The following is a 284,491-nucleotide window of genomic DNA, read 5'->3' as shown; positions in this document are numbered from 1 at the left end:
TCCAAATATAACTGTCACCATTCCTATTATATTTCATGGACCTTGAAATAAGCCTAGGCCAAAGTACCAGAGTAGACCTACAGCTACGTAAACTTGTGTAGAGTAGGCCGACAGCTACGTAAACTTGTGTAGAGTAGGCCGACAGCTACGTAAACTTGTGTAGAGTAGGCCGACAGATACGTAAACTTGTGTAGAGTAGGCCGACAGCTACGTAAACTTGTGTAGAGTAGGCCGACAGCTACGTAAACTTGTGTAGAGTAGGCCGACGGCTACGTAAACTTGAGTGTAGAATAGGCCTACATCGATGCAGAGTGATGATTTTCCATACAATTTTGACAAATGGTGTGCTCGTTTTCATAAATCCTTGTCAGTTTAGTGTGACAATAGAAAAATCAGCCCTGAACTTTTTATCAATGGGCATGTGAGGAGCATGAACAGACACAATTTAGAGGCAATACAGAACTTTTGCCTCTGGGGGTGCTCTTTAGTCAAAAGGAGTCAAAAATTGTCTGTAATATTGCACAATAATTAATGGATTAGACATAATGGTTTGTTATATCAAATCAGGGGTGAAACTTACACTGGGAACGGGGGGAATTCTGAAATTCCATTTTTGTCCCCCCCAGTTTTAGCATTGGAAAGGATGCAAAACGAGGACACGGTGTGCTTTAGGACCATGCGGACGCCTCCGAGCGGTCAGGTTGGCTGTTTGGAGTGATTATCCGACTGGATTTTTTTTTTTTATGTAACGATGTAATGAACAGTACAGGCTACACTCAAGACAAAATGTGAGGCAAACAATTGGCAAATAAACCTCTGTACAGCCACTAAGGGCCATGGTAACAATGAACAGCAATTGGTTGATAAATAATTTGTGGTTCCATCATTTCCAGAAACATTGTACCATGTTGTTGTTTTACTAGTACTTGATTGATGTCTTTTAGAGACCTTCAAACTAAATACTTTCTGGAATATAAAGTTTATTATGTAGTGTGTATGAATACTAGAATAACCTCATCCATTCATGTCTTGCATAGGTTAAAGGAATAATCCACTCAAAAACTTTTGGTATTTTTTCATTAGTCCACTGTTGACACAGTCCCTCATTGTTTTCCATGTCAGCAATCAACTTTTCAAGATATAGGACTTTAAAAAATCTAATTGATCCTTGCTACATCATCATGAAGATGCAAAATGCATCATATGATGCAAAAACATCCTCATGATGACGTGGCAAGTGCCATTTTGCTTTCAGGGCATAAATGCCCCATGAGCACATTGCGATCAATGCAGCGGCAGCCACAGGGCACCTTGATGAGGTTATTATGGTGCATGGTGCGGCAGGGTAGCCTAGTGGTTAGAGTGTTGGACTAGTAACCGGAAGGTTGCAAGTTCAAATCCCCGAGCTGACAATGTACAATGTAAGTCTGTCGTTCTGCCCCTGAACAGGCAGTTAACCCACTGTTCCTAGGCCGTCATTGAAAATAAGAATTTTTTCTTAACTGACTTGCATAGTTAAATAAAGGTTAAAATATATATATATATATATATATATATATATATATATATATATATATATATATATATATAAATGGTGCTTCTGAACAAATTAATGGGTGATGCATGGTACTTTTGATTTAATATCTCGACAAAAACACATTTTTTATGTTGTGATCATGAGATAAGTAAGTCGTGATCTTGACATAACAATGGATCTATTTTTTCTTCTTTCATATATCCTCTGCTCTTATGTAAATATTAGAGACAGAAGAGGAATGAAAAATGTGCAATGCAATGAATGTATCAGTGAGATACAACAATAATAAAAGAGCATAGTTTTTTTATTCAATTAACTAACCACCACAGCAGGGGGCTCCTGCCACCATAGTTAGCGAGTTGGTTTAAAACTCACTGCTATTGCTGCAGTATGTGGGCTACTGATGAGATTTCCCAGCTGTGCTACGAGTGCTTCAGCGAGTTGCCCAAGAGAGGAAAGCCCGAGCCGGGCAGAGAGTGGATGCTGTTGGCCGCGGAAGCAAAAGTTTGTGTCCCTGAATCAAGAGAAAGGTCAAATATAAATGCATCTCGTTGACTTTGTTAATTCCCCTTCAGTTCATAATACAAATATCAGAGAAATAACTATATATGTAGGCAACACAAGCAAACTGTACTTAATTTTCTATGAGTGAATGTCAGTGCAATAAGGACTTTTTTTTATCTCCACTGTTGAAGTGGTGTCTTTGGGAGCTGGCACAAGTGTATTTGGCACTTAGCCATGAGCTCAAAGGGTTGGTATACCTGCACAGCTCACACTTACACATACACACACACTTTTTCTCACACACATGCTCTCACCCTCTCACACAAAAACACACACACACGAAGCATAGATACGTAGTGGCTCACTCACCTTCTCGTCCCATCCGGAGATGTGCTTAATGACCACCATGCAGAAGTCATTGCTAGGAGGGGCTGCATTAGGTGAGAGCATGCCCAACCTGGTCTCATAGACTAGACGTAACATAGTAATTGTCAATCCGGGACACTCAAATTAGTACGATATGTTACTTTTGGTATGGTTACATAAGACAGATGGCATAAGACCTCTTCCGGCGCCGACAGAGATGGCCGCCTCGCTTCGCGTTCCTAGGAAACTATGCAGTTTTTTGTTTTTTTACGTGTTATTTCTTACATTAGTACCCCAGGTCATCTTAGGTTTCATTACATACAGTCGAGAAGAACTACTGAATATAAGATCAGCGTCAACTCACCATCAGTACGACCAAGAATATGTTTTTCGCGACGCGGATCCTGTGTTCTGCCTTACAAACAGGACAACGGAATGGATCGCATGCAGCGACCCAAAAAACGACTCCGAAAAAGAGGGAAACGAGGTCGGTCTTCTGGTCAGACTCCGGAGACGGGCACACCGTGCACCACTCCCTAGCATTCTTCTTGCCAATGTCCAGTCTCTTGACAACAAGGTTGATGAAATCCGAGCAAGGGTAGCATTCCAGAGGGACATCAGAGACTGTAACGTTCTGTGCTTCACGGAAACATGGCTCACTGGAGAGACGCTATCCGAAGCGGTGCAGCCAACGGGTTTCTCCACGCATCGCGCCGACAGAAACAAACACCTTTCTGGTAAGAAGAGGGGTGGGGCGTATGCCTTATGGCTAACGAGACATGGTGCGATGAAAGAAACATACAGGAACTAAAATCTTTCTGTTCACCTGATTTAGAATTCCTCACAATCAAATGTAGACCGCATTATCTACCAAGAGAATTCTCTTCGATTATAATCACAGCCACATCGATGGCTCTGAACGAACTTTATTTAACTCTTTGCAAACTGGAAACCATTTATCCGGAGGCTGCATTCATTGTAGCTGGGGATTTTAACAAGGCTAATCTGAAAACAAGACTCCCTAAATTTTATCAGCATATCGATTGCGCAACCAGGGGTGGAAAAACCTTGGATCACTGTTACTCTAACTTCCGCGACGCATATAAGGCCCTGCCCCGCCCCCCTTTCGGAAAAGCTGACCACGACTCCATTTTGCTGATCCCTGCCTACAGACAGAAACAGAAACAAGAAGCTCCCACGCTGAGGTCTGTCCAACGCTGGTCCGACCAAGCTGACTCCACACTCCAAGACTGCTTCCATCACGTGGACTGGGATATGTTTCGTATTGCGTCAGATAACAACATTGGTGTGCGAGTTCATTAGAATGTGCGTTGAATATGTCGTTCCCATAGCAACGATTAAAACATTCCCTAACCAGAAACCGTGGATTGATGGCAGCATTCGCGTGAAACTGAAAGCGCGAACCACTGCTTTTAATCAGGGCAAGGTGTCTGGTAACATGACCGAATACAAACAGTGCAGCTATTCCCTCCGCAAGGCTATCAAACAAGCTAAGCGTCAGTACAGAGACAAAGTAGAATCTCAATTCAACGGCTCAGACACAAGAGGCATGTGGCAGGGTCTACAGTCAATCACGGACTACAAGATGAAATCCAGCCCAGTCACGGACCAGGATGTCTTGCTCCCAGACAGACTAAATAACTTTTTTGCCCGCTTTGAGGACAATACAGTGCCACTGACACGGCCTGCAACGGAAACATGCGGTCTCTCCTTCACTGCAGCCGAGGTGAGTAAAACATTTAAACGTGTTAACCCTCGCAAGGCTGCAGGCCCAGACGGCATCCCCAGCCGCGCCCTCAGAGCATGCGCAGACCAGCTGGCTGGTGTGTTTACGGACATATTCAATCAATCCCTATACCAGTCTGCTGTTCCCACATGCTTCAAGAGGGCCACCATTGTTCCTGTTCCCAAGAAAGCGAAGGTAACTGAGCTAAACGACTACCGCCCCGTAGCACTCACTTCCGTCATCATGAAGTGCTTTGAGAGACTAGTCAAGGACCATATCACCTCCACCCTACCTGACACCCTAGACCCACTCCAATTTGCTTACCGCCCAAATAGGTCCACAGACGATGCAATCTCAACCACACTGCACACTGCCCTAACCCATCTGGACAAGAGGAATACCTATGTGAGAATGCTGTTCATCGACTACAGCTCGGCATTCAACACCATAGTACCCTCCAAGCTCGTCATCAAGCTCGAGACCCTGGGTCTCGACCCCGCCCTGTGCAACTGGGTACTGGACTTCCTGACGGGCTGCCCCCAGGTGGTGAGGGTAGGTAACAACATCTCCTCCCCGCTGATCCTCAACACTGGGGCCCCACAAGGGTGCGTTCTGAGCCCTCTCCGGTACTCCCTGTTCACCCACGACTGCGTGGCCACGCATGCCTCCAACTCAATCATCAAGTCTGCGGACGACACAACAGTGGTAGGCTTGATTACCAACAACGACGAGACGGCCTACAGGGAGGAGGTGAGGGCCCTCGGAGTGTGGTGTCAGGAAAATAACCTCACACTCAACGTCAACAAAACTATGGAGATGATTGTGAACTTCAGGAAACAGCAGAGGGAACACCCCCCTATCCACATCGATGGAACAGTAGTGGAGAGGGTAGCAAGTTTTAAGTTCCTCGGCATACACATCACAGACAAACTGAATTGGTCCACTCACACAGACAGCATCGTGAAGAAGGCGCAGCAGCGCCTCTTCAACCTCAGAAGGCTGAAGAAATTCGGCTTGTCACCAAAAGCACTCACAAACTTCTACAGATGCACAATCGAGAGCATCCTGGCGGGCTGTATCAACGCCTGGTACCCCAACTGCTCCGCCCTCAACCGTAAGGCTCTCCAGAGGGTAGTGAGGTCTGCACAACGCATCACCGGGGGCAAACTACCTGCCCTCCAGGACACCTACACCATCCGATGTTACAGGAAGGCCATAAAGATCATCAAGGAAATCAACCACCCGAGCCACTGCCTGTTCACCCCGCTATCATCCAGAAGGCGAGGTCAGTACAGGTGCATCAAAGCTGGGACCGAGAGACTGAAAAACAGCTTCTATCTCAAGGCCATCAGACTGTTAAACAGCCACCACTAACATTGAGTGGCTGCTGCCAACACACTGACACTGACTCAACTCCAGCCACTTTAATAATGGGAATTGATGGGAAATGATGTAAATATATCACTAGCCACTTTAAACAATGCTACCTTATATAATGTTACTTACCCTACATTATTCATCTCATATGCATACGTATATACTGTACTCTATATCATCGACTGCATCCTTATGTAATACACGTATCACTAGCCACTTTAACTATGCCACTTTGTTTACATACTCATCTCATATGTATATACTGTACTCGATACCATCTACTGTATCTTGCCTATGCTGCTCTGTACCATCACTCATTCATATCTTTATGTACATATTCTTTATCCCCTTACACTGTGTATGAGACAGTAGTTTAGGAATTGTTAGTTAGATTACTTGTTGGTTATTACTGCATTGTCGGAACTAGAAGCACAAGCTTTTCACTACACTCGCATTAACATCTGCTAACCATGTGTATGTGACAAATAAAATTTGATTTGATTTGATTTGAAAAACAGAAGTAGGACGGTTGGTTGGTTGGTTGAGGTGGATGGGTGGGCATATAATGTGAACGTTTAGCAGCCCAAAGGATGCCATTTCGAATCTCATCACGGACAACTTGATTAGTGTAGTGATTAGTGTAGTGTCAACAACGCAGCCACTGCCAGCTAGCCTACAAAGTCAACAACGCAGCCACTGCCAGCTAGCCTACTCCAGCAGTACTGTATCATTTCAATCATTTTAGTCAATAAGATTCTTGCTACGTAAGCTTAACTTTCTGAACATTCGTGACGTGTAGTCCACTTGTCATTCCAATCTCCTTTGCATTAGCGTAGCCTCTTCTGTAGCCTGTCAACTATGTGTCTATCTATCCCTGTTCTCTCCTCTCTGCACAGACCATACAAACGCTCCACACCGCGTGGCCGCGGCCACCCTAATCTGGTGGTCCCAGCGCGCACGACCCACGTGGAGTTCCAGGTCTCCGGTAGCCTCTGGAACTGCCGATCTGCGGCCAACAAGGCAGACTTCATCTCAGCCTATGCCTCCCTCCAGTCCCTCGACTTCTTGGCACTGACGGAAACATGGATCACCACAGATAACACTGCTACTCCTACTGCTCTCTCTTCGTCCGCCCACGTGTTCTCGCACACCCCGAGAGCTTCTGGTCAGCGGGGTGGTGGCACCGGGATCCTCATCTCTCCCAAGTGGTCATTCTCTCTTTCTCCCCTTACCCATCTGTCTATCGCCTCCTTTGAATTCCATGCTGTCACTGTTACCAGCCCTTTCAAGCTTAACATCCTTATCATTTATCGCCCTCCAGGTTCCCTCGGAGAGTCATCAATGAGCTTGATGCCTTGATAAGCTCCTTTCCTGAGGACGGCTCACCTCTCACAGTCCTGGGCGACTTTAACCTCCCCACGTCTACCTTTGACTCATTCCTCTCTGCCTCCTTCTTTCCACTCCTCTCCTCTTTTGACCTCACCCTCTCACCTTTCCCCCTACTCACAAGGCAGGCAATACGCTCGACCTCATCTTTACTAGATGCTGTTCTTCCACTAACCTCATTGCAACTCCCCTCCAAGTCTCCGACCACTACCTTGCATCCTTTTCCCTCTCGCTCTCATCCAACACTTCCCACACTGCCCCTACTCGGATGGTATCGCGCCGTCCCAACCTTCGCTCTCTCTCCCCCGCTACTCTCTCCTCTTCCATCCTATCATCTCTTCCCTCTGCTCATACCTTCTCCAACCTATCTCCTGATTCTGCCTCCTCAACCCTCCTCTCTTCCCTTTCTGCATCCTTTGACTCTCTATGTCCCCTATCCTCCAGGCCGGCTCGGTCCTCCCCTCCCGCTCCGTGGCTCGATGACTCATTGCGAGCTCACAGAACAGTGCTCCGGGCAGCCGAGCGGAAATGGAGGAAAACTCGCCTCCTTGCGGACCTGGCATCCTTTCACTCCCTCCTCTCTACATTTTCCTCCTCTGTCTCTGCTGCTAAAGCCACTTTCTACCACTCTAAATTCCAAGCATCTGCCTCTAACCCTAGGAAGCTCTTTGCCACCTTCTCCTCCCTCCTGAATCCTCCTCCCCCTCCCCCCCCCTCCTCCCTCTCTGCAGATGACTTCGTCAACCATTTTGAAAAGAAGGTCGACGACATCCGATCCTCGTTTGCTAAGTCAAACGACACCGCTGGTTCTGCTCCCTCTCTCTCCAGATGAAATCTCGCTTCTTGTGACGGCCGGCCGCCCAACAACCTGCCCGCTTGACCCTATCCCCTCCTCTCTTCTCCAGACCATTTCCGGAGACCTTCTCCCTTACCTCACCTCGCTCATCAACTCATCCCTGACCGCTGGCTACGTCCCTTCCGTCTTCAAGAGAGCGAGAGTTGCACCCCTTCTGAAAAAACCTACACTCGATCCCTCCGATGTCAACAACTACAGACCAGTATCCCTTCTCTCTTTTCTCTCCAAAACTCTTGAACGTGCCGTCCTTGGCCAGCTCTCCCGCTATCTCTCTCAGAATGACCTTCTTGATCCAAATCAGTCAGGTTTCAAGACTAGTCATTCAACTGAGACTGCTCTTCTCTGTATCGCGGAGGCGCTCCGCACTGCTAAAGCTAACTCTCTCTCCTCTGCTCTCATCCTTCTAGACCTATCGGCTGCCTTCGATACTGTGAACCATCAGATCCTCCTCTCCACCCTCTCCGAGTTGGGCATCTCCGGCGCGGCCCACGCTTGATTGCGTCCTACCTGACAGGTCGCTCCTACCAGGTGGCGTGGCGAGAATCTGTCTCCTCGCCACGCGCTCTCACCACTGGGGTCCCCCAGGGCTCTGTTCTAGGCCCTCTCCTATTCTCGCTATACACCAAGTCACTTGGCTCTGTCATAACCTCACATGGTCTCTCCTATCATTGCTATGCAGACGACACACAATTAATCTTCTCCTTTCCCCCTTCTGATGACCAGGTGGCGAATCGCATCTCTGCATGTCTGGCAGACATATCAGTGTGGATGACGGATCACCACCTCAAGCTGAACCTGGACAAGACGGAGCTGCTCCTCCTCCCGGGGAAGGACTGCCCGTTCCATGATCTCGCCATCACGGTTGACAACTCCATTGTGTCCTCCTCCCAGAGCGCTAAGAACCTTGGCGTGATCCTGGACAACACCCTGTCATTCTCAACTAACATCAAGGCATTGGCCCGTTCCTGTAGGTTCATGCTCTACAACATCCGCAGAGTACGACCCTGCCTCACACAGGAAGCGGCACAGGTCCTAATCCAGGCACTTGTCATCTCCCGTCTGGATTACTGCAACTCGCTGTTGGCTGGGCTCCCTGCCTGTGCCATTAAACCCCTACAACTCATCCAGAACGCAGCAGCCCGTCTGGTGTTCAACCTTCCCAAGTTCTCTCACGTCACCCCGCTCCTCCGCTCTCTCCACTGGCTTCCAGTTGAAGCTCGCATCCGCTACAAGACCATGGTGCTTGCCTACGGAGCTGTGAGGGGAACGGCACCGCAGTACCTCCAGGCTCTGATCAGGCCCTACACCCAAACAAGGGCACTGCGTTCATCCACCTCTGGCCTGCTCGCCTCCCTACCACTGAGGAAGTACAGTTCCCGCTCAGCCCAGTCAAAACTGTTCGCTGCTCTGGCCCCCCAATGGTGGAACAAACTCCCTCACGACGCCAGGACAGTGGAGTCAATCACCACCTTCCGGAGACACCTGAAACCCCACCTCTTCAAGGAATACCTAGGATAGGATAAAGTAATCCTTCTCACCCCCCCCCTTAAATGATTTAGATGCACTATTGTAAAGTGGCTGTTCCACTGGATGTCAGAAGGTGAATTCACCAATTTGTAAGTCGCTCTGGATAAGAGCGTCTGCTAAATGACTTAAATGTAATGTAAATGTAACTTCAGCGAATTAGCAACTTTTCAACTACAGCTAGCAGGTTACACACTGCATCGGCAGGATAGAACAGCAGCTGGTGCACAATATCTAAGGAAGTCTTGAGATTTTGCTCGCCTGAGGTAGAGTATCTCATGATAAGCTGTAGACCACACTATCTACTTAGTGAGTTTTGATCTGTATGTTTCGTAGCTGTCTACACACTCAATGAGCTGTATTCCGCCATAAGCCACAGGAAAACGCTCATCCAGAGGCGGCGCTCCTAGTTGCTGGGGACTTTAGTGCAGGGAAACATAAATCTGTTTTATCTCATTTCTATCAGCATGTTAAATGTGCAACCAGAGGGGGGAAAAAAACTCTAGACCACCTTTACTCCACACACATAGCTCTCCCTCGCCCTCCATTTGGCAAATCTGACCATAATTCTATTCTCCTGTCCTGCTTACAAGTAAAAATTAAAGCAGGAAGCACCAGTGACTTGGTCAATAAAAAAGTGGTCGGATGAAGCAGATGCTAAGCTACTGGACTGTTTTGCTACAAAAGACTGGAATATGTTCCGGGATTCTTCCGATGGCATTGATGAGTACACCACATCAGTTACTGGCTTCATCAATATGTACATTGATGACGTCATCCCCATAGTGACTGTACATACATATCCCAACCAGAAACCATGGATTACAGGCATCATCTGCACTGAGCTAAAGGGTAGAGCTGCCGCTTTCAAGGAGCGGGACTCTAACCTGGAAGCTTATAAGAAATCCCGCTATGCCCTCTGACGAACCATCAAACAGGCAAAGCATCAATATAGGACTAAGATTGAATTATACTACACCGGCTCCGACCCTCATTGGATGTAGCAGGGCTTGCAAATTGTTACAGACTACAAAGGGAAGCACAGCCGAGAGCTACCCAGTGACACGAGCCTATCAGACGAGCTAAATTACTTCTATGCTCGCTTCGAGGCAAGTAACACTGAAACATGCAAGCACAAGCTGTTCCATACGACTGTGTGATCACGCTCTCCACAGCCGATGTGAGTAAGACCTTTAAACAGGTCAACATTCACAAGGCCGCAGGGCTAGGCGGATTACCAGGACGTGTACTCCGAGCATGCGCTGGCCAACTGGCAAGTGTCTTCACTGACATTTTCAACCGCTCCCTGTCTGTATTACCAACATGTTTCAAGCAGAGGACCACAGTCCTTGTGCCCAAGATCACTAAGGAAGCCAGCTTAAATGACTACCGTCCCATAGCAATCATGGCTATAGCCAATTTCTATTGCACTCTACACTGCCCTTTCACACCTGGACAAAGGAACACCTACGTGAGAATGCTTTTCATTGACTACAGCTCAGCGTTCAACACCATAGTGCACTAAAGCTCATCACTAAGCTAAGGACCCTTGGAACTAAACACCTCCCTCTGCAACTGGATCCTAGACTTCCTGATGGGCCACCCCCAGATGGTATGGGTAGGTAACAACACATCCACCACGCTGAGCCTTAAAATGGGGGGCCCTCAGGGGTGCATGCTCAGTCCCCTCCTGTACTCTCTGATTCACTCATGACTGCATGGCCAGGCACGACTCCAACACCATCATTACGTTTTCCAATGACACAACAGTGGTAGGTCTGATCACCAACAATGACGAGACCGCATATAGGAAAGAGGTCAGAGACCTGGCCATGTGGTGCCAGGACAACAACCTCTCCCTCAACGTGATCAAGACAAAGGAGATGATTGTGGACAACAGGAAAAGGAGGACAGAACACGCCCCCATTCTCATCAATGGGGCTGTAGTGAAGCAGGTTGAGAGCTTCAAGTTCCTTGGTCTCCACATCACCAACAAACTATCATGGTCAAAGCACACCAAGACAGTCGTGAAGAGGGCACAACAAAACATATTCCCCTTCAGGAGACTGAAAAGATTTGGCATGGGTCCTCAAATCCTCAACAGGTTCTACAGCTGCACCATCGAGAGCATCCTGACGGGTCATTGCCTGGTGTGGCAACTGCTTGGCCTTCGACCTCAAGGCACTACAGAGGGTAGTGTATACGGCCCAGTACATCACTGGGGCTAAGCTTCCTGCCATCCAGGACCTCTATACTAGGCGGTGTCAGAGGAAGGCCCTAAAAATTGCCAAAGACTCCAGCCACCCTAGTTATAGACTGTTCTCTCTACTCCCACACGGCAAGCGGTTCCCGGAGCGCCAAGTCAAGGTCCAAGAGGCTTCGAAACAGCTTCTACTCCCCAAGCCATACGACTCCTGAACATCTAATCAAGTGGCTACCCAGATTTCTTGCATTTCCCCCCCTTTACACTACTTACACTTACACTACACTGTTATTTTCTATGCATAAGTCACTTTAATAACTCTACCCACATGTATATATTACCTCAACTACCTTGACTAACCGGTGCCCCCGCATATTGACTCTGTACTGGTACCCCCTGTATATAGCCCCGCTATTGTTATTTACTGCTGCTCTTTAACTATTTGTTACTTTATTTCTTATTTTGGGGGATATTCTTCTTAAAACTGCATTGTTGGTTAAGGGGTTGTAAGTGAGCATTTCACTGTAAGGTCCACACCTATATTATTCAGTGCATGTGACAAAAAAAATGATTTGATTTTGACCTGTAGGGGTCAGTCTACTTCTGTGCAATAGTGGTGGGGAGATATCCATACAGCCATCAGGCCATACAGCGCACTCTGATCACCAGGTGAGCTACTACATATGGGAAAAGTGGGGCGACTGGAAGGGTTTGGAGGGAGGTAGAAGAAAGGAAAGTTCAAGCCTCGGCCTCTCAACTTGCATGTGATGTTTGTGTGAACCGCCAGCTCTGTGGTTTTAGTTGACGACCATCTGGTGGCTCATCATGCATTATGGCTGCTTACTGTACAGTATGCCCAGGTGAACTATGAAAGAGCAGAGCCCATAGCCTGTTACTCAGGTCTGGGCTCTGTCCTTTTGGGGGCCCCCCAAAGAAATCTTGCAGAAAAACTTTTTAGTGGCCCCTCTCTTGACAATGGAGAGAAACATTTTTGTTTTTAACATTTCTAGAGCAGCATTCAACATTCTGCTGAAAAGGCAGCAGGCGAAATTCATTTTTTTTTTAAATATGTAACTTTCACACATTAACAAGTCCAATACAGCAAATGAAAGATAAACATCTTGTTAATCTACCCATCATGTCCGATTTCAAAAATGCTTTACAGCTAAAGCACAACATATGATTATGTTGGATCACCGCCACTGCAGTGCAGTAATGTTTTGATTCCAAAACATCCGGTGATTTTGCAGAAATACTCATAATAAACATTGATAAAAGGTACTAGTGTTATTCACAGAATTAAGGATAGACTTCTCCTTAATGCAACCGCTGTGTCCGATTTTTAAAAAACTTTACGGAAAAGTATAATCTGAGAACGGCACTCAGAGCCCAAAACAGCCAGAGGAATATTCACCATTTTGGCATCAACAAAGTTAGAAGCAACACCATAAATATTCACTTACCTTTGATGATCTTCATCAGTTGGCACTCCCAGGAATCCCAGTTTGACAATAAATGACTGATTTGTTCCATAAAGTTCTATCATTAATGTCCAAATAGCCACTTGTTGTTAGCGTGTTCAGCCCAGTAATCCATCTTCATGAGGCGCGAGCATTTCATCCAGACAAAAACTTGAAAAATTCCTTTACAGTCCTTTAGAAACATGTCAAGCGATGTATGAAATCAATCTTTAGGATATTTTTAACATAAAACATCAATAATGTTCCAACTGGAGAATTCCTTTGTCTTCAGAGAAGCACTGGAACGAGAGGTAACTCTGTCGGGAGCGTGCATCATGAGACCAAGGCTCTCTGCCAGACCACTGACTCAAAGATGTCTCATGAGCCCCTCCTTTATAGTAGAATCCTCATTCAAGTATCAAAAGACGGTTGACATCTAGTGGAAGCCCTAGGAAGTGCAACCTCATCCATATATGTATTCGGTAGGCCAAGCTTTGAAAAACTACAAACCTCAGATGTCCCACTTCCTGGTTGGATTTTTCTCAGGTTTTCGCCTGCCATATGAGTTCTGTTATAATCACAGACATCATTCAAACAGTTTTAGAAACTTCAGAGTGTTTTCTATCCAATACTAATAATAATATGCATATATTAGCATCTGGGACAGAGTAGGAGGCAGTTCACTCTGGGCACGCTATTCATCCAAAAGTGAAAATGCTGCCCCCTATCCCAAAAAGGTTCAATTACATTCCTCCAATTCTACTCATTTTGCCATGGAGAAGAGAGAAAACATTTGCAGTTTTACAGCTTATTTCCTGCAATTCGACCCATTTTGCCATTGAGTCAAGATAACTTTTTGCAGTTTAAACACCCACAAGAATGGAAATTCACTTTTTTTCAGCAAAAAAAAACAATGCCCATAGCTTACCCATGATGTTACAAAATGATTTCTAGTCAATAAGACAATTTTAGTCAAAGTATGATATACTTTGGGGTTGAAGGGGGAAATCCGAAGAGGTAACTTTTGATATTTTCCATGCCAATGCGGTGTGGTTCCCCTATGATATTATGTTATATTAATACTTTTCAGTCTCCGTTTCTTTTCAGGGCTGGGTTTAAGTTGAATGTGGGACAGGGTAAACCTGTATGGAGGGGAATCCAAGGGAGTGGTGGTGTGGAGAGTCCAGAACAGGGTAGCAGGGTGGTGAGATGTGGAACAGGAGACAGAGTCAGGGCTGCAAAACTGCAGTGAGAGGATAAACAGCGCCAAGCAGGGAAACAGGTACAGCAGGGTAATAGGATCTAGAATCACAATAATAATAATAATGACTAGAAGCATAAACTGACTGAGCAGAGATCATGATCTGGCAGAGTGGAAGTGACAGAACTGAGTATTTGTAGAAGTCTTGATAATGGAATGAGTTGTAGCTGGTAGGAATCGGCTCTGACTCCAGCACACAATCACACACACACCAACAGAAAGGGAGAGAGAGAGCGAGAGAACAAGGTGAATGGCTGCAGGTCAAGCAGACACCGGATGACCACTAGGGGTGGTAGCAGGAGCAGATGTGAAATAGTCTGTATAAAAAAATATATATGACCCTTTTATAAATGGTAAAATTGTGTGTAATATGTTTGCTTTTTGCAACCCCGGTGTTTCGTTTCGTGTCCAATATACTCAGGGTATTGTTACATATAATTTACGGAGTGCCCCATGAGCAAAGTCATTGTTGCCTATCATTTCACTTCCCTTAGCTGTGACAACCATGGCATGAGCCTAACATAATACAAAACAAGAAAACACGAACAACGCACAGATATGTCACAGAAACAGAAACAATGATGCCTGGGGAAGGAACCAAAGGGAGTGACATATATAGGGAAGGTAATCAGTGAAGTGATAGAGTCCAGATGAGCGTATCGATGGTGACAGGTGTGCACCGTAACAAGCAGCCTGGTGACCTAGAGGCCGGAGAGGGAGCACACGTGACAGTGCCCCCTCCCTGACGCGTGGCTCCAGCCGCAGGACGCCGACCAAAATGACGATCCTAGGGATCAGGAGCAGACCGGTCACCTCTGCTGAGGCACGGGAAACCTGTCAGTCCAGCTGAGATGCGGGAGCATGGTGACCTAGAGCGCCGGAGAGAGAACATTCATGACAGTACCCCCTCCCTGGCGCATTCAGCTCCAGCTGTAGGATGCCAACCAATGGGACAATCCCGGGGATCAGGAGCAGGCCGGTCTCCCCTGCTGATGCACGGGAGCCTGGAGTTCCGGTTAACGCATGAGAGCATGGCGAGCCGGAGGAAGCAGGGGAGCCTGGCGATCCGGCTGAGGCATGAAAGCCCAACCCAAGGAAAGCATCAGGGAGTGTTTTTTGTGTCAGTGTAAATGACATCGGGTCCAGGAATCGTTACAGGTTCTCATGCCTCTGCCCGGCTGGTCAGGCTCTCGTGCCTCAGCCGGATCACCAGGCTCCCCCGCCACAGCGGCTCGTTGGGTTTTCATGCCTCAGCCGGATTGCCAGGCTCCCCTGCTTCCTTCAGCTCCTCAGGCTCATGTGTCTCAGCTGGTTCATCAGATTTCCCGTGCCTCTGCAGAGGTGACCGGTCCTCCCCTGATCTCTGGGATCGTCTTTTGGTCAGCGTCCTGCGGCTGGAGCCGCGCGTCGGGGAGGGGGTACTGTCATGTGTGCTCCCTCTCAGCCTCTGGGTCACCAGGCTGCTCGTTATGGCACACACTTGTCACCATCGTTACGCGCATAATAACACTCACCTGGATTCCATCACCTCCTTGATTACCTGCCCTTTATAGGTCACTCCCTTTGGTTCCTTCCCCAGTCGTCATTGTTACTGTTCCTGTTTCATGTCGGTGCGCTGTTTGTGTTTCTTGTTTTGTTCATTTATTAATTAACTGCATTCACTCCCTGAACTTGCTTCCCGACTCTCAGCGTACATCGCTACAGCTATTCATATTACCGGAGCTTCATCTTATTCTTTATATCTCTATGGCGGATTCGTGGCCATTATTTATGTAACATGCCACAACTTTGGAGATAACGATAAATGGCAAAGTCAAATATACTGGTTTCCCCTATCCAGCTGTGGCAAAGTTTTCCCAAATACTTATGACAAATAGAACTCCAGAATCACCCATACAGTAGCCTAGTCAGCTGGCTAATCTTTGAATACAGTGTAGAAACAACATATAACATCAGCTAGCTACATAAGGTTAGCATGCTAGCTAGCCACACTGACAGCTGTCAGTGCCCTACTTGTTATTTCTGCACTCCACGTGGAAATCACCACAATGTTTCCACCCCCAATTCATGAATATGTTTAAGCAGCCTGCATCATTCTTCGGAGGTGGAACCTTAATGAGAAATTCTGCTATTGGAAAGGAATTACATCGAAATCAGGGCCATTGCCCTCTGGCTAGGGCCTTTAAAGTTCAATTCCTACATTTCAACACATTTTGCCATGACTTATGCCATGTTAATATGATATCTGAGAGTGACTAACAAAATCAATGTGGGCCCCCTGGTGGTCATGGCCCCTGGGCATGTGCCCTGCATGGCCGGTCAGTATTCGGACATGATTACTACAAGTTTAGATAGTTGGCTAGACTAACTACCAATCAAAAAAATTAACATGGCTAGTTATCAGCTAATTGAGTGGCTGACATCACAAAAGTGAAATTGCACCTGGTGTATTTTACTATTCTTACTCTCAATTGTAAGTTGAGACCCCGACGGAAAGTCCCCCCCCCCTCCCCCCACACCCACACACACACACACACACACACACAAACGTTTTTGTGGGGTTGGGGGCCCCATAGAGATCTGGTACCATAAGCGAATGCTTATGTTGCTTATGCATGGGGCAGGCCCCACTGTTAATGATATAGCGTGGCCTTTGTATGTCCCATTTTTGTGTTGTTATTGTTACACGCCTTGGACTGAGACATGATCAGCAGATAAAAACCTGAATTAACAGGGTAAAATGATGAGACAGAGAGACGTTAGTAGGATTCAGTAGTTGGCATTCTCCAAGATTTAATATATTGTTCTCTTTTGGTAATCCTTTTTTGTTGTCAACATCAATTATCCATTACAATTCTATTGTAGTATTAAATCTTCACATTTCATATTCCAGTATCAAAAAAATAAAAGTTCTCAGGTTCAAAAATGATCACCACACATTCACATTATATATAACTCACTGGACTATCAGTGTCAATTTCGAAAAAGCTATAAATTACTGGAGGCCTGTGCTAACCAATGCTTCAACCATTACATTATAAACCAATTAACGTGTAAGCTAACACTGACTGAAACCATCTACTCTAGAGCTAGCTAGCACTTAGCCAAGCTACATTTGGTTAGCATCAAGCTAGCGAACTGTTAAACACTGTTTTCGTACAAATATTAAAACTTTAACACATTTTATAGTGACATCACATATTTACATATATTACCTGAACTAAGCTGAGCCTTTGTTCATAGAAAATAAAACAAATAGTTTAAAAAATGTTGTTGAAAAAAAGTACAAAAAGTTCAGGACACCATAAGAATAGTTTCTTAACTGACTTGCCTAGTTAAATAAAGGTAAAATAAAAAAATATTTAATCCCTTCTCTTACATGTAAACCATTAGAACCTAGCCAACCTCCATTACTTACAATGGGAAAAACACCAACTAGTTTTTCACTCGGTTAAAACTCCTTTCAATTGTCTTCAAACATTACCAAACTCATGGACTATGTGGTTAACCATGTTGCCTCAATATTTTGAGAGTCATATTGCATTTTTACACATTACATACCTGAATTAACAGGGTAAAATGACGAGACGGAGAAACGTTAGTAGTGTTAAGTAGTAGGCATTCTCAAAGAAAACTCCAAGACCTCACGATCTCAGTAAAGCTCCCCATTGATGCCACAGCTTCCCCTATCGGCAGTAATCATATCCATTACTTTAAATGCAAATAGTCCTAGAAAACGATACAAGGGATGGCCCTATAAAATGGCAAGCGAAACAAAACATAAGAAATATGACCATACATATTTGTGTGTGTCACATTATGTGCGTTTCTGTTTGATCATGTGTGAGAGACAGAGTAGGGAAACAGAACGTGATTAGTGACCTCCACAGTCTAAACAAATTTGAGTACAACTAGAATTGATTGGTCCCTCTGTGTTTCTCCAGGTGTTCTGTCATGACAGCCCTGCCTGCTGGCTTCACAGTGCAGGCTCCAGAGCTCCTGCAGTCTAGCCTGGAGTTTTCTCACAGCCAGGCACAGATGGAGCACGGTCAACAGCCAAGCCAGGGCAGAGTCTCACCCTGTGGAGCAAGTGGGAATACTGTTGTTTTACCCCCCTTCGTCACCGTCTCGTTACGCAACACTTGTCCTTCACTCTTCACCCTATTTGTCATGTGTCATCCCATTTCACCTCATGTGCCCTCTCTAACTGCCCTAATCTTTTCTCAGCCGAAGGGTATTGTCTGGCACACAGCACATGACATCTGTTTACATGTACGTACATCAGTGTTGGGGAAGCTACTCTGAAAATATAGTTTACCAAGCTACCAATTACTTCACACTGGAAGATGTTAAGCTACACTAAAGCTACCCTTAAGAAAAATCTAGTTTACTTAACTAAAGTTATTTTGAAAAAGTAGTTTACTACATCCAGACAACTTCGTGATAAATTATCATATCTAATTCTGAAATGTCATAGATTACAAATTACAAGTACAGATCACTCTGAAGTCAGATGTCAAACAGAATGTGTAATTTAGCCTATTAAACACAAAACTATGTTTTAAGCACCTTAATTGGGGAGAACGGGCTTATGGTAAGGACTGGAGCGGAATCAGTGGAATGGTATAAAACCCTACCGGTCGTAAGTTTTAGAACACCTACTCATTCAAGGGTTTTTCTTTATTTGTACTATTTTCTACATTGTAGAATAATAGTTAAGACATTAAAACTATGAAATAACACATATGGAATCATGTAGTACAGGCAAGATGGCACCGACAGAGAGGGTCGCCTCGCTTCTAGTCCTTAGGAGACTGGGCAGTATTTATTTTTTATGTATTATTTCTTACATTGCTAGCCCAGAAAATCTTAAGTGTTATTACATACAGCCAGGAAGAACTATTGTATATCAGAGCGACATCAACTTACTAGCACTATGACCAGGATTACGACTTACCCAAAGTGGATACTATGTTCGAACCACCCAAGGTATTCAAACTGGTTCCAGAGGCTGACCCAAAACAACGTCGACGCAGGAGAGGTAGAAGGAGCGGCCTACTGGTCGGACTTGGAGGTGCGCACACCACTCACTGCTTCCGAGTATTTTACTCACTAAACTCAAACAGGATGTACCTGTTACAAGGACCATTCAACACTGGTCTGACCAATCGGAATCCACGCTTCAAGATTATTTTGATCACGTAGAGTGGGACATGTTCCGGATAGTCTCAGAGAATAATATAGATTTATACGCTGATAAGGAAGTGCATAGGAGATGTTGTACTCACTGTGACTATTAAAACCTACCTTAACTGGAAACCGTGGATAGATGGCAGCATTTGCACAAAACTGAAAGCGCAAAACTCTGCATTTAACCTTGGAAAGAAGACCGGGATTATGGCCGAATACTAACAGTGTCGTTTTCCCTCCACAAGACAATCTAACAAGCGAAATGTCAGTATAGGGACAAAGTGGAGTCGCAATTCAATGGCTCAGACATGAGACATATGTGGCAGGGTCTACAGACAATCACGGACTACAAAAATAAAATCAGCCACGTCACGGACACTGACGTCTTGCTTCCAGACAAACAAAATACCTTCTTCGCCCGCTTTGAGGATAACACAGTGCCCCGACGCGGCCCCCTCCAAGGACTGTGGGTTCTCCTTCTCCGTGGCCAACGTGAGTAAGACATTTATACGTGTTAACCCTCGCAAGACTGCCAGCCCAGACGGCATTCCTTGCCGCGTCCTCAGAGCATGCGCAGACCAGTTGCCTGGTGTGTTTACAGACATATTCAATCTCTCCCTATCCTAGTCTGCTGTTCCCACATGCTTCAAGATGGCCACCATTGTTCCTGTACTCAAGAAGGCAAAGGTAACTGAAATGTATGACTATCGCCCCGTAGCACTCACTTCAGTCATCATGAAGTGCTTTGAGAGACTAGTCAAGGATCATATCACCTCCACCTTACCTGACACCCTAGACCCACTGCAATTTGCATGCCGCCCCAATAGGTCCACAGACGATGCAATCGCCATCACACTACACACACTGCACACACTGCACACAGCATTCTTACATAGGAATACCTATGTAAGAATGCTGATCATTGACTACAGCTCCGCATTTAACACCATTAGTACCCTTCAAGCGCATCATTAAGCTTTAGGCCCTGGGTCTCAACCCTGCCCTGTGCAATTGGGTCCTGGACTTCTTGATGGACCGTCCCCAGGTGGTGAAGGTAGGAAACAATGTCTCCACTTCGCTGATCCTCAACACTGGGGCCCCACAAGGGTCTGTGCTCAGCCCCCTCCTGTACAGCCTGTTTACCCATGACTGCATGGCCATGCATGCCTCCAACTTGATCATCAAGTTTGCAGACGACACAACAGTAGTAGGCTTGATCACCAACAGCGATGAGACAGCCTACACGGAGGAGGTGAGGGCACTCGGAGTGTGGTGTCAGGAAAACAACCTCTCACTCAACGTCAACAAAACAAAGGAGATGATCGTGGACTTCAGGAAAGGGACAGCAGTGGAGAAGGAGGAAAGTTTTAAGTTCCTCGGCGTACACATCACGGACAAACTGAAATGGTCCACTCACACAGACAGTGTGGTTCCTCGCCGTACACATCACGGCCAAACTGAAATGGTCCACCCACACAGACAGTATGGTGAAGAAGGCGCAATAGCACCTCTTCAACCTCAGGAGGCTGAAGGAATTTGACTTGTCACCTAAAACCCTCACAAACTTTTACAGATGCACAATCGAGAGCATCCACTGCCTGTCTCACCGCCCGGTATGGCAACTGCACCGCCCACATCCGCAGGGCTCTCCAAAGGGTGGTGCTGTCTGCACAATGCATCACCAGGGGCAAACTACCTGCCCTCCAAGACACCTACAGCACCCGATGTCACAGAAAGGCTAAAAAGATCATCAAGGACAACAACCACCCGAGCCACCTCCTGTTCACCCCGCTACCTACCATCCAGAAGGTGAGGTCAGTGCAGGTGCATCAAAGCTGGGACCGAGACGCTGGAAAATAGCTTCTATCTCAAGGCTATCAGACTGTTAAACAGCCATCACTAACACAGAGAGGCTGCTGCCTACATACATACTTGAAATCATTGGCCACTCTAACAAACGGATCACTAGACACTTTATTAATGCCACTTTATTAATGATGTTTACATATATTGCATTACTCATCCCATCTGTATATACTGTATTTAATACCAGCTATTGCATCTTCCCTATGCAGTTTGGTATTGCTCATCCATACATTTACATGTACATATTCTTATTCCATCCCTTTACTTAGATGTGTGTGTATTAGGTGGTTGTTGTGGAATTGTTAGATTACCTGTTAGATATTATTGCACTGTCAAAACTAGAAGCACAAGTATTTCACTACACTCGCAATAACATCTGCTAACCATGTGTATGTGACCAATAAAATTTGATTTGATTTGAGTAACCCAAAAAGTTTTAAACAAATCTAAATATATTTTACATTTGAGATTCTTCAAATAGCCACCCTTCGCCTTGATGACAGCTTTGCACACTCTTGGCATTCTCTCAACCAGCTTCACCTGGAATGCTTTTCAAGCAGTCTTGAAGGAGTTCCCACATATGCTGAGCACTTGTTGGCTGCTTTTCCTTCACTCTGCGCTCCAACTCATCCCAAACCATCTCATTTGGGTTGAGGGTGATTGTGGAGGCCAGGTCATCTGATGCAGCACACCATCAGTCTCCTTGGTCAAAAGCCCTTACACAGCCTGGAGGTGTGTTGGGTCATTGTCCAGTTGAAAAGCAAATGATAGTCCCACTACACCCAAACCAGATGGGATGGCGCGTCGCTGCAGAATGCTGTGGTAGCCATGCTGGTTAAGTGTGCCCTGAATTCTAAATAAATCACAGACAGTGTCATCAGCAAAGCACCCCCACACGATAACACCTCCTTCTTCACGCTTTACGGTGGGAAATACACACATGCAGAGATCATCCATTCACCCACACCGCGTCTCACAAAGACACGGTGGTTGGAACTGAAAATCTCAAGTTTGTACTCATCAGACCAAAGGACAGATTTTCACCAATCTAATGTCCATAGCTTGTGTTTCTTGGCCCAAGCAAGTCTCTTCTTAGTATTGGTGTCCTTTAGTAGTTTCTTTGTAGCAGTTCGACCTGAATTGACTTGCCTATTTAAATATAGGTCAAACAAAAAATATACAATTTAAAAAAATGAAGGCCTGATTCACACCATCTCCTCTGAACAATTGATGTTGAGATGTGTCTGTTACTTCAACTCTGTTAAGCATTTATTTCGGCTAAAATTTCTGAGGCTGGTACAGTAACTCTATTGAACAAATCCTCTGCAGCAGAGGAAACTCTGGGTCTTCCATTCCTATGGCGATCCTCATGAGAGCCAATTTCATCATAGCGCGTGATGGTTTTTGTGACTACACTTGTGTGTTCTGTATTGACTGACCTTCATGTCTGTAATGTTGGACTGTAATTTCTCTTTGCTTATTTGAGCTGTTCTTGCCATAATATGGACTTTTACCAAATAGGGCTGTCTTCTGTATAACCTGTACCTTGTCACAACACTACTGATTGGCTCAAACGCATTAAGAAGGAAAGAAATTCCACAAATTAACTTTTAAGATTTCACACCTGTTAATTGAAATGCATTCCAGGTGACTACCTCATGAAGCTGGTTGAGAGAATGCCAAGATTGTGCAAAGCTGTCATCAAGGCAAAGGGTGGCTATTTGAAGAATCTCAAATATAAAATATATTTTGATTTGTTTAACACTTTTTTGGTTACTGCATGATTCCATATGTGTTATTTCATAGTTTTGATGTCTTCACTATTATTCTGCAATGTAGATGTTCTAAAACCTTTGACCGGTAGTGTACATCAAACTCATGGTTTCCAGGTGTTTGATGCCATTCCATTCACTCCGTTCCGGACATTATTATGAGCCGTTCTCCCCTCAGTAGCCTCCACTGGTTTCAAGTGAGAATTTGGCAGATCTGATACTGAAAAAGAAAGGAAAGTATTACCTACTTCACCCAAGTATTCATTTAAAAAAAAGTTTAGTTCCAGTAGTTAGCTACACTGCCAAATGACAAAAAAGTAATAAAATACTGAAAACACTACCAAGATTTGATTTTAGTTCAACTAGTACCAAGCTACTGCAAAATGTAGTTAAATTACTAGTTCAACTGCTTGTAGTTCACATCTCCCCAACAATGATCTACACTGAGGCATGAATGTCAACTATCTCATGTTTCAGCTGTCAGCTGGTATACTGTGTCAGATCAGCCACTAGATGTCACTGCTTTTGGCTACAAACATGGAGGGACCAAAAAAGCTCAGGACACATCAAAAGCATGGTAACAGAGGCAGGACTTTAAAAAATAGAAATATGCATGTTGTTTCGGCACAAGTCAGAAGAATTAAATCTGGCCAGTTCCTTTGTCATGTGAAAACCCGACAATGTGCAAAACCTTCTGTGGCCGCTATGTCAATCCGGTGAGGCTGCGGATAGGCTGCCCCTCATCACATTGGTTTATCTATTGTGTTAAATCACCTGAACTTGAGATTGATGGATGAATATATCTTTTTAGGTCTCTTATTAAGGTAATCGTCTCCCTGATAGGGAAGAACAGACTGTCAGCATGATATTATAATTTTGATAATATTCTGTTCTTGACCATTCATTCTGTTTGATTTGTAGATAGCGTGGTGTACATAGTCTGTGTAAAGTGTCAAACATATTCTATAAATACATTTAAGAGGGGTTTCAATTTCCTGCACATGATTTGATAACATACTGAACAAAAATATAAAGACAACACGCAATAATTGCAGCGATTTTACAGTTCATATACGGAAATCAGTGAATTTAAATAAATAAATTAGACCGTAATCTATGCACAGGGTAGGACAGCTCATAATAATGGCTGGAATGGAGTAAATGTAATGGTATCAGACACATGGAAACCATGTGTTTGATGAGCTCAATAACATTCCATTAATTCCATTACAGACATTACTATGAGCCTGTCCTATCCAATTAAGGTGCCACCAACCTCCTGTGAATCTATGGATTTCACAGGACTGGGCAGGGGCACAGCCATGTGTGGGCCTGGGAGGGAATAGGCCCACCCATTTGGGGGCCAGGCCCAGCCAATCATGATGAGTTTTTCCCCACAAAATGGCGTTATTACAGACAGAAATACTCCTCAGATTCATCAGCTGTCTGGGTGGCTGGTCTCAGACTATCCAACAGGTGAAGATGTCGGATGTGGAGGTTCTGGCTGGCGTGGTTACACATGGTCTGCGGTTGTGAGGTCGGTTGGACGTACTGCCAAATTCTCTAAAATGAGAATTGTCCACCAGAGCTGGAATGTCCACCAGAGCTGTTGCCAGAGAATTGAATGTTAATTTCTCTACCATAAGCCACCTTCAATATCGTTTTAGAGGATTTGGCAGTACGTCCAACTTACCTCACAACCGCAGACCATGTGTAACCACGCCAGCCAGGACCTCCACATCCCTCAAAGCTTGAGACATCTGTGGCATTGTGTTGTGTGACAAACTGCACCTTTTAGAGTCATCTTTAATTGTCCCCAGCACAAGGTGCACCTGTGTAATGATCATTTTGTTTAATCTGCTTCTTGATATGTCACACCTGTCAGGTGAATGGATTATCTTGGCAAAGGAGACATGCTCAATAATAGGGATATAAACAAATTTGTACACAAAATTTGAGAGAAATAAGCTTTTTGTGCATCTGGAATATTTCTGGAATCTTTTATTTCAGCTCATGAAACATGGGACCAACATTTTACATGTTGTATTTATATTTCTGTTCATTATAGATTAACGGTGTGTGTGTGTGTGGCTGAGACTTCACTCCTAACGGAACAGGCACCCTCTGTTCTTCAGCTCTCCACCTGATAACCTGAGCCTACCTCACCCTCCCCCTTGGCAACCCCTCCTTTGCTTTTCAGCTTCTGTGCCCTCTGAAATAATGACAGGGATTATACAACAAGAAGGCCTGTTGGAAGAACACAACATTTATTATCAAATTTGCAGGCAAATCATTACGGAATCCTAGTCTCCCAGACTGTATCTTTGGTGCTAACATTAGCAATGCTAGCTAGCTACCCAGCTAACAACAATCATTCCCACAACTTGAGATTCCTTAAGAGTCTAATTTGGTCATTAACTAATGTTTTCATAGGAATGTTCCCGTTATGTGGAAGGAATGTTTCCAAGAGACCATTTCCTTAATGTCAAATTGAACAATAGAGTTCTTCTTTAGATGCTCAGCTATATAGAAATGGGTCATTCTTGGGCTCGGGTAATATTTCAGTCCCTCTGACTTTTATATATTATATTATTGGGTCACCAAAATAAAATGTTAAAAGATTTTGTATATAAATATAAATTGTCCAGTAAAATGAATTGAAATAAATATAGCATTAATTTAAACTTTATTATTAAAAAATCACACTAAGAATTGTGTCATGTCCCCCAGGCATTTCACTTAATTTTTACTTGGGAAATTAATATTAAATTATGCACCTAATTAATATATTTTGCCATTAATGCAAAGATACATTTGTGTTATTTTGCTGAGAAACTATTTTTTATCAAATAAAGGCATGTATCGGGAATCAAGGTAAGACCCAGATGCAGATGGGCGATACCTGGAGGAGGGTGGAGATAAGCACAAGGACAGGTGAAACAGATCAGGCCGTGACAGCATGATTATTCATTAAAATCACACAATTTAGCTCTGTCCCTACACTCAACCCCGTCACGCCAACCAAACTCCGCCAATAAAAATGGTCAGTCCACCCTTGTGCCATCATTAACAGGAAGTGACATCATTCAACAATTTTAAACTGCATGCTACAGAAACAGGCAAGTAATCACATTATTTTATATCTGTATTTTTATGTATCTTTTAAGTCGGATGGGGATCGTCGGGCTGACCATCTCAACCTTGTTACATGAAATAAAGATGGAAAACTAGTACTCATCAAAATTATGCTTTAATCCATAAAAAAACTATCTATAAATTTCATGCACACCATGTAGTCCCCTGTCCTTCGCCATATGAGGAGCAGAGGCCATTTTGAGGCAAAAAAATTCATTGTAATGGGGTTGTAAAACCTGTGACAGGGTTGAGTTATTTACTTAATTTATGAATATTTAATCTAAACAAATGAATTATTCAATATATTATATATAGTTTATATTCACTTATGAAATATGCTGTAATGTGTAATTTAAATGTATTTTTATTTGGGTTTCACGTAATGGACATACACAAAATGGTCCAAATTGGTGAAGTGAAATGGAAAATATGACTTGTTTAAAAAACTTCTTTTTTTTAACGGAAAATGGTGCGGGCATATGTATTCACCCCCTTCACAACGAAGCTCTTAAATAGATCTGGTGCAACCAATTACCTTCAGAAGTCACATAATTAGTTAAATAAAGTCCACCTGTGTGCAATCTAAGTGTCACATGATCTGTCACATGATCTCAGTAAATAAACACCTGTTCTGAAAGGCCCCAGAGTCTACAACACCACTAAGCAGTGGGCACCACCAAGCAAGCAGCACCATGAAGACCATGGAGGTGGAAACGCTTTTCTGCCAAAATATTTATATAATAACCATAATATCGAAGTGACGCGATGGCATGTGTGGTCCTTCCACTGCGACTCGGGTCCGTGAAATCACGTAGTTTATTAGGCTACAGATTAAATAAATTATGAACTTCAAAGGATGGTGAAAGTGCAAGGTGATGATCTTGATGCTCCTTTCCAATAAATATTGAGGGTCATGATGATCAATAATTGGCTGTCATTTGACATACAAATAATCTAGCTCTTCTGTCCATAAAAATTTAATCATGTAGGCCAGCGGTTCCTAAACTTTTTATAGTCCCGTATCCCTTCAAACATTCAACGTCCAGCTGCGTACCCCCACTAGCACCAGGGTCAGCGCACTCTTAAATGTTATTTTTTTGTCATCGTTGTAAGCCTGCCACACACACACTATACGATACATTTATTAAAAATCAGAATGAGTGTGAGTTTTTGTCACAACACGACAAATAATAATATAATAATAATCAATCTTTATTTAGCCATCTTACATATAAACCTTATATGTTCATCACAAATTGTAAATAACTCACCACAGGTTAATGAGAAGGGTGTGCTTGAAAGGACGCACATAACTCTACAATGTTGGTTTGTATAGAAGAGTCTCAGCCTGAAATAATTTTCCACACAAAGTCTGTGCCTGTATTTAGTTTTCAATGCTAGTGAGGGCCGAGAATCCACTCTCACATAGATACATGGTTGCAAAGGGCATCAGTTTCTTAACAGCGTGATTTGCCAAGGCAAGAAACTCTGAGCGCAACCCTATCCAGAAATTTGGCAGTGGCTTCTGATTAAATTCAATTTTCACAGAACCGCTTGTTGCAATTTCGATGAGGCTCTCTTGTTCAGATATCGGTAAGTGGACTGGAGCCAGGGCATGAAAGGAATAACGAATCCAGTTGTTTGTGTCATCCGTTTCGGGAAAGTACCTGCGTAATTGTGCATCCAGCTCACACAGGTTCTTTGCTATATCACATTTGACACTCTCTGTAAGCTTGAGTTCATTTGCCCACAATAAATCATACAATGATGGAAAGACCTGTGTGTTGTCTTTGTTAATGCAGACAGAGAAGAGCTCCAACTTCTTATCATAGCCTCAATTTCGTCCCACACATTGAATATAGTTGCGGAGAGTCTCTGTAAACCTAGATTCAGATCATTCAAGCGAGAAAAAACATCACCCAGATAGGCCAGTCGTGTGAGAAATTCGTCAGACAAGTGAAATTATGGTCAGTAAAGAGAACTTAAAGCTTGTCTCTCAATTTAAAAAGAACGTGTCAATACTTTGCACCTTGATAACCAGCACACTTCTGTATGTTGTAAAAGCGTTACATGGTCGCTGCCCATATCATTGCATAGTGCAGAAAATACATGTATCAAGGCACAAGGCGAGACCCAAATGCAGACACAGGAGGCAGATGGTTGGAGTCTTACAATGTTTATTCATCCAAGGTGGTAAGCAAGAGAATGATCGTGGACAGGCAAAAAGGTCAAAACCAGATCAGAGTCCAGGAGGTACAGGGTGGCAGACAGGCTCGTGGTCAAGGCAAGCAGAATGGTCAGGCAGGTGGGTACAAAGTCCAGAAACAGGCAACGGTCAAAACCAGGAGGACTAGAAAAAGGAGAATGCCAAAAGCAGGAGACCGGGAAAACCGTCATGGCTTTTGCGCCATCAGTACAGATATCAACACATCTTGACCACCAAAGTCCATCTGATGTCACAAAGCTTTCCAATACTTTTAAAATATCCTCTCATGTTGTCCTGGTTTCCAGTGGTTACCAGAAGAGGATGTCTTCCTTAATTGACCCCCCATAAACTTAACGGACATATACCAGGAGCTGTGCCAGGCCCGCCACGTCTGTTGACTCATCCAGCTGTAACACATATAATTAATTTCCTTTTATGCGAAGCAGTAATTGTTTCAAAACATCTCCTGCCATGTTACTGATGCATCGTGAAACGGTGTTGTTTGACGAAGGCATTGTCTGTATAGTTTTTTTGGCCTTTTCCCCAAGCATTGTCCCAGCCATATTCGCAGTAGGAGGAATAATTAAGTCCTCATTCATTAGTCTATACTATAGTCTAGAGGGGTTGACATTCAGTAGTCTATACTATAGTTTAGAGGATGACATTCAGTAGTCTATACTATAGTCTAGAGGATGACATTCAGTAGTCTACAATAGCAAGGGGTTTCCCTTTCCTAGCCACTCGGTAGCTCACCATATAAGACGCTTCTAGCCCCTTCTTATTGATGGTATCTGTTGCTTTTATACATGTCTTATTACTCGAAAGTCGACTTTATTCTCGCTCAAAAAAATACTGTGAATTATTATTCAAATTGTCACGTTTAGTTTCTAAGTTTCTGCACAAGAGTTAAAGTTTCTCGCGAGAGAGTAACAGTTAATGTGATTGGATGTTAATTATTTGACTAGGCTACCTGTATTTGACATTGTGTTGTTATTTCTCTGAATACTAGATGGTTTGATTTTATTTTTTGGCATTGAAACAAGGCTACTCAGGCGAGAAAAAAACATCACCCAAATGTATGGAAAATATATATAAAATATAAATGTACTGTCTGAAAATGTGTTTACTTTTATTTTATTTATTTATTTGGCGTACACCTGACGGCATTGCGCATACCCAGTTTGTGAATACCTGATGTAGGCTATACCCGCACTCTATCTGTGACCATGTCACGTTCTGACCTTTATTTCCGTTGTTTTGTCATTATTTAGTATGGTCAGGGCGTGAGTTGGGGTGGGCAGTCTATGTTTGTTTTTCTATGATTTTGTGATTTGTATGTTTCCGCCTGGTATGGTTCTCAATCAGAGGCAGGTGTCATTAGTTGTCTCTGATTGAGAATCATACTTAGGTAGCCTAGGGTTCACTGTTTGTTTGTGGGTGATTGTCTATGTTGATTGCTTGTGTCAGCACAGTTCTCATTAGCTTCACGGTCGTTATTTCGTTTATTGTTTTTGTATAGTGTGTTTCAGTGTTCAGTGTTTTCTTTATTAAATATCAAGATGAACACAAACCACGCCGCATTTTGGTCCTCCGATCCTTCTCGCCTATCCTCTTCAGACGAAGAGGAGGAAGACCGTGACAGACCAGTTGGCTGGAGTGCACTTGCCAATACCAGAGTGGGCAAATTCGCTATATACCGCAACATTTTTTTGTGAGAAAACCATCAGTAGAGTTGAACATGCCATGGAAAGCCATAACTTGTATTTTTTTATTGGATATATGGGAATTTTACCACATAAGTTATTTTTATGTGCACTTGTCATTACGCACAGCCTTTTACCCCCAACAAGTAAATTTGACAGAAATACCTATTTTTTGGGAAAATTTGCTCATTGTTTTTATGCAGATTTTAGAGTATTCACATGAAAATCTGTTGGCAATTGGATGAAAACCTAGCTAATGAGAAACTAATTTTAAGTAGATCAGAAATGTGTGTTGTAAACGTTGCCAAATAATTACATTAACATATTTTGCTAAGAATCTCGAACCCAGTCCACCAGCACCAACGATTGTCCCAATAAGGGATATCTCGAGGACATATGCATATTGGACGAGTATAGTTAGGCCCTGTCCTGTCCAGAAGATACCCTACCACCTCCTCCATAGGCACTTGTGAAGATCTGAAACAACTTTATAGGTGTAAGGCTGTAAGCAGTAGGGTGAATGCACTTTGAAGTAAATCTCAGTTCTGTTAAAAGTAGGCTACACTCAAGAAACACTTTTATTGATCATAGTGACATGTCCCACCAGCATTACACAACTATACTGAAAGCCCTTAAATTGCTGAAATATGTAAATAAAATCAAAGATGAATAAAGTCAGAATGAGCAATACATTAACCTGGACTCAGTGGTAGACGTAACATAGTGAACATAAATTCAGAACGCTCCAAATAGTATGATATGTTCCGTATCATATGGTACGTATTAATTTGTGGATGTACATCATCCATTTCATATGATATGTTATGAATTTCAATTCATACAATATGCTATGAATTTGGAAAACGTATCATATATTAACAATTCCAATTTGTTGTGTCTAACGTTAGCTAGGTGGCTAACGTCAATATTAACTAGGTGGCTGATTTAGCTAGGCTAGGGGTTAGGGTTAAGGTTCGGGGTTAGGGTTAAGGTTCGGAGTTAGGTTAAAGGGTTCAGGTTAGGGGAAGGGTTAGCTAACATGTAAGTAGTTGCAAAGTAGCTAAAAAGTAGTAAGTAGTTGCAAAGTTGCTAATTAGTTAAAGTTGTCTGTGATGAGATTAGAACACACAACCTTTGGGTAGCTAGACGTTCCACGTTATACCTTTGGGTTGCTAAAGATTTGCGTTATACGCTTACCCATCCACCCTGACCAACCACCATAGTTTTGATATTGGCTTAAGTAATTTTATGTCTTATCTAACCATACCAAATGTAACATACTGTATCATACTAATTTGAGTGACCCGGATTTACTATGTCACGTCTAGTCTATGAGACCAGGCAGGAAACATGACACAGACATGGTGGCATACGACTAATAAAACATGAAACTGTATGTTTGGTGGGACGTTGATGGAATGTTCTCCTAACCCTCATAAAACTGGACACATGAATGTTCTTGCAACATTTCCATGAAACATATCTAGAACATTCATATCTTGTGTTCTGAGAACATGGCAACTACATTCTGGGTATGTTCTGTTTGACATGAATGTTCTCCTAACTCTAATGCCAAAACACGCTAAAAAGGTTCTCAGTTTGTTTTTGCCAACATAGATAGAAAGTTCCTCAAACTAACAGAAAACTTTAGGGGAACATTATGGGTATCATTACAAAAGCTCTCTCTCTCAATAGAATGTTTAGCTGAATAAGTAGCTAATCCTACTGCATCTGAAATAAAGTGTTTTCAACAATTACAGACAAATACAGCCTCAGCGACTGTCCAAGCAACCATCCAACGACCATGGAGGCCTATTGGAACTAATAAAAGTATGATGGTTACAAGAAATTCAGTATGAAAACATAGGCTATTTGGAAAGGGCACGAGTGCTGCCAGAGCTGCAACTTTGGTTGGTGATGGGGGGAGTGGTTTTGCAGAATGGAATCATGGGAATTTGAGTCTTGAACAAGATACAAAATATTTGAGTAAGCTGACTATAAATATCATTCTGTAGGTGTTTGAGCATCTATTTAAAATGTTTAGAGATGTTATTAGACAAAGACAACCAAAACAACATATTGCAGGGAGTTCTAATATGATCAGAAATCTACAGACGGGTTATATAGATTGCTGAAAATGACTGTCCATAATTTATTGTGTTAGTCATCCTACTGATCCTACTTGAAAACGTGAAAGAAAACCTCCTGCACACGATCGCCATTTAGTTAGGTAATTTAGGAGTTAACCATTCTCTGTCCCATTTGAGTTCAGCGCCATTTAATTGTTCATGGGAGCAGTATGCCCAATGAGTGCTTTTGTGAAAGGATCAAGTTACCAGTCAATAAGATTGTGAAAGCTCAAATACATGCACACATACACACACTCTGCTGCTAATGTCAAAGCCTCTCCACTCAAACTCAGACACAGGAAATGAAGCGGTGTTGGCGGGGCATGGAGGAATGAGGTGGATGTGCAGGTTGATGAGATTCAGGGTCTGGGCCTCAGAGACAGAAACACAGAGGACAGGAATCCTAGGGACATGTTTCCACACACTGGAAATAAATCCTTTATTTCCTCAGTGGTGTAAAAAGGGTTCATTCCATAGACATAAACTTATGAATTCTTATTATATGTTTCATTCACCACATGTCACCTCATGTCACCTCAGGTATTGTGATTTAGAAGTTAATGCGTCATGGTAACGGACACTGAGTTTCTGTATTTGTTTTTTCTGTTTTGTTTGTGTCTGTAGGGGAAAGGAGCTTTCCATCTAACAACCAACGTTCCCACAACTTCAGACAATGTTCCCTTAACATTCAGGCAATGGTCTCTTGTAAATATTCCTTGCACATCATGGGAACATTGTTATGAAAATGTTAGTTAATAACCTAATGAGACTCTTAAAGGAACATTCTCTAAAGTTATGGGAACATTTCTTGTTAGCTGGGGAGGTCCTTTCCCCTACAGACACAAACAAACAGAAACAACAAATACAGAAACCCAGTCACCGTTACCATGACGTATTAACCTGAGGTGACAGGAGGTGAGGTGGTGAATGAACCATTGAATGAGAATGAATCATTCTACTTCTATGGAATGAACCCTTTTCACACTACTGAGAAAACTAAGGATTTATTTCCAGGGTTTGGAAACATGTCCCAAGGATTCCTTTGTGTTTCTGTCTCTGAGGCCCAGACCCTGCTTCTCATCAGCCTGCACATCTACCTCATTCCTCCATGCCCCGCCAACACCACTTCATTTCCTGTGTCTGAGTTCGAGTGGAGAGGCTTTGACATTAGCAGCAGAGTGTGTGTGTATGTGTGTATGTGCAAGTGTATGTATTTGAGCTTTCACAATCTTATTAACTGGTAACATGATCCTTAAAAAAAATAGAATGCACTAACTGGGCATACTGCTCCCCTGGACAATTAAATATAGCTGTACTCCAATGGGACAGAAAATGTTTTACCCCTAAAGGATGTAAATAAATGGTGCTAGTTTTGAGTCTTACAGGACAACTCTGCATCTTTTAACATATGGTTTGTTATTATGAAGTATTTAGTGATGTCCTAAACAGTTTTAATGTCATTTTATGATTTCATCTTTATTTACTGTTTAGAGATGAGCAAAACTGGAAATTGCTTCTCTGTTATGTTTTCAAGTAGGATCCCTGAGATGACTAATACAAGGAAAAAAAGTTTACATATCACACCTTGTTACTCTTGTCGAACATGTATGTTAAAAGCTGTGTGTGTGTGTGTGTGTGTATTCCTGACCTTGCCAATAGACAAAGAGCTATGAATGGTTCAGTGGTTCACCAATCAGGGCCTGGATTGTGCTTTCATTTTACAAATGAACATGCATTTATAAATGAACATGCATAATGTAATCATGTATGTCAAAGTACATCAAATATGTAAGTTGAAAACATTGTATGCACTGTGTGTAAGTATCCCAACAGACAAAGAGCTATGAATGGATCAGTGTTTCACCAATCAGGTGAACTGTTACAAGGCATGATGTGTAATAATTATTATAAACATTTCTTTGGGACCCTCAGGCAGTGTCCTGACAACTGATACACAGAAATGTTCTTGCAACATGTCCATGAAATGTGTCTAGACCATTCATACCTTATGTTCTGAGAACATGGCAACCATGTTCTGTGTATGTTTGTTGGGACGTTGATAGAAGGAATATTCTCCTAACCCTCAGAAAACTAGACAAATGAATATTCTTGCAACGTTCTCATGAAATGTGTTTAGAACATTAATATCTTATATTCCGAGGACATGTCAACCATGTTCTGTGATATTTGGTGGGACATTGATGGAATATTACCCTAACGACAAAACATGCTACAAAGGTTCTCAGAAGGTTTTTGCTAACATAAACCAGGTTATCATCCAACCTTTTTATGCGAGCAAAGTACATGTGGGAACCAACCAATATGGCTTACTGGGGCTCTCTCATGCCGTCCCTGGAAGGGGTGCGTCACCTGAGTGGGTTGATTCACTGATGTGGTCATCCTGTCTGGGTTGGCACCCCCCCCCCCTTGGGTTGTGCCATGACGGAGATCTTTGCGGGCTATACTCAGCTTTGCCTCAGGATGGTAAGTTGGTGGTTGAAGATATCCCTCTAGTGGTGTGGGGGCTGTGCTTTGGCAAAGTGGGTGGGGTTATATCCTTCCTGTTTGGCCCTGTCCGGGGGTGTCCTTGGGTGGGGCCACAGTGTCTCCTGACCCCTCCTGTCTCAGCCTCCAGTATTTATGCTGCAGTAGTTTATGTGTCGGGGGGCTGGGGTCAGTTTGTTATATCTGGAGTACTTCTCCTGTCCAATTCGGTGTCCTGTGTGAATCTAAGTGTGCGTTCTCTAATTCTCTCCTTCTCTCTCTCGGGGGACCTGAGCCCTAGGACCATGCCCCAGGACTACCTGACATGATGACTCCTTGCTGTCCCCAGTCCACCTGGCCGTGCTGCTGCTCCAGTTTCAACTGTTCTACCTTATTATTATTCGACCATGCTGGTCATTTATGAACATTTGAACATATTGGCCATGTTCTGTTATAATCTCCACCCGGCACAGCCGGAAGAGGACTGGCCACCCCACATATGCTCTCTCTAATTCTCTTTCTTTCTCTCTCTCGGAGGACCTGAGCCCTAGGACCATGCCCCAGGACTACCTGACATGATGACTCCTTGCTGTCCCCAGTCCACCTGGAAGTGCTGCTGCTCCAGTTTCAACTGTTCTACCTTATTATTATTTGACCATGCTGGTCATTTATGAACATTTGAACATCTTGGCCATGTTCTGCTATAATCTCTACCCGGCACAGCCAGAAGAGGACTGGCCACCCCACATAGCCTGGTTCTTCTCTAGGTTTCTTCCTAGGTTTTGGCCTTTCTAGGGAGTTTTTCCTAACCACCGTGCTTCTACACCTGCATTGCTTGCTGTTTGGGGTTTTAGGCTGGGTTTCTGTACAGCACTTTGAGATATCAGCTGATGTACGAAGGGCTATATAAATACATTTGATTTGATTTGATCAAACAACAAACATTTAATGACAAGCCTGATGAAAACAGAACATTTCGGGAAACTTTCCAAATGTCGACAAAACAAAATACACTAGACAAGGTGAGATCTTTTGATGTCAGTGAAATTAATTATATGAGAAATGTCGGTTGAAATGCTTTTATGCGCAAATATTGATATAATAACCATCATATCGAAGTAAACTTGGAGTCACACTCCACACGTTTGACTTTTTCTCCCCAATTCTGTGATATCCAATTGGTAGTTACAGTCTTGTCCCATCGCTGCAACTCTCGTACGGACTCGGAAGAGGTCGAGAACCATATGTCCTCTGAAACACGACCCTGCCAAGCTGCACTGGGAAAGCTTTCAGTTTATTAAGCTACAGATGAAATAAGTTATGATGAACTTCACAGGGTGGTGAAAGTGCAAGGCGATGAGCTCGTTAAGAACGTTGGGCCAGTAACTGAAAGGTTGCTGGTTTGAATCCCCGAGCCGGCAAGGTGGAAAAATCTGCTGTTCTGCTGTTGAGATAAATGGCGTTGTGATAAATGCAGAAGACACATTTTGGTTGAATGCATTCAGTTCTGCAACAGACAAGGTATCTCCCTTTCCAATACATATTGAGTCTTATTCTGGTCATGACATGATCATCGAGGCTTGGCCTGCCATTTAACAAATAACATTTTCTCATCATTAATAATCTCATCATGTAGGCTATACCCGCATTGTATCTGTGAGCAGTTGGCCAATACCAGCAGGCGCACACTCACTATATAATGCAACATGTTTTGTGAGAAAACCATCAAAAGAGTTTAAAATGCGATGGAAACCCATTTAACTTGTATTTTTTATTCAGTAAATGGGAATTTAACCACAAAAGGTATTTTTATGTGCACTAAATCATCACGCAGAGCCCTTTATTCGCAACCAGTCAATTTGATGGAAACACATCTCTGGTGGGAAAATGTTTTTATGTGTATTTTAGAATATTTTCATGAAAATCTCTCGCCAACTGGATGGAAACCTAGCTATAGATAGAATGTCCCCCTAACTAACGGAAAGCTGTAGACTCAAACATTAGGGGAATACTACGGGTAACATTACAAAAACGTTCTCCCTCCCTAGAATTGTTAGCTGGGTCCAGATGTACTGGGACTACTAGCAGGCGGCTCTGTCATACCAGCAGGCCTGGCTGCAGCTGCGCTCAGAGGCCTTCTCACTGTGGCTCCGCAGTGACCTAAACCTGCTGCTGTTTCACTTAAGCACAGCACGACTTTGTTGCTTACAGCAACAAGGGACTGAGAGACCGGTTTGTCCATAATGCTGTGTGATTTTAGAGGGACATTCAAACACAGGTGAAAGCACACAGCCATACACTGTCATGAAGCATTATTGTACTTGTAGATGAGCCAAGGAAGCAATGGCCAATTTTGTCTGGACATGCAAAGACCTGAGTTTAAAAAGAGTTTGTAGCTCACATGGTCAGTGTCCCCTCCTAGCCCTTTTGGTTGATTTGTCTTAATTATTATTATTTCAATTCTAGTTTCATGTGTCTATGGAGAGCTTTGAGGAATGTGGTAAAGTGGAATGAGGAAAAGTGGTAGATATGTTCATGAGATCTGAGTTAATATATACAGTATGTGCGACAGTCTTTGCTCCTGTATGTGTCCAGAATTATATATGCATCCGTGAATATTTTTCTGTTAAGAAAATTCAATTGTTGTTTTGAATGAGTACAGAGAATAAGAGCCATTTTATGTGTTTTTATTGGTCATCAAGCAACCTTACCTTTCATATATTCAAATTATTGGTACAGTATATATCATCTTTAAAGATAATAAACAGATCAAACAACATTGATAAATTAAAACAAAACTGTTATTACTGTATATCATAGCTGACATTAATATGTTAAACTGCTAATAATAATGCAACAACATTCTTTACCTAAAAGTAATCAAATGTACAATTTATAGTTTCAATATAATATGGTATGAGTGATACTAGTAATACAAATGCATGATTAATGTTGAGGTTTCTAACACACTTCTTCCACACATCTTTCTCTATTATGATAGCGATACAATCAAGCTTGTCTGCAAGAAATAATGGGATGATTGGGTCAAGGAGGATGCAAGGGTTGTGTCAACTCAACTTTGTGTGAAGGCCTAGAAACCAAATGTGTTTTCGCCACTGTACGCCATGTACAGAAAGCCATCCGCATCTCTCTCTTTCTCATATAGCTGTCCCATTGTCAGACTGCAGGATAGAGAAAGACATTGGTCACATTTTGAACATACATCTTCCGGAACACACAAAGATTTAAAACAGATACATCGTCCAACCAGACAAATTTCGAACTCAGAACACAAATGCATGAACATACACCTCTATTAGTCTCGCGTTGCCATACTATAAGCTGAAAATCAAGGTTCCTCCAATACATATCCCACATACAATAAACATTCAGGAACTCATCTGATATCTGAGTCACCCGTGATCTGTTCAAAAATGTTATCTTACATCAGAATGGTATTGTCTATAGATAAACAAGGAAGCTGAGTTTTTAAGAATCTAATTTCAAGGTTTAATCAGTCAAACCCCATAATCATGTGTACAGTCTACCCACATAATGCATTGGTAGGTATATGTATTTTACAGGTTTTTGACAGATAGTACTCACAATCAGACCCACCTAGAGAGAGTGTGATTGGGGTAGATTTGTAGGTGTGATTACGTGAAAGCCATTTCTTGTTGGCAGACAACGTAACATAATGTCAAATCAAATTACGTGAGATTTTAGTTCTGTATTAACCAAGATTAGGTGTAAGTGAAGGAGATTGGTGTGGCTATACTCTCTTTCACAGGGAGATTGATTAAACAGAGACTGAAACTGAAGGTTCATTGTCTTTAGTTACAGACACAAACAAATGCACATAGCGACCACATGGGATGAAACCTAGGCTGGTCTAAGAATGCAACAGTTCTTGAAGACAAAAAGTTAAATGTGGATGGTTGTATAACACGGTAGAATCATTGGGACAGAGTGAAAAACAATGCACTCAGGTCTCATCTAGTGTTTTGAGAAATACTACTCACAGCCCCCACCCCTTCCTCCAATTAAATCAATTTAATCTCACCTGGACTGGGGAACAGTTTTGTCAACAAAGAGAAAAATAGCTTTCTCCGAGGGCAGCTGGATGCGCTTCCTGATGATCCACATGAACTGGGCCACTGTGATGTCAGAAGGGACCAAGTATTTTCTCTTGTCGATGTCCACTATCTGTGAGCCAGACACTTTCTCCACTATCACCTGAGAAGCAGATTAATAACATATTTAAACACACACACACACGCACACGCACACGCACACACACACACACACACACACACACACACACACACACACACACACACACCCCAACAGGGATATGACGTATAACATCCTGTTGTGTTATGATTTACGCACAGCCAAAAACAAACATTCCAGAGATTTTACACAATCCAGTGTGCTCAATATTTTATTTATTTAATATTTATTCAGCCAGGTACATCGTTCCAATAACGACCTTTTTGTACATTGACATATAACACATTAAAACAAGTGTAGTACAGGGTCTCTCTGGTCCTGGATCTTGGACCCGCTACACAACCAGGTCCAGGATTCGTTTCAGGCAGGGTTTGTTTGCATTTCATACATGCTTTATGGCGCGGATCAGGTTATAAAACGCTGCAGGATCTGGATCATAAAAGGGATATGTGAAACCGCCTATAGAAATCCTATTAAATTACTAGAGGGGCTATGCCATCAATCCTAAAAGTTACAGAAGGGGGTGAAAATGGCAGGGAAAAATCCAGACCAGTCTACTTGGAATGAATGGCAGTAGAGGCGTCAGTTATGCACTTCCTGATTTTACTTGTGCAGGAAAATAAAAGTAAGGCATGTAAAATAGAAGAAACTGTAAAATAATTATTGTCGACCTACAATATTGTCATATAATTATAAGTACAGTTTATATGGGTTTTATACACATTTTCTGTATAATAATATATCCCATTTAGCAGACGCTTTTGTCCAAAGCGACTTACAAGTCGGCTGAGGCCACTACTTTTACATATGGGTGGCCCTAGCGGGAATCGAACCCACGACGCTTGGCGTTGCAAGCGCCATGCTCTACCGACTGAGCCACACAGCCTCTAAAATATAAGTAAACAGACATAAATGTCTGTGCTATTATATGATACAATATCAGTACTTCTTAAATGTACAACTTGCCTAAGTCCTATCGTCAACTGATTTCAGCCAGTGTATGACTATGGATTGACTGTATTGTTTGAACAGAATGTTGGCATATTGGCAGTTAATTACATTTTTTGGGGGGTTCCTATAAAACTGTCTGGCTAGCTAGCCAACAAAACATACCATGCAGATAAATTCTTCAAATTAATTGTTGTGGGGCTTGCGAAGCAAAAGCCCCAGCATCAATCCTCGACAAACTTCCTTGCAAACAATTGCCATTTTGACCACTCCCCCAACAAGTCAGACAAAAGCATAGATGGTATGAAATCTTCCCCTACGTCCCCTAAATGGATTAGGAATAGCATCTACCAATCTGTAGATAAAGCTGTTTTTAGAAGCCATCAACTGATCTCTTTCTAGCTGCAGTAAATCAAGTCAGAAGTTAGAAGATTAATTCATAATTACTAGAAATTCGGCTTGTCACCAAAAACATTCACAAACTTCTACAGATGCACAATCGAGAGCATCCTGGCGGGCTGTATCACCGCCTGGTACGGCAACTGCTCCACCCACAACCGTAAGGATCTCCAGAGGGTAGTGAGGTCTGCACAACGTATCACCGGGGGCAAACTACCTGCCCTCCAGGACACCTACACCACCCGATGTTACAGGAAGGCCATAAAGATCATCAAGGACAACACCCACCCGAGCCACTGCCTGTTCACCCCGCTATCATCCAGAAGGCGAGGTCAGTACAGGTGCATCAAAGCTGGGACCGAGAGACTGAAAAACAGCTTCTATCTCAAGGCCATCAGACTGTTAAACAGCAACCACTAACATTGAGTGGCTGCTGCCAACACACTGACTCAACTCCAGCCACTTCAATAATGGGAATTGATAGGAAAGGATGTAAAAAAATATATCACTAGCCACTTTAAACAATGCTACCTAATATAATGTTTACATACCCTACATTATTCATCTCATATGTATACGTATATACTGTACTCTATCATCTACTGCATCCTTATGTAATACATGTATCACTAGCCACTTTAACTATGCCACTTTGTTTACATACTCATTTCATAAGTATATACTGTACTCGATACCATCTACTGTATCTTGCCTATGCTGCTCTGCACCATCACTCATTCATATCTTTATGTACATATTCTTTATCCCCTTACACTGTGTATAAGATATTAGTTTTGGAATTGTTAGTTAGATTACTTGTTGGTTATTACTGCATTGTCGGAACTGGAAGCACAAGCATTTCGCTACACTCGCATTAACATCTGCTAACCATGTGTATGTGACAAATAAAATTTGATTTGTACTTACCAACAAACAACAGCTACAACTTCCAATAAAACAACATCATGTTTTGAAGTTCACATTCCTTTGCTTCTTCTAACAACACTATCATGAATCTAGCAAATATGTTTTGTGGGACAGAGTGCAGTATTTATACTGAGCAAAAATATAAAACGCAACATGTAAAGTGTTGGTCCCATGTTTCGTGAGCTAAAATAAAATATGTCATAAATTTTCCATATGCACAAAAATCTTATTTCTCTCAAATTTTGTGCACAAATTTGATTTACATCACTGTTAGTAAGGATTTCTCCTTTGCCAAGGTAATTCATCCACCTGACTGGTGTGGTATATCAAGAAGGTGATTAAACAGCATGATCATTACACAGGTGCACCTTGTGCTGGGGACAATAAAAGGTACAGTTTTGTCACACAACACAATGCCACAGATGTTTTGAGGGAGCGTGCGAATTGGACTCCTTGTGGCGGGCCGGGCCGGGCCAGGCACTTGCAGGCTGACTTCGGTCGTCAGTTGAACAGTGTTTCCTCCAACACATCGGTGGAGCTGGCTTCCGGGTTAAGCGTGCGGGTGTTAAGAAGCGTGGCTTGGCGGGTCATGTTGCAGAGGATACATGACTCAACCTTCACCTCTCTCAAGCCAGTTGGGGAGTTGCAGGGATGAAACAAGATTGTAATCATGAAAATGGGGAGAAAAAGGGGGTAAAAATGACACAGCAATGAATAAATAATAATAATTGATCAACTATAACTATACTGAACATAAATATAAACGCAACATATAACAATTTCAACGATTTTACTGAGTTACATCAAATTCTCTGGCAACATCTCTGGTGGACATTCCTGCAGTCAGAATTGCAATTGCACGCTCCTTCATGTCACACCCTGACCATAGTTTATTTGTATGTTTCTATGTTTTGGTTGGTCAGGGTGTGATCTGAGTGGGCATTCTATGTTGGATGTCTTGTTTGTCTATTTCTATGTCTGGCCTGATATCGTTCTCAATCAGAGGCAGGTGTTAGTCATTGTCTCTGATTGGGAACCATATTTAGGTAGCCTGGGTTTCACTGTGTGTTTGTGGGTGATTGTTCCTGTCTCTGTGTTTGTTGCACCAGATAGGGCTGTTTTGGTTTTCCACGTATGTATTGTTTGTGTTTCATCTTCATTAAAGATGTATCTAACTAACCGCGCTGCATTTTGGTCCGCCTCTCTTTCCCCACAAGAAAACCATTACACTTCAAAATTCGAGACATCTGTGGTGTTTTGTTGTGTGACAAAACTGCACATTTTAGAATGGCTTTTTTTCTCCCCAGCACAAGGCGTAAAATAAATACAGCATTTCTTTCTTTCAGGTCTTGACGAGAGAAAAAAAAACGGTCTGATGTTCTCTTCTGCGCTGTTCAACCAATCCAGTATATGTGGATGAGTTAAGATGGGATGTCACCTTGTTAAAGATATTATCCAGAACTTTTGTATATTTTTTAGCCAGTAGTTTTGAAAGTAGCGCCCACGAGCCAAAAGTGGTCCCAAAAATTGCGTACTACTTCACAAATGTGCAGATATGTGCACCATGTAATTGCTCTCTCTCTCTCTCTCTCTCTCTCTTGCTCTACTTCCTAGCTGTCACTTAATTGGAGAGGGGCTGAACCTCCTTGGCTGAAACTCGATTTGGTAGGTGGCTGGCCTGTGGAGGTAAATGTAGGGTAATTGGCGATGCACAGCCTTCAAACTAGGTTTTTTCTGTCTAATTGAGGTAAAACAGTAATTCTGCTTATAGATTATGCATGTATGAACTGCACATTGACACATCCAGGCCAAAGCGGGAGATTTGTTTTAAACATACTAGTCGCCAAAGTACCGGTGCATGAAAAGCAGAAGTTGTGTTTCAGGCTGAGGGTGCATAGACACTAACACAGGAAAACACTCTAACCCCTAGGTCGATCCCTTTCACTCACTCACCGGTACCCTGTCAGGATATTTGTTGCGTATTTTTGCAGATTCCACACATCGGTGTTCTGAGAAAGAGAAGAAAAAAATAGGATTAGATGCAGGCATTTATTTATTTCACCTTTAACCAGGTAGGCAAGTTGAGAACAAGTTCTCATTTACAATTGCGACCTGGCCAAGATAAAGCAAAGCAGTTCGACACATACAACGACACAGAGTTACACATGGAGTAAAACAAACATACAGTCAATAATACAGTATAAACAAGTCTATATACGATGTGAGCAAATGAGGTGAGATAAGGGAGGTAAAGACAAAAAAAGGCCATGGTGGCAAAGTAAATACAATATAGCAAGTAAAACACTGGAATGGTAGATTTGCAGTGGAAGAATGTGCAAAGTTGAAATAAAAATAATGGGGTGCAAAGGAGCAAAATAAATAAATGAATTAAATACAGTAGGGAAAGAGGTAGTTTTTTGGGCTAAATTATAGGTGGGCTATGTGCAGGTGCAGTAATCTGTGAGCTGCTCTGACAGTTGCTGCTTAAAGCTAGTGAAGGAGATAAGTGTTTCCAGTTTCAGAGATTTTTGTAGTTCGTTCCAGTCATTGGCAGCAGAGAACTGGAAGGAGAGTTGGCCAAAGAAAGAATTGGTTTTGGGGGTGACTAGAGAGATATACCTGCTGGAGCGTGTGCTACAGGTGGGAGATGCTATGGTGACCAGCGAGCTGAGATAAGGGGGGACTTTACCTAGCAGGGTCTTGTAGATGACATGAAGCCAGTGGGTTTGGCGACAAGTATGAAGCGAGGGCCAGCCAACGAGAGCGTACAGGTCGCAATGGTGGGTAGCATATGGGGCTTTGGTGACAAAACAGATTGCACTGTGATAGACTGCATCCAATTTGTTGAGTAGGGTATTGGAGGCTATTTTGTAAATGACATCGCCGAAGTCGAGGATTGGTAGAATGGTCAGTTTTACAAGGGTATGTTTGGCAGCATGAGTGAAGGATGCTTTGTTGCGAAAAAGGAAGCCAATTCTAGATTTAACTTTGGATTGGAGATGTTTGATATGGGTCTGGAAGGAGAGTTTACAGTCTAACCAGACACCTAAGTATTTGTAGTTGTCCACGTATTCTAAGTCAGAGCCGTCCAGAGTAGTGATGTTGGCCAGGCGGGCAGGTGCAGGTAGCGATCGGTTGAAGAGCATGCATTTAGTTTTACTTGTATTTAAGAGCAATTGGAGGCCACGGAAGGAGAGTTGTATGGCATTGTAGCTTGCCTGGAGGGTTGTTAACACAGTGTCCAAAGAAGGGCCAGAAGTATACAGAATGGTGTCGTCTGCGTAGAGGTGGATCAGAGACTCACCAGGCATAGGTAGTGGCATGATATAGCTACTTACATTAGATTAGATAGATTTATTGTCCTCCTAAAAGGAAATTCCTTTCCACAGCTCATACATTTACCTCCATTCACTTAAGACAGCAGATAAACACAAGACTGAGACAGCACAGTAAACAGTAATAGTAGGTGGTAAAAGAGTCATTTTGGAGATGTTCTACTGATGATGTGAGGGAACACACTTGTTTTAAGCATTCCATGTGGAAGCAATGTGCAATGCCAATACAGTGCATTTGGAAAGTATTCAGATCCCTTAACGTTTTCCACATTTTGTTACGTTGCACCCTTATTCTAAAATGTATTAAATTGTTTTTTCCCCTCATCATTCTACACACAATACCCCAAAATGACAAAGCAAAAACAGTTTTTTAGAAATGTTTACAAATTTATAAAAAATGTAAAACTGAAATATCACATTTACATAAATATTCAGACCCTTTACTCAGTACTTTGTTTAAGCACCTTTGGCAGCGATTACAGCCTCACTTGTATTTGGGGAGTTTCTTATCTGCAGATCCTCTCAAGCTGTCAGGTTAGATGGGGAGCGTCGCTGAACAGTTATTTGTCCCGGAGCCACTCCTGTGTTGTCTTGTTTTCACCCCATTCTGAGGTCCTGAGGACTCTGGAGAAGGTCTTCATCAAGGATCTCTCTGTACTTTGCACCGTTCATCTTTCCATCAATCCTGACTAGTCTCCCAGTCCCTGCGGCTGAAAAAAATCCCCACAACATGATGCTGCCACCACCATGCTTCACCGTGGGGATGGTGCCAGGTTTCCTCCAGATGTTACAGTTGGCAATCAGGTCAGACTTCAATCTTGGTTTAATCAGACTAGAGAATCTTGTTTCTGATGGTCTGAGAGTCCGTTGGGTGCCTTTTGGAAAACATCAAGCGGGCTGTCATGTGCCTTTTACTAAGGACTGGCTTCTGTCTGGCCACTCTACCATAAAGGCCTGAGTGGTGGAGTGCTGCAGAGATGGTTGTCCTTTTGGAAGGTTCTCCCATCTCCACAGAGGATTTTAGAGCTCTGTCAGAGTGACCATCGGGTTCTTGGTCACCTCCCTGACCAAGGCCCTTCTCCCCCGATTGCTCCGTTTGGACGGGTGGCCAGCTCTAGGAAGAGTCTTGGTGGTTCCAAACTTCTTCCATTTTAGAATAATGGAGGCCACTGTGTTCTTGGGGACCTTCAACGCTGCAGAAATAATTTGGTACCCTTCCCCAGATCTGTGCCTCGACACATTCCTGTCTCCGAGCTCTACGGACAATTCCTTTGACCTCATGGCTTGGTTTTTGCTCCGACATGCAATGTTAACTGTGGGACCTTATATAAACAGGTGTGTGCCTTCCAATCATGTCCAATCAATTGAATGTACCACAGGTGGATTCCAATGAAGTTGTGGAAACATCTCAAGGATGATGAATGGAAACAGGATGCATCTGAGCTCAATCTTGAGTCTCTTGGCAAAGGGTCTGAATACTTTTGTAAATAAGGTATTTCTGTTCTGCAAAAATGTCTAAAAACCTGTTTTCGCTTTGTCATTGAGGGATATTGTGTGTAGATTGATGAGGATTTTTATGTATTTAATACATTTTAGAATAAGGCTGTAACATAACAAAATGTGGAAAAAAGGGAAGGGGTCTGAACACTTTCCAAATGCACTGTACATACATGTATCTCAACACATATGTCTGTCAACTTTCAACTAATGTTTCAGACATAGTCATGATCTAGATAGCTATATGAGTTCATGTTAGATTTACTAGACTAGAACTCAACCTTTGCCATTATACAGCTGGTTTAGTGTCATGCATGACACTAGAACCCTTTTCAAACTACTGAGGTGAGCAAAGTACAGCCAAGCTGAGCAGTACTGGACTGTTTACACACCCACCACAGATGCCAAGCTGAAAAGGACTATGTGAAAATAAAACATCAAAGCCAGATCAGAACAGTTTGGACCAGATTCGACACAATAGTGTGAAAACAGTATAAGTGTGAGGATTCCATTGAGGTTCAATGCTGTCAGTTTCATTAGCCTAGATATAAGCCCTATAATTAGACATAATTGAGTAGATCCTTTATCAAGTGATAAGATTAAAATAAGAAAATGGGGTAAAGAACATGAAAACACATTTAGATTGGGGGACAAAATGTGCATCAGATAACTGGTAGTTTATAACTGCTTATATGTTGGGACAGTTCTCTCTCTCAATTTTATCTCTTTAAAAAAAATCTCAATGTAACAACCTGCATTAATAAATGCTGTTTATATATATATATATATATTTAAATAGTGTGCTATTATGTTCCCTATTCTTAATTACCTTAATATGCATGCATAATATGCATTACTGAGGGAACCAGTAAGGTTCCGGGGGGTAACGTTGGCCTACATGTGATTCGAGTAAAAGTTATGATGGTGTTTATAAAATACATTATTTTACGAATAACCTGTAGGCCAGTACGTGAACACATGCACCATATTAACCTTTTGTTCAATCTCCAAGCCTTATGTGTGTGTTTGTGTGTGTTTGTGGCCCAACGTACGGCACATGCAATCTATTCTGCTCACTTCAAAACCGATAACGAAATCTGTACATGAGATTACACAGGCAATTACATGTGACATAATTAAAATCCCTTTACCGAGGGAATGATCCTCTTTAAACATCCATTTCATTTTTGCAGAATCCTCGCGGTATGACGTGTTGTTGAAATTCAAATCTGAACGTGTAAACAGGCAGGTTATTGTCGATTTTATGTAAAACAACTCAAATGTAAACAATGTAGCAGCAACCCTTCGAACGCCTGTCTAGCCCAAGGAGGTGGTGATGTCACTGTCTGGTTGTACCATTTCTATTCTGTAGGGGGGACGGGGAGGGGGGGATTGTCAACTGCAAAACTACAGATAGAACAATGAGACAGATATTTCATCCGATGCATCCGTTTTGCGTTTCCACTCACTACCAAATATGGTAGTGGGAGAAAGCCCACTGGCCGTCGTTGGGAGAAGATGGAACAAGATGGATCTTGGACGATATTCTGCACGTTTTCTCATCGATTAAACATTTGATTTCAATACAGTTTTATGTTCCCCAAACTAGAATGTGGTATGAATATAGTGGATTAAGTTTTGTGGACCCTTTGCAGACCCTTTGCAAAATAAAAAAAAAGGCGAATTGAGTTATTGCATACGCACACTTCTCAGAATAGGCATTCCCTAACGGAATATGCAGACATGCATAGAAAGCGCCAATAGGATCTCGCTAGCTCATGCTTTGCTCTGCCCACCTGGTGCCTTGCTTGGTCTGCCCACTATGACTCGCTCCAATGTGTTCACATTGGAAATGACAGCCCGTGGTCTATCTTGATTTAGTTGTAAAAAGTCTTTGGTACAACAAGGATTTGTTGCCGGGAAATCAGCCGCTGCAGCCATGGTAACCTCAGAACGCTAAACAACGGGAAGTAGATTTAAGCTAGCAAGACAAAGTGGCGCGACTTTTTGGAGAATTCGATTCGAAGTCAATAACACTTTCCTGGAAGGACCTCCTAAACGTGATACTACCAACTGTTTTTCTAGAGCTGACTTGTGCTTTTGGATTTAGCTACTAGCTGGTTACAAGCCCTATATTTCTGTTGGAACGCCACGACCTCTCTCGCAAAGTAACCACATTAGCCTTGTAGCTACTACTAATTCTAGCCAACACCCCTTGCTAAAAACTATTCGTCATGGCTTTTTATGAAGTCTATTCTCACCCTGCTTCAATTAGATACAAAACAAGCGTTTGCACCAAAGCTACGTTGTTTCTTGGTATTGTCTTGTGTCTCACCTACATCCCACCCCTCTTGGTTGCTTACAGGAGCCAAGGTAACGTCAGTCAATTGCAAAATATTTTACTTAGGTAGCTAGCGCGAGTTGAACTCGATGATCTTTATATAGCTTGTTATGGAATTATTCAGTTTATGCTAGCACCTTTCTCAAGGAGATAGAACTCCAGCAAGATAACCTTTCGACACTATCATCGCTATCTAATTGAAATCAATGTATGTTGCAAATCCTCTGTTAACCTTAGCTAAATGTTCTCGTTGTTGGTGACACTTTGATTTGATACAATATTCTGGTATTCCTTTTCTCTATTTAGGGTTCTGGGTAAAGAGGAGTACATATGAAGAGCAACCTGTTGTTCGGTTCCAGTACCAGGTTCTGATAATTGCAGCAACAAGCACTAGTGGTGACTATGTTGCGTGGAGCACCTTTCCCAATTTTAATAACATGCAAGGAACTAACCTCAGAATTCCTTCTATCTCGGTAAGTATGAATAGTACTATTAAGATGGTGCTTCTTAAGTGACACAAAGATCACTCACTGATCTCTGGGGATGTTGTGAATGCAGGTGCGAGAGGAAGACCAGAATCAGGATGGGAAGTTGGACCGTTTGAAATTCCGACTTGACCTTCCCCTTCGGGCTGATGAACAAGTGTACAGCATCCAGCTACTACTCACCTTCTCCTACCAGCTGTTTGTATGTCGTCGCCCCCCCCCCCGCCCTCCCATTCAGTCCGACACAATGTCCAATGCATTCACTACATCCATACAGTTCCTCCCACTACTGCAGTCTCTTTTTGTATTTCACTTCCATCTGTCTCTCTTTGCAGAGAATGTCCACTGTGGTGATGCAGACACTGGCCTTTGTGCAGCATTCCTCCTCAGTTCCTGGCTCTCAGCTCTTCATCAGTGGAGATCTGCGGCTCCAGCAGAGAACCCCACTTCCACACCGTGGTCTACACACTGTATACAATGTGAGGGCACATTCTCTCTCTGTATCTCTCTCAGACACACAACACATAAAGTATTGTTCAATGTAGACATGGCCCTTAACCACAGGTTTAGAATACAATTACCCTCAATCCTTATATTAACCATTAGGTTACCCGACGCTGTATTAGTGGTAGGGGCAACTTTGACCTACTCCTGCTGGGACTCCATGAGCACATGTAGCAGATGGGGATCTGTGAAGCTTAGTCTGCGGTCTGACGTTTCTCTACTTGTGCTGCCAAATAGCTAGATTTATGATGGTGCGACTGGGAAAGACGTTTCAGGGTTCATCAGTATCAGCCGAATCAGGTGGAAGTGGCGTAACATCCTTTACACACATACAGCCCAACAGTTTGTATAAAGTATACACTTAAACAAAGCTCCATCATTGTAATATTGACACTACAAGCATTTACTCCCAAAAGTCAAATATTGGTGTCATACTTCAGTGCACCTGAATATGTCATGACAGTGACAAACCTTACGTCCAGGAATCTTAATCAAATCAAATTGTATTTGTCACATGCGCTGAATACAACAGGTGTAGACCTTACAGTGAAATGCTTACTTACAAGCTCTTAACCAACAATGCTTTAAGGAGTTTTAAGAAAAATTAGTGTTAAGTAAAAAAAATTTTTAAACTAACAAATAATTAAATGGCAACAGTAAAATAACAATAGCGAGGCTATATACAGGGGGTACCGGTACAGAGTCAATGTGGAGGCTATATACAGGGGGTACCGGTACAGAGTCAATGTGGAGGCTATATATATACAGAGTCAATGTGGAGGCTATATACACCGGTACAGAGTCAATGTGGAGGCTATATACAGGGGGTACAGAGTCGGTACAGAGTCAGATGTGGAGGCTATATACAGGGGGTGGACTATATACAGGGGGAACAGAGTCAATGTGGAGGCTATATACAGGGGGTACCGGTACAGAGTCAATGTGGAGGCTATAAACAGGGGGTGGAGGCCAGGGGGTACAGAGTCAATGTGGAGGCTATATACAGGGGGTACCGGTACAGAGTCAATGTGGAGGCTATATACAGGGGGTACCGGAACAGAGTCAATGTGGAGGCTATATACAGGGGGTACCGGTACAGAGTCAATGTGGAGGCTATATACAGGGGGTACCGGTACAGAGTCAATGTGGAGGCTATATACAGGGGGTACCGGAACAGAGTCAATGTGGAGGCTATATACAGGGGGTACCGGTACAGAGTCAATGTGGAAGCTATATACAGGGGGTACCGGTACAGAGTCAATGTGGAGGCTATATACAGGGGGTACCGGTACAGAGTCAATGTGCAGGGGCATCAGTTAGTTGAGGAAATATGTACCTTTTTGGTAGAGTTAAAGTGACTATGCTTAGATAATAAACTGAGTAGCAGAAGCATAAAAAGGGGTCTGGGTAACACTTTGATTAGCTGTTCAGGAGTCCTATGGCTTGGGGATAGAAGCTGGTAAGAAGCCTTTTGGACCTAGACTTGGCGCTCCTCTACCACTTGCCGTGCAGTATTAGAGACAACAGTCTATGACTAGGGCCTTCCTCTGACACTGCCTGGTATAGGGGTCTTGGATGATAGGAAGCTTGGCCCTAATGATGTACTGGGCCACACGCACTACCCTCTGTAGTGCCTTGCGGTCGGAGGCCAAGCAGTTGCCATACCAGGCAGTGATACAACCAGTAATCAATGTTTAAATACTGCTTTGTGTACTTAACTTATATTTTGTGTGCTTCTTGACTTATATTGTCCTCTTTTATAATCTAGGTATCAGTAATTGATGGAGCAAGTCCGTTTGCAAGCGCATATGATCTTGCCAACGTCATTGGATCCTATCAGGATAGAAACTGTAAGTGGGAATTCTCACTTGCCATGTTTCTATAAGTTGATCACTGTTGAGTTGTATCTGATAACACGTAATTAGCCCACTTATGTGTTTGCCTGCTGTTTCTCACTCTCACACTTCCCGTTCCTTACACAGTGACAACGTTTCTGTCCTGTCCAAGTCCAGTATGGACTGTGGGTCGAGCTGCTGGTACTCCCTTCCAGATAAATGCTGAAGTCCGCTACCCAGTGGAGGTTGTCAGATATCCTTTATTGTGTGTCTGTGTGTGTGTGTATTGAAAAGACTTGTGAAAATATTCCTTTCTCTCTGTTTGTGTTAGATGCAGCCTAACCAGTTTGACAATGCACATGCTTTGGCGAGTTCACAAAGGCCAGACATTCATGTTTACTTTCCTTATTGTCTCTTTGTCTATATGATTTCTTGCACTGGTATTAATGTTATATTGAATGTTTAGTTTGTCTAGGCCTACAAGTGCAGGAAAGACAAATATTATGATTTAGATTCTTTATTGCCATTAATGGCAAGGCCACTGCTGCTAAAGAAACACGAGACAGACAATGATTGCAACAATAGCAGTAATGATAATAATAGTTAAGTAATTAAAGAAAGGATTATATATATATATAAGTATTAAATTGTCAGAATCAGCTCAACCTTTTACATATAGAAAGTAAGGGGAAGGGAGGCATGGCAAACACACACACAGTATTTCCTTGACTGAGCCTCCACCTATCGGCCTGGGTTCTGGGAGATGATCAAATTTGCCTGGATCCAGTACGTCAGTGTGTTGCTTATCTTCCTCTGGGTTTTCAACAGGATTCAGACCTTTGTTTTCCAGAATCAGGTGCTGCCGACTGTACCTATACCACTCTTGAAACAGCACCACTTTTGATTCAGTGAAACTGTTCACCTCCCATACTGAGGTACTGTGGAGGGAAGATGCCACCTCACCAAACAACTTACATTACAATGGCCAAATGTTCAGAAGATCAATACACACACACAGGATACAGTATTTTCCTTGCCTTTACATATACATTTACTTAAACATCACTAGTACACATCGCTACACACAAAAGGCATTCAAATATTTAGCTTCATCAGTCCGTGCTACTGAATGAACTGTTATGGAGTGATTGATTTTCAGTTAGCTATGTAGCGTTAGCTGGTGCTGTGTAAATGTTGAAAACAGATTTGTGATTATTTGTGAATGTGGAAAAGAAATGTCTAGTTTTTTTATGAATCAGTTTTTATTTTGTACATAGCTCTTGGCACTTAATAAAGCAGTGGTGGAAAAAGTCCCTAATTGTCATACTTCAGTAAAAGTTAAGATACCATATAGAAAATAACTCCAGTGAAAGCCACCTAGTAAAATACTACTTAAGTAAAAGTCTAAAAGTATTTGGTTTTAAATATACTTAAGTATCTAAAGTAAAACAAAGTATACATCATTTGAAATGTCTTATATTAAGCAAGCCAGACGACACAATGTTTATTTAATTTACAGATCACCAGGGGAACACTTGGACACTCAGACATAATTTACAAACAAAGCATTTGCGTTTAGTCAGTCCACCAGATCAGAGGCAGTAGAGATGATAACGGATGTTCTCTTGATAAGTGTGTGAATTCAACCATTTTCCTGTCCTGCTAACCATTCAAAATGTAACGAGTACTTTAGCGTGTCATGGAAAATGTATGGAGTAAAAAGTACATTATTTTCTTTAGGAATGTGGTGAAGTAAAAGTTGTCCAAAATATAAATAGTAAAGTACAGATACCCCAAAACACTACTAAAGTGTACTTTAAAGTATTTTAAACTTTAAAGTACTTTACACCACTATAATGATACATTTGTACTTTTTCTCATTTTCATTCACTGATAAGATCAGAACGTGGGTAGTCTGTATAGTCAGAATAAATACACAGAAGGGTGGAACTGAAATGCATTGATCGACGGGCTGTAGTGGAGCAGGCCGAGAGCTTCAAATTCCTTGGTGTCAACATCACTAAGGACCTATCATGGTCCAAACACACCAACACAGTCGTGAAGAGGGCACGACAACGCCTCTTCCCCCTCAGGAGGCTGAAAATATTTGGCATGGGCCCTCAGATCCTCAAAAAGTTCTACAGCTGCACCATTGTGAGCATCTTGATTTGCTGCATCACCACTTGGTATGGCAACTACTTAGCATCCGACTACAAGGTGCTAAAGAGTGTAGTGCATACGGCACAGTATGCAGGGCCAGAGTGTCAGAGGAAGACCCTGAGAATTGTCAAATACTCCAGCCACCCAAGTCATATACTGTTCTCTCTGCTACCACACAGCAAACGGTACCGAAGTGCCAAGTCTGGGACCAAAAGACTCCTGAACAGCTTCTACCCCGAGCCATAAGATTGATGAACAGTTAATCAAATGGCTACCCAGACTATTTGCATTGAACTCCTTTTTTTTGCACGGACATTCTTGCACTGGCTCTATGCACACTCACTGGACTCTACCCACAGTCACACTACACTGACACTCCAACACACACACACACATTACATACCCTCACACACACATCCATATTAACGCCACACATAGACACACCTTCACACTTCATATACGTTGCTGCTATTCAGTTTATTATCTATCCTGATTGCCCAGTCACTTTTACCCCAACCTACATATACAGTGGGGAGAACAAGTATTTGATACACTGCCAATTTTGCAGGTTTTCCTACTTACAAAGCATGTAGAGGTCTGTAATTTTTATCATAGGTACACTTCAACTGTGAGAGACGGAATCTAAAACAAAAATCCAGAAAATCACATTTGTATGATTTTTAAGTAATTAATTTGCATTTTATTGCATGAAATAAGTATTTGATCACCTACCAACCAGTAAGAATTCCGGCTCTTGCAGACCTGTTAGTTTTTCTTTAAGAAGCCCTCCTGTTCTCCACTTATTACCTGTATTAACTGCACCTGTTTGAACTCGTTACCTGTATAAAAGACACCTGTCCACACACTCAAACCTCTCCACAATGGCCAAGACCAGAGAGCTGTGTAAGGACATCAGGGATAAAATTGTAGACCTGCACAAGGCTGGGATGGGCTACAGGACAATAGGCAATCAGCTTGGTGAGAAGGCAACAACTGTTGGGCAATTATTAGAAAATGGAAGAAGTTCAAGATGACGGTCAATCACCCTCGGTCTGGGGCTCCATACAAGATCTCACCTTGTGGGGCATTACTGATCATGAGGAAGGTGAGGGATCAGCCCAAGACCTGGTCAATGACCTGAAGAGAGTTGGGACCACAGTTTCAAAGAAAACCCATTAGTAACACACTACGCAGTTATGGATTAAAATCCTGCAGCGCACGCAAGGTCCCCCTGCTCAAGCCAGCGCATGTCCAGGCCCATCTGAAGTTTGCCAATTACCATCTGGATGATCCAGAGGAATGGGAGCAGGTCATGTGGTCTGATGAGACAAAAATAGAGCTTTTTGGTCTAAACTCCACTCGCTGTGTTTGGAGGAACAAGAAGGATGAGTACAACCCCAAGAACACCATCCTAACCGTGAAGCATGGTGGTGGAAACATCATTCTTTGGGGATGATTTTCTGCAAAGGGGACAGGGTGACTGCACCGTATTGAGGGGAGGATGGATGGGGCCATGTATCGCGAGATCTTGGCCAACAACCTCCTTCCCTCAGTAAGAGCATTGAAGATGGGTCGTGGCTGGGTCTTCCAGCATGACAACGACCTTGTAATGCGGTTCTTCCTGGGAAGGAGAATGCAGCGTGGTTGAAATTCATGTTTGTTTTTAATAAGAAAACTATACATGAATAAACAACAAACGTGTAAACCCGAAACAGTCCCGTGTGGAACAAACACTGACACAGGAGACAATCACCCACAAAACCCAACACAAAACAGGCTACCTAAATATGGTTCCCAAACAGAGACAATGACTAACACCTGCCTCTGATTGAGAACCATATCAGGCCCAAACACAGAAACAGACAAACAAGACATCCAACATAGAATTCCCTCTCAGATCACACCCTGACCAAACAATATATAGAACATACAAAGCAAACTATGGTCAGGGTGTGACAGACCTGAAACACACAGCCAGGGCAACTAAGGAGTGGCTCCTTAAGAAGCATCTCAAGGTCCTGGAGTGGCCGAGCCAGTCTCCAGACCTGAACCCAATAGAAAATCTTTGGAGGGAGCTGAATGTCCGTATTGCCCAGCGACAGCCCCGAAACCTGAAGGATCTGGAGAAGGTCTGTATGGAGGAGTGGGCCAAAATCCCTGCTGCAGTGTGTGCAAACCTGGTCAAGAACTACAGGAAACGTATGATCTCTGTAATTGCAAACAAAGGTTTCTGTACCAAATATTAAGTTATGCTTTTCTGATGTATCAAATACTTTTGTCATGCAATAAAATGCTAATTTATTACTTAAAAATCATACTATGCGATTTTCTGGATTTTTGTTTTAGATTCCGTCTCTCACACTTGAAGTGTACATATGATTAAAAAAATTACAGACCTCTACATGCTTTGTATGTAGATAAACCTGCAAAATCAGCAGTGTATCAAACACTTGTTCTCCCCACTGTACATATTGTCTCAACTACCTTGTACTCCTGCACATTGACTTGGTACCGGTGTTCCTTGTAGATAGCCTCATTATTGTTATTTGATTGTGTTACTATTTCCTTTTTTGTCTTATTTGCTTTATTATTTTTACCTTTTAACTGCATTGTTGGGAAGGTGCTCGTAAGTAAGCATTAAACCTGTTGTATTCGTGCATGTGACAAATTTTGTCAATAGTATTAAGCCTTATCTTGAGTCCAGATCACAGAGAAGATCTAACCAGTAACCTGTAGTGACGTCAGACTGCATTTGTGTAAAGCCACTGTCTGCCACTTGTAGTAGTTGGTATTTGAATGTGTACATTGACAGCTAAAGCTGAAGTGTGTAGTATTTCTGTTTAATTCATAGCTCCACTTTCGTCCCTCTACAATATGCTTACATTTCAAGGTGTATTAACATACCTGTTACAGTGTCAGGCAGGGCTGAGGTATCTTAATGCCAACTCAGTTGTGATATTTTCATCAGAATAGGTTTGGCTCTGCACACTGTCTGTGTGCTTGTGTGTGAGCTTAGTGATAGGTGTTTGGGTGTGTGTGTTGCTTGAAGGATAATTGAATTCAGTTGACTTGTTTTAGGTAAGTGTGTATTTATGTGTGAGCTACAGTTGAAGTCGGAGGTTTACATACAATTAGGTTGGAGTCATTAATACTCGTTTTTCAACCACTCCATACATTTCTTGTTAACAAACTATAGTTTTGGCAAGCCGGTTAGGACATCTACTTTGTAATTATTCCAACAATTGTTTACAGACAGATTATTTCGCTTATAACTCACTGTATCACAATTCCAGTGGGTCAGATGTTTGCATACACTAAGTTGACTGCCTTTCAACAGCTTGGAAAAAATCCAGAAAATGATGTCAATTGACATAAGGTCGTGAGGCCGATACGTAACCTTCTTAAAGATCAGTGATACTATCAAGAGCAGTGTGCGGTTTCCTTTTTCTTTCACCTTGTAAAGAATCCTCTCTCTCTCTCTCAATTCAAATGGTCTTTATTGACATGGGAAGTGGTGTAAAGTACGAAAGTAAAAATTCTTTAAAGTACTACTTAAGTCATTTTTTGCGGTATCTGTACTTTATTATATGTTTGATAACTTTTACTTTTACTCTACTACATTCCTTATAAAAATGATGTACTTTTTACTCCTTACATTTTCCCTGACACCCAAAAGTACTTGATACATTTTGAATGCTTAGCAGGACAGAAAATGGTCCAATTCCCTCACTTATCAATAGAACATCCCTGGTTATCCCTACTGCCTCAGATCTGGTGGACTCACTAAACACAAATGCTTTGTTTTTAAATGATGAGTGTTGGAGTGTGACCTTGGCTATCCGTAAATTTAAAAAAGAAAGAAAATTGTGCAGTCTGGTTTGCTTAATATAAGGCATTTTAAATCATTCTTACTTTACTTTTGATTCTTAAATATATTTTAGCAACTACATTTACTGTTGATACTTAAGTATATTTAAAACCAAATACTTTTAGACTTTTACTCAAGTAGTATTTTACTGGGTGGCTTTCACTTTACTTGAGTCATTTTCTATTAAGCTATCTTTACTTTTCCTCAAGTATTATAATTGAGTACTTTTCCCACCACTGGACATGGGAAACCTGTTTACATTGCCAAAGCAAGTTAAATAAACAATAGACAAAAGTCAGAAGACACAAAACATCAACAATAAACTATTAGAATTTAACAATAAATACTAAACTGAAGAATGATTTAAAATGGTAAAGTTATTTAATTGTTATGTACAGTGTGTACAGTGTACAGTGTTTTCGCAAGGTGCAAATAGTAGGGGAAGATAAAAAGATAAATATTGGTGGTATTTACAATGCTGTTTCTGCTCCACTGGCTTCCCTTTTGTCATGGCAACAGGCCACAAATCTTGCTGCTGTGATTACACACTGCGGTATTTCTCCTAACATATATGGGAGTTTATCAATGTTTGATTTGTTTTCAAACTCTTTGTGGGTCTGCGTGATCTGTGGGAAATATGTATCTCTAATGTGGTAATACATTTGGAAGGAGGAAGTACAGCTGTTTCCAGCTCATTTTGTGGGCAGTGGCACATAGGCAGACCTGGCCGTTGAGAGAAGACAGGCTATGTTCCTTTTGATGGTGGAAAAGGTTCTTCTTGCCTTGTCTCTTTAGATTGTTCACAGCCTTGTGAAAATGACCTGTGTTGTTGATGTTTATGCAGAGGTAGGTATAGTTCTTTGTGCGCTCAAGGGCAACAGTGTCTAGAAATAATTTATATTTGTTGTCCTGGTTACTGGACCTTTTTTGGAACACCATTATTTTTGTCTAACTGAGATTCACTGTCAGGGCCCAAGTCTGACAGAATCTGTGCAGAAGATCTAGGTGCTGCTGTAGGCACTCCTTGGTTGGGGAAAGAAGCGCCAGATCATCTGCAAACAGTAGACATTTGATTTCCAAGTCCAGTAGGGTGAGGCTGGGTGCTGCAGACTGTTCCAGTGCCCTTGCCAATTCATTGATCTATTAACTGAGTGTACAAAACATTAAGGACACCTGCTCATTCCATTACATGGACTGACCAGATGAATCCAGGTGAAAGCTATCATCCCTTGTTGATGTCACTTGTTAAATCCACTTCAAATCAGTGTTGATGAAGGGGAGGAGACAGGTTATAGAAGGATTTTAAAGCTTTGAGAGACAGTTGAGACATGGATTGTATATGTGTGCCATTCAAAGGGTGAATGGGAAAGATAAAGATTTAAGTGCCTTTGAACGCGTATGGTAGTAGGTGTCAGTCAGGTGCACCGGTTTGTGTCAAAAACTGCAATGCTGCTGGGTTTTTCACACTCAACAGTTTCCTGTATGTGTCAAGAATGGTCCAACATCCAAAGGACATCCAGCCAACTTGACACAACTGTGGGAAGCATTGAAGTCAAAATAAATAAAAACTAGGCAAGTCAGTTAAGAACAAATTCTTACTTACAATGACAGCCTACTTGTAAAGCCTCCCCTAACCCAGACGACGCTGGGCCAATTGTGCGCCGCCATATGGGACTCATGATCATGGCTGGTTGTGATACAGCCTGGGATTGAACCCAGGTCTGTAGTGATGCCTCTAGCACTGCAATGTAGTGTCTTAGACCGCTGCGCTACCTGGGAGTTCCAACATCCCTGTGGAATGCTTTCGACACCTTGTAGAGTCCATGCCCCAACAAATTGAGGCTTTTCTGAAGGGGGTTGGGAGGTGAAACTCAATATTAGGAAGGTGTTCTTGATGTTTTGTACACTCAGTGTATGTTGAAGAGGGTGGGGCTCAAGATATATCCCTGTCGCACCATACAGCCCTGAGAAAAATGTGTGTTTGTTGCCAATTTTAAGTGCACACGTGTTGTTTGTGTACATTGATTTTATAATGCCATATTTTTTTACCCAACACTGCTTGCCATCAGTTTGTATAGCAGACCCTCATGCCAAATTGAGTCAAAAGCTTTTTTGAAATACACAAAGCATGAGAATACTTTGCATTTGTTTGTTTGTCAATAAGGGTTTGCAGTGTGTACACGTGGTCTGTCGTACGGTATTTTGGTAAGAAGCCAATTCGACATTTTCTCAGGACATTGTTTTCACTGAGGAACGTGAAAATAAATGGATACAATCTCTCTCTCTTTCTCTCTCTCTCTCTCTCTCTCTCTCTCTCTCTCTCTCTCTCTCTCTCTCTCTCTCTCTCTCTCTCTCTCTTTCAGTGACACAAACATGATGTCATTATTTCTCTGTCATTCTGGTCCAATACCAATGTGTGGCTCATTTAGCTTGGCAGCCATTTCGGCTGGCCAGTTCAGCAACAGTCCCACCCACTGTAGCTCAATAAAACACTTTCTTTCCTTAACTTTCTGCTCAATATTACATTTTTCAATGTCACCACCAAAGAAGGTGTGATGTGCTCCCTTAAGTAGGGAATCTTTGGTGTGTAGTTAAGAGAGATTTTTAACTCAGTTATAGCCTGATATGCTTTATTTCAATCTTCCAAACAATGAGCAGCACAGAATGTGCCAGGAACCAGTGATCAGGAACCAGATGTATCCTTTGTGAAGGTGGATTATATTGTGGAAGTTAGTTGAAACTGATCAATCAAGTGTCCAAAATAAGTCATAATGAACCTGTCCATGATCAGAATTATATTAATCTGTGACATTTTAGGTCAGAGTAACCATCCTATAAAGTTGTGCCCAAGGCTATGCAAATAATGCTCATCAGTAGCATGTTGTGATTTGTGAATACCAAACAGGCAGTAATAAAGTGGAACAAAAGTTATATTTTATTTCATGGTTATTAGTTATTAAATACCAAATGTATTGGGGGGACATTTGGCCTAATGGGCCCAATAACCCCCCGATGAAAGTAAATGAGTATATAATCTACAGGGTAATGCAGTAATTTAATATTATATGAGCTCACTTCTCTTTATGCACTGCCTTTCCAACCCAGGAAAGTTGACTTGAAAGGGTTTTAGGTAAGAGATTCCTATGCCACCCCTCTCACCCCTGCTGTCCCCTGCCCATCCCACTGCCTAATGTGGTCTCAAGACATTTTCGTTTTTTTCTGTACGCAAATCTGAGACACTCCATCTCGTATGTTGCTTTAAGAGAGCACGCCACTTTGTACAGCGCAGCAGTCTGTTTTAGGTAATGGGCGAAAGTTTGCTGCAATGTGTGTGAGAGAAAAAGCTGACACCAATTTACCCCTGTATAACATAGGACTATGTTTGACATAGCATCAAATTTGAATCAGGTTTCAAAGGACTTTTGTTTTTTGCATTATATGTTATGCTTCATATCCTACGTATTAATTTGTGAACATCCATCATCCATTTCATATGATATGTTAGGAATTGCAATTCGTACCATATGTTACAAATTTGCTAAATGTTTAATATTTTATGAATTTGCAAAACGTATGCTATATTACGAATTCCAATTTGTTGTTCCTAACGTTAGCTTGGTGGCTAGGGGTTAGGAGTTAGGTTAAAGTTAGGGGCGGGTTAGCTAAAAGGGTTAGGGGAAGGGTTAGCTAAAAGGGGTAAGGTTAGGGCTAACATGCTAAGTAATTGCAAAGTAGCTAAAATGCTAACGTTGTCGGTGATGAGATTTGAACACACAATTTTTGGTTTGCTAGATGTTTACATTATACGCCCACCCATCTACTTTGACCAACCACCCTATTTTAAGTAACCTTCTGTCTTATGTAACCATACCAAACGTAACACACCATACACATGGCTGTATCCCTGATTTACGTTTACTATGTTACGTCTAGTCTATGAGACCAGTCTGCACTGCCAGGCGCAGCTTTCATGGCCACGTCTCAAAACTCTTTGTAGGCTACGCAAACTAACACTCTGAAGGCAGTGGATGTTTGCCTAAAGACCGTGAATGTAATACAACAGTTAGTTTCAGAGCTCTCCTCACTCATTGCGGTCTCGTCGCCCAGCAACACAGCGGAGAAGGTAAAGTATTCATGCAAAAACGAACTATTGGGACTGACCAGCTCCGACAAAAACTCTTTTTAGCGACATTGTTTTATGTATCTGTGGATCACGTTTACCGATCGCTGTTTGTAACAGTGTTTGTCCACTGTTGTCTGGTAAGTAGTTCTGTATGATATTGGATAGTCCGAAGTTAAGGATTGCACCCCTACAGACGGCTTAATTTAGGCTAATGTCGCTGAGTGTTCCATTCAATTTCAGCACATTACTTTAAAAAAATGTATTCAGGTCTAAAGAAAACATAGGCCTATCTAAAGAAAAATTATGTTTTATTATTTATGTTATGTATTATGTATGAATACATATATACAGTACACGTATTATTATATAGGCATATATATATATACCATAGAAATGTTAACATGTCCTAAATGTAGACTATTCATTAATTTTAACTGTTCGATGAAGAAACTTTGTAGCATGCCTTTGCCCATTGATTTTGGGACCTGTACCCCTTGCCCCATTTACAGGCATAGCCTCGACCAGACCGACAACGTCATTGCATCAATGCTGCATAATACGTCCTACAGTCAAACTTTTTTTCATTATGCAATCCAACATTTTTTGTAGAAATGTGCAGTGGTGTAGTGCTATTTTTTTTTAGGTGTCAGGAGCGCAAATATATTTTTTAATTTAACTCAATCAAAGTTTGTACCATCATATCAAATGTATTTATAAAGCACCTTTTACATCAGCAGATGTCACATAGTGCTTATACAGAAACCCAGCCTAAAACCCCAAACCGCAAGCAAAGCAGATGTAGAAGCACAGTGGCTCGGAAAATCTCACTAGAAATGCAGGAACCTATGAAGAAACCTAGAGAGGAACCAGGCTCTGAGGGGTGGCCAGTCTTCTTCTAGCTGTGCCAGGTGGCGATTATAAAAGTACAGGGCCATTAAGAACAGATCATATTTTTCAAGATGTTCAAACGTTCATAGATGACCAGCAGGGTCAAATAATAATCACAGTGGTTGTAGAGGGTGCAAAAGGACAGCACCTCAGGAGTAAATGTCAGTTGGCTTTTCATAGCCAAGCATTCAGAGGTCGCGAGAGGGGGTCGAAAACAGCAGGTCCGGGATAAGGTAGTATGTCTGGTGAACAGGTCAGGGTTCCATAGCCGCAGGCAGAACAGTTGAAACTGGAGAAGCAGTTGAATATTATAATGGAATATGCATAAAATGCATCCTCCAATTGCAACATCTGCTTATGTATTGTCTCAAGAAAATGTTATATTTTTAAAACCGTCAATCACCAAGTAGGGCATACCTAATTTCAAAATAGGCCATCATCACTGTCAATCATGAATGATAATTTTTCACATTTTACCAGTGAATTAGAGCAGATGGTGTTAACAAACTATTAGCCTTGTATTTATTTTGTTTTAATCAAAACATATCCTGCCTAGTGGCACACACTGTTGAGTTTTGGCCGCATGAGAAAATAAATGTGCCTATTCAACTTCAGTTAACCATCCCAAACTTTCACTAGAAATTAGGTGTTTTTGGTGTAACAGTAATATTATAGACCTTCTATGCTATTATATTTGGTCTTGTTATGTAAAATACTCATTCATCATTATGTGATCTTGCAGGACACTTCAGAATATTTTTACCAGCTCCTTGTATTCTCAAATTGAAAAAAGGCACTCCAGCAGCACTACATCCCTGGATATGTGTCCAACAACGGTTAAACATTTATGTATTGTTACTATTTCTGTCAAGTCTACACATACAATTTGATGTATCCGTATGCACCACACAGAACACACTGCAACTGCCTCTGCAATGCAAGGCTAATGCAGTGTTCCATTGGAAATTAATGTACTTCTGGTGTACCAAAAGACAATGACTGTCGGTCTGATCAAGGTGTTAGGCACTAGGCCTATATATTACATCAATCAATCAAAATCAGTAGATGTCACACAGTGCTATACAGAAACCCAGACTTCAACCCCAAACAGCAAGCAATGCAGACGTAGAAGCACAGTGGCTAGGAAAAACTCACTAGAAAGGCAGAAACCTAGGAAGAAATCTAGAGAGCATCCAGGCTCTGAGGGATGGCCAGTCCTCTTCTGGCTGTGCCTGGTGGAGATTATAAGAGTACAGGGCCATTAAGGCCAGATTGTTCTTCAAGATGTTCACACGTTCATAGATGACCAGCAGGGTCGAATGATAATCAGTGGTTGTAGAGGGTGCAACAGGTCAGTACCTCAGGAGTAAATATCAGTTGGCTTTTCATAGCCGATTATTCAGAGGTCGAGACAGCAGGTGCGGTAGAGAGAGAGGGTCGAAATCAGCAGGTCTGGGACAAGGTAAAACATCTGGTGAGCAGGTCAGTGTTCCATAGCCGCAGGCAGAACTGTTGAAACTGGAGCAGCAGCACGAACAGGTGAACTGGGGACAGGTAGGAGTCATCAGGCCAGTTAATCCTTAGGCATGGTCCTAAGGCTCAGGTCCTCCGGTAGTGGAGGGAGAGAGAGAATTCGAGGGAGCATACTTAAATTCACACAGGACACCAGATAAGACACCCACTTTGCCAAAGTGCAGACCCCACAACACTAAAGGGACATCAACAGACCACGAACTTACTACCCTGAGACAAGGCTGAGTGTAGCCCTCGAAAATCTCCTCCACCACACAAGCCCTAGGAGGCACAAAACAGGACAGGAAGATCACGTCAGTGACTCAACCCACTAAAGTGACGCACCCCTCCTAGTGACGGCATGGAGGAGCACTAGTAAGCCAATGACTCAGCCCCCGTAATAGGGTCGGAGGCATAGAATCTCTCCCAGCGGAGAGATGGGAGCCCGCCAGGCAAACAGCAAGGGCGGTTCATCTCTCCAGTGCCTTGCTGTTCACATTCACACCCCTGGGCCAGACTACACTCAATCATAAGATATACTGAAGAGATGAGTCTTCAGTAAAGACTTAAAGGTTGAGACCGAGTCTGCGCCTCTCACATGGATAGGCAGACCATTCCATAAAAATGTAGCTCTATAGGAGAAAGTCCTGCCTCCGGCTGTTTGCTTAGAAACAATAAGGAGGCTTGTGTCTTGTGACCGTAGCGTACGTGTAGGTATGTACGGCAGGACCAAATCGGAGAGATAGGTAGGAGCACGCCCATGTAATGCTTTGTAGGTTAGCAGTAAAACCTTGAAATCAGCCCTAGCCTTAACAGGAAGCCAGTGTATAGAGACTAGTACTGGAGTAATATGATACAATTTTGGGGTTCTAGTCAAGATTCTAGCAGCCGTGTTTAGCACTAACTGAAGTATATTTAGTGATTATTCGGGTAGCTGGAGAGTAGAGCATTGCAATAGTCTAATCTAGAAGTGACAAAAACATGGATTAGTTTTTCTGCATCATTTTTGGACAAAAAATGTCAGATTCTTTGCAATGATACAGAGATTGAAAAAAATCTGTTCTTGAAATATTATTGATATGTTCGTCAAGAGACCTCAAGGTCCAGATTAACACGGAGGTCCTTCACAGTTTTGATGTGTACATATACTATCTGGGGGACCTGAGCTCGTGGGCCACGCCAGTGTTCATTGATGACATATTCCTTCTATTCCAGGGCAGAGCACAGGAACTTCATACATTTCACTCCTTCATCAATACAAGCAGAGAACATCTGAAATTCACTCTCACCTTTTATGTGCATGAAACAAGTTTAATGGACATTTTGATAAAGAGGGAGGGGGTTGCTTTAGCACGGATCTATACAGGAAGCCAACGAATGAGAATTCCCTGTTATGCGGAGACAGCTTCAACAATATACACCCCTGAAAAAGAGCTTCCCTATCAGCCAATACAGTCACATATGCAGGATCTATTGAACACAGAGTGTCTATGACAAAAATGCTCACTGTCTGGATGGGCTCTTTAGACAGTGGGGTTAACCAGAGGATTGGCTGCATGATGCACGGGTCCGTTACAAAAATATGACCCAGGATGAGAGCTTCACTCTCAAACCACCCCTCCCCCTGACCAACAAGTCCAATGCTTTTTTCAATACTCCCCGCTAGGCAAACAGTTCGACCACGTCATTAAAAAAACACTGGCACATATTGAGCACTGACCCACAACTGGAAAATACTTGTAAATAAATGTTAGAATTATTATGAATAAATGAATAAACAATATCCCCAGAGTGAACTTTTAACCTCACATTGTCCCGGTCGAGAGGAGGCGATTCTGTTAAGCAATGAAATGACGTCATGTTATTGTATATAAACTGTTGCTCGTGGTAACGTGGCAGCGCGCTCCGAGAATAAATTCTGTTACCTATTATTGATAAGACTAGGTCTCCGTCTATTTTATGCAAACAAGAATCTTACAAATTCTCATGAAATAGATTAAGGGAATTCAATTAATGAAAACACATTGGTATAATTAAATTACAGTGACAATAAACCAATCAGGTAGTCTTCAGACGCGGCCCCGACATCAGTCAAATGGTGGTGAGGTCTGATCTTTCACGGCTACCATGTAGCACCTTCCTAGACAATGTCGGACGGTAATTACAGATGTGACAGATGTACCCAGTGTAACTTGAACAAATGTTCAATCACCCAAATACGCTTAACCAGCATGGCTGTCACAGCATTACAGCACAACAGCACAGCTATCACAGCACAATGTTCAATCACCTCATTACAGACAAGGCCATTCAGATTCAGCGTTTCATCAAGTGTTCTATAAAACATTTGGTATAACTTATCAAATGTATTTCTGGTTTATGCTATGTAGGAGAAATGAAACAAGCTCTTACAATGCATAGCAGGATAGGAGAACACAGGAGTAATATCAGGACTATTGATCAGTGAAATCTTGTGGCTGCGCATTTAAAGTTTGACTTGGTCCACCTGGCAAAAAAATGGCTACAGCCCGCAACCCTCAGTACTGGGGACATCATAGAAATAATCGTGATTGACCACTACATCCCTGCACCAGAATTGTGTTTTCCAACATGAAGCAAAGACAGGGAATAGAGGGGTGGATACTGACATCCGAGAGTGCTACTGCTGTGGCGAAATAGGACGCATCGCATGGAACTTTCCCAAGAAGGAGGAACCCATGCAGGTTGACATTTCCAATCTACACCATTTCCATGTCATTATACCCATGTCCAAGCCCTCCGCCACCCACCGCACCTCAGTCGGGTACAGGTCCAAGTTGATGCTCTTCTAGACTCCCAGAGCTTGGTCTCCCTCATCATGCCTTCACTATTAACCCAGCCGCAGAGAACTACCACTCCAACCATGGACATCACCTGTGTACACGGGGACACCAAAACTTACCCAACCGCAGATTTAGAGATGAACACCACCAGAGGGCAGTTCCGAAGTAACCTAGGTTTGGTTGAGAACCTACCATACCCCGTGCTACTGGGTGCTACTGCGGCTGTCCATATTTCAAGAATTAAGGAACGGACTACAGGACAAAGAAGCTGGCTGTGCCAGTAATAGGGCATGCCAGGCATCCACATTTTCAGGTGAAAAGAAAATGAAACTGCTACCAAACAACTCCCTGACCTATGAAAAGAAAATTAGCAAGTTGCTACTTACCTGCCAACTTCTGTAGCCGACACTCGAGTTCTCCTGGGAGAAGAAGGGGAATGAAATGATGAAGAGGCAGGAAACCCAGTGAGGATAAATGGGCCAGAAATGGTGGAAGGGGAGGAACAGGAAGCGCAGGCCGAAGGGCTTGGAAATTCTGATGCATATGACATGTTCCCTCCTGAGTTAGCACAGTATAGGGGAAGGTTTGGTACTGCTCAGCTGGAAGACCCCACACTACAGTAAGCCAGACAGAATGTCAAGGTAATCAATGGGGTACCTGTAAATCCTGCTCATGTCCTCACCTTTCCCCATTTTTCAATGAGCAACCATCTCTTATATACCAGGACACTAAGTCCCATGACGTCACCGTGGAGCAGCTGTTGGTTCCTACCCCGTTTTGGTGTACAGTGCTGAACCTGGCCCATAGCCACTTGTTGGGAGGACATTTACAGAGAGGGAATACACACAAATGGGTGTTACAATGTTTCTTCTAGCCGGGGGTGTATGCGGATATGGTAAGGTATTATCAGGGGTGTCCTGATTGTCAGAGAACCTCACCCCTCCCGGATTTACTAAATCCTTTTATCCCGTTGCCAGTGATAGATACGCCATTGGATATAATTTCTATGGATTTAATTGGACACTTACCACGGTCGCCAAAAGGGTTTCAACATATACTGGTCACAGTTGATTATGCCACCAGGTATCCTGAGGCTATCCCCTGCATAGTGCCAACACCAAGAGCATCTCCAGAGAGCTGCTACAGATGTTTTCCAGGGTAGGTTTACCTTGAGAGATCCTGACAGACCAAGGTATGGTGTTCATGTCCAAGGTGATGAAAGATTTATGTAAATTACTTCAAATCACTTGCGCACATTTGTATATCACCCCCAGACTGACGGCCTAGTCGAGAAATTCAATAGAACCCTGAAATCCATGCTCAGACGGATCATTGAGCGGGATGGGCAAAACTGGGACCTGCTCTTCCCGTTTTTGATGTTCGCCATAAGTGAGGTACCCCTGGCATCCACTGTTTTTTTTCCTCATTTGAGCTATTGTTTTCCCACAGGCCCAGGGGATTGTTAGATGTGATGAAAGAAAACTGGGAACAACAGTCCAGCCCCCACAACACGGTCATAGAACACATTGAAGACATGAGAGAAAGCATAAATGCGTTGGTAATGCCTATTGTGAAGGAACATTTACAGCAGGCCCAAGAAGCCCAGAGTCGAGTGTATAACCGTCCCACTCAACCCCGAGAGTTCGCCCCCAGGGGAACGGGTTATGGTGTTAGTACCCATGACGGTATGTAAATTCCTGGCCACATGGTGGGGTCCCTACGAGGTGCTGCAGAAACTGGGGCTGTGAACTACCTTATCCGTCAGCCAGGGAGAAGGAAGCCAGAACAGGTGTATCATATTAACCTTTTGAAAAAGTGGGTCAATAGGCACTGTTGTGGAGGGACAAACACACAGACATCAGTACTTTCGGCCACTTCCTCTTCCAAGAACCTGCTGGAGGAGATTACCCTTGGAGAGGTATTGCTGTCTCAGTTACGTTAGTTGGTTTTGAAAAATATAGATGTATTTTTTTCCTTACCAGGACACGCCCATCACATCCATCATGACATCCATTATGACATCATCACACCTCTGGGGATACGGGTCCACCAAAAACCTTAACTCTGACCCCGGCAACTCGTTAGAAGACGGCATTCTCCTCTCCAGACGGGCTGTTCCAATATGTGTGACTGCCCTTTGGACTTCATGGAGCCCCCGCCACGTTTCAAAGGCTGATGGACCACAGTTTGCAGCCACATCAATCCTATGCTGCAGCCTACCTGGACAATGTGCTAATCCACAGTCACATGTGGGAGGAGCACCTAATCCATTTAACAGTGGTCCTCGACGCCCTTCGGCAAGCAGAACTCAACAGCCAACACAAAGAAATGCACGTTGGGGGTATGTGAAGCAAAGTATCTGGGCTATTCCATAGTGCGAGGGTTGATCAAACCACAAGAGAAGAAAGTCGCTGTGATCCAGGATTAGCCTCGAGGTTCCATGGGGTACCTTCCTGCGAATAACCGGTGATTACACACATTTCATCCAAGATTATGCAATCATTGCAGGACCACTGTGTGACCTGACACGGAAGGCCAAACCTACCATGGTACAATGGAACCCTGCGGCCGAAGAGGCATTCCAGAAACTGAAAATGGCCTTATGCACTGCCCCGGTGTTGTGTTCACCGGATTTCTCGAAACCTCTGATTGTAGAGACAGATGCATCCGACACTGGAATTGCAGCTGTAATCTCGCAGGAAGGGGAACATCCTGTGCTGTACATTAGCCATAAATTGATCCCCCACAAAACCAAATATGCAACAGTGGAAAAAGTGTGTTTGGCAATGAAATGGGCTCTGGAGTTTAACGATTATCAAATCAAATCAAATCAAATCAAATTTATTTATATAGCCCTTCGTACATCAGCTGATATCTCAAAGTGCTGTACAGAAACCCAGCCTAAAACCCCAAACAGCAAGCAATGCAGGTGTAGAAGCACGGTGGCTAGGAAAAACTCCCTAGAAAAGCCAAAACCTAGGAAGAAACCTAGAGAGGAACCAGGCTATGTGGGGTGGCCAGTCCTCTTCTGGCTGTGCCGGGTAGAGATTATAACAGAACATGGCCAAGATGTTCAAATGTTCATAAATGACCAGCATGGTCGAATAATAATAAGGCAGAACAGTTGAAACTGGAGCAGCAGCACGGCCAGGTGGACTGGGGACAGCAAGGAGTCATCATGTCAAGTAGTCCTGGGGCATGGTCCTAGGGCTCAGGTCAGTTGAAACTGGAGCAGCAGCACGGCCAGGTGGACTGGGGACAGCAAGGAGTCATCATGTCAGGTAGTCCTGGGGCATGGTCCTAGGGCTCAGGTCCTCCGAGAGAGAGAAGGAGAGAATTAGAGAACGCACACTTAGATTCACACAGGACACCGAATTGGACAGGAGAAGTACTCCAGATATAACAAACTGACCCCAGCCCCCGACACATAAACTACTGCAGCATAAATACTGGAGGCTGAGACAGGAGGGGTCAGGAGACACTGTGGCCCCACCCGAGGACACCCCGGACAGGGCCAAACAGGAAGGATATAACCCCACCCACTTTGCCAAAGCACAGCCCCCACACCACTGGAGGGATATCTTCAACCACCAACTTACCATCCTGAGACAAAGCTGAGTATAGCCCGCAAAGATCTCCGCCACGGCACAACCCAAGGGGGGGCGCCAACCCAGACAGGATGACCACATCAGTGAATCAACCCACTCAGGTGACGCACCCCCTCCAGGGACGGCATGAGAGAGCCCCAGCAAGCCAGTGACTCAGCCCCTGTAATAGGGTTAGAGGCAGAGAATCCCAGTGGAAAGAGGGGAACCGGCCAGGCAGAGACAGCAAGGGTGGTTCGTTGCTCCAGAGCCTTTCCGTTCACCCTCCCACTCCTGGGCCAGACTACACTCAATCATATGACCCACTGAAGAGATGAGTCTTCAGTAAAGACTTAAAGGTTGAGACCGAGTTTGCGTCTCTGACATGGGTAGGCAGACCGTTCCATAAAAATGGAGCTCTATAGGAGAAAGCCCTGCTTGGGCCGCAAGTTATGTTTTGGGCCGCAAGTTTGTGTTGATGACCGATCACGCTCCCCTTACCTGGATGAAGCAGAATAAGCACACTAACGCCCGGATCACCCGGTGGTTCCTCAGCCTCCAGCCGCTCCACTATCGGAGCGTCCACCGTTTTGGGTTCTACACATGGTAATGCAGATGCCATGTCCCGTATGCATGCCATGTTTTCTTTGACCGCTCTGACCACAGGGTCAATGCTGGAGGGAAAGGTATGTAGCGGTTTCAGGGGTTGTGTGGTGGATGGACAGTATGTGCCTGCGAGGTTTCTGGGATTTCTGGCTGCCAGGACCACGGACAACAATGGGAAGTATTCCCCAGAGGCAGGACCATGGACAGCTCAGGGGAAACTGCCAGACTGCAGCCGAACAGCCACACCTGTCTCCAGTTGTATTTAGAGACTAAACGGCAGACAGGTGAAACCAATCAGGGCCTCTACTTAACCACGCCCTGAGTTTGCTTTCTTTGTCTTTCCTTTGACCCCGGCATGCAAACGAGGAGGAGGCTGTTGTAGACATTGAGCATACGGTGGAGAAGGATGTTTACCAGAATAAAGGAACTGAAGATTTCAACACGGAGTGAACCCAAAAGACCAAGAGTGGAGGACCATCCACTGATGACGGCATATTTATTTTGTTTGAGTTTTGTGTATCAGGAACGCTGCCAGTACATGATTCTTTTTTTACCGTGTTAACCCTTCACGTGGACTGGTGGTGTGTCTTTGTATATGTAAACCCTGCCTTACCAAGATCATGGCGCCGAAACCGCCACCTTGTCACAACTGATTGGCTCAAACGCATTAAGAAGGAAAGAAACACAATAAATGAAATTAACTTTTAACAAGGCACACCTGTTAATTGAAATGCATTCCAGGTGACTACCTCATGAAGCTGTTTGAGAGAATGCCAAGATTGTGCAAAGATGTCAAGGCAAAGGGTGGCTACTTTGAAGAATCTCAAATATAAAATGTATTTTGATATATTATTTAATAGTTTTGATGTTTCCACTATTATTCTACAATGTAGAAAATAGGAAAAGTAAAGAAACTCTTGAATGAGTAGGTGTGTCCACATTGAATGTCACATTGATTTGTCTTGCCATCCAGGTCTCCACTTGTTCATTTTGTATATATTGATATGAAATTATTAGAGGTACACAAGTAGTTATTGTAATAGGTCACTGTAATTTTATCTACGATCACCGCACGGCCTGTGCGTAATGGGCGGGTATTCCAACCATTTCTAATGTAATCTTTTTTTAATGTTGTCTACAGTAGGTTTTAACTCTGCCTGATTTTGTTTAAGTGATAATGCCAGAGAAGCCAGTGTTTGTGCAAATCGTGCCAATATCAAATCAAAGTTTATTTGTCACGTGCGCTGAATACAACAGGTATTCACCTTACAGTGAAATGCTTACTTACAGGCTCTAACCAATAGTGCAAAAAAGGTGTTAGGTGAGCAATAAGTAGAGAAATAAAACAACAGTAAAAAGATAGGCTATATACAGTAGCGAGACTACATACATACACCGGTTAGTTTGAGGTAGTATGTACATGTAGATATGGTTAAAGTGACTACGCATATATGATCAACAGAGAGTAGCAGTAGTGTAAAAGAGGGGGGTGGTGGGTGGCGGGACACAATGCAGATAGCCCGGTTAGCCAATGTGCGGGAGCACTGGTTGGTCGGCCCAACTGAGGTAGTATGTACATGAATGTATAGTTAAAGTGACTATGCATATATGATAAACACAGTAGCAGCAGCGTAAAAAGAGGGTTAGAGGGGGGTTTGAGGGGGCACACAATGCAAATAGTCTGTTGAGCCATTTGATTACCTGTTCAGGAGTCTTATGGCTTGGGGGTAAAAACTGTTGAAGCCTTTTTGTCCTAGACTTGGCACTCTGGTACCGCTTGCCATGCGGTAGTAGAGAGAACAGTCTATGACTGGGGTGGCTGGGATCTTTGACAATTTTTAGGGTCTTCCTCTGACACCGCCTGGTGTAGAGGTCCTGGATGGCAGGCAGCTTGGCCCCAGTGATGTATTGTGCCGGACGCACTACCCTCTGTAGTGCTTTGCGGTCAGAGGCCGAGTAATTGCCGTACCAGGCAGTGATGCAACCAGTATTCCCAGGATGCTCTCGATATTGCAGCTGTAGAACCTTTTGAGGATCTCAGGACCCATGCCAAATCTTTTTAGTTTCCTGAGGGGAATAGGCTTTGTCATTCCCTCTTCACGACTGTCTTGGTGTGTTTCGATAATTCTAGTTGATGTGAACTTGAAACTCTCAACCTGCTCCACTACAGCCCTGTCGATGAGAATGGGTGCGTGCTCGGTTCTCCTTTTCCTGTTGTCCACAATCATCTCCTTAGTCTTGGTTACGTTGAGGAATAGGTTGTTATTCTGGCACCACAACGCCAGGTCTCTGACCTCCTCCCTATAGGCTGTCTCATCGTTGTCTGTGATCAGGCCTACCACTGTTGTGTCGTCTGCAAACTTAATGATGGTATTGGAGTCGTGCCTGGCCATGCAGTCGTGGGTGAATAGGGAATACAGGAGAGGACTGAGCACTTAACCCTGTGGAGCTCCAGTGTTGAGGATCAGCCTGGCAAATGTGTTGCTACCTACCCTCACCACCTGGGGGCGGCCCGTCAGGAATTCCAGGATCCAGTTGCAGAGGGAGGTGTTTAGTCCCAGGATCCTTAGCTTAGTGATGAGCTTTGAGGGTACAATGGTGTTGAACGCTGAGCTGCAGTCAATGAAATGCATTCTCACATAAGTGTTCCTTTTGTCCAGGTGTGAAAGGGCATTGTGGAGTGCAATAGAGATTGCATCATCTGTGGATCTGGGCGGTATGCAAATTGGAGTGGGTCTAATGTTTCTGGGATAATGGTGTTGATGTGAGCCATTACCAGCCTTTCAAACCACTCATGGCTACGGCCGTGAGTGCTACGGGTCTGTAGTCATTTAGGCAGGTTGCCTTTGTGATCTTGGGCACAGGGACTATAGTGGTCTCCTTGAAACATGTTGGTATTGCAGACTCAATCAGGGACATGTTGAAAATGTCAGTGAAGACACCTGCCAGTTGGTCAGTGTTGCTTGCCTTGAAGCGAGCATAGAAATTATTTAGCTCGTCTGGTAGGCTTGTGTTACTGTAATTTTGTTATTCCAATATGTTTTCATTATTTGAATTCCCTTAATCTATTTTATGAGAATTTGTAAGATTCTTGTTTGCATAAAATAGACGGTGTAATGTTTTTCTTTAGGTGAAGGAGAGTCGGACCAAAATGCGGCGTGGCTATTTAAATTCATGTTTAATAAAACAAGGAAACACGAATCAATACAAAAACAAGAAACGTAACACGAAAACCGAAACAGCCTATACTGGTGCAAAGTAACACAGATACAGAAACAAGGACAATCACCCACGACACACTCAAAGAATATGGCTGCCTAAATATGGTTCCCAATCAGAGACAACGATAAACACCTGCCTCTGATTGAGAACCACTTCAGACAGCCATAGTCTTTGCTAGCAAACCCCACTAAGCCACAATCCCAATACCTATGAAAAACCCCAAGACAAAACACACCACATACCAAAACCCATGTCACACCCTGGCCTGACCAAATAAAGAAAGAAAACACAAAATACTAAGACCAGGGCGTGACAGACGGAGACCTAGTCTTTTCAGTAATAGGTCACAGAATTTATTCTCGGAGCGCGCTGCCACGTTACCACGAGCAACAGTTTATATACAATAACATGACATCATTTCATTGCTTCTAAAGTGAATATCCTCCTCTCGACCGAGACAAAGGGAACTTTAAAAGTTCATTCAAAGTTCATTCTGACCCCCTAGCACATACACAGGACACACAACAAAACTGAATTAACTTTGGACTCCTCACCATTAACGATCACCACTTAGCTGACAGTTCTAACTAACAGAAAACCTAGGAATGCACTCACTGCCTTATCTAAAACACCCCAGAGCTCAGTTTCGTCGGTTCAACCATAGGTTAACTACTTTATCTGTTTACTTAATCCACAAACCATTTCTTTCTTCCTAGTTGGAATGGTGTTCATTAACTTTAATTACTCCTTGTCCGTGTCACACAATCCCTTCTTATGAACTCATATTGTTAATCAGACATAATAAAACAGAGCATAAGTTTACTTAGTTCCAGTTCTATTTAAAATGAGAATATTGTTCAGTCATTTAATCATAATTTTCCTAACAGCTTGTGTCACTGGGCAGCTCGCAGCTGTGCTTCCCTTTGTAGTCTGTAATAGTTTGCAAGCCCTGCCACATAAGACGAGCGTCGGAGCCAGTGTAGTATGATTCAATCTTAGCCCTGTATTGACGCTTTGCCTGTTTGATGGTTCGTCGCAGGGCATAGCAGGATTTCTTGTAAGCTTCCGGGTTAGAGTCCCGCACCTTGAAAGCAGCAGCTCTACCCTTTTAGCTCAGTGCGAATGTTGCCTGAATATATCCTCCAAACACTGGCTTCGAGGTCATTATCACTTTTATACAATGGGTTACCAACATATTCAAATAATGATTTTTATTAAAAATGTTATTTTGATGAATTTATTCATACTATTTCATCCTTCCACAAGATATAGTCCCGACACAAATCTCGGGTTGCTACCCACGCCGACTGGTCGTTTGTTCTATCAGTTTGGTTGCCAGAGAAGCGACCCAGTCGTTGTCTTTTTATTCTGTGTCTATGGACGAAACCCACTCGTTCATCCTAAATGTTCCATTGCAAAATTCTTATCCCTTGCTTGCTAGCTAGTCAACTATGGCTAATTTACAGTCATTTTTTTTCATTTTACCTTTATTTAACCAGGCAAGTCAGTTAAGAACACATTCTTATTTTCAATGACGGCCGAGGAACAGTGGGTAAACTGCCTGTTCAGGGGCAGAACGACAGATTTGTACCTTGTCAGCTCGGGGGTTTGAACTCACAACCTTCCGGTTACTAGTCCAACGCTCTAACCACTAGGCTACCCTGCCGTCACGTCAAACAGTGCCGCCAAAATAACAACTGTAACTGCATTTGTTTAAGCTGTTTTCTATAAACATTTATTTGAATATATCCATAACAATGAGGCACAATTTCGCCTGGCATAGAAAATGTCCTCTCTCGTCAGGACACTGTTGTTCAGAGGAGCTATCCAACAACACAGCTAACACAATCACTTCAAACTGTTGCTGGAAAGAATACAAACTAGCTGCACTTCGTTTTTTTTAACCTTTTTTCAATTGACATTTCTTTGTATATATCTATAAAAATTATGCCAAGTGATTCATGACTTCGACTGGCTGAGAAATGCTGCCTGCCTTTCTGTTTCGTACCGTTTTCAGACACGTTCATTACTATGGGACAGCTGGAGATCGAATTGGATTATTGAAACAATGTTGCAAATGTCGGAGAGAGACCGCAAGGTTTATACAAATCTCTGCTGTTGAAAACTAAATGTTAGTCTAAAAGAAATGTGGGATAATGTCTAGATGTTTTTATAGTGGAGATCAAGTAAAATATTGCCTGGCTGTGCTGATGACAGTGGATTGCGCATTGAGATTGAACAGTGTAAATAGGAATTTTAAAGTCATAGAGTTAGCAGGTGGTAACTTGTGGAATAGACACTGACTGGAATGCGGTTTTAACCAATCAGCATTCAGGATTAGACCCACCTGTTGTATAAATGTATATAATGCTTTATGACCATATGTACCTTTTGTGCTTAATTATGATGGACTATGCGCAAAAGTGAATTTAATTGTTTCCACACCCACCATGCGTCATGTGCGTAATGGTCATGTGAGGAGAAATGTGTAGATTTTGGATGTGACCACTCAATCTGTTTGACTTTATGAAGATCTGGTTCGGATCGAAACGTCATCAATTAAGCGGTGAATTGCAGACGTCCTGTTCTTTACAGGTATTCTTTGTTAGCCCAGCACCTTAGGATGTGCATATGACCACAAACTTTGTTCATGTAACTGATGTGATTTGTTAAGCCAAATCTTACTCCTGAGCTATTTTAGGCTTGCGTAAACAAAAGGGGTGAGTACTTTTGCAACAACTATATTTTAGTTATGAATTTGATTCTCACTATGGAGTATTTTGTGTAGATCAATGACAACTAAATCAATTTTAATCCCAATTTGTTTAGCAAGAGAATCGGCAGAATAAATACACCACTGACCAGAAAGATGGGACAGTCTTCCATCTGATGGCGAAAATCGAGTTGCATTGCATTTTTTTTGTCTCATGCACAAATTAATATTGTTTCCATGACCAGAGAAAGTGAAATATTCCTCTATATTAAAATAGACACATGCGCTGCTAATAATAAAAACAGAAACTCAGGCCTATCAACACATTTGGCTACTCATTCATTGCAGCTGCAGCACAAGTGGAAGAAGGGAGAAGCACATTTTGTAAAAGTGTTGACAGTGCCGAATAAAAACTTAAACATGAACTCCCATTTTTTTTTTTTTCTCTAAAAAGCATTTTTTAATTATTTTTTTATTCAGATTTTTCAGCATCCCTTCTATGCTCTTTGCTGTATTCTTTAACAGTGTCTCTTTGGTCATGGTTTTAAACATGAATTCTGGGGCCTCCTGAGTGGCGCACACATCTAAGGCACTGCATCGCAGTGCTAGAGGGAGACGGTGCACCGGGAGATGGTGGAGACGGTGCACAACAGGGAGACGGTGCACAATTGAGGCAATGCACAATTGTCCCAACATCGTCCAGATTAAAGGAGGGTTTGGCTGGCTGCGATGTCCTTGTCCCATCACGCTCTAGCGACACCTTGTGGCGTGCCGGGCACATGCACGCTGACTTCGGTAGCCAGCTGTACGGTGTTTCCTCCGACACATTGGTGCAGCTGGCTACCGGGTTAAGCGAGCAGTGTGTCATGAAGCAGTGCGGCTTGGCGGGGTTGTGTTTCGGGGGACGCATGGCTCTCCACCTACACCTCTCCCGAGTCCGAACGGGAGTTGCAGCGATGGGACAAGACTGTAACTATCAATATGATATCACAAAATTGGGGGTAAAAATAAAATTACAAAATAAACTTAAAAAATAAAGGCTAGTAGGCTAGTATCAAATTTTACTGCAGTGTTGTGGTACATTTGAGCTTTCCGATTGGCCAGCGCAGTAGGTACACTTGATTTATGTATTAAGTTCCGCCGGGTAGGTAGAGTTTGTACGTCCAGACAAATTAAATGGTTTAAAATGGGAACCCTGCCTAACTGGTATGCAGGACTTCTGAATCAAGTGCACTTACTACCAACAGCGAAAGATTAATACAAATTTTTAAAAGCAGCGCATGGCTTTTTCATTGGCTTTTCTACAGAAGTGTTTGGTGAGTGACTAGGAATACTTTGAAGATCGACCAGTCGATCGCGATTATCCTGTTGGTAACCACTGTCTTAAGATAAATGCACTTACTCTAAATCAATCTGGATTAGAGAATCTGCTAAAAGACTGAAATGTCAGATGTAAATGTCAAATGTAAATGTTTTACATACAGTTCTCATATTAGTGTATTGAATTATATAAAACAAATATTTTTTAAATATTTATGTCACAAATGTTTAATTTGTACATTCCTTTATAAAAAACGTAATTATTTGTTACATTATTTGATTCACTCTATAAAACGTAGCAGTACAACTTATTTCTCAGTGAAGCAGATATATAGCATTTTGCTAAGAACATGATTATTTTTGTCTCTGTGAAATGAAACCATCAAGTGATAGATTTTAAACAAATACATGTCTTTAATTAAACAACTCTATGCCATGATTAGTGAAAAACACATCTCTTTCATATTTTTTTTTAACAATAAAAACAAATTTACCAACATTTCTGAAGATGTGTATACATAGCATTTTGGAATGAAACTCTTAATATGCCTCTCCTTATTCTCTCCCTTCTCTCTCTCTCTCTCTCTCTCTCTCTCTCTCTCTCTCTCTCTCTTGCGCCCTCTCCCTCTCCTATAAATTCCCAGCAGCTCACACAGAGAGTCTCCGGCATGCCGCGCTTCAGACTAACGCCACCGACCGTGGTGTTCCTGCTGCTTCTGCAGGGAGTGGCTGTGGTGCTGCTGTTTGGATGGTATGTCCAGCTCATTCCTTGTGGTAGCCCTCCTTCCCAGGGCAAGGTCCACGTGCTCCTGCTGTCTTCATGGCGGTCTGGATCCTCCTTCCTGGGCCAGGTGTTCAGCCAGCACCCGTCTGTCTTCTACCTGATGGAGCCATCGTGGCATGTGTGGACCACTCTGCAGATGCCTGGAGCCCGGGCTCTGCGCATGGCGGTGAGAGACCTGATGCGCAGCGTCTTCCAGTGTGACATGTCTGTCATGGATGCCTACACTCCCGCCCAGCACAACATGTCAGCCCTCTTTATGTGGAGCCACAGCCGTGCCCTGTGCTCTCCCCCTGCCTGCCAGCTCACACCCCGCCACCTCTTCAGCAACGAGACAGAGTGCAAGCAGAAGTGTGACAGGCCTGGCCTGCAGGGGGCAGAAGAGGCCTGTCGGACCTACAGCCATGTGGTGCTCAAAGAGGTGCGCTTCTTTGAGCTAGACTCCCTGTACCCTCTCCTGCAGGACCCCACTCTGGACCTGCGCATCATCCACCTGGTGAGAGACCCGCGGGCCGTGGCGCGTTCCAGGGAGCAGTCAGCCAAAGCCCTAGTGAAGGATAATGCCCTGGTCCTGGAGCAAGGCAACACCAAGGTGGATGACACACAGTATGGCGTTATGCAGGAGATATGCCGCAGCCACATCCGCATCCACGAGAGGGCCATGCTCAAACCTCCAGACTTTCTACGTGGACGTTACAAGATGGTACGCTACGAGGACATGGTGAGAGACCCCTTGACAGAGATTGACAGTATGTATCAGTTTGTGGGGCTGGAGATGACACAGTCACTACAGGAGTGGATCTATAAGGTCACCCACGGTAAGGGCAAGGGCACCAAGAAGGAGGCCTTCCAAATCACCTCCCGCAACGCAGCAGACGTCTCTCAGGCTTGGCGTACTACTTTGCCCCATGACAAGGTAAGGAACATCCAGGAGGTGTGTAAGGGCGCCATGTCATTGCTGGGGTATAGGACCGTTGACAGTGAGAAAGAACAGAAGAAACTTGACGTGGACCTTCTGACTCCCCGTGAACGATATCACTTCAGCTGGCTCCCTTCCAAAACTGACAATAAAAAACAATGAGTAGATAATATTTTCAGAGACCAAATCACACTGAAATGTATTTGTGGGAATGAAAACAATACAACTATTCACCAACAGGGGGGTGTCAATATCCATCTCCTAAGGGAAATAGAACTGGAAAAAGAGCTTGGAGGCCAGTATTGGTTAGGGGTTAATGCAAAGTTCCCCAATAGGTGATCCACGGAACATAAATACTGTCAAATCACCAGGAAATCAGCTCAAAGTGATTTTAATTTAGGAAATCCATGCCCAAGTATTTACACTAATAAATAGAGAGGCATATGTGATCGTATCCCAGTGTAATCAATGTTTGAAATGATTCTGTTTTTGTCAAATACTATATCTGTTTGGGATTCTTGCGATCAGTTATTCCTGCCCTCCTGACCATCCACTCAAGGAAAAATCAGCCCAAGGCTGAATGTAATTGGGGCCCCTGGGTTAATGCATGTCACTGAGATGTAGATCTGCTTTGGTTTATGTTTACAGAGACTAATGTTTTTTTAGCTTTATTTTCTCAATTCTTATCTTTCTTTATGTCATTGTTGTAATGTTCTATAGAGTACTGAAATAATGGTTAGTGTTTGGGGAAGGAATGAAAGAGTTAGGCAGTGGAATATATCTTTTAAATCACATTGATTTCCAACCTACACATACCGGAGCCAGAGATGAAGCCCAGCTCCGTGGCATGATGTTATTCCCGACCGAGGTTTGAGAAGGAGCTGCTGTACTGTAGCCGTCAGTGAAGACTGATGATAAGCCCTCTCTCTCAATCACAACCAGTTATGCTCAGAATGTATTGTAGTTTGAAGCACCAGATGAAAACACATTTACAAGTGTGCATGTGAGAAAGGGTGCAACTCCGTGTGCGTATGAATGCCTGTGTGTTTGTAATGGTTTGGTGGTCTATGAAAGTGGATTTATGGGTTTTGTTAGTGTGTATATAATTTTATATAAACAGGTACTCCATGGTTTAGTCCAGGATTAGACTTAATCTGTGTCTGGGAAACCTTGCAATGAGTGTTGGTCATTGGCTTTGTTTAATGCCATAAGATCATTAATCAAGAATAGAGTGACCTTTTACACACAACACAGCATTGTTACACTGCAAAACAGTTTTGACACAGCATTGTTACACTGCAAAACAGTTTTGACACAGCATTGTTACACTGCAAAACAGTTTTGACACAGCATTGTGAAAAATGAAACAGTGTTATGACTTTATGTCCTTAAAAAGTTTATGCACCCTGCTCTTTGTTTAAGGAACGTTTCCATAGTGTTGAATATCAATGACATATTTTAACTGAAGGGCATAATTAAATGTGGAATGTCCTCAAATATAGTTAAATAAAGGTTAAATAACATTTTTTAAATAAATATCTTTCTACTTTATTATATTGTGACTGATACTTTTAGGTGAGTCGGCTATGAAGTTTGCTATCCATGCAGTCGTTACACTTCAATATGGCTCCCAGTATAATGTGAACAAATCCCCTGCTATGTAAGTTATGTTGTTATTCATGGGTGTAAAAAAAATGAATTTGGTTAAAATGATAGTGGTCTGGTGCCACCACTTGATTTGACTTTCTCACCTAGATCTGGCTTTGTTATACTTTGTTTTGTACAAATGACCGTAAGAATGCTTACTGTAGGCAATGCAAATGGAATAATCTTAATTTTCCCAATGTAATTAACTAATAATAACCAGATGATTTTATTTGATTATGGTGAGATTATGATGTACTGGTGATTTCTGAATTGATTTTGTTTGACCTGTTGATTTATTAGCAATAAATGTTACATTTTATTAAATTAGTCCTTATTTACCCCATATTGTACTCTTTGTTATTTGCTGTAAATAGATTTGGTGGTGTTTGGTTGTGGTACGCTGGACAGAAGGTATGTTGACTGTAAATGAAGACGTATGCTAATGTGCTGGTACAGTATACCACGGGTCCTCAACCTGTTCTAGCGTGACAGCTACTTTTAAAATATGAAACATGTCGCGAGCTACACATTTTTTTCTAGATTTCAAATAGGCACATTCTTCTCTTCTCCTCTCCCCTGCAACTCTTTCCTGGGTCCTTAGTGTACAAGAGAAAGTAGTGCATTGTTTTCTGTCAATATACCAGGTAAAATAATGGTTAATTAAACAACTATAAGGGGGGCCCTATGAAGTGTTTTATATTTTTTTCCAAATTCTGTTTTATATTTTCCCATATTATGATTTCCCTGTTTTATTTTTCCTGGTTTGAGAATTATTATTTTTTTCACTCAAAATTACAAATGTTCATAGAGAAACAACAAAAGTATATGTTCTGATTCCATGTCAATGCTTAAATCACACCAGAAGTAAACATTTTGTGTAATTAGTGTAATTCCCCTTTAATTGAGTATTTGATCTTTCAATTGCGCATCTAGCCAGTGAGGAATGTGCCATCTAATGTGCTGGTCTAGCAATGGTTCTGTACAGCTGCTGCTCATTTCATGGCAAATTTAGCAAATAACATACGATATACTTATTACTCATGATATACTTCTGCTAGGTAAGCCAACTTTGCAGTTAACATTTAATTGAGAAGGTTATTGGGAAATGATTTGCTAACCATGGGTGGGACAATGTCAATGTTACGTTGATTAGATACTGTAGTTGCTGGGAGCCTGCGGTGACTGATACTTGGGAGATTTATTTATGACCATTTGCGGTGGAACACTTGAAAATTCCATGTACTTTCAGAGTTGTTTGGAGATCGACCTGTTGGAGACCTTGTTTAGACCTACCTACCTGACACATTTAAAGGTGAGGCATATTTTTGTGAAAGCATGATACAACAGCTCCCTCTGCTAACAGAGGTCATTCATTGGCGCATGTCCTTAGATGCTGTCAGGTAAATGGTAGATACAGATCAAGGAAACACTTGAATAAATTAAGGATGCAAAGTATATTGAAAGCAGGGGCTTCCACACAGGTGTGTTTCCTAAGTTAATTAAGCAATTAACATGCATCATATTTAGTTAGGGTCATGTAAACAAATTCCCAGTTTCCCATTCATTTGGCTAACATGGCTAGAAGAAGATATCTCAATGAGTTTGAAAGAGGGGTCTCAGAGGAGCATAGGGGGTTTAAAGGGAGTGTGTGTGTGTCAGTCACCAGATCTCAACCCAATTGAACACCTATGAGAGATTGTGGATCGGCGACTGAGACGGTGTTCTCCACCACCATCAAAAAAAAATCCAAATTATGGAATTTCTCATGGAAGAATGGTATCGTATCCCTCCAGTAGAGTTCCAGACACTAGAATCTATGCCAAGGCGCATTGAAGCTGTTCTGGCGGCCTGTGGTGGCCCAACACCCAATGAAGTATGTATGTTGGCTTTTCCTTTATTTTGGCACTTTACGTTACCTGTACTTTACAGTGCTTGACATGACCCCCCCCCCCCCCCCCCCCCCAATCGAGTTAAAGTACAATAACTTAGCATCACGGTATTAAGTATAGGGTTCCTAATTGACATTTCAAGTGAAACATTTTTATTTGGCACCACACCACGCTTAAAGAGGTGTTCCAGGGGATGAAAACAACCTAGTTATTTTTTAAACCTCCCATTTTGGACTTGATGTATGGCTCATATATGATAATAAACCATGTGCAGTCCTCTCCCAGAGGAGAAAGGCACATAATCCTTAATTTTTTTTCTGGCATCATTTAGTGTATGAGATATGTGCTCGTTCCTAGTGAGCACATGCTTGGAAGCGAGTGGGATTGCCTGGCTACATGCACTTACCATCAGTTATTTTGATAACAGTGAAAATACATTGAATACTTCGATCAAACTACCAAGATCTGTTAGACCTTGGTAGTTGTTTAATTTCTCTCTTTCAATAGGCTACATTTCTCTGGAAACCAAGCAGGAAATTATATGCGCTAAAGATGCAATTTTATACAGACAAATACATTAGAAGACAATTGTCAAACCGATCAGAAACACTGCTCACAACCTGTATCTCCTACATGGTGTATTTTGTTTGAATTTTGGAATATATTACACAAAAGACTAGAAGGTTTTTACCAAGGGTAAATCACTACACAACACACGTAGAACTTTGATGCGCTCGAGAAATGTATACCTCAAACTTTCACCCAATGTCTAGATAAAATATTGCGTACCATTCTGTTGTGTCAATCATCCATCCAAATCAAATAATTAATCCATCCGAATCATTACCCGACTTTCAAGGAATAGGACATTTGATGTAAACATATAAGTAGGCTATAACTTTTAAATTGTATAAAATGACATCCTCACAATCGCTTGCTTACCATAATCTCTACAACAAGGAAGTAGAGACAACCAAACATGAGGGACAATGTTGATTGGCAGGTGTAATGACGTCCAATGAGGTTGCAAGGTTAAGGTGTGAGGCGGGATCAGATCGGCACAGCATTGTCCAATGAGGTTTTGGGATTAGCCCCCAAGCGTGTGCATGTCTTTGTGCACAACTGCAGGGGCTTGAGAGCAATTATCTGATGACTTACTACACAACTTTCAGGGACCCTATTGGCTCTTGGGCACTGCTTTCAGAACTACTGGCTAAAAATAAAAAAGTTAACAAAAGTTTTAGAGCGTCTGCCAAATGACTTAAATGTAATGTAAATGTTATGGAGAGTCTCTTTAACCATATGGATTTTTCTGTTCATAATCAACTTGTGACTTTGTTGAGGGGGAATGCAGACCTATTTATTTTTGGACCAACTGGTGCATGGATGAATCAAAGGGAAAAAATGTCAATTTATAACTGTAATATTAATATACTCTTTATAAAGTGTATACAAAGGGTGTATGAAGGGCTTGTGAATGGTTTAAGGCCTATTCAAGTTATGACACATTTTCATACAATGTTTATTACAAATGTATTATTGATTTATAGACTATCCTATATGAACTAATGATGAACAGTCTATAACTACTGAGAGTTAAAAACCCTTTGCAAACTCTGGCTATGTAATGTTGGGCTACAATCGGAATGATTTCCTTGGGCCTAAACATCGGGGGATTGAGTTTCATGAATTAATTGTTTATGTGATGTATCCTCTACTTCTGTTTGTTTATATAACAATATGTATGTGAGGGCTGACATTCTCACAGCGTCGAGGTCGCCACTTCGACAGATTTGTGGGTTTGTTGGATGACGCTCAGGCTACGTGAGACGGGCGGAGCACAGGGGATGCGGGGATGCACTGCAGCGGAGCGGATAGTCTGTGTGACCGGACTGTCAAAACTGAGCGTATGGTCTATTCTCTCAATTACAATCATCTTCAAGGGTTTATCTATCTCTTCGTCATTGTTTACTAGTACTCGTGTGGTTGGTGGTCAAACATTTTCAACAAGATTTTCTCCTTGCAGGTTGATTGCGCCACTAGCGTATGGTTTCCTCCTCCTGCCTCTTCTCCTTTCCTTGGCGCTGATTGACATTCCTGCAGATCAAAGATCGCTTTAATTTGCTGTTATAGTAACTCGCAGCTGTGGCAGTTGAGTTGGCGTGCTGTGGGGAAGGAAGGAACCCGGCGTGAAAAGATAATGTCCACAGAGCAATGGGATCGGTAGTTTACCGCAGCCATGGCCAGGTCAACAAACAGAAGCGGCAAGGATGGCGATTCAAGGGTGTCCGCTCCCACGGACAGAGCAGAGGCTCGGGACCTGAGCGACCCTAGGGAACTGTCTCTTGAAGAAGTGTTGAAATCCTACGAGCAGCCCATTAACGAGGAGCAGGCTTGGGCTGTGTGTTATCAATGCTGCAGCGGGCTGAGGATGCCGCGCCCGGCCACTGTGACAGGTGGAGTTTCCCGTGTGAAGGACCCGTCCTCTATACTCTTACTCAGAGATGGGATGGTTTCCCTACAACAACAGCCCTGCAACAACCGTAAGAGAGCTCTGTTAGGTTAGCTAACTTCCTGACTGCCCTTTGCGGTACCAAAATACCCTAATTAACACCAGCCTAGGCCTACAATATAGTCTCATTTATTATAGGCCTTTCAGTTATTTCTGAATTAATTTGATATTGATTCACTATTTGTATGTTGTAATTTCAACACGCAATATTGTTTTGAATGGGAAATTCACGATAAATGCGTCAGTAGCACTCCCCAAACAGAATTGGCTTGGATTATACAAATAGACGAAATGATCAATTATTCATACAGTACAGATCCCCCCTTGTATCTACTAAAGAAGGTTTAGAGTTAGAGGTAGCTTTGTGATCTGTTTCCCATTCACAAGTGATTCGGTTAAAGGATCCCAATAAAATAACTGTCCTGAGTGCACTGCGGGGCCGGGGCCCAAAGAAAAACTCTGTCAGAGTTGCTGACATAGCCTAACGAACCGAGCTATGACATGATAAGATAAAGGATACAACTGGGAGTGGAAAAAGATAGCAGGTTAGTAGATTACGAAATGTTGTAACATTAAGGGTGACTATGGATATTACTTAAACTGAGAGAGAAATATGAAATCACCTTATCACTCACTATGCTAATGTTCTGTTTCATTTTAAATAGACTAGGCCAAATTTTATAGGCCAAAGTAGCCTATTTAAAATGAAACAGAACATTAGCATAGTGAGTGATAAGGGGATTTCATATAGTGGTAATAAAAGTAGCCTAAAGAAAACGCAGAAATGATGTCACAACACATTGGACAAAAACAAATCCAATAGTTTAGACTATAGATCAGTTGCTGAGACATAATTGTATAGGCCACATTTTTTGTCCCAAATATATAAATACTTTTTGTTTTTATTAATATTGAGAAATGACCAAATTCTATAATGAACAATGTAAATCATAATTAATAGCACTGACAGTGATTGATATCCCACTACAGGGTCCCTGTGTTCATCTTGTCTTGGGAGCTGGGGTGTTTCTTGAATATTTTTGTTGTCTACACTTATGGAGTCATTTACAGAAGAAAGTCAGTCAATTTAATGAGCACAACAAAGGACATACTGCATATGTATGGGACATTTGTGTCCTTGCTGATGAGCTAATTATATTGCATTGTTGATGCAGTTTGTCAGTATGGTTATAGTTTACCAGTGTTGGGGAAGCTACTCTGAAAATATAGTTTACCAAGCTACCAATTAAAGCTATTATTAGGAAAAAATATAGTTTACTTTTTTTTCTTTTAAAAGTATTTCCCTACATCCAAACTACTTTGTGAAAACGTATCATATGTAAATTTGAAATGTCATAGACTACAAATTGCAAGAACAGTCACTTTGGAGTCATACAGCTCTTAGCAAACTTTTATAAAAGAATTGTGTTTGACCAAATACAATGCTATTTCTCTGTAAACAAATTAACAACAGACTTTCAGCATACTTATGGAGAAGGGCACTCAACATGCACTGTACTGACACAAATGACTGATAATTGGTTGAAAGAAATTGATAAGAAGAAGATTGAGGGAGCTGTACTGTTAGATTTCAGTGCTGTCTTTGATATTATTGACCATAACCTGATGTTGAAAAAAATTAAGTGCTATGGCTTTTCAAACTCTGCCATAGTGTGGATTCAGAGTTATCTATCAAATAGAACTCAAAGGGTTTTCTTTTTAATGGAAGCGTCTCTAATGTCAAACATGTAAAGTGTGGTGTACCGCAGGGCAGCTCTCTAGGCCCTCTACTCTTTTCTATTTTTACTAATGACCTGCCACTGGCATTAAACAAAGCATGTGTGTCCATGTATACTGATGATTCAACCATATACAGTGCGCATCAGCAACCACAGCTAATGAAGTCACTGAAACCCTTAACAAAGAGTTGCTGTCGGTTTTGGAATGGGTGGCCAGTAATAAACTGGTCCTGAACATCTCTAAAACTAAGAGCATTGTATTTGGTACAAATCATTCATTAAGTGCTAGCTGAATTTGGTTAAGAATGGTGTGGCTGTTGAACAAGTTGAAGAGACTAAATTACTTGGCGTTACCTTAGATTGTATACTGTCATGGTCAAAACATATAGATTCAATGGTTGCAAAAATGGGGAGAGGTCTAGCCATAATAAAGAGATGCTCTGCTTTTTTGACACCACACTCCAAAAAGCAAGTTCTGCAGGCTCTAGTTTTGTCTAATCTTGATTATTGTCCAGCCGTGTGGTCCACTGCTGCAAGGAAAGACCTAGTTAAGCTGAAGCTGGCCCAGAACATAGCTGCATGTTTTGCTCTTCATTGTAATCAGAGGCCTGATAGAAATACTATGCATGCCAGTCTCTCTTTTGCAAAGAGTTGAGGAGAGACTGACAGCATCATTTCTTCTTTTCATAAGAAACATTAATGTGTTGAAAATCCCAAATTGTTTTCATAGTCAACTTACACACAGCTCTGCCACACACACTTATCCCACCAGACATGCCACGAGGAGTCTTTTCATAGTCCCCAAATCCAGAACAAATTCAAGAAAACGTACAGTATTATATAGAGCCCTTATTGCATGGAACTTCCTTCGCATATTGCTCAAATAAACAGCAAATCTGGTTTAAAAAAACAGATAAAGCAACACCTTGTGGCACAACGCCTCTCCCTTATTTGACCTAGATAGTTTGTGTGTATGCATTGATATGTAGGCTACGTGTGCCTTTTTAAAAATGTATGTAGTTCTGTCTTTGAGCTGTTCTTGTCTAATGATGTTCTGTATTATGTTTCATGCTTTTTGTGGACCCCAGGAGGAGTAGCTGTTGCAAAAGCAGCATGGGGATCCTAATAAAATACCAAATACCAAATAATGATTTAGATGCACTATTGTAAAGTGGCTGTTCCACTGGATGTCAGAAGGTGAATTCACCAATTTGTAAGTCGCTCTGGATAAGAGCGTCTGCTAAATGACTTAAATGTAAATGTATAGTACTGCATGTTAACAGAATGTGCAATTTAGCTTATTATCAAATAAACTAAAATTGTATTTGTCACATGCGCCGAATACAACAGGTGTAGGTAGACCTTACAGTGAAGTGCTTACTTACAATAATGCAGTTTTAAAAAATACCTAAAAAGAACAAGAAATAAAAGTAACATAATTAAAAGCAGCAATAAAATAACAATAGGGAGGCTATATACAGGTGGCACCGGTACAGAGTCAATGTGCGGGGGTACCGGTTTGTTGAGGTAATTGAGGTAATATGTACATGTAGGTAGAGTTATTAAAGTGACTATGCATAGATAATAACAGAGAGTAGCAGCAGCGTAAAGGGGGGTGACAATGCAAATAGTTTGGGTAGCCATTTGATTACATGTTCAGGAGTCTTATGGCTTTGGGGTAATAGCTGATGAGAAACCTCTTGGACCGAGACTTGGGGCTCCAGTACCGCTTGCCATGCGGTAGCAGAGAAAACAGTCTATGACTAGGTTGGCTGGAGTCTTTGACAATTGTTAGGGCCTTCCTCTGACACTGTCTGGTATAGAGGTCCTGGATGGCAGGAAGCTTAGGCCTCAGTGATGTACTGGGCCGGACGCATTACCCATTGTAGTGCCTTGCGATCGGTCGGAGGCCGAGCAGTTGCCATACCAGGCAGTGATGCAACCAGTCAGGATGCTCTTGATGGTGCAGCTGTAGAACCTTTTGAGGATCTGAGGACCCATGCCAAATCTTTTCAGTCTCTTGAGGGGGAATAGGTTTTGTCTTGCCCTCTTCACAACTATCTTGGTGTGTTTGGACCATGATAGTTTGTTGGTGATGTGGACACCAAGGGACTTGAAGCTCTCAACCTGCTCCATTACAGCTCTGTCGATGAGAATGGAGGCGTGCTCGGTCCTCCTTTTCCTGTAGTCCACAATCGTCTCCCTTGTCTTGATCACGTTGAGGGAGAGGTTGTTGTCATGGCACCACACGGCCAGGTCTCTGGCCTCCTCCCTATACGCTGTCTCGTCATTGTCGGTGATCAGGCCAACCATTGTTGTGTCATCAGCAAACTTAATGATTGTTAAACACAAAAAAATGTTTCAAATGAAAATTAGGCTGGTCTGATGCGGAAAAATAAATGAAATGATTAACTACTTCACCCATATTTTATTTTGGCAAAAGAAGTAGTGTGTAGTTCCAGTAGTTAGCTACACCACTGCATGGCAAGAGAAGTAATTAACTACTGAAAACACTACCTAGATTTGAATTATTTCAACGACCAACAAGCTACTGGAATATGTCGTTAAATTACTAGTTGAACTACATAGGTCACAACTCCCCAACACTGCAGTTTACTTATGTACAGTTTACTTTAATCACCGATCACAACCTGTTTGGTCATCACAATTAGGCTACTTAACCTCTGCAAATGAGTGAGTAATGAAGGCAATGAAGTAGGCTACAGGGATTGTTGGTTAAGGGTCAAGGTTACTAAGGGTGTGTTTTATATTATACAACAGGTGGGTATAATCCTGTATGTTGATTGGTTAAAACCACATTCCAGCCGGTGTCTATTCCACAAGTTACCACCGGCTAAAACTATGAAGTTGAAATGCCTATTTACTCTGTTCCATTTCACTGGGCAATAGACTGGCTCATCAGCCCAGCCAGGCAATTTATAAACTTGATCTCCACTGTAAAAAGCATCTAGACATTATCTCCAATTTCTTTTAGACTAGCATTTGATTTTCAACAGCAGAGGTTTGTATAAACCTTGCTGTCTGTCTCTCTGACATTTGCAACTGTCACGACTTCCGCCGAAGTCGGCCCTTCTCCTTGTTTGGGTGGTGTTCGGCGGTCGACGTCACCGACTTTCTAGTCACCATCGATCCATGTTTCAGTTTCGTTTTGTTTTGTCTGTATTACACACACACCTGGTTTCTATTACATATCACGTTCCTTATTTAACCCTCTGGCATACATTCCTGTTCTGTCCGTGATTGTTTATGTCGCTAGTGGTTGTGTTTTGTGCTAGTGTTCTTTGTATGTTCCTATTTGGAATTTTGCTTGATATTTTGAGTAAACTCAGTTACATGTATGTTACTCAATACCTGTGTCCTGCGCCTGACGCCGCTATAACTCTGCACCCAATCGCTGACAGCAACATTGTTTCAACATTGAAATTCGATCTCCAGCTATGTAATAAACATGTAGGGAGTCTGGACGAGACAGACAAGCAGGCAGCTTTTCTCAGCCAGTCGAAATCATGAATCAGCTGGCATCATTTTTATGGAGATATACAGTACCAGTCAAAAGTTTGGATACACCTACTCATTCCAGGGTTTTTCTTTATTTTTGAAAACTATTTTCTACATTGTAGAATAGTAATAAAGGCATCAAACTATGAAATAACACATGGAATCATGTAGTAACCAAAAAAGTGTTAAACAAATCTAAATATATTTTAGATTCTTCAAAGCAGTCTCCCTTTTCCTTGATGACAGCTTTGCACACACTTGGAATTCTCTCAACCAGCTTCACCTGGAATGCTTTTCCAACAGTCTTGAAGGAGTTCCCACATATGCTGAGCACTTGTTGGCTGCTTCTCCTTCACTCTGTGGTCCAACTCAACCCAAACCATCTCAATTGGGTTGAGGTCGGGTGATTGTGGTCTTCTGATGCAGCACTCCATCACTCTCCTTCTTGGTCAAATAGCCTTTACTCAGCCTGGAGGTGTGTTGGGTCATTGTCCTGTTGAAAAACAGTCCCACTAAGCGCAAACCAGGTGGGATGGTGTATCGCTGCAGAATGCTGTGGTAGCCATGCTGGTTAAGTGTGCCTTGAATTCTAAATAGATCCCAGACAGTGTCACCAGCAAAGCACCCCCACACCATCACACCTTCTCCTCCATACTACATGGTGGGAACCACACATGCGGAGATCATCCGTTCACCTACTCTGCGTCTCACAAAGACACGGCGGTTGGTACCAAATATCTCAAATTTGGACTCATCAGACCAAAAGACAGATTTCCACCGGTCTAATGTCCATTGCTCGTGTTTCTTGGCCCAAGAAAGTCTCTTCTTATTATTGGTGTCCTTTAGTAGTGGTTTCTTTGCAGCAATTTGACCATGAAGGCCTCCGTCTCCTCTGAACAGTTGATGTTGAGATGTAATAGACACATGTATTTGGGCTGCAATCTGAGGTGCAGTTAACTCTAATGAACTTATCCTCTGCAGCAGAGGTAACTCTGGGTCTTCTTTGCCTGTGGCGGTCCTCATAAGAGCCAGTTTCATCATAGCACTTGATGGTTTTTGCGACTGCACTTGAAGACATTTAAAAAGTTATTGATATACCACCACTACCTTGTCACAACAAAACTGATTGGTTCAAACACATTTGAAGGAAAGAAATTCCACAAACCAACATTTAACAAGGCACACCTGTTATTTGAAATGCATTCCAGATGACTACCTCATGAAGCTAGTTGAGAGAATGCCAAGAATGAAGAATCTAAAATCAAACGTATGTTTTATGGTTACTACATGATTCCATATGTGGTATTTCATAGTTTAGATGTCTTCACTATTATTCTACAATGTAGAAAATAGTACAAAATAAAGAAAAACCCTGGAATGAGTAGATGTCCAAACTTTTGACTGGTACTGTACAAAGAAATATAAATAGAAAATAGGTCAAATGAAACTAAATGCAGCTAGTTTGCTGTCTTTGCAGCTTCAGTTTGAAGTGATTGTGTTAGCTGTGTTGTTGGCTAACTCCTCTGAACAACAGTGTCCTGACGAGAGCACAACTTCGATGTCAGGTGAATTTGCGTATCATTAGCTCATCGTTATGGATGTATCCAAATAAATTTCACTAGAAAATGATCAAATGCAGCAACTTTGCTGTTATTCTGGCTGCACTGTTTGACATGACTGTAATAGTTTTCTTTGATGCACTTTTTAAAATGTTTAACTCCCTCTGTGTTTAAAAAAAAATGTATGTCTTGTTCCCCATATTTCTATGACAACAGATTCCAGGTCCATATTTTGAATGTGGGGGAAATCACAGGGGCAGCAAACATAAAACAGCTCCAAAAGAGATGGAATCTTGAAAACATTGCCTGAAAGAGAAATAACTATCATCAACTGACAGACACATGATGAATGAATGTTCTCTCCGAGACACTGGTCGTGTCCGAATACCCATACCAGCATATGTGACATTTTGAAAATAATACTCCAAATGTGTCATCTAGGCGCGTCAATTTATCTGATTATCAGCTGTTGTCAAACACGTGAGTCTGAAAAAAGACGAGTGAATTCTACCAAAGATTATGCATATGCTGTCAAGACATGTCTCTCCACCCAAACAATAGGAGCCGTTGTCCACAAAGCGGCCGGCAGGCTGTATAGTTCCTGCCTATCCTTTCTTTGGATTGGTGGATACATCTCATTCTTGTAATCATTTTTTGAATATTCAGTCAGGATTGCTGATGTCGACCGCCTGTATTCACTGGAGAGAGATGCTATGCTACTAGCCCCATACCATGAATATGCATTGTCATCTTGAGACAACTCCGAAATAAAGTGTTTTTTCTCAGAGTTGCCAGGAAGTCACGTGTCCTACTTATATCAGTAGACTCTTATCAACTTAAGCATTACGAAACTTCTATTCGATCAAATTAACCTCACCTAGCAAATAAGCCATTCATTTTTGTTGTTGACCAAATTTGAAACTCTCTTTGACCTCCATACAAAAACTCCTTGCTTGGTTGGCGAATCAATGAAAAAAGCCACCTGCTGCAGGGAGACAGATATTCAGACTCTCTGAATCTACTTGATCAAACGCCAAATGAGTATGCAGTTTAAGTATGTAGCGTGCTAGTATGGGTACTCGGACATGGCGACAGTCTGTGTCATTGGTTACATGAACCTAACCAAACATAATGAAACCTGTCTAACTGCTTCAAAAAGGATCTATTACTCAGCTTCTGAGAGGCTTGAACAGAAATGTCTTCACCCTCCTGAGAGAGAACAGTACTATGACTATGTGTCAGGCCGACTCTTTGTCCACGGTGCAGATCTATTCAGACAGGCTCTGTTAATCTGGACCTAGTCCTGCTTTCAGCGCTTTGTTCTGGACAGAAGGAGCAGCACTGACCCCTCACCCAGGCCTCTCCACTAGTCTTGGGTTCTGCAGCACTAATGTGCTGAACGTGTGGTTTCAGGCCTCCCGGATGTCATTAATGTCATCTGAGCCGTGCGCTTCTCTGTACACACAGAAAACTGAGCCATTGCTGGCTAGCTGAGTTGTGACTGCAGCACATGAGATATGTAGAATTTGACGACTATAAAATGAAAAATGCGCATTCTAGAGTGATACGGGATCAATGGTGGGAAAATGACGCATTTTGTCAGCATTTTCTACCATATAGTGCCTTCGGAAAGAATTCAGATCTCTTGACTTTTTCCACATTTTTATATGTTACAGCCTTATTCTAAAATGGATAAAAAATATAGAAAATCCTCAGCAATCTACACACAATACCCCATAATGACAAAGCAAAAACAGGTTTTTAGACATTTTTGCAATTGTATTAAAAATAAATAACAGAAATACCTTATTTACATAAGTATTCAGACCCTTTGCTTTGAGACTCAAATTTGAGCCATTGCGAGATGTTGAGATGTTTCTACAACTTGATTAGAATTCACCTATCATAAATTCAATTGATTGGAAATGATTTGGAAAGGCACACAACTGTCTATATAAGGTCCCAAAATTGACAGTGCATGTCAGAGCAAAAAAACAAGCCATAAGGTTGAAGGAATTGTTCATAGAGCTCCGGGACACAGATCTTGGAATGGGTACCAAAAAATGTCTGCAGCATTGAGGGTCCCATCATTTTTAAATTGAAGAAGTTTGGAACCACTAAGACTCTTCCTAGAGCTGGCCGACCGGTAAACTTAGCAATCAGGGGAGAAGGGTCTTGGTCAGGGTGGTGACTCTGACAGAGCTCTATAATTCCTCTGTGGAGATGGGAAAACCTTCCAGAAGGACAACCATCTCTGCAGCATTCCACCAATCAGGCCTTTATGGTAGAGTAGCCAGACGGAATCCACTCCTCAGTAAAAAGCACATGATAGCCCGCTTGGGGATGTTTTTCAGCTGCAGGGACCGGGAGACTAACGCTTAATGAAAACCTGCTCCAGAGTGCTCAGGACCTCAGACTGGGGTGAAGGTTCACTTTCCAACAGGACAACGACCCTAAACACACAGCCAAGACAATGCAGGAGTGTCTTCAGGACAAGTCTCGGAATGTCCTTGAGTGGCCCAGCCAGAGCCCAGACTTGAATCCGATCGAACATCTCTGTGAAGCAAAGCTCCCCATCCAACCTGACAGAGCTTGAGAGATCTGCAGAGAAGAATGGGAGAAACTCCCCAAATACAGGTGTGCCAAGCTTGTAGCGTCATACCCAAAAAGATTTGAGGCTGTAATTTCTGCCAAAAGTGCTTCAACAAAGTACTCAGTAAAGGGTCTGAATACTTATGTAAATGTGATATTTCGTTGATTTAAAAAAATGTAATTAGCCAAAATTTTGAAAAACCTGTTTTAACTTTGTTATTGTAGATTGATGAGGGGAATAATATGCCATGGCTAAGGGCTGTATCCGGGCACTCTGTGTTGCGTTGTGCATGCTAACAGCCCTTAGCCGTGGTATATTGGCCATATACCACACCTCCTCGGGCCTTATTGCTTAATTATACCTATACAATTCAAAGTCAAAGGGGCAATCTGGGATTCAAACAACAACAAAGAGGACACCCTGACACTTTTTTGGTAAACAGCTGTGGGTTGGGGCTGGACAAATGTAACCGCTCTCAAATTCATAGATCGAAATGATTGTTTTAACCATGTATTGTATCAAAAATGTGTGAGAAGAATGGAAAACTCTAGACCCTATTAGGGAGGAGAGCAAGCATAAAACAGTGTTAGTTATGCGGCTGCATGCCTACTCTTTTGTCTTCATAGATGACACAGACGGACCTCCCCTCCCACCTATCGCGGAGCGCCAGGTGAGTTTCTGAACCCATCATCCCCACCTTGTAACATACAACACACTGTCATGACAGGTAAATGTCAGTCTCCTCTCTTCTCATGGCCAGTCTTCATATATATCTTTCAAGCAGCCCTCCAGTCCTCTCTATCCTAACAGCTTGTTGTCCACTGCTATTTATTTCCTCGATCACCTGAATCTGTCTCCTCAGCTGGTCCAGTCTCTGGGCGTGGCAATCTACCAGGCCCTGGACTGGGGTCTGGATGACAGTGAGGAGCGGGAGCTGAGTCCTCAGCTGGAGCGGCTCATTGAGCGCATGGCAGGGGGAGATCACAGCCTGGGGGCTGACTGTGGTGGTGGCAACGGAACTACAGATGAGGGCTACAGTGGTCAGGAGGAGGAGGAAGAGGAAGGAGAAGAGGGGCCTATGAGGCCAGTGCGTACATTACGCCAGGTGATGACACTTTGCGCTTCCAGACTGGCCAACCCTGCACTTGCCCCTGAGCACTACCAAGCCGTGTGCCGAGCCTTGTTTGTTGAGACTCTGGAGCTACAAACTTTCCTGACCAAAATCCGAGATACCAAGAAGGTATGTTCCTGATTTTGTTTATACCAGAGATTACAGATCACTCACATGTAAAGCACTGAAATCATTGTTAACTGAATAGTGGTGTTATTATCAGTGTACTATCATTTCTCTGTAGATGTTGAAGAAAATCAAAACAGAGGATCCTCAGGAAGATAGAGCTGAGATTGATGCACTTAAACACACAGACTGGGTGAGAAGCAGGGATCGTGTGTATTTGTCTGTGTCGTTGTGTGTGTATATGAGGATATGTGTATATACTGTATTATCCTTCATTGGGTTGATGGGGTCTGTGTGTGAGGTACATGAGTGTATGTGTGTGTTTCAGACTCGTCTCTGGGTCCAGTTGATGAAGGAGCTGAGACAGGGGGTGAAGCTGAAGAAGGTGCAGGACCAGGAGTTTGACCCACTGCCCACTGAGTTCAGCCTCACACCCTTTGAGATGCTCATGCAGGACATCCGCACCCGCAAGTTCCAGCTGCGGAAAGTCATGGTGAGCTGGGTATTGATACTGATAAGAAGACTCTTGATCAATGGATCAAGTAGTTATTTCTTCTGTATTTATGTCCCAGACCTCACTCATGTTCTCTCTGTAGGTGGATGGTGACATCCCTACGCGGGTGAAGAGAAATGCTCATGAGCTTATTTTGGACTTCATCAGGTCTCGCCCTCCACTCAAACCAGTGAGTGTCCCTTTCACTACAATTTGTTTTGTTGACGTGACTGTGGCAGTACCTTGTGTGTCACAAGGTGTCATAGTCTGAGACTGGGTAATGTGTGTCTGTGTCTGTTTCTCCTGTGTTCTCAGTCTGCCTGTGTGTTTCGTTGTGTGGCATGCTAGGCGTCAGAGCGAAACCTGCCCCCTCCTCCGCAGGAGAAGCAGTCCCTCCATGAACGTGTCCTGGCTGAAATCAAACAAGAGCGCAAACTGAAACCTGTGGACCCACCCAGCTCCAAAAGATGTATGGACATCATTGTCACTACATTAATACTTTGAGCTATACATGTAGTATGTTCATATTGTGGAATGTATTCTAAGTGAAATGTGTTTGAGAGTTCAGTGTTTGTGTGTTGTTTCATTCGCCAGCGTTTGGCTCCCTGCCTTGTCTGGCACACACTTGCCCGTGTGATTTCAAATCTACTTCCTGCATTGACCTGTCAGGCTCAGAGCTAGGGTCCCGCCCCCCTTCTCGTCTTCGTGTTCTGCTCAAAGCCCCTACTCTTCAAGAGATGGAGGAGATGAACATGTTGGAGGTTAGACGGAAAATAGAAGAGAAACTATATTGTTTTCTCATTTAAATGCACTACCTCTTACTGAGAAATAACAACTACAACATCAGTTATGTTTTCCTTCCTGCTCCTCCTCCTCCTTCTCCTCCACCTCCACCTCCATCACCTCATCCTCCTCCTCCACCTCCATCACCACCTCCTCCATCACCTCCTCCTCCTCCACCTCCATCACCTCGTCCTCCTCCTCATCCTCCATCACCTTCTTCTCCTCCACCTCCATCACCTCCTCCATTACCTCCTTCTCCTCCTATACCTCCATCACCTCCTCCTCCATCACCTCCTTCTCCTCCTCTTCCATCACCTCCTCAACCTCCATCACCTCCTCCACTTCCATCACCCCCTCCATCTTCTCCTCCTCCCCCCTCCTTGTCCTCCTCTACCTCATCCTCCTCACTGTTGCCCTCCTGTCTTGTTGCTGTTGCAGGATGAGGAGTCTCCAGACAGTGGGGAGCTCTGCCGTGCTGAGAGTTTTCCCACATCTATGAAACGGGACCGCTCCTTCTCAGAACACGACCTGGCTGAGCTCAGGGGGGAGACGCTCCCCTCACTGTCCGACTGCACCCATCTGGAAGGGGCCGTGATGCGGAGGGGTGAGAGACCATGGTTACACGTGCTCTCAGGGGCTGGGCCACCCTCCACGCACAGAGGTCAGTATGCTCACTGAGACTCCTTTCACTACAGACAGTTTCAGGTATTGGTCAGCAGAGGGAGACATTTACTGTAATATGTATTCATGTGATACTGCAGAGCCACTCATTAGACTACTTACGGTATTATGGTTTATGAAACCGATATATTGGTATTTTTGTCATGTCAAATATTTATTTGTGTTAGAAAGCAAGCCTAATCAGATAATTGCAATTGAAAAAACTGTCTAAACTGTTTAAAAAAAATGCAATAGAGGATTTTGCAACAAAGTTTGTTATAAAGTTTGGTATAGTGTTTATATCTTATTCAATGTCAGGAGGTAACCACATATAGGCCTAATGTGTGTCAATCCATTCTGTAAATTGCTTACAATAATTTCTTGCTCAGGTTAAAAGGTGTTTGTCACGTCCTGACCTTAGTTCCTTTTTTATGTCTCTATTTTGGTTTGGTCAGGGTGTGAGTTGGGGTGGGCATTCTATGTTTTTCATTCTATGTTTTGTTCTGTGTGTTGTATTTCTGCTGGTAGTTGTTTTGTGTTTTTTCATCTTACAGGACTGTTTCGTGTCGTTCACTCTCTTTTTTGTTGTTTTTTGTCATTCAGTGTTCCGTTTATTTCATTAAATTTACTATGAACACTTACCACGCTGCGTGTTGGTCCGATGATTCCTATTCCTCATCATCAGACGAAGAGGAGAGCCGTTACAGCGTTACTGCTGTGTTATTTCATTTGAAGGGTTTTGTGATGGATACTAATCACCTTATAAAGACGTACAGATAGGAACTAGCGCAGTAAAATGCTAGAAGGACAACAGTTAATGGGCTCGATACATGTTTTTCTTTCATATCACAACCACCTTATACACCCCTTAATTTGTGAAATATGTGTTGACTGTAGGAGAGAACAAAAACAAAGGTGGTTCAGTGATGTCTCCTGTTCTACCGCTAGGGGGATGTCAACACGTTCTCATCACACACATGCCAGAAATGTCAACAATGTCATCATAAGCAGCTGATTTACATTAGCCTACATGTAGCCTGCTGTTGTTTTCTAGTTTTCTGATCCTCACTCTAACCCGGCTCTAACTCGCTCTAATCCTAGCTCTAACAAGGCTGTAGTTTCCTATGGTCTGGTTAGACGCTATAGGAGTCCACACATTTATTTCTCAGGGTTACATAGCGCCTTCTTCCTTTCCATTTTGCATAAAGACAGGTGAGACTTTCAAGTACCAATACCTAGGTTGGTACTTAGTCCTAGAGGTTATATCCCGTAGAAAGTATTTCTACTAATACCTAGCCTACTTTTTATTTCCTCTGACCCCAATTTAGTTCCTCTCTTGAATGTTAGAAAAACTGACTCGTATCATACTTATCAAAGATCCACTGTGATCTGATTTGCAAGTGTTTCTGGCAGCATGTATTAAACCCCACCTAAACCAAATAGATAAAACATGTCACCACTCATTTATCTGATTGACAGCTAATTTATGAAGCATACACTTTTGGATGATCAGAGATCTGACTCAATAGAACAACATGGACTGTGATTCAAAGCTTCTCTCTCATGTGTCTCTGTCTCCCTGTTCCCAGCCTCTCTTCCTGTGCCAGGCTGGATGCCACCTTCCCCTGCCCGTCTCTCTCTCAGCTCAGTGAATGAGACCACAGAGGGAACTGAGACCGGCTCCAGTTCTCGGAATGGCAATAAACACCAGTGGATGGTGAGTGGCCCATTTTCTTAGATAACTTCTCCACACTGGGTGATCTCTGCTCCACTTCAACCTACCCATTGTATTATACTAGCTAACTTCCTCTACCTACTACCTCCCTCCCATCTCTCTCTGTAAGGAGGAATTCAGTCACCCAGTGGAGAGTCTTGCCTTAACAGTGGATGAGGTCATCAATGTGCGTCGCGTGCTGGTGAAAGCAGAGATGGAGAAGTACTTGCAGAACAAGGAACTGTATTACAATCTGAGGAGAGGCAAGGTACAAGCAGTGACGTCACATCCTTTGGGAGCGTTCTCTCAAAGCCTTAATAGCGAGGTTCTATCTACAGAACGATATCGTTCTCTCAAAGCCTTATGAGCGAGGTTCTAGTATGATAACATTCTCTCAAAGCCGTATGAGCGAGGTTCTATCTACAGTATAATAATGTTCTCTCAAAGCCTTATGAGTGAGGTCCTATCCACAGTATATGCATGTGTCTCCCAGGTGTGCTGTTGCTGCAGAATTAAGTTCCCCCTCTTTTCCTGGCCATCCACCTGCCTGCTCTGTAAAAGGTGAGTACACACTACACAGTATGTAGTATTAGATTAGTACATGCTCCTTTTGTAATAACACCATAATCAAGTCATTTAAACTTGGTCCCTCTCTGCTCATGAAGCACAATAATAATGTTGTTTTTGACATACCATTGTGGGTTTGATTGAATAGTGTTCTATGTGTTTTTGGTAGTGTAATTCAGGGGATTCTTAACTCTGCCCCTGTGGTTCTCTCTCCTTCAGGTCTGTCTGTGGATTCTGCAGTGCAAAGGTATCCTACAGTCCCTTTTTCTTTGCAAATTCATGTTCTTTGAATGTGTAATGTTTTCTACAGTGCTTTTTGTTAATGCTGTTTCTATTGAAAATATCTATTTTACAACCAAAATGTATCTAAGATATTCTGTGTTGGCTCATAATATTATTCTGTGCTTTTAATTATGTCAATTATTGTGATCTGTGCCTTAGTCACCAGACCATTTGGATTTGTGGTTCTGTGCTATGTAGGTTTGAGGTCTGGGCTGTTGAGTTTGTTGTGTGAGATTGTAGTTTGTCTTGTGCTGTGTAGTTCTGTGTTTTGTAAGTTAATGTATTCAGTTCTGAATACATTTTGTGATTGTGCCTTGAGGTTCTGTTGTGTTTTCTGTTGTATGGGATGCTATATGTGTGTATGGTTATGTTTGGTGGTTCCTTGCTTGTGTTTGTGTACAGTGAGTTTCTGAGTTGTATGAGTTTATGGTTTGGGTGTCGTGTCTGTGGTATGTGGTATGTGGCTGATGTCTTGTGACGTTGTTTCTCCCTCATACACACAGCCCTGTCTTTTATCATATTTCTTAATCATATCAAGTCTGCCATTTCCTCTTCACTTTCTCCCGATATGATCTCACTTAGTTCTTTAAACGTCCTACTTCTCCTCCTCTTCCTCCACCTCACCCATGCCTATTTTAACTCTCTGCTTTCCCTCGCCCTCTGCCACAGATGAAGATTCCTTCCAAGAAGATGGCCCACATCCCAGTCTACACTGTGGGCTTTCACAGCAGCCCAAAGAGCCATGGTCGCAAGAGTGAGGTCTACAAGTGAGTCTTATCTGTCTGTCCGTCTTCATGGCCACTGAACTGTCTTTAACTTAGCAGAAGAAGTCTTTGCTCACCCTGGCCAATAGTAATTTACATGCTCAATCTAATCACTGTCCTTCCTCTAGATCTCTCACCATATGTTATATGATGTCTCTGCTTCATTCAGATCTCTAAGCAGCCTTTATGTAGTAATTACCCATCTGATTTCTCCGCGGTCCATCTTTAACATCCCCCTGCAAACCCCTACAGATGGGAAGGGCTTGGAGTTGTTCCAAACCATGTGACCAGATCTGGAAAAACTCCAGGCCCAGAAGGTTCCTCGTCATGTTATATACTGAGTACTCCCCTGGTGGGTTATATCACCTCACTCCCTCTCCACAGATCTCTGTGTACTCTCTCCCGCCGGTCTGTGGAGGAGGAGTTCCCCCACCTGTACACCAGTGGCTGCAGCCTGCGGGATGTTTGTGCGGACTGCACCAAGTTTGTGGCTGATGTCATCTCGTCCAGCCGCCGGAGCCTGGACATCCTCAACAACACTCCCAAGAGGGAGAGTGCTACACCCAAACCACAACCCCAGCCTCACGCATCACCACAGCCACCCACCTTGAAGAGAAAAGACAAGTGAATAGATTGACTGTTGGTTTACCCCACTCCCTTAGCAGGGTTGCCCCTGTGCTGCACTACTAACCCACTCAAAACACCCCACCATTCCCCCAGCCTGCAAGTACCCCCTCCCCCTGCTGAAGTGCTTGTTAAGGGTTGTTTCTCTGCCTCCTCTGTAGAGAGGTTCATAAGACGTGGCCTAGGGACAACATATAAGTCTGCCTTATCACACATATATTGACTTCACTCCCTGGTCTAATGCACAAGCAGAGAGGAAAGGCAAAATACGAGGGAGGAGGAAAGAGGTGAGAGGGTAATTGATGAGGATGATCGGAAAGAGGAGATCTATTTACTGTAGGAGCCAAGAGTTTAAGGTAAATAGGGAAAATGTAGGGTAAATATTTAGCTCCCTAGTTGCCTTGTTTTAGTTATGAATGTAATATACTCTTTTAACACCAAAATAATACATCTTACATTGACACACCTTCTCAGAACACTGGATTTTTTTCTGGAATGTTAAAATGACACTATGGCAGGCTGAATAGAAGATATATTTATTTCACTATAAGTCTTTTTTTAGTTTAGAATGTGCTTGGATTATCTGTGGTCCAACTTGATGATGCATGGTGGCACCGTCTGTCCGACTGTCTGAATGTAATCGGGTCCTAGAGGGGTGAAAATGGTCCTGGAAGGGACCTGTCCCATTGGCACCAAACTGGACTGGACTCCCAGCCTCCTATCTCTGCTGCTTTAGAATGACATTAAGCCCCCTCTCTCACCCTCGATGGTCCTGTGCGATCTGCTCAAATTTTCGAAACACCCAGTAAACCTCAACTGCAATAAATCTCATGTAAAAAGGAAGTCCTATGTCTACAGTGTGGATCTGTCCATCTGCTCCCTTAAAAGGCTAGGGAAGCCTTAGACTGTAGGTATATTTCTATAAAACCGTTGTAGTCTAGTCTGCTTGTTGACCTTGAGCTACCATGAGAAGATCTAAAGCTTTGTTAGATAGTTGAAAATGTCAATGAATTGTTCACTAATATGCTATAGCCTACATGTTAAATACTATTACCATTCGTTAATCAATTATAAACACTTATATTATAAAGTGTCTGTTACAATTTAATAGACGGGATAATAGAGGCCTATAGTGAGAAGAGAGATGGACTAGCCTTCAGAAGATTTAAAAAATTTCTTGACACCCCGCCTCTTTCATGAATAAGTAATTTGAGGTCCCATTCATTGGCTGTTTCTGTCATCCGGCTCCGAGTTTTTCCTCAGCAGGCGGCCCGCTTCAGCACCCCAAATGAAGAGGGAGGCCGTCAGAGGCATTTGTTCCCTTCCACTTTTTTTGTTGAAACATTTTCCTGCAATCTGTGCGTAAGTGGGTGTGTCAAATGTAGTTTAGGATAGTGCTTGGGTAGCCTACGCACTCTGAAAATAGGAAAAGTTCATCATGAGTTTAGTCTGAAATCTACCGCGGACTACCAGGATGGCTGTCTGGACACGAGCGGACAAAAATGGTCAATTAGATCTTTTGCTCCGGGACCGCTGGATCCGGGTAGCGGCCGAATTGACCCGCGAGACTTTCACATTAACGGCCGAAACAGAGATAAGCGGACACGGGAACAACTTGGATTACACCAATTCAGCGGGCCTGCGGAATGGAACGTCTAACGGAAACGACCCGGGTTTAGCGTCGGGAAATTCGAACCGTGGTCAAACCTTAAACCCAGAACTACATCCGAACCATGGTGCGCTAGGACGAAGCGGTAGCCCAGCGCGCGGGGGCATCAACCGGGGTCACTACGACGGTTTTAATAGCCCCAGCCCTGGCAAGTATAATCGTGATAACGGTACGAACTCTGATTTTGGCAGCCCGGGGTCCAGTTACGGTAGTCCTGGATCTAGCTTCAGTTCCAGGCATGGTGAAACTTCCATCAATTTAGAATCCGGCGCATCAGAAGCTGTGCGTAAAGTTAGAGTTGTAAAACAAGAGTCTGGCGGGTTGGGGATCAGTATCAAGGGGGGTCGGGAAAACCGAATGCCCATCCTCATATCCAAGATCTTCCCCGGACTTGCAGCTGATCAGAGTCGGGCTCTTCGGGTCGGCGACGCGATCCTGTCAGTAAATGGAAATGACCTCAGGGAGGCTACGCATGATCTAGCGGTGCAGTCTCTAAAAAAGGCCGGGAAAGAGGTTACGCTTGAGGGTAAGTTTCCAAACGCAATAGCGGGGATTTGAGAAGGCCAGTCAGTCTGACAGCAGCCTTCAGTAGTTTCCAAAACAATGTTCGATTTATAGCCAAATGCGACTTAATTCTGCCTTTTTCTTAGAAGATGCAGCCTAGGCCTAGGATGCAGCTGTGGGCAGAATATTGCATCAGGAAATAGACACATAAATACCTAAAATAAGATCATGAGCAGCCAGTTAGATGAACTGATTGATCACCAGGCTACTTTTTCATTTATTTTCAACGTAGCCAGAATTCAGGCCATGGTTTTAGGCTACAATGTTTACTTTCTAACACATTGCCAGACCACAGGGCATAGGCTACAATGTAACAAGTTCACACTCCACAACCATTGACGGGATTTTATAGGGGGCGGTGTCAACTGACTCAACGTAGCCTATCTTTAGGTCTATTGTAAACACGAAAGTATTGCACTGTGGTTACAAAATTAGCTACATTGTATTTGTGGCAGTGGATTGTTTTAGATAGGTCATTGTATGCTAACGCGGTGAATCATCACGTTTGTGTGCTCATATATTGATTTTAGGAGCATTTCAGTGTAAAGCCCAGGGTTTGGAAACAACTGGTCAGGGTCTGAAATGCACTGTGTGGTGGTTAATGGTTTGCAAATGAACTCAGCATGAATACTGAATAAGGTTGGATGTAGTTAGTGTGATGCAGTTTGTGTCATTTAGCAAGTCAAATGAGTTCTCACTATGACCCCAAAAATAAAGTCGTATTTTCTGCTTCTTGTCTGAAATAGACCTAATAGTCCAAAATAAGTTTGTGTAATCTCTGTCTCTCCATTGCGGAAAACCTGTGATTTTGTTTAAGGAATGTGCCAGTTGCCTGTCACTGTTTGTTAGAATGACAGGGAGTGAGTTGTGGTCTTTGTAAATGGACCACAATTCCAATCTGTCTGCATTCTCCTCATCCTCTGAAGGTCAGAATGAGGTTTCAATTCCCAGACCAATATGTAATGTACACAGTCCATAAACGCTAGACATTACAGCAATTAGTGACTTCACATTCCTCAACCAGGTTGCTCCCAAGGTCTGTGTAGAACTCTCACACAGGCCTGGATGTTGTGTTTCTAACTAATACGATATCTGCTTTATTTTGCCGTTCATAATAAACATGAGCACACTGTAATGGACATTGACTAACGCCATTCAGTTAGTACATTGGCTCATGGCTGTCTTGTTTAGTTTGTCTGCTCGTTGGTGGATAGCGGAGGAGGCCATTGTCTGGTTAAAAGGAAGAATAAGAACACTACAAAGAGACAAAGACTGTATTCATAAAATGGGGACAGGCCCGATTAGAGACAGTTATTTTCTTTTGTTCACAAGCCAAAACTTACTGACCAATAACCATTGAACATTTCACTTGATTCTACAATGCGTCATAAAAGCCACCACATATGAAGTATGTGATTAATATCAGTGGGATAAAGCACATTTGCTCTCCAGTCTCTGTCTCATCGTTTTTTCAAGTTGTCTGCGTCTGTAAACAGAGATGGATATCCACATAAATATCTGACCATAACCTACCTAAGACATTTGTTTGTGTGATTCATTGCATGGACAGTGTTGCAGCATGTGTACTTTCTATAATGTTTTTTTAATCCACCTACTGGATATATACAATGCTTCTGCCAACCTGCATGCCATCCTTTTGTGATCCAGGTCAGGGTGAAAAGAGGTGAGGAAGGGGATAGGTGTGTGTGTGTGTTTGAATGGGAGCAGCAGAGGGGGCTTTTTTGAATGGGGGGCAGGTGTGTATATTTGAGGGGAGCAAAGGGAGCCTCTCCAGAGCCTTCTACCCCCCCCCCCCCCCATCTGGGGAGTCTGACACAATGTTCTCATTAAAGGCCTGGCAGCACACAGTCTGTGGCAAGGGGGGAGGGGGAGAGAAAAGAGGGTGAAGCTGGACAAGTCACAGTAGGATTTTGGTCAAAAGAAAAACATTGGTAAGGGTCTGTGGTGTAACCGATCACTTAAAGCCATACCCGGGTGAAGGCTACAAGAAGAAGACAGAAAATGTATGCCTGATCAACCCATGGGGGATTGAACCTCAACTCCTTCAGCCAAATATAAGTTGGAGTCAGACAGATTCCCTTGGCTCTTCTCCGCTTCCTCCTCTCTGTCTCATTCCTCTGCATTGCTGTGGGCATAGAGGTATGGAGGGAGAGAGAAGAACTAGCTCCAGCTATGTGTGATGGCATCTCTATGCACCTCTTCTCATCTCTCTCAATCACTCACTATTCTTTTCTTTTATTCTTTCATTCTTTCTTTTGTTCTTCACACACACACACACACACACACACACACACACACACACACACACACACACACACACACACACACACACACACACACACACACACACACACACACACACACACACACACAAACTGTCCTCTGTGTACTGCCCTAATTAAAATTAAAATCGGAACTGGAGCTGAGTGACAATGCTGACAGTTATAATGAGATCTTTAAACAGCACCAGAGAGGGACAGTGAGAGTAGCTTCTGGAACCAACTATCTGACTCAGAACTTTTCACAAAGTTTTAACTCCATGTTGGGTGTGGGACACACTTTCTCCTCGTTCAGTTCAACAGGCTACTCTGCCATAAAACACCAACTAGCCCAAACATCCTCCTTGTTCCACTGCAGTCTGCACTTACTCAAGCAGAGAGTGTTGGCAGATGGAGATGTAGTGTTAAGTCTCCAATTCTCCAATATGTATCTTCCCTCTGAATGCGAGCCAGTGTCATAACGTCTTTGTCACCTATAGCTCAACGTATCATTGCTAAAGAATATCCATACAGATACCAGAGCTACAGTACAGTGGGGACGTGGGAATGCCACACACAGAGAGAACCTGTATTTAAATATACCATGACATTGATAACCACATTGGAACACTGCAGTGGTGTTGTGACTGGAAGAAGTCTTGACTGAGCATAATTACGTTAACTTGATTCGTCATTTATTACTCCTCACTAAAACATGTGGCGGTGTGTATTGGGCATATGCCACTATAACAGTGAGTGTAATCTTTATTTTGCTTCATCAGGATTCGCAGTGTGACTGTAGCAGGCTCTGTCCATCTTGCTTTCTTTCTGGGTTGGGTTTGGGTAGGGGTTTCCTCATGCTCTAGCTCATGTCTAGAGGTCCAGCCGCTTCGTGAAACACATTCATACACACATACGGTACATATACACACCAAAAGACTTGCAGAAATATTCCCTGACACGGTTAGTAAGAGCAGTGTGGTTCGCAGTGTCTTGGAAATGGGTTCCAATCCTTGACCTCTTGCCTCACCACTACCTCCCTCTTTCCGTCAAATTACACACAAACAGTCCACCCATATTCATACTATATGTTTGGGCCAACTACTTTCACAACCCTAGTCCTCTCCTACATGCAACAATGACCTCATCCTTTCAGCTCCTCATATCGAGTTTCTCAGTCAGAGCAGAGCGACCCAGAGGACTAACATACACCAGTAGAGGGGAGAGAGAGAGAGAGAGAGAGAGAGAGAGAGAGAGAGAGAGAGAGAGAGAGAGAGAGAGAGAGAGAGAGAGAGAGAGAGAGAGAGAGAGAATAGGCCGCAGGACCAAATTTGGAAAGTGAATTCATGATTTCAGTCAAAGCCATTCTTCTCCAAGCAGCCGACCTGCCAAGCACACAACTGCTCCGCCAACTCTCCTACTCAGAACAACTCCACAAGAGACTAATACATCCTTATAAGACATGTATTACTCTTTAATTGAGCGTTGCAACTTTTCAACCATAGTCTGAAACATGATCAATCGTGTGTTGCGTTTAGACACACTTTTGTACAACTTGAGGTCTATGCATAATTAATCACTAATGTTCTTTATTTTGTGTCTTTCTGCGTTTCTGTAGTTAAATATATCAGAGAGGTTTCCCCACTATTTAAGAAGCCCTCCTTGGTGGCAGACCTGCCGTGGGATGGGGTGCGTCCTCAGTCCCCCAACTTCAGTGGCAGTGAGGACTCTGGGTCCCCCAAACACAGTGGGGCCAAGGACAGGAAGGTCATCCTCCTCAAAATGTGCTTTATCAGCAGGAACTTGACCATGCCTGACCTGGAGAACAGGTAAGACCTGCATTGTGTGCGTTCAATTGAAATGTGGCATAAGAGGGAAAATAGGAAACATAATGAGAATGTTGATTTGGTATGTTTTAGTAAGATAATGATGAGGACTGTCGACTCCCAAAGGCTCTTGGAGCTGCACTCCCCTGATGGCCAGCACACGGTAGTGATGCGCTGTAAGGATGGCCCCAGCGCCCACTCCTGGTTCACAGCCATCCACACCAACATTGCTGCCCTGCTGCCCCAGACTCTGGCCCACATCAACTCCTATCTGGGCTCCAGCACCACTGGGTCACACCCCCAACTCAAACACATCAGCTGGCTGGCAGAACAGGTACTGCACTCATATAGGCCTTCAGAATAAATTACACAAACACACTAAATATTAAGCAAAATAATCAAATTGAAGTACTGTATGCTGCTGTCAAATACACTTGTGTACAGATTCACACATACAGCATGGTGTAATGCTGTTCCGCCTTGTATAATAGTGCATATGTACTGTGAAGAGTTTTATAAATGGGTCACTGTGTTTGTTCTGAACTTTCAGTTGTGATATTCTGTAGTCTTTTAAATTTGCTATCTTATATGGTGTGCGAATCAGAATTTATTTAAAGTGCAGTTTACATGTGTTACAAGTCACAGCACACGTTATACATAATTAAAAAGAACACTTGTTATGAACATAAGCGGTTTTAAAAAAACAGAGTTCTTTAATAGAATGGCATAAATCCTCTTCCAACGTTGTCAGCGGAACAATTGTATAGTGAAATGCCAGGCAGACTCCGACAGAACAGGACAAGGTGGACAGCTTGGGCATCAAAAAACACAAAAAGAATCAGACACTGAAAGTAGCAGCTAAACATAAGAAGAGAAATAGAGACCTAATCAGGGGGGAAGAGAGAACAGGTGGGGAAAGAGTGAATGAGCTAGTTAGGGGAAATGTAGAACAGCTGAAGAATGAGAGACAGAGAAGGTAACCTAAAAAGACCAGCAGAGAGAGACAGAGTGAAGAGAAAGGACAGGAACAGACATAAGACATGACAACACTAGAGACAACACAATTGAAGAAATGTCAACAATGGGGGGGAAAGAGTAACAGCTAAACATAATGAATGTAGCAAATAGTCCACAGGGCATAGCTGCATTGGAGCAATAGCCCACAGAGCATAGCTGCATGGGAGCAATAGCCCACAGAGCATAGCTGCATGGGAGCAATAGCCCACAGAGCATAGCTGCATGGGAGCAATAGCCCACAGAGCATAGCTGCATTGGAGCAATAGCGCACAGAGCATAGCTGCATGGGAGCAATAGCCCACAGAGCATAGCAGCATGGGAGCAATAGCCCACAGAGCATAGCTGCATGGGAGCAATAGCCCACAGAGCATAGCTGCATGGGAGCAATAGCCCACAGAGGATAACAGCATGGGAGCAATAGCCCACAGAGCATAGCTGCATGGGAGCAATAGCCCACAGAGCATATCAGCATGGGAGCAATAGCCCACAGAGCATAGCAGCATGGGAGCAATAGCCCACAGAGCATAGATGCATGGGAGCAATAGCCCACAGAGCATAGCTGCATGGGAGCAATAGCCCACAGAGCATAGCAGCATGGGAGCAATAGCCCACAGAGCATAGCAGCATGGGAGCAATAGCCCACAGAGCATAGCTGCATGGGCGCAATAGCCCACAGGACATAGTTGCATGGGAGCAATAGCCCACAGGGCATAGCAGCATGGGAGCAATAGCCCACAGAGCATAGCTGCATGGGAGCAATAGCCCACAGAGCATAGCTGCATTGGAGCAATATCCCACAGGGCATAGCTGCATGGGAGCAATGGTCCACAGGGCATAGCTGCATGGGAGCAATAGCCCACAGGACATAGCAGCATGGGAGCAATAGCCCACAGAGCATAGCTGCATGGGAGCAATAGCCCACAGGGCATAGCTGCATGGAAGCAATGGTCCACAGGACATAGCAGCATGGGAGCAATAGTCCACAGGGCATAGCAGCATGGGAGCAATAGTCCACAGGGCATAGCAGCATGGGAGCAATAGCCCACAGAGCATAGCTGCATGGGAGCAATAGCCCACAGAGCATAGCTGCATGGGAGCAATAGCCCACAGAGCATAGCTGCATGGGAGCAATAGTCCACAGGGCATAGCAGCATGGGAGCAATAGTCCACAGGGCATAGCAGCATGGGAGCAATAGCCCACCGAGCATAGCTGCATGGGAGCAATAGCCCACAGGGCATAGCTGCATGGGAGCAATGGTCCACAGGGCATAGCAGCATGGGAGCAATAGTCCACAGGGCATAGCAGCATGGGAGCAATAGCCCACAGGGCATAGCAGCATGGGAGCAACAGCCCACAGAGCATAGCTGCATGGGAGCAATAGCCCACAGGGCATAGCTGCATGGGAGCAATAGTCCACAGGGCATAGCAGCATGGGAGCAATAGTCCACAGGGCATAGCAGCATGGGAGCAATAGCCCACAGGGCATAGCTGCATGGAAGCAATGGTCCACAAAGTGGGTAGCGGTGTAGTGTCAGTACACCATGTTAAATGTATAGACATTGTCTGTGTGTGTTTTTTGTTGGCCATGTTGGGGGTTGACAGGAAGCACTTTGAGACAGAACCAAAGGAAGGTGCCGTTGCGTTAACTTTTCTCTGGGCCCACCTAGCATGACACCCACACAACTACACAATCAGATGTGGAAAATCTCATCAGAAATTACATAAGCACTTTGACACACTTCTCTCATGCTGTCTCTCTTTCTTTATGTTGTAGGTCCAGCTGGATGGTGGGCGGCACCAGTTCCGACCAATCGTCATGGCACTGACAGAGAAAGATATCCTGCTGTTTGAATCAGTGCCATGGAACCGCGAAGCCTGGTCCACACCCATGCTCACACACCCACTACTTGCCACAAGGTAGGACAACAAGTTTGCCAGCCAGAATTAGAATGTAGGTTGTATTTTTCTTTGTCTGTCTGTCTCTATTTCTTTCTCTCTCTCTCTGCCATTTACTCTCTGCGATGTGTTGGCATTTTGTTATCATAACTTATGAATCACTGTAAGCTTTTTAAAAATCACTTGTGGGAGGAGCAAACAGTGAGTTGATATAACCTTGTGGTTTGTTCCTGTTTCTCTGTAGACTGGTGCACTCTGGCAGTGCCCGCAGTTCCCCGGCACAGGGGGCAGACCTGGTGTTTGCCACTCGGACGGGTACAGGGCGGGGCATCGAGTCCCATGTGTTCCGGGTGGAGACACACTGGGACCTGTCCTCGTGGACCCGGGCCCTGGTGCAGGGGGCGCATGCTGCCGCAGAACTCATTAAGGAGGTCTCCATTGGTGAGTGTGTGTGTGTCTGTCCGTATTTCTAATGTTGGTTTGTCTAACTATCTGCATATATTATTGAGTGAGGCTTTGGAATCACATGATTCACTTCTCACAGTGATACAGGAAGTGGTGACTGAAAAAAGTGAATGTACCAAAAACACCAGTGGGGGAAAAAAGTTGTAAAGGAAGAAGCATAGCCAGTTGGGGGAATGTTTCCACTCAATAGAGAACAATAGTTGGCTGCTAGTATGTGCTGGAAATGTTCAGTCTTTTCCTTCCCTATTCCACTGCAACACAAACATGTTCATAAACTCTTTCACACAGGCACATACTGTTCCAATTACACACACACCCACACACGTTTACTTTGTGCAGTACTGTTCTCACACTTCCCTCCCTCTGTACCTCAGGTTGCATGCTGAACAGGCAGGACGTTCGCCTCATACTGCACTATGAGAAGGGCTTCACTGTGACCCGGGAGCCAGGAGAGACTGCAGGGGGTGCTGTGCTCTTCAGATACCCCTTCGAGAAGCTCAAGATGTCTGCAGATGACGGGATCCGCAACCTCTATCTGGACTTTGGGGGTCCAGAGGGTGAAATGGTAAACTACATCACTGTTAGAGTGTAATGGTCTAAAAGTCCATTGACTGTATTGATTAATGTACTGTTTGTATTTTTTATCTTGTCTCTTTCTTTCAGGTGTTTGACCTGCACTCTGGCCCCAAGCCCATGGTGTTTGTTCTTCATTCCTTTCTGTCTGCCAAACTGACTCGTCTGGGCCTGCTGACGTGAAATGGGAAGAGGCTGAAGTCGGGAACATATCCATAAATATTCTTATTTTTACTATGTATCATTCAACAGAGCCTTCCAATGTAATTTTGGATTTTTCTTTATGTATGTACTCTGTTCTTGTCAGGCAAATGAGTGATTTTGTGATGAACAGAGTACGAGTTTGTTCATATGAGCATGTGTCAATTGGGTTTCCAAGTTGATGACTGCGTGTGAGTGGCCTAGAGCATACTGCCAGAATGAATGGGTTTATACTTTTGCATTTCTGTTGGCTTTATAGAGTGCCTGTTACCCAAAAACTGATTATCTAGCACATTATCCAAAATGACTGTTATAATCAGTATTGCCAACTGTGCCTTGTTACATGTAGTCATAAATGCTATTTTTAGTGTGTGTAAAAGTATTTTTTATTTTCAAAAGGTAATAGGTTTTAAAGCAAAGTAAGCTTTCAACAACATGCAGAGCAATAGTATTATTCTTATATTGTTAACATGCTATTTCCGTACTGTTTTTCAGTTAATTATTTTGTATGTATATCCTATGTTTAGCATGACTTGACTATGAAAATGTGATGCTGTTTTTGAGCATTTGCAAAACCATGGCGTAACGCCAGTGACCCCTGTCACCTGCCTCAAAGTCAACCTGCCCTCCAGTAGGCTAGTCACACTGCCAAACCATTGTCCTATGCTGCCTGAGAACACCACTTCCCTTTATCATTCCCTTCTGCATTAGCCCTAAGCCAATGCTTTCTATTAAAGCTCATGAGGTCATACCTATGCTTCTCTGCCTTTTTCTGACCTCGTATTTTTCTGTGATTCCTGAGGAAGTGTTGCATACACACCATGTAAGCATAATATTTACTGTCAATAGGCATCCACAGTAAAGTCACTGAGCTACAAGCTGTCTGCTAAGTGTTCTAGGGAATGTTTCCATCCAGTACATAATTAAAATAAGCTAAATATATACCTATAAAGAACGTTCAAAGATGTTCATTCAGCACTTTGATATCTGAGAAAACACAATTTCAGCTGTAATATGGTACCTCATCATGTCCATTTAGTGAAAGAAAGCTTTGGATGTGTTTACTAGCAGAAATGGGATGCTATTCTTTTATTTTGTTTTATCCCTGTATAAGCTTATCATCTTGCTGTATGTGACCTCTGAGTCTTACATATGTCAAAGCTCTTTTTCAGACCCTGCTCTACCACGTGATCACCCTAACAGCTTGTCTCAGTATGTAAGCGGATACTGTACGTGGGGCCTAGTGGATGCTGCCAATTGTATGACTGAACTCTATCCCAATTCAGTCTCTGTAGGCCTACTTCTAATAATGGACATTTTTATCAATACCTGAACTGTTCAATTTCTAGCTTGATCGCCACCTTAATTTACCCATGAATGTATCTTAATTAGCATTTCACATTGTCAAACTGTCATATCTTTCTCTTTTGGTTGTTAGTTTTGAGCTATATACTGTTATTGCAAAGAAAAGCTTCTTTTTTTGAGAAAGGGTTTTTTAACCAAAGTTACATGTGGCAGCTTGCGTTCCACACAATCATTTAGCAGAGAAAGCACAGGAGAAACCCTGCTGCTGCAAAACTGTTATATGCAAAGTATTTTAGACTTCCAAGCCTGTATTAAGATGTAATGTAATAATCTAAAATGTAAATATCTATAAGAATTAAACATGTTAATGTCCAACTGTAACAAATGGATTTGATGTCTGTCATTGCAATGGAAAGAAAGCTGGTTCAGAAAAGCATAACAAAAAAATGGATTTCGCAAAACCGTGCCACTCCTCTTTAAAAAAAGAATAATAATCTGAGTCAGTGATCATCCTGTCCGCTAGGCGTCAGTACTTCTGTTTTTCTTCTCTTTCCAGAGTGACGCAGACGCTGCATGAACGTCTGTAGTTACCACTAGCTACGGTTGTTGCTGTTGCCTGGGCAGTGGCTGTCAAATAGGCTGGCGAAGCTACCTTTGTCATGATTTTGTAGCAAATCCTCTCCTGACAATATAGCAACCGTATTTTGAAAGATACCTTGAATTAGCATCAGAGACGCTGGGCGAAGAGAAAAAGAGTGAGATGAAATGACAACGTCAACATTACAGGTAGCAAAACATTAGCTAGCTAACGTTATCACCATTAGTTTACTAGCTACACTATTATACATTCTGCTTAATAGTTACCAGTCAACTTGTTATTGAACTGAATACTGTAGCTACAACAATAACACCACATTTTCCACTGTTGGTAGTTTGACCATTGGCACAAATAACTGTTACGAGGAATGTCTTCCAAACAAAATAGTTTGCTTGTCAAGTCTAGTGAATACTAGTAGTTATTCGTCTGTAAATGTCATATAATCTGTTACAGTTTATGGATTCCAACCTTAAAGGTAAATCTACAGTTTATTTGTTTGGTCTGAACCTGGACTCCCCTGTTTCATTTATATGGTTCATCCTTTCCTCTCTTACCTCACAGAAAGCGATTGATCTTGTGACCAAAGCCACAGAGGAGGACAAGAACAAGAACTATGAGGAAGCCTTGCGCCTTTACCAGCATGCAGTGGAGTACTTCCTGCATGCTATCAAGTGTGAGTGTGAAATGTAATATTTTTCTGTCCACAGTCCAATTTGTTTAAGTATTCAGAGTAGAAATTAGGTTGTTGTTTTTGAAGGCAAAAAGTCATGTGTTTTGATCTCTTCTTCCAGATGAGGCACACAGTGACAAGGCAAAGGAGAGCATACGTGGGAAGTGTATGCAGTACCTAGACCGGGCCGAGAAACTCAAAGATTTCTTGAAAAACAAAGAAAAAACAGGGAAGAAGCCTGTCAAGGAAGCACAGAGTAATGATAAGTATGTTGTCACACATCTGTTCACACAGACACTGTCCTACATTAACACAAGCATACCTAGGAAATAACAATTTGCCAAACAGACAATATGAAGGAAAAAGGAAACCGCACACTGCTCTTGATAGTATCACTGATCTGTAATAAGCTTACGCATCGGCCTGACGGCCTTCGTCAGAGCTTTTGTAAAAAAAAATAGCACCCTTATGTAGACAGACCCACCCACATCCGTTCCACACATCGAATGGGGTTGAGTCGAGAGAAATCAAATAAGTGCCACATAGTCACCGGCACCAAATAGTTTTTCACATTACACATTCCTTTTAGGAGTGACAGTGACAGTGAGGGTGAAAACCCAGAGAGAAAGAAACTGCAGGAGCAACTGATGGGTGAGTGTGTGTTTGTCTCCTCTTTCACACACCAGCTGTCTAAACTGTGTCTGATGTCCATGAGGGAAATTAACTTTGATGCTAAACTGACCCATGTCATGGTACAGGTGCCATTGTGATGGAAAAGCCCAATGTCCGCTGGAACGATGTAGCTGGGCTAGAGGGAGCTAAGGAGGCCCTGAAGGAAGCTGTAATCCTGCCCATTAAATTCCCTCACCTCTTCACAGGTTAGACTGCCTTTTTTTCCCCTCACATATATACTCTCTTTCCCACTATCTTCTGCATGGACATGTCACCATAATGATAATACTGAATGTGTATTCTGTCTAGTTGTTCATTATGCTTGAATGTATCTCTGGTTGCAGGCAAACGCACTCCATGGAGAGGGATTCTTCTCTTTGGACCCCCTGGGACGGGAAAGTCTTACCTGGCCAAAGCAGTAGCCACAGAAGCCAACAACTCCACCTTCTTTTCTGTGTCATCATCAGACCTCATGTCCAAGTGGCTTGGAGAGAGTGAGAAGTGAGACATAATTTCTTATTTGTAATTCTACTGTTCATGTAAATCCCCCAAAATCTCACTGATATGTGTCAAATCTAATTTTATTTCTCACATGCGCTGAATACAACCTTACTGTGAAATGCTTACTTACAAGCCCTTAACCAACAATGCAGTTTTAAGAAAATATTTACGAAATAAACTAAAGTTAAAAAAACGCACTCCATATCAATAATCGGGCTATATACAGTGGCTACCTGTATCGAGTCAATGATTGAAGTAATTTGTACATGGAGGTCGGGGTAAAGTGACTATGCATAGATGAACAGCGAGTAGTAGCGGTGTCAAAACAAAGGGGGGGTTAATGCAAATAGTCTGTGTGGCCATTTGATTCATTGTTAAGCAGTCTTATGGCTTGTGAGTAGACGCTGTTAAGGAGCCTTTTGAACCTAGACTTGGAGCTCAAACGGTAGCAGAGAGAACAGTCTATGACTTGGGTGTTTGGAGTCTTGACAATTTTTTGGACCATCCTCTGACATGCCTAGTATATAGGTCCTGGATGGCTGGAAGCTTAGGCCCAGTGATGTACTGAGCCGTATGCAGTACCCTCTGTAGCGCCTTATGGTCAGATGCACAGCAGTTGCCATACCAGGCAGTGATGCAACCGGTCAGGATGCTCTCGATTTTGCAGTTGTAAAACCTTTTGAGGATCTGGGGACCCATGCCAAATCTTTTCAGTCTCCTGAGGGGGAAAGGGCATTGTAGTGCCCTCTTCATGATTGTCTTGGTGTGTTTGGACCATGATAGTTTGTTGGTGATGTGGGCACCAAGGACCTTGAAACTCTCAAACTGCTCCACTACAGCCCTTTTTATGTGAATGGGGGCCTGTTCGGCCCCCTTTTCCTGTAGTCCACGATCAACTCCTTTGTCATACTCATGTTGAGTGAGCGGTTGTTGTCCTGGCACCACACTGCCAGGTCTCTGACATCCTCCCTATAGTCTGTGTCGTCGTTGATCAGGCCTACCACTGTTGTGTCGTCAGCAAACTTAATGATGGTGTTGGATTCATGCTTGGCCAATAGTACAGGAGGGGACTCGGCACACACACCTGATGGGACCTTGTATTGAGGATCAGCGTGGCAGATGTGTTGTTGCCTACCCTTACCACCTGGGGGCGGCCCGTCAGGAAGTCCAGGATCCAGATGCAGAGGGAGGTGTTTTGTCCCAGGGTCCTTAGCTTAGTGATGAGCTTTGTGGGCACTATGGTGTTGAACACTGAGCTGTAGCCAATGCAGCATTCTCACATAGGTGTTCCTTTTGTTTAGGTGGGAATGGGCAGTGTGGAGTGCGATTGAGATTGTGTCCTCTGTGGATCTGTTGGAGCGATATGCAAATTGGAGTGGGTCTAGGGTTTCCGGGATGATGGTGTTGATGTGAGCCATTCAAAGCACTTCATGGCTACAGACGTGAGAGCTACGGAACGGTAGTCATTTAGGCAGGTTACTTTAGTGTTCTTGGGCACAGGGACTATGGTGGTCTGCTTGAAACATGTAGGTATTACAGACTCGGTCAGGGAGAGGTTGAAAATGTCAGTGAAGACACTTGCCTGTTGGTCCGTGCATGCCTTGAGTACACGTCCTGGTAATCTGTCTGGCTCTGCGGTCTTGTGAATGTTGACCCGTTTAAAGCTCTTGCTCACATCGGCTATGGAGATTATGATTACACACTCGTCCAGGAACAGCTGGCGCTCTCATGCATTCTTCAGTGTTGCTTGCCTCGAAGCGAGCATAAGTATCCTGTTGAATGCTTGTGCCTCTCTTTCTCTCTCTATCCATCAGACTGGTGAAGAACCTGTTTGATCTTGCCCGCCAGCACAAGCCCTCCATCATCTTTATTGACGAGGTGGACTCGCTCTGTGGCTCCAGGAATGAGAATGAGAGTGAGGCAGCCCGGCGGATTAAGACCGAGTTCCTGGTACAGATGCAAGGTGAGAATTTAGTCTACAGTCAATACCCACTCCCCACTTTCTGCCAAGACAGCTTTAAGACTTCAGATCCAACAAACACCCCATCAAAGAGGACTTAACTTAAAAGTCTACTGCATCAGTTGACTTGACCTTTCCGATTCAATGCGTAACATGTTCTATATAAGCAACAGGCTTACATAGTCTTCATTCCTACTCTCTGATGGCAGGTGTGGGCAACAACAACGATGGAATCCTCACCCTTGGGGCCACTAACATTCCCTGGGTTCTGGATGCTGCCATCCGTAGAAGGTCAGTGATCAATAAGGGGGCAGGTTGGGATGGGATATACAGTATGTTTGTTGTTTAACAGATTCACAAAAGTAATGATAAAGCCTGAATATTTGTTTATACTGTGTGTACATATTAATGTAGATTCCATTGAGTGGAAGACCAGTCCTGGAGTTTTCTTTAAATGTTTGTAGAACAGTAGATAAGCACCCAAAATGGGAAATGTTTTGTGTTGTATTGTTCAAGCAAAATTATTTCCTAATGGATACAATAGTCATCGTCAAGCATTCTCATCAGAATTATGTCACTGTCAGGTTTGAGAAGCGAATCTACATCCCTCTCCCAGAGGAGCCCGCCAGGTCACAGATGTTCCGGCTGCACCTGGGCAACACACCCCACAGCCTGAGTGACGCAGACCTTCGTCAGCTCGCCAAAAAGACAGAAGGCTACTCCGGGGCTGACATCAGCGTCATTGTACGAGATGCCCTCATGCAGCCTGTCAGGAAAGTGCAGTCAGCCACACACTTCAAAAAGGTAATTTATACCTATGATGTTCCCTCAAATTTTTCCCTCGCTGAGCAAATTTCGGGTCTGAATTTGTGAAAATTCTGTGCAACTTCCAGCGTGCATTTACTGTGAACACAGGCTGAACCTGCTTTAAGTTAGTTTTAACAGTGGCCAACTAGGCTACTGTGACTATTTGCTCATAATGTAGGTCTACCAGACTGGCTTACCATCAAAAACAATGGAGAAAATACATCCCATAACATTTTAACGTTTAAATACCTGTTCTATCATTCATCCTACAGTAGCAGCCAATGTGTGGTATTCAATGTAGGCCTACATTCCATTGAAGAAGAAAAAAACATGTCGGGCTTGACATGAACCTGTTTATCCACTTGTTCTTTAGACAAGGTGAATGAAAATGTTGTTTTTGATACAAGAAACCACTTTACAAAATCAAATGCATTATTATTCCCATATCAATCTTAAAGAGAATCAGACCAATTATGCTACCCTCTGTCTATTGGCTACTTAGCTTATTCAAGCCTGTCTCAAAATACAACAATGCAAAAGATATGAACAAAATGTGCACACGTGGCTACATGCAGCTCTTGCTTTGATCTCAAAACAAGCTATCTACTCAAGACCACAGCTGGTAACACAGTCCAGTTCATAGTAAATAGCACAGATCCATATATATTGCAATGGTCTATTTGCATAAAGGCCTACTGCAGCTCTGATTGGCTATGCCCCACAGGTCTGTGTAGAGTATGGGCTGGGTCGTGTGCAATAGAATCCTACTCCGAAGTATTCTACCTACAACAAAACATCCTCCGTAGTTTGTTTTGTTTAAGTATGTTGCATTGAAAGTGGCTAATATTGAGTTGATTCGATCACAGTAAAGAGAAAGGTTGATAGTGTTAAGAAGAGAAAACTCTAGAAAGTTCAATCTTGTGCTTCTCTCCATGGGCTGATATTTCTGCGTGGCAGTCCTGGGGAGCTGCGTGGCAGTCCTGGGGAGCTGCGTGGCAGTCCTGGGGAGCTGCGTGGCAGTCCTGGGGAGCTGCGTGGCAGTCCTGGGGAGCTGCGTGGCAGTCCTGGGGAGCTGCGTGGCAGTCCTGGGGAGCTGCGTGACAACACGCAGATTAGATTAAACATTGCCCATGATATAGTAACTCTATTGTAGTCGACTCTTGTACACTACACTAAAGGTGTTTCTCTTTCTCTGCTATTAAAGAGATTTCAGAATTTGTTTGTTGTGGTACTCTTAGGTGCGAGGGCCATCCCGTGCCAACAGTCAATTGATGGTGGATGACCTTCTGACCCCGTGTTCGCCTGGGGACCCAGCTGCCATAGAATTAACCTGGATGGATGTGCCTAGCGACAAGCTGCTGGAACCCATCGTCTGCATGGTGAGAAACATCCACAACAGACACTCACATTTTGCTTACACATTCAGGCATTACACAATCATATTTGTACAAATACTGAACAATGCTAATGCTTTGTCCCTCTGCCCTCCAGTCTGACATGCTGCGGTCACTGTCCACCACGCGTCCGACAGTCAACAGTGAAGACTTGTTCAAGGTCAGGAAGTTCACAGAGGACTTTGGACAGGAGGGCTAAGAGGTCCTGGTCAGCCAGGGGCTTCACTACTCCTTACCCTGTTTCTCCTCTCAAGCCCCATTCATACAACCTCCTGTCAAGTAGTAGCTACAGTACTACCACACTACAAACTTGGATTTGTTCGACTAACCTGCATTGGCAAGAATGATGAAGCATTTAACCTCATACCATTTCCCTCCGATCATACACTATTGCAGTCCTGAAGACTGAGACTATATATTTTTTTGCCATCCTGCACTTTAAGTTGTTAATCATTATGAAGGAAGGGTGAAGAGCTTTTGATCAATTGCATTTAACATAGCTCTTGTCTTGCATGTGTGTAAGTCATAGGCTGCGTTTAAATAGGCAGCCCAATTCTGCTTTTTTTTTCACTAATTGGTCTTTTGACTAATCGGATCAGCTCTGAATGGCTCTGATGTGAGTGGTAAAAATACCAATTTGTGGAAAACAATATCAGAATTGGGCTGCCTGTTTCAACGCAGCCTTAATGTATGTCTTGTGTAGGAGCGCTCTGCTTTTAAATGAATTGAGTTGACTGTCCATAGCTGCCCCCTCTCCCAGTCCCCACTAGAGCTGTCCCTATTTTACAGGCAGTGTTACTTACCATTATTTATTTTTATCTCGTCAAGATTTGTTGACTGTATGAGTGACTGAGGACACAGCTTATCATTGAGTGGGAGAGGTGTTTACATTTCAGTATTTCTCTGACATGTTATGTGACTGAAGATGGGGACAAGAGCCCTTTTCTATTTCTGAATTTGAGCATTGGAAATAATAGTTCCATGACAGACATGATCATATTGTCAAGTATTGCTATGTCTGTATAGTTGGGGGTGTCAGTTCTGGTCCTAGAGGGGATCTCACTGCAGTTACACATATCCTTGATAACCTGATTTAGTAAATCCAGAATAAAAATAAAAAAAAGATGTGTCATTATTCCATTTCACCTTTACATTATCCGTGTTATTATAGTTGAAGTCAGAAGTTTACAAACACTTTAGCCAAACACATTTAAACTCAGTTTTTCACAATTCCTGACATTTAATCCTAGTAAAAATTCCCTATTTTAGGTCAGTTAGGATCACCACTTTATTTTAAGAATGTGAAATATCAGAATAATAGTGATATGTTTTTATTTCTTTCATCACATTCCCAGTGGGTTAGAGGTGTACATACACTCAATTAGTATTTGGTAGCATTGTTTAACTTGGGTCAAACGTTTCAGGTAGCCTACAAGCTTCCCACAAATTTGGTGAATTTTGTCCCATTCCTCCTGACAGAGCTGGTGTAACTGAGTCAGGTTTGTAGGCCTCTGCTCGCACACGCTTTTTCAATTCTGCCCACAAATTTTTTATGGGACTGAGGTCAGGGCTTTGATGCCACTCCAATACCTTGACTTTGTTGTCCTTAAGCCATTTTGCCACAACTCTGGAAGTATGCTTGGGGGTCATTGTCCATTTGGAAGGCCCATTTGCAACCAAACTTTAACTTCCTGACATGTCTTGAGATATTGCTTCAATATATCCAGATAATTTTCATTCCTCATGACGCCATCTATTTTGTGAAGTGCACCAGTCTCTTCTGCAGCAAAGCGCCGCCTACCCGTGCGTCACAGTTGGGATGGTGTTCTTCGGCTTGCAAGCCACCCCCTTTTTCTCCAAACATAACGATGGGCATTATGGCCAAACAGTTCTATTTTTGTTTCATCAGACCAGAGGACTCATTTTACTGTGGCTATAGATACTTCTGTACCGGTTTCCTCCAGCATCTTCAAGGTCCTTTGCTGTTGTTCTGGGATTGATTTGCACTTTTCACACCAAAGTACATTCATCTCTAGGAGACAAAACGCATCTCCTTCGTGAGCGGTATGACAGCTGCGTGAGCCCATGGTGTTTATACTTGCGTACTATTGTTTGTACAGATGAACGTGGTACCTTCAGGCGTTTGGAAATTGCTCCCAAGGATGAACCAGACTTGTGGAGGTCTTCAATTTGTTTTCTGAGGTCTTGGCTGATTTCTTAAAATTTTCCCATGATGTCAAGCAAAGAGGCACTGAGTTTGAAGGTAGGCCTTGAAATACATCCACAGGTACTCTCATTGACTCATGTCAATTAGCCTATCAGAATCTTCTAAAGCCATGACATCATTTTATAATTTTCCAAGCTGTTTGAAGGCAGTGACAGTAAACTTCTGACCCACTGGAATTGTGATACAGTGAAATAATCTGTAAACAATTGTTGGAAAAATCACTTTGGACATCTACTTTGTGCATGACACAACAGACTTGCCAAAACTGTAGTTAACAAGAAATGTGTAGAGTGGTTGAAAAACTTGTTTTAATGACTACAACCTAAGTGTATGTAAACCTCTGACCTTGACTGTATATAGCAGATCACTGGCTAATAAAGACTACAACCTTTATTCATTTCTACCCCCCCCCCCCCTTAATGACTTAGATGCACTATTGTAAAGTGGCTGTTCCACTGGATGTCAGAAGGTGAATTCACCAATTTGTAAGTCGCTCTGGATAAGAGCGTCTGCTAAATGACTTAAATGTAAATGTAATGTAAATTTTTGTCCACAAGTTTTGAATCAGGTAATTTAAAACAGATACATCAATTGGAAAGGCAGCACATGTAACTAAATTTCCACACACAATTTGAAAAAGCAGTTTATTAAAAACTAAAACTACAATATTCATTGAATTTCATGGGATAAAAAATGTCTATGTACATGAATACAGCAAACCAAATCCTATTGGTTATGTGAACCTGCCAAAGGTTAACCAACATCCATCAAAAAACAAAGCAACATTGGTGAATTAAATTGAACTTATGCATGTTAATCACATACTTTTGGATATTCAGACACACAGTGAAAGAAATTGGATTTTGCAAGCAGTAACTGAGGACTGAACTGTGGAATACTTGAAAGCTTACCATCACCCCATTGATTTGGATAATTACTGCTAGCTACATGCATTCTATGACAACATATTTTTACAACCAGGTGCATAATCTGTGTAGTAGTAAACATTAAGATATTCATTCATTTAATTAAACTGTGATCAAGGATGTTAATGAAGTTACACTTTATTGCGTTTTGATTGGCTCTCTACAGCTGGGGCTGCCCTTTTATTGCGATGATGAGGGAAGGTTGGCATCAGGTCAGCCTCACAAGCTAAAAAAAAGAGAGAGACCTTAATCACTTCTTTAATTTCACAAACACTGATCCAATCATTTCTGTCATATAACCCATATAGCCACACTTACGCAAAGGTTTCTCCTTAAAGTAGGAACTCTCCAAGCAGTCCTTAGCTGTGGCCCTAAGAGAGACAAACACTTGTGAGCCGTGGAGGAGTGAAAGGAAGTATTATTGCACATGTGTTAATGGAAGGTTTCTGTGTAAATATGTGAATGAATCAATGTGTAGAACTGTATACAGGTCTCTTCATGTATTTATAATGCTGAGCAGGTTTGTTCTTTGGTAGTTACCTGCGTAGAGGATTGTACATGAAGAGAAGGTTGAGTAAACGCAGCCCTGCATCAGACAACCAGGTGAACTTATTCTTCAAATTGTTGTATGGTTGTTTCCTCAAACTGTACTGTCCAACTAGGGGAAGACGAGTGAAGCCCTGCAAAATTTTAACACAACAGACAGGGGTTAACCAACAATATCCTTTTTTGAGGAGAAACTACTATCATTGGTTGTTGCATATTGTAAAATGAATCAACATTAAAGTGACTCAAATTAAACTTATGGAATGGTAAAATCCTAAATTCTGTGATTGTTTAGGAGAAAGTAGTACTGAGCGATTGGTTTGATTTGGGGGTCGGTTTTGGTTAGATTATAAAACAACCATTTTCAATTTGAAAATGTTTTTTAGACATTAAATTCCCTATGCATTTTGTGGGTTGAATGCTATAACACAGAATAAATCAATGAATAAAAACATTATCATGGTAGTGACTGCTCACCACTGCTTAACACTTATTTACCATCATTATACACAGGGTAGCCTAGTGGTTAGAGCGTTGGACTAGTAACCAAAAGGTTGCAAGTTCGAATCCCCGAGCTGACAATGTACAAATCTGTCGTTCTGCCCCTGATCAGGCAGTTAACCCACTCTTCCTAGGCCGTCATTGAAAATAAGAATTTGTTCTTAACTGACTTGCCTAGTAAAATAAAGGTAAAATAAAAAATTACTAATGAAATATTTCAGTTGTTGTGTATATACATTTGTTTTATTTGATGACTTATTTCATTCCAAGACATCATCTCATCTCTATAGATCTGTTGCCTATGCTGTCTGACAAAATATTTTAGTAGTTCTTCAAAGTAAATAAGGCAATACCTCGAAGCAACTACTCTCTATGTATCCCTTCTTGATCGTGCATTCTTCTGTCTTTTATGTAGCAGGCATAAAAGAAACACAAGTAACCACGTGATGGATTATGGTCATTGTAGTTAATGATCAAGTTTTCTGCACTAAACTATGTAGAATATTGGCCTGTTACAAACTACAACTCTCTACTACGTCACAGTTTGGACATGATCTGATTTATCTCTAGAGAAACTGCAGCGCAATGTGCGCATTGAGCTCACAGAAAACCCCTGAATTAAATGGAATTCAAATTGAACCCATGTAGGTCAATTAGTCTACAAAAATACAATTAAAAAAAAAAAACATTTTGGTTTATCGCTCAGCACTAGGAGACATTCATTACCGGCCAGATGTTTTCATTAGGGGTACCCAACAGTTGCACTATGAGGTCCACCTGTTGGATCTCAGAACCCCCTGGCAGCAGAGGTTTATGTGCAAGCAGCTCAGCCAGGATGCAGCCCACTGCCCTGGATAAATATGAGATACAGTATGTTCATACAAATGGTATGGTAATAAACATTGGTGGCTGTGCCATGAAAATACTCTCTGGAGGGTTGATGTACAGATGGGATGGGAGACTCTCTGCTAGAACAGATGATTGGATCATATTTAGAACAGAGAATATCCTATTTAGAACAGAGAGGATCCTATTTAGAACAGATTAAAGTTCACTAACTGAAAGGAGACAACTACATACATGACATAGACAACTCTCTCTGTATGTTAAAGCTTATTTGGAAGAGAGGGAGCTCTGTGATAGTGACAAAACTCTAAATAAGTTTAAAAGGATCTGTGACCCATGTATCTTATGTGCATGGACAAAGTAGAGACTTAAAACAAATTACCACATGTCTAAGGCTGTGGTCTGAGTCTTGGTCCCTAGGAGGAGCTCTGGGGCTCTATACCTGGAGTGAGAGAAATAACAGGAGCTGATGAGGCTCAGGGAGGGTTAGGTATCAGTGCCTGAGGAGAAAGTTGAGGTTAAAGGACTGACTCACCACAATGTCACCACCCGGGGCGTCATAGGCTGTAGGGGGATACCATAGCAACGTGCCAAGCCAAAGTCAGCTGGACAGAGAGGGAAGCATTAGCACAATCAACCATCGACAGAAGCATGTTTTTACACACACAATAACCGACAGCTGTTGAATAATGCTGTAAACTGGTTATAAACTATGTCAAAATAATTGTTCTGCACATTGCTAAATGTTATGCATGCTACAGTATGTAAAACATTCACTATCAGAAGTGAAAACAGTACAATTAAAGCATTTTGTTTACAACAGTGCAAATTTAAAATCATTGAGGTATTGTTGTTCAGGGAAAGGACTTGCGTAGTACAGTACATGCATACGGACGTAATCCAGGAGCACAGCGGTTGTATGGTGATGACTCACCAATCTTTACACAGCCTTTGTCTGTCATCAGAAGATTGGACACCTTCAGATCCCTGCCACATAGTCATGACATTTAATAAAGTAACCATACGAATCACAGCAATCTAAAAGACCACTACAGTCTAAGCATTGAAAAATTGCACACAAGAGTACGCATTACAAATTCATTACAGAATTCAGATCCATTATTACAATCAAATAAATATATCCCACAACAGACTGGATATTCCATCCTGGAGATTCCATCCTAAATAACAGCACAAGTCTGAGATATGGAGCCTGACAGTGAACGTCTCTGACCTGTGCAGAATAAAGTTGAGGTGAAGATAATCCAGACCTCTCAGCAGCTGCAGAGCTATACACTTCACCTGAAGGAGAAAAGAGACATTTCAACACACAGTTCTCTAAAACAATCAATGTTGTGTAATGTCAAGACAGTAGAAGAACAAGACAAGAGGACATTAATACATAATACTTTTCACTGTTGTACCTGTGCCTCTGAGAACGGTGTTGGCATGTTTTCTAGCAGACTGGCTAGGTCCTGCTCACAGTAACTCATAACTAGGAAGAGACTGAGCAGAGACACACAAATCAATTACTGATGAGTAGGCTACTGAATACAGTCAACCAAGATGGGACAGGTAAATACTGAATACACACAAACTAAAATACTATGGAACAACAAAGTTGAGTTACTGTAGAAATGACAACTTAATGTAAAATTGTAAACTGTTACACAAGCATTAAATAAAAGTATGTGAACAAATGTTTTTATCTGTTAAGAAAGAGTAGGTCTAGGCTTAATCATTTCTGAAGATGTTATCATTGCATATTGAATAAGGGTTCCAGTATAATTAGAGGGGATGTGTGTATGTACTGTGAGGAGTGTACTGTGAGGAGTGTACTGTGAGGAGTGTACTGTGAGGAGTGTACGCTGTCACCTCTCCAGGTGACTTCCCACCACCACCTCCTTTAACTCCACTATGTTGGGGTGTCTGAGTTTGAGCAACAGGGTAATCTCTCTCAGACTACTGATAGGGATCCCTGTGTGTAGAACAACAACAAGTCAAACAAACACAGAACATAACAAAGGCCATAAATAACAGAGATAACCTAATAATATGATGGAAATGTCTGAAAACGATTGTATACTTTGCTAAAAGCAACTGAAGCAAGGCAAGTGGCTGAGAACCCAGCTGTAAGCCTACCATCCTTTTCCTTGTCCATCCGGACCTTCTTCAGGGCTACAATATCATCAGACCTGGTGTCTCGAGCTCTGTCTGTGAACGGGATACAGTGTTTTAACCTAGGCTTACAGGCACTTAGACAGTTGTACAGTATGAAGTGTTCTTACCGGTAATTAAATAAGGCCTATGCGTAGGCCTAATCTGTGTTGCTCTGGACAGTACTGTGAATTACACCATCTAATAATCTCTTTCTAAGAACAGCCACCAATCCTGTGTTAACAGATCAAGGTTAACTTACACACAATTCCATATGTTCCCTCGCCGATTCGGTTCAGTTTCTCAAATTCTTTCACACTCCTACAGTTCCCAAACTGACAGAAGAGAGGAAATGCATGCTTTTTCAATAATTGATCAATTTCTTTGCAATTATTGCTAATGACATTGCAACATTTCTTTATACATACAACGTGGGGAAAAGTATGACAATGTAGCTTTTAAAGTTTTGCTATAAAGCTTTATCATTTTGGCAATTTTGTAATTTCCTTGTAAAGGACCCATGAGCACCAACATGTGCAGTTTATAGGAGCATATCAAATTTGGTGTCAAATGAAAACTGAAAGTTTATATTTTCGGCATAGATGTGTTTTTCTTCTTTAATATATATATATATATATATACATACATACACACACACACATTAATACACACACATACATACATAAATATATACACACACTGCTCAAAGCCTTTACATAGTTGAATGTGCTGACAACAAAATCACACAAAAATTATCAATGGAAACCAAATTTATCAACCCATGGAGGTCTGGATTTGGAAAACCATACTACAGGCTGATCCAACTTTAATGTAATGTCCTTACAACAAGTCAAAATGAGGCTCAGTAGTGTGTGTGGCCTCCACGTGCCTGTATGACCTCCCTACAAAGCCTGGGCATGCTCCTGATGAGGTGGCGGATGGTCTCCTGAGGGATCTCCTCACAGACCTGGACTAAAGTATCTGCCAACTCCTGGGCAGTCTGTGGTGCAAAGTGGCATTGGTGGATGGAGCGGGACATGATGTCCCAGATGTACTCATTTGGATTCAGGTCTGGGGAACAGGTGGGCCAGTCCATAGCATCAATGCCTTCCTCTTGCAGGAACTGCTGACAGTCCAGCCACATGATGTCTAGCATTGTCTTTCATTAGGAGGAACCCAGGGCCAACCGCACCAGCATATGGGGTCTGAGGATCTCATCTCGGTACCTAATGGCAGTCAGGCTACCTCTGGAGAGCACATGGAGGGCTGTGCGGCCCCCCAAAGAAATGCCACCCCACACCATGACTGACCCACCGCCAAACCGGTCATGCTGGAGGATGTTGCAGGCAGCAGAACGTTCTCTACGTTGTCTCCAGACTGTCACGTCTGTCACATGTGCTCAGTGAGAACCTGCTTTCATTTGTGAAGAGCACAGGGCGCCAGTGGCGAATTTGCCAATCTTGGTGTTCTCTGGCAAATGCCAAAAGTCCTGCATGGCGTTGGGCTGTAAGCACAAACCCCACCTGTGGACGTCGGGCCCTCATACCACCCTCATGGAGTCTGTTTCTGGTCATTTTGCAGGGCTCTGGCAGTGCTCCCCGTGCTCCTCCTTGCACAAAGGCGGAGGTAGCGGTCCTGCTGCGGGGTTGTTGCCCTCTACGGCCTCCTCCACGTCTCCTGATGAACTGGCCTGTCTACTGGTAGCGCCTCCATGCTCTGGACACCACGCTGACAGACACAGCAAACCTTCTTGCCACAGCTCGCATTGATGTGCCATCCTGGATGAGCTGCACTACCTGAGCCACTTGTGTGTGTTGTAGACTCTGTCTCATGCTACCACTAGAGTGAAAGCACCACCAGCATTCAGAAGTGACCAAAACATCAGCCAGGAAGCATAGGAACTGAGAAATGGTTTGTGGTTATCACATGCAGAACCACTCCTTTATTGGGGGTGTCTTGCTAATTGCCTATAATTTCCACCTGTTGTCTTTTCCATTTGCACAACAGCATGTGAAATGTGTCAATCAGTGTTGCTTCCTAAGTGGACAGTTTGATTTCACAGAAGTGTGATGAACTTGGAGTTACATTGTGTTGTTTAAGTGTTCCCTTTATTTTTTTGAGCAGTGTACATGCATACATGCATACAGACACACACAGTGGGGCAAAAAAAGTATTTAGTCAGCCACCAATTATGCAAGTTCTCCCACTTAAAAAGATGAAAGGCCTGTAATTTCCATCATAGGTACACTTCAACTATGACAGACAAAATGAGAAGAAAAAAAATCCAGAAAATCACATTGTAGGATTTTTAATGAATTTATTTGCAAATTATGGTGGAAAATAAGTATTTGGTCAATAACAAAAGTTTCTCAATACTTTGTTATATACCATTTGTTGGCAATGACAGAGGTCAAACCTTTTCTGTAAGTCTTCACAAGGTTTCACACACCGTTGCTGGTATTTTGGCCCATTCCTCCATGCAGATCTCCTCTAGAGTATTGATGTTTTGGGGCTGTTGCTGGGCAACACGGACTTTCAACTCCCTCCAAAGATTTTCTATGGGGTTGAGATCTGGAGACTGGCTAGGCCACTCCAGGACCTTGAAATGCTTCTTACGAAGCCACTCCTTCGTTGCCCGGGCGGTGTGTTTGGGATCATTGTCATGCTGAAAGACCCAGCCACGTTTCATCTTCAATGCCCTTGCTGATGGAAGGAGGTTTTCACTCAAAATCTCACGATACATGGCCCCATTCATTCTTTCCTTTACACGGATCAGTCGTCCTGGTCCCTTTGCAGAAAAACAGCCCCAAAGCATGATGTTTCCACCCCCATGCTTCACAGTAGGTATGGTGTTCTTTGGATTCAACTCAGCATTCTTTGTCCTCCAAACACGACGAGTTGAGTTTTTACCAAAAAGTTATATTTTGGTTTCATCTGACATTCTCCCAATCTTCTTCTGGATCTCCCAAATTCGCTCTAGTAAACTTCAGACGGGCCTGGACATGTACTGGCTTAAGCAGGGGGACACGTCTGGCACTACAGGTTTTGAGTCCCTGGCGGCGTAGTGTGTTACTGATGGTAGGCTTTGTTACTTTGGTCCCAGCTCTCTGCAGGTCATTCACTAGGTCCCCCCGTGTGGTTCTGGGATTTTTGCTCACCGTTCATTTTGACCCCACGGGGTGAGATCTTGCGTGGAGCCCCAGATCGAGGGAGATTATCAGTGGTCTTGTATGTCTTCCATTTCCTAATAATTGCTCCCACAATTGATTTCTTCAAACCAAGCTGCTTACCTATTGCAGATTCAGTCTTCCCAGCCTGGTGCAGGTCTACATTTTTTCTGGTGTCCTTTGACAGCTCTTTGGTCTTGGCCATAGTGGAGTTTGGAGTGTGACTGTTTGAGGTTGTGGACACGTGTCTTTTATACTGATAACAAGTTCAAACAGGTGCCATTAATACAGGTAACGAGTGGAGGACAGAGGAGCCTCTTAAAGAAGAAGTTACAGGTCTGTGAGAGCCAGAAATCTTGCTTGTTTGTAGATGACCAAATATTTATTTTCCACCATAATTTGCAAATAAATTCATTAAAACTCCTACAATGTGATTTTCTAGATTTTTTTTCTCATTTTGTCTGTCATAGTTGAAGTGATGATGATGAAAATTACAGGCCTCTCATCTTTTTAAGTGAGAGAACTTGCACAATTGGTGGCTGACAAAAACTTTTGTGCCCCACTGTACACCTTAACCAAATACATTTAAACTCAGTTTCTCACAATTCCTGACATTTAATCCAAGTAAAAATTCCCTGTTTTAGGTCAGTTAGGATCAACACTTTATTTTAAGAATGTGAAATGTCAGAATAATTGTAGAGAGTATATAGATACATTTCTTCCAGCATCTTCACAAGGCCCTTTGCTGTTGTTCTGGGATTGATTTGCACTTTTTGTACCAAAGTACGTTCATCTCTAGGAGACAGAATACGTCTCCTTCCTGAGCGGTATGACGGCTGCGTGGTCCCGTGGTGTTTATACTTGCGTACTATTGTTTGTACAGATGAACGTGGTACCTTCAGGCGTTTGGAAATTGCTCCCAAGGATGAACCAGACTTGTGGAGGTCTACAATTTGTTTTCTGAGGTCTTGGCTGATTTCTTTTGATTTTCCCATGATTTCAAGCAAAGAGGCACTGAGTTTGAAGGTAGGCCTTGAAATACATCCACAGGTACACCTCAAATTGACTCAAATGATGTCAATTAGCCTATCAGAATCTTCTAAAGCCATGACATTTTATAATTTTCCAAGCTGTTTAAAGGCACAGTCACAGTAAACTGCTGACCCACTGGAATTGTGATACAATGAATCATAAGTGAAATAATCTGTCTGTGTAAACAATTGTTGGAAAAATTACTTGTGTCATGCACAAAGTAGATGTCCTAACCGACTTGCCAAAACTATAGTTTGTTAACAAGAAATGTGTGGAGTGGTTGAAAAACAAGTTTAAATGACTCCAACCTAAGTGTATGTAAACTTACAGTGCCTTGCGTAAGTATTCGGCCCCCTTGAACTTTGCGACCTTTTGCCACATTTCAGGCTTCAAACATAAAGATATAAAACTGTATTTTTTTGTGAAGAATCAACAACAAGTGGGACACAATCATGAAGTGGAACGACATTTATTGGATATTTCAAACTTTTTTAACAAATCAAAAACTGAAGAATTGGGCGTGCAAAATTATTCAGCCCCTTTAAATTAATACTTTGTAGCGCCACCTTTTGCTGCGATTACAGCTGTAAGTCGCTTGGGGTATGTCTCTATCAGTTTTGCACATCGAGAGACTGACATTTTTTCCCATTCCTCCTTGCAAAACAGCTCGAGCTCAGTGAGGTTGGATAGAGAGAATTTGTAAACAGCAGTTTTCAGTTCTTTCCAGATTCTCGATTGGATTCAGGTCTGGACTTTGACTTGGCCATTCTAACACCTGGATATGTTTATTTTTGAACCATTCCATTGTTCCATTCCATCATTGTCTTGTTGGAAGACAAATCTCCGTCCCAGTCTCAGGTCTTTTGCAGACTCCATCAGGTTTTCTTCCAGAATGGTCCTGTATTTGGCTCCATCCATCTTCCCATCAATTTTAACCAACTTCCCTGTCCCTGCTGAAGAAAAGCAGGCCCAAACCATGATGCTGCCACCACCATGTTTGACAATGGGTATGGTGTGTTCAGGGTGATGAGCTGTGTTGCTTTTACGCCAAACATAACGTTTTGCATTGTTGCCAAAAAGTTCAATTTTGGTTTCATCTGACCAGAGCACCTTCTCCCACATGTTTGGTGTGTCTCCCAGGTGGCTTGTGGCAAACTTTAAACAACACTTTTTATGGATATCTTTAAGAAATGGCTTTCTCCTTGCCACTCTTCCATAAAGGCCAGATTTGTGCAATATATGACTGATTGTTGTCCTATGGACAGAGTCCCCCACCTCAGCTGTAGATCTCTGCAGTTCATCCAGAGTGATCATGGGCCTCTTGGCTGCATCTCTGATCAGTCTTCTCCTTGTATGAGCTGAAAGTTTAGAGGGACGGCTAGGTCTTGGTAGATTTGCAGTGGTCTGATACTCCTTCCATTTCAATATTATCGCTTGCACAGTGCTCCTTGGGATGTTTAAAGCTTGGGAAATCTTTTTGTATCCAAATCCGGCTTTAAACTTCTTCACAACAGTATCTCGGACCTGCCTGGTGTGTTCCTTGTTCTTCATGATGCTCTCTGCGCTTTTAACGGACCTCTGAGACTATCACAGTGCAGGTGCATTTATACGGAGACTTGATTACACACAGGTGGATTGCATTTATCATCATTAGTCATTTAGGTCAACATTGGATCATTCAGAGATCCTCACTGAACTTCTGGAGAGAGTTTGCTGCACTGAAAGTAAAGGGGCTGAATAAGTTTGCGCGCCCAATTTTTCAGTTTTTGATTTGTTAAAAAAGTTTGAAATATCCAATAAATGTTGTTCCACTTCATGATTGTGTCCCACTTGTTGTTGATTCTTCACAAAAAAATACAGTTTTATATCTTTATGTTTGAAGCCTGAAATATGGCAAAAAGTCGCAAAGTTCAAGGGGGTCGAATACTTTCGCAAGGCACTGTGTGTGTGTGTGTGTGTGTGTGTGTGTGTGTGTGTGTGTGTGTGTGTGTGTGTGTGTGTGTGTGTGTGTGTGTGTGTGTGTGTGTGTGTATATATATATATATATTTCTCAACCAATATACATATCTTAGAAATATAAAAGGTATTAGAAATAAATCACAACACAATCATGTTGAAGTAAATGCCAACTAATATCAACATTTATATAAGGTTTTGTAGAAATGATTTGCCTTCTGTAGTAAATTTGTTTTATTTAACCTTTATTTAACCAGGCAAGCCAGTTAAGAACAACAATTGTGTTACTGGGTTTTGATCCACTTCACTTACAGTAGTTAAATAACCAAAATACAGTTTGTCAAACTCAAGGTGTCATATCATAGCTGACACCCCATTCTTTCTGCAGACATATTTGAATCTTTATTCGAATGAGATAGTTAAGAGTTTTTGGAAAACGTGGTCACATAAACAATTGAAGGAGATTTTACTGTCATTATGTTACAAAATGTGGATCTGCACTGTTTCTCAAGTAAATGTATTTGAGTAAAATGTTCACTTCTGCATATAGTTGTATTTTTTGTTAAACTTTACTAACAATGGTATTAGCTTGGCATTCATTTTAAAGTTAAAAGGTGAGTCTCAGCGTCACTGTTAACTTGGAATTGCCCCATATCACTTTCTCAGCACTGTGCCGTTTGATACAGCCCAAATTAACCTGGCTGGGATTTATAGGGATCTCCCAGGCAGCTTTGTCTAGGTCACAGAGTTCTAAGGACAGGACATTCCATTGACGGTGTGAATGGACATCAAAACAAAACTTTTGGGCCGGTAACGTCACTGCGTGTCAGGGTTTGCGAGAGTGACGTTCCAAATTAAACTGACAAAGCACCCGACTTGCAATCGTATCAACGTATGTGTCCAGATTATAAAATCGTTTTAAATACATTCCGACTAAATGAAGTGGCGTCATTTGATGTATCCTTGCTGACCATTAGGGTGCCGGTAATTTGTTAAAGAATACGTGGTCCACATAACAATAAAATGCCCACTAGCTAGTAGCTACTGTATGCATGTTGCTTACCCTGTGTTTTTGCGGTACTGTGAACGTTCTGTTGTTCTTGATCGACTTCAGCTTTATGGGGTCCGGGTCAGAGTCTGCAGCGTTCTCCATTGTTATTTGGACACCCGAGATGATGGTTCATTCGTTCTGTGATGACAGAAAATGCGACCAGTACGCGAATATACGTCCAGACACATTCAAAACAGTATGAATGGCAGGAAACCACACACTCGGTGCGTTGTCTATTAAATGGACGACTACAAGCTTTCCCGGGGTTCAAGACGGTGAGATCCGCTTCCCCTCAGAAATTAAATTACTTTGTTTATTTACATCTATTTAGAAATAGCTTTTTTCCCCCACGAATATGACGATATCCACTTGAATCATTCCTCATATACATTAAATAGTACAATAATATCCCCACTTTTTCTAAGGCTGGGGAAAAATTACAACAAATATATGTAATGCATCCAAAAAGCACCAGAAATTACTTTGTTCCTCAAATCTGTACATATCTATTACCACTTCTTATAATGGATTACTGCAATTGGTACATCTAGCACTCATATAGCACAGATGAATAGGGAATCATTGGCTCAAGGGGATGGCAGGCCTGTAGTATTTGTGTGACCTTACTTTTTCCAAAATCGTTATGCCTTGTTAGTGATGGCTCTACCAACACAGATTGGTTGCCTTCTAGGTCTTGGCTCCTTGTTTGCCTCCTCTATAGTTTTGGTGGGTGGCTGAGCATAGAGGTCCTCTTTGGATGGGGCAGTGACAATTATGGCAGGGGGTATGAATGAAGAGGGGGAGGAAGTTTCACCAAACGAAATCTCTGCTGGAGAGGGGGTTGGCTTACTTGGCTGTATAACTAGAAGATGAAGAAGTGAACATTGTCATATCATTTAGTTTCTCAAAGCTAATTAAGGCATTTATAAGTTATATTCTTCAGAAAGTGAAATAACCAACATGTGGCAGCATTTAATGTAGCAATTCAATCTAAAATACTTCTACTTTCAGCAAATCCCTGTATCATATGTATCCAATTCAAGTATCACTCAACGGTTTCACAATCGTGAGGAATCTGAGTGGGTTGTCTTCATTTGTAGATATGAGTAAGGGTGATTAGGGTTGTTATAATAATACCAATGGAATATTGTGCCTCAATAGTGTCACTCTGTTTTGTTCTTGAGGATCGATCAGTGTAATGCAAGCACCTTTAAATTGGATTGTGCTAATTTCTTAAGAGTGTTAGAGGGAGCATCATTCAAGGAACAATAAAGATTAACCTCGTAACAACAGCTGCTATCTACTCATTCATGTGTTAGTAATTTTAACTGTTGAAATATTTGTAAACCTGAAATACTACAGTTATTTTTTTACTTGAGCGTTACCAAAAACACAAACATTTGCAGGGATTTATGTTTTTGTTTTCAACTTAAGGAAAACCAATAGAATAGTAATGTCTTTGTCCCCTAGCAACAACCAAAAAGGTAGTCTAAACTGTAACTTTGTATAATATTTTCATAGTGCTCATAAGCTTTCTGACTCAAAAGTCTTTCTGAAAGCTTACAAGAAAATAGTGAATCAAAAAGAAGATGTGTACACTTAAGGTGGATGGGGTTGCATTGAAAACACTGAACATATGTTCACACTGGTAGGCTATCTGCTCCCAAGAGTACTTTATAATCTGTTTATTGGCCACTGACAGTAAACAATGATGTTCAAAATATTTGTTCTCTCTCAATTTATGTAATTATTTTAATACAATAGATTTATCATAGACATTAATTAATGATTGTGCAATTTGCAATAATCAAGACAAATAACTACCATAAAGAGCTTAAGCCTGGTTGCTTACCCTCATTTGCTTGCTGGCTCACTGCAGACCCCATCTGACATTTGGTCAACACAACCTGCAAGTATCCATGCTTTGTCTATTGGTGTGTCTGTCAATGCCGGGAGCATTACTCAGACAGGACACCTCTCTCTCTCTCTGTCTCTCTGTCTCTCTGTCTCTCTCTCTCTCTCTCTCTCTCTCTCTCTCTCTCTCTCTCTCTCTGTCTACATTTCAATTCAAGGGGCTTCATTGGCAATATATGTTTACACTGCCAAAGCAAGTGAAACAGATCATAAACAAAAGTGAAATAAACAATAAAACATTTCCAGTAAACATTACACTCACAAAAGAATAAAGACGTCAAAGTTCAAGGTAGATCTATATGCAGTGTTGTAATGATGTGCAAATAGTTAAAGTACAAAAGGGGAAATAATTTACAATGCTGTGATTGCACACTGTGGTATTTCAACCAATAGATATGGGAGTTTATCAAAATTGGATTTGTTTTCTTATTCTTTATGGGTCTGTGTAATCTAAGGTAAATATGTGGCTCCAATATGGTAATACACTTGGCAGGAGGTTAGGAAGTGCAGCTCAGTTTCCACCTCATTTTGTGGGCAGTGTGTACATAGCCTGTCTTCTATGAGCCTTCTCAGAGCATACCTTTAAATAATAATTTATGTTTATGATTTGGGAAGGTTGATCGTGTATTTTGGAAAGTGGAGGACAAGTGGTTAAAGTAAGCATCATGTCATGTGACTAACAATAATGGCCTCTTCCATTTAAGCTTCAGCAACAGAAAAGCCTCTCTCACGTGACCTGTTCTGAACAAGCAGAGTATCCTTTGCGCGTCTTTTTTCCCCTCAATCGAGGTTAGCCAAAGCCGCGTCAGTTTTTAGATAGGGGCGTATCCCAGCCTACATACGTCCACGTCATTAGTCAACATCATTAGAGCCGTGATTGGATGGATTCGGGGGGCCTCAGCCAGGCACGTGCCGTTAAAAGACAAGAGAAGATCAAGGATTTGTTTCTCTGTTGTTCCATTCAACAACAGAGCAATACGAACCATGTTTCAGCAGAATGTTGTATCTATCTATACCTTATGTCATGCCTTATTGGAACGGATTTATTGCTAATATCTGTTGGAAAAAACTTTGGATGTTGTTAACAGAAATCAAATAAAATCAAAATCAGAATTAAGGAAGTTTCCGTTAAAATTGTCCATACATATTTTCCTGTCAACCACTATATGAAGAGGTTTAAGGAAAACATAAACTCAAATTGTACCTTTTGTAATGACCACCCAGAAACTGTGTTGGATCTTTTTTGGCATTGTATTCATGTAAGGAAACTGTGGCAAGACATCAGTAGATTTATAATTGAACACATTTATGAAGATATTACTCTATTGTGGAGAGATATAGAAATAAGCTGAAACAATTTTATGTAATTAATTTCATTATTCTTTTGGCCAAATTTCATATTCACAAATGTAAATTTACAAACAAAACACAACATTTTCTTACCTTACAAAAAGAAATTGAACTATATTTTAAGACAATTAAATACTCTACTAACAAAAAAGCTGTTAGAATTATAAGTGTATGTATGTCCCTTAAGGTCCTTGTGTAATGTGATATTGTACCCCCTAGACCAATTGTCCTTTGTATATGATTTATATATACTTGTGTTATATATACTTGTGTTCCCTCATGTACTTCCTGTTGTTAATAAAAATAAAATAAAAACATTTAAAAAGAAGAGAAAATCAGGTGAGTACAGTGAAAATACAGGATCCCACAACCGCAGGGCTCTCCAGAGAGTGGTGTGTTCTGCACAACACATCGCCGGGGGCAAACTGCCTGCCCTCCAGGACACCTACAGCACCCGATGTCACAGGAAGGCCAAAAAGATCATCAAGGACAACAACAATCCAAGCAACTGCCTGTTCACCCCGCTACCATCCAAAAGGTGAGGTCAGTACAGGTGCATCAAAGCTGGGACTGAGAGACTGAAAAAAAGCTTATATCTCAAGGCCATAAGACTGTCAAACAGCCTTCACTAACACAGTGAGGCTGCTACCTACATACAGACTTGAAATAACTGGCCACCAACAAATGGATCACTAGTCACTTTACTAATGCCACTTTAGTAATGATGTTTACATATCTTGCATTACTCATCCCAGATATTATATACTGTATTTTCTACCATCTATTGCATCTCGTCTATGCCGGTTGGTCATGGCCCATCCATATATTTATATGTACATATTCTTATTCCATCCCTTTACTTAGATGTGTGTGTATTAGGTAGTTGTGCAATTGTTAGATTACTTGTTAGATATTGCTGCACTGTCGGAACTACAAGCACAAGCATTTTGCAACACTCGCAATAGCATCTGCTAACCATGTGTATGTGACTAATAACATTTTATTTTATTTGATTTAAAGGGAGAGCTAGGCAGTTCAAGCCCCCTTGGGTGCTGCCATAGATTTACATTAGAAGTACCCATCCAAGAAGGCTCAAGGTCATTGGCCACAGATAAAATGACGTCAAATCACGTTATATCTACCATCGCTTTGATTGGACTGATCATGTCAACATCATTCTTTTAAAATCTTATCTAGGAAGCTAGACATGCAGTCATCATCATGACAATCTTGACAATCTACTGGCAAATCCTTTTCAATCCTTGTCACATGAAGAGAAATTATAGATAAAACATATCGGAGCTCATTGGCCATTGGACATAAACATTACACAGCAAGTCGGAAATTGCAAAATCAACAGTGAGTGGTTTGAAAGGAATCGGTGGCTAACTGCAAGCAATGCAGAGCAATTACTATTTTGCTTCCACTGCTTGCTATTCAGTGGAGAGGGTGTGTGGTCCAAGTCTGGGTTTAAGAATTTAAAACATCTGTCTGAAAGAGTCTCTTTTCCAAGCTTAAAAGAAGAAACATTCACACGCAACACCATGGGTCAGTAAATGTTTAATAAATTGTCCATGCTGTCAATCCTGCATGACTTCTGCTGCATTCAAAACAACTGGAAAATTGGAACTGGGAAATCTCAGATTTCAGTGAGTTCAAGACAACCGGAAACTCTGAAAAAAACGAGCTCTGACTGGGAAAAAATACGTTTTGAACTGTCATCCAACTTGGAATTCCAAGTCGGGAACTCTGGCCTCTTTCTAAATCAAATAAAATCAAATATTATTGGTCATATACACATATTTAGCAGATGTTATTGCGGGTGTAGCGAAATGCTTGTGTTCCTAGCTCCAACAGTGCAGTAGTATCTGATAGTGCAGTAGTATCTTAAAACGATTAACAACAATACACACAAATCTAAAAGTAAAATAATAGAATTAAGAAATATATAAATATTAGATTGAGCAATATCAGAGTGGCATTGACTAAAATACAGTAGATTAGAATACACTATATACATATGAGAAGATCACTGACGTCATGATTCAACCTTGTTTTTCCCCAGAGTTCCCAGTTGTCTTAAACGCACCAGAAATCCAGAGAATGTCAGACTTTTATGACAAAGTTGAATTTCAAAATTTGCCCACAACTTGGAACGCCGTGCCACCTTCTTGTTCAAGTGAGCACAGCACAACAACGGTGAGTCCAGAAATGTCTTGTATGCTGCCGCATAAATTATGTAATATGCCAGGGAGATATGTGGCTAAGAAAGTAGTACTAAGTGTATGTTGTGTAGCTGTTAGTAGCCCATGTGCCTCACTCATCCAAATAATTTGGTCCCTTTCCCCCTCATAACTTAGCCTACTGTTATGACTTGGTGCTGCACATGTATCCTATAGCCTGTTTTAGAGAAATGTAATCATCGAATATTGTAAGACGTTTCATTGTCTGCTTACATGCCTCCTTTATTTATCCCACGGTTCTGACTTGGTGTACAAGGAGAATGCTGTAAGAACGCCCATGTTCTGAATCCATGTTCTGAATTCTGTTGCTGTACATTTCAAAAGTGCTGAAGAAATAGTTATATTGACTACATCCATCCTAGCTCTCTCATTAATGTCTTAATCGAAATGAGGGATGAGGGATTATCTTCTCGTCATCCCCAGGGCCTTATGCCATAGTACATCTCAGTTGTCAGTAGAAACCACATTTATTTAACAAAGTCAGCCATATCAGCTATGTTTTTTAAAAGGCAGTAAATGAGGCTGAATAAACTGTTTCGCTGCCAGACAAGACCCCGCTGATAGCCTGGTGTACCAGTGGTAAGGATTCCCTCCATTGTGCTGAAAAGAAAGCTGTGCTTTAGGGACAGCTTTATGTAGGCCCTAACAGTTTGTGGGCACCGTTTGTCACCGTTATAGTGAAATTAATGTATTGTTTAGTTTTGTGTTGTGGCTTTGCTGTCATGCATTCAAAATTGTATTTTTTTGTTTGCCCCACCAATATTTACATCCTAATATCGCTACTGGCTGTGGCGATATTGAGGTTCATTCTTCTCATATGTTGTTGTTAGCAACGGTAACTACTGCTTTTTGACAGCACTCTTTTGACTGTCAGCGCCTGGCTGAGGTTCTCTGAATCTATCCAATCACCGCTCTCATGCGCTTGACCAATGACGTGGACGTATTTAGGCTGGAATACGCCGCTAGCGGAAAGGGGTGTGGCTTTGGCTAACCTCGTTTGGGGAAAGAAAGACTCATCACAAAAACAGAATATTTAAAACATTAAGGAAATTAGCTCGTTGTCAAACTAAAACACATGTTTTGGATCAAGTGAAGGCACGCTGATATGGATGGTAAGTCGTTTTCGACTTTTTATTTGACGAGATTGTGAATTTACTTTGATCTATGTCGTGCGTTATAACGCTAGTTAGCCGACATAAACTAGCATAAAGGAAAAGCTTGGCAGCCAGTCGATAAGGTAAATGTTATGATACCTTGCTAATAGCCTAATATTAGTTTATATTAGATTTGACCAAATATACACGTTTTGTAGCTAGCTATTAAAATCTCACTGCAATGTCAGATGTCACCAGAAACTAGACGAGTATTCAAAAACGTTAAGGTTTAGACGAGTAATGTTAGCAACATGGGGATAGAAGAGATTATTTTTTTTAACTGTCTGGATGCCTAGATAGATAGCTAACTTCCCGTTTTCATTTATTTGTAGTTAGGTGGCTAGCATTACGCGTGTTATCGCCATTGGAGTAGTGTAGAGTTTGAAATTATCAGAACGCGTTGACAATTTATACAATTATGATTTTGATCCAGACTCCGAGATCACGAGCTAGTTGCTCTGTCTGTCATAGTCGTCATTGCACACTGTCAGTGCAAAGTATTCCAGGCCCAATGCTCTAGGCTGTATCTGTGTATCACCCCTTTCATCTCATTTTTTTCTTTCTTTCTTTCTTTCTTTCAGACACACTCTTCCAACTGAAGGTATATAAGAAATTAGCCATTGTCTTTGTGGAGCTTAAACATAGTTAATAAACATTTTTACACTTTAAATTGTCTGCTTATACTTCTCTAACAGTTTACAGCAAAACAGCTCGAAAAACTTGCCAAAAAGGCAGAGAAAGATTCAAAATCTGAGCAAGCCAAAGTTAAAAAGGTGAGTAAAGGGAGGGCTTTCTGAGAAAGAATGTAGGCTTGAACATGGTTGTGTGTAGTAGATATTTGTTTTCTGATGCAAAACATTTTGCCATATGTATGGTGTACACTGGGCCCTACTGAACGTTGCAGGGTGTGGTATTTATTGTTCAGTGGAGGACTGCTCATAATAATGGTTGGAATGGAGCAAATGGAATGGCATCAAACACATGGAAACCATGTTCGATGTATATGATACCATTCCACATATTCTGCTTCAGCCATTACCACAAGCCCATCCTCCCCAATTAAGGTGCCATAATCCTCCTGTGGTAATACAGGATCAGCAGTCAGTCTATCCCAATAGCGTATAAACAACATTATTGTTGTTCGTGTCATTAAATAGTTAATTTAACTTAATAATTATTAGGCATACGCGTTACATGTTCAGTTGGTGTCTGATTGGACAGGTTGACGAAAGATGTGTGCAGCACATTAACCAGCAGGTGGCAGTGGAAGATCATGGTTGAGGCTCCACCAGTCCATTACTGTCCTAAGGATTTAAACAGATGACCAGGGGCCATATGTATCAAATGTCTCAGAGCAGAGATTGCTTATTTAGGATCAGTTTCGCCTTTTAGATCACAATGAATAAGATTACATGGACAAGGGGGGGGGACCTGATCCTAGATCAGTATGCCTACTGTAAGATGATTGTTACACATGCAGCCCCTGAACTTGTTTTCATAGGCAACTGAACTGACTTTTAGTGTGTATGTTTGTCTCACCAGGCTCTTCAGCAGAAGAATGTGGAAGTTGCCAGAGTATATGCAGAGAATGCCATCCGTAAGAAGAACGAGGGCCTTAATTGTCTGCGCATGGCATCCCGTGTTGATGCTGTTGCCTCCAAGGTCCAGACTGCTGTCACTATGAAAGCGGTAAGTCTATTCCCTCTGCCTAATCATAATCATATGTTAATATCACCCAATTGTGTGTCTCACATTAGTCATTGTCATCTTTTCTCTTGACCCCCAATCTCAGCCATCCTCGCTACTGGCTACTTTCATAGAGATGCACTCTCTGTCCTACCTTTGTGTGTAGCACTCCTGTGTTTTATATCCCTAGGTCACAAAGAATATGACGCAGGTCACCAAGGCACTGGACAAAGCGCTGGGTTCCATGGACCTGCAGAAGGTGTCTGCTGTTATGGACAAGTTTGAGACGCAGGTCCAGAACCTGGATGTTCACACCTCGGTGAGTGGCACAAGTTTATAGAAAATGTTCCTCATCAATATTAAACAAAAATATAAACGCAACATGCAACAATTTCAAAGATTTTACTGAGTTACGGTTCATAGAAGGAAATTAGTCAATTGAAATAAATTAATCAGGCCCTAATCTATGGGTTTCGCAAATAGACAGGGGCGCATTCATGGATGGGCCTGGGAAAGCATACACCCACCCACTTGAGAGTCAGGTCCACCCACTGGGGTGCCAGGCCGACCCAATCAGAATTAGTTCTTCCCTGCAGAAGGGCTTTATTACAGACAGAACCCACAGGTGAAGAAGCCAGATGTGGAGGTCCTTGGCTGGTGTGGTTACACATGGTCTGCGGTTGTGTACTCCACACACAGAAACACGTATAAAGCTCGCCCTCCATTTGGTAAATCCGGCCACAACTCTATCCTCCTGATTCCTGCTTACAAGCACAAATTAAAGCAGGATGCACCAGTGACTCTGTCTATAAAAAAGTGGTCAGATGATGCAGATGCTAAACTACAGGACTGTTTGGACAGACTGGAACATGTTCCGCGATTCTTCCGATGGCATTGAGGAGTACACCACATCAGTCACTGGCTTTATCAATAAGTGCATCGGGGATGTCGTCCCCACAGTGACTGTACGTATATACCCCAATCAGAAGCCATGGATTACAGGCAACATTCGCACTGAGCTAAAGGGAAGAGCTGCCGCTTTCAAGGTGCGGGACTCTAACCCGGAAGTTTACAAGAAATCCTGCTATGCCCTGCGACGAACCATCAAACAGGCAAAGCGTCAATACAGGGCTAAGATTGAATCATACTACACCGGCTCCGACGCTCGTCTTATGTGGCAGGGCTTGCAAACTATTACAGACTACAAAGGGAAGCACAGCTGCGAGCTGCCCAGTGACACGAGCCTACCAGACAAGCTAAATAATTTATATTCTCGCTTCGAGGCAAGCAACGCTGAGACAATCACGAGAGCATCAGCTGTTCCGGTTTGACTGTGTGATCACGCTCTCCATAGCCGACGTGAAGAAGACCTTTAAACAGGTCAACATACCCAAGGCTGCGGGGCCAGAAGGATTACATGTTTCAAGCAGACGACCATAGTCCCTGTGCCCAAGAACACAAAGGCAACCTGCCTAAATGATACAGACCCGTTGCACTCACGGCCGTAGCCACGAAGTGCTTTGAAAGGTTGGTAATGGCTCACATCAACACCATTATCCCAGAAACCCTAGACCCACTCCAATTTGCATACAGCCCAAACAGATCCACAGATGATGCAATCTCTATTGCACTCCACACTGCCCTTTCCCACCTGGACAAAAGGAACACTTATGTGAATGCTATTCATTGACTACAGCTCAACACCATAGTACAACTAAGCACCTCCCTCTGTTGTGTCGTTTGCAGACGACACAACAGTGGTAGGCCTGATCACAAACAACGACGAGACAGCCTATAGGGAGGAGGTCAGAGACCTGGCTGTGTGGTGCCAGAATAACAACCTATCCCTCAACGTAGCCAAGGCTAAGGAGATGCTTGTGGACTACAGGAAAAGGAGGACCGAGCACACCCCCATTCTCATCGACGGGTCTGTAGTGGAGCAGGTTGAGAGCTTCAAGTTCCTCGGTGTCTACGTCAACAACAAACTAGGATGATCGAAACACACCAAGACAGTCGTGAAGAGGGCATGACAAAGCAATTACTCGGCCTCTGACCGCAATGCACTACAGAGGGTAGTGTGTACGGCCCAGTACATCACTGGGGCTAAGCTGCCTGCCATCCAGGACCTCTACACCAGGCGGTGTCAGAGGAAGGCCCTAAAAATTGTCAAAGATCCCAGCCACCCCAGTCATAGACTTCTCTCTACTATCGCATGGCAAGCGGTACCAGAGTCCCAAGTCTAGAACAAAAAGGCTTCTCAACAGTTTTTACCCCCAAGCCATAAGACTCCTGAACATGTAATCAAATGGCTACCGGGACTATTTGCATTGTGTACCTCCCCCCAAACCCTCTTTTTTTTTTTTTACGCTGCTGCTACTCTGTTTATCATGTATGCATAGTCACTTTAACTATACATTCATGTACATACTACCTCAATTAGGCCGACCAACCAGTGCCCCCACCCATTGGCTAACCAGGCTATCTGCATTGTGTCCCACCCGCCATACCCTCCTTTTACGCTACTGCTACTCTCTGATCATCATATACGCATAGTCACTTTAACCATATCTACATATCCATATGTACATACTACCTCAATCAGCCTAACTAACCGGTGTCTGTATGTAGCCTCGCTACTTTTATAGCCTCGCTGCTGTATATAGCCTGTCTTTTTACTGTTGTTTTATTTCTTTACTTACCTATCGTTCACCTAATACCTTTTTTGCGCTATTGGTTAGAGCCTGTAAGTAAGTATTTCACTGTTGTATTTGGCGCACCTGACAAATAAACTTTGATTTGAGGCCGGTTGGACGTACTGCCAAATTCTCTAAAACAACTTTGGAGGCGGCTTATGTTAGAGAAATGAACAACAGCTCTGGTGGACATTCCTGCAGTCAGCATGCCAACTGCACGCTCCCTCAACTTGAGACATCTGTGGCATTATGTTGTGGCAAAACTGCACATTTTGGAGTGGCCTTTTATTGTCCCCAGCACAATGTGCGCGCCCCTGTGTAATGATCATGCTGTTTAATCAGTTTCTTAATATGCCACACCTTTCAAGTGGATGGATTATCTTGGTAAAGGATAAATGCTCACTAACAGGGATGTAAAATATTTTGTGCAAAAAGAATTTAGAGAAAAAAGCTTTTTGTGCGTATGAAACATGGGACCAACACTTTACATGTTGCATTTACATTTTTGTTCAGTATACATAATGGTTGTACTCCTAATAAATTTAATTTCTTGAAGTCGTTAGTTTTCAAGCCTCTTGTTCATGTCTTCCCTAAGACCTCTAGCTCACTCTGCCTCCTCGACCATTTTCCTAGTTCACTAAACCCTTTATCTCAACATGCATTACTGTACCCTTCTGGATAATTGCATTAATTGTGAAACAACATAAACCCACTCACCTATAGGTGATGGAGGACTCTATGAGCTCGGCCACCACACTGACCACGCCCCAGGACCAGGTGGATGACCTCATCGTCCAGATAGCAGAAGAGAGTGGTCTGGAGGTGATGGACCAGCTCAGCCAGCTGCCTGCAGGAGCCACCTCATTGGGAGAGAGCTCCTCACGCTCACAGCAGGAGAAGGAGGACCAGCTTTCTCGCAGGTACCCTAACAATGCAGCATTCACTGGTTACTGTGGGTTTGTTTTCTAAATTAAGGAAATGTGTTGACAAACTATTCTCAAATTATTTGACTGTAAAGTAATGTAGATTCTGGCTAGATGTGTTGGTGCTATGATAGATCCCCCTTTTAATTATGCATAGTGATATTCCAATGATCAACATGCACATAGACCAAAGATTTTCATATAAATCAACAATAACACTTTTATTTACATTGCAGGTTGGCTGCTTTGCGGAACTGAACATCTCTCAACTATTCGCGAGACAGGAGGAGGCTTGACAACCGCTTGGAAACAAACAGCTGGGAGCTGTGTGATTCTATCAAACTGTTCATACCGTGAGGACCTAATGAGCCTATTGATTTCCATCCTCACATCTATTTATATACACACTCACACTGTGGTGCTGAAAATACCACCTGAGAAGGCATGGGTCTCTCTCTTCCTCTCTCTCTTCCCCCCCCGTCTCTGTCTTTTTCTGTTGCACATCTTTTTTCCACCTTTCATTTTCCTTTTCCCATATCAGTCTTTCCATCTCTCACTCATTGTCTTATATTAATTAGGGATCCCTCAAATCAAAATCAAGTGTTATTTGTCACATCGTAAAACAGCGGGTGTAGACCAACAGTGAAATGCTTACTTACGGGCCCTTCCCAACAATGCAGAGAGAAAAAATATCCCCCTTGGTTAGTTGTACTTGTGAATTTCAGTACATGACATATTTGGTGATTTTATAATTGAATTGAGGGTTTTCCTGAGAACATGAAGAGTTTTGCAAAATGTCCAAATAGTATATTGGAAAAGGGTGTTTTAAAACACACATTTGTGTAATATATTGAAGCTTGGACCCCCAAAAGTTATTTATCTGGATTGTACCTATCAGATAGAATGAATAGAACGGACAAATCATTGACTTGAATGGAGAATATTATTTAGTGCTCCGATGTTTCCCAGTTTGCACTCTGTTTAGCACTAAACCACAGTCATCTCTTGACACACTGTATTGACAACACTAACAAACAAAATTAAGACACACTATTGTCTACTGCTTTCTCCTAACTCGTAAAAGAAATAATCATCTGACATAATGTCATTATTTCTATATAGAGGGAGGACAATTCTCAGTCATATTTTTTGTTTTCCTGATTATTTCTGTTAAAATATATTACTAATTCATGCCTATGTTATTTTACTTTGAATATGTGTGCGTTATTGGGATGCAGGGGTATGCATAGGTCTTCTTCTCAGTGCCTGGATGTATGTAGTTAGACATAGTGATTGATCCTATGTAAGGTTTTAATATTCAGGTTTTGGGACTATAAAGTTCTATCTGCCAAAAGAATATTCTGAGATAATTTGCTTTAAAGTTCTGAACCCTCTTTGGTTTGAAGTGTGTTAGCAATTTTTTTATCTTTAATTCTTTTGAATTTAAAAACATGAATTGTGGTATTTAGAGTAGAGAACATTGAACCGAACAAGGTTATGTCAATAACATTTTGACAAGTGCAGATAGAACCTTATAGTCCTGAACTCTTGATTTATGTTGCCATATAACAAGGATGCCCCCTTTCTGTCCACATCACATACAAACCAGAGATTTGGCTTCTGTAGCTAAGACATTTTGGGAATACATTCATTTATTTTATTTTACATGGGAATAGTTATTAATACTCAAAGTTATGCAAGTTTTGCAGTATTTTGGTATATTTAGCCATCTGATATGAACATTTTGTTATTTCAACACTCAGGAAATGACAGCAGCATATGGCACCACAAGCAAACTGATAGACTTCTGGATTATCCTATGGTTGCAGCATTTGTAACCAGGAAACCATGTAACCAAGACATGAGTTCAACCATCAGACTGTGGGTGCTGTTTCAACACATCCTCAAATGCATGTTTTACTTTTTGCCAAAATAAGCTCACATACTGAAGAGTTCATGATGTTAAAAAATGATCTGTGATGCTGTGAACATTTCTCTTTAGTGCTGCTTCACGCAATTATGTTGCTTCCTTTTCTGTGGGGAGGGATGGTCATTATTATTAGCCTTTCAGATTATATTACATGCTTGCCGTCAGTAAAGATTGATTATGTTATGCATTCATCTGGTGTAAACAGGTCATGTAGGTAACTGTTTATGTCAGAGAGACAGACTTATACTGTACATGCCTACTGTGCAGCTTCAAAGTAAACCTAATTTCTCCCCATGGTCATACTGAAACAAGGGTCTAAATGGTCTACAATGGCTTCAGAAAGTATTCATACCCCTTGACTTATTCCACACTTTATGTTACAGCCTGAATCCACTCAGGAACATTCAATGTCGTCTTGGTAAGCAACTACGGTGTATATTTGGCCTTCTGTTTTAAGTTATTGTCCTGCTAAAAGGTGAATTTGTCTCCCAGTGTCTGTTGGAAAGCAGACTGAACCAGGTTTTCCTCTAGGATTTTGCCTGTGCTTAGCTCTCCTGTTTCATTTTAGTCCTTGCCAATGACAAGCATACCCATAACATGATGCAGCCACCACCATGCTTGAAAATAGGAAGAGTGGTACTCAGTGATGTGTTGGATTTGCCCCAAACATAACACTTTTTATTCGGGACATAAAGTTAATTTCTTTGTCACATTTTTTTTCTTCCAGTTTTACATTAGTGCCTTTATAGCAAACAGGATGCATGTTTTGGAATATTTGTATTCTGTACAGGCTTCCTTCTTTTCACTTTATCAATTTGGTAAGTATTGTGGAGTAACTACAATGTTGTTGATCCATCCTCAGTTTTCTCCTATCACAGCCATTAAACTAACTGTTTTAAACAAGTCACATTGGCCTCATGGTGAAATCCCTGAGTGGTTTCCTTCCTCTCCGGCAACTGAGTTAGGAAGGATGCCTATTTTTGTAGTGATATACCATGTAAAGTGTAATTAATAACTTCACCATGCTCTAAGAGAAATTTGATATCTGCTTATTTTTTATATTGACCCATTCACCAATAGGTGCCCTTCTTTATGAGGCATTTGAAAATCTCCCTGGTCTTTGAGGTTGAATCTGTTTGAAATTCATTGCTCGACTCAGGAACATTACCGATAATTATATGTGTGGAGTACAGAGATGAGGTGGTCATTCAAAAATCATGTTAAACATTTATTATTGCAAACAGAGTGAGTCCCTGCAACTTCCTATGTGACTTGTTAAGCACATTTTTACCCCTGAACTTATTTAGGCTTGCCATAACAAAGGGTCTGAATACTTATTGACTCAAGACATTTCAGCTTTTCATTTGTAATTAAATTGTAAACATTTCTAAAAACATAATTATACTTTTGACATGGGCTATTGTGTGTAGGCCAATGACAAATCTAAATTGAATCCGTTTTAAATTCAGGCTGTAAAACAAAATGTGGAAAAAAATAAAGGGTGTGATTACTTTCTGAAGGCACTAGGTGTGTATGGAATCTTAAGAGGCTTTTTTCCTGTGTCTTTTGTGAGGTATATTATCTGCCCTGTGGCTCTTAACAACTATCACTCTGCGAAATGTCTGGAGAGCTCTCCAGTTCAGCAGGTTGTTGGCTTAAATGCTTTCACAGAAAACCAGACCTCTCCCTTTTTTCTTGAAACCTCTGAGTCATGAGTCAAAGTAGGCCACATACTGCACAATAGATAACTGCACTCTTTTATCAATACTATGAAAGTAGCTACACTCACTATCCATGATCGATTGAATAGCTTTCTCAGAAAAAATGCTGACTGGACTCACTTAACCTATTGAAAAGTCAAGTAAGACACTTCATGCTATGAATCCATTAATCTTATGTGATGTGCCCTTGCTGTTCAGAGAGCACAGGGGGTTCCCTTACATCATACGAATGGTGGTATCAAATTTCACAATTGCATTTGTTGTGTACGAACGTCTTAGCAGCGACCTGGAACTGGATACCTTGTAATGTGTGTGTTCATGGTCACTCTGTTTTTGCTCAGTGATCAAATATGCAGCGGTCCAAAGATCAAGAGAATTTGATAGTGAAACATGTTCCTGTAGTGGCTCATCAAGCTTCCGTTGCAGCATGGTCTCATAGACTTGACAAGTTTCTCCATAGATAAAACCATAAAGGTTACAAAATCTCAAGTTGCCTACTACATTCAACCTAGATTTTCTATAGCACACAGAGGATGTGTTATTCAAGAGCTTACCAGACATCAAATATCTGGTACTAGAAAAGACTAGCTTGAACACCTTAAATCCACCCTTCTGCTCGACAAACATACCAGGTGCTCCCCCTCTCACACACTATGCTGAACAAAAATATAAACGCAACATGTACATTTTTAGTGTCATGTTTTATGAGCTGAAATAAAAGATCCCAGAAATGTTCCATATGCAGAAGAAGCTTATTTCTCTGAAATTTTGTGCACACATTCTTTTACATCCCTGTTAGTGAGCATTTATCCTTTGCCAAGAAAATTCATCCACCTGACAGATTAAACAGCATGATCATTACACAGGTGCACCTTGTGCTGGGAACAATAAAAGGCCACTCTAAAATGTGCAGTTTTGTCACACAAGAGTGCCACAGATGTCTAACATTTTGAGGAAGTGTGCAATTGGCATACCAACTGCAGGAATGACAACCAGAGCTGTTGCCAGATAATTGAATGTTAATGTCTCAACTGTAAGCCGCCTCTAACATTGTTTTAGAGAATTTGGAAGTACGTCTAACCGGCCTCATAACCGCAGACCACGTGTATGGCGTTGTGGGGTTGAGCAGTTTGATGATGTGAACAGAGTGTCCCATGGTGTGCACCATGGTGGTGGAGTTATGGTATGAGCAGGCATAAGCTACGGACAACGAACACAATTGCATTTGTTGATGGCAATTTGAATGCATAGAGATACCGTGACGAGATCCTGAGGCCCATTGTCATGCCATTCATCCGCCGCCATCATGATAATGCATGGCCCCATGTCGCAAGAATCTACACAATTCCCTGGAAGCTGAAAATGTCCCAGTTCTGGATTGCATACTCACCAGAGCATTGAGCATGTTTGGGATGCTCTGGAAGGATGCATACGACAGCGTGTGGTCACGCTAGATACTGACTGGTTTTCTGATCCACACCCCTACTTTTTTTAAAAGGTATCTGGGAACAACAGATACATATTAGTATTTTCAGTCATATAAAATCCATAGATTAGGGCCTAATCAATATATGTCAATTGACTGATTTCTTTATGCGAACTGTAACTCAGTAAAATATTTGAAATTGTTGCGTATTTTTGTTCAGTATAAGAAAACAAGCCTCCTTGCCCTGCTTAAATGCATTATTTATTGCATAAATCGTGTGTGTGATGCCACCCTTACAAAAAAGATTGCAGTAATTTTGAAGTCTAACTACAATTACTGCTTCCATAATACCACAATTGGCTAGTTACTGCACTTTAACTGCAGTTTCAAACCTGCAATCTTTTTTTGTAAGGGCAGAATAACTAAATAAAGGAAAATATCTCCAGCCACAATGAACTGCAGTTTATATGTTTTGGACTATGTTTATCTTATTCCACCATTTTCCTTTAGTCAACAAAACATGACCACAGCATTTTGCAGTGGGTCCTCCCCCATAAATGAACGGTGTATCCTCTATGATGCTGAGAATGCAGCCCACGCATGGAAGAAAGAACACCCCCGCAATTAGATTTTTCTCAAGTGACGTTGGTGCTTATTTTGGTAAGGGACCGAGAGAGTAAACGCAAAAAAAAGAGAGTTAACGCTAGCGGCTTCTCTGATTGGATTAAAAATAAGTCTTAGCGAGTGAGTGAAATAAGAGAAGAAATCAGGGGGAAACGGCGGTGGTGACAGTTGGCATAGAGACAATAAAAACCGGAACTCGAGGCGACGGTTCGCCGAGGCAGATATTTCTTCTTAGCACCAACAAATGATTCGTGTATCGTCTGATATCGGTCAAATATGACAGCATTTTTTTTTATTGGAATTTAAGCAGCGTTCAAGTCGGATGGGGCGGGGTGAAGTTTAAATTCCGGTAGAAAGAGAGCAAGAACACGGGTGAAGCTAAATGGGTACCAGAAGGAATGTAGACCCCGCTACATACGTAGCTATTGTATCAGGGGATCTGAGAAGTTTTTATCGCGTTCTGTAAAAGGGAGGCGGCTTAAGACGGACTGGGGAGGTCGCAGGCTGGGGAGCAGCGTGTATTTGCGGCGCACCTAACAATGAGGACGCTATTTGCATTCTGTTGTCTCTTCTTGATAACGAGAGGAACAGATCCGCCAACGGAGGGCAGGTCCCTGACAGACAACAACAACATGAACGTGACGGCCGACAGTAACAGAAGGTATATACAAATCGGGGACGGGACCTCCCAAGAATTTGAGTTTCCCGAAAACACTAAGGGCGTGATTGTAATCTCCAGTCAATACCGAAGCGCCGTAAGTACGAAGGGCCGCGAGAGCTGGAAGCAGACGGTCAATGTAAGCTCCTTGGACTCGGAGGTTCTTTCCATCCTGAATGTAAGTAACAGTCGTGCGGGGCCCGTGAAGAGTTTCATTATCAGCATAAAGTCTGGGTTACCGGGTCGGGCACAACTGCTCATCCAGCTATTGGAGTTGGACCAGGATTCTTTCCCTGTTGTAATTGAAGAAAGGACAGACTACTGCATCAGGGTGGCGCCTGGCAGGGATGACCCAGCTGCCGGGCTCATACAGTCAGGCGTGCTGTCCCACTTTTCTGAGAACCCTGTCCTATTTGCCTTGCTGCCGCTCATCTTCATCAACAAGTGTGCCTTCGGGTGCAAGGTAGAGGTAGAGGTGCTGAGGGGTCTCCTGCGGAAGCCTGTGCCCCTCCTCTTAGGTGTTGCAGGGCAGTTCCTGGTCATGCCACTGTACGCCTATGGTCTGTCCAGGCTGGGTTCCCTGCCAAAGGCCCTCTCCCTGGGCCTGGTCATCACATGCTCTGCCCCGGGCGGCGGCGGAGGCTACCTCTACAGCCTGCTACTGGGCGGGGACGTCACCCTGGCAATCTCCATGACCCTGGTGTCCACAGTTGTAGCTGCAGCAGCCATGCCCCTGTGCTCTGCCCTGTACGGCAGGCTACTGGGTGTCCACGCTGCCCTCCACGTGCCCTTTATCAAGATCCTGGGCACCCTTCTCTTCATTGCCATCCCCATCTCCCTGGGCATGCTGGTGAAGCTACGTCTGCCCAAACTGACCCGTGTGCTGCTGGCACTGATCCGGCCCTTCAGCTTCGTGCTCATCGTGGGTGGCATCTTCATGGCCTACCAGATGGGGGCGTCTATCCTGGCCAACGTGAGACCTCAGATAGTGGTCGCGGGGGTGACCGTGCCCCTGTTTGGGCTGCTGTTGGGGTTTGGGATGGGGAAGCTGGCAGGGCTGGCAGTGCCACAGAGGAAGACGGTCAGTATTGAGGTGGGTGTGCAGAACAGTCTCCTGGCGCTGGCGGTTATGCAGCTGTCGTTCCGGCGAGCGGAGGCTGACTTTGCGTCCCAAGCGCCCTTCATAGTGGCGCTCAGCAGCACCTCTGAGATGCTCCTCATCGTCCTCGGTCACTTTGCCCATCGAAAGTTCTGTACCCCCACCACCCGGACTGAAACCTGATTGTAGACAAAGTTTCTGTTCTCAACCAAACCTGTGGAGGTCCCGGAGTGTTGGCTACAAATCACACACAACAATATTAAAAACTATCATTGACATTGACACTGTGTACACAGGACAGCGAATGGACATTTTAAATAATGTATTTTTTCTTGAAACCAAAGGCCTTTTCCCGCTAACCCCCTTTTTTCTTCATTTTTTAATGAGATTGTACTGAAGAGTACCTCATGTAAATAGGCCGAAGAAGAGAAATACCTATTAAAGAAAATATATTTTTCTATAAAACATTTTTTGTAATTGAAATTATTGATTTGTTTACAAGAGGTCTATGTGTCAAAGGAATGGGAATGATTTTGAAAACTGATTGTTTGTCAGATGGAAAAGTATTGTGTTTGAAAACTACTGTTACTAATTTTTTTGTTGTTCTGGATTCAAATATGGTTTTCTAAGAGTCCATGTACTTTATAAAGAGGAGACGTAAAGAAATAAAAGCATTCATAAAAGCAGTCTTGAGTTTGTCCAAGGAGGATCTTTATTTAAACAAGGAATCTTAACACTGAGACGTACTAAAGTAAAGATTGTGCTGCAGCACAGCTGAGCAATATATCCAGTACCTTTGTTTCTGAGGGTGTTTCCGTGACTTTGCCTGTGCATAATATTTGTGGACTGATTAACAGGTTTCTTTGTGTGTGCCAATGCGAGGACATTTGCATGTCTCTTTGCATTGTGTATTTGCATTTGTGTTAAAACAATCTCATAACACATATGTTTGCATGTTATGTGGTTACCTAATGTTTCTAAGCCTTCTTACTCCTGAAATGGAGGTTGTAGTTTTCAATATATATTTTTTGTGTAGTTCATAGGTCTTTGTGAGAGGGCATGTTATGACTGGTAGTGTGACTAGACAGAAGCCACTCCTCAGTAAAAGGCACATGACAGCCCAGAAACAAGATTCTCTGGTGTGATAAAACTCAGATTGAACTCTTTGGCCTGAATGTTAAGCGTCATGTCTGGTGGAAACCTGGCACCATCCCTACGTTTAAGCATGGTGGTGACTGCATCATGCTGTAGGGATGTTTTTCAGCGGCAGGGACAGGGAGATCAGTCAAGATCGAGGGAAAGATGAATGGAGCAAAGTACAGAGAGGTCCTTGAAGAAAATCTGCTCCCAGAGCGCTCAGGACCTCAGACTGGGGTGAAGGTTCACCTTCCAACAGGACAATGCCCCTAAGCACACAGCCAAGACAAGACAATGTAGGAGTGGCTTCGGGACAAGTCTCTGAGTGTCCTTGAGTGGCCCAGCCAGAGCCCCGACTTGAAGCCGATCGAACATCTCTGGAGAGACCTGAAAATAGCTGTGCAGCCACACTTCCCATCCAACCTGACAGCGCTTGAGAGGATCTGCAGAGAAGAATGGGAGAAACTCTCCAAATACAGGGGTGCCAAGCATGTAGCGTCATACCCAAGAAGACTCGAGGATGTAACCGCTGCCAAAGGTGCTTCAACAAAGTACTGAGTAAAGGACCTGAATATTTATGTAAATGTGATATGAGTTTATTTTTTTTCCCCAAAAAAATTCTCAAAACCAGTTTTTGCTTTGTCATTATGTGTAAAGTGTTGGGGGATAAAACAATTGATTCCATTTTAGAATAAGGCCGTAACGTAACAGAATTTGGAAAAAGTCAAGGCATCGGAATACTTTCCCGAATGCACTCTATGTATTCATTTTCTGGCAAAAGTGAAACCTTAGGGGAGTGAACGTTTTGTAAAAGGCATTTTTGTAAGTGTTTATCCCTTTTACACCACTCAAGTATTTTAATTACTGTGTTTCTCTGCCTATTTGTAGTGGGAAACGGCATTGGAGCTTGGTTTTGGCACAAGATGTGGGAGCTCAGGAAAGTAGCATGTATGCTGAAGTCTATGGGCTGAACTCTGTTGTTTTGAAGGGGCTTTATCAATATTCGCATACTTCAACTGCTGTGCGAAGTGGGGAGCCACTGTATTTTTTTTTGTGGCAAGTCCATCTTGTGTTTCCATTACAAATTGCCATATACTAAAAACCTGTTGGACCAATTTTTAGCCAAAGGTATTTTAAGGATTTGAAGCTTTGCATGAAAATGATGTAAATTCACATAGTGAGTTACAATCATGCCACTACCAATGGGAGTCATCAATTTTGTCAATGCATGCATGTCTCTTTCCCTCTCTCTCACTGCCATGCACCCCCTGTCTGTAATTTCAATGAAAGGCTCAACAGCTGCTCAGCCTCACTTGCAATGGTAATTTGACCTTTGATAACCACAGATTTCAGCTCATGCATTCCACCTCGTATTCTGCTGCACAGAGACAGACGGAGACATAGGGCCTAAACTATTTCACAGATACACACTATATACTCTAATTTACCTGGTATGATATTTCTCTTCTTGGTGCTACAGAGCCAAGAGGTTACCATATGAGCTGTGTGGTTTGTAAAATCCTACGCAAACTAAGCAAAGTGCATCTTTGTAAGTTGTACTTTGAGGAAATGCCTGAAGTGTCACTTCCATTAGAGAAATGGGTGAAGTACCTGCTGTGGGTGCAAGGACAGTGTCACGTCCACTTGAGCGACAGCTCAGATTGTTTCTCCCAGGTAACAGTGTCCACTGTACTTTACAGGTTGACAGGTGATTACATGAAACTGTTCCAGCAGCTGCAGTATTTACACTTCCTATGCTGTGGTTTAGTGACACAATGGGGAAAAAAACACTTAAAAATTCATGAGACAGATGGGATTAGATTTTAATGAGTTGTCTTCACCTTCTTATGTGCAGGTTTCTTGCCGCAGTGCCAGGGTGTCCAGGAAAGCATGGCTGGAATTCCCAGGAAATCCTCAAAAAATGTTCATCTGTGTGTGTGCTTGTATCTCCAGTAGGCCTATTCACTGGAACGACAAACAAAGGAAGACTGTCTGAAGGGCATACAATTCTCTCATCTTATGTTCAAACTTTTGCATATGAGCCATTCTCACACAAAATAGAGACAGATACAATTATGAACCAGGGCTAGTCTCATCTGGTCCATCGACGGTGTGGATGGATAGCTCATAGTCATAGCTGTACTGAAATTGCCTTCAAGTCGATGTTCTTGCAGCATTGGTGCTGTTTATTTATTTACCTTTATTTAACTAGGCAAGTCAGTTAAGAACAAATTCTTATTTTCAATGACGGCCTAGGAACAGTGGGTTAACTGCCTGTTCAGGGGCAGAACGAGGAACAATTTAACAGAGGAACATTCTGTTCAGTGACTAAACAATGTGTCTGTTTAGAGTAATAAACTGTAGTACCTCACATTACTGCTGTCGCAGACATTTTCATCATCCCAGTGACAGTGTAGCTCTAATGGACTAGCTGGTGCCATTTACCTTCAATGGATCGATCAGCAAGAGAGACAGACTGAAATGTTAGCCTTGCCAACCCTGATAATACATTAATCTGTTTGTCCCATGTCCTGTCGGGGGAGATTGATATTTAGATGGTCATTAAAATTGCCTCTGTTCATTGTGTTAAGATGCATTTAATCAAAAGAATTAGCTATTAGTTTGATTTCATAAAAGACTTTTGGATGGATACATGTTGGATCGATGCGGATGGAGGGAATTTATTTTCCTGTTAATACTGAATTTATTATTAATTATTAAACTTTACGTATTTCTTACTATATTTTTTTTCTTTTGAGTGGCAGCATACAGGTTTTGTGAACTTATAATGGGGCGGCAGGGTAGCCTAGTGGTTAGAGCATTGGACTAGTAACTGGAAGGTTGCAAGTTCAAAACCCTGAGCTGACAAGATAGAAATCTGCCGTTCTGCCCCTGAACAGGCAGTTAACCCACTGTTCCTAGGCCGTCATTGAAAATAAGAATTTGTTCTTACCTGACTTGCCTAGTTAAATGAAGGTATAAAAAATTATGTGAAATGGAAATGTACCTGTAACATTATCAATTTTTCCCATTCTTTTCTGCAGATCCTCTCAAGCTCTGTCAGGTTGGATGTTGAGCGTCACAGCACAGCTATTTTCAGGTCTCTCCAGAGATGTTTGATCGGCTTCAAGTCGGGGCTCTGGCTGGGCCTGTCAAGGACATTCAGAGACTTGTCCTGAAGCCACTCCTGCATTCTCTTGACAGAGTGTTTATGGTCGTTGTCCTGTTGGAAGGTGAACTTTCACCCCAGTCTGAGGTCCTGAGTGCTCTGGAGCAGGTTTTCATCAAGGCTCTTTCTGTACTTTGCACCGTTCATCTTTCCCTCAATCCTGACCAATTTCCCAGTCTCCACCACTGAAAAACATCCCCACAGCATGATGCTGCCACCACCATGCTTCACCGTAGGGATGGTGCCTGATTTTCTCCAGACATGACGCTTGGCATTCAGGCCAAAGTGTTCAATGTTGGTTTCATCAGACCAGAGAATCTTGTTTTTCATGGTCTTAGAGTCCTTTAGGTGCCTTTTTGGCAAACTACAAGTGCGCTGTCATTTGCCTTTTACTGAGGAGTGACTTCCGTTTGGCCACTCTACCATAAATGCCTGATTTGGTGGAGTGCTGCAGAGATGGTTGTCCCTCTGGAAGGTTCTCCCATCTCCACAGAGGAACTCTGGAGCTCTGTCAGAGTGACCATCAGGTTCTTGGTCACCTCCCTGACCAACGCACTTCTCTCGCGATTGCTCAGTTTGACTGGGCGGCCAGCTCTAGGAAGAGTCTTGGTAGTTCCAAGCTTCTTCCATTTAAGAATGATGGAGGGCACTGTGTTCTTGGGGACCTTTAATGCTGCAAAATTGTTTTTGGTACCCTTCCCCAGATCTGTGCCTCAACACAATCCTGTCTCTGAGCTCTACGGACAATTCCTTCAACCTCAGGGCTGGGCTTTTGCTCTGACTTGCACTCTCAACTGTCAGACCTTATATAGACAAGTGTGTGCCTTTCCAAATAATGTCCAATCAATTGAATATACTACAGGTGAATTCTAATCAAGTTGTAGAAATATCTCAAGGATGATCAATGGAAACAGCATGCACCTGAGCTCAATTCCGAGTCACATAACAAAGGGTCTAATATTATGTAAATAAGTTAGTTTTTTATTGTTAATACATTAGCAAACATTTCTAAAAACCTGTTTTCACTTTGTCATCATGGGGTATAGTGTGTAGATTGCAATCCATTTTAGAATAAGGCTGTAACGTAACAAAGTGTCTAAAAAGGGAAGAGGTCTGAATACTTTCTGAATAAAGTGTACGTATATTATTATCTGCCATTCACCTCACATCAGCCTGTACATCCAACGATGTATTGTGTTGCAGCTGTGGTAACGGTGTTGGTGCGAGCCTGTTTTGACGAGACCATGCAGGAGGCTCTCCCTGGTTTGCTGTTCAGTGCTGGATGACATGCTCTCCTGTGAGTTTGAATGTCCCCTCTCATTGCAGCTCGAAACTGCATTCAATAGACAGAGACTGTATCTTATCCAACTGCTAATATTAATTTCTGAACCTGTGGTTTTTTTTTCTAGGTGTGCTGGATATTGGTGAAACAGCAGCTGAATAATGGTGAAGTGGAAAAGGCTGCTAATCAAACAGAATTATTAAACATACATAATAATCCATAATATTCACTCTTGTATGTATCTTGTTTTGTTGGAAAGGGTACAGATGTTTGATGTTTCCTTGTGTGGTGTGTCCATCACCTGATGCACTGCGCTGTTTCTTCTCCCACTCTGTCTCATACACTCACCTACAGACTGAAAGTTAAAAACACAGAATATGTTATCATTGACATCTCTCTTTAATATAGGGCCTCTTGTAAAACAGCCATCTATATCATCTATCTCATCTGTGTTCTCCTCTACCTATATTCTACATAGTATCTGATACCATTGCCATGCAAAGAGAGTGGGGCTTTGCTAAAAACCTGCATACTGTTGACCTCCTTGTTTCGTAATGTAAATGGCTGGTGCTCTGTTCTAAAGAAACATCTATATATACCTTAGTACATCTATAAATACATTACCATGTCTGGTTAATGTGAGCTGCTCTTCCAAATATGTATTTTGTCATGTAGTTGTTTGTGAGGTATTGGTGTGTATGTGTGTGACTGACCACATACATCTGAAGTGAATGATGATGTACCTGTGGGTGTGAGTTATGACATTAGGGTGTTTTTACAGGACATTGTGAAATTACAGTAGGGTATGTTAAAACCGGTCTAAAGAAAAACAAGTGTGACCTTATAATAGAGAGTTGTGATGTGACTGTATCTGTGGTGTGATATAACATCTATCCCTTTCTCTTTCTCTGTCCTAGTTGGCAGTGATATTCAAGGTAGAGGAGCTGTTGCCTCAACTGCAGTAAGTACTGGAGACTCATGAGGTTAACTGGAAGCATGTGCTCTCCTGTCTCTCCACCCTGCTCGTGTACAATCCAAACACCCAGCCAAGCCTCAAAGGTACACACACACACACACACACACACACACACACACACACACACACACACACACACACACACACACACACACACACACACACACACACACACACACACACACACACACACACACACACACACACACACACACAGACACTTAGTTATTTCCAACAATGCTCCTATGGGCTCCCGAGTGGCGCAGCGGTATAAGGCACTGCATCTCAGTGCTAGAGGCGTCACTACAGACACCCTGGTTAGAATCCAGGCTGTATCACAACCGGCCGGGATTCGGAGTCCCACAGGACGGCGCACAATTGGCCCAGCATCGTCCGGGTTTGGCCGGTGTAGGCCGTCATTGTAAATATGAATTTGTTCTTAACTGACTTGCCTAGTTAAATGAAGGTAAAATAAATCAATAAAAAATGACATTTCTCTCTTTATACATCAGAGCTCCTGTCCAGGTTCCTAAGCTCAGCATTTGAGGGTCTTTTTTTAATTTAACCTTTATTTAAATATGCAAGTCCGTTAAGAACAAATTCTTTTTTACAATGAGGGCCTACACCCGTTCAAACCTTCCCCTAACCTGGACAATTCTGGGCCAATTGTGCGCCGCCCCATGGGACTCCCTCTCGCACTGCGATGCAGTGTCTTAGACCGCTGCACCACTCGTGAGCACTTGACTTGGAGAACATGATCACTGCTTTCCTCCTGGCCCGTAAGGGTGCACTGGAAGGGCCTGGTGTTTTCCCCTCGTACAGTGAGTGGTTTAAGGCTAGTCACCTCAGAGTTTAGTTAGTGGCTACTAGAATACCAATATGTTGGTCCCCTCTCTTCTTATGTTTGGGCCTCTTAGACAAAGTTGACTTCCCTCCTGTCTTCCTGGATGTGTTTCAGCGGTGCCAGCAGTTATCATTGGAACAGTAAGAAGTCTGTGGTTTTCCTGCTGAAGTTCCTGTCGGACATAGTGTCCTTTGACCCCCGCAGTACCTGAAGGTCAGGTGACAGATACTCTGGCTCTGCTTTAACACTTTACTGCTGGACTGGGCCTTTAGTCAGACTGGTTCCCTTGCCAAGACCAGACTGGCTGACCTGAAGGTAGGGCCTAGAGAGTCACTGAACCAGTATGTGAGGCGTATATAGATCAGCTGAGACAACCCAGTTATTCCAATGTAACTAACTCTGACTGGTTGACTTACCATACCACAAACCCTCTCATTCAGCAGCTCATTCATCTCCTCTCCTCCAGCTGTATGAACAGGGTCCCCCTCTCTCTGTCTGCAGGAGATTGGCCTTTATGAGGATGTCTCTCGGGCAGGAGCTCTTGTGCAAGTTTGAGTGCCCTCTGCTGGTTGTATCTCTTCAATTAATGTTTTTCATGTGTTAATTATGTGTGTATCAGTCTTGTGTGTTTGTGTGCAATCTTCCTTCTCAGCCCCAGTGTCAGGCAGGTCAGGATGTGGACAAGGCAGTCTCTTTGTTTGAGAGCACAGGAAGGATATCTGCCACAGTCATCATGGAGGGCTGGTAGGTACCCTAAAAATTTAGCATCAACATGCTGCATAACTCTCACAAATTACCTATTGAGATCAATGTACTGATGACTTATACATGTCGTATTGTGTTCTGCACTGTGTCTTTTTTTATGTGTCGCCACACTTGCACTCTTTTCCTACTCCAGCATGTTCAGAAGGCCATATTTCCTGACTCGTTTTCTCCCTGTCCTCCTAACTCCACGTGTGGTAAGACTTATTCTCTCTTGCTTTAAAATGAATGGATTTTATTGAATGGTGTGTTCACATGCTCTGTCCAGGTATTGTATTCGTTGTCTCTGTCCAGGTATTGTATTCGTTGTCTCTGTCCAGGTATTGTATTCGTTGTCTCTGTCCAGGTATTGTATTCGTTGTCTCTGTCCAGGTATTGTATTCGTTGTCTCTGTCCAGGTATTGTATTCCAGGTTGTCTCTGTCCAGGTATTGTATTCGTTGTCTCTGTCCAGGTATTGTATTCGTTGTCTCTGTCCAGGTATTGTATTCGTTGTCTCTGTCCAGGTATTGTATTCGTTGTCTCTGTCCAGGTATTGTATTCGTTGTCTCTGTCCAGGTATTGTATTCGTTGTCTCTGTCCAGGTATTGTATTCAGGTATTGTTGTCTCTGTCCAGGTATTGTATTCGTTGTCTCTGTCCAGGTATTGTATTCGTTGTCTCTGTCCAGGTATTGTATTCGTTGTCTCTGTCCAGGTATTGTATGTCCAGGTTGTCTCTGTCCAGGTATTGTATGTCCAGGTATTGTTGTCTCTGTCCAGGTATTGTATTCGTTGTCTCTGTCCAGGTATTGTATTCGTTGTCTCTGTCCAGGTATTGTATTCGTTGTCTCTGTCCAGGTATTGTATTCGTTGTCTCTGTCCAGGTATTGTATGTCCAGGTATTGTATTCGTTGTCTCTGTCCAGGTATTGTATTCGTTGTCTCTGTCCAGGTATTGTATTCGTTGTCTCTGTCCAGGTATTGTATTCGTTGTCTCTGTCCAGGTATTGTATTCGTTGTCTCTGTCCAGGTATTGTATTCGTTGTCTCTGTCCAGGTATTGTATTCGTTGTCTCTGTCCAGGTATTGTATTCGTTGTCTCTGTCCAGGTATTGTATTATTGTTGTCTCTGTCCAGGTATTGTATTCGTTGTCTCTGTCCAGGTATTGTATTCGTTGTCTCTGTCCAGGTATTGTATTCGTTGTCTCTGTCCAGGTATTGTATTCGTTGTCTCTGTCCAGGTATTGTATTCGTTGTCTCTGTCCAGGTATTGTATTCGTTGTCTCTGTCCAGGTATTGTATTCGTTGTCTCTGTCCAGGTATTGTATTCGTTGTCTCTGTCCAGGTATTGTATTCGTTGTCTCTGTCCAGTCAGCTGCATGTAAAGCCTGATATCAGGATGAATTTCATAGATTCACTCAAAAGGTCCGTTCTAGTATTCACACTCAAAGCCATACAACCACTGACTGACCACACAGTTTTCTGTTATCACTTTGAGTCTGATACAGATGTTTTGTGTATGTTGATTCCAGTTGTTTGTTCAAATAGTTAAACAAAAACACACACACATACAAATCAAACCAGTCTTATTATCTCTGACCTGACAGAGTTGTCTGGCCAGGATCTTCCACACGCTGCGTATTGTGTTCCCTGAATGTGCTGAGGAACTGGTTGGCCCGACAATCATCAAGCTTCATGTAGATGAGTCGACTTCCCCTGAGCTGCACAATAAAGTCGGAAGGAATGCCAGGAACTGCCAACTGTCCTCCTGTCTCTGCATTTCTCTCTCTCTTCTACTGTTTTTCTCCTCTGCTCTGTCTCAACTATTTAGTTTCCTAATCTATTTGTCTGTCGTTCTAGTTATTTCTGATGCCACACTGACTGTTTCGGTCTCTCACACTGTCTGTCTGTCCTGTCTATGTTCAGGTGGAGAACATGATCCTCAGGAGCTTCTGCCAGAGACTTTTGGACGCCTCCGGAATAAGCCCACCAAATAATACAGAATTGTCACTACTTGATTTTCTTTCCAGTCCATCTGCACATAGTTGTGTATATGATGTTCTTCTTAGCCTCCACAAGTGTAACTGCAAGTCAGCTTAAAACTGCACTTCTCTCCTTTGAGCTCAATGTGCTCTGTGACCCAAGACCGAGCCCCTGGGTGTCCCAGTTTGTCAACATCCTGCTGGGACACAGACAGCTGCTCACTGCCCTCCTGCACCGCATGTGGGACCTGCTCCAAAACAAGGTGTCCATATATATATATTTTTTTATCTGTCTCGCTCTCCATCTAATTTTCCCTCTCTCACTCTTTCCATCTTATTTTCCTGCTCTCTCTCTCTTTCTTACCCCCTCTACTTTTTCTTATAGCCTCTCATAGTCTTCTTTTGTCCTTCCCTATAGGGGGGGGGGGCATTGAATTGTGCACCTTCATGCCTCCCGGGCCCAGTGCCCCCTTGTGCAGCTGTGCCCACCACTGCTGCCCGGCCCTGTGTCTGTTCCGGAGGCACTGGCCACTGCCTTGCCCTGCCCTGCCCAAAACCAACATGCTCTTCTGTGTTAGGTGGGTGAGACTGGAGAGGGACCCTCAGCATCTAGGATGACATGATACTAATTATACAGTATATTGTAAACCAAAAGGCACAGTTAACTTTAGCTCAATAGGACAGTGCTATCATAATATGTATTTATGTGGACTGCTTTGTTTTTGTTGGCCAGATTCTGCGTGGCTGCAGGTTTACTATGGGCTCTGTAGGATTGAGTCACAGTTTGAACCGCAGCAGTAGAATCATCCCTGCAGCCTCAATAAAAAGGTACCGGTATGAACGTTATTTTCCCAGTGTCACTGAAATGATTCTTATCACCCAGCCACACTCTGAGATGCCCTTTATGCAAGCAGCAGGGGGCTGCTGTTTTAGCGGAATGTCACATACGCCTACAGTTGTACCTCTCTGCTTGACTGCACAGAGACATGTCCTGCCTAGCCCTGAATTGGTGTGGGTGGATGTGCGCGTGTGTATTTGCAGATGCTGTACCTCATTTCCAGACTAATGCCAGCTGCGAGGAGGTTGCCGATTGAAGCGAGTGGGGAATCTGAGCATGTGGAGGCAGACAGACAGGGTGAGCAGGAGAATCATGGGTTGTGGAAGAGTGTTACTGACACAAATACGACTGGGATGAAATCTGACTTGGCGCTATGGAAACACGCCCCCCTTCCGTCTCCTAGTAAAACTCCCAGAATACCAGGTGAGGCAACAGATTAAAACCTGCACAGTCTAAAACCTTGTCCCTCTCCTGAGGACCAAGGGAGCTGTGCAGGAGACATGAGGACAGTCTGCTCACACATTCCTAACGCCATCATGGACCAGCAGACAGGGTCAGTATTGGACTGATCTGTAACCCATCCAATAGACATTGTTGAAGTCAGTTCAGTATCAGTATTGTTTTGAAATCAGAGTGAAGAGGACTCTGGACTGTGAGACCGTCATGGAATATATCAACTAGTATCAGGTGTGCCCATATAGGGGTTAAGAGAGGGAGGGAAGCATGGACTATAACAGAGCAGGATGATTAAGTTGGCTACAGTCTGAATACATGTGTGAATTCATAGTTCACTTCTCATCTTGACCAAACCTGGTGAAATCAAGACCCTTATTTTTACAGAAATACTATGATGTGTTTCCCAGATTTGATTATTATTGTTATACTGCATCTCTTTGTGTATTAGAGGAAGGGCAGTTTCCAAGCTGGCCTGCTGCACTACCATCTCACAGCACACTTATTAACAGTAAATTGGTTCCATTCTTAGATTATTAGCTGTACTGCTATAGACATGGGTAGACACAACATATTGTGATATTTATCATAAGAAATTGGAAAATCTTCCCTCTTTTTATTTTTCATAGACTGTGCTCATGGCAGGGGCTGTCCCCTGAGCTGTAACTGTCCATCAGGAGAAGTGAACATAACCAAATCCCCCAAGGCAGCTGCTACTCTTCCTGGGGTCTGGCAAAAGTAAGGCAGTTATACAATTTTAAAAACATTTTTTTTTTTATAAAAAAAACATCAGGCCCATACTCCACTACCACATATCTACAATGCAAAAATCCATGTGTGTATAGTGCATATGTTATCATGTGTTTGTATGCATGCTGTTCAATAAGGTGAATTTTCACCTGCTGTTTAAATCTGATTCTACTGCTTGCATCAGTTACCTGATGTGGAACAGAGTTCCATTTAGTCATGGCTCTATGTAGTACTGTGCGCTTCCCATAGTCTGTTCTGGACTTGGGGATTGGATGGACTCTGTCATTCCTGTAGAGTATCTTCTGTTTCCAGGAGGTGTCAAAGTTAATATATAAAAGTGACTCCAGCAGAGATACAATAATTTCAAGACGTCTTGCACACTTTCAAGGCCCCCAGTACCAGAGGCAGCAAAGAAACCCCACAGCATAATCGAACCTCCTCCATAATTGATTGTAGGGAGGGTGTTCTTTTCTTTGAATGCTTCATTTTTTGTCAACTTATTTTAAAGAAATTGGGAGTTATTTAAGAAAAGTGAAAAGGTGTCCTTATATTTGGCTGCAACTGTAGGATTATTGGAATATTATTGGAATATTTTGGTAATTGTGACATATAAACACTGACTCTCACATGCTCAGCACTAACCTTTGGCTTCACACAAACAGTTTCTGATTCATCATTCAGGAGCAGAGACACTCAAATGATAAGGGAAACGACTCAGCAGTTTTCTATTAGAGACGTGATCGTTGTCACGAGACTCCCTTTTAAGTAATTCATTGTGGAAACTGGCATGTAGGCTCACGTCTTCTTCTACTGCCATTTCTCCCCAGCTGCTGGTGTTTCTGCTGTTCCTCTGTGTGATCGACCTCCTCACTATTTTTCTCACACCCTAGGTACCTTTACACATTTTTGGCATATAGCAGATGCTCTTATCCAGAGCAATTTGTCAGTGCATTCATCTTAAGAGAACTAGATGGGACAACCAAATATCACAGTTATAGTAAGTACATTTTCCTCAAAGTCAGTGCTTAGTAGTGTGGGTGGGAAAGGTGGGGGCGCTGTGGGATTTAGTCAATGCCAGGAGATTTTCCTGGTTAGGTTACGTGGTCAGGGAACTCCTAGCCCTACATACTAAACAATGTAATAGTAATGTATTCAACAGACTAAAACACCTTTTACATTAACAAAACACCACATAACTGTAATGTTTATCATACAACATTTTGTGTCTCTGATGCTATATTGGGTATTTATATATAATTTTAAAAAATCAAGAACAAGGCCCATACCAGCCTGTAGCCATGGTAACATTAGAGGAATACACAAGACTGATGACTCTATCATTTTATAGATATATTTACTTGGTCAAACTGTCAGTGTTGTCCTCAGTGTCATCCATTTTCTTGTTTATATGCGAGTTCTGTATGTGTATTGTGTTTTGTTTCCCTTCCAACCTGGTCCCCCATCTTAACTCTGAGATGTTGGAGAGGACATTGAAGGCCCCAGGGTTCCTGTGCTCTGCTACTCATCCTTTATCAAGCTCTTTATGGATGGCCAGACTTCTTTCCCTGTGACCGAGCACCCAACTGATGAGGTGAGCTTACTCTGATTCACAAAAAAGGCACAGATAATAATGTTTAATAATCATACATCTATACTATGGTTGACTGGTATGTGGTCAACAAACTACTGACAGTAGCATTTTTCTGAATCTGTGTTTTGGTCTCGCAGATGGACCCCTCCCAGATTCTGACCCGGGCCCAGTAGGTACTTCTGAAGACTCTCTGACACCCCCAACCTCACTGTCTCAACATCAGCTGAACCAGGTAACACATTTGTGCACTGACCACCCAGAGCAAGGCTGATCTCAGTCTGTAGCCCAGAGAGTAGGACTGGGTTGAAATCAGCTGGATATGACATAATGATACATTTATTAGGATTTCACAAACATCAAACATTACACAAATACAGCCTATGATAACTTTCTGGGCTTCACCACATGTCAGACTGCTTTTTACCAATGGCTCTCAAAACACGGCAGATTGATATACCATTGTACTTTCTTTGACCCACATAATACCCTATTGAGTGACCCTCTCTCTCTCCCCTGTTCCTTAGCTGGAGGTCTTATGTGTTGACCTGGAAGCAGCTCTGATCTTTCAACTCAGCCCTTCCAGCCTCAGCCAAGAGTTGGACTTCCTCTGCGTTAGGAAAGTATTCAGACACCTTGACTTTTTTCATATTTTGTTACGTTAGCCTTATTCTAAAATGGATTAAATAGTTTCCCCCCTTCAATCTACACACAATACCCCACAATGACAAAGCAAAAAATATTTATCACGTTTACATAAGTATTCAGACCCTTTACTCAGTACGTTGTTGAAGCACCTTTGGCAGCGATTACAGCCTTTAGTCTTCTTGGGCACACCTGTATTTGGGGAGTTTCTCTCATTCTTCTCTGCAGATCCTCTCAAGCTCTGTCGGATTGGATGGGGAGCGTCACTGCACATCTAGTTTCAGGTCTCTACAGAGATGTTCGATCAGGTTCAAGTCCGGTCCTGGCTGTGTGCGTAGGGTCGTTGTCCTGTTGAAAGGTGAACCTTCATCCCAGTCTGAGTTCCTGAGCAGGTTTTCATCAAGGATCTCTGTACTTTGCTCCGTTCATCTTTCCCTCGATCCTGACTAGTCGCCCAGTTCAGCCGCTAAAAAACATGCCCACAGCATGAATCTGCCACCACCATGCTTCACCGTAGGGATGGTGCCAGGTTTCCTCCAGACTTGACATTCAGGTCAAAGAGTTCAATCTTTATTTCATCAGACCAGAAAATGTTGTTTCTCATGGTCTGAGAGTCTTTAGGTGCCTTTTGGCAAACTACAAGCGGGCTCTCATGTGCCTTTTACTGAGGAGTGGCTTCCATCTGGCCACTCTACCATAAAGTCCTAATTGGTGGAGTTCTGCAGAGATGGTTGTCCTTCTGGAAGCTTCTCCAATCTACACAGAGGAACTCTGGAGCTCTGTCAGAGTGACCAGCAGGTTCTTGGTCACCTCACTGACCAAGACCCTTCTCCCCAAATTGCTCAGTTTGGCTGGGCGGCCAGCTCAAGGAAGAGTTTTGGTGGTTCCAAACTTCTTCCATTTAAAAATGACGGGGACCAATGTTCTTGGGGACCATCAATGCTGCAGAAATGTTTTGGTACCGTTCCCCAGATCCGTCTCTCGACAAAATCCTGTCTCAGAGGTCTACAGACAATTCCTTCAACCTAGTTGTAGAAATATCTCAAGGATGATCAATGGAAACAAAATGCACCCAAGCTCAATTTTGAGTCTCATAGCAAAGGGCCTGAATACCTATGTATATATAATACAAACATTTAAAAAACCTTTTTTCGCTTTGTCATTATGGGGTATTGTGTGTCGATTGAGGATTTGTATTTATTTAATACATTTTAGAATAAGACTGTAAAGTAACAAAATGTGGAGAAGGGGTCTGAATACTTTCAGAATGGACTGTGTGTGTGTGAGAGAAATATATGGGGCTACAGGCACACCCATGGACTGTTACTGACGTTTGGCTTCCTTGAATCATGACAACTTGCCTTCCTTCATGAACAATATATGTATGGGGGAGTTTGAAAACTTGGTCTTTGTCCTCCCATGAAGAATATACATGGCTAGCTACATGATAATGTTGCCTTAAGGATATAATTATAGAGCAGTACAACACTAAAATAAGTATCACACAGCTTACCTGGCTTTGAAAGAGGATCCGCTAGCTGTGCTCCTTTTAGACGTACTGTCATCTATACATAGTGCACGTATAACTTATTAACCTTATTCTCTACCTCAAGTTAATTAGTCACATTAGCCATGACCATTTTACACCAGACTCCTTATAGACCAGGGGTCAGCAACAGGCAGCTGGCGGGCCAAAAACATCCCGCAAGTGATGATTTTTTTGCCTTAGTTGTGGTCCATTTGCAGTTGTACAAAGTTATAATTATGTACTGGCTCTCTGACCATCCGCTCAGACAGAAATCGTCCTGCAGCTGAATCTAGTTCCCTAGCCCTGTTGGACTTTGTGGTTGTTATATCTCCTTGAGGGTCACAGGCCTAAATCAAGTCGGTCAACTGGTGTAAGGGTTCAGTGCCCCAGTCTCTGTGATGGTCTCTATGTTGTTGATAGCAGGGTTGGAGGGGCTGTCGATGTTTCCTCCAGCAGCTGCTAGTGTGAGGGGATGCACCATGGACATGTGGACGTTGAGGTTGTGGGCCTTCTCAAAGCGCTTTCCACACAGTTTGCATGCAAATTCCAGATCAGCTTCTGCCTTGTGTTTAGTCATGTGGTACTTTAGCGATGCCCTCTGGCGGCACTGGAAACCACACACTTCGCACCTGAAAGTGAAGATAAAAAGGTTTAGTGAGGCCATAACCAAACAAGAAAATGCTAATCTAGAAGCCGCGCTCCTAGTGGTCGGGGACTTTAATGCAGGAAAACTTCAATCTGTTTCACCTCATTTCTATCAGCATGTCACATGTGCAACCAGAGGAAATAAACTCTAGGCCACCTTTACTCCACACGCATACAAAGCTCTTCCTCGCCCTCCATTTAGCAAATCTGACCATAATTCTATCCTCCTGATTACAAGCAAAAACCAAAGCAGGAAGTAGTAGTGACGCGCATAATACAGAAGTGTTAAGATGACGCAAATGCTAAGCTACAGGACTGTTTTGCTAGCACAGACTGGAATATGTTCCAGGATTTAACCAATGGCATTGAGGAGTATACCACATCAGTCACCAGCTTCATCAATAAGTGCAATAATGACGTCGTCCCCACAGAAATTGTATGCACATATCCCAACCAGAAGCCATGGATTACAGGCAACATCCTCACTGAGATAAAGGCTTGGGCTGCCGCTTTCAAGGAGTGGGACACTAATCCGGACACTTTTAAGATGTCCTCCGATGAACCTCTGATGAACCATCAAACAGGCAAAGTGTTAATACAGGACTAAAATTGAATCCTACTACACCGGCTCTGATACTCATCGGATGTGGCAGGGCTTGCAAACTATTACGGGTTACAAATAGGTGTCCAAACTTTTGACTGGTACTATATATATGATGTGGATATAGTACATGTTGGATTGTACATGTGGATAATATGTTGGATTATGAATAAGGTGACTGACTGATTTTCATGCAGTGGACCATAAGTTAAAAATAGTGTAGATGAGCTAATTCACTTCTATGCGCGCTTCAAAGCAAGCAACACTAAAGCATGCATGACAGTACCAGCTGTTCCGGAATGACTGTTGTGATCACGCTCTCTGTAGCCGATTTGAGCAAGACCTTTAAACAGGTGAACATTGTGGAATCATGGTAACCAAAAAAAGTGTTAGACAATTCAAAATATATAATAATAATAATATATTTTATATTCTTCAAAGTAGCCACCCTATGCCTTGCAGACAGCTTTGCACACACTTGGCATTCTCTAAACCACCTTATACTACCCACCACTGCGACTTGTATGCTCTAGTCGGCTGGCCCTCGCTACATATTCGTCGCAAGACCCACTGGCTCCAGGTCGTCTACAAGGCCATGCTAGGTAAAGCTCCGCCTTATCTCAGTTCACTGGTCACGATGGCAACACCCATCCGTAGCACGCGCTCCAGCAGGTGTATCTCACTGATCATCCCTAAAGCCAACACCTCATTCGGCCGCCTTTCGTTCCAGTACTCTGCTGCCTGTGACTGGAACGAATTGCAAAAATCGCTGAAGTTGGAAACCTTTATCTCCCTCACCAACTTCAAACATCAGCTATCTGAGCAGCTAACCGATCGCTGCAGCTGTACATAATCTATTGGTAAATAGCCCACCCATTTTCACCTACCTCATCCCCACAGTTTTTATTTATTTTCTTTTCTGCTCTTTTGCACACCAATATCTCTACCTGTACATGATCATTTATCACTCCAGTGTTAATCTGCAATATTGTAATTATTTGCCTACCTCATGCCTTTTGCACACATTGTATATAGACTCCCCTTTTTTTTTCCTACTGTGTTATTGACTTGTTAATTGTTTACTCCATGTGTAACTCTGTGTTGTCTGTTCACACTGCTATGCTTTATCTTGGCCAGGTCGCAGTTGTAAATGAGAACTTGTTCTCAACTAGCCTACCTGGTTAAATAAAGGTGAAATAAAAAAATAAAATAAAAATAAAATAAATGAGGTAGTCACCTCGAATGCTTGAAGGAGTATCCCACATACAGTATGCTGAGCACTTGTTGGCTGCTTTTCTTTCACTCTGCAGTCCAACTCATCCCATTTGGGTAGAGGTCGGGTAATTGTGGAGGCCAGGTCATCTGATGCAGCACTCCATCAGTTTCCTTGGTCAAATAGCTCTTACTCAGCCTGGAGGTGTGTCTTGGGTCATTATCAGGTTGAAAAACAAAAGATAGTCCCCCCCTAAGCGCCAACCAGATGTGATGGGGTATCACTGCAGAATGCTGTGGTAGCCACGCTGGTAAAGTGTGCCTTGAATTTTAAATAAATCACAGACTGTGTCATCAGCAAAGCACCCCCCACACCACCTCCTCCATGCTTCACGTTGGGAACCACACATGCGGAGATCATCCGTTCACCAAGAATCTCACATTTGGACTCATGTCCATTGTTTGTGTTTCTTGGTCCAAACAAGTCTCTTCTTCTGATTGGTGTCCTTTAATAGTGGTTTCTTTGCAGCAATTCGACCATGAAGGCCTGATTCACTCAGTCTCTGAACAGTTGATGTGTGTGTTACTTTTATTTGGGCTGCAATCTGAGATGCATTTAACTCAGCACGACTCCAACACCATCATTAAGTTTGCTGACGACGCAATGGTGGCAGGCCTGATCATTGACAACGTTGCAACAGCCTATTGGGAGGTCAGAGACCTGGCAGTGTGGTGCCAGGACAACAACTTCTCCCTCACCGTGAGCAAGACAAAGGAGCTGTTTGTGGACTACATGAAGAGGAGGGCCGAGCATGCCCCCATTCACATCATCAACAGGGTGTAGTGGAGCAGGGCGATAGCTTCAAGTTCCTTGGTGTCCACATCACCAACAAACCATCATGGTCCAAACACACCAAGAGAGTAGTGAAGAGGGCACGACAAAAACTATTCCCCCTCAGGAGACTGAAAAGATTTTGCATGGGTCCTCAGATCCTAAAAAAGTTATACAGCTGCACCATCGAGAGCATCCTGACTGGTTGAATCACTGACTGGTATGGTAACTGCCCAACCGCAAGGCGCTATAGAGGGTACTGCGTACGGCCCAATACATCACTGGGGCCAAGCTTCATGCCATCCAGGACCTCTATACCAGGCGGTGTCAGAGGAAGGCCCTAAAAATGGTCAGACTCCAGCCACCCAAGTTCTAGACTGTTTTCTCTGCTACCGCATAGCAAGTGGTACCCGGAGAGCCAAGTCTAAGTCCAAAAGGCTCCTTAACAGCGTCTAGCACCAAGCAATATGAATGCTGAACAGTTAATCAAATGGCTATCCGTACTATTTACATTGACCACCTATTTTTACGCTGCTGCTACTCGCTGTTTATTATCTAGGCAGCCACTTTACCCCTACCTACATGTACATATGACGTCAATTACCCCAAATAATCCGTACCCCTGCACATTAACTTGGTACCGATACCTCCTGTATATAGCCTCGTAATTGTTATGGTGGGTTTAAAAAAATTAAATAAAAATAAAAACTTTATTTAGCAAATATTTTCTGAGTCTGCATCGTTGGTTAAGGCTTGTAAGTAAGCGTTACATGTTAAGGTCGACCGATTTATGATTTTTCAACGCCGATACTGATTATTGGAGGACCAAAAATAGACGATACCGATTTCAAAATCGGCCAATTTCTATTTATTTATACATTTGTAATAATTACAACAATACTGAAAACGTTTATTTTAACTTAATATAATACATAAATAAAATCTATTTAGTCTCAAATAAAGGAAACATGCTCAATTTGGTTTAAATAATGCAAAAACACAGTGTTGGAGAAGTAAGCAAAAGTGCAAAAAGTGTCATGTAACAAAAAGCTGACGTTTAAGTTCCTTGCTCAGAACATATGCAAGCTGGTGGTTCAATATTCCCAGTTCTTTAATATTCCAAGTTAAGAAGTTGTAGCTATTATAGGAATTATGAGGCATCAACTATTTCTCTCTTATACCATTTGTATTTCATATACCTTTGACTATTGGATGTTCTAATAGGCACTTTAGTATTGCCAGCCTAATCTCAGTTGATAGGCTTGAAGTCAGAAACTGCGCTGTGCTTCAAGCATTGCTACGAGCTGCTGGCAAACTCAGTAAAGTTTGAATTAATGCTTACAAGCCTGCTGCTGCCTACCACCGCTCAGTCAGACTGCTCTATCAAATATGAGCCTTGGGTCATTAATATGGTCAAATCCGGAAACTATAATTTCGAAAACAAAATGTTTATTTCAGTGAAATACCCAAGTCTAAATATTGCTGTTACATTGCACAACCTTCAATGTAATGTAAATTAGTTCGCAAAGAGCCAGGCGGCAAAAACTGTTGCATATACCGTGACTCTGCTTGCACTTGACACAATTTCCCTAGTTAATAATGCCTGCTAACATTAATTTCTTTTAACTAAATATGCAGGTTTAAAAATATATTACAGTTGAAGTCGGAGGTTTACATACACCTTAGCCAAATACATTTAAAAACTCAGTTTCACAATTCCTCACATTTAATCATAGTAAAAATTCCCTGTCTTAGGTCAGTTAGGATCACCACTTTATTTTAAGAATGTGAAATGTCAGAATAATAGTAGAGAGAACTATTTCTTTCAGCTTTTATTTCTTTCATCACATTCCCAGTGGGTCAGAAGTTGACATATACTCAATTAGTATTTGGTAGCATTGCCTTTAAATGGTTTAACTTGGGTCAAACGTTTCTGGTAGCCTTCCACAAGCTTCCCACAATTAGTTGGGTGAATTTTGGCCCATTCCTCCTGACAGAGCTGGTGTAACGGAGGCAGGTGTGTCGGCCTCCTTGCTTGCACACACTTTTTTAGTTCTGCCCACAAATTCTCTATGGGATTGAGGTCGGGGCTTTGTGATGACCACTCCAATTCCTTGACTTTGTTGTCCTTAAGCCATTTTGCCACAACTTTGGAAGTATGCTTGGGGTCATTGTCCATTTGGAAGACCCATTTGCGACCAAGCTTTAACTTCCTGACTGATGTCTTGAAATATTGCTTCAATATATCCACATAATTTTCCATCCTCATGATGCCATCTGAAGGTGAAGTGCACCAGTCCCTCATGCAGCAAAGCACCCCCACAACATGATGCTGCCACCCCCGTGCTACACAGTTGGGTGGTATTCTTCGCTCTTGCAAGCCTCCCCCTTTTTCCTCCAAACATACTGATGGTCATTATGGCCAAACAGTTCTATTTTTCTTTCATCAGACCAGAGGACATTTCTCCCAAAGGTATGCTCTTTGTCCCCATGTGCAGTTGCAAACCGTAGTCTGGCTTTTTTATGGAGCAGTGGCTTGGCTGATTTCTTTTGATTTTCCCATGTCAAGCAGAAGCACTGAGTTCGAAGGTAGGCATTGAAATACATCCACAGGTAAACCTCCAATTGACTCAAATTATGTCAATTAGCCTATCAGAATCTTCTAAAGCCATGACATAATTTTCTGGAATTTTCCAAGCTGTTTAAAAGCAGTCAACTTTGTATGTAAACATCTGACGCACTGGAATTGTGATACAGTGAATTAATCTGTCTGTAAACAATTGTTATGGTTAGGTACATTTGTGCAAAGATTGGGCTTTTTTTCGGCAATGCACTTTTGTTAAATCACCCGTTTGGCTTAGTTGAAGTAGGCTGTAATTCGATGATAAATTAACAGCCACTGCATTGATTATGTGCAACGCAAGACAACCTAGTTAACCTAGTGATATCATCAACCATGTGTAGTTAACTAGTGAATGTGAAGATTGTTTTTTAAAAGACAGGTTTAATGCTAGCTATCAACTTACCTTGGCTCCTTGCTGCACTCGCGTAACAGGTGGTCAGCCTGCCACGCAATTTCCTCATGGATTACAATGTAATTGGCCATAATCGGCATCCAAAAATGCTGATTACCGATTTATGAAAACTTTAAAATCGGCCCTAATTAAAATCAGCCATGCCGATTAATCGGTGGACCTCGACTACCGACACCTGCAGTATTTGGCGCATGTGACAAATAACATTTCATTTGAGGGTGTCACAAATCAAGAGTACCACGCGCTCTCCCAAAAGCTTGGATGGAGAGTAAACCCCAGAAATTCAGACAAACAAAGAGGTAATGGATTGCATTCAAATATGTCACAAAGCTTACTTCATATTCAATGTTAAATGTTTTACTGCATCAGGGATTTCAGCACAGAGGTATATATGTCCTTATTAAGTCCCAATTCCTCCTTCCATTAATTCTTATTAACCCAAATCATACCACATTCAGTGCATTCGTAAAGAATTCTGACCCCTTGACTTTCCACATTCTGTTACGCTAGCCTTATTCTAAAATGTGTTAAATTGTTTTTTCTTTCATCAATCTACACACAATACCCCACAATGACAAAGCAAAAAGTTTTTTTTATTTTTTAATTTGTGCACATTTATAAAAAAACAAGCAACATATGTCACATTTACATGAGTATTCAGACCCTTTACTCAGTACTTTGTTATAGCACCTTTGGCAGTGATTTACAGCCTCGAGTCTTCTTGGGTATGACGCTACAAGCTTGGCACACCTGTAATTGGAGTTTCTCCCTTTCAGATCATCTCAGGCTCTGTCAGGTTAGATGGAGAGCATTTCTGCACAGCCATTTTCAATCGTGTTCACTTCTGCGTTGTCTTGGCTGTGTGCTTAGGGTTGTTGTCCTGTTGGAAGGTGAACCTTCGCCCCAGTCGGAGGTCCTGATCGCTCTGGAGCAGGTTTTTAATCAAGGATCTCTGTACTTCGCTCCGTTCATCTTTCCCTCGATCCTGACTAGTCTCAAAGTCCCTGCCGCTGAAAAACATCCCCACAGCATGATGCAGTCACCACCATGCTTCACCGTAGGGATGGTGCCAGGTTTCTTCCAGATGTGATGCTTGGCATTCAGGCCAAAGAATTCAATCTTGGTTTCATCAGACCAGAGAATCTTGTTACTCATGGTCAGAGTCCTAAGTGGGCGGTTACTGAGGGGTGGCTTCTGTTTGGCCATTCTACCATAAAGCCCTGATTGGTGGAGTGCTGCAGAGATGGTTGTCCTTCTGGAAGGTTTTCCCATCTCCACAGAGGAACTCTGGAGCTCTGTCAGAGTGACCATCGGGTTCTTGGTCACCTCCCTGATCAAGGCCCTTCTCCCCCGATTGCTCAGTTTGGCCAGCTCTAGGAGTCTTGGTGGTTCCAAACTTCTTCCATTTAAGAATGGAGGCCACTGTGTTCTTGGACTTTCAATGCTGCAGAAATGTGGTACCCTTCCCCATATTTGTGCCTCGACACAATCCTGTCTCGAGCTCTATGGATAATTCCTTAGACCTCATTCCTTGATTTTTGCTTTGACATGCACTGTGCAACCTTATATAGACAGGTGTGTGCCTTTCCAAATCATGTCCAATCAATTGAATTTACCACAGGTGGACTCCAATCTAGTTGTAGAAACATTTCAAGGATGATCAATGGAAACAGGATGCACCTGAGCTCAATTTCGAGTCTCATAGCAAAGGGTCTGAGGCTGTAACGTAACAAAATGTGGAAAAAGGAAGGGGTCTAAAGACTTTCCGAATGCACTGTAATCAAAGACTTGGCTACAGTCTGACAGACTCATCAGTGCTTGAACCCCTCGCAACACATAAACCAGCAGAACCTTGCCTCCTGATATGAGCTTTATGTCCCTCTGTACTTACTGTAGTGGCTTGACCCCTGAGTGGCGCATCTGGTGCACAGACAGGTGCTTCCTCTGCTTGAAGGTCTGACCACACTGGTCACAGATGTAGTTCCTCACCTCTGGAAAAGGGTCAAACTTAAAGGTCCAATGCAGCCGTTTTTATCTCAATATCAAATAATTTCTGGGTAGCAATTAAGTACCTTACTGTGATTGTTTCAACTAACATTGTCGCAAAGACCAATTTCTCAAGCAATAATTTTGCTTGGACTGTTTGGGAGTGGTCTGAGTGGGGAGGGGAAAACCGAAAACTATCTTACTGTCAGAGAGGTTTGAAACTCTATTAAATAATTCACTGGCTTGTGATGTCACTAGGCAGGCCAAAACTCCATCCCACCAAAACAGGCGGTCTTTTCAAACAGCTCTTACACTAAAAGGACATCATAATTTTCACAATTTCACAGTATTATAATATAAATATAAAACAGGAAAATCACATTTGACTGCACTGGGCCTTTAATACAAGCACACAAACATCTCTCATGTTGCGCCCAAACGGCACCCTAATCCCTATATTGTACTATATGTTTGACAATGGCACAAAGAAATTAGCCAGTCCAAACCTACCTGTGTGGATCAGTTTCACGTGTCGCTGCAGGTAGCGGTCAATCATGAAGACCTTGTTGCAGCCAGGGTGAGGGCAGGGTCGCTCACGGATCTCTTCATGGTGCTCCTTAATGTGTTTCTGTACCCCACAGATAAAAACAGCCCTCAGAAAACACTTATGTATTAATAGAAATGTTCATAAGAGGATAAGCAGTGCCGTAAGGATGACTTGTATCTGACCTTCATGCCGTCTGCTCCTCGGTACACAGCTGAGCAGCCTTGATATGGACATTTGTAGATATTGGGCAGCTCCTCTCTGAAAACAAAAAACAAACATGGATATTTCACATGTATTACTCTCCACTACCAGCTACACTCCAAGATTTTAACATCTGTTCTACTACAAAGATCTGGTGCTTTGGCCCTAGGACAGCTTCTACCGTACCTTTCTGACTTGATTGGCTTCTTCCAGCCAGGCTTGGGTCCTGGCTTCTTTCTAACTTTAGGCTCTTTGGGAGTTTTTGCTTCTTTTCTTCTGGTTCTCTTCTTCGGGGAGGCAACTCTGCAAGCCATGGGAAAGGGGAGAAAACACTCATGCATTTGCTGCCCTTTTTTCCACTACCAATTTTTCTCTGATAAGTGCTCTTATGTCCACTTATGTGTTACTATGTTATTACTGTGTGTATCAATAAAAATTGTTCCAAGTACATTATTTTGCTTTGATATGCAAAATAGCTAGAACCCACATCAATCCACTCACTTCTTTTCTGAGTATGGTTCAAATAATTCATCAGAGGATCCACTTTTCCTTTTATCTTCCAACTCATCCTCACTGGACATGTTCCTAAGGTTTCACATGAACACACACAGCCTATAGTTTAACCAATCTGAACTTCCCAGAACTGTAAAACTTGAACCATGTGTCATTGTTGACTCACCGGTCATATAGGTCAATGTCACCTGTCCTGTCAATGAGTGGGGCAGGTGCAGGGCAGGGTGTCTCCTTAGCAAAGATAAATTCTAGGAACAAGAGGGTCAAACAAATTAATTTGGACTGGCACCAGACCTTAAGATGGTAACCACCTACAAAGAGTCACATTTCAATGCAGTCAAGACTATACTTAATTGAATACTGAAATTAAATACGGTGTGTTCCCGTTTCTCAGCGTAACTTTGAGGCACCAAAAGCTGTCTCACCATCTGCACTGGTGGTAGTAGCATCAGTGTTGATGGAACTCTGAGTCTGTGGGGTAGCACCTGGACTGGCCAGGGGCATGGTGGTGTTGACAGGGTTTCGGTTCCCTCTGGGCTGCTCCTCAGCTTCCAGTAGGGGATCGCACCCAGTGTGTCCAGGATTTGCTCTGGTCTGTGTGTCCATCATGTATCTATGTCCAGCCACACACTCCCAGACAGCCCCTACTGAGCCCCAGCACTGCCCCTCCAGCACTTCTTTCAGGTCAGGGCAGGAGCGGCAGTCTCCTGCATGGTGGTGGGCCCAGGACACCAGGCTGTGGAGACACTTGGGATCGGAGGGGATGGTTGGGATGGCTGGTTGTCAGGTTGGAGGAAAGAGAAATGGGACATTTAGTAAGGGGTTATCTCTGCGTATCAAAATCTGGTAATCATCTTGTCCTGATGGAATGTATCTACTTACACAACAAGCTGGGACGCACTGTTGATTGAGAGCACTCTGAACTTTTCCTGAAACCAAAATCAACATCATGTTTTGGTTTCACTGCTCATTACTGACCCTCCTATAGGTTTACAATCGCCACTCTCTACCCTGTGACATTACAGTTGCTCACATTTGTCCTCACCTGTCTCTGGTGGGCACATTCACAGATGGCAAGAGGTTTACCCTCTGCAGAAATGTGAGCAGGATAGTGTGGCACTTGTAGAATTTTGTGTGGCAGTTCTTGCAGATGAATTGTGAGAGACGTGGGTCACGGTTCAGTGGCACTCCCACTAGGCGCTGAAAGTCTGTGTAGAAAAGCAGGGGCGACTGGGCTGGCTCTGTCTGGTCAGGGACCCCCTCCAGCTCTCCTGGCCACTTGTCAAAGGCATGCCGCAACCTCCGAGGTGAGAACTTTCCATGACAGAGTCGACAGAATGCAGTGCTGAGTCTGCCCATACCTGTAGGAAGAGTCAGAGGTCGCATTTGATAAAGTGTAAGAGCTGATCCTTTACCTTGTGGAAATAAAAACACATGACAACCATCATTGACCTCAATCTAGGCTGATCTGTCAAGAATTTTGCAGGGGACTCACCTGATTTTTTTGATCTATTCTCTGGATGCTCCTCCCCTTCTATCTCCACAACTGACACGGTTGTGCTCAATTGTAATCTTGCAGATCTGTCACTTGGATCAACATCCTCGAAACCTCCATCACATGCAACTGATGGTGGAGTTGTTTTCACAGCATTCTTTGGTCTTTCTCGTCGCCCAGCAGGTTTCTTGACCCCAGCCACTGACTGAGTCTGGCTTCTCTGTCCTGCTGCCACATCGGTTAGCCGCGCTCGTCTCCCTCGCTTCTTCATTACACAGAGTCCTTAAGAAAAGTCCTGTCAATATAACGTGGCAGTAGCTTTCAAAGTAACTTGAGTCTTACATGGGGAGCGCTGTTATCAGTATAGCTGTTTAAAACCCAAAGTTGATTTGAAACCTGCAGCTGCGACTTCCAATGAGGAGAACACGATTCGCCTCAAATTCTAGCAGTCATTTGTAGTTTTAACATTTAGTTGGTTGGTGGTTTAGTAAAATATAAATAGTCGATTTAACAGTAACACAATATCGTACAGCACGAACAGGAAGCGGTTTCTATTGAAACACGAAACCCGGAAGTAGTAAAAAATAATAATAATAATAACGCAGATAGAACAATAAAACAGATATTTCACCAGATTTATAAATGTGAAACATCCGGTTGGCGTTTCCACTCACTACCAAATATGGTAACAAGAGGAAGGCCACTGGCCGGCAGTGGGAGAAGATGAACGAGATGGATTTTGACCGACATTCTGCAAATGTTCTCATCAATGAAACATTTGATCACACTACAGTTTTATGTTACCAACACTAAAATTGGTTACGAACAGAGTGGACAAGTCTTTGTAGACTTTACACATTTTAATAAAAAAATCACTATGTTTAGGATTGCAAAGGGCAAGTTGAGTTCTTGCACACGCGCACTTCACAGAGTAGGCGTTCCCTATCAATAGTAGAAAACGTTCCAGAACACAGCAATAGGCTCTTTCTCGCTCATGCTCGGCTCTGACCCCTCCCTGCTTGTTCTTCCCACTAAGACTATTTGTTTTCCATTGGATCTGACAGGCTGTGTTCTATCTTGGGTTAGTTATAAAAAAATATGTAGCGCCATCTTGCGGCTGTTGAAATGTATACTTCCGTTCGTTCATGCAAAGTTTACATCCGGAACGATTGGTCACAACAATAACAACCACCACCACCATGGCAGCAGCTGGCGCTGACATTAAGCCCCTTCAGCATGCCATGAAAATAGCTAAAGTGGCTATACAATTGGACGCAGGGAACCGACATAAGGTATTCTAATGTCAAGTTTACGAAAAAAGATTGAGTCAGAGTGCAGTATAACTTCACTATGCTGCAAATCCTGCCTCCAAAAAATATATATATAATTTTTTACTGCAATATGTTTAGTGTGACTGTAGTTACAGTATAATTGCAGTTCGACTGCTGCTATGTGTCCAAAATACCACAGTCAACAGCAGTTTCAAAACTGCGATATTTTTTTGTAAGGTTTGATTTAGAATTACAGTGGTGAACGAGTTTTATAGCCACGAGATATGCTTAGTTGATGACGTAAACAATGCAGCGTCACTTGTTACAGTAGCTAGTTGGCATAATGTGCTGTTATCTCTGTTGTAATACTGTTATATTTCTACAGTAGCCTACTTGTAAGTTTACAGCTTTCTTTTTTTCTCTAGGAAGCTTACTGTGAATACTTGAGGAGTATCAACTTCATCACCCACTCACTTTTGGAGGATGCTGTATCTAGGCGTAAGATGAGGACAATATTCCATTATGCAAAACTAAATACATCTCATTTCATTCAAGAGGTGCTCTGTAGATAAGAGCTGTTATGGTGCTTTCAGGATGGGACTGTAACTACATCTTTATGCCTGGCAGTCACTGAGCATAAAGACATCTAAGCTCAATCAAGATACTATGACGTTTGTCATCTCTTTCTCCACTCCACTCAAAGCTGCCAAGGCAGGTCTATAAGTCATTTTAGAACAGTATTTCCCAACCCTGGTCCTTGAGTACCTCCAACAGTAAGCAGTTTCATTGTGGCCCTTGACAAACACACCTCATTCAACTCATTGAGGGCTTGATGATTAGTTTAATCAGCTGTGCTTGTCCAGGGTTACAATAAACATGTCTACTGTTGGGGGTACTCGAAGACAAGGTTTGGGAAACACTGTTTTAGAAGGTAGAAAATAAACAATTGAACAAGTCCAGGAGTAAGTAGTTGACTGTGTTTGTTTGTAGACAATCACAGGATTACCTCACACATTGATTAATTTACTCCCTCCTGAAATAATCAACAACACTAAAGGATGTCTGTATCAACCTCGATGATGTAGATACTGAGATTTAATCAGTTCTTAGCATCGATTGTTTTAATTTAGTTGTAGTGGGAAGTGGTTACCAGTTGTAAAATGTTGCTTTTCTCTTCTGCTATTTTGATTTTCTTTACTCATCCAGAGGGAGAGATAGTAGAGGTGGAAAAGATGTTGAGGCTGGCTGAGCAGTGTTTGGAGAGAGCCAAGTCCTCCTTCATAGGAAGGAGAGATGAACCTGCAACCCCTATTTCCTACACGACGCCTATCAACTTGGCAGCACTCAGCCTGACCACAGCCTTAGCAGTAAGCCCTGGAAAGATTGGTAAATATATTTAGCCCAAATTTTGCAATGTTTTTCAAATGACTTTTTCCCGAAATGTGTCAACCTCCTGTCCCTCTTCCAGTTTCACCACAACCACAAGAGCCGGTTATTTACTCGGGGCCTAAACATAACCCCAGGCCTGGACAGAGAGAACCTGGACAGCGCAAAGTTCTCTCTGAGGGTGGAGGGGAGGTCATCACCTTCCTGTCCCCAGAAATCTTCCAGAGTTTGCAGATAGTGGAGTCGCAGGATACCAGGAAGTGAGTTGTTGTCAGAGAAACTGGAGACTAAACAATCAAGGGACAAAAAGGAGAGTTCTAGAAATAGCCACTCTGTGAAATAGAAGCACGCTCTCTGGTTACAGTATTCATGAGATGCCTACATCAGAAGTCACTCTTATCAATGAATGGTTGTCACCGTAGAACGTTGTTAAATTGTTGAAGAGGTCGATGATTAATACAGAGTTGATTTAATACAGAATATTTAAATAGTTCAGAACTGAAATTCACATTGTAAGCCACCCCAGTCATAGACTTAATATATTTTATACCTTTGGTAACATGTGACTAAACATTTTTGTATGTTTTTGTGTGTATTAAAGGGAGCTTACACCCATAGAGGAGGCCTCGCGGTTGAACCAGAAGTTGAAAGAAAATTATGAAGCTCGTCTGGCCCGACTCCCCCCTGCACAGGCCCGTACACAGAAGACTTCCCTGGTCAGACTTTGTTTGCGTGTTATTCACTTATACCAAAGAGACACCACATTTAGTTTAACCAAACTTTACATTGCAACCATGATTTTAGAATATCCCCAAAGTTGAATAAATTGAGGGATCTTGTAAATTAACTGGCTGCTATTTTAATTCACAGTTGTGTGTCAGATTACAGTAGAACACCGAAGCAAAGCAGAAAGGTTGTGAGATTCACACAGCTGTTATATCCACTACAAATGAGTTTGACACACACACACACACACACACATGTCACACACACATGAGTACCATCTGATGTTGGTATGAGGCAGAGTTGGATCCAACAAGAACTCAGCATCATGTTTCTTCTACATTAATTATGTCCATCAGTTCTGGGACGCTGCTATGGTGGGTATTTAGAGCAGTAGACTTGCAGAAAACTGTTTCGAATGAAGTAGACTGATAACATGGAAATAAGAAATTATTCATGCTTGACGCAAGTGTACTCGTTGTTTTATCTATTTCATATTTATTTTTAAATATAATACTCTGGGTTTTGCATTGAAGCACAATCGCATGCATGCACGAGACGAGTGGCATGTGAATCCATACAAGGTTCACGCCCCTTCAAGGTGATTAGGGAATCGATTCGTTTGGACTTTATTTGGCGCGCCACACGTTCTTGTTGGATTCGAGTTTTAGTTGAGAAATCAACAGGATTAGTGACTCACTCTAAGGTTAGAGATTGAGGCGAAATACGGTCAGAATACAAACTACAGCTGGCAGTTTTTTTTTCTTCCTCTTCATGATCGCGTTGTCGTGTCCTTCAAGAAATACTAGTTTGACTTTTCCACGCGTTTTAGTCGCTTAGAACAAAAAACATTTGAAATCCCACGATTTAGATGCAAAGAATGTTTCGTCGACATAACGGCCAAATGGATCTGCGGGCTCAGTGGGAAAAACTGAAGGAATTTGTGAAGGTACTTTTTATGTCCATGTAGTTTCATTGTTTCAATTACGTTTTACAACTGGGAACTCGGAAATCTCAGATTTTTAGTGCGTTCAAGAGAACTCTTTTCGAGGTTCTCAGTTGTCGTGAAAGCACAAGTAGCACAGACTACTGCACATGTACTCACAGGGTGACTAGTAAGCGTTTCACTGTAAGGTCTACTACACCTGTTGTATTCGGCGCACGTGACAAACTTTGATTTGATTTAGTAGTAGGATGTTTCCAATGAGAGTGATATATAATATATATATATATATATATCTTTTGTATGTGGACAACCCTTCAAATGAGTGGATTCGGCTATTTCAGCCACACATAAAATCGAACACACAGCCATGCAATCTCCTTCGACAAACATTGACAGTAGAATGGCCTTACTGAAGATCCCAGTGATTTTTCAACGTGGCACCATCATATGATGGTCTTGGGCTTTTGACCATTTCTTTGTATTCCTCATGTCTAACTCATTGTTAGAAAAAGTTTGGTCCAGTTATATATTTATGAGGTATTATACACTGAGTGTACAAAACATTAAGAAAACCTGCTCTTTCCATGACTTAGCTTTCACCTGGATTCACCTGGTCAGTCTATGAACCCTTATTGATGTCACTTGTTAAATCTGATTCAATCAGTGTAGCTGAAAGGGAGGAGACAGGTTAAATAAGGATTTTCTTGAGACAATTGAGACATGGATTTTTGTATGTGTGCCATTGAGGTTGAATGGGCAAGACTAAATATTTAAGTTCCTTTGAACATGGTATGTTAGTAGGTGCAGGCGCACCGGTATGTGTGTCAAGAACTGCAACGCTGCTGGGTTTTTCCACACTCAACAGTATCCCGTGTGTATCAAAAATGGTCCACCACCCAAAGGACATCCAGCCAACATGACACAACGCTGGGGTCAATCATTTCTTGTGCTTTTTGAGGTGGAACGACCCAGTAGAAGTGACCTCTCCAGGAGCTTACTCAAGTGCAATCACTGACAACCCTTAACTAATGAAGTTGTTGTTCAGACCCCGATGAGCCATATATGCAATCGGCCAACAGTCAGCCTACCTCAGGCAATTACTGGTTGTAGTGTTGAGTTGATAACATTTTATGTTTACCTTTTCAACTAGAATTCTTCCTCCTGGGAAATATTACTTGTCTTATCTCTCTCACAATGTAATTAGGATATTTCTGACATGTATGTAACATCTCTAGAAGTAGTCTGGAAATGTAAAATACTAATCAATTTTCTTTCAACGCAGACACTCTCTCTTCAGAGGCAGATGATGGAGAACCTAATCATTGCCAAGGCCAGGCAAGATGCTGTATCCTTCTGCTAATGTGGACTTTCGGGGTCAGTTTGATATTATATAAGTCTAGGAGTCAATTGGGTAAGAATGTCCACTTGATTAAGTTACACCAGGATCCAAATTATGGCATCATGGCTGAATGAGCCTTACCTGTGATCCTTGGTAAACACATTCCAGACACCCCATGTTATGTCTCCTGTAACTGAGTCATAAGAGGACCCTAAAGTTACATCTATTATAGTGACCGACCTGTTAGTGCTTGAAAGTAGTTACCTTTTGAGAGAATTTATGCTATTGGTTACCCATGGGGATAGGCATGTAGCTTTGGGGTGAGCTGCTGTTTTATGTTTAGATCCAGTGGACATTTGGGAAGGGTTCCTTAATACGTGTGAAGCTACAAAGGAAGATGGAGGAGAGGAGACTGCGGCTGCAGGAGGAGGCCAACAGGTGAGCATTTGTCCCCTCTGACAGAACTTGGTACACATCACAGTTCAAGACTGATGTATGGCTTTACAGTCTAACCGCATAAGTAATGTCTGTAGTATAAGTGCTGCTACTTTGTAGGAATTGGAATAAGAACAGAAACCTGACACTTGTGTATTTGCAGTTAAGTTTAGAATACTTCAGAACCATCTCCCCTCATTAACCACTCAATCCACCCTTAATTTAAGTCTTCTGATATGTAGTATGAAAGTAATTGAAATGGTGCTAGGAGCTGAGCTCCAGTTGCATCCATGTATCTGAGTAAGGGCAACTGATTGGCACAGGGGTCTAAGGCACTGCATCTGAGTGCTTGAGGCGTCACTACAGACACCCTGGTTCAATTCGAAGCTGTATCACAAGCGACCGTGATTGGGAGTCCCATAGGGCCCAGAGTTGGCCGGTGTAGGCCGTCATTATGAATAAGAATCTGTTCTTAACTGACTTGCCCAGTTAAATAAAAAAATCAACGTGTCTATGCAGGAGATTTGCCGCATCTGGAACAATTACTGCAGAAGAACAGGAGCAACGTGTTTTGTACACAAATGTTTTGGAATATGAACAAGATCATGTGAGTTCAAAGTGCAGTGACAACTTGACAAGTCATTGTATCGATAAGTGAACTTTAGTGTTTCCTGTCAAGTTGTCCTCATCCTGTGTATGTTTGACTTATAGGACTGGCCCAAGCTATGGAAAGCCAACATTAGGAAAAATCCTGATGATCCCACATTGGTGTCCGGCCTTGTTTCATGTCTTCTCAGGTACTAAACACGAGGCCGCACAAGGCAGTCCTAGTTCTATATTTTTCCATACATAATGTTGCTTAATTTCATTTTGAATAGAGGAGTCATTTTTGTGTGCTTTGTGTGTATCCTAGCTGTCCAGACCACCCTGTGATGATGCTACTGAAAAGGCTCCAGTACAGAGTTTACAACAGGCTCTACCCAATCGTGAGTAAGAATCACCCTACAAGTCCTGCCCTGCCCATGAAACCCTCCCACAGCGCCCAGAGCCTGTTGATGTCAGGCTCTCATCAGAACGTGTCAAAATCCAAAGTGGGTCACAGTATGTCCTCCGATGCCTCTCTCAATATCTCCTTCTCCCATGACCATATTGCTAACGAGGAGGATAGTGATGGGCCCCATACACTGGACAGGGAGAATTCGTTTGAGGATCTAGAGAAGTTTCTGACGCAGCTGGACTGGGCTCCATCACATGGGGACTCTGACGTGACCTTTGAACAGTCACAGTTGGATCAGGAGGAGCCTCTCGTTCAAGACTTGGAGATGCGTGATCTCAAAGAACACCTCAAGGCTATTGTGAAGGACATCCATATTGCCATTGGTTAGTATGACTGTTAAAATGTACTATGTAGTAGACCTCGTGTTTTGCAGTGTTTTCTAATTGTTGAGGGAAATGTATGAAAATAACTTTGTGTTGCAGATCAACTGCTGTCGCTATGTCTTCTCTCTTTTGAGTGTCTGAACACAGCCAGTTCTAAGGACCTGTGTGTGGCCAGCATAGAAGAAGCCTTCTTCACTCCCCTCTGGAGCTCTTTGTTGGCTCTCTTCAGGTAATCTTCTCTTCTTTTTTCATTTTTTTTTTTTCAGCTATGATTACTTACCCATATTTTGTGGCAAAAACTAGTGATTGGGGTTTTGAAATCATTTCACTATTCGAATAGTATCATACATTTCTGTAGGATATTTGAATTACATGTGTTTTTTTTAATACATCTTACGTTCTTAACCTAAGGACTGCTGGCACTCTATTGCTTAAGCTGTGGAGGGGGCAGTGTGTGTGAGAGGGAGAGCAGACAAAGGGAGAGGGAGAGGCGCCAAGGCAACTCGGTGACAGCCAAGACTAGCTAACTTGTAGCAGCCACAATGTTATTTATCATCCCATATAACAGTGCCTGTCTTGACTAGAGTAGCCTAGAGAAGCTAACCATATATAGTTAACTAGGCTAATTGAGGCCATATGCCGCTTTCTCCCCAACTCCATTCAGATAAAACAACCGCTTACCTGTTGGTTGTTCAGTGGTAGCCTACTCCTTCTCATTTTGCTAACTTTTCATTCTGTGATTTTATTGCATCTTGCATTGCGTTAGTGAACTATCACTCCACTTGCTACACTTTAAGCCTCTGCTGAATTTAATTAGCTAACATAAACAACAACATACACATGTGAAGGTTACCAGTTGTCTAGCAGTCTTTTTTATGGGGTGCACGTCATAAAACCTACATTGAAAAGTTTGTTTTATTAAATTAATCATTTTAAATGTCATGGTATATCCTATATGTAACAATGTCACATGGATTTGTTATTTACGTTTAGAAAAAGCATTTTCAGTGTTAAAATAGGCCTATTAAAAATAACACAACAATTTGAATACTAACGTTGGTTCGGATATTTGGTATTCGAATAACCGTGCACATCCCTAGTAAAAGCTTCTTGTTTGCAAAAGGAGTTTGATGTCAGGCAGTGGTCGATAGATGGCGTCAGTATGCTACAACGAGAAACTGTTCTCTCTTCTCCTATTAGCCTGCTGCATGGTTGATTATGCGTCTCAGTGTAGTGAGATGATTAACAGACCTGTGATTCAACCGTTCCTTGAAGTATTCAATCTGTCCATTTAGAAAGGTAGTTCAGTGTGAAGCCAGTGTCAGTCATGTCACACTACTTGTTGATTTGGCATGCTTACCTCTTATTTCTTTGTGTCCTGGACTATGAAGGAAGGTCCACAGAGAGAGGGAGCTGTCCTTTGAGTCCAGTATGAGGCTGTATCGGGATGCCTCACCTGGTGATGTTGGTGTCGCATCGAAACTGTACCCCCAGGACCCTGTCATGCTGCATGGTTCCTACCCCTATGACTCGGCAGTGCAAGAACTTCGCTTGCTGTGCAGCGATTGCTGTCCCCAGAGAAAGCTGGAGTGCATTGGTGAGTGAGACCCTCACTGGACAATGATAGTGTGGGAAGTGTTCTTTACATTGCTCACACCGCAGAAGCATTTAACTGGGGGGAAAACCCATGTTTCTCTGCGCCAATAACATCTAATACACAATGTTCTTTTATTTCAGACAGGCTGGAATCTGTTTTGACTTGTTTGTGTGATGTTATTGATGATTTCCATATGCCTACAGTTGGAAGCTTACATACACCTTAGCCAAATACATTTAAACTCAGTTTATTCACAATTCCTGACATGTAATCCTTGTAAAAATTCCCTGTTTTAGGTCAGTTAGGATCACCACTTTATTTAAAAATGTGAAATGCCAGAATAATAGCAGAGTGATTTATTTCAGCTTTTATTTATTTTATCACATTCCCATTGGGTCAGAAGTTTACATACTAATTGAGTGTATTTGGTAGCATTGCCTTTAAATTGTTTAGCTTGGGTCAAATGTTTCTGGAAGCCTTCCACAAGCTTCCCACAATAAGTTGGGTGAATTTCGGCCCATTCCTCCTGACAGAGCTGATGCAACTGAGTCAGGTTTTAAGGTCTCCTTGCTCGCACACACTTTTTCAGTTCTGCCCACAAATTTTCTATGGGATTGAGGTCAGGGATTTGTGATGGTCACTCCAATACCCTGACTTCTTGTCCTTAAGCCATTTTGCCACAACTTTGGAAGTATGCTTGGGGTCATTGTCCATTTGGAAGACCCATTTGCGACCAACTTTAACTTCCTGACTGATGTCTTGAAATGTTGCTTCAATATATCCACATAATTTTCCTACCTCATGATGGATGCCATCTATTTTGTGAAATGCACCTGTCCCTCCTGCAGAAAAGCACCCCCACAACATGATGCTGCCACTCCGGTGCTTCACAGTTGGGATGGTGTTCTTTGGCTTGCATGCATCCCCTTTTTCCTCCAAACATAACGATGGTCATTATGGCCAAACAGTTGTATTATTTTTTTCTTCAGACCAGAGGACATTTCTCCAAAAAGTCCGATCTTTGTCCCCATGTGCAGTTGCAAACCGTAGTCTGGCTTTTTTATGGCGGTTTTGGAGCAGTGGCTTCTGCCTTGCTGACCAAACTTTCAGGTTATGTCAATATAGGACTCGTTTTACTGTGGATATAGATACTTTGTACCTGTTTCCTCCAGCATCTTCACAAGGTCCTTTGCTGTTATTCTGGGATTGATTTGCACTTTTCTCACCAACGTACGTTCATCTCTAGGAGACAGAACGCGTCTCCTTCCTGAGCGGTATGACGGCTGCGTGGTCCCATGGTGTTTATGCTTGCGTACTATTGTTTGTATAGATTAACGTGGTACCTTCAGGCATTTGGAAATTGCTCCCAAGGATGAACCAGACTTGTGGAGGTCTACCATTTTTTTTCTGAGGTCTTGGCTGATTTCTTTTGATTTTCCCATCATGTCAAGCAAGGAGGCACTGAGTTTGAACGTAGGCCTTGAAATACATCCACAGGTACACCTCCAATTGACTCAAATGATGTCAATTAGCCTAACCGAAGCTTCTCAAGCCATGACATTTTCTGGAGTGAAACAAGTTAAATAATCTGTCTAAACAATTGTTGGAAAAATTACTTGTCATGCACAAAGTAGATGTCATAACTGACTTGCCAAAACTTTTTTGTTATCAAGAAATTTGTGGAGTGGTTGAAAAATGAGTTTTAATGACTCCAACCTAAGTGTATGTAAACTTCCGACTTCAACTGTATGTGTTAGTCACCTTTGTTTTGCGTCCTGTTCTGTTGCAGTTCGAACGTTGCGTCTGATCTGTGCTTGTGCTGAGGACTACTCCTGCCTTCATGAGGCAGAATCCAAAACAGCAGCCATGTGAGTGTAATACTACAACATTGCTTTTATGGATATGAACATGCTCACATGCTGGACCATGCTCGTTTCCCCTCAAATCTCACACACAGTGCAAACAGTGTTATTTTACAGTGCCTTCAGAAAGGATTCACACCTTGACTTTTTCCACATTTTGTTTCAAACTGAATTTAAAATGGACTAATTTGAGATTTTTTTTTGTCACTGGCCTACACACAATAAACATCCCATAATGTCAAAGTAGAAATGTTTTTACAAATTAACATATATTTTTTAAATAACTACATAACTTTACACCACACATTCTACCATAAAACCAGGGAGGTTTTCCAATGCCTCACAAAGCAGGGCACCTATTGGTTAAAAAAAAAGGAAGGGAGACATTGAATGTCCCTTTGAGCACGGTGTTATTAATTACACCTTGGATGGTGTATCAATACACCCAGTCACTACAAAGATACAGGTATCCTTTCCTAATTCATTTGCTGGAGAGGACGTAAGCCGCTCAGTGATTTCACCATAGGCCAAAGGTGACTTTTAAAACAGTTAGTTTAACGGCTGTGATAGAACTGAGGATGGATCAACAACATTGTAGTTACTCCACAATACTAACCTAATTGACAGTGAAAAGAAGGAAGCCTGTAGAGAATACAAATATTCCAAAACGTGCATCCTGATTGCTATAAGGCATTAAAGTAAAACTGCAACAGAATGTGGCAATGTTTTGGGCAAAAACAACACATGACTGAGTACCACACTCCATATTTTCAAGCACAGTGATGATTGGATGGTGTTACTAGAGTTTCAGGATAAAAAAAAACTGAATGGAGCTAAGTAAAATCCTGGAGGAAAACCTGGTTGTCTGCTTTCCACCAGAAACTGGGAGATGAATTCCTTTTTCAGCAGGACAATAACCTAAAACACAATGTCAAATCTATGCTGTAGTTGCTTATCAAGATGACATTCAATGTTCTTGAGTGGCCTAGTTACAGTTTTGACTTAAATATACTTGAAACTCTATGGCAAGACCTGAAAATGGTTGTCTAGCAATGATCAACAACCAATTTGATTGAGCTTGAGGGATGTTGAAAAGAATAATGGGCCAATGTTGCATAATCCAGATGTGGAAAGCTCTTAGAGACTTGCCCAGAAAGACTCATAGTTGTAATCTCTGCCAAAGGTGCTTCAACAAAGTATTGACTCACAGGCTGACGACAAAATAAATTTAGCAATCTATATTATTCAATTATTGCACCCACACTGCTTGCGCATGCCAACGAGCAGCTGCATTGCCAAGGGCTTTAATAGAAGTCAGTTTTATTTCTGACGCAGATCGAGCTGCAAGTCCTGCCTCTCCCATCTCCTCATTGGTTTATAGAAGCAGGTACCCATGTGCCATTTCCTCATTGGTTATACCCACATGGGTGACTGAAAGAGACAATAGGTCGGTGGCGGCAACACAGAACCCAAACCGGCTGTTTGCGTGTGCAATCGTGCATAAATGTATTTTGTCCCCCTCACACCAAACGCGATCACGACACGTGGGTTAAAATATCAAAACAAAATCTGAAACAATTATATTAATTTGAGAAACAGGTTAAAAAGCATTTAAACGTTTGTCAATTTAGCTAGTTAGCTTGCACTTGCTAGCAAATTTGTCGTATTTATCTGGCTTGCTGTTGCTAGCTAATTTGTCCTGGGATATAAACATTGAGTTGTTATTTTTACCTGAAATGCACAACGTCCCCCGCCAATTAATCCACACACAAAACGGTCAACTGAATCGTTTCAGTTGAGGCTTTTTTTTTTTCTTCTCTTGACTTTATATTGCGATTATAAGTAGCTAGCAACAGCAAGCTAGCTAAATAGGACAAATTAGCTAGCAAGTGCAAGCTAGCTAGCTAAAATGCCATAAATATGTCATGCTTTTCGACCTGTCCCCAAATTAATATAATTGGTTCAAAGTTTTTGATATTTTAACCTGCTTGTCGTGATCACGTTTGGTGTGGGGGGGACAAAATACATTTATGCACGATGGCACACGTGCTCAACCGGTTTGGGTTCTGTGTTAGTGGTGTGAATACTTAATGTCAAGTTATCCAGAAACATGTTTTCACTTTGTCATTTATGGGTTATTGTGTGTAGGGGGATATATATTTTAAAAGTCGACAGATTTTTATTTATTTATTAAAAAAAAAAAAAAAATATTATGATTTTTCGATACTGATTATTGGAGGACCAAAAAGAAAGCCGCTACCGAGTTAATCGGCAGATGTTTTTTTTTTTAAACTTTTTTTTGTAATAATGACAATTACAACAATACTGAATGCACACTTATTTTAACTTAATATAATACATCAATAAAATCAATTTAGCCTCAAGTAAATGACACATGTTTAAATAATGCAAAAACAAAGTATTGGAGAAGTAAAAGTGCAATATGTTCCATGTAAGAAAGCTAACGTTTCAGTTCCTTGTTCAGAACATGAGAACATATGAAAGCTGGTGGTTCCTTTTAACATGAGTCTTCAATATTCCTAGGTATGAAGTTTTATGTTGTAGTTATTATAGGACTATTTCTTTCTCTACAATTTGTATTTCATATACCTTTGACTATTGGCTGTTCTTATAGGCACTTTAGTATTGCCAGTCAAACAGTATAGCTTCCGTCCCTCTCCTCGCTCCTACCTGGGCTCAAACCAGGAACACATCAACAACAGCCACCCTCGAAGCAGCGTTACCCATGCAGAGCAAGGGGAACAACCACTCCAAGTCTCAGAGCGAGTGACGTTTGAAAAGCTATTAGCGCGCACCCCGCTAACTAGCTAGCCATTTCACATCGGTTACACCAGCCTAATCTCGGGAGTTTTTAGGCTTAAAGTCATAAACAGCGCAATGCTTGAAGCATTGCGAAGAGCTGCTGACATACACACAAGTGCTGTTTGAATGAATGCTTACGAGCCTGCTGGTGCCTACCATTGTTCAGTCAGACTGCTCTATCAAATGCTAGACTTAATTATAACATAACACACAGAAATACGAGTCTTTGATCATTAAAATGGTTTAATCCGGAAACTATAATTTCGAAAACTAAACGTTTATTCTTTCAGTGAAATACGGAACCGTTCCATATTTTATCAAGCGGATGGCATCCCAAAGTCTAAATATTGCTGTTACATTGTACAACCTTCAATGTTATGTCATAATTATGTACAATTCTGGCAAAACAATTCCGGCCTTTTGTTAGGAATAAATGGACTTCACACAGTTCGCAATGAGCCAGGCGGCCTAAATTGCTGAATATAACCTGACTGCTTGCACGGAACGCAAAAGAAGTAACAAAATTGCTCTCGTTATAAGAAATTCATGTTAGCAGGCAATATTAACTAAATATGCAGGTTTAAAAATATATACTTGTGTATTGATTTTAAAGGAAGGCATTGTTTATGGTTAGGTACATTGGTGCAACGACAGTGCTTTTTTTCACACATGCGCTTGTTAAATCATCACCCGTTTGTCGAATTAGGCTGTGATTCAATGAGAAATTAACAGGCACTGCATCGTTTATATGCAACGCAGGACACGCTAGTTAGCTACACATGGTTGATATTACTAGTTTAACTAGTGATTATGTTATTTTTTACAAGATAAGTTTAATGCTAGCGAGCAACTTACCTTGGCTTCTTGCTGCCCTTGCGTAACAGGTAGTCAGCCTGCCATGCAGGCTCCTCGTGGAGTGCAATGTAAGGCAGGTGGTTGGAGTGTTGGACTAGTAACCGGAAGGTTGCAAAAACGAATCCCTGCTGACAAGGTAAAAATCTGTTGTTCTGTCCCTGAACAAGGCAGTTAACCCACTGTTCCTAGGCCGTCATTGAAAATAAGAATGTGTTCTTAACTGACTTGCCTAGTTAAATAAAGGTGTGTAAAAAACAAAAGCAAATCGTGTCTAAAAATACTGCTTGTTGTGAAAACTTGAAATCAGCCCTAAATTAATCAGCCATTCCGATTTAATCGGTCGACCTCAAATATATTTAATACATTTTGAATTCAGGCTGTAACAACAAAATGTGGAATAAGTCAAGGGGTATGAATACTTTCTGAAGGCACTGTTTTATTTAAAAACAAATAAACAAATCTGACCTATTCTGCTTCTGTGCTTTTATACAGACTTACTGTACAGATATTTTGGGGGGAGTATCCAAATATAATTTAGGGCCTCGGTCAGTGGTCGCCTTGTCAGACTTCATCAGAGATCACTAAGGCCAGACACAGCAGGGGTCTAGCCAAGGATCACTGCCCCCTGCAGAGTGCCCCATCCTGGCCGACCCACAAAGTGGGTCGCCTTGTCTGGAACATACTCAGGCAGGGCCCAGCTAGCCTTGGAGCTGTGGATAGGAAAGCGGCTCTACTGGGCAGCAGAGAGGGCTATAGGTCAGAGACCATGTAATGGGTATGCAGAGTGTCGACGTTAAGTCATTTGAGGTTGGGGGAGTAATGTAGTGAGAAAGTTTACTGGGTTATTTGCTTGATTAAGTAGTCTACTACTAGAAGAGAATTTAATGAGGCTTGCTAGTGTAGGCAGGAAACTGATGGGGTAGATCAAACATTTAAGAGCCAGTCCACACGCTACCTAAATGACACCCAGTAAACATCTGTCTGCATAAAATTCTAATTGGACTAAAGCCCTATTCGCACGGGACCAGTATTACTAGACAATGTTGGTCATGTAATTATTATCCCAGCATGTCTGTTGTTTTCCAGTGGATGATTCAGACGGGTTTTGTTTGAGCAAACTGCCCTGTAATATGTTTTTCACAATTGACCGTTGACGGAAGCCTGGAGGCTCTTCTATGCGTGACGATATTTCAAATGTCTAGGGATAGCCTAATGTTGGCCTGATGGCCTTGCGTTCGGCGGAAGTCTAAATAATTATCCATATCAATAAGATCTGTAACCTACGCAGAGATTTAATTACCTGATGGATTTCGTAATGTATCAATTAATTGCACTGTATATTGTCTACTTCATCTTTTAAGAGAAGTATGGCACTGGGAAAGTTGATATATGACAAAACAAATAATTCATCTGTAGGCTACAATCATAGCACTTTGTTTTAAGTATTAATTTGTTCCTATGTTCTTACCCAAACTGGGATGCAGCACCTGTTAAACCCTGTAATATCCCTCAAAACACAGGGATGACTATTCACACGGGGTAAGTGTTATCAGAGGACCTTGGCGTTTGCCAAAAAAACAGTAGTTTTTTAGGGCTGTGATAACCTTCCTTCCAAGTAAAAAAATACTGACATGGCAGATTTGGACAGGACTAATTTGTGCTCGTGCACATAATTACATGACCTTAGCACCCCCAGTAAAACTTATCCCATCTGAATAGGGCTTAAGAGTGAAATGCTAACTTACGGGCTCTTCCCAACAATGAAGAGAAATAATAGAAAAAATAATACAAGGAATAAATACACAATGAGTAATAACTTAAAGTATACACTGGGTACCAGTATTGAGTCGATGTGCAGAGGTACGAGGTAATTGCAAGCATTTCGCCATACCTGCAATAACATTTGCTAAACACGTGTATGTGAACAGTTAGATTTGAGTTAGCTATGTCATTTTATACCTACCTATATGTACTAGGAAACAGGATAGATAATTAACAGTAGCAGCAGCTTGTGTGATGAGTCCGGAGTTAGCCCGGGTAGCTATCGATAAACTATTAAGCAGTCTCATGGCTTGAGGGTAGAAGCTGTTCAGGGTCCTGTTTGTTCCAGATATGGTGCATTGGTACTGCGCGGTAGCAGAGAGAACAGTCTATGACTTTGGTGGCACCAGTCTTTGACTCCAGCCACCCATAGGCCCATTGCATGAACTTATCAGGCACCTCTAAAACTAAAACTGTTTGAGGATGTGGGCTCCACAACCAACCAAACAAATCGTTCTCTCTCATTATGTTTGTTTGGAGCATTGAGGGCATAGCTCATGTAGTGCTGGCACAATTACTGTGTAACCAACAGTTATGGGTGAAGACCGTCATGAAAAAAAACATTGCCATAACCATTTTGAAAATGTTTTATTTTGGGAACAAACAGCTACCTGAAGACTGGATGGCCGGGCATTCTTGCGGTTGTCTGTTTCTGCAGTAACGTGGACTCTTATGTGGCAAAGGAGTCTTCTGTTGCCGAGTCAATGCCCCCCCCCCCCGCCCAGAAGGCAGCAGCATACGTAGAAATAGAATAAATGGGATGACATCCCCATTAAAGACGACTATGGCATGGACTGGTGGCCATTGCAAGTATTCCCATAGGCGCAAAGCATGAAGTAAAAGTAGGAAGTGTACCCATCAATATGTGTTTGAGCCACATCAGTTAAAGTAGCAACACACACACCCCACATCTGAGGATCTGTCTTTTTCAGCCATCTTTTTTTCAGCCAGGGGTGCAAAATCCACTTGTCACTAGGGTTGTTGCGGTGAAGTCATGAAGGCAGTCAAATTCCACGTGACTGTTTAGTTATGGTAATCAGGCTTCTCCAAGCTCTGATGCTGCTGATGGTCATTGGTAGTCTACCAAACTTGCTAACTGCCTGATACTCCACACTCTATTGTCCTTCTAATCACTGTGACATCAATGCAAATGTTTTGAAAATCTAATTGAACACTTCATGAGAGCCCATGTGCTCATGTTGCAAAAATGTCTAGAGGCTATGCAATTGTGAGAGAGAACCAAGTAATGGCCTCTATTAAAAGAGGTTCCCATCAGTTTTCTATAGGCTAGGCTTGCTATATTTATTCCTCAACCTTGCTAATATTAAGCACATTGCTTCTCTTTAAAACAGGAGTATAGCCTACCTGGCTGACATGAAAATAAACCATGGGGAAAGGTGTCCTCCATTCGCTATTTAACTGCATAGATGACATATATTTTTCCCCCCTTTGCCCCTGTTTCGTTACAGTTCATAATGGTCCTTTGTAAATCAAAACAAATTGGGTGACAATATTAGGCTATCACTTGTGAATGATGCCCAGCATAAGAAACAATGGCTCTTTTTTTTCGAATCAGTCGCACACCTCATGTAGCCTAACCCATGGGCCTGTATCTTTTTAATAAGGTTTGTATCACAACTAAGGTGGCCAAATAACTTAATTTTAAGCACGTTAATCCGCGTTACAATGGTTGTAGCGCCTAACTGGCATACATAAGCAGCGCGTGAGTTTCAAGTTTGGGGAAGAATTTTCACCATAAAAATACACCTTTTTATAATAAGCATTACATGCATAATTGTGTTTGCGGTCACTTTTGATGGTGGTTTCCCCTTATTGGAACATTTTGCGCTTACAGCCTACTACCATGTGCGCATTGCTGTGCTGATAATGTGAAGAAATAATTTATCAATTTAAGCTAAATGTTCTTATCTGTTGTGGCAGCCACATTGTGTAAAGATAGTCTGGGACGCGATGGATCCCAAATTAATACAACCACTAGCCTCAAACTATGTTTGGAATATTTATTTCTCGCATAGTTCAAAGGTCAACCTATTCTATGGGTGATAGTAGATTGACATAGGCTAGTACTTTTGCTGTACGTTAGGCCTACTCACATTGTTGGGAGACAAAGTAAATGTGGACATTACTTCCAATATCTTCAATTTGCACCTCGGAATTGGATAAGGACACACGCAGTAGCGTCCCAAATGTCTGTCTTCACTTGTAGCCTGTGAGAAAGACCTGATCACGTGATGGGGAGCCAGGGAGAAGGTGCATTACGGCCCCACAAAGGGGATGCCACCATTTACATTTACATTTAAGTCATTTAGCAGACGCTCTTATCCAGAGCGACTTACAAATATTGCTTGTCAAATTGTGAATGAGTTGCTGAAGTGGTGTGTGTACAGCCGGTGCAAAAAAACTAAGCAGAGCTTATGCCTTTCAAAGTAGTTTTTTTCAATTCCTCATTAGTTGCATCATGCAGCCTTGCAATGTATTAAAAATCCAAACATACAGCCCAATGTTTGTAGAACCACTGAAGTTACATGAACTCTAAATGAAGCGTATAGGAATACCTTTTTCTTTGTTAGCCGCTCAACACAGTGTGCACTCACTGAAATAGTTTGGAGGAAATGTCCTTTCTATTTTTTTCAGCTTTGTTCAATTGTATTCTTCATGCTATAAAATGTCAAGGAATTCTAAGCAAATCTTGTCTGCTAAATGACCTCGTGTACTCCACAGCCATTTGGCATAGCCAGATCAGGACAACTGTGTATGCTTTTCTGTTCTTCTGAAATAGACTAAATCAAAACAAATCAAATGTATTTATATAGCCCTTCGTACATCAGCTGATATCTCAAAGTGCTGTACAGAAACCCAGCCTAAAACACCAAACAGCAAGCAATGCAGGTGTAGAAGCACGGTGGCTAGGAAAAACTCCCTAGAAAGGCCAAAACCTAGAGAAGAACCAGGCTATGTGGGGTGGCCAGTCCTCTTCTGGCTGTGCCGGGTGGAGATTATAACAGAACATGGCCAAGATGTTCAAATGTTCATAAATGACCAGCATGGTCGAATAATAGTAAGGCAGAACAGTTGAAACTGGAGCAGCAGCACGGCCAGGTGGACTGGGGACAGCAAGGAGTCATCATGTCAGGTTGTCCTGGGGCATGGTCCTAGGGCTCAGGTCCTCCGAGAGAAAGAGAGAGAATTAGAGAACGCACACTTAGATTCACACAGGACACCGAATAGGACAGGAGAAGTACTCCAGATATAACAAACTGACCCTAGCCCCCGACACATAAACTACTGCAGCATAAATACTGGAGGCTGAGACAGGAGGGGTCAGGAGACACTGTGGCCCCATCCAAGGACACCCCCGGACAGGGCCAAACAGGAAGGATTCAACCCCACCCAGTTTGCCAAAGCACAGCCCCCACACCACTGGAGGGATATCTTCAACCACCAACTTACCATCCTGAGACAAGGCTGAGTATAGCCCACAAAGATCTCCGCCATGGCACAACCCAAGGGGGGGACGCCAACCCAGACAGGATGACCACATCAGTGAATCAACCCACTCAGGTGATGCACCCCTTCCAGGGACGGCATGAGAGAGCCCCAGTAAGCCAGTGACTCAGCCCCTGTAATAGGGTTAGAGGCAGAGAATCCCAGTGGAAAGAGGGGAACCGGCCAGGCAGAGACAGCAAGGGCGGTTCGTTGCTCCAGAGCCTTTCCGTTCACCTTCCCACTCCTGGGCCAGACTACACTCACTCAATCATATGACCCACTGAAGAGATGAGTCTTCAGTAAAGACTTAAAGGTTGAGACAGAGTTTGCGTCTCTGACATGGGTAGGCAGACCGTTCCATACAAATGGAGCTCTATAGGAGAAAGCCCTGCCTCCAGCTGTTTGCTTTAGAAATTCTAGGGACAATTAGGAGGCCTGCGTCTTGTGACCGTAGCGTATGTGTAGGTATGTACGGCAGGACCAAATCAGAGAGATGGGTAGGAGCAAGCCCATGTAATGCTTTGTAGGTTAGCAGTAAAACCTTGAAATCAGCCCTTGCTTTGACAGGAAGCCAGTGTAGAGAGGCTAGCACTGGAGTTATATGATCAATTTTTTTGGTTCTAGTCAGGATTCTAGCAGCCGTATTTAGCACTAACTGAAGTTTTAGTGCTTTAGCCGGAAAGAGAGCATTGTAGTAGTCTAACCTAGAAGTGACAAAAGCATGGATTCATTTTTCTGCATTATTTTTGGACAAAGTTTCTGACTACATTTTCTTCATATCATGTTTCTTTAGATCTGTGTAAAATAATGGATTTATTAGACTTTAAAATGTAGGTTTCCAAAGGTCTGCGTCAGTGGCTTGTAGGAAGCCAGGAGATGCTAAATGTGTTTGTTAATTGACGGTCAATTACCGTGAGACGGACACTTATTTGCTTGACAGTCACCGGCTGATTTAAATTTTGTGACCGCCAGAACCCTACTTGTCACTTAAATCATGCTGGATTGATTGCTTTCGTTGTACTCCTGTGACTTTTTCATACTCTTGCTTGTGCCTGTCGCTTTTTCACGTTGTTACGACTGTGGAAATATTAGTAATGACCTGTCAAACCCCCGATAATAGCTGAAGTGGGCTCAATGGAATACACTATCTTTACCGTTCTGCATCGTCTCGACAGTTACATCACAAAAACATAAGAAATAACTCTTTTGTTGGGTGTAAATTTGTGGAATTTAAAAAGTTATAATTTAATACAGTGGAATTTTTTTACAAATTAGATGCACTAAAATGAATAACTTCTGAAAATGAACACTGATTAGAGATATTATGTCTGATCTTGCGAACAATGTAATGTGTGTAATGTAGAGCCAAGCGTGTTTATTTTAAACCGAGGCTATCCTGCTATTGATACACTTGATACAATTATGCAACAGAACATAACAGTAATTGAGGCAGTCTGGATGACACAGGTGAGAGTGTATGTAGGCCTAGACATAGCAAGTGTTTAGTGGTTGCAGCCCTGTGCCACCCCTTTGTTAAGCTATTCATATACACTGAGTAAACACAACTTTAACACCTGCTCTTTCCATGACTGACAAGGTAAATGCTATGATCCCTTATTGATGTCACTTGTTAAATCCGATTCAATTAGTGTAGATGAAGAGATGTGTTAAATAAAGATTTTTAAGCCTTCAGACAACTGAGACATGGATTGTGTATGTATGCCATTCAGAGGGTGAATGGGCAAGACAAAATATTGAAGTGCCTTTGAACGGGCTTTGATCGTAGGTGCCAAGCGCACCGGTTTGTGTCCAGAACTGCAAAGCTGCTGGGTTTTTCGCTCTAAAACAGTGTCCTGTGTGTATCAAGAATGATCCACCACCCAAAGGACATCCAGCCAACTTGACACAACTGTGGGAAGCATTGGAGTCAACATGGGCCTAGCATCCCTGTGGAGTGCTTTCGATGCTTTGTAGTCCATGCCCTGACAAATTGAGACTGTTCTGAGGACAAAAGGGGGTGCGACTCAATATTAGGAAGGTGTTCCTAATGTTTTGTACACTTGGTGAATGAGTGCATTCTAAGAAAACAAGAGAAATTTGGCAAATTGAATACCTAAATTCCCGCATCCCAGAACTGTTTTTGTCCGTGCCAGTAAAATGTTTTACATGCTATAATTCAGTAAATATCTGATGGATTTTAACAAATGTAAAAGTTAAATATTTTCATCCATTGTCCAAATTGCATTTATTAGAATACTTTTTCAAACCTTTTAATCGTTTTGATGACCATTGTTAGTTAAAGGCCTAGTGCTGCCTAGTACTGCATCATATGGTATAAAAGCTGATGAAACTACTACTGTAAAAGTGTAAAAACATTTGATCAGTGTTGCACTAAATCACCAAAAGTGGACACCCCTTCAAATTAGTGGATTCTGCTATTTCAGCCACACCTGTTGCTGACGTGTATAAAATCGAGCACACACAGAGACAAACATTTGCTTTACTGAGTGCTCAGTGACTTTCAAAGTGGCAATTGTCAACTGTTTTCACCTGTCAAATGTGAACACTTCTAGGAGCAACAACGGCTTAGCCGCAAATTGTTACACAAGCTCACAGAATGGGACCGCCGAGTGCTGAAGCATGAAGTGCATAAAAATTGTCTGTCCTCAGTTGCAACATTCACTCCAGAGTTCCAAACTGCCTCTGGAAGCAACGTCAGCACAGGAACTGTTCGTCAGGAGATTCATGAAATGAGTTTCCATGGCCGAGCAACCGCACACAAGCCTAAGATCACCATGCGCAATGCCATGCGTCTGCTGGAGTGGTGTAAAGCTCGCCACCATTGGATTCTGGAGCAGTGGAAGAGCGTTCACTGGATTGCTGAATCACGCTTCACCATCTGGCAGTCCAATGGACGAATCTGGGTTTGGCGGATGCCAGGAGAACGCTACCTGCCCGGATGCATAGTGCCAACTAAAGTTTGGAGGAGGAGTAATGGTCTGTGGCTTTTTTTTCGTAGTTTGGGATAGGCCCCTTAGTTCCAGTGAAGGGTAATCAAAATGCTACAGCATACAATAACATTCTGTAGCTGACTCTGTGCTTCCAACTTTATGGCAACAGTTTGGGGAAAGCCCTTTCCTGTTTCAGCATGACAATGTCCACGTGCACAAAGCCAGGTCCATACAGAAATGGATTGATGTGGAAGAACTTGACTGACCTGCACAGAGCCCTGACCTCCACACCATCGTACACCTTTAGGATAAATTGGAACACCGACTGTGAGCCAGGCCTAATCGCCCAACATCAGTGTCCGACCTCACTAATACTCTTGAGGCTGAATGGAAGCAAGTCTGCAGCAGTTCCAACATCTAGTGGAACGCCTTTCCAAAAGAGTGGAGGCTGTTATAGCAGTGAAGAGGGAACCAACTCCATTTTACTGCCCATGATTTTGCAATGAGATGTTTGACGAGCACTTGTCCACATACTTTTGATCATGTAGTGTATTTCCTGATAGTTGCTGGTTGAAATCTACACAGGACCTTTTAACAATAGGTTTGCATCGGTGGGAGATTTGGCTTTCCATGGTGACCTTATCTTGTGGTAAGTTGGTTAACAGAGTTCCAAACCTCTCAGACAATAATGGTTAGTTTTCAGTTTTCTCCTTGCCACTCAGACCACTCCCAAACAGTCCAGGAAAATTATTGCTTGAGAAATGTTTTGCTAACAGCAATTTATCTTTTTAAAAATATGGAAATCTATTACAGTAAGGTAAAGCTACCCAGAAATTATTTTGATATTGATGATAATAAAGGTTGTATTGGGCCTTTAACATGATTTGAATTAACATTCTACATTACCATGGAAATTCTTCCATCACAAGACCAGGTAGTCATTGTGAGTTTACCAGACAAATTGCCAGGGTTAGGGGTTCGAAGCCCCTTCTATTCATTTTATTTCTATGGCAGCACATGCAGTCAGGAGAGGGGAAAATGTGAGTTACAATAAATATAATAATTTTTTACATTTTTGAATGGTTATTAGGGAGACTGGTCATTTGGCTGACCAATTACGGACACGGCCCTAAATGCATGCTCTATATTTGTCTCCTTGTATTGGAGTGTGCAGAGCAGTCAGACTTTGGATGTGGTTTGCTGGATACCACTTCTTAGCTCTGGCGGATGTAGCTTATTTTTGGGAGCACCATAATATAGTGGCTGCTGGTTATGCAATGGAATATGAGTTCAGAAACTTCCCTTTTCGGTCTTACACTAGATACGATTTGTATTTGGGTCTAGTCAATATATTTTAGTGTGAGTGATTTGTTTTTGGACATGGCAATGGCGTACTGCCATTTCTATTATTGCTTCATCAGTGTGTTTCTTTAAATACTATGGGTAAACTCTTAAAGTGAAAGGCTTCTTCTATTCTGAGGAGTCTGTTTGATAACTGCAGAAGAAATGTTAATGCAATAAATATGATCATTATTCTCACAACTTGTGTTCACAAGAAAGTATGAATGAATATGTATGCGTGTTTGACTTTGCACATTAACCCACTATCTGTTTTCCCTGTCACCGAGCTAGGCAAATCTGCTTTTAGTTTTAATGCACCGTATTGCTCTACCAAAATTCAAAATACATTTCATGTTCTGGTGCTGTTAAGGAAATTTAAAGTGTTGTTTTGGGTGCTTATTTGTGGAGGAATGCAACTGGTTTTCTGGGTGATTAGTGATGTTTTATTTGTTTCCCATGACTGTATTTGTATTTTAAAGTGGCAAAATGTAACTTTTGGGGCAACCTGGCCAAATAGAAATGTGAGTCATAGATCTATTATACTTGAAAGTAAGTCTAAGAAGCGGTATATCGATTCTATGTACAAGATTTCTATGCTTCCCGTTAAGTTTTGTTTTTGCATATTTTACTTTCAGTTTTGTATGGCAGGTGAAACAACTATTTTTGGTTATGGAAAATGTATTTCACGGCGTTAAGATTGTACAGTGACACTACTTCACTTTGTATTTTTAAATATCTCCTTTTCCCCCTTGACTTGTTAAATCAGAACTTTCAGATCAACAACCCTGTAATGGCTTTTCAATTATGTCAACATCGTCTATGACTGGTTGCATTATGATGCTCCAAGTTTGACCCTGAATTTGATATTTATGTTAACACTGGAATTTATAGACTCATTTCAAGTTTATAGTTATGTTTGTATTGACAGGTAATGAGGGTGTGATTTTTGTGTTGTGATTGAGTGTACACACTTTATTATAGCACAACTATTTAAAAAATATTTGATTTGGTTTTTAACTAATTTCTTGCCTTTCTGTTAAACTAACCCCCTTCCTCTGTTTCTTTGTCAGTGGGGCAGATGACTTGTTGCCCATCCTCTCCTATGTGGCTCTGCACTGTGAGCTGCCTCAGTTGGTGTCAGAGTGTGCTGCCCTGGAGGAGTTCATTCATGAAGGGTAGGTCTCCAACTCACACAGACTTAAATCCCAGCTCACCTCACAGAAAACACGTCCCCTAATTCCATTCCACCTGTGACATGCTACTTTCCCCTTCTGGAGACCGTCTCCCCCTCTGGCTCAGTCTCAGTTTCCATGCGCGTCAGCTCAGACCACACCCGAGAGTCTATTTATCTCAATACAAACAGCCTTTAACAGGCTGGTTAGATTGGCAGTAATGAAGACATGTGGGGATATTCTCATTTGGTTTTCCTTCTCTACAAAAAGACAAATTAAAAGCTTACTTGATGTTCATGCAGCTCAGTGGTTTGGAAGCAGAAGAGTGAAGGCAAGGTGGGGCTCACTGTAGACCAAGGCCCTACAGAGGTGGGCCCTACATGTAGGAATTCTTGCTGTGATTTGCAAAATGACTAGTCAAAAAAGTAAATGAGAAGAGGTGATGATATTTACATGCTTATTATTGATAAAAAAGCATCAAGACCCTCCCTACCCCCATCATAGAAGCATAGTGATAGACATCTTTCCATTGCTCTTTCTCTCTGACACACACACACACACACAAGCCCTGGCTTGAGTTGCTCTCATGTCTTAGTCTCGTTAGCTTAAGGTCACCCAGAGTTGACGAGGCTCTGGCCTTGCACCGCTCCCTTAAGGAAAACCTCCACCCTGCTTACTGTCTTGCCTTGTCACCCTCCACATCTGTTCTTCCCTCTCCCTTTTATATCCAAAAGGGCCAGGATTTTTTTTTTTTTTAATAAAATGAAAATTAAACTCTTGCTTCACTGGACCATTTCCTATTGTTTAGTCACGGTATGGTTGGATATGAGAAGGGAAGTTGATGCTTGAAACAATCTTTATGAGAATGTAGTGTTTTTTGTTGTTGTGTGTTTTGGACTAAATAAAATGAATAAAATATGAGGTTGGTATTCATCACTTAATTTGCTGTGACGATTACCAAGATGTGGTTAGGCAGATTTGTATTTTTATTGATTTCTGTAAATTGTACAACAGTGGTCACCAACTGATCTTCAAGGAATTCCTACTTGATCAACAAACATTTGTTGTGATTCAAAGCCCTGCTCGCCGGGTTCACATTCTGAAGGGACATACTGCCTATGTGGTGGACCAGGACAGCTGTGACTAAATCAAGTGTGCCTACTGTGCTGGCCAATTGGAAAGCTGAAATCACCGTTCCTGTATTGGCAGTGTACCACGACCTACAGCAAAATGTTATACTAGCCTACATGAGATTTCATGACGTTTAAAACCATGGCCAGAAACTCAGAATACAGCAAAGAGCATAGCTCAGGAAGTAGGGGTTTTGAGGTGGTTTTTTTGGGGGGGCTAAAGTAGTGTGCTGGTTCTCTGGTCATTAGAACAATATTAATTTGTGCATGAGGCAGAAATAATGCGAAGCGACAAGAGTTTCATCATTAGGTGGAAGACTGTCCCCTCTCTCTGGTCAGGGGTGTATTTATTCCACCAATACTGTTCTGAAAGTTACATTTGTCCAATAGTAAATCTTGTTTTAGTTGAAAACTAAACTTTTTGCAACTTTTTGGCGGAATGAATACTCTAGTCTCACTGGAGGAAAGGAGAGCGCAGGGACAGTGAGGCGGACCCTCTGTTGCTTTCTCCCTCTGCTGACACTGACCATCAGATGCAGGTACCACCAGTCCAGTAAAATAAAAAAGCAAATTATTTCAATTTATGCTCTGCCTCGCAAGTAATACAACCACTGATCTATTTTGTTATCAAAGCTAGTGTTTCTTTTTATTATTAAAAAATATATATTTATTTTATTTTTTATTTATTGTCAAAGAACTATATTGGCAGGCCAAGCATGGTATGTTTTAGGTTAATGTTGCATAGGCTTATATTTGTAAAGTTATGTTAAAAAAATAATATTCTGAGCAGTAGATCTCTGCCTGCTTTTTGACTGTGACAGTGATCTTGGCTCGGAAAAGGTTGGTGACCACTGTTCTACAACGATGGTGCCGAGTTCTAACTGTTCTTCTGTCTAAGGTATCTGATTGGAGAGGAGGGCTACTGCTTGACCTCCATGCAAAGTGCTCTGCAATATGTGGAGTCATTGCACACAGGAGGATTTCAGCTACACAACACTAAATTTACCTGATACAGGTAATGTACATCCAACATGGTTAAACATTTCACTGAGTGCAAATGAGGTCTTTCTCAAATGCATCCCGTTTAGAGGCAACTCTTCAATCTTAATTAGTTTAATTTAAATAATTTGTCTTACCTGTAACAATGATAAAATGAAGTGAAATGTTAAGTGCACAGTGCTATGATACCATTGTGAAAGTGCCCAAACTAGAAGTTATTGAACTGATTGGGGTTGGAGGGTTTGCAGTTGGATGAATCAAATAATATAGTTGGCCCTTGAGCAATGTTTCCAGAGCGGGAGAATTTACACAGGGATTAACTATATGTGACATCATCAAACAGTCCCACCTAAACTCCCTGTGACATAATTAATCCATGCTAACTAAACATTTGATTTAAAAGTGTGCTCTGTCTGAGAGCTGTCAGTTATGCAAGGCTGTTCAGTTATGAGGCCTCCTCTGTTCCACATTTCAGCTGGAATAACAGATTCGGTTTAAACGTCAGTCCGACCACCTCCCGATTCATGCATCCAAAATTGGAACAGTCCATCGTCGCCATGGATTGTCATGATTTGTGGTTTCTCTGTTTCCTTTGTCATTGAGTGGCAAATCAATGTTTTACTGAATTTAATCTTATTTTATTGGAATTTGGGTATTTAGTTCATCTCCTATTGATCTGAAATGATTCTGTATAACCACACACATGGGTTCGGTACTACACTTCAACATAACATGGTGGTGCAGGCTAGTGCTGCAGTCCGATTCTCTAACCTTCTCTCAAGTGTGCACTCGTTCAACCCTCATGGATATCAAGGATTGATGTAAAAGGGAAACTCCCTAACTCATGCTTATGCTCATCCAATGTTTTTAACTCCATGAGGAGGTGTGAACAAGTGTACACTTTGGTTAGAGGAGTAAAGGATCGGAATGCAACCTAGGAGCAAGTGAATAGCATCTTTTCTACACCAAAGAACAGTTCTTTGATTGGAAGAGTGTCCTTTAAATGTGGTAGCGAGACACATTGTAGCTCTCACTAGTCTATAGCAGGTGTACTGAAATAATATTATAATATAGAAATATTATTAATATAAATAATATTATTTTACACAAACTTCCTAGGTGGCAGAGGTCTGGATGGATATTGTAATTTACCTTGCAATCCATTCGACCCCAAACTGTTCACTCCTTGTTGGCAGAGAGAGAAATGTGCAGTTTTAGAGCTAATTTCCTGCAATTCTACAGATTTTACATGTCTGTTTGTTCATATGATACCAGGAGTTGAATCCCAACTGAATATTTTTAAGTCTGGACGCACAGTCTGTATTGAACCCGTTCTGGGTCCAGATCCGGCCTGCAGACTACCTTTTAGTATGGCTGGTGTATAGGGTGTTGTGTACCAATGAATTGAGCGCTTGTTGTTTGCTATTTCAGGCTGCTGCTTTGAAATGGAAGCCAGTATTCCCTGTGTTGCAGTGCTCTGAAGTGGCAGTGCCTGTTAGCTGCAGACTGGACTACGGTTCAACTTAATTCAGTCTTCTGAGCAAGAAATGACTTTGGCTGTCAAATTAATGTTCTTATTTAATTTATGCAACAATGGTTCTGATGGGTTGGACCTAGTTTCCAAGTTCTGTTTCTGTTCACCCAGGTGATTTGACAAAGCCTGCTTGTTACCTGGACTCACTGCAATGTGGAATTTCTTTGCTTATGACTGCCATTGAGGGGCATTTAGGTCAAGTGCTTGAAGCTTTGTCATCCGTCAACCTGAAGTCTGCAAAATATTTTAATGCTATTGTCCAATATTGCTCAGTTTTATTGCTTTCGTTTAGGAACTGACCCTGTCATTTTATTAAATGAATGTCTGAAAGATGACTATGTACTACCATAGAGCAACATGTCTCTCTTTTGAAACAAAAAAAAGCATGAATTGATCAATTATTGTGGAGCTGCTTACAGAATATTAATAGAATAATTTATTTTAGATGTCAGGATTCCAGTTAAATTTTAATGCTTGCATTCAGGTTATGTTTTATGGTAATGCACGCATGTTGCTAAAGAACTAGGTTGGTGTGAGTGATTTGAAACTATGTATTGTGTTTCGTGAGAATGTGTGTTCATGCAAGAATTTGTAGGGACAATGTCTCAAAAATTGCATGCAAAATTGAGATATGGGCCCCCCAACAAAACATTTTGGGACCATGATTAGAACTAATTTAGTGTCAAATTAGTTTTTAATTAATCTAAATATTTAAGTATTTTGTGCATTTGGGTGGATGGAGTTCTAGGGGGATTCTCACAGGGTTATGGTTAATCGCTCGTTTGGCAATATTTTTTTAATTCAATTCTGACTTCACTTCTGAAAGTCTCATCAGTTAAACTAATTCCCTGTAATAGTGTGGATGCCAGCATGCACTTGCAGATAAGGTATTAATTGTTTTGCTACTGTGGTTGGACATTTTAACCACAATGTTTTATACTTACAGAATATATCATGAACTGGTGTCAGTACAGTATTAGGTTGAGGTTTATAGTGGGATAGGGATGGATTTAAGGGAGAGTTTTAGTGTTTAGAGTAGATGCTGAGAGTTGACCAGTCACTCAAAGCACTGCCTGATCTTCAATGGTTGCGTTCCAGGCTGACTACTTTGCAGATGCATTGCACAATGCCAAGATGGGTGTTTTAATATATTCGCTAACCACATCGTATGATATTGCAATCTGATGCCAAACTGCACATTTTGACAAAGCATGCAACCATTTGTTGATGTAATGCAACGCCTTTGACATAGTCGGCCTGTCTCTCACAGCTATATGAAAATGCAGAGCACTGACAACTCTTAATACCTGGTTTATTGACTAAATTTATCATTTTTATTCATACTGTTTTATGCTGTTTTCTATTTAATTCTTTTTATTTGGTTTGTTAAAGAAATGAATGGGTCCAAAAGATGGAAAAATGTTTTTGACATCCTAAAATAATTGTACTACCTGTCAGCATTGTCTTTTGAAACCATCTTTGAAAATTGTAACACCAAAAATGTGCTAATATGTACTGTGTATATTTGTGAGAAGTATATAAATAATAATATAATGGACATAATGGGATGTAAGGAATGCTGTTGTATTTCACACAGTATGTGAACCACTACATTGACTCAACTAATTATGACCTGTATTTTTTTTGTTTTTTTGCTCTTGAAGCCTTATGAACATGTATGTTGGTTAGACTCAGATTCAATATGCTATTTTATTGGCGATTTTCCCCCCCCATAGACATTCATCTGTGTGGAGGGTCTTAGTCTGGGTGGTTATGAATATCTGTGTGTGTGTGTGTGTGTGTGTGTGTGTGTGTGTTGTCCTGGAGGTTTATAACAATAAAGAAGTTGAGGAAAAGTGTCCCTCTGAGAATTTGTTAATTATCATTCAAACGCTCTTCTGCTGAAGATATGCCCACTCCAAAAATGTGAAAACATTCAGACAAATTCTTATATAGCCCTGCTGCATGCCCCTCCCCACTGCACTCATTTGACTGACACGAGAATCTAATGCATTGTTTTGCTGTTTCTTTAGGATGAAGATTTGTTTAGAACAGACATAGAGAGCGGTTGGGGCAGTGTTGACCTGATGGGTCTGTGTGCTGGAGGCCTGGCAGGGAGGAGGGGAGATAGACACTGACGGTCATATGGCTGGATTGTTCAGAGTGCTTCCGGACCAGAGGAGAAAACATGCCAATGCGAATCAGGAGGAGTCCAGACAACCGCAGAGGACTAACTTTAATGCATAACTCGCACTCATTGTGTGTCCCCTTGAATCCCTTCAAGTCCACTTACCTTGTCACACACATGCAAGCTGAAATCTCAGTCAGAGCTCGGATCCTATCAGGACCCATTATGCCGTAACAGACTACTCAGTCCCAGCCTCCTTGGCATGATACACTGCTCCATTCCCAGACAGATCCGCGCAACCCCTCTTCCACCTCCCCTCATAACAGCCTATTACACGTACACACTCCGTGTGGTGCTGACATCCATTATGCAGTCTATAAAGCAAGAACACCCGAGTGGGCTCCCAAATGGCACAATCAAGGGTCTGGAATCAAACCGGACCCTGGTTTGATTCCAGGCTGTATCACAACTGGCTGTGATTGGGAGTCCCATAGGGCAGGCCACAATTGGCCCAGTGTCGTCTGGGTTTGGCTGGGGTAGGTCGTCATTGTAAAAAACAATTTGTTCTTTAACTGACTTGCCTAGTTAAATTTAAAAAAATAAAACCTCTTTCCATGACATGGACTGACCAGGTGAATCTACAGTACACAGTTTTGTTGTAACCCTTGACAAACACACCTCATTCAACTAATTTAGGGCTTGATGATTAGTTGAAGTTGAATCAGGTGTGCTTCTCCAGGGTTAGGATTCAAATGTGTAATGTTAGTGTTACTGGAGGACCAGGGTAGGGAAACATTGGCGTAAGGTACAGGAGGAGCTAGAGGTGAAGCAGCGGAATGTCTACCTCGGGTGGCCAGACCTGGGTTCAAATACTATTTCAATTTCTTTTCAATAGATTTCTAAACAAGTATTCAGATAACCTTTATTTGAAAAAAAACAAGTAGTTGAATATTGGAATGTATTTGTAAATACACTGTGCTGGGTGCGTTTTTGAGCGGATTACTTTTGCCTTTCAAAGTTTGTTGCATTATGGGGCTAAAAATTGTTTGACTTGTGCCTACATGTTGACTGCAAACATCAACTGATCAAAGGTCATGAAATTGTGACTGCAGGTTTATGCAGTTGATCAATATGAGCAGCTATCGCCTGCATGGTTGACGATTGTCAGCTAATCATTTGGGTGTTTTTGTTTGACCCACAACAAATGTGACCAACGACATGAAAGAAACAGGAACCAACTCCGTATACAGTGGATATGTACAAATGAATGTGATATTTGAGTCCCCCTCTCTCACCAATTGATTGTACAATGTACAAACATATTTTCAGGTTGTGAGTGCTTGATATGGAGGTTGGAGACATGTTTATTTCGACGTTGTTTATAAAAGATGTTCTTTATAATGTCAACACTGCCATGTTGCACTGAACTTTGCTGTTGGAAAACCACAGTGTCTGACTTTCGGTTGTCACTGATGCACCTCCCCCTACTTAACTCCTCAACCTTTGTCAACAGTCGGCTGCTTTAGCCTTACCACTCAAACAAGCCCACTGACTCAAATACACTCCCATGCATTAAACCCAGGTATTTACTTTCATATACAATTTGTTTGACTACTTGGTTTTTACAAATAACCATTCAAAAACTCAAATAAAAGTACTTGTTTTTTGCTATGTATTTGAAAATACTCAGAAAAAATATTTAATAAACAAGTATTAAAATACACATGCACTGTATTTGAACCCAGGTCTACTGGTGGCCTGTTATATCAGCCTATAACCCTGTGTGGGGTACAGTGTCCTGGCTCTATAGAGTGTGATCTATACCAGAGGATGCAGCAATAGGAAGCTCTAGGTTGAGATAGTTGGGCTGAACTTGACAACAGCTGTTAGGTGGGTTCATCCTCACATTAGGACCATGCCAGGTGGCCTGGAAAGTATGAATGACAGCTACCAGGTGCATTTGTCACCCCATTGCCTGCTGACATCAACTGTTCATGTCAACATTGGGAACTAATCATCTGATAAGATGTGTGTGTGTGACGCCATGCCTTGACGATGCTGGCATGAGATCAAACTGTCCTCTCCATCTCTCCCTGACCTCAGAGCTGGCCACAAAGTTGATTAAAGTCTGTGGCGTGTGTAAGCCTCCATTAAGGTCTCCAAAAACACCAAATAACAATATTATTTTAATAGATACAGCATTAAACAGACAAATCCCTCTGCTCTCTCATCACACCACTCTGAGTTGTTTCCCTGTCTGTCATATGTGGACCAGACCACACACACACCCACCCACATTATTGTAACTAAGGTTCATTGTAACAAAGAAACACTAATACTTGCAGGTGCTTCAGTGATAAGAGCACATGTTCAAAATGTTATTTTCAGAGTTTCCCAGAATGTATCAAGTATATCTGTTGCCTGCCAGTCTGTCTCTCAGCCTGACTGTATGTTGTGGTGTCTTTTGGCCTGTGAATGTGAGATGTTTTTTTTTTAATTGACAACTTAAGCTTTGGTAAGCACTTGCTACACTCACACGGAAAGGGGAGCATGATACTGCCAAGGTCTCATATTTGTTTTTCCATCTGTTTTAATCCCTTATCTGATTCACATGTTTTAAAGGGGGATCGGTCAGTCCAATGTTTTATGAAAACCAGAAAAGAAATTTGATGCCCACTTCTTCACTGTTCTACCTTGCTTGATACCATGACTTCAGTCTGTCCTCAGTGATCTGTTGTGTCTTCAGGTATAAGTCCAGCCCAGGCAATAATATCTTAAACTTAACTAGTGCAATTCATCATTTGCATTTCAATTGTTTACAGTATATATTGAATTACTTTAATGATATATAAAGACAGCTGTATTTGTCTGCTCTGGTTCCTTTTATTTAATGCAGAACTACACCATTGTCTACAACAGCTTCAGGGCCTCTTAGTGATATGTCAAATGAGGTCAGGTGCCATACAACCTGCATAGTGCTCTTTGAGGCGGGAGACCCTGTGTGACCCACTGAACGCTTAAAATACTCATGTTACATTGCTCTAATTTTGTAATACATTTAAAAAAAATCCCTTCTCACTCAACTTCCTCTTTTAGAAGCTGATTCATGATATCTGCCTTGTAAGAACTTGTAAGTCCACCACCGTCCCTCCAAAAGACAGTTCTCTTTTCCTATTAGAATAAGAAAGGGCATCATACAGGAGGGTATATCGGCATTAGTGTGTGTAAACAGTGCTTGACTTGTGCAGAAGCTCACTGGAGCCGAGTAGTGGCACCTCAGGTGTTCTGCTTGAGCTCCTGTACCTCAATAGAATACTAGCTCAAAGGTATTGTGGAGTTCCTAAATATAAACAGTACTGGCACCAAGTCAAGCACTGTGTGTTAATGTGTTTGTGTGTGGGTGATGGAGAGAGAAAGACCGGATTCTCACCCGCTGCTCATTAAAAGTTGGCCTAATTGAGCTGTCAGCCGACACAGTCAAAACAAAACCACGGACAACAACCTCTGACCCAACTCGGTTAGTTAGTGTTGCCTCGACACAATTCAGTTTTTTTTATTAGCATGACAAATATACATTATTGTTGCTAAAGCATGCATGCCATTAACAGAACAGTAGACAAAGACAACAATCCACTCTGGTATTTCTTTAACTCCGGGGGACCTACCACCTCCTCATCCCCTTCATTGTTTATTTAAGGATGTGCCATACCAGATAATTGGACCCAGATAACAGGGGAGGGCGTCTGAACAGGACAGAGAGTCACGCTACAGGACACAAATGTTCCAAGACCCTGTACCGCCATCTTTTACTGCCTCACATTTTATTTGTCACATGCTTCGTGAACAACAGGTGTAGACTAACAGTGAAATGCTTACATCTTAGAGTCATTCTGCACTTTCCCAACAGAGTGCATCTAGATAATCTACACTTGTAAGCACTTGCGGAGTTCCATTGGAGCATTACGTTCTTGTTATTAGTGTATGAACATTGGAACAATGAAGGACTGTGCAGAAGCTGGTATGAAGTCACAAAGATTGACATTTTCCTTACAGATATATAATTTGACATGCAAAGAAAACAACCACATGAACTGACTATAGAATAAAATGGATGTGGAATGACTCGAGCACTATGTATTGATAATCTGCAGGGACTTATGGCAGAGAGGGGCAGCGTTGAAGGTTACCCTCTAGAATGACGGTTTTTAAGTCTGCCGGGCAGTTGACAGGGAACACGGTGTGGGTGGTGTTCTTTCTCTCCACCAATGTGGCCACAGCCTCACCAAGGTCCAGGTGGTTCAGGTAACCAGGAGCCACACGCTCTGGAGGGGCCACACCTGTGTTGATCTTTACCTAAAAGAGCAAGAGAATGGAAGCCAGTTGGCATTGATTAATGATAGTCAATTTATGGTATATGAAACCGCAAACAAGGCAAGGGAATGTTGTATTCACGATCGCAATGTTGCAGACAACTTTTATCAACAATTGCTATTTGGGCAGACTGAGACAAGTACTGCAACTATCTAACCAAGCAATGGGAGTTTCATGTTATGGATCTTGGCCAAACCTGGTTGAGTTTGCAGGGTACTTCTGGGTACTCCTCTCGTAATACCTGACAAAATGCCAGGGTGCTGGCAGCGCCAACAGTCAGGAAACCTGTACCTGGCATCAACAGCTTCTCCCCAGCACCACCTGCGGCACAGCACACATCACTGCCAAATAACACTCAAGTCATACTCAGCAAGTGCAAAGAGAAAATCATGTTATATCAAGTGGGGAAGAAGGTTGTTCCTCAAAACAAGGTGTTGGCCATCTCTCACTCAAACTTGGCAAAAGGTCCAATCACTTTCACATAATGCTCAGAAGGACATATACTACTGTACTGGCTGCAGGGCCGACTCTAGCCTTTTGGGAACCCTAAGCGAGATTTTGTTGAGGGCCCCCTACCTCGAGGCAAAATATTTTAGCCCCCCCCCCCCCCTTTTGACAGTGTAGAGTTTAAGTTAATTTCCTGCAATTCTACACATTTTGCAATGGGGAGTACATAAGATTTTATGGGTTTAAAGGCCCAGTGCAGTCAAAAACATGATTTTTCTGTGTTATGTTTTCAGTGCATTTGGAAAATATTCAGACACCTCCCCCTTTTCCACATTTTGTTACGTTATTGCCTTATTCTAAAATGGATTAAATAACACATGTTCCTCAGCAATCCACACACAATACTCCATAATGGCAAAGTGAAAACAGGTTCTGAATTTTTTTAAATTGTATTTAAAAAATGAGAAAATATATATACACACACAATCTTATTTACATAAGTTTTTGCACCCTTTGAAAATTAGCTTGGATGCATCCTGTTTCCATTGATCATCATTAAATGTTACTACAACTTGAAGTCCACCTGTGATACATTCAATTGATTGGACATGATTTGAAAAGGTACACCTGTCTATAAGGTCTGACTGTTGTCATTGCATGTTAAAGCAAAAACCAAGCCATGAGGTGGAAGGAATTGTCAGTAGAGCTCCGAGACAGGGTTGTGTCAAGGAACAGAACTGGGGAAGGGTACCAAAAAAAATGTCTGCAGCATTTGAAGGTCCCCAAGAACACAGTGGCCTCCATCATTCTTAAATGGTTGAAGTTTGGAACCACCAAGACTCTTCCTAGAGCGGGCTGCCCAGCCAAACTGAGCAATCGGGGGAGAAGGGCCTCGGTCAGCGATGTGACCAAGAACCCGTTGGTCACTCTGTCAGAGCTCCAGAGTTCCTCTGTGGAGATGGGAGAACCTTCCAGAAGGACAACCATCTCTGCAGCACTCCACCAATCAGGCATTTATGGTAGAGTGGCAAGACGGAAGCAACTTCAGTAAAAAGGCACATGACAGCCCGCTTGGCATTTGCCAGAAGGCACCTAAAGGACTCTGACCATGAGAAACCAGATTCTCTGGTCTGATGAAACCAATATTGAACTCTTTGGCCTGAATGCAAAGCGTCAGGTCTGGAGGAAACCTGGCACCATTCCTACGGTGAAGCATGGTGGTGGCAGCATCATGCTGTGGGGCTATTTTTCAGCGGCAGGGACTGGGAGACTAGTCAGGATCGAGTGAAAGATGAATGGAGAAAAGTACAGAGAGATACTTGATGAAAACCTGCTCCAGAGTGCTCAGGACATCAGACTGGGGGCGAAGGTTCACCTTCCAACATGAAAACGCAGGAGTGGCTTCGGGACAAGTCTCTGAATGTCCTTGAGAGGCCCGGCCAGAGCCCGGACTTTAAACAGATCGAACATCTCTGGAGAGATCTGAAATTAGCTGTGCAGCGCCACTCCCCATCCAACCTGACAGAGCTTGAGAAGATCTGCAGAGAAGAATGGGAGAAACTCCCCAAATACAGGTGTGCCAAGCTTGTAGCGTCATCTCCAAGAAGACTCAAGGCTGTAATCCCTGCTAAAGGTGCTTCAACAAAGTACTGAGTAAAGTGGTCTGAATACTTATGTAAATATAATATTTCTGTTTACAGTTTAAAACTATTGCAAACATTTAAAAAAACATTGCTATATCATTATGGGTATTGTGTGTAGATTGATGAGGGATAAAAACTTTAATTTATTTTAGAATAAGGCTAGGACAAAATGTGGCTAAAGCCAAGGGGTCTGAACACTATATATACACAAAAGTATGTTGACAACTTAAAATTAGTTGATTCAGCTATTTTAGCCACACTCGTTGCTGACAAGTGTATACAATTGAGCACGCCGCCATATAATCTCCATAGACAAACATTGACAGTAGTGTGGACTTACCGAAGAGCTCAGTGACTTTCAATGTGGCACCGTCATAGGATGACACCTTTCGAACAAGTCAGTTTGTCAAATTTCTACCCTGCTAGAGCTGCCCCGGTCAACTAAGTGCTGTTATTGTGAAGTGGAAAAATCCAGGAGAAAGAGGCTCAGCCGCAAAGTGGTAGGCCAGACAAGTTTACAGAATGGGACCACCAAGTGCGTAGTGCATAAAAATCCTGTCCTAGGTTGCAACAGTCACTACCGATTTCTAAACTGCCTCAGGAAGCAACATCAGCACAATAAGTGGTTGTCAGGAGCTACATAAAATGGGTTTCTATGGCTGAGCAGCCACACGCAAGCCTAAGATCACCATGCACAATGCCAAGCATCAGTTGGTGTGGAGTAAAGCTCACCGCCATTGGACTCTAGAGCAGTGGAAACACATTCTCTGGGGTACTGAATCACGCTTCATCATCTGGCAGTCTGACAGACAAATCTGGGTTTGGCAGATGCCAGAAGAATGCTACCTGCCTAGTTTGGTGGAGGAGGATTAATGGTCTGGAACTGTTTTTCATGGTTTGGGCTAGGCCCCCTAGTTCCAGTGAAGGGAAATATTAACGCTACAGCATACAATGACATTTTAGACGATTCTGTGCTTCCAACTTTGTGGCAACCGTTTGGGGAAGGCCCTTTCCTGTTTCAGCATGACAATGCCACCATGCATAAAGAGAGGCCCATATGAAAATGGTTTGTCGAGATCGGTGTGGAAGAACTTGACTGGCCTGTACAGAGCCCTGACTGTAACCCGATCGAACACCTTTGGGATGAATTGGAACACCGACTGCGAGCCAAGCCTAATCGCCCGACCTCTAATGCTCAAGGCTGAATGGAAGCAAGTCCCTACAGCAATGTTCCAACATCTAGCGGAAAGCCTTCCCAGAAGAGTAGAGGCTGTTAAAGAAGGAAAGGGGGGGGGGGACTAACTCCATGTTAATGGCCATAATTTTGGAATGAGATGTTTAACGAGCAGGTGTCCACATACTTTTGGTCATGTAGTGTATTTCTACATTAGGAGGTTGGAATAATACTGTGACATTGTGAACATGATGATAATGCCTTTTTAGTGAAAGAGCTGTTTGAAAAGTATGCTTGTTTTGGTGGGATGGAGTTTTGGCCTTCCATGGTGACATCACCATGCAGTGAATTAGTTTTTTGACCAATATGAAAGAGAGTTCCAAACCTCTGCCAATAACAGCTAATTTTCAGTTTTCCCTTCCCCACTTAGACCACTCCCAGACAGTCCTAGCAAAAATTATTTATTGAGAAATTGCTCTTTGCTAAGAAGCTGTGTTTATTTTTTACCATTTTAATTTAAATCAATCACAGTAAGGTACTTAATTGTTACCAGAAATTATTTGATACTGAGATAAAAACAACTGGACTGCTAAAGCACATTTTCCACAATTACACATTTTTTGCCATGGGGCGGAGAGAAAGCGTTGCAACTTTATAACTAATTTTATGCAATTCTACTCATTTTGCAATGGGGCAGAGAGATTGTCTGCCATTTTAAAGCTAATTTCCTACAATTCAACACATTTTGCCATGACTTATGCCATGTTAATATGATATCTGAGTGAGAATGACGAACAAATCAATGGGGGCCCCCCGGAGGTCAGGGCCCCTGGGTAAGTGCCCTGGGTGCCCAGTCGGTATTTGGCCATAATTACTACAAGTTTAGATAGTCTAACCAGCTAACTACCAATCTAAAAATTGTAAGCGGACTTGGCTAATTGAGTGACTGTCAGTGACTGACATAAAGAAAAACTACTGATGCACAACCACATTTCAAAATTGCACCTGGTGCATTCTACTAATCTCACTCTCACCAATACATTGAGACACTGACTGAGTTCCCCAGGGGACATAAGCGACCGCTTTTGTCGCTTGTGCCTGGAACCGGCACTGACTGGCTGGGATGTTGGGAGGGGCCCAGGTGGGAGACTCACCTGTGATAAAGGTGTAGGTGCAGTTGGGGTCATCTCTCACCAGTGGAAAGAAGACCTTCCATGATACAAAGGTGCTGAACAGCAATGTCTCAATCACCTATGGGTGGATGGGAAGAATGAGAAAAATAATAGATTAATACAGAGAAGAAAGGAGGGAGAGAGGTGGCGAATTCAATACGAGAGGAAAATCGAGAAAGATGTGGAACTGACAGCAAAGAGAGGAAGACTGGAGTGAGGCTTAAAAACAAGGAAGTCATGGCAGCTTAAAAGATAATGGTGATGATATCAACTCTGGATCATGGATTAGTCTGAGTTGTGTTGAGGACTCACCCAGTGTAGTTCTTTCAGAGTCTGGCTATGTGGAGGTCCACCCTGCCACCAGCTGAAACCCAGAGATGACACAATGTCTGTCACCTTGCCAACAGACTTCAGAAGGGCCTGCTTGACCACCTCTGCCCCTTCCTCTGAACCTAAGAAAAAGAGTAACAGAGTTTGAGAGGTATTTCCATACACTACCTTTTGGGGATATGGGATACCTTCAACAATACTCTCACTTGTAAAATGTGTCAATGTAAAATTGTTTCTGACAAGAAGTATTACCAACATTCCCCACTAGAGTGGTGAGGTTGTCTTTGGTGGAGGGAGAAACAAACCCCCTGAGTTTATCCAACCTGCTGTTGTCTCTGGAGATAACCACCACCTTGAAACCTTAAAACAAGTATAGTACACAGTCACAATCAGAATCAGAACATGTCATTATCAAATGTGACTGACACATGGCAAACAAAAGGGCAATTTTACTGCAGTAGATAGTTTTGCTTACATTTTAACTCTGTTTCATATAACATTGTAAAATGTCATGTTACTATTAAAAAAAAAAAAAAATTTAATTGTCACTTGAGGAGACTGTGTGGTTCGACAAATTCATGATGGAAATGATGACACCCTCTAACAAAAAGTACATCCAAAGGGGCAATACCAATCAAATAACTCAGCGTCGTGACATTTTGATCCAAACCATACATTTATTATATATTGCTTCCCGACGAACCTGTGTCTAGACTAAGCCTTTTTACCAGCACTATTGACGAGAAAAAAAAACTATATTAAACATTATTCTTGAGGTTAACTGCTAGTTGGATTTCAATTCCTAAAACCAAGATGACGTCAAGTTTTCGGATATTCTTAAGAGAATCACACCTTGAATTATGTGCGTAAAGGAGATGCCAGTTGTTTTACGGGCAGATGCACTCATGACAACCACATTGACACCGCCATAATCCTTATTTTCCGCGCAGTCTCAATTACTAAAATGTTTATTTCATATATTACTCAACAATATACCTTGAGAAACGCACAAATCAACTAACTTCCCAGCAGAGCCATGCTGATCCAGACGACAACGACCATACATGCGTAAAATGTCACGTAGACCTCTTCATATATAACCTATCCTACATATTTTGCACGCAGGACCTTTTAGATTAATTTCACCACTTAAACCGGCCCATTGATCGTGGGCAGGTGCATTGTCTTGGCGCAAATGTATCGGTTCCCAGACTCCAAATGCTCCCTAACTCAATGAGGACATCTTACCTTTGTCAAGGAGTGCTTTAACTATTCCAGAGCCCACTGTTCCTGCTCCACCGAGAGCTAACACAACTCTGTCAGCGTTTGACATGCTGGATAGGTCCACAGGACTGAACAAATTAACAGTTGTAATGAGACTGACAGTCGAAGTCTATGGAAAGCATTTTGTACCGCCCGGGACCTTTAAAAACAAATCATAGCGGCCACAGTTACGCCCTTCTACCAGTGTCAACGAAGCCACGCCCGTATCAGGTGAAAGAACAACCCACAAAACCTAACTGATTTGGTCTCTCTCTCAGAACGACAATGACTACATTTACATGCAAACAGTATTGCGGATAGTAGCTCATATCCCGTTTAGGGTCTTATTCGGGATAAACTGTTTTACATGCACCTTTGATATCCCGTTCAGGATTATCCATGTATCATTGAATAAACATAATATTCCTAAATTAATTTCATATTAGTTAAATTGAATAGTAACTGAAATCTGGACACTGGCTGTAGGCATACGACCTCTCACGTGTAGCGTAATATAATATTAAATCCAGCAGAGGTATGAATGTCTTGCTGTAAAATGATACAACGAATGTTAATTTTTTTCTCTTGAACAGGAGTGGAGAAATATGATTTCTTTCTTTCAGCATATGTTGAGAAACTGTGAAAAAGCATGTAATGTGTTATATTTGACACTGTCATGGAAGCAGACAGTATTTCAACCACATAACATATGCGCCCAAGATGAACTTAAGTCTTATCAGAAACGTGCTTCATCGTTTTCTCAGCTTTTCGTTCCCTTAATTAAAACCGGTCAAACTGATGACATTGGACATTTTGCACAGGACCAATCTTTACACTGTTTGAGTTATTGCGTTTCCCCCCTCCCTAAACGAAACAGTCAGCTTTACAGATGTTAACTAGATTCATGCATTCATTCTATCGATGTAAGACGTTAAGAAGGTAAGAACTACTTTATTTAGTCTTCCAGCGTAACAAGATATGACAGAAGAGAATATATATTTAACTATGGGTGACAAACAAATGGCCTACCAAATGTAAGCAGAAACGTGTCTAAAAAAGTATCCAATATGCTATACGGTCCAGTAAAAGTATCAGCAAAATAGATTATTATGGTGGATCGAACTGCGCAGGTAGCCTACTTTTTGAAGTGATTTGTTTGAAAATCAGATGAAAACATCATGACATAACACCATAGACTGCACAACACCCCATGATATACCCAACTAAGCCTGCACAGACCGTGAAAAACAACAGTAAACAGTATGCATGTAAACGTGGTTAGTGAATAAATGATTACATCGATAGAATATCGCGCACTCTGGTGGAGAAAAACATAGATTTCGGATGAGCTCAAAGCAGCCTGTTGAATTCGTAGATGTATATTCATAGTCACAGACTCCTCACTCTCTTGCTGTATTTTGAATATTTATATTGCTGTATATTAAGAAATATATACGCAATTGAATGGTTTGGTAATTTATGAAGTATAAAAATGTACTTATTTTGTCAAACCATACGCTGGGCTGGCGGCCGAGCAAAATCGAATGCCCCCACACTTTTAGGGTGACACGTGACGGGGTTTATTTTTCGGAACTCAGGGTTGGGTTCAAATCACGCTCGTCAATTTTTACAGCAGTGTTCCTTGCATTTGTGATGGTTTAAGGAGAGGTCCCACCATATATAAAGTGTTGGTGAGTTGTTTTTGTTTGTTAGCAACTGGGTTTCATACGTTTTCATTATTTAGCTAGTAAGCAAGTTAGCTATATTACTTAGCTTATAGCTAGTTGGCTGGCTAGCTAGCTAACGTAGTTGCTAAAACGCACCAGCAAGTGGACGATGGAGTCGTGTGGTTGAATTTCATAGCTAAAATTATTTCTTTAAACATAGTGTCAGCAAAATTGTACGGGTGGGCTGGTGTCATTGACCGAGCCCAGCAAGGTGCGCAAAAGCTAGCTAGCTTAATAGCTAGATAACTAGCTTAGTTTTTTTTAAACACACTATTGTGTGTTTTGATGTTAACGCTACTGCTGACTTGTAACGCAATTAAAAGTTGTAACATTTAGTCTAATATTTATAACACGCTGTCTACTTTTCAGCTAGAAAGCTAGCTAACTAATCAAGTCTTATCAGGTCACTTTCGCTTTCATTTTAGGGAGGGCGACATTTTCATCCCTAATGTGATGACTGAATGTTATGGGACCATTCTTCTGGGATGTAAATGTGTGATAAACAGACGTCATTTCTAAAAACAATACCTAGGTCAAATGATTCCAGTTGCAGTAGAGTTCAGTCAAGGGGTTTCATTGATTATTTTGTCTTTGTTGGGTTTTTTCTATGTAGCTGAGATGACTGTCCCTGGGAAGAAAGCCAGGGATCTGGTGGAACTGTACCGGGTCAGTTTGGAGCACCGGATTGAGCAGGGTGACTGGAACCTAGTATGCAGAGATGAGGAACTGATTAAGAAGGTAGAGGGACTGCTGATGGGGGACTGTGCCCAGGACACACATTCCTTGGGACTGGACCCCCTCAGTGTAATGGAGGACTCGCTTCAGACAGCACAAGGAGTTGGATTGAAGGGGCTGGCTAGAGCCTTTGAAGTGCTGGAACTGGCATCACTCAACCTGTACTTGTGTCCCTGGAGAAAGGAATACAGAGTGGTAAAGGTATGCTAATTTGGGGAATATACTGGTAACTGCGAAAATGAAGGAAATGCCAATAGTGTGTTGATGGGGTATTGAGCCTCCCATGAGCTGCCAGAACAGCTTCAATGCACCTTGGCATAGATTCTACAAGTGTTTGAAACTATACTGGAGGGATGCGACACCATTCTTCCATGAGAAATTCCATAATTTTTTGTTTTGTTGACTCCAGGCAGTGCTCCAGCTGTGTTAAATTGGGTTGAGATCTGGTGACTGAGACACACACACACCCCTTTTAAACTCCATATGCTCCTTTGAGACTTTCTAAGTCAGTTATTTTCTAGCATGCTAGCCAAATTAATGGGCAACTGGTCATTTATATACATGACCCTAAGCATGATGGGATGTTTTAATTGCTTAATTAACTCAGGAACCACACCTGTGGAAGCACCTGCTTTCAATATACTTTGTATCCCTCATTTAGTTAAGTGTTCCCTTCATTTATGCAATTACCTGTATATAGGTGGAGTGCTCCTCAGCAATGTATAATCTTATCATGAATGCTGTTTTGGCTTCAATTGTGTGACTTTGCCTTTGTCCAGAAATATAATTTGTTCGGTTCCTACATCTTAATAACAATACAACCTTCCTCCTTTTATAGATGTTCTCAGGCATGTTCACACATTACATCAAGCCGGCACTGTCCATGCAGCAGGTGGCCGATCTGTTTGGGTTGCTTGGGTACCAGGCTTCAGAGGCCAGACTATGTGAAGAGCTTAGGCTGTGTTCCCCAGCCCTCCCAGTGGACACCCTTCTCCGCCTGTCCTGTGCTTTCTTCACTGCACGTTGTGAGTGTCGCTTACTGCTGTCTGCCATAGTACCCCAGGGCAGAAGGGTGGAGTGGGAGCTCAACCTGGTGCAGGAGAGGCAAAAAGGTCACAGCCTGCAGATAGCATTGGACAACAGCAAGAGAAGGTTGGAGACTATACCACAGGAAGGGGATTTTCCTGAGTCATCTACTATAGAGGCAGACTTGGATTTGTACACAGATGATGAGTTTAATGGGCATAAAGAAGTTGGGTTAGTCAGAGATCCTCTCTGTTCACCAAGAAGGGTGTACACGAGAGGGCTTTCTTCTCAAAGAGAGAATATCTGTGTCTCCTCACTGAACTGCCAGTTGATTAAGACATCATCATTAGCACCAACCAGAAACACCCCAACTCACAAGCAAAGGGAAAGTCCAAATAAAGAGTTGGCCATGTCCGGGTCAGATAAAGGGGATTCACAATTGCTGTCTGCAAAAGCATCAGGGAATGCCCACCCTGTGTCACCAGGGGGAAGTCAGTTCTGCATCGAGTGCTACCCTAGCCCTTGCATCCATCATTGCAAGAATTGCAATACCTTACGTAGCTTGAACTGCCCCATATTGGAGAGTTGCAAAGACAAGGGTCATGAAGTAAAACATATTGATGGTGATGAAGTCCTACAGGAGCAGAGAGAGAGTAGTGGATTATCACCACGGCTAGGAAGTCCTGGAGAGGGAGGTGTGCCACTCTATGAGGATAAGAGAGAGTTCTGCCCTTCACTTGATGTTTTTGAAGCAGGAAGCCTTACCCCTCAGCCCATTCCTTTTCATGACTGTTGCAACATTGCCAATCCAGACCCTGAGGTTACCTGCCTCACTTGCAAGGTATTCCACACTAGAGCCTGTAAAATGTTGGAGATGTGCCAGAGAAAGCACAAGATGCTCATGTTGGATGTCTGCTCAAGTGGGTTGGGGTGCCCAAGGCCCCCTTGCAAACTATGCAGGTACTGCAGTGTTGTGTATTGTAAAGACTGTTGGTATAGAACACCACTTCAATGTGTTTGTGGCTACCCTTTTGATGAGTCCTCTGAAGTTTGAATTTAGGAACCATTTTAAAGGTACTTGATGGAATTGGGAAAAGCACTGATTTAAAAAAAAATGCCTATAAATATTATGATGGCAATCACTTACACGTTGCCTTAAATTCACAATATTCTTAATTTGTAATACGATTGTATAAATTAGCTTTATCCCACCCAGGAATTAAGTGAAATGCCAAACTCTTCTATATTTTTCTACTTTAGTCAACTCAGTAGGACCTTAAATTGCCCTGAAAGTTTTTCATGATAATTCATCCAGTCTCATTGACTGTTGGGATCTGAAGCCTTATACTTATGTTAGTCTAATGCCAGTGATACATGTTGCAGCTCAAGAGTTAAGATAATATTGCCAAATGTGGGTTGATGTTAAGTTGCTTGTTTTCATTATTTGTTCTGTTGTCAGAAAGTTATTTGAATAAAAATGGGATTTAAATTGGAAAAGGTGTCTCGTGCATTTTAGATGTTGTGGCACATAATTGGCCCAGCTGTTTTCTCTGCGGTCAGCTATCGGAGCCCTATGGTCAACTCCGAGTTCAACTCGCGATAACTGATCACTTCTCACCTTTTAGCCTGGTAAATTTCTATGGCAACAAATCCTTCATAACTAACCTGAAAGGGTATATTACGTACTTGGTTTGAGGAGTCACAAGGTAACTTTGGTCAACTCTGAGTTAAACTCGATAACCAGTCATACGAAAGTGGCTCACCTTTTAGCCAGGTAGTTATATGGCAATGAATCCTTCAGAACTGACCTGCTCCGGGGCAGGCTAACTCCACTTCTCCTGAATGAAGTGTCTCAGCTGTGAGTTGAGGACCAACTAAATAAGATTCCCTCCCTCTCACAAATATTGCGTCATCATCCCTTTCATTTGAGGGAAACCACTGATTACTATTTTATTAATCAAATGCTTTTTTTGTAAAGAAAGTAATTAAAATACCTATAACATTACATTTAGTAAAGACAGGATGAATTTGAAACTTCATGCACAGTAAAACTTGTATGACTTCATACAATTATTTAAAGGTGCCTGTGCACACCAATGACAGCATAAAATACAGAACTTCTAATTGCCTATTTCACACCACAGCCTGCTAAAATGAAATCGCACAAGGATGGCCGTTTTAGTATTGTCTCAATGATGAGTACGATGTGCGACATGCACACGCCGGATGAGCAATATCCACTGTTGTAATACGGATGAAGCCTGAGCTGTAATGTGAAGCTAGCTAGCTTTCGAAAACCTAGCGTCGTAGTATACCACTCGGGTGACAGTCCACAGTTGAGTCAATATTTTAGCTCTAATGTTTGTGGACATTTGAAACAACTTGCAAGATAATTCAATATTCATTCAGACTACACATCTGGCTTCATAAATATATTTATTAATAAAGAATCAGTAAGAAAGGTTTCTTCATGGTCTGTTGTATATTATGTCCAAGAAGTTGTCTTAGTGCTCAATCAGGGTGACAAGGTTAGTTTGAAACTGCTGCTCGTTCTGTGCTGCCCATTTCACGTTGAAGGTTTTACTGTCCATGCGGTCAATGTACCGGACTCCATCCAAGTGATCCATCTCAAGCTGTAGGATGCGTGCGGGCCACCCGCTCACTTGCCAGGTCACAGGCTCTGCCTTCTCATTCATTAACATTTAAGTCATTTAGCAGACGCTCTTATCCAGAGCGACTTACAAATTGGATTCAGGCCTTTGAAACAAAAATGAAAACCTTATTAATAAAAGCAGTCACACACACATGCATAATTCATTTAATGTTGACCTGCCATGGGTCCAGTGATTGAAGTCAGATAGCAGGTTTGGGTAGATTAAATCTGGGCAAGTTTATTTCAATTTGTCAATTTAGCTGCTCTGTGGAAGTAGCTATACATTAGAACGGTGATATGTGAATTCTTCTATAGTAGCTGTTATACCTTGGCTAGTAGAAAGGGTCGGAACCAATTTAACTAATTTACTTTCTTCGTTCTCGATTCGAAAGAAAAGTGTATCTTATAAATGTCCATGTTCAGTTGCAAGTGGTTCTCCAAAAAAACGGAATATTCAAAACGTGCGGATCACCACCTGAGCCTCCGGACCCTGTGCGGTCCCAGGGTCCACCACTGCAGCCTGGACTCGAAGCACCGGGTCACCCACCTGGCAGACATGGGGGTATGACTATGAAGGACTTGGCAGGGGTATGACTATGAAGGACTTGGCGGGGGCTGGATCTTCCGCTTCATATACTGTAGGTATGAACGAACCTTGACGCTTGTTGAGAACAAGAAGGGGCCACAGATGAGACGGGGACTACCCAGCCAATGGAGACAGTGAAATGGGGCCATGGGGCTTTTGAAACACACATTCTTTAGGCCCTAGTCGACAGCGCTGAAGTACAGAGTTATATTCATGGCTGGGTCCAGTCATGGCAGCACAGTCAGTCAGCTAACTTTACAGCCCACCTACAAGAGACAAGCAAAGAACTGTCAAGAAGTAATTCAACAAAATATGGTCAACAACATAGTGGTGAAAGAGAAAGGTTGATATGTACGTGAAAGATGGCCTGCTTACCAAATCAGTATTTCTGGCCCGGGTATGAGCAAAATCCTTTCACATTATCACATAACTGAGAAGCTAGCTAGCAAGCAAATAGCTACAGCAGCAAGCTAAATTAGCGCACTAGACTAGATGACATTGAAACAACAGTAAAGTCTGACTAACACGAGTATCTATGCCATGCATGTGCTACACGTTTTCATAACATAATTACGTTTCCCTTAAATGTACATATTGCTATATTGATTGTAGTATGGACAGTGATGCCATTGTTATACTGTAGTTAACTTTTTAAAATGAAAATACACACACGCTTGTCATCCCTACTACAGTTTAACCAGATAATCACTTCCCGAGTCAACTATTTGGTCAGGCCTTCACAACAGGTTCTCTATGTGACGGTGGAAACGGGAATTATTTGAAAGGGGTTGAGATTGCTTAAAGGGGTTGCTACATACATTTTTGGACAATTTTTTTTTACTATAATTTATAAACTTATACATATCACATAAGCTTAGTTTAACTGCCATACCCCACCTCTTCAAGGAATACCTAGGATAGGATAAAGTAATCCTTCTCACCCCCCTTAAATGATTTAGATGCACTATTGTAAAGTGGCTGTTCCACTGGATGTCAGAAGGTGAATTCACCAATTTGTAAGTCGCTCTAGATAAGAGCGTCTGCTAAATGACTTAACTGTTAAATGTAAATGTAATACCCAATCATAACCCAACATATACATTTGTTTTACTCCCAATGTTTGTAAACAAAGTATATGAATGTATAGCCTCAAAACATGGTTAAAACTATGATTCTTGATATCAGGGATGCTCAGCTCTGTCTATGAATTTGAGAGTGATTCAATTTCTCTAGCCCCATCCCTCAGGTTTTTGCCAAAACAGTGGTGAGTTCACTTTATTGTTTCAACTACTGATTGACCCTTTAAATGGTTGATAATCAGGGAATAGTTTGTGCTGTATATACCTCTAGCTATTATGTTTTATACATAGTTAGTTCAGATGGTTCCCAGTTGACGAATAGTGCTACCCTAATCACAAACCTTACCTACCCGTAACCATTTTACATATCAACTTCAATAGCGCAAGGACGTCCCAAGGATCCCGGATAGCACGGACCAGTTCGTGACAGTCTTAACCCGGAAATATTTTGGATACGTTTTCGCTTACGAGCGAATTCTGAACTTGTCCGTACATGTCCAACCCGCCGGACATGCATATTCATCAAGGACCAATGACAGTCTTTGTGTTTCTGCTATTAAACCAGAGCCCCCCCCCCCCCCAAAAAAAAAGAAGTAGATTGACTAAAATTACACGAATCTAATCAAGCACCTGATTCCGCTGCTGGGGACGTTTTGCGGCAGTTCAAATAGATGGAGGGAAGAGGCCTTGAGAATCATTTCAATCCGTCCGAGATTAAATGTTTAGAGATCATCCCAACGTTGCCAATGTGGATCATTGAATATGCCTGGGCTCACAGAATGATGGACACATTGGATGGTAAGCAACAACAAAAAAATATATTTGTTCAAATCCGTGTTTGGGTGATTATGCAACAACGGGCACTTCTATGTTCCCGGGTCAATTTTGGGGATTTTATTTTAAAAAATCAAAATATTTGTATGTTAAATTCACACTGGAATCACCCCATACCCTTCAAACACCTATCTATCAAGTATTTTAGCTACTTTTCAGATGCATTTTATACCTCAATTCCACTATTTTGCCCTTGTCCCTGACCCAGACTTTTAAGCTTGTACTATGTTTTTCTATGAGAACATGAATAATTACACATTATATAATGCTATGCACTACAGAAATAGTCAATTAAATAAAATATAAAATCTATATCAATATTTATTGTGAGTATGCCCTTTATATTGTTTTCTACACAAAATATACCTGTCCTTTGGGAGTGGTGTCATTTCCACCACTGAGGACAAATTCCTCATTAATGAAGTTTTTTCAAGCGAATGTTAATTTACTTACCATGGAAACATATTGTGACACTGAAGTACATGGCTGCAGTGGACGGTTGTTCCAGATGTGATGTCCAGAAGATGAAGAAAAATCGAGGGAAATATTGCTTGTGCAATTAATATTTTAATTGTCAGTCATTTCCCAACAGGCTATTATTTCTTTAATTTGTGGTAGAACTTTTGATTTAAAAAAAATGTTTTATGTATTTAAGGTAAACAATATGCTAGCTGTAATACTAATCAAAGCATGCTAAGCTGTCTGTCGATTTTCTCCAGAAACTGTAGAAATGTAATTTCCATCACAGTCATTTCCATCACAAACTTAAGTGTTGTGGAAATGACAGAAAGTGGTGAAAACGCCCCAAACCATTATCTTATTTGTTTTTACTTTATTTTTTAAATCTATATTTTTTAACTTTAGGCTTATTTAATCATGTTTTAAATTAATTGAATCTAGAAAATGCTCCAAGGTGTGCACACATTGGAAACTAAGTACTATTTGTCTTTATTTTTAGAAGATGCCACATAAAACAGCACAGAGGTCACAGACATATAGAAACAAAATAAAACCGATCCTATACGATACCAGGAACATCTGCAAAAAGACAGGGAGAGATACTGGAAGAAAAAAGAAACAATAGATGAAAATGTAACCAACGGAATAGAAGACAGACTTAAAGAGAACAGTTGCAAAGGAGACCTACCTATCAGGCAACACACCACCTCCGTCACCAGATGACTTGCAGCCAGAACATGAGGTTAACATACCTGCCCCTGATGCACACCCTGATACCCATTCCTCATTGTCTGCAACATGAATCAGAAATTGAATACTTGCTGGAAGGAAAAAGGTTGGAAGAGGTCGCACAAAAGCATACAGAGATCTTAGAATGACAAATGTCAAACTTGATAATGCTTTACGGAATGCTGAGAAATATAATTTCTCTGCAAATCCCACGCCAACCTCCAGTTCATATCGGACAAACTACAGTATCACAAAATGATCAGCTGCAGCAACATTGAGAAAGTTTTTGAGTCTTTGTGGTGTGAGAACCTGAAGAAAGAGCTCATGTATAGAGAGTGCTCCCTTCGCCAAGCAAAAGAGCTTAAAACATCTGACTTTGATGCTGGTGAGCAGACATGGTGGTTTGAGTGGAAAAACAAAGCTGAAGAGAGAGAAGAAAAACAGAGGGAAACATGGAGAAGTTCACTGTACACTTGACAGTAAAAGAAAAAGTATGTGGCACACTGCACATTCTATTGGAGGACTTCTCCAAAGGATTGAAAGTTAAGTTGGGGAAACACCTGTACGACATTCAACAGCAATACTCAAATGAGAGAATTAAGATCATCTGGGGAAAGAGGAGATCATTGTGCATATTGACTTTGCAGAGAACTACCTGTGTAAATACACCAGTGAAATCCAGGCAGTTAACTTTGGTGATTCTCACAAGCAGGTGACCCTCCACACCTGTGTTGGATATACCACAAATGAAACAGTTTCACTTTGCTCACTGAGCTCTTCTATGCGGCATGACCCCTCTGCTGTCTGGGCCCATCTCTCAAAAACACTGGCCTGCTTCCTTGAGCTCTGCCCATCGGCTACTGCAGTACACTTTGTGAGTGATGGGCCTACAAACCAGTATAGGTCTGAAATGTTTAACAATGGTTGTTCAAAATGTTTGCAATAAAATATTGTTTTCATACGTTTTTTTTTTAACATAGATGTCATTTCCATCACAACCCATATTTTGAGGTAAATGCGTATATTATGTATAATTTACATACATTTATTTGTTTTAGATATGGAAATCATATGGTTATCATAATCTCACAAAAAGGTTGGGTGGAAATATCTTATTTTTCATGATAAATAAATGTTTTCAGCTGTCACCAAGGCAAGTTTATACATTCAGGCATTGTGTTGAATTATTAATATTAGGACAACCTTAATCACTTTAAATAATATTCAATACAAGTTCATGTACTGTATACATGTAATGTATAAGAAATATGTTATAAATCAATTGTATGATATTTAATTTTCAACTAAAATGTATGTTTAATGACGTGATGGAAATGACATTTGTGTACGGCTGTTTGGGAAAAATGACAAAAATATATAAATTCCTGAATAGTACGATCGCAGCCATTATCAGATATAATTTCTAGACAAATCAAAGTACAATACTGGTAAAATGATGTTTGAATAAGTTTTAATTTTGCCCAGTCAAAGTGCCCGAAGTTGCATAACCACCCGTTTATAAACAGAATATATTATTTTAAATAGTTGACACTAATTCAATTATATTATTAGACCTATATGGGCTAATATAGGACATGCAAAACATAATTAAGTTAAATTTAGTCAATAAGATGGTAAAAATGGAATTGAAACATGATATTAATAACCTCAAGCTGATAAATTGACATGATAGATGACATTCCTTTAAAAGTTTTACCTATTTGTTATATCCCTGTTTGTTTGTGTTCTCTAGGTTTGGACCCCAGCAGATGGCCAGAGGATGACCTACAATCTGTCACCCTAGATGAGCCATGGAGGTTACGGGTGGCAGCAGCCCAGGCGTATTCTATAATGAAGACAAGAGACATCAAGAGCTTTGAGAGGGTGATGCAGTTCATGGATGTCACGTATACACTGCTGCCACGACTGGTGCCCCCTATCAAACACATGAAAATCATGTTTGGCCTCAAGACCAAGGTATGTAGAGGTTTCACATAAGGTAGAGAACAGTTACAGGAAAGGAGTGGGAAATCGCAATATGTGGATGCATAGAGAGGTTTCCAAGGCCATGTATGCCTACTAATAAGTTGGGCTGACTTGTTCAGGTACAGTTATTTTAACTATGCTGTGTTTGTTGATTTGAGTTTTGGTGGAACAAAATGAGCAGCTGTGTTTGATTTGTATTCTGGTACAGATAATTATGTGGATGCTTCGGGAAGACCAAGGTATTGTCAACACTGTTTTGAAGATCATTAAGTTTTTTCCAAGTAGACTACCTCAGTACCATGAATGTGTAAGTAAATGCATTATAACTGCCTTATTTGATTACTTTGGATGACACTGTTGACTAAACTGAATCAGTTGTATATCAGAGTATCAGCATCTCTGACCGACCCAGTGAGTTTTGGGTTGCTGAGCTAAATGTCGCCTTTCTTTGCTCCTCTTCAGAGCCGACAAGAGATGCACCTAATGAGGAAGAACCACCAGGACTTTAAGGCTTTGGCCCAGACTCTTGCAATGGACATGTCCATGCGTAACTCTTATATCAAGGTTAGCTAAATCCCCATCGTCTGTTTAACGCTCCCTTTCTATTCCCCTCTTTGTCTCACACGATTCAGTGTTAAATTCGTCAACAAAAATAATGACAAATATTCATCAAACCCCTATTTTTCAGTGGCAATTGACGAGACTATAACTGACTAAATACACCCAGAAAAGAACTAGAACAAAGCAAATGTTTTATTTTAGTCTAGATGAGTTGAAATTCTCTTTGACTAAAATCGGACTACTAAGGGGACAGAACAAGAGTTTTTGGCGAGATTGAGAGCTTTTCAGTGGTAAGCACAATTTTAATATTAGCAGCACAGATTGCACAGTTCTGTTAATCAGTGGAAAGGACACAACAGTATGTTTTTATCCCTGTTGACTATAGAAACGTTTTTGAATTTGTAGTCTCGCTCAACCCTTGCACTTTCCCCACTGAATTTCATAGCCAGGTTATGTAGCCAACATCCAAGTCTTTCCTCAGAGAAAACGGTTTGATTCTAGCCATTACCATTCAAAAGATATGACTCGTAATACCATTGTTACATTTTATTTTTCTTTCTATTGTGCATTGGTGGCAAATTTTACATTCATAAAGCATATCGCGACCATTCTACAACTAGGCTGCTTACAGACTAGACCGTTAAATATTTGTTTAGGCTACACCTTGTTCAGTCATGTTACCTCATTGCCTAGCTATATACAGTGCATTTGGAAAGTATTCAGACCCCTTGACTAGTTCCACATTTTCTTACAGACTTATTCTAAAATTGATTCAATATTTTTTTTTCATCATCTATCTAAACACCATACCCCATAATGACAAAGTGAAAACGGATACCTTATTTACATAACTATTCAGACCCTTTGCTATGAGACTCGAAATTGAGCTCAGGTGCATCCTGTTTACATTGATCATCCTTGAGATGTTTCTACAACTAGATTGGAGTCCACCTGTGGTAAATTTAAATTGATCGAACAGGATTTGGAAAGTCACACACCTGTCTATATAAGGGCCCACAGTTGACAGTGCATGTCAGAGCAAAAACCGAAAATGATGTTGAAGGAATTGTTCATAGAGCTCAGAGAGAGGATTGTGTCGAGCCATGGATCTGGGGAAGGGTACCAAAAAATATCTCCGTTCTACTTTTGCACATCAATGTGGCCGCGGCATCTGTGGAATGTTGCTAACATTGGCAGTGATGAGAGACGAGTTACGGCGGTGCAACCCATAATACTTTGAGGTGATTGAGCTACTCTCTTTGTCTCTCTCTGCGATTGGGTGTCTTTCTTTTGTATATAATGTGCAATATCTATGTTGGCTGAATTAGGAATTTACATGGCCAGATAATTCTTATACAGTGTATGTTTGTCATATTTCTGCTGTTGGGAAGAGAATAGGATGGTATGCAGAAAAATATGTTGGTAAGACAAGGCTATTTATGTTTGTGCACATGGAAGACAGTCATTTGTGTTTACTTTAATGATGTGATGTGACTAAAATAAAAGTTTAGTTTACTAAAATGGCCCACTGTTTTCGTCATTTTGACACTAACTAGACAAAATCATTATTCAAGTGACTAAGACTTAATAATATTATATAAAATGACGAAGACTAGACTAAATCTAAAAGAGTGCCAGAATGAACACTGGCATGATTACATAGGTGTAATTGACATCTTTATGCCTTGTGACCTTCAACTATGTGAACTGAGACCTTCAGTGGTTCAGTGGTTCCTGAAGAAGACGGACAATGCTGAATACATAATAAGGCCAGTCTGAGATGATAGTGCCATTATAAAGTCTGGGTAGTGGTTCCTTTGCTGTCCAGTAGGGGATGCTATATACCCAGCCTCTTGCTACACTCAGCCTTTAGTTGCTTGTGATGGAACTCCAAAACAATGGAGATGGTTTGATGGAGCAATGCCTGTCGCCTCCACTAGGGTTGAGGTATTGTGTGTAGGATGGAGTATATGTATTGATCTGCAGGTTCTCTTTCAGGATTTGATGGAGGACCAATATGGAGAATGCTATGCCCAGAAACTGGAGGACAGGTTGCTGCATTACCTTCAGGTACTGGAGTCGACGCTGCAGAGTGATACCTATTTTGACCAGGTGTGTGTATATACAATAATTATTGAGATTGTTTGAGGATTCAATCAAATAGAGAATGTATGTTCTCATGCTATTACATAACTGTCAATGTCCTTGTTATCCATGTGAATGTGCCTATAGCTGTTGAAGCAGGAGGGTCCAATGGCATACGAAGAGGAGTTACTATTGCCGTTAATTACCTGTGACTCCACCTCCCTTGCTGCGTCCTTGAAGAGGCTATTCCACTCTGGTCAACAAACTCAGCATATTAGCTAGGACATACAGATGTAAACACAGTACAGTATGTAAGACCACCAGGAACCTACAGTACTGTAGATAAATATGTTGTCTTTCTATTCCTTCAGACGAGTCTTCTTCAAGATGCCATCCCAGCCACGGAGCCCATAAGGTATCAGCACAGGAGAGGGGAATAGGCCGGGAGCTGGAGGGTCCTGGGACCTCAAAAGTTGTGCTAAGGTCGACCAAGGAGAGAACACACACAGACGGGCAGTCACAGCTTGACAGGACAAGCCTCTACGCATTCCAGGGTATCTGTCAAGATAACCGAGAGGAGAGATCCAACTCATTGGGGTTGGGTCCACACCATGCTTGTGCAGCTGAGAAAAGTTTAGAGCCACAGGCCCTTATCGTGGAGCTGGGGGTGGATCTGTCCAAAGAGAGTCCACTCCTCCTGGAGAAGGAAGTCTCTGATGGGGAGGAGGGGAGCCGAGGCAGGACGGAGGTGGAGGACAGGCAGAACAATGATGAGGTGCCTGAGGCCTCCCCACTGCAGCTGTGCTCTAAACACCAGAAATGGGTGAGGAGCATTCTGCAGGAGTGCTCTGAAGAACTGCTGTGTGAAAAGAGTGATACCCCAGTGCACTGTCAGGGGTCCTCTTCCACCTCATCACAGGACTTGACCCCATCCCTCCTCACCCTTTGTCAACCCCAACATCTAACTCTGGCCACACGGAGCCCTTCCCCTCCTCAAACAGTGGCTGTATCCCAATCTACGGCCCTCGATGACAGAGCCCATTCTGAACAGGCTGGAGAACCAGCAGACAGCCCAGAGGCCAGTAGAACACATAAGGTCAAGCTGAGACTGTCTATGGAGAGTCAGGCTCTTCTGCTTATGTCAAAGTTTCTACAGCCATTTGTGCGGCTCCGAAAATTGACCCAGCAGGAGTGTAGCATGGCTGCAGAGCTAAGAGGGATCAATACCACTGAGGAGGAAGCCTGTGATGATGGTGAAGAGGAGGATGATGAAGAACATGTGGAAAAAACTCCAGTGTATTCTTATTATGATTTAAACACGCTCTATTCTAGTTTTGAGTCAAGCTCTGATGAAGATCCCGAAACACAAGATTCAGATCCTGACTATGTTCCTGGATATGGAAAGAGAATGTACAACCAAAGTGTGTGATGGAGGAAGAAGCATGATCCTGGGGTTGACAATGAGGTATGGGATTAGATTGAGGTATCAGGGTGGTGTCCACCATTTGCCGCGGTGAAATGTATAGCTGAGGTTAAAAAAACTGCTACATAATTATTCAGCATCAGAATTCAGGTTAAATTTCAGTAAAACAGTATTCAATATGCCCAGTTCGACCAGGTGTAATGTTGGTATAATAACCTTTTACATACCATAATAAACAGCACCAGTTTCTTACTGACATAGGTTCTTGGTCTGTGACAATACCAGTATCTCTTTTTTTTCCATGGCAAAAATTAAAATATGTGGCACACCAAACCCTGTCAAATATTGTGTGCTATAGCTTGGAAAATAAACATGACTGGATGACATGGGGATTTTTTTATTTCCAACATTAGGGTTATTTTTTCCTAAAAAAGTTACATTATTTTTGTGGATTGTTTCCTAGCCACGATATTATACTGGTATCGTCCCCAATATTCCATGCTGTGTCATGTTGATTCAGAGGGGTCTGTTTGATGGTGTGACATGGGTTAAATATTACTCAGATATTCTGAGTGGACTGCTACTGTCCATGACATGCAACCAAAATCCGTTGACCAGTCATGGTGCACCTCCTTTTGTTGACAAATCAATGATGATGACGTCATTGGGAATTGCGTACATCACTGTATAAATGGAAAAGCTGTGAATCATTCCTGGCTGTGTCATAGGCAGCTCATCTTGTGAAGTGAGGGTTCAGGGTCATCATGCTGTCAGTGTAAGCCACCTATGCATTTGTGCTTACACACTACCGTTGTTAGTTAATCCATATATTAGTTAGTCCACGGCAATTTTGGGGTAGGTCAAGTGACACAGATTCAGGGTATGTGGGCCAATGAGAAGACAGATGTTAGATGACTCAGCGACATATTCATAGGATGGGAAGCTAGTAGAGGGCTTCCATAGAGAGAGAAGATGCCAGGGATTCTCCTTTACCCAGAAGAGGGTCATTGGGCCAAAGGCCTACAAATAGGGTCATACATATTATTAACACCTCATCATTAAGAGACATGTGAATCGTGATGTAGCAGTCTGTGTTTACTTCAGTTTTAAAATCATGTGTGGGAAATGGATTGGTGAGCAGCAAGGTGTTGAGGTAAATTACGGTTGTTGTGAAGTGAGTAGGTACTTGACTCATACAATTACGAGTCACTTTTAGGTAGGTGAGCTTGAGTTCTGTGACATGTTTTATTTATTAAGAATGTATATGTGGATAGGTACGTGGTCAACAGAGGGACATGGAGGGACAAGGTCTTTAACTGACTCAACCCCATCATGCCTGCTGGCGGATAGGGCACAGGGTCCTGAGCCAGATGATAAGGGGATGGTGGGGTACAAAGTTCCAGGGGATTTTTATGTGTGTTGGACCACTGCATAAGGTTTTATTAGGATGTGTATTTATTTAACTACATTCTTCTGTAAATTTTTCAGGACACAGTGGCTCTACCAATATTGCATAATGAGTTGTTCAGTCTCTGTTCACTGAGTTACCCATCATGAGAGTAAACAACCCCAGAGTGAATCAGAAGTTATGCTGTTGGCTACCTGTTACATTACTGTGTTCAATAAACTTTTTGTGTGAAATTACATGTATAAATGAAAGCTATATTTTACATACATGAAGCGATTGCGCTGTATCATATGCTACTTATCTGTATTTTACTCTATATACCTATTTAGCTTTTATGTATTACTGTGCACATACTGTACATTATGCTGTGGGTATTTGGGACATTTGCCAGAAATCCCAATCATAATTACTCTCAGCAACTGGGTTGCAAAATCACCCAATGCATGGAGAACTAAACACTGCTGCACTGTCAAAACAAGCTCTGGAAGGACTATTATTATGCCAAGTTGAGTTGTTCCATAAATTGGGGTCTACTAACACTACATGACGAAAAAATATGTGGACACCTGCTTGTCAAACATCTTATTCCAAAATCATGGGCATTAATACGGAGTTGGTCCCCCCTTTGCTGTTATAACAGCCTCCACTCTTCTGGGAAGGCTTTCCACTAGATGTTGGAACATTGCTGTGGGGACTTGCTTCCATTCAGCCACACGCGCATTTGTGAAGTTGGGCACTGATGCGTTCCAATTCATCCCAAAGGTGTTTGATGGGGTTGAGGTCAGGGCTCTGCAGGCCAGTCAAGTTCTTCCACACCGATCTCGAACAAACCATTTCTGTATGGACTTCGCTTTGTGCACAGGGACATTGTCATGCATTGTCATTCCCCAAACTGTTTCCACAAAGTTGGAAGCACAGAATCGTCTAGAATGTAATTCTATGCTGGAGGGTTAAGATTTTCCTTCACTGGAACTAAGGGGTCTAGCCTGAACTATGAAAAACAGCCCCAGACCATTTTTCCTCCTCCACCAAACTTTACAGTTGCCACTATGCATTGGTAGCGTTCTCCTGGAATCCTCCAAACCCAGATTAGTCCATCGGACTGCCAGATGATGAAGCATGATTCATCACTCCAGAGAACGCATTTCCACTGCTCCAGAGAACAATGGTGGAGAGATTTACACCACTCCAGCCGACGATTGGCTGGAAACTTGGCCATGGAAACTAATTTCATGAAGCTCCTGACGAACAGTTCTTGAGCTGACATTGCTTCCAGAGGCAGTTTGGAACTCGGTTGCAACCGAGGACAGATGATTGTTATGCGCTTCAGCCCTTGACGGTCCCGTTCTATGAGCTTGTGTGGCCTACCACTCTGCGGCTGAGCCGTTGTTGCTCCTAGACTTTTCCACTTCACAATAACAGCACTTAAAGTTGACCGGGGCAGCTCTAGAATGGCAGAAATTTGACGAACTGACTCGCATCCTATGACGGTGCCATGTTGAAAGTCACTGAGCTTTTCAGTAAGGCCAATCTACTGCCAATTTTTCTCTAGGGGGATTGCATGGCTGTGTGCTCGATTTTATACACCTGTTAGCACTAGGTGTGGCTGAAATTGCCGAATCCACTAATTTGAAGGGGTGTCCACATACTTTTGTATATATAGTGTACCTCCACTTTTTACATTTTGCTTGCTTTTAATGAGGAAGAAGCAGGCTCATCCTAAACTACGCTCAAGCTGATTGAGCCTCAAAAAGTTTCTTGGAGACCCTATGGACCTTTGATAAAGGATGAAATCAATAACTTTTATAAATGTAAACAGATTTATGCTTCATTAGAATTTTAAAAAAGCTTTTCTCCATTCATGAAAGGTAGGAAAATCAGAGGCCATCTATCCATGACTTGGTCAATGATGTTGTATAGGCTATAGGCTTCACAGGAGGTTGGTGGCACCTTAGTTGGGGAGGACGAGCTCATGGTAATGGCTGGAGCAGAATACGTGGAATGGTATCAAAAACATCAAACACACAGTTTTTATGTATTTGATGACATTCCGTTGACTCGGTTTCAGACATTATTATGAGCCGTCCTCCCCTCAGCAGCCTCCACTGAAAGGCATACATATTGATTTGACTTGAGGCGACCGGATGTGCCTTTGGGATTTTGCAAACATAAATGGGAAACTAATAACATGTTATGGCCGGACATTTTCACACATTTTTCACTCATACTTCATTGAATGTGAGCGTCTCTCTCCTGTGCGCATTACGCACAGGGACATCTGGGTCCTCTCATCTGGGTCCTCTCATGAGTCTGGTATCTGTCTTTTGGAAAGTGGAGAGTTCATGCCGTTTAACCCAAACCTTGCAGTGTTTTACATTTTTGGGAATTATGTAACGGGGGTGTATGGTACAACCCTCAGTCTCCACCAATGAAAATACGGGTAGGGCTCAACAGCAACCCTTTTCGGGGGGGGGTTGCTATAAAGCCGGCTTATAACGGACTTAACAGTCAGTCTTTGTTCATATTCAGTATTTTACCTGAATTCCTTCATTTGCAGTGTGAAATTCTTTTGAGATTGTAAAGGTATTTAAAAGACTATTGTTATTTAAATGTATGATAACGCATTTAACTACCTCTAGCAAGTAGCCTAAGTGTCCAATTTAATTTTGAGGCAATTTCAAATAAGCTAAGCCTGGTAAATGTATTATAGCTTTAAATTTGAGGTATAGATCACATGTTTATTATTATGCATGCACAAACAAATATGACCTTATTCCAAAGAGATGCCTATTATAGGTAGTTTTATCATATTTGTTGTTTCTGTCTTATTTTCAATTGTCTTGTTTGTATATTTTTTCAGGCTGTATCAGATCAGACTTGTTTAGATGACGTTTTATTAGGTTAGATTTGAGTTGATTAGGAGAGAGTTGATGTATTGTTTTTGTATAATATACATAGTTTTCATTGCTAATGGACTATATACTGCATTTATACTGCTATTTATACGGCGTTGTGATAAGATAGCCATTAATAAGATAATATCAATAACTTGAGGTGTCCCAGTCTGATCGGTATATTGATCTTCATTAGTCAGATGTTCAACTAACTGCGCACAAAGTTTAATTAGTTCAGAACAGCCCATGCAGCGCTTTTGATCTCAAACTGGATTATATAAACATCGCACCTGCTGTGTTTTCATGGGTAATTTAACACCTGGGCTAGCCTACTTCTCTGCACTGATTTTTTTATTTTATCCAACAAGTTTATTTTCAGTTTTCCAATTGATTATTAGGCTAGTCATTTGTATATTAACGAATAATCCGAATATATATTATTTGTATGATATTTTACAACAATTTATAATGCAGGAATTATTCATGAAAATCTATTTGTTTGTCCTATCTTTTTTCCCCTAGCCTTTTTTCTTCTTATCTCTCCCATCTTCAGCTGCAGTTGCAACATGGAGAACCAGTCCTATGAGGTGAAAATTAATGGGAGTGGAATTCATGAGAAGAATGCTCTCATTGGTGTCAATGGAAAAGCTCTTAATGGAAACGGTAACCATCACAAGGCTGTGAAAGGCATTGTTTGTCTGGCCAAGCAGAAGAGCTGCAGGCAGCGATGGAACATCCGGCCCTCAGAGATGTCAATCAACACCTTGAATCCCATCCGTGCCATTGTGGATGGGATGAAGCTCACACCCAACCCTGAGAAACCCATGATTGCTCTGTCCATTGGTGAGATGTTACACCACTATCTCATTTGCATATGCTCAGTGTGTTCACTTGTGAAGTGTAGTTGTTCAGAATTATGTTTCTTATGTACTCCTTTGTCTTGTCATTCCATCAGGGGACCCTACTGTGTTCGGGAACCTGCCTACTGATGACAAAGTTCTCCAGGCCATGAAGGATGCCATTGACTCAAACAAATACAACGGCTATGCTCCGTCTGTTGGTAAGACTCATACAAGCACTTTCCCACCACAGCACCAACATTTCAAAAAGCTTGTCAAGTGCAAAAAAACTAGGGATGAAGTGATTTTTTGGTATTTTATTTCGATAGAAATTGGGAGGATATCAGATGAGACACAGCTATAGGCGAGTTGGGCAGCTTGCAAGGGGATGAGAAGTTGGAGGCTAAAGTAATTGCAGTCAGGGAAGTTGAGAGAGCTACGTAAAATAGGGCCAATTAACTGTCTGCAGATGAACTGAAAGGGTTCCACTCTATGATTAATGATGATTGTAGCTCTAAGGACGGAGGCAGGCAAAATCTCCCTTTCTCCCAGCAGACTGCCGAGTACAGTATACAGTACTACAGTAAAAAATATAAGATGTTGTCTTCTACTCATCAACAGGTTATCAGAAGAGCAGAGAGGTGGTGGCAAACTTTTACAGTTGCCCCGAGGCCCCCTTGGAGGCAGAGGTGTGTTTACCTCTCATCGTTTACCTGCTTTAACTCGTTCAAACTCTCTTTTTTGCTTCATCATATATTCACCTGTCTCTCTACGGTAATTATTTTTTCTCCAAAACTAGAGGACATAAAAAAATCTCTTGTAATCTTCTTCTCTCTTCCATGCAGGATGTGCTTCTGACGAGTGGCTGCAGTCAGGCTATAGATCTGGCAATCACAGTGCTGTGTAACCCTGGAGACAACATCCTAGTCCCCTGCCCTGGATTCTCCCTCTACAAGACTCTGGCTGTGTCTCTGGGCATCCAGGTCAAACTGTACACACTGCTGGTGAGTGTTGGACACGGGGGGAGGGGCAAAATTGAGGGAAATAAATCAAAGAGAAAAACTGGATGTTAGCAAGAGAGAGAGCAAAGTAGGGGTAAAATAGATTGTTGAAAGGGAAAGAGTGGGGGAAATGCAGAGCTCTTCCTCATTGACACACATCTGGCACTTATAAATCATTTTGGATGGCTTTCTTTCCTCTAGGCTTACACACACACACACACACAGTTGAATTACATCCATAACAAAGATGAGGTAACTCTGGCACACAGTGGAATGTTGTGACTCTTGAGGTGTATATGACAACTGCACACAGTGTTAAGAGCTGCTATTGATTCACCTATACAATCCACTTATACATTTTTAGAACTCTTACAGAGCTTCCTCCTAATGTCAGGACAGCTGAGTTCCTGCCCATCTTCTGAAAACCTACATTTTCACAGTATCCTGACTAAGTTCTGATTTTTTTTCCACTAATTGGTCTTCTGACCATTCACATCAGAACTTTTCACATCAGATATTTTTCAGAGCTAATTTTGATGTCAAAAGACGAATTAGCGTAAAAAAGTTCAGGATTGGACTGCCTGTGTAAATGCAGCCTATGAGATCAAAGATCAGTTAAGAGAGTTAGGACGGTGCAGAATCTGCAGAAGTGCCTGTTTTCCAGCGTCTGTGTAGTGCATGTACATTGCATGCCTTATGTCTGCTCTCTGACTCGTGGTGACTTTGTCTGTCCTTGCAGCCAGAGAAGTCTTGGGAGATCGATCTCCAACACATGGAAAGCCTGATAGATGACAGGACAACCTGCCTGATTGTCAACAATCCCTCCAACCCCTGTGGCTCTGTCTACAGTAAAGAGCATCTACAGAATATCCTTTCTGGTGAGTCCTGCCCACCCCCCCCTGGCCACAGTGTTCCCTCTCACTATAACACAATACAAGCATTTGGTTCCTATAATGAATCTACTTCTAATTGTAATATTTTTAAATGTGTCTATTCTCTTGTCTAGTTGCCTCCAAACATTGCGTCCCAATCCTGGCTGATGAGATCTATGGTGACATGGTGAGTTCATAAACACAGAAGCACTCTCAGAGACAAACACAACAGAGACAGACACTCCTACAGACTAATACAGAAACTGGCATTGTGTCTATTGCATAATATGAGACTAAGGAGAGGAATCTAAATTGGATAGTCTTCTGGCATGGAGGAGGATTGGTCTATGGAGGTGTGCAATACAGTAGTAGACTGGTCATGCGTCCAGGAGTGGGCTGCTGTTTCTGGGGTATAGGCTACATCCTGGCCACTAGGCCCCATGTAATACATAATACCAGCAAGGCACATTCTTTAACATTCTATAGCATTTACGGGGAGGTTTTCTCTGGTTTAGCTCTGCTGGGTATCCAAGGAGACCTGTCTGACAAGTCCACATCAGCACTGGGGTGTTTAGGGGTGTTACAGGCTGAATGGGGGTCTGGTAGTGGCGGGGCAGCAGTGCTGGGTTTAGGTCAGCCAGGGCAAGTGAAGAATGAGCCATAGAGGTAAACTGTAGACAAGAGGCGCTCCTCTGCTCTGTCATTTCTGAGAGCTGTGTTGAGAATTACTTTTGGATAGCTTAAAGGGAAATTCGCAGTTGCTTCATCTATTGTTGTACTTATAAATTAATGATATACTGTATACTCATTGATTCTTGAAAAACACAACTTATAAATGCCTCATGAGCCTAGCTCAACTGTCGTAGCCCATCGGAACCCAAAATATAAGCTTGTTTACTCCAATGTTTGTAAACATTGTAAATGTGTCGATAGCTCTGTCTATGAATTTAAAGGAGCAATATGAAGATATGTCCTGGTTGCTAAAATTATATGGGGGAGGGGTGATTGGGGTCGCTGAGTGCATAAATCACATGGGCTCAGAATTCACCAATGTCTCGCTCAGTACAAAAAACTATACAATAATATGTTGTATTGTCACATACAGAGGATAGGTGCAGTGAAATGTTTGTTTTTTTACAGTCAGCCATAGTAGTACAGAGCCCCTGGAGCAAATTAGGGTTAAGCGTCTTGCTCAAGGGCAAATCGACAGATTTTTCACAATGTTGGCTCAAAACAAGGCCCTTTAAGTTACTAGCCCAACACTCTAACCACTAGAACAGAAGTACTCAGAATGACTGTGCACTTTTCGCCGCATGTGTTTGCGATTAATGCAGATGTGAGGGTAATATAGTGCGAGAGCGGGGGAGAAGAAGTGGGTGGGGGTGGGAGGGCCCCTTTTTTAACGACAAGGTGCCTGTTTAGGGGCTGTGTGGAGTGGTGCCTGTTTAGGGGCTGTGTGGAGGGGTGCCTGTTTAGGGGCTGTGTGGAGGGATGCCTGTTTAGGGGCTGTGTGGAGGAGTGTCTGTTTAGGGGCTGTGTGGAGGGATGCCTGTTTAGGGGCTGTGTGGAGGGGGGCCTGTTTAGGGGCTGTGTGGAGGGGTGCCTGTTTAGGGGCTGTGTGGAGGGGTGCCTGTTTAGGGGCTGTGTGGAGGGATGCCTGTTTAGGGGCTGTGTGGAGGGGGGCCTGTTTAGGGGCTGCGTGGAGGGATGCCTGTTTAGGGGCTGTGTGGAGTGGTGCCTGTTTAGGGGCTGTGTGGAGGGGTGCCTGTTTAGGGGCTGCGTGGAGGGATGCCTGTTTAGGGGCTGTGTGGAGGGGGGCCTGTTTAGGGGCTGTGTGGAGGGGTGCCTGTTTAGGGGCTGTGTGGAGGGATGTCTGTTTAGGGGCTGTGTGGAGGGGCTGTGTGGGGGTGCCTGTTTAGGGGCTGTGTGGAGGGGTGTCTGTTTAGGGGCTGTGTGGAGGGGTGCCTGTTTAGGGGCTGTGTGGAGGGATGTCTGTTTAGGGGCTGTGTGGAGGGGTGCCTGTTTAGGGGCTGCGTGGAGGGATGCCTGTTTAGGGTGTGTGGAGGGATGCCTGTTTAGGGGCTGTGTGGAGGGATGCCTGTTTAGGGGCTGTGTGGAGGGATGCCTGTTTAGGGGCTGCGTGGAGGGATGCCTGTTTAGGGTGTGTGGAGGGATGTCTGTTTAGGGGCTGTGTGGAGGGATGCCTGTTTAGGGGCTGTGTGGAGGGATGCCTGTATAGGGGCTTCGTGGAGGAGTACCTGTTTAGGGGCTGTGTGGAGGGATGCCTGTATAGGGGCTTCGTGGAGGAGTACCTGTTTAGGGGCTGTGTGGAGGGATGCCTGTTTAGGAGTTGTGTAGAGGGATGCCTGTTTAGGGGTTGCGTGGAGGAATGCCTGTTTAGTTAGGGGCTGCGTGGAGGGGGGCCTGTTTAGGGGCTGTGTGGAAGGGGACCTGTTTAGGGGCTGTGTGGAAGGGGGCCTGTTTAGGGGCTGTGTGGAAGGGGACCTGTTTAGGGGCTGTGTGGAGGGGTGCCTGTTTAGGGGCTGTGTGGAGGGGGCCCTGTTTAGGGGCTGTGTGGAGGGATGCCTGTTTAGGGGCTGTGTGGAGGGATGCCTGTTTAGGGGCTGTGTAGAGGGGTGCCTGTTTAGGGGCTGTGTGGAAGGGGACCTGTTTAGGGGCTGTGTAGAGGGGTGCCTGTTTAGGGGCTGTGTGGAGGGGTGCCTGTTTAGGGGCTGTGTGGAGGGGTGCCTGTTTAGGGGCTGCGTGGAGGGATGCCTGTTTAGGGGCTGTGTGGAGGGGTGCCTGTTTAGGGGCTGCGTGGAGGCATTATGTGTCTGGGCAGCATCAATTCCATATCATGGTTAGAGGGGAATGTTTGGCAAGCGCCAGGCTCTCTCCTTATGGGCCCCTGTGGGCTCCTCTCTGTGAAAAAAAAACACAGCTCACGAGAGCTTAGAGCAGAGCCAAAAATGCTCTGTTTGTAAATTAGATCTGAGGTGAGGTTTGGTATGTTCTTTTTCTGAACTGTCAGTCATTGTGCTCTGACCAATAGCACGCGGGGCGGATCTCCCACCCATCATCAAGGCCTCCGCTCTAATGAAAGCCAGCTTGCTACGGTTACCATACCACCACTCCTTTTCTCTGCTCTCTCTCTCCTTTTCTCCTTCCTTCCTCGTTGTCTTTTTGTCTTAGACGAGCAGTGCATAACAATACATTGCATTACATAAAGTTATGAAATCCCTCACAAACTTTGTTATGGTCAAATTAGTTTAATAATTTTAAACTATTGATACACATTTTTTGTCATGTTTATGTCTTTTATGGTGTTGTTTGTATTGATTGTTTAAGTTGAAGTGCTTAATTTTTCAATGGATGAAGAAAGTCCATATTTGCACTGTACTGTAGTCAGAGTTTGGTACAACTGGAGTTATCTAACTTCTTTAAAAAATTGTAATTGGATTACAGTTACATACTTAAAAACAGCTGAATACATTTTGATTTACTTGATCTAAAATCACTATGTGGGCTGCAAGTGTTTGCCTCAAACACTGAAATGGCAGATTTTTTAACATCATTGAAAGCTGTGCTGATTCACACAGCTCAGAAGTCTTCTTTAGGTAGGAATGGAAGCTCTGTTCTAATATATTTGAAATCTCCAAAACTTCCACATTTGCTCTCCTTGGTTGCTTTCCACAGAAACTTATTTTAACCAAAAAAGTCAGATCCCCACTTTCACTGGGAACTGAAACATCAGGGTCTTTGTGTCAATAGGACATCTTTGGTTAGTCAACACAGCTCCACCCTGTTCACTGCCCAAGCACTTAGGTGGAATATAATCATATTTCTCTTGCATCTGTTGCATCTGTCTATTGCCATCTTTTATCGTACCAGACAGTTACCTTAAGGGAGGGTCAGACATTTAAATTACCGTTTTCCTTTTTTACTGCCCACATTCTGCTTGGTGTATTTTTCAAGTAATTTGCCCAACCCTGAGTGTAATGCTCTGTATTATGAATATAATCAATATATTAAAACATTTCCCCTTTAATCTAAACTAACCCTGATTATTTTACATTGTCTTCTACAGTATGTTTTGTATTGATGCGAGTGTGTACTGTATCTCCATGATCAGGTGTTTCCGGGTTGCACATACCAATCTATGGCGTCACTCAGCAGTGATGTGCCCATCCTAGCGTGTGGTGGTCTGGCCAAACGATGGTTAGTCCCTGGCTGGAGGCTAGGTTGGATCCTCATCCACGACAAGAATCAAATCTTCGGAAAAGAGGTAAGTCCTTCAGCCTCTCACTACTCTCATACTGAATGTGAAGTCCAGTTTATCTATACACATACGCTACACCAGTACACATACGGTAAGATTAATCTGTGTCCTCTGGGGTTTGGAATCACTTCTAATGTACCTAATCTGTCTCTCTTCTGCTTTCAGATTCGTCAGGGTCTGGTTAAGCTTAGCCAGAGGATTCTGGGTGCCTGCACCATTGTCCAGGGTGCGATAGAGAGCATCCTGAATGACACGCCCCAGGAGTTTTACCACAGAACCATCAGTTTCCTCGAGGTGAGTCCCCCTCCCTTGAACCTTCCCCAATGACTTTATATGCAGATGGTAGTAGTCTAACATACTGATTTATCTGGATATCTGTCTGATTGTCCGACTGACTGTCTATTGACTAGTTTCCTGCTTCTTTTTCAGTCAAACTCCGAGATCTGTTACTCTGAACTGTCCACTGTTCCTGGGCTGACCCCCGTGATGCCATCAGGAGCCATGTACCTCATGGTGAGTCTTATGTGTCCAGAATGGTAGGTGGAGAGTCTGTAGGTGGGGAGATAACAGAACAGGATCCCCATAAGGAAAATAACGTATTTTTCAGATGTTGTCGCCAGGTGCATTTTAGGTGCTAAATGACAGTTAAAAAAAATTTTTTTTGAGATGTTGAAAACACGTTTTTTCCAGACATTGAAAATACATATTTTCCGACGTTAAAATCAGGTGCATTTTATGTGCTGAATAAAAGGTGAAAACATGGCTTTTCTGGACGTTGAAAACACAGTTGAAGTCAGAAGTTTGCATACACCTTAGCCTAGTACATTTAAACTCAGTTTTTAACAATTCCTAACATTTAATCCTAGTAAAAATTCTCTGTCTTAGGTCAGTTAGGATCACTACTTTATTTTAAGAATATGAAATGTCAGAATATTAGTAGTGAGAATGATTTATTTCAGCTTTTATTTCTTTCATCACACTCCCAGTGGGTCAGACGTTTACATACACTCAATTAGTATTTGGTAGCATTGCCTTTAAATTGTTTTACTTGGGTCAAATGTTTCGGGAAGCCTTCCACAAGCTTCCCACAATAAGTTGAGTGAATCTTGGCACATTCCTCCTGACAGAGCTGTTGTAACTGAATCAGGTTCGTAGGCCTCCTTGCTCGCACACGCTTTTTCAGTTCTGTAGGATTGAGGTCAAGGCTTTGACGGCCACTCCAATACCTTGACTTTGTTGTCCTTAAGGCATTTTGCCACAACTTTGGAAGTATGCTTGGGGTCATTGTCCATTTGGAGGACCCATTTGCGACCAAGCTTTAACTTCTTGACTGATGTCTTGAGATGTTGCTTCAATATATCCACATAATTTTCCTACCTCATGATGCCATCTATTTTGTGAAGTGCACCAGGCCCTCCTGCAGCAAAGCACCCCCACAACATGATGTTGCCACCCCGTGCTTCACATTTGGGATGATATTCTTCGGCTTGCAAGCCTCCCCCTTTTTTCTCCGAACATAACGATGGTCCTTATGACCAAACAGTTCTATTTTTGTTTCGTCAGACCAGAGGACATTTCTCCAAAAAGTCCGATCTTTGTGACCATGTGCAGTTGCAAACCGTAGTCTGGCTTTTTTATGGCGGTTTTGGAGCAGTGGCTTCTTCCTTGCTGACCGAACTTTCAGGTTATGTCGATATAAGACTCGTTTTACTGTGGATATAGATAATTTTGTACCTGTTTCCTGCACTTTTCGCACAAAAGTACGTTCATCTCTAGGAGACAGAAAGCGTCTCCTTCCTGAGCGGTATAACGGCTGTGTGGTGTTTATACTTGCATACTATTGTTTGTACAGATGAACGTGGTACCTTCAGGCGTTTGGAAATTGCTTCCAAGGATGAACCAGACTTGTGGACGTCTACAATTTGTTTTCTGAGGTCTTGGCTGATTTATTTGGATTTTCCGATGATGTCAAGCATAGAGGCACTGGGTTTGAAGGTAGGCCTTGAAATACGTCCACAGGTGCACCTCCAATAGACCCCAAGTAATGTCAATTAGTCTATCAGGACCTTCTAAAGCCATGACATCATTTTCTGGAATTTTCTAAGCTGTTAAATGCACAGTCAACTTAGTGTTTGTAAACTTCTGACCCACTAGAATTGTGATACAGTGAATTATAAGTTAAATAATCTGTCTGTAAACAATTGTTGGAAAAATGACCTGTGTCATGCAGAGAATAGATGTCCTAACCGACTTGCCAAAACTATAGTTTGTTAACAAGAAATTTGTGGAGTGGTTGAAAACCGAGTTTGAATGACTCCAACCTAAGTGTATGTAAACTTCCGAATTCAAATGTATGTATTTTTCGTTTATTGATTCTATAACCAAATTTCAACTGCACATACTGTACATTCTCAATGACGTAAACATTAGATCACAATAATACTTTTTCAAGCCTTAATACAGGAAAGAGGAAACAATTGGAGATTGCAACAGAATATTTTATTATTGCACCCTGCTGTCAAATGCACTTTTGATAGCTTTTTCAAACCTTTAAAACGGGAAGCAATGATGTTCAAACTAATCCAACCAACAGAACAAACCAAAAGACCACTTCAACTACAATAACATTCTCAGTAACGGTTACTTATTTTTTATTTTCTTGCTATGACTGTGATATGTTTATCTACCTTAGTTGAATGCACTGACTGTAAGTCCCTCTGGATAAGAGCATCTGCTAAATTACCAAAATGTAAATGTAAAAACAAACACTTGGAAAGCATGCTGGGTATTATTCTAATGTTTGGGCCAAATCAAATCCGGTCTGGACCAGACCAAATCTTAACAAATTATAGGTTGTCTGGGGACGTTGAAATCAAGGCGGCCGGACAGGACCAAAAAAAGACGTTGCTGTCGTTAAATGCTTAGTAGGTTACTTAATGTGTGTCTTGGTATTTCTAGGTGGGAATTGAGATGGAACACTTCCCAGAGTTCCAGAACGATGTTCAGTTCACTGAGCGTCTGGTAACTGAGCAGTCCGTCTTCTGCCTGCCCGCTACGGTAAAACGCCAGACACACACACATCTATCTATCTATCTATCTATCTATCTATCTGTCTGTCTGTCTGTCTGTCTGTCTGTCTGTCTGTCTGTCTGTCTGTCTGTCTGTCTGTCTGTCTGTCTGTCTGTCTGTCTGTCTGTCTGTCTGCCTGCCTGCCTGCCTGCCTGCCTGCCTGCCTGCCTGCCTGCCTGCCTGCCTGTCTGCCTGTCTGCCTGTCTGTCTGTCTGTCTGTCTGTCTGTCTGTCTGTCTTCACGTTGGCTGACAACGTCAAGAAAATTATGCATGCCTATTGATGTGAGTGGAAGCCATGATTTGTTATGATTCTGAACAGTCAGAAAGCTAGCAACACCCCGACAAAAAAGATTGCAGATTTGAAACTGCAGTAAAAGTGCAGTAACTGCAGTCGATTGTGGTATTTTAAACACAGTAATTCCAGAATAACTGCACTGTGGTATTTTGGACGCAGTATTTGAAACATACTGCAATTATACTGCACTCTAACTGCAATCTGTTTTTGTAAGGCAATGATTAGAAGCTACCATGTAGGGAATCATAGGTGGCTCGTTTCAGCTAGTTTGATCTTGTTCTTGATACCATGTCTTGTTTTAAGGTGTTTTGACTGATTCACTAGCTAGCTAACCAATAACTGTAACGATGTATTTGAAAGACAACAAGAGCTCATTGTGCAAATATATTGATGTTTTCAATATACATTTGGAGACTAAATATAGTTTACATGTTGTTATCTATCTATCCATCCATCTAATTGACTCATCCATCCTCTCTGTCTACCACGGGAAGAGAAATTACCTTGTTTTGTTGTTTACAATTCTCTTCTCCCTGCAGGCATTTGAGTACCCAAATTACTTCCGGATTGTGGTGACCGTACCAGAGGAGATGATGGTGGAGGCGTGTACACGGATTCGGGAGTTCTGCCAGCGCCACTACAGAACCTGCAGCCAAGACAGCAACGAGCTAGACCAATAATGAGAGACACAGCCTGAGAGAGGGGGAGACCAAAGAGTATGGGCACAGAATGTGACAAAAGTAAATGTGAAAAAAAGAGAATGGGAAAAGGGTGAGAGGAAAAGAAAAGAAATTAGGGAAGAGGAGGAGAGAGAAGATGGGTTAAAATATCGTGTTGCACCGCGGGAACAAAGGTTTTTGCAATGTCATTGGTAGTGGTCCATCTTTGGTACCCCAACTTATGAGCAGACCTGATATTTATATTTTGTATGGCCATCTTATGTTAACCTTACTTTGTCTAACTGTTTGAATTCTTAATGTTATTCTATATGTTGGGTTGACCAGAACACCATTGGGCGTATAGAACCAGGGACCGGGGGTCCTCCCCATTCTTCAAACCATGATGGGGTTCATGGTTGGGTTGATCCCACCATTGAAACAGATGGAACTGAAGCAGCAGCATGGATAAGATGATCTACAGTGCTTTCCATAGTCAGCGTTACATAATCTTTCTTGCATGTGTTAGAATTTAGATGACACTCAGTATACATTCTGATATATTGCATGCTTAACCAACACTTTTCCTATGTATATAATCTATTTGTTATGTTGATGTAATATTGAATGTTTTTTTGTTTTTTTCACGTTCATATAAAAAGTTATTTAAACCAAATTAAAGCTATGAAATACTTATTTATTTGTTGTAACTAGTGGCGATTTTAGCATGTAAAAATGTTGGTGGGGCAAAAGAAAAAAGAAGTGGGAAGTGGGATACAGTCCCAACACATTACCACTGCTACACCTGGCTAACAGCAGAGTCCCAACACATTACCACTGCTACACCTGGCTAACAGCAGAGTCCCAACACATTACCACTGCTACACCTGGCTAACAGCAGAGTCCCAACACATTACCACTGCTACACCTGGCTAACAGCAGAGTCCCAACACATTACCACTGCTACACCTGGCTAACAGCAGACCTAACAGCAGAGTCCCAACACATTACCAACACCTGTGTAACAGCAGAGTGCCAACACATTACCACTGCTACACCTGGCTAACAGCAGAGTCCCAACACATTACCACTGCTACACCTGGTTAACAGCAGAGTCCCAACACATTACCACTGCTACACCTGGCTAACAGCAGAGTCCCAACACATTACCACTGCTACACCTGGCTAACAGCAGAGCCTTGTCTGTCAGTGAAACAGTTAATTCAGTCTCATTTACTGTCTTAAAAAAAACATAGCTGATATGGCTGACTTGCTTAAACAAATGTGGTTTCTACTGACAATTGAGATGTACAAACTATGGCATATGGGGACAACAAACGGATAAGAGGCCATCCGTAATTTCGATTAAGACATTAATGAGGGAGCTAGAACGGACGTAATCAATATAACTATTTGTTCAGAACTTTTTGAAATGTACAGCAACATAATGCAGAACATGGTCCGTTCTTACAGTATTCTCCCTGTACACCAAGTCAGAGCCATACAATAAATAAAGGGGGCATATAAGCAGACACTGAAAGCTCTTACAATATTCTATGATTACATTTCTCAAAAACAGGTTATAGGCTACATGTGCACCAACAAGTCAGAACAGTAGGTGAAAGTAAGAGGTGAAAATAGACCAAATTATTAGGGTGAGGCACATGGGCTACTAACAGCTTACTACACAACATACACTTAGTATTAATTTCTTAGCTACAGTATTTTATTTACCTTTATATATACATATCTCCCTGGCATATTACATTTTTGCAGCAACATACAAGACATTTTTTGACTCACCTTGTTGTGCTGTGCTCACTTGAACAGGAAGGTGGCACAGCGGTCCTTTGTGGGCATATTTTGTCATCAAACTTTATCATCAAAGTCTGGCATTCTCTGGATTTATGATGCTTTCAAGAAACCTGGGAACTCTGAAGAAGAAAAAAAGGTTGATTCATGATGACGTCAGTGATCTTCAGGTCGTAGCTCTAGAAAGAAGCACAAGTTCCCAATTTACAATTCCGAGTTGGATGAAAGTTCAAAACGTAGCTCGTTTTTCCCGAATTCCCAATTGTCTTGAACTCACTAAAGTCAGATTGTGCAGTTCCGAGTTAACTGTTGTTTTGAGTGAGGCACAAATCATGCTTCATTGACAGCATGGCTAATATTGAATGTTTATAATTTTAAACTAGGAAAAGAGACCCTTAGACTTGGGACCACACAGCCACTCCACTGAATAGCAGGCTAATGATTGCTTTGCAATACTTGTAGTTAGCCACATATATTACTTCCAAACCACTCATTGTTGAATTTGAGATTTCCAACTTCTTGTGTAATGTTTGTGTCCATAGCCGATGAGCACTGATACGTTTTATCTATAATTTCTCTTCATTATTTATCTTCGTATCAGTCCAATCAAAGCTACTGTAGACAATGTGATTTGACGTCATTTTATCTGTGGCCAATGACCTTCTGCCTTCTTCGATGGACACGTCTAATGTAACTATGGCAGCACCCAAGGGTCTTGAATCTTTGAGCTCTACCCTTAGAATTGGTAGTGACGTAGTGTGCCCACGAGTGACAGAACAATGAGCCAATCACAGTACAACGCTTCGTATTTTCTTCTGGCTTGCCCCACCATCTCAGAAAGCACTGAGCTTGGCTGAAACACCTGCATTTTGGAGCACCCTTACTCAAGAAAACAAAAAAAGAAACCATATGTGTATTTATTAACTTTATATTAATTTCTTAACTTTATTAACTCAATGATATGCAGTACCAGTCAAAAGTTTGGACACACCTACTCATTCAAGGGTTTTTCTTTATTTGTACTATTTTCTACATTGTAGAATAATAGTTAAGACATCAAAACTATGAAATAACACATATGGAATCATGTAGTAACCAAAAAAGTGTTAAAAAAAATAAAAATATATTTTATATTTGAGATTCTTCAAAGTAGTCACCCTTTGCCCTTTGCCTTCATGACAGCTTTGCATTCTCTCAACCAGCTTCACCTGGAATGCTTTTCCATCAGGTGTAAATCTTCTGCTAAACAGTCTCAAGATAATTAAAATATATATTTATTTTTAAATACAGTATTGAACAATATTATTCAGTCTTGAACTGTTGTCATTTCTAATTCAAGTACAATGTTTTGTAAATGCTTTATGTCAGTATATTCAGTACACTTTTATTGATTTTCACCCAGAACTTTCTCATACTAAAATGTTATTCCCTAGGGCCTAGACACACCTTGAGTGACCTTCAGCTTCAAATCCCTATGAAGGCTCTTTTGGTTTTAAAGAAAGAAAACAAACGTCCTCACAAATAATGAATATTACAATGGAATACTTTTACTCATACTACACACAGATACATTTATCAGTCTAACTCCACACAATGGTATGGTTCAATGGTATGCTTCTACAGCTCATTTGTAAAAAATAAAACAAAAAACTGTTTTGATGACTGACTGTAGCATGAAACCATTCATTGCTGACACTATAGCACATCCTACTGTAGGATGTGTGTATTGCAGTCTGGGACGTTGCTGAGCAGATTCAACAAGGACACATTATTTGGACTGCATCCAGGACTTGCATGTCTGAATGTATTTGCATTGCGTCATCAAACACTTCAAGTTTAAAATGTACACTTTGGTATAATATCACATAAATCTCACAGTGCAGATATAGTGTACACATGAGGACACGAGGACCCTGTTGTCTAGGCCTACAGTATTTCCTGTCTGAAGAAAGTGACCTTTACAACATTCTCCTTCCTCCCCTGAGTCTTTACAACAGCCCTCAGTTACTTAGTGTACACATAAATACACAATTGTGGTGAAGTACTTCTTACATAGTTCAATGATTAACTAGAAAGATAAGGAAGGACGCAAGAGAGAGAGAGAGAGAGAGAGAGGTAGAAATAGAAGGGTATGTGGGTAACAAAGTAGTTGGTAAAGAGGAAGGATAAGTCACAAGTCCCTGTCACAAGGCTCTTCCTGTCTTTCTATGCTATTTTAACCCACCACATGGAGGTGAGCACCAGTGTTGTTCGGACAGTAGAGCTGAATGATGGCACACGCATGCCCCTGCTGGGTTTGGGAACATGGAAGGTACTCTCTCTCTCTTTCTTGCTCTCTCTTTCTCTCTCTCCCACTCCCACTCCCTACCTCAACCAAACATTGAAGGTTATCTCAAAATCTCAGTATATATAGTGTCTATGTATTATTCTCTAGGTATGAAAGGTGTATGTTATTACAGTGGTGATTGCTGTTATTACACAGTGGGTTAAATGGTCATTACGGTGTCTTTGTGTTGTTCAGTCAAGCAGTTCAGCAGCAGTGTGTCAAAGTGCGGTGGAAGCTGCCATAGCTGCTGGTTACCGTCACATAGACACAGCCTACAGCTACCGCAATGAGGTCGAGATCAGCAAGGCCCTCCTCTCCAAGATGCAGCAAGGCATCATCCAACGACAAGACATGTACGTCGTCAGTAAGGTGGGTGCTGCGGCTGAGTGTTTATGTGGGCTGGCTGTCACTGTTCCAGGTGGACATGAGCTTGCCCTTTGATCTTTTGGTCCAATACAAAGTTCAAATACATATAATCTGATATGAATTTTGCCTGTAGAGTAGAGATCTTCTCGGGTCCAAAAAGTGGAACCGGAGCCGAACGTACACGAGGACAATCAGACCAGGACCCGAATAGACCCGATCATAAAATAAATGGGGTATTCAGACCCGAACCCATATGGACCCAACAACAACCAACCTAGACCAGAACCGATTGAACCCTAGTGACAAGAAAATTATGTTTATCAGCCAAGTTGCTCTTCTGGTTAATGAATAGGTATTTATATGTTGGCTAGGCCTTCTATAAGTCAATATATTCACCTTATTAGCGTAAAATTAATATGCTATATGCTGTGCAGAGCCATGATCGGGTCCATTCGGGTCCACTCGGGTCTATCAGCTGTAGTTACATAGACCTGAGAACCGATGACAATCAAACAGGACCTGACCCAAACCCGAGGGGAAAGTATACATTTTGGACCCAGATCTGCTCGAGTCCCTGGGCTGGTCTCTGGTATTTGGGTTTGGGAGGACACGTGAAGACCTCTACTGTGGAGTATTTGTTGATATATCCACTAGTTTTATTGGTCAATGTCTATTACGTAACACTAAAAAAAGTTACGTCATATTGACTAAGTGATTTTTCAGAAAACCTCCCAAAAACAACCTGGTACTCAGTTGACATATGTACTGACTTGGAAGCAGAACTGGTTTCTATCTAAGGGCTCTTCTCTGTATTCATGGATGATTTGCTATATCATTGTGTTGTGTTGCTGAATAGACCTGTGACCACTTCTTTGTGTGTAGTTGTGGAGTACACACCATGCGACCCATGACATCCCATTGTGTCTAAACAAGTCCCTGAGTGACCTGCAGCTGGACTATCTGGACCTGTATCTGATGCACTTCCCTGTAGGACTGAAGGTGGGCTTACAGTTCACACTGACACTGACACTGGCACAAATAGTCACATGAATGATACAGGGACTAATGGACTCTTCTGATCCAGTTCTTGACATTTCAACAATAAATCTCGGTTTACTTTCACATACAGTGCATTTGGAAAGTATTCAGATCCCTTCCCTTTTTCCACATTTTGTTATGTTGCAGCCTTATTCTAAAATTTCTAAAAATATATTTTTCCCCTCATCAATCGAAACACAATACCCCATACTCACAAAGCAAAAACAGGTTATTTTTTATTTTTTGCAAATGTATTAAAAATAAAAAACAGAAAAACCTTATTTACATAAGTATTCAGACCCTTTGATATGAGACTCGAAATTGAGCTCAGGTGCATCCTGTTTCCATTGACCATTCTTAAGATGTTTCTACAACTTCATTGGCGTCCAACTGTGGTAAATTCAATTGATTGGACATGATTTGGAAAGGCACACACCTGTCTATATAAGATCCCACAGTTGACAGCGCATGTCAGAGCAAAAACCAAACCATGAGGTCGAAGGGATTTTCCATAGAGCTCTGATAAAGGATTGTGTTGAGGCACAGATCTGGGGAAGGGTACCAACACATTTCTGCAGCATTGAAGGTCCCCAAGAACACAGTGGCCTCCATCATTCTTAAATGGAAGAAGTTTTGAACCAAACTGAGCAATCGGGGTAACAGCGAGGTGACCAAGAACCTGTTCACTCTGAAAGAGCTCCATAGTTCCTCTGTGGAGATGGGAGAGCCTTCCATGAGGAAAACCATCTCTGCAGCACTCCACCAATGAGGTCTTTATGGTAGAGTGGTCAGATGGAAGCCACTCCTCAGTAAAAGTCACATGACAGCCAGCTTGGAGTTTGCCAAAAGGCACCTAAAGGACTCTCAGACAATGAGAAAAAGGATTCTCTGGTCTGATGAAACCAATATTGAACTCTTTGGCCTGAATGCCAAGCGTCACATCTGGAGGAAACATGGCACCACCCCTACAGTGAAGCATGGTTGTGGCAGCATCAAGCTGTGGGGATGTTTTTCAGCGGCAGGGACTGGGAGACTTGTCAGGATCGAGGGAAAGATGAACGGAGCAAAATACAGAGGGATCCTCGATGAAAACCTGCTCCAGGGCGTTCAGGACCTCAGACTGGGGTGTAGGTTCACATTCCAACAGTACAACAACCCTAAGCACACAGCCAAGTAAACGCAGGAGTGGCTTCAGGACAAGTCTCTGAATGTCCTTGAGTGGCCCAGCCAGAGCCCGGACTTGAACCCAATCGAACATCCCTGGAGAGACCTGAAAATAGCTGTGCAGCGATGCTCCCCATCCAACCTGACAGAGCTTGAAAGGATCTGCAGAGAAGAATAGGAGAAACTCCCCAAATACAGGCGTACCAATATTGTAGCGTCAAACCCAAAAAGACTCAAGGCTGTAATCGCTGCCAAAGGTGCTTCAACAAAGTACTGAGTAAAGGGTCTGATTACTTATGTAAATGTGAAATTTCAGTTTTTTTAGTTTTATACATTTGCTAAAATTTCTAAAAACCTGTTTTTGCTTTGTCATTATGGGGTATTGTGTGTAGATTGATGAGGGGGAAAAACAATTGAATCCATTTTAGAATAAGGCCGTAACGTAACAAAATGTGGAAAAAGTCAAGGGGTCTGAATACTTTCCGAATGCACTGTATCTTTTTCATTCCTTCCAGAAAGTGGATGATGAGCTCTTCCCTATGAGAGATGGTGAAATTCTCACCACTGACATTGACTATCTGGACGTGTGGAAGGTTAAAACACTATCATCTCCTCTTCATCAACATCATTATACTGTCCCCTAACAACAAAATTATTTGTATTTTTTCGTGGTCTATTTTTGGTATCTTGAAGTGTGGTGTATTACTGTGCCTGTGCTGTAATGTCTGCTATGTGATGTAGGGGATGGAGGCCTTGCAGGCGTCAGGGAAAGTGAAGAGCATTGGCGTGTCCAACTTCAATGTCCTCCAGCTGGAGAGACTGCTCTCTGTGGCCAAGGTTCCCCCTGCAGTCAACCAGGTTCTTCAAGGCTTTACACTGCAACTTTAGCTATTTCAAATACACTATTATGAAACCCTGAGTACCTCACAAACCACAGGAGGCTACTGAGGGGAGGACAGCTCATAATAATGGCTGGAATGGAGTTCATGGAATGTGTTTGATGAATTCGATACCATTCCATTCATTTCATTCCAGCCAGTACTATGAGCCCATACTCCCCAATTAATGTGCCACCAACCTCCTGTGTCACAAACATATTTCACTCCTTTAACCAGCTCAACCAGTGCAATACACAGTTAACTGTGTTTATGCATGGACACTACATGTGCAAACGGGTGTGTTTACCATTCTGAAAGAGTGTGTGGGTGTCGCTACTGGGTCAGAGGGTAGTAGACAAGAATGGATAACAGCCGAAAGAGCGTTCTTACAACTGTAATCTCATTATATCTCTCCCTCCGCTCCTTTAGGTGGAGCTGCATCCCTACCTGGTCCAGTCTGACCTGGTGGAGTTCTGCAAGTCTCGCAACATCACCCTCACTGCCTACAGCCCCTTAGGTTCCCCTGGAAGACCCAAAGAATTGTGAGTCCTCCTGACAATAACATGTAGACATTAGCGACTGGACTATGATCCTGCACTATATTGCTCTGTTCTGCACTATTGACCCCACGGTTGGCCGAGTAAACATCCCTCCCTATGTTCCAAAAGTTGACTGTGTCAATACTTCCTACAGTCACTGTGGAGACACTGATCCTGAGAAGCTGCTGGAAGACCCTGTGGTAGGAGACGTGGCTAAGAAGCACCGACGGAGCCCTGCTCAGGTTAGACTAGATAGTTCAGTAGAAACACACATCTAGTGTGTGTGTGTGTGTATCTGGGCTCTGCATCTAAGGACTATGTGTGTGTGTTTCAGGTACTGCTGAGGTACCATGTGCAGCAGGGTATTGCAGTGATCCCCAAAAGTGTGAAACCCAATCACATTCTGGAAAACACTAAGGTGAACTCTCTCTCTGACCCAATATAGATTATATTTACTCATTTGTACTACATGTAGCTCTTGCTCAATCATACCATGAGTTCATATCAAGTTCAGTTTGAGCAATATGACTTTGACTGATATAGTATTCAGTCTTAGGGCTAGTTTGATCAATGTCAAATCAATGTCTTGGTTTACATATTTAGTTATTAACTGAACTTTCACATACATTACTCACTAGCATAAATCAAATGTGTCAATGGTACAATAAACAGTCAAAAAGAAAGTGTGTTGCCTGCAGATCTTTGACTTCTCTCTGACTGAGGAGGACATGTCGGCACTGAGAGGACTGAATAGAGGCTGGAAGAGCTGCATCATCGACTCGTAAGACAGGTTCAACGCTTCCTTAATCAAATACTTAATACATCAATAATAACATGTAGAGAACAACTGCTCCTACCCTGACATGTTTCTGTTCTTCAGCTTGAAGTCTCATCCATACTACCCCTTTGAATGAGAGTCCCTGGGGATCAGAGACAAGAGACAGAGAAGTCACCTGAGAACAAGGCCAGATTACTATCCACCTCTTCAACATTGGCCTGCAAATAGTCTTCAATTAGTGTTTATTGTTTACCTATAATGTGAAATGGTGATGATAAATAGAAATGCGGCTCTGAAGGTATGGATGGATGCTTTTGTTTTTTTGTTGACATGATTTGAATAGATATACAGTATGCCCTCTGTGCCAACACTGTGCCCTGTCTGCCTGATTCTGAAGGGATGCCATATTTTTTCTTATCATCATAACTCAAACAAAACGTTTAGTTTAAAACACATATACTGAACCAAAATATAAACACAAAGTGGCAGCAGGTAGCCTAGTGGCTCGAATCCCCGAGCTGACAAGGTAAAAATCTGTTGTTCTGCCCTTGAACAAGGCAATTAACCCACTAGGCCATCATGGAAAATAAGAATTTGTTCTTAACTGACTTGCCTAGTTAAATAAAGGTAAAATAATAAAAAAAAAGTGTTGTTCTGAAGCTGATTACACAGGTGCACTTATCCTTCCTCGACCAACATAATTTGTATAGAATTTGGCAGTACATCCAACTGGCCTCACAACTACAGACCACGTGTAACTACACCAGCCCAGGACCCCCACATCCAGCTTCTTCACCTGCGGGAGCGTCTGAGGAGGGGGAAGGGAGGTACTGAGGAGTATTTTTGCCTGTCATAAAGCCCTTTTGTGGGGAAAAACTCATTCTGATTAGCTGGGCCTGGCTCCCAAGTGGGTGGACCTAGCTCCCAAGTGGGTGTGCCTATGCCCTCCCAGGCCCACCCATGGCTGTGCCCCTGCCAATCATTTGAAATCCATAGATTAGGGCCTAATGAATTTATTTCAATTTACTTATTTCTTTCTATGAACTCTAACTCAGTAAAATCCTTGAAATTGTTACATGTGCATTTACATTTTTGTTCAGTATAGATTATGCTTCAATTGTAATACGAAGCACATCAAAGTAAAACTTTTTCACATAGTCCCCAATGTTAAGCATGTTGGAAGTCTTCACAAATTAGCTGAAACAGAACTAGTCCTTTTGCGAGGTTTTGTGCTTTTAGAGATGATGTGATATGATATTGTCACACTCTAACCATAGTTTGCTTTGTATGTTTCTATGTTTTGTTTGGTCAGGGTGTGATCTGAGTGGGCATTATATGTTGGATGTCTTGTTTGTCTATTTCTATGTCTGGCCTGATATGGTTCTCAATCAGAGGCAGGTGTTAGTCATTGTCTCTGATTGGGAACCATATTTAGGTAGCCTGTTTGGTGTTGGGTTTTGTGAGTGATTGTTCCTGTCTCAGTGTTTGTTTGCACCAGAATAGGCTCAGTCACTTTGGATTTTCTTTTTTCCTTGTTTTGGAAGAGAAGAGGCTGGAACACGGTCGGTCCCTGGGATTGGGTTGGCCAACACGATTCGGTTTGCTTGGAAGGAAAAGGAGTTGGAGCCTTTAGGATGGGAAACTTTTGGAAGGACAATCTTGATGGGGATTCTAAAGCTGACGGTGAAGGACGTGTTTTGCTTCCAAGGCAACTCGTTGGAGGGAGCATACGACGTGGCGCTATATACAGAGGAGAAACACGATGATATCCTGAGAAGGGCAAGAGCAGTGGGAGGTGAGAGGCCGATGTGCCACTAAGAAATAACAAGCCTGGCGAGGAACAATTTTAGGGTTGTCACTGTCAACATTTACAACCCATACGTTAAGGACGAAGAGGTGAGGGCCTTTCTGGGGAGATACATGGATAACATCTCCTCAGCAAGGTACCTCAAAGACTCCCTTGGGTTTTGGAATGGGAGCAGAGGCTTCCAGGCCCTCCTCTGGGAGGACCCAAAGGGACATGGTGGCTACCTCCATCCTCCTGCTATGTTCTCCCGGGGGGCTGACAGGGGGACGTTGTTTTATACACGTCAGCCTCCATTTTGCAGGCGCTGTATGGCTTATGGCCACATCTTCGCCTCGTGCAGCGCAAGAAAATGCAGATTTTGTGGATCTGGGGAGCACGAGGCGAGGGATTGTGACGAGCCTAAGGCGTGTCACGGGTTTGGCTCGTTAGCACACCTGTGGCTTGGGTGCCCGGCTCGTCAGAGGTCATACGCGTCTGTGGCTGGGGGGGAGCAGGAGCGGGGGATGGGGGAAGAAGAGGAGGGGAAGGAGGCATGCCTCATGACCAGAGTACAGGCCCAGAGGGGAATGTCGCAAGGAAGGAGGAGGAGCAAGAAGCGGCGGATGGAAGAGAGAAGGAAACGGAAGGCACGGGAGTAGGAGAACCAGGAAATGCGGCGGAAGAAGGCAAGCGAGTGGAGGAGCATGAGAGAGAAGAATGCGAGGGAGGGGTGGTGGAGAAGGAGACGGTGGAAGAGCAAGTGGAGTGGGGGGAAAGTGCCCTGGTGGAAGAGATGAGGGGTATGGTGGAGGAGCTGGCGGGGGGGGGGGGGGTGGTATCTCTCCACTGCCGCCATCACCAAAGAAGAGAGTGAAGAGGAGGGTGCGATTGGCCGACAGTGAGAGAGGGGGGATGGCCAAGAGAGCGATGGGGGTGGGAGAAACCTCTGGGTTGCTGCTGGTTTCCCCAGGCCCTCAACTTCTGTTGGGTGGGGACACACCTAACAAGACCCAGGACTGGGTACAGGAGGAGGTGGGGAGTTTTTTGTTTGGGGACTCAGCCTCCCCTATTTTTTTCCAAACCAGCTGCAGCACTGGGGAGGAGAGTGGGGGTAGACCCAGGGTGCAGGGCACCCCGGAGCCAAACACTATTCCTGCATCCTGGGTTGGCGAGATGGAGGAAGAGGGGGAGACGTCGGGAGTATGGATGGTGTTCTCACCGGTAGATATGGAGCAGGGGACCATCGGGTGAGTCTCCTGTTTTTGTTTTTTTCTGTCTGGGTTTAGTATTTGAGTGTATTACATGTTTTATTTGATTCTTTCATGGGGTCAATTTTACTTTTGTTAGTTTAAATGTAAGGGGTTTAAGGGATTTTGTTAAGAGAAGGGCGGTTTTTAGTTATTTGGAGGGTGTGGGGTTTGATTTTTGTTTTTTACAGGAGGTTCACCTGAGGGATAGAGGGGATGTTAGTAGATTTAAGAGGGAATGGGACAAGGGGGAGTCGGTTTGGGGTATTGGGGGGGTGCACTCATCAGGGGTAGGGATTTTGTGTGGGCACAGGGAGGTAAAAGTGGAGGGTTCTTTTGTGGTGATGCAGGCGAGGGTTATAGGGGTGGATGTCACGATAAGGGATTGTACATTTAGATTAGTGGTGGTGTATGGGCCACAGGTGGTGGCAGACAAGAGGGAGATGGTGGACTGTCTGGCGCCCCTGTGTGTCACAAATAGGAAATTAGTGATAGGGGGGGATTTTAATACAGATTTAGGAATAGGGGGGATAGCAGTGCAGGCGCCATCACCGGGCTAATGGCTTGCCATGGTCTGGTTGATGGTGGCCTGCACACTACTCCGAAAATGGCCGGTCCTACATGGCACAACTCCAGGGGGGTTGCGCGGAGGCTCGACTATATTTTTGTACCCAGGTCTTTGGGTAAGTTGTCTGGGCGGCTGTTGCCTGTTTTCTTTTCGGATCACAACGGGGTGCTCCTGCAGGTGGGGTCGCCAGTTTGCCTCTTTGGTAGGGGGTACTGGAAGTTAGCTCGGGATGTGCTGGAGGAGCAGGCTTTTGTTGACGTTTTTTTAAATTTCTTTTGGAGGCTTGAAGGCCTCCGGTCCATGTGCGAGGGGGTGTTAGAGTGGTGGGAATTAGTTAAGGTGAGGATTAGGGCTTTTATAATAGGGTATTGCAAGAGGAAAAAAAGGGAGGAGAGGAGGGAGGTGGATCGTATACAAAGGTTAATTCAACTCGAGTACGAGGCAGGCAACCTCGGCGGGTCGTTTGACTGGGAGAGATCTGCAACCCTAAAGGCGCAGCTCAGGGAGTTGCAGGAGCGGAAGGCTCGAGCTTTCCTGGAGCGTGCGCATAGTGGCTTTCTAGAACACAATGAGACTTGTTCTGCTATGTTCTTTAAGTCGGTTAGGGCCAGACAGAGTAGGAAGGTAATGCATGGCGTTAGGGAAGAAAATGGTAGTATAGTTAGAAAACCAGAGGAAATGGTCAGGGTGACAACTGATCATTTCCAAGGTTTATTTAAGGAAAGGGAAATAGATGTAGAGCAGGGAAATGTGTTTTTAGAACACTTGTCCAGGCGGTTGCTGGAGGACATTAGAGAAGTGATGGAGGCCCAGATCTCACTAGAAGAGGTTGAGAGCGCTCTTAGGAGGATGGGAAAAGGGAAGGTGCCTGGGATGGATGGGCTGCCGGCTGAGTTTTATCTCAAGTTTTGGGGTATACTTGGACCAGTGGTCCTCGAAGTCTTGAAGGCCATCCTTGAGACGGGGGTCCCGGGGGGATCAATGGCTGTTGGTGTGCTGTCACTTTTATATAAGAAGGGGGAAGTAACAGACCTTGGCAACTGGCGGCCATTGACCATGCTGTGCGTAGATTACAAGCTACTTGCAAAGGTTTTAGCAGACCGGTTGTGTACAGCCCTTCCCTACGTCGTCCATGAGGATCAGACGTGCGGGGTAGAGGGCCGCTCTATTAGATGGAACCTACAGTTAATCAGGGACTCCATCGCTTGGGTTGAAGATAGAGGCCTGCCTTTAATGGTAGCAGCGCTAGATCAGGCGAAAGCTTTTGATCTCGTGAATAGATCTTTTCTATTCAGAGTGTTAGGTCGATTAGGATTTGGGGAGAAGTTCATAGGATGGATTCGTACATTATATGTCAGAGTGGGGTGCCGAGTTAGTGTAAATAGTCACTTGGGTGACGTTTTTGACCCCTCGTCTGGGGTCAGGCAGGGGTGCCCACTCTCGGCTCTCCTCTTCGTTCTGTACATGGAGCTTCTGGGGGCAGCCATTAGGGCAGACACAGGGGTGGAAGGCTTGTTGATCCCTGGAAGTGGTGGGCTGCGTGTTAAGATGACGCAGTACGCCGACGACACTTCCGTGCTGCTGTGCAAGGACTCGTGCCTGACAATGTCCCTTGCCATCATTGGGGATTTCACCCGAGCGTCGGGAGCGGTTCTGAACCATGCAAAGTCTTCCGTTAAGTTTTTCGGAAATGGCGCGGTAGAACGGATGTGCCTGGGGGGTTATCTCTCTGTGAGGGGGTCCTGAGGATTCTCGGGGTCCATTTTGAGACCTCTGGCTCAGCGACGCTAAACTGGAACATGGGTATCGCAGTGGTACAGAGGAAGCTAGCAATGTGGAAGGCTAGGTATTTGTCTTTTATGGGCAAAGTCCTGGTCCTAAAGGTGGATGTGTTGCCGTCTCTTTTGTATTTGGCGTACATCTACCCATTGCCGGCTTGTCTGAGGAGGCCTCTAGTGAGGCTTGTGTTTCAGTTCATGTGGGGTGGCAGGTACGAGTGGGTCGCCAGGGCACGCATGCTCTGTCTCATCGGGGAGGGAGGTAGGGGGGTACCACATCTCCCCCTCAAGCTGGACGCCAATTTTTGTTTCTTTCTTGTTAACAGAGCTTGCTCATCCAGTGATACACCCTTCCGGTTACCTCCAGTGGGTGTTCTTCTCGTATCAGGCGAGAAGCGTAGTGGCGTGGTCTAACACGGGTCCTCGGGTGGAACAGCTGCCGTGGCACTTTGGTCATGTGGCCAAGTGGCTGCGTGCACACCCTGAGGTTGAAGTTGCCCGAGTAGGTTTAGATCACAGGCACCTGTACGAGGAGGTCAGACAGGCAGGGAGTCCGGCACCTGTAGTGGGCATCTCGGCAGTGGTCTGGGAGGGAGTGCAGGCGTGGGGTCTGGACAACAGGCTCAAGGACCCGAATTAGTTGAGCCTCCATAAGCGCAATCCCCCACCAGTCCAAGATCCTCTTGTGGCAGGGTGGAGACTATGCGCCATGTCTTTTGGGACTGTGCCTTTGTCGGAGTAGTATGGGCTAGGGCACAGGGGTTGTTAGGTTTGATAAGGGGGGATTTTGTATTGACGTGGGCCAGGTTAGAGAGAGGTGTAGGGAGAGCGAGAGGGATGGATAGGGACAGGTTTCTGCTCTGGCTTCTCATGAATCTCTTTAAACGGGGGCTGTGGGGGGTGGAAGGGATAGTGAGGAGGATGGAAGGAGATTTGAGGGGGAGGATGAAGAGGGAGGAGAGGAAGTGGGGGCAGCATGCTGCTCGGGAGAGGTGGAAGGGGGGTTTAGTGCTGGGTGTCATTTAGATTTGTAAGGGGATAGATGAGGGACGTGGAGATAGGGAAAGGTAGTTTGTAGGATGACGGTGAGGGAAGATGCTCCCCTGAGGTTTTGTTTGGGGTTTTTGTTTAGTTAAATTAAAATACCATTATTGGAGTATGAATGAAAATTATTGGAGTTATAAAGAATGAATGGTATTGAAGGTAATAAATTATTTTTGATTAAAAAAAAAAATAGTCTGTTTAGGTTTTCTCGTTACGTTTATTGTTTTTGTACTGTTCGTGTTCTTTTTTCATAAAACATGAATCTAAATAGCCACACTGCATTTTGGTCCTCCTCTCCTTCGACAAAAGAAAACCGTTACAGATATAGGTAGTTCTGTCATCCACTGTGTTCCATTGGCAGCTACACAGCTCTTTTCCCTGCCTGTAATGTTTTTGGAAACGTCTGGGTCCCGCACCCACTGGCATTTTCAGGGTCAAACCCCTGTGTGACCTGTGAGAAAACCATGCTCTCCCAGCTGTAGCCCCAGCACATAGATTGTCTCGTTCATCCCCCCGTCTCTCCCCTGTAACTATTCCCCAGCACGTTGCTATCAAATCAAATCAATCAAATCAAATTTTTATTTGTCACCTACACATGGTTAGCAGATGTTAATGCGAGTGTAGCGAAATGCTTGTGCTTCTAGTTCCGACAAGGCAGTAATAACCAACAAGTAATCTAACTAACAATTCCAAAGCTTCTGTCTTATACACACAAGTGTAAGGGGATGAAGAATATGTACATAAAGATATATGAATGAGTGATGGTACAGAGCAGCATAGGCAAGATACAGTAGATGGTATCGAGTACAGTATATACATGAGATGAGTATGTAAACAAAGTGGCATAGTTAGTGGCTAGTGATACATGTATTACATAAAGATGCAGTAGATGATATAGAGTACAGTATATACGTATACATAGGAGATGAATAAAGTAGGGTATGTAAACATTATATTAGGTAGCATTGTTTAAAGTGGCAAGTGATATATTTTACATCATTTCCCATCAATTCCCATTATTAAAGTGGCTGGAGTTGAGTCAGTGTGTTGGCAGCAGCCACTCAATGTTAGTGGTGGCTGTTTAACAGCCTGATGGCCTTGAGATAGAAGCTGTTTTTCAGTCTCTCGGTCCCAGCTTTGATGCACCTGTACTGACCTCGCCTTCTGGATGATAGCGGGGTGAACAGGCAGTGGCTCGGGTGGTTGATTTCCTTGATGATCTTTATGGCCTTCCTGTAACATCGGGTGGTGTAGGTGTCCTGGAGGGCAGGTAGTTTGCCCCCGGTGATGCGTTGTGCAGACCTCACTACCCTCTGGATAGCCTTACGGTTGTGGGCAGAGCAGTTGCCGTACCAGGCGGTGATACAGCCCGCCAGGATGCTCTCGATTGTGCATCTGTAGAAGTTTGTGAGTGCTTTTGGTGACAAGCCGAATTTCTTCAGCCTCCTGAGGTTGAAGAGGCGCTGCTGCGCCTTCTTCACAATGCTGTCTGTGTGGGTGGACCAATTCATTTTGTCTGTGATGTGTATGCCGAGGAACTTAAAACTTACTACCCTCTCCACTACTGTTCCATCGATGTGGATAGGGGGGTGTTCCCTCTGCTGTTTCCTGAAGTCCACAATCATCTCCTTAGTTTTGTTGACATTGAGTGTGAGGTTATTTTCCTGACACCACACTCTGAGGGCCCTCACCTCCTCCCTGTAGGCCGTCTCGTCGTTGTTGGTAATCAAGCCTACCACTGTTGTTTCGTCCGCAAACTTGATGATTGAGTTGGAGGCGTGCGTGGCCACGCAGTCGTGGGCGAACAGGGAGTACAGGAGAGGGCTCAGAACGCACCCTTGTGGGGCCCCAGTGTTGAGGATCAGCGGGGTGGAGATGTTGTTGCCTACCCTCACCACCTGGGGGCGGCCCGTCAGGAAGTCCAGTACCCAGTTGCACAGGGCGGGGTCGAGACCCAGGGTCTCGAGCTTGATGACGAGCTTGGAGGGTACTATGGTGTTAAATGCCGAGCTGTAGTCGATGAAAACCATTCTCACATAGGTATTCCTCTTGTCCAGATGGGTTAGGGCAGTGTGCAGTGTGGTTGAGATTGCATCGTGTGTGGACCTATTTGGGCGGTAAGCAAATTGGAGTGGGTCTAGGGTGTCAGGTAGGGTGGAGGTGATATGGTCCTTGACTAGTCTCTCAAAGCACTTCATGATGACGGAAGTGAGTGCTACGGGGCGGTAGTCGTTTAGCTCAGTTACCTTAGCTCTCTTGGGAACAGGAACAATGGTGGCCCTCTTGAAGCATGTGGGAACAGCAGACAGGGATAGGGATTGATTGAATATGTCCGTCAACACACCAGCCAGCTGGTCTGCGCATGCTCTGAGGGTGCGGCTGGGGATGCCGTCTGGGCCTGCAGCCTTGCGAGGGTTAACACGTTTAAATGTTTTACTCACCTCGGCTGCAGTGAAGGAGAGTCCGCATGTTTTCGTTGCAGGCCGTGTCAGTGGCACTGTATTGTCCTCAAAGCGGGCAAAAAAGTTATTTAGTCTGCCTGGGAGCAAGACATCCTGGTCCCTGACTGGGCTGGTTTTCTTTTTGTAATCCGTGATTGACTGTAGACCCTGCCACATACCTCTTGTGTCTGAGCCGTTGAATTGAGATTCTACTTTGTCTCTATACTGACGCTTAGCTTGTTTGATTGCCTTGCGGAGGGAATAGCTGCACTGTTTGTATTCGGTTTCCGGTCACCTTGCCCTGATTAAAAGCAGTGGTTTGCGCTTTCAGTTTCATGCGAATGCTGCCATCAATCCACGGTTTCTGGTTTGGGAATGTTTAATCGTTGTTATGGGAACGGCATCTTCAACGCACGTTCTAATGAACTCGCACACCGAATCAGCGTACTCGTCAATGTTGTGATCTGACGCAATACGAAACATATCCCAGTCCACGTGACGGAAGCAGTCTTGGAGTGTGGAATCAGATTGGTCGGACCAGCGTTGGACAGACCTCAGCGTGGGAGCTTCTTGTTTTAGTTTCTGTCTGTAGGCAGGGATCAAAAAAATGGAGTCGTGGTCAGCTTTTCGGAAAGGAGGGCGGGGCAAGGCCTTATCTGCGTCGCGGAAGTCAGAATAGCAATGATCCAAGGTTTTGCCAGCCCTGGTTGCGCAATCGATATGCTGATACAATTTAGGGAGTCTTGTTTTCAGATTAGCCTTGTTAAAATCCCCAGCTACAATGAATGCAGCCTCAGGATGTATGGATTCCAGTTTGCAAAAAGTCAAATAAAGTTCGTTCAGAGCCATCGATGTGTCTGCTTGGGGGGAATATATACGGCTGTGATTATAATCAAAGAGAATTCTCTTGGTAGATAATGCGGTCGACATTTGATTGTGAGGAATTCTAAATCAGGTGAACAGAAGGATTTGACTTCCTGTATGTTTTTGTGATCACACCACGTCTCGTTAGCCATAAGGCATACGCCCCTGCCCCTCTTCTTACCAGAAAGATGTTTGTTTCTGTCGGCGCGATGCGTGGAGAAACCAGCTGGCTGCACCGACTCCGATAGCGTCTCTCCAGTGAGCCATGTTTCCGTGAAGCAAAGAACGTTACAGTCTCTGATGTCCCTCTGGAATGCTACCCTTGCTCGGATTTCATCAACCTTGTTGTCAAGACACTGGACGTTGGTGAGAAGAATGCTAGGGAGTGGTGCACGATGTGCCCATCTCCGGAGTCTGACCAGAAGACCGCCTCGTTTCCCTCTTTTACGAAGTCGTTTTTTTTGGGTCGCCGGCTGGGATCCATTCCGTTGTCCTGGGTGAAAGGCAGAACACAGGATCTGCATCGCGAAAGTGATATTCTTGGTCGTACTGATGGTGAGTTGACGCTGCTCTTATATTCAGTAGTTCTTCTCGACTGTATGTAATGAAACCTAAGATGACCTGGGGTACTAATGCAAGAAATAACACGTAAAAAAAAAAAAACTGCATAGTTTCCTAGGAACGTGAAGCGAGGCGGCCATGTCTGTCGGCGCCGGAAGTTGTTGCTGTAAATGAGAATGTGTTCTCAGTCAACTTACCTGGTAAAATAAGGGTCAAATATATATTTTGTTAAAGATCTTACCCCCACAGACCGCTTCACTGTTAGGCTGGAGGGGGGCTATACAGATCCATTGTACACTCTGGGGGTCAAAGGCCTCCACCACCAGGATGTCAAAGCACTCAATGCTCTCCTCGTGGTCATTGCTGCCCCCGATTACATAGATGAGGTGGTGAAGTGACGTCATGCAGTGCCACCCACGTGCAGATGACATGGCCTGGCGCTCCACCCAGACGTCTCCTCCTCTGGGGTCATAGCTCAAAAACGACTCACCGGTACGGCCCGATCTGGTAGATATGGCCTCCGGAGATGCAGACCAATCCTTTATGAGATGTGCCTGCATTGCCATAGGTGAATCTGCAGAGAAATGGAGTAGAGAGGGACAAGTGAGAGAAAGGACTTTAATGTGAGTTGTGCCAGCCTGCCAGGCAAAAAGGCACAATAGTTATAGTATGTGTATTGGGAACCGTGACAACAGAGAGCTACCCCTTAGGCAGAGTGTTGTTCTCCTTACTCTGTTGTCTTGCTGCTTAACAGGGGGAAGTAATGTCAGAGACAGGAGTACAGGTGACACTTTGGGAGACCATTGAGGAGTAGTGTGACTGTGAATCAGGGCGAGTTGAATTCTCCCCTGGGCAGTCCTGCTACATATGTACAGCAGTTGTCTGTAGGGGTGTAAATCTCCACTGACAACAGAGCCCGTTATTATTACGTCCTCCAACAGCAATCACACACTCCCCAATGGCTACCAAGTAGAATTCCACACATCACTGGTTCATTGGGGCACTCTAGAGAAGAGATTAAACATAATTGGAGCCATTTTGGAAATGTTAGGTTGGGTTGCAGTGTAAGAGCAGAGCTTTACCTTGATCAACTGGTTGTCTCTGGGTTTGTAGCAGTACAGCAGGTTCCTGGCAGCATCACCTCCATTAACTTGTGATGAGTTGCATGATGAAATCCCCCAGTACAGTGACACGGTGGTGGCTCCTCTGGGCTGGGATCTGGGTCTCCACCATCCACCCACGAGAGTCTAAATCTAGCCAGCGAACATCTGCAATCAGCTCCTCCGCCGTGCTCTGACACCTCTTCACCCACAAGTAGGAACTGCTCCTCCCCTCCCTGCCACCTGTCTGAAAAACTGGTTAGGCACTGGCCCTTGTGTGGTAGTCCAGAGCCGCCTCCACCAGCACCTCACAGCTGGCCTCCAGGGGCAGCAGAGCCCATACAGCAGGGAGGACGCGGATGTGGGAGAGGAGCTGGCAGGCGTGTTCAGGGCGGTCTGGTGTGTGGCTCAGCCACTGGAGAGAAGCCTGGAGCAGAGCCTGCTCATTCTCATGCTGGACCTGCCTGCTGGCCAGGTAGGAGCTTGGGCAGCCAGACATCACTCAGGAAGCCTGGGGTGAAGGAGAGGGTGGCAAAGCATTGCAGGATGAAGTGTTCGATGTAGGCATCTAGTCTTCCAGGCTGTAGAGCAGAGTCAGCTCCTGCAGTTACAGGTAGTTGTCCTCACTCACCTCTTTCTCCAGGTACTGGCAGCAGAAGTCCACTGCCCTCCACACCTGCAGCAGGTGGTCCGTCTCCAGAACACGGTCAATGTTTCCTCCGTCCAGCAGCAGCTCCCCACTGTAGAGGAAGTCCACCACAGCCTAAAGGAGGCCCCCACCAGCTCCACCTCTGCCTGTTGCTCCTCCCTCATTCGCAGGTGAATATAGCCTGGAAGGAAGGGCTTGAGATGGCCAGTAGAGCGCAGTGGGCTTGGATACGCTGCTCATCAGCCACCAGCACCACGAATCACAGCTGGCTGCGCTGACCCTGCTCATTCAGACCCTGCAGGAGGAAGTCTGCTTGCTCCGCCCAACAGTAGACCTAAGACATAGAGCAACAGATAATATGACATTAAAAGTGATACTTGAAGTAAGTTAGTCAGGTAAGACAAAACTAATACTAGATAGGTCACATCATGCTACTAACCTTGGATGACACATTTATCCGTTGAGGCCGTGAAGCACGGCATTGTCATCCATCATCCATTGTGTGCTCTTAATCCAACACAATATAAAGGACAATGAAATTTGTATGATAGAATTCAGAGAAATCATAAGTGGGCTACTAGCCCATGGTTCTCAGTTCCATTACATTACACATAAGTCACTGGACAAAGGCGTCTTCTGTACGGGTAAGTATTATTACGAGCCCCGAAACTCAGTCTGAACATTAACACGCATCACTTCCGGTACGGTTTTGGAAGCATAAGGACCTTTCATATCAGCGAGAGAAAAAACCCCAAAAGAACTAAAGGTTAAATTAATGCACACCTTTATACGGTTAGGGTTAGTGTTCTCACAAGGCCATATATCCATGTTACATAATGTTTACAGAAGACAGAGGGACCACCTGTGCTAATTAGCTATCCAGTATGCTCTGAACACGTGTGTAATGGAAGAAAGCCGCCAGAAACATGTTGTCACTGAAAAATACTGTCAGCTGCAAAACAGGTTAAATCAGTGTACAGTAAGTGTATATTTTGGCATTTTTTAAAATTATTTGGATGGGATACGAAAGTAAAGGGCTTTATGTTTCTAGAACCATATCGCAATTGAGAATCAATTCATGTTTAGATGGAGTATTTGGCTGTTTTGGCTGCCAGAGTAAGTCTACCTCTGAAAATAACAGAAGGTCCATGGACCTTAAGGAGTAACCATAGGCTCCTACATCTTGGGCTAGTAAGCTACATCATTTCAGTGGTGAAAGTACTTAAGTAAAAAAACTTTAAAGTACCACTTAAGTAGTTTTGGGGGTATCTGGGCCCAGTTGCATAAAACATCTTAAGTGTTTACCTTAAGGAATTAATGTCCCTTACCTAAGAGAATTGTGTTTAAGGCCGTTACATAGAGCCTATCAAATGTTTCCTGAGGTAAGGTCATACTTAAGATGTTTTATGGTAGTTTGAAGGCATGTATCTCAGAAAGAGTATATGGTTACCATGGAGACGGCCTGATTCACTGACTAAACTTCTCATCAAAGAGATTGCTTTTATTTTGGGAGATAGCAAAATAGAACATACAATCAAGACAGATAATCAAATTGCTTCAGAAGATAATAATCCACATTTCTTGTACTTACTTTTTTCTCAACTTGTTTATTTTACTGTCTAGTTAAGATAAGCTAGTTTACAGAGTAGCTCTGGCTAACTAGCCAGATGGTTTTGTAGCCATAGATTGTGCACCTTCCGTTGTTTAGTAAAGTAGATAGCTGGTTGATGTGTTCATTTGTAGCTAACCAGAGCAGATGAAAGCAACATTCATCTCCACAAATGCAGTTTACATTTATATCCATACTGAATGAAGCAGTTAAGGGACCTCATTTGCACCCTTAACTTTTTCACTTAATTTAAGGAGGAAATTCACCTTAAAATGTTTTGTGCAACTGACTTAAAGTTAAGGAAACTAAGGGAAAAGATAAGGGGGAAAATAACTGAAGATGTTTTATGCAACCTGGCTCTGTACTTTACTATTTATATGTTTGACAACTTTGACTTTACTACATTCTTAAAGAAAATAATGTACTTTTTATTCCATACATTTTCCCTGACACGGGATAAATTTTGAATGCCTAACAAGACAGGAAAATCGTCCAATTCACACACTTACCAAGTGAGCAATCCTGATCATCCCTACTGCCTCGTTTCTTGTCTGACTCACTAAACACAAATGTATTGTTTGTTAATTATGTCTGAGTGTTGGAGTGTGCTCTTGGTGATCTGTAAATTTAAAAATAAAATTATGCTATCTGGTTTGCCTAATATAAGCAATTTGAAATTATTTATAGTTTTTCTTTTGATACTTAAGTATATTTTTGCAATTACTTTTATTTTTGATACTTATGTATGTTTCAAACCAAATACTTGTAGACTTAAGTAGTATTTTGCTGGCTAACTTTCACTTTTAATTAAATAATTTTCAATTAAGGTATCTTTACTTTTACTCAAGTATGATGTTTGGGTACTTTTTCCACTACTGCATAACTTGGACTAGAGCTGAACTGAAAATTTGACAATGACATCATGCCACAATGTATCATCTCACTTTGACCTCTCAGGGGAGGACACTGGAAGATTATATTGGCTTCTTGTTACATTGCAGCAGCTATTCAACAGCAACTTTGAGATCTAGCAATGATCTACATGAGACGCTTTTATATTCAACAGCGATATGGATCGTGTGAGAATAAAACCACAGATTTTGAATTTACCACAGCATTTTTTGTAATATTTGTTATTTCTTTAACCTTTTTTAACTAGGCAAGTCAGTTCAGAACAAATTCTTATTTACAATGACGGCCTACCAAAAGGCAAAAGGCCTCCTGTGGGGACGGGGCTGTGATGAAAAATACAAATATAGGACAAAACACACATCATGACAAGAGAGACCACAACACTACGTAAAGCGAGACCTAAGACATCAACATAGCATGGCAGCAACACCACATGACAACAACATGGAAGCAACACAACATGGCAGCAGCACACGGTAGCAGCACAAAACATGGTACAAACATTATTGGGCACCGACAACAGCACAAAGGCAAGAAGGTAGAAACAACAATCCATCACGTGAAGCAGCCACAACTGTCAGTAAGAGTGTCCATGATTGAGTCTTTGAATGATAAAACTGTCTAGTTTGAGTGTTTGTTGCAGCTCGTTCCAGTCACTAGCTTCAACAAACAGAAAAGAGGAGCGACCCAGGAATGTGTGTGCTTTGGGGACCTTTAACAGAATGTGACTGGCAGAATGGGTGTTGTATGTGGAGGATGAGGGCTGCAATAGTTATTTTAGATAGGTGGGAGTGAGGCCTAAGAGGGTTTTATAAATAAGCATCAACCAGTGGATCTTGCGATGGGTATACAGAGATGTCCAGTTTACAGAGAGTGCAGTGATGTGTCCTATAAGGAGCATTAGTGGCTAATCTGATGGCCGAATGGTAAAGAACATCAAACCGCTCGAGAGCACCCTTACCTGCCGATCTATAAATTATAAATCTATAAATCTCTGTAATCTAGCATGGGTAGAATGGTCATCTGAATCAGGGTTAGTTTGGCAGCTGGGGAGAAAGAGGGGCGATTACGATAGAGGAAACCAAGTCTAGATTTATCCTTATGTCACGCCCTTACCATAGAGAATCTTTTATTCTCTATGTTGGTTAGGTCGGGGTGTGACTAGTGTGGGTAATCTAGGTTGTTTTATTTCTATGTTGGCCTGGTATGGTTCCCAATCAGAGGCAGCTGTTTATCGTTGTCTCTGATTGGGGATCATATTTAGGCAGCCATTTCCCCACTGTGTTTTGTGGGATCTTGTTAATGTGTAGTTGCCTGTGAGCATGCCATAGCGGCATGTATCGGTTGCGGTTTATTGTTTTGTGCGGTTCACATCAATATCTGGAACCCATATTATGCTGCGCTTTGGTCCGAATGTTCTTATGACAATTGTGACACCTTAACCTGCAGCTTTGATATGTGCTGAGAGAAGGGCAGTGTACCTAGCCATACACCCAAATACTTGTATGAGGTGGCTACCTCAAGCTCTAAACCCTCAGAGGTAGTAAGTATACCGATGGGGAGAGGGGCATTCTTCTTACCAAACCACATGACCTTTGTTTTGTAGGTGTTGAGAACAAGGTTAAGGGCAGAGAAAGCTTGATGGAGACTAAAAAAGCTTTGTAGAGCGTTTAACACAAAATCCAGGGTGGGGCCAGTTGAGTATAAGACTGTATCATCTGCATATAAATGGATGAGAGAGCTTCCTACTGTCTGAGCTATGTTGTTGATGGGGATCAAGGATCAAGCCTTGGGGTGCTCCCTTGGTGGCAGGCGGTGGCTGAGACAGCAGATGTTCTGACTTTATACACTGCACTCTTTGAGAGAAGTAGTTAGCAAACCAAGCCAAAGACCCCTCAGACACCAATACTCCTTAGCCAGCCCACGAATAGAATCATCTACCGTATCAAAATCTTTGGCCGAGTCAATAAAAATAGCAGCACAAAATTGCTTAGAATCCAGGGCAATGGTGACATAATTTAGGACATTTAAGGTTGCAGTGGCACATCCATAACCTGAACGGAAACCAGATTGCATACCAGAGAGAATACACATACGCTATACACATAAAGGAAGACAGTCAGTTGATTATTGAAACGTTTTTACAACACTTTTGATAAACAGGGCAAAAAGCATAATCAATTGGTACATCATGCTTGATCAAAAGCAGTTTGAAAATGTATTATTTTGTTGTTCAGCAGCAGTCATTATCTCATCCAGGAAGTAGCCGTGGACTGTATGTGAATCCAACCAATCATATGGTGAGTGCATGAGCCCACTCAGGGTGCATTCAGAAACTGCTGAAAACGTAAAGCTATTAGACATAGATCTTAAAGGTTAGTGTGAGCATTGCACTGCTAAAAGTATCTCCATGCAGTCATATCTCTCAGTGTAGAAACTTTTAGTTTGCATGTTGTTTTTATTCTAGATATTTTGGGCTCATCAATTCATGGGGGATGTGGTCATGCAGGTACAGCCATTGGAAAATGACTAACACACACACACAATCTCTCTATTTATTTTATTTATCCTTCTCTCTCGCTTGGTCCCCTCATATAGCTTGAAATAAATGACCTAAATCTCTGTGTTTTCTAGCTATACTTTCCATGGTTTATTATTTTCTATTGATGTTTAATTGTCTCTCGGCTATAATCACACTGTGGTTATTGGTTGGGAAACTGTTTGCTGCGGGCTATTGTTCTCCAGCATCGATCACATTGACAGACCACAAGGTGGCACGATAGCGCAATAAAACTTCAACAATAGAAAAAGGGTGGATTTAATTTAACCGAATACCTCAGTTAACCATTGGGAGGTGAATACTGCGTCTGGGGACTTCGCCGCACTAGTACGGCAACCTGATTGACAAACATCACCAACGCCCATAAACTGGCTATAGGAAATGAATCAAGTCGTGGAAAGAGTCTCTTTCTCAGATAATTGAGAAAAGATACACCCTGCTCAGCGCTCTCCTCGTGTAATAGCACCGACTCGACTGCTCAATAGGGGCTGGTGATTTCAGACTAGAGGTGCCTCTTGTATAACTCTCGTTCTGCTCCTTTTTGATTTTTCTTTTCGCCTCGCTTTTTCACTTCGACTACCGGTAGCATATCTGTTCTGCGTTCTCATTTCTACTGTCCATTTGCGTCCATCCAAAATGGCAACACGAATCGATAAAGAGGCTTGCAGGGAAGCTTATAACCTCGTCAGAGACGATAACACAGAGATAAACTGGTGAGTGTGGCGAATTTGTTGGGCATAGGCAATTGTGGGAATCTGATATTTTACAGAGCATCCTAAAAATATATTTATAAAATCAATAACAATGGATGAATAATCAAACTGCGCACTTCTCATTCATTCATCCAGTGTTTCGTTTATTTAGCCTATCCAAGAAAATACAGTGGTAATGACACTAATATGTTGACACACAACCTGACAAGTCTGCCCCTCATTTGACACCGGGTTTTGAATGAATAGCCTACGCAGCCTGGTCTTGACTAGATAGATACATTGTAATCCCATCCGATAGATGTCGGATGATGGACGTGGAAATGCATTAGTGGAGTAGACGGTCATGGATTATTACCGATTTTATTGACAGACCGGGTCTGAATACTCCATTTGAGATGACTGTAAGGTTAGTGCATTTTAATTCATTCGTTTACTGTGCCTTTTATGTTCTTTTAGGGCCGCGTTTAAATATGAGGGTCATATGATTGTGCCGGCGGGCCAGGGGACTGATTATGAAGAATTCAAGAGTCAGTGCACAGGTAAGGCCGGGATTTCCTTCATTTTTGCGTTTATGCGGTTATTTCAAATTGTCCGCAATGGTCCTGCGTAATGGCAACAGCGCTGTAATAATCTATAGACCACACACATCTTTACGAGTTGTTGCCATGTCACTCAGTAGGGCTCATTGAGTTGTTGGAAACTTATATTATCTGAAATTGTGTTGCTTGTAAAGAAGTAGACCTTCAGCGTTTGAAGGAACTTCCGATTTGTGACGCTCTGTAGCCTACCAGAGCAATAATTTTATAAGACTCTGTCTATTGGCCGTCAGTAGGCTACTTAATCCAGAAGTACTGCGACCCAGTGACCATTTAATAGCCTATCTGTCTCGTGACTTCATATGGAGGTAGGTCTTTCTGGGTTCTTATAAAGTGTGAAATATAAAGCCTTATAATATTAGTAACATTGAAAGTTTGTCCACTGTTTCTTGTGCTCAGCGCAGGGTCTTTATCCCACTATGTAGGACATAATATAAATGTGCCCACCCCTAGTGACCCAATCATGCTGTCACCACCCTATCAGCACCCTTTCCTGACACTCTCACCACCCTAATTTGATATGGAGTGTAGGGCGTGGCGGGTAAATACTCCAGCGCTGGTGCGCCTGTATGGCTGTAGGCTGCTCCGGTTTATTTATGTTTCAGGGCATGCATTCCAATGATGTAATTCGGATTTATTACGATCTAAATCAAATTCAAATCAAATTTTATTTGTCACATACACATGGTTAGCAGATGTTAATGCGAGTGTAGCGAAATGCTTGTCTAGGCCCATTACCGATGTATTACCCTTTTTAAATAGAAGAACTGATGTATTGCTATACTAACTACCCAAATAGTACCTCTGGCTGTCCCATACTACCATTGTCTCTCCTCACTTTGAACCTTGTCTTTGCCCAGTGAATATTGTTGCCCTAATCCTACTGTATAAGAAGTTTCATACATTCTGATGAGTCTGCTTTAACAGAAACTGTGAATGTCTCATCCTGTATTTGAGGGCCACAGACTGTTGCAGTCAAAAGTAGTGGATACTTATATGGGAAGGCTCAGTAATTGCATCTGTTGTTTAGATAGACATAGTGTGCTAAAATAAACTTATGTATTTCTTATCAATTAAAGGGCTAAACTAAAGCATTATATTTGTCTTTTTGCTACATCATAGTTTCAGTAGTGCAGCAGTTTTCTGGGCACTTGTGTCAGCACAACTAGAATGAATGGCTTAGAGAGGGAAGAGATATTAGTAAGACAAACCAGAACGTTTTAAACCGGGGAGGTCAGGCTTGATACTCAGGAGTTAGCAGAATTAGTGTTTTCTTTCAACAGTGGTATATGCTTATTCATTACTTGTCTGCCACAATGTGACAAATATAGAAATAAGCACAAAAAATCTGACCTTTTTTAAGATTTTAAGTGCTAGAAACATCCAATTGTGGTTTGTTATACAGATAAACAGCATAAACCTGTGTATGGTGTGGTGGAGATCATGGCTAAGTCATGTGACATGTAGGGGACATGCAGGGTAGGTGTTGAAACTAACAATGGCCTTTGTAACCATGCTGATAACAGTTTGAACACTGATTATTGTTCATGCACAACAAAAGCCTTTAGATGTATGCTGCTTGTGAAGCTCTGCCAGGAAAATCTCTTATCAGCAAGGCACAGGTAAACACAGATACCACGCTGAGATGGTACCGATCAGTACAGAGGGCGAACGATTATGATTTTTCAATGCCGATACCGATTATTGAAGGACCAAAAAGCCGATACCGATTAATCGGCCGATTTAAAAAAAAAATATATATAAAATAATAATTATATATATATATATATAATAATCAATTACAACAATACTGAATGAACACTTATTTTAACTTAATATAATACATCAAAATCAATTTAGCTTCAAATAAATAATGAAACATGTTCAATTTGGTTTAAATAATGCAAAAGCAAAGTGTTGGAGAAGAAAGTAAAAGTGCAATATGTGCCACTTTTAAGTTCCTTGCTCAGAACATGAGAACATATGGTGGTTCCTTTTAACATGAGTCTTCAATATTCCCAGGTAAGAAGTTTTAGGTTGTAGTTATTATAGGAATTATAGGACAATTTCCCTCTACCATTTGTATTTCATTAACCTTTGACTATTGGATGTTCTTATAGGCACTTTAGTATTGCCAGTGTAACAGTATAGCTTCCGACCCTCTCCTCGCTCGAACCAGCAACACAACAACAGCCACCCTCGAAGCAGCGTTACCCATGCAGAGCAAGGGAAACAACCACACGCTCAGAGAGAGTGACGTTTGAAACGCTATTAGCGCGCGCTAACTAGCCAGCCATTTCACTTCGGTTACACCAGCCTCATCTCGGGAGTTGATAGGCTTGAAGTCATAAAAAGCGCAATGCTTGGCGCACAACGAAGAGCTGCTGGCAAAACGCACTAAAGTGCTGTTTGAATGAATGTTTACACGCCTGCTTCTGCCTCCCACTGCTCAGTCAGATACTTAGATGCTTGTATGCTCAGTCAGATTATATGCAACGCAGGCTAGATAATATCTAGTAAAATCATCAACCATGTGTAGTTAACTAGTGATTATGATTGTTTTTTATAAGATAGTTTAATGTTAGCTAGCAACTTACTTTGGCTTACTGCATTCGTGTAACAGGCAGTGTCCTTGTGGAGTGCAACAAGAGGCACGTCGTTATTGCGTTGGACTTGTTAACTGTAAGGTTGCAAGATTGGATCCTCCGAGCTGACAAGGTGAAAATCTGTCGTTCTGCCCCTGAAGGAGGCAGTTAACCTACCGTTCCTAGGCCGTCATTGAAAATAAGAATGTGTTCTTAACTGACTTGCCTAGTTAAATAAAGATTA

At 42.4% G+C, this 284,491-nt stretch overlaps 17 protein-coding genes, 2 long non-coding RNA genes, 1 other non-coding gene and 2 pseudogenes across 30 annotated transcripts in view; 15 read left to right on the top strand and 7 right to left on the bottom strand.

The window, feature by feature from the left end:
- Nucleotides 1–37,377: 37,377 nt before the first annotated feature.
- Nucleotides 37,378–47,403, bottom strand: gabarapl2 (GABA(A) receptor-associated protein like 2). Its single transcript, XM_064952063.1, has 4 exons — nt 47,197–47,403; nt 43,167–43,222; nt 38,770–38,942; nt 37,378–37,888 (listed from the first exon to the last, which is right to left on the bottom strand). The coding sequence occupies exons 1-4, from the start codon at nt 47,228–47,230 to the stop codon at nt 37,798–37,800; spliced, it is 354 nt and encodes a 117-aa protein (XP_064808135.1). The 5' UTR covers nt 47,231–47,403; the 3' UTR covers nt 37,378–37,797.
- Nucleotides 39,752–39,825, bottom strand: trnaa-ugc (transfer RNA alanine (anticodon UGC)). The gene has a single exon. It is a non-coding gene; the product is annotated as a tRNA-Ala (tRNA).
- Nucleotides 47,404–47,946: 543 nt separating the features above from the next.
- Nucleotides 47,947–52,523, top strand: tmem231 (transmembrane protein 231). Its single transcript, XM_064953003.1, has 7 exons — nt 47,947–48,418; nt 48,693–48,859; nt 48,945–49,073; nt 49,207–49,350; nt 51,144–51,225; nt 51,358–51,463; nt 51,952–52,523. The coding sequence occupies exons 1-7, from the start codon at nt 48,280–48,282 to the stop codon at nt 52,112–52,114; spliced, it is 930 nt and encodes a 309-aa protein (XP_064809075.1). The 5' UTR covers nt 47,947–48,279; the 3' UTR covers nt 52,115–52,523.
- Nucleotides 52,524–61,251: 8,728 nt separating this feature from the next.
- chst6 (carbohydrate sulfotransferase 6) lies at nt 61,252–81,709 on the top strand. Of its 2 annotated transcripts, none has more exons than XM_064952062.1 (2): nt 61,252–61,361; nt 78,673–81,709. In XM_064952062.1, the coding sequence occupies exon 2, from the start codon at nt 78,697–78,699 to the stop codon at nt 79,888–79,890; it is 1,194 nt and encodes a 397-aa protein (XP_064808134.1). In that variant the 5' UTR covers nt 61,252–61,361; nt 78,673–78,696; the 3' UTR covers nt 79,891–81,709. The 2 variants fall into 2 exon arrangements, with proteins under 2 accessions (XP_064808134.1, XP_064808133.1); XM_064952061.1 differs by having other exon boundaries at nt 61,278–61,361; nt 78,676–81,709.
- A 3,396-nt stretch (nt 81,710–85,105) lies between these two features.
- Nucleotides 85,106–103,153, top strand: spire2 (spire-type actin nucleation factor 2). Of its 3 annotated transcripts, none has more exons than XM_064952058.1 (16): nt 85,106–85,171; nt 85,291–85,807; nt 95,813–95,856; nt 96,049–96,426; nt 96,542–96,616; nt 96,752–96,916; nt 97,020–97,106; nt 97,265–97,385; nt 97,586–97,677; nt 98,138–98,360; nt 99,949–100,076; nt 100,204–100,341; nt 100,567–100,634; nt 100,860–100,887; nt 101,592–101,689; nt 102,071–103,153. In XM_064952058.1, the coding sequence occupies exons 2-16, from the start codon at nt 85,504–85,506 to the stop codon at nt 102,312–102,314; spliced, it is 2,193 nt and encodes a 730-aa protein (XP_064808130.1). In that variant the 5' UTR covers nt 85,106–85,171; nt 85,291–85,503; the 3' UTR covers nt 102,315–103,153. The 3 variants fall into 3 exon arrangements, with proteins under 3 accessions (XP_064808130.1, XP_064808128.1, XP_064808129.1); XM_064952056.1 differs by having other exon boundaries at nt 97,511–97,677; XM_064952057.1 differs by lacking the exon at nt 85,106–85,171 and having other exon boundaries at nt 85,196–85,807; nt 97,511–97,677.
- A 394-nt stretch (nt 103,154–103,547) lies between these two features.
- LOC135524484 (beta-2-syntrophin-like) lies at nt 103,548–114,491 on the top strand. Of its 2 annotated transcripts, none has more exons than XM_064952052.1 (7): nt 103,548–104,505; nt 108,441–108,651; nt 108,742–108,982; nt 111,441–111,583; nt 111,807–112,003; nt 112,402–112,592; nt 112,691–114,491. In XM_064952052.1, exons 1-7 carry the CDS (start codon nt 103,785–103,787, stop codon nt 112,781–112,783), a joined length of 1,797 nt encoding a protein of 598 aa, XP_064808124.1. In that variant the 5' UTR covers nt 103,548–103,784; the 3' UTR covers nt 112,784–114,491. The 2 variants fall into 2 exon arrangements, with proteins under 2 accessions (XP_064808124.1, XP_064808125.1); XM_064952053.1 differs by having other exon boundaries at nt 103,551–104,505; nt 108,775–108,982.
- Nucleotides 114,492–114,673: 182 nt separating this feature from the next.
- vps4a (vacuolar protein sorting 4 homolog A) lies at nt 114,674–123,328 on the top strand. The gene is made up of 11 exons (XM_064952054.1): nt 114,674–114,892; nt 115,266–115,377; nt 115,496–115,640; nt 115,964–116,025; nt 116,133–116,252; nt 116,391–116,547; nt 118,362–118,510; nt 118,717–118,798; nt 119,092–119,311; nt 120,553–120,693; nt 120,806–123,328. The coding sequence occupies exons 1-11, from the start codon at nt 114,872–114,874 to the stop codon at nt 120,905–120,907; spliced, it is 1,311 nt and encodes a 436-aa protein (XP_064808126.1). The 5' UTR covers nt 114,674–114,871; the 3' UTR covers nt 120,908–123,328.
- A 237-nt stretch (nt 123,329–123,565) lies between these two features.
- Nucleotides 123,566–135,363, bottom strand: cdk10 (cyclin dependent kinase 10). The gene is made up of 13 exons (XM_064952055.1): nt 135,130–135,363; nt 128,174–128,246; nt 127,897–127,968; nt 127,630–127,732; nt 127,179–127,260; nt 126,989–127,056; nt 126,689–126,741; nt 126,290–126,359; nt 126,137–126,196; nt 125,635–125,758; nt 124,402–124,541; nt 124,180–124,232; nt 123,566–124,087 (listed from the first exon to the last, which is right to left on the bottom strand). The coding sequence occupies exons 1-13, from the start codon at nt 135,217–135,219 to the stop codon at nt 123,993–123,995; spliced, it is 1,083 nt and encodes a 360-aa protein (XP_064808127.1). The 5' UTR covers nt 135,220–135,363; the 3' UTR covers nt 123,566–123,992.
- Nucleotides 135,364–141,598: 6,235 nt separating this feature from the next.
- LOC135524483 (charged multivesicular body protein 1a) lies at nt 141,599–152,609 on the top strand. The gene is made up of 7 exons (XM_064952051.1): nt 141,599–141,736; nt 142,360–142,379; nt 142,474–142,551; nt 143,321–143,467; nt 143,655–143,783; nt 146,881–147,077; nt 147,317–152,609. Exons 1-7 carry the CDS (start codon nt 141,730–141,732, stop codon nt 147,336–147,338), a joined length of 600 nt encoding a protein of 199 aa, XP_064808123.1. The 5' UTR covers nt 141,599–141,729; the 3' UTR covers nt 147,339–152,609.
- Nucleotides 152,610–152,740: 131 nt separating this feature from the next.
- LOC135524482 (P3 protein-like) lies at nt 152,741–155,224 on the top strand. Its single transcript, XM_064952049.1, has one exon. It carries the CDS (start codon nt 153,321–153,323, stop codon nt 154,719–154,721), a length of 1,401 nt encoding a protein of 466 aa, XP_064808121.1. The 5' UTR covers nt 152,741–153,320; the 3' UTR covers nt 154,722–155,224.
- Nucleotides 155,225–160,362: 5,138 nt separating this feature from the next.
- Nucleotides 160,363–166,074, top strand: LOC135525023 (Fanconi anemia group A protein-like; annotated as a pseudogene).
- Nucleotides 166,075–167,556: 1,482 nt separating this feature from the next.
- Nucleotides 167,557–168,909, top strand: LOC135524481 (uncharacterized). The gene is made up of 3 exons (XR_010452961.1): nt 167,557–168,299; nt 168,437–168,531; nt 168,824–168,909. It is a non-coding gene; the product is annotated as an uncharacterized LOC135524481 (long non-coding RNA).
- LOC135524480 (zinc finger protein 276-like) lies at nt 168,618–182,360 on the bottom strand. Its single transcript, XM_064952048.1, has 11 exons — nt 181,537–182,360; nt 181,087–181,402; nt 180,924–180,970; nt 180,467–180,817; nt 180,208–180,289; nt 180,030–180,113; nt 179,715–179,831; nt 179,510–179,585; nt 179,291–179,408; nt 178,686–178,785; nt 168,618–171,098 (listed from the first exon to the last, which is right to left on the bottom strand). The coding sequence occupies exons 1-11, from the start codon at nt 181,805–181,807 to the stop codon at nt 170,831–170,833; spliced, it is 1,830 nt and encodes a 609-aa protein (XP_064808120.1). The 5' UTR covers nt 181,808–182,360; the 3' UTR covers nt 168,618–170,830.
- Nucleotides 182,361–182,682: 322 nt separating this feature from the next.
- LOC135524478 (VPS9 domain-containing protein 1-like) lies at nt 182,683–215,607 on the top strand. Of its 4 annotated transcripts, none has more exons than XM_064952046.1 (17): nt 182,683–182,828; nt 183,233–183,305; nt 184,014–184,193; nt 184,276–184,453; nt 184,795–184,909; nt 187,145–187,207; nt 187,587–187,639; nt 188,156–188,243; nt 188,348–188,433; nt 188,550–189,016; nt 189,116–189,245; nt 190,408–190,613; nt 192,403–192,481; nt 206,844–206,948; nt 208,528–208,614; nt 208,974–209,090; nt 212,642–215,607. In XM_064952046.1, the coding sequence occupies exons 1-16, from the start codon at nt 182,736–182,738 to the stop codon at nt 209,083–209,085; spliced, it is 2,115 nt and encodes a 704-aa protein (XP_064808118.1). In that variant the 5' UTR covers nt 182,683–182,735; the 3' UTR covers nt 209,086–209,090; nt 212,642–215,607. The 4 variants fall into 4 exon arrangements, with proteins under 4 accessions (XP_064808118.1, XP_064808116.1, XP_064808117.1 ...); XM_064952044.1 differs by lacking the exon at nt 212,642–215,607 and adding an exon at nt 210,506–212,634; XM_064952045.1 differs by lacking the exon at nt 212,642–215,607 and adding an exon at nt 209,550–212,634.
- Nucleotides 215,608–216,258: 651 nt separating this feature from the next.
- Nucleotides 216,259–223,308, bottom strand: LOC135525294 (uncharacterized). Its single transcript, XM_064953002.1, has 6 exons — nt 223,122–223,308; nt 222,126–222,233; nt 221,856–221,995; nt 221,526–221,622; nt 217,304–217,428; nt 216,259–217,089 (listed from the first exon to the last, which is right to left on the bottom strand). Exons 1-6 carry the CDS (start codon nt 223,204–223,206, stop codon nt 216,892–216,894), a joined length of 753 nt encoding a protein of 250 aa, XP_064809074.1. The 5' UTR covers nt 223,207–223,308; the 3' UTR covers nt 216,259–216,891.
- A 1,371-nt stretch (nt 223,309–224,679) lies between these two features.
- On the top strand, nt 224,680–228,121 carry spata2l (spermatogenesis associated 2-like). Its single transcript, XM_064952043.1, has 3 exons — nt 224,680–224,827; nt 225,477–225,799; nt 226,437–228,121. Exons 2-3 carry the CDS (start codon nt 225,482–225,484, stop codon nt 227,676–227,678), a joined length of 1,560 nt encoding a protein of 519 aa, XP_064808115.1. The 5' UTR covers nt 224,680–224,827; nt 225,477–225,481; the 3' UTR covers nt 227,679–228,121.
- Nucleotides 228,122–229,224: 1,103 nt separating this feature from the next.
- Nucleotides 229,225–230,600, bottom strand: LOC135524476 (uncharacterized). Its single transcript, XR_010452960.1, has 3 exons — nt 230,239–230,600; nt 229,605–230,129; nt 229,225–229,381 (listed from the first exon to the last, which is right to left on the bottom strand). It is a non-coding gene; the product is annotated as an uncharacterized LOC135524476 (long non-coding RNA).
- A 782-nt stretch (nt 230,601–231,382) lies between these two features.
- LOC135524474 (TERF1-interacting nuclear factor 2) lies at nt 231,383–238,083 on the top strand. The gene is made up of 6 exons (XM_064952041.1): nt 231,383–231,740; nt 234,718–234,941; nt 235,159–235,257; nt 235,413–235,514; nt 237,510–237,623; nt 237,744–238,083. Exons 1-6 carry the CDS (start codon nt 231,614–231,616, stop codon nt 237,876–237,878), a joined length of 801 nt encoding a protein of 266 aa, XP_064808113.1. The 5' UTR covers nt 231,383–231,613; the 3' UTR covers nt 237,879–238,083.
- Nucleotides 238,084–238,854: 771 nt separating this feature from the next.
- Nucleotides 238,855–255,014, top strand: LOC135524471 (tyrosine aminotransferase-like). Of its 3 annotated transcripts, none has more exons than XM_064952035.1 (12): nt 238,855–239,061; nt 243,875–244,164; nt 244,277–244,381; nt 244,782–244,849; nt 245,006–245,164; nt 245,901–246,039; nt 246,168–246,220; nt 250,166–250,318; nt 250,478–250,606; nt 250,742–250,825; nt 253,271–253,369; nt 254,217–255,014. In XM_064952035.1, the coding sequence occupies exons 1-12, from the start codon at nt 238,946–238,948 to the stop codon at nt 254,355–254,357; spliced, it is 1,536 nt and encodes a 511-aa protein (XP_064808107.1). In that variant the 5' UTR covers nt 238,855–238,945; the 3' UTR covers nt 254,358–255,014. The 3 variants fall into 3 exon arrangements, with proteins under 3 accessions (XP_064808107.1, XP_064808108.1, XP_064808109.1); XM_064952036.1 differs by lacking the exon at nt 238,855–239,061 and adding an exon at nt 242,905–243,010 and having other exon boundaries at nt 243,844–244,164; XM_064952037.1 differs by lacking the exon at nt 238,855–239,061 and adding an exon at nt 242,930–243,010.
- Nucleotides 255,015–258,273: 3,259 nt separating this feature from the next.
- zgc:56622 (uncharacterized protein LOC326033 homolog) lies at nt 258,274–263,880 on the top strand. Of its 2 annotated transcripts, none has more exons than XM_064952039.1 (10): nt 258,274–258,456; nt 258,667–258,840; nt 259,720–259,836; nt 261,555–261,632; nt 261,781–261,897; nt 262,347–262,459; nt 262,611–262,698; nt 262,791–262,874; nt 263,155–263,246; nt 263,337–263,880. In XM_064952039.1, exons 1-9 carry the CDS (start codon nt 258,373–258,375, stop codon nt 263,239–263,241), a joined length of 942 nt encoding a protein of 313 aa, XP_064808111.1. In that variant the 5' UTR covers nt 258,274–258,372; the 3' UTR covers nt 263,242–263,246; nt 263,337–263,880. The 2 variants fall into 2 exon arrangements, with proteins under 2 accessions (XP_064808111.1, XP_064808110.1); XM_064952038.1 differs by having other exon boundaries at nt 258,275–258,456; nt 263,155–263,237.
- Nucleotides 263,881–273,735: 9,855 nt separating this feature from the next.
- LOC135525022 (kelch-like protein 36) lies at nt 273,736–277,411 on the bottom strand (annotated as a pseudogene).
- A 3,242-nt stretch (nt 277,412–280,653) lies between these two features.
- Nucleotides 280,654–284,491, top strand: part of LOC135524475 (coactosin-like protein) — a 5,919-nt gene continuing 2,081 nt past the window's right edge. Inside the window, exons 1-2 of the mRNA XM_064952042.1 lie at nt 280,654–281,066; nt 281,523–281,605. Coding sequence (XP_064808114.1) covers nt 280,990–281,066; nt 281,523–281,605 — 160 coding nt within the window. The 5' untranslated portion in view covers nt 280,654–280,989. The remainder of the gene's footprint in view (nt 281,067–281,522; nt 281,606–284,491) is intronic.

Source organism: Oncorhynchus masou, chromosome 31 (assembly GCF_036934945.1).
Source record: "Oncorhynchus masou masou isolate Uvic2021 chromosome 31, UVic_Omas_1.1, whole genome shotgun sequence".
In the NCBI taxonomy this organism is placed as follows: domain Eukaryota; kingdom Metazoa; phylum Chordata; class Actinopteri; order Salmoniformes; family Salmonidae; genus Oncorhynchus; species Oncorhynchus masou.
This window is presented reverse-complemented; position numbering and strand designations above follow the sequence as displayed.

Coding starts and splice junctions, on each gene's coding strand:
- LOC135524471 (XM_064952035.1), top strand. CDS start 238,946: ATGAAGATCCCGAAACACAAGATTCAGATCCTGACTATGTTCCTGGAT. Junction 244,382..244,781: donor CGGCTATGCTCCGTCTGTTG/GTAAGACTCATA, acceptor ACTCATCAACAG/GTTATCAGAAGAGCAGAGAG. Junction 250,319..250,477: donor ATCAAATCTTCGGAAAAGAG/GTAAGTCCTTCA, acceptor TTCTGCTTTCAG/ATTCGTCAGGGTCTGGTTAA.
- LOC135525294 (XM_064953002.1), bottom strand. CDS start 223,206: ATGTCAAACGCTGACAGAGTTGTGTTAGCTCTCGGTGGAGCAGGAACA. Junction 217,429..221,525: donor CACCTACACCTTTATCACAG/GTGAGTCTCCCA, acceptor GCTGTGCCGCAG/GTGGTGCTGGGGAGAAGCTG. Junction 217,090..217,303: donor TACCCTGCAAACTCAACCAG/GTTTGGCCAAGA, acceptor TTGCTCTTTTAG/GTAAAGATCAACACAGGTGT.
- vps4a (XM_064952054.1), top strand. CDS start 114,872: ATGACAACGTCAACATTACAG. Junction 118,511..118,716: donor GTTCCTGGTACAGATGCAAG/GTGAGAATTTAG, acceptor CTCTGATGGCAG/GTGTGGGCAACAACAACGAT. Junction 119,312..120,552: donor CAGCCACACACTTCAAAAAG/GTAATTTATACC, acceptor TGGTACTCTTAG/GTGCGAGGGCCATCCCGTGC.
- gabarapl2 (XM_064952063.1), bottom strand. CDS start 47,230: ATGAAATGGATGTTTAAAGAGGATCATTCCCTCG. Junction 38,943..43,166: donor AATATCCTGACAGGGTACCG/GTGAGTGAGTGA, acceptor TCTGCTTCTCAG/GTGATAGTGGAGAAAGTGTC. Junction 37,889..38,769: donor AAAACTGTTCCCCAGTCCAG/GTGAGATTAAAT, acceptor TCTATCCTGCAG/TCTGACAATGGGACAGCTAT.
- cdk10 (XM_064952055.1), bottom strand. CDS start 135,219: ATGGAGAACGCTGCAGACTCTGACCCGGACCCCATAAAGCTGAAGTCG. Junction 128,247..135,129: donor CAGTACCGCAAAAACACAGG/GTAAGCAACATG, acceptor CTCTTCTGTCAG/TTTGGGAACTGTAGGAGTGT. Junction 127,261..127,629: donor GTGGGAAGTCACCTGGAGAG/GTGACAGCGTAC, acceptor GTCTCTGCTCAG/TCTCTTCCTAGTTATGAGTT.
- zgc:56622 (XM_064952038.1), top strand. CDS start 258,373: ATGGAGGTGAGCACCAGTGTTGTTCGGACAGTAGAGCTGAATGATGGC. Junction 258,457..258,666: donor TGGGTTTGGGAACATGGAAG/GTACTCTCTCTC, acceptor TGTGTTGTTCAG/TCAAGCAGTTCAGCAGCAGT. Junction 261,633..261,780: donor ACTATCTGGACGTGTGGAAG/GTTAAAACACTA, acceptor TATGTGATGTAG/GGGATGGAGGCCTTGCAGGC.
- LOC135524478 (XM_064952046.1), top strand. CDS start 182,736: ATGGCAGCAGCTGGCGCTGACATTAAGCCCCTTCAGCATGCCATGAAA. Junction 189,017..189,115: donor GGACATCCATATTGCCATTG/GTTAGTATGACT, acceptor TTTGTGTTGCAG/ATCAACTGCTGTCGCTATGT. Junction 189,246..190,407: donor TCTTTGTTGGCTCTCTTCAG/GTAATCTTCTCT, acceptor TGGACTATGAAG/GAAGGTCCACAGAGAGAGGG.
- LOC135524483 (XM_064952051.1), top strand. Junction 142,380..142,473: donor ACACACTCTTCCAACTGAAG/GTATATAAGAAA, acceptor CTTCTCTAACAG/TTTACAGCAAAACAGCTCGA. Junction 143,468..143,654: donor CTGCTGTCACTATGAAAGCG/GTAAGTCTATTC, acceptor TTATATCCCTAG/GTCACAAAGAATATGACGCA.
- LOC135524480 (XM_064952048.1), bottom strand. CDS start 181,807: ATGAAGAAGCGAGGGAGACGAGCGCGGCTAACCGATGTGGCAGCAGGA. Junction 181,403..181,536: donor GAATAGATCAAAAAAATCAG/GTGAGTCCCCTG, acceptor CTCTTCCTACAG/GTATGGGCAGACTCAGCACT. Junction 180,971..181,086: donor AATGTGCCCACCAGAGACAG/GTGAGGACAAAT, acceptor TTTTGGTTTCAG/GAAAAGTTCAGAGTGCTCTC.
- LOC135524474 (XM_064952041.1), top strand. CDS start 231,614: ATGGAGGGAAGAGGCCTTGAGAATCATTTCAATCCGTCCGAGATTAAA. Junction 235,258..235,412: donor TACCTCAGTACCATGAATGT/GTAAGTAAATGC, acceptor GCTCCTCTTCAG/AGCCGACAAGAGATGCACCT. Junction 235,515..237,509: donor TGCGTAACTCTTATATCAAG/GTTAGCTAAATC, acceptor GTTCTCTTTCAG/GATTTGATGGAGGACCAATA.
- spata2l (XM_064952043.1), top strand. CDS start 225,482: ATGACTGTCCCTGGGAAGAAAGCCAGGGATCTGGTGGAACTGTACCGG. Junction 225,800..226,436: donor AGGAATACAGAGTGGTAAAG/GTATGCTAATTT, acceptor CTCCTTTTATAG/ATGTTCTCAGGCATGTTCAC.
- LOC135524482 (XM_064952049.1), top strand. CDS start 153,321: ATGAGGACGCTATTTGCATTCTGTTGTCTCTTCTTGATAACGAGAGGA.
- chst6 (XM_064952062.1), top strand. CDS start 78,697: ATGCCGCGCTTCAGACTAACGCCACCGACCGTGGTGTTCCTGCTGCTT.
- tmem231 (XM_064953003.1), top strand. CDS start 48,280: ATGGCTTTTTATGAAGTCTATTCTCACCCTGCTTCAATTAGATACAAA. Junction 48,860..48,944: donor TCAGAATTCCTTCTATCTCG/GTAAGTATGAAT, acceptor TTGTGAATGCAG/GTGCGAGAGGAAGACCAGAA. Junction 49,351..51,143: donor GTCTACACACTGTATACAAT/GTGAGGGCACAT, acceptor TTTATAATCTAG/GTATCAGTAATTGATGGAGC.
- LOC135524484 (XM_064952052.1), top strand. CDS start 103,785: ATGGCTGTCTGGACACGAGCGGACAAAAATGGTCAATTAGATCTTTTG. Junction 104,506..108,440: donor GAAAGAGGTTACGCTTGAGG/GTAAGTTTCCAA, acceptor GCGTTTCTGTAG/TTAAATATATCAGAGAGGTT. Junction 111,584..111,806: donor CACCCACTACTTGCCACAAG/GTAGGACAACAA, acceptor GTTTCTCTGTAG/ACTGGTGCACTCTGGCAGTG.
- spire2 (XM_064952056.1), top strand. CDS start 85,504: ATGGCCAGGTCAACAAACAGAAGCGGCAAGGATGGCGATTCAAGGGTG. Junction 100,342..100,566: donor ACAATCTGAGGAGAGGCAAG/GTACAAGCAGTG, acceptor TGTGTCTCCCAG/GTGTGCTGTTGCTGCAGAAT. Junction 100,888..101,591: donor GTGGATTCTGCAGTGCAAAG/GTATCCTACAGT, acceptor CCTCTGCCACAG/ATGAAGATTCCTTCCAAGAA.